Genomic DNA, 232460 nt, shown 5'->3' with positions numbered 1-232460 from the left:
AAGTGCCTCAGCATCAGGGACTAAGCGAAGCTTATTTCCCTCCCAGCATTTTCTATTTGGCTTTATCCCCTATTTGGTTGTTTATTTTTATTTATTTATTTATTTTTGAGACAAGGTCTCACTCTGTCGCCCAGGCTGGAGTGTGGTGGTGCGATCTCAGCTCACTGCAACCTCTGCCTCCTGGGTTCAAGCGAGTCTCCTGCCTCAGCTGCCCAAGTAGCTGGGATTACAGGCGTGTACCACCCCACCCAGCTAATTTTTGTATTTTTAGTAGATACAGGGTTTCACCATGTTGGCCAGGCTGGCCTCAAACTCCTGACCTCAAGTGATCTGCCAGCCTCGGCCTCCCAAAGTGCTGGGATTACAGGTGTGAGCTGCCGCACCAGGTCTTTACCCCCTATTTGACTGCATATGTTCTTGGGTGATGAATCCTTTCACCTCAGTGTCTTTTAATCATAGGAAACATAATAAACGAATCATATTTAGTGCTCCTACAGCAATGCTCATTTTCAAATCATACGAGAAGTCCTTGCTAACGGATGGTCGATGCCCACAGGTGTGTGGGCTTTGAGCAGTCACTACATCTTCCCCTTTGGGCATGATGAGAGGATTCCTGCAGCGTTTTGTAAGAGGTAATTATGGCCCTCTCCCAGTCTCTGGTCAACTTCCCTTCCTGGCACAAATTGGCCTCTTTGAAAGGGGGTATCCTTTTCAAGGATATGCATGATGTGATTTTATAATTGGTAGGGGAAATTGGGGTCAAGGGAGTCCGCTGAAGATTAAAAGCTCAGACTGTATCTGTGAAGCTGCCACAGACAGGAAGACAAACAATTTGATTTCCCTTTGTTCGCAGGGGTTGTGAGGATGCTTCTGGATTCCCAAGTCAAGTTCATGACTTATTCATAAACATACATTTAACTGATGTAACGTCAGAGACAGCTCTCTGAAGCCAACACAAGTGTGATAACGTCCTCCCAACGGGGTGGGTTCTACTTAATTTTGCTGGTGCTGGCAATGCGTGCGTATTATTTTGACTGGGAACATATTATTAGTGAGGATGGCCCTACATCCTCCATGTAATAATACATGTTTGCCCTTTAGAAGGCAATCAAATAAATGTGACAGTAGCCACATGTGTTACTGTCCTGAAAGAGGTGTCCTGAGACATGGGGAAGGCTATCTCCATAATGAAATCAAGGAATATTCCCTTCCCAGCCTAGTGTTCTCTCTGACTCATTTTATTTTTATTATTTGTAGTTTTTGAGACAGGATCTCACTCTGTCACTGAGGCTAGAGTGCAGTGGCACGATCACAGCTCACTGCAGCCTCCATCTCCAGGACTCAAGCGATCCTCCCGCCTCGGCCTCCTGAGTAGCTGGGACCACAGACACATGCCACCATGCCTGGCTTTTTTTTTTTTTTTTTTGTAGAGATGAAGTTTCATCTTGCTGTCCAGGCTGATCTCCAACTCGTAGGCTCAAGTGATCCACCTGCCTTGGCCTCTCAACCTGATGGGATTACAGACATGAGACACTGCACCTGACCCCTGATTCATTTTAACTCATAAAACTTTGAATACTCAATTGTGTTTAATTATCTTTTCTGTGTTTTCTGTGACAGGTTTTCTGGACTTGACCAACAAAAGGGGTTCATATAGTCACATTCCCTGTAGTTATTTTTTATTTTCTGGAAGATTAGGAGGCAGAAGAAATGTGGGAAAGATATTGAGGAGGAAGTTTCAGTTAATACACACTCACATGCAAGCCCAGCCCCTGCAGCTCATATCCTTCACTTTGCTTTGAGTGACAGATGGTGGTGACTTGTCACAGTGCTCTTAGTCTGAGGGGGGCCAGGTGGGGTCACACTGCACAGAGAGCACGGAATGGGAGCACGGGGGCTGGGGAGAGGCTTCATCCCTCCCTGCACCAGCCTGATGGAGAGGAGATGAGACAGGCCAGGAGGAGGTCAGGTGGTGGCTGCAGATTAGGAAGGACCTGGTAGGATTTTGTTTGGGTTTTGGCTTTAATTCTGGGTGACAGTGGAAGTCCAGGGAGGATTCTGAGCTGAGGAGTGACAAGCTGAGCCAGGGTCAGAGTGTCAGGGCCCAGGTAGAGCAGGGCGGGACTGGCACAAGTGTGTATGTGGTGGTGCAAGGGGAGGGTGATGAGGGGATGGTGATGGGGATGGTCTGCAGACTCTGGAGATGCTTTGAGGCTGGAGCCAGCAGGATTTCCTAATAGATGGTCAGTGGGTGGGAGAGAATGAAGAAAGTTGAAGATGGATCTGGATTTTATTTTGTTTGTTTGTTTTCATTTGAGCAATTCTCGTGGATGGAATTGTCATTAACAGCATAGGAAAGACTATGAGAGAAGCATGCTTGGCAGGGACAATAAAGGAATAGCATTTCAGCTTTGGGCAGCTTAGGTTTGAGATGACAGTCAGATATCCCATGAGAGAGGCCATGCAGTTGGTTGGATAAAGGGGCATGAGTTCATCTGGGCATGGTGGCTCATGCCTGCAATCCCAGCACTTTGAGAGGCTGAGGTGGGCAGATCACCTGAAGTCAGGAGTTTGAGGCCACCCTGCCCAACATGGCAAAACCCCATCTCTCCTAAAAATACAAAAGTTAGCCAGGTGTGGTGGTGGGTGCCTGTAAACTCAGCTACTCCAGAGGCTGAGGCAGGAGAATCACTTGAGTCCAGGAGGTGGAGGTTGTGGTGAGCTGCGGCTGTCACTGCACTCCAGCCTGGGTGAGAGAATGAGACTCTATTTCAAAACAACAACAACAACCAGGTGTGAGTTCAGGGGAGACATCGGGAATCATTAGTGAGAAGGGATGGGGTCTAGAGAGAACAGGGCAGAGGTAGTGGTCTGCATCAGAAAGTAAGCTAGCAAAACAGGTTGGGGTGGTGAGGAGAAGTCAGCTTGGACATGGAGGTGGCTCTCTGGAGGAGAAGCAGGGCAGGGTCTTGTCTGTAAGCTGAGGTCAGAAGGAGAGATATTTCAAGGAGGAACAGCTGTGTCCAAGCTACTGAGGGGGCCACGCAGGAGAAAACTGACAAGCCACTGCTGAGTTTAGGCAGCGATGGGTCATTGAGCACCATGGTGAGAGACTCAGGGAGGTGGTGGGAGAGAAATGCTGATGGAAAGGGGTTTAAGAATGACCAGGAAAGATTTAAAACAGAGGGAGCAGATGATTCTTTTTCAGGAGTTCTGTTGTGAAGGAAAAAGAGAGGAGGTTGTAGCTGGAGGGGATAAAGGTTATGAGTTTTGTTTTGTCTACTTTCCAAGATGGGAGAAAATCTCAACACTATTATAGACCAATAGGAATAATCTGGGAGAGAGAAAAAATTATGTCAAGAGTGGGATGAGAGAGTTGCTGGGCAGTTTTCTTCAGGGTCATGAGAAGAATGGGATTCAGTGAGCGCCTACGTGCAGGGTCCCTGAGAAGGGAGGAGGAACCTGGTGGTGAGTGTCTGTGGCTCCTACAGGAGGGAGAAGACGTCAGGTCTTTCTCAACTGGCTCCTCGGCCTTTTCCTCCTCCATCAGCTGGTATCAGTTCACCGGGATGCTGGGCTCCTGAAGTGGGACCATCAGGAGACACGTCCCTGCCTGAAATTTGGGAATTGTTTTAGGAGAGGGAGAAGAAAACTTGTCAACAAAAGAACACAAGGAAACGAGGCATGTGAGTGAGTGTGCATGTGTGGTGTGCACGTGAGTGTGGGATGCAGGGACAGGCCCCATAGTCCAGAAAATGTAAGAGGCTAAGAAACCCCATGTGAGAGTCTACGTGAGGGGTTATCTATAGACTAAACCTTAGAAAAGCCTCCATTTCTATGGTGGAAATATCTGACCACCTTAGAAAATGGTGGAAGGATAGTGGGCTATGGGATTTCTGTGTCAAATTAATAAGAACAAAGGAAAATGAGACATGTTTTTGATCTGTATTCCACCTTGGAGCGCTCCTTTGGTTCTCAGTGGCCTAGGTGTGTGGAGCACAGCCTCAAAGACAAATAGGCATTTACGCAGGACACGGTTCCTGAGCAGACTCTAGCTCTACCAGGAACCTATGGGGATCCCTGTCATAGTTTTATATTAATATACAGTTTCCTGACTTTGATGGTTGTGCCATGGTTATATAAGACAGTGTCCCTGTTCTGAGAAAATATATGGAAATATTCAGGGTTAGAGTGTCTTGAAGTCTCCAACTTACTCTTGAATGGTGTGGGAAAAATAGAGAGAGACACTGATAAAGCAAATGGAACACAATGCAATATTATGGTTATATTTTTGCTCATTTTCTCTAGGTTTGAAACGTGATTGAAGTGGCTGAGTGGGATGGGTCTGTTTCCCAGGTTCTGCCTGGGCTTCCAGAGCTTTACGAAGCTCCCATCCCTCCAGCAGCCGATGGAGCGTGCTTGGGGTGGGAGGTGCGGTCTCTATCAACCCACTTCCCCATTTTTAATATGAACAATGGGCACTTTCTCAATATTGGGTGAAGATCATTGTGCAAGCAACAGTAAGACAGGCCTTCTACCCCTTCTTCAGCTCAGACTGTGACTCCCAATCCCTGCTCTGCGGGGTTTCTGTGGCCATCCTGCCCTCCTTATGTATTGGTGTCTTTTCCAAGTGTGGATGATTCAGCAGCTCTGCTGTGTGGAACCATCACTCCGATGGCTTCTTACTCTGAGGCAGAAACACCTCTCACGTTCGCACTGCCTTCCACTGTCTTCCCCCTTTAAGAAGGTCAGGTATACCAGTATCTTTGACCGATGTTTCTGCTGGAGTTTGGAGTGAAGCTCTGCAGAGTAGAAGATATTGATGGGCTTTGTAATTATTAGGAAGATGTGAGATGAGATTGGTAATGTAAACTTATTTAGAAATTCATCACTGTAGAATTATTGGACATAATCCAAACAAATTCTTGCACAAAAATACACATTTGGTTGGCCTACATAATCTTTAGAATGAAGGAATATTTTGTTAATGCAATTCTCGATTTATCCTGAAATTCTGCCCCCTGTACTTTGGATCTGCCTCTACACATTAGGTTTGAATGGAATCGAGTAGGACTGTTACATTGTCTGAATTTATCCTACTTTATGTAATTGAAGGTTAGAAGCTTTTAAATGCACCATGGAAATAGGTGCACATTTCTATAGATTAAAGCTTCTCCAGAGAGCTTTCTAATGAAGCCACATGGTTGGCATATAGTAGATGCTAAAATATTTGTATTTTATCCTAGGTTTGTATCTAATTTTCAAGAGAACTAGACAGGAAGTGATTACCTTTCTGTCTACTGCTTAAGTATAGGTTATAAAGAACAAGCTTCTGGGGCTTAATTTAATAAAAGCCAATAAACAACATTATGGACTAACCTGGTAACAAATAATAATAATATAATAATATATATAATATTATTTTAATAAGAATATAGTGCTTACTGTGAGCCTGGCTGGTCTCAGTATAGGCCTATTTATTTATTTATCCCTTAAAACAGTGCAATAGCAGCACAATCATGTAGGTATATTACAAACACTACTTCCTAGTGGGGAAGGCTGAGGCCTGCAGGTTAAGTCTGCAAGCTGGTAAGTGGTAAAGTAGGATTCAGATTCAGGGGCTCTCCTTCCACGGTCTGGGATCTTAGTTACTAACCTACCTTCTCTGAGCAGCAGTCTATGGACTGGACAATCTCATGGACACAGTAGGTAGTCACAGATGATGGGGGGAAGCTGCGGATGTTAGGTGACATTTCTGGGTAGCCAAGTCCTGCTCAGATGAGTGGAAGAGACCTAAAAGAGGCGTGTGTTTGGTTAGACAGGTGGACCCAGGCTACTGGGGGTCCAGGGTCAGTACTGAGTGGAGACTGGCGCTCAGTGGAAGTCTGTGGCGGTTATGGTAATGACTATTGTATATTACGATCCTCCCTGGCTCTTTGTAGAATTCTCTCCTCGCCTACCTTTGAAGTAGAGTGGTGGGCATGGGACTGGGTTCAACCAATCAAATGTGAGTTTGCTTTTAGAAGAAGCTTATTAGTAAACCTCCTCCTATTCTCTTTCCTCTGACTCAGAAATGTGATTTCTCCAGAACGCATGGACTCCATCAGCCTGGGTCTAGAAGCAAGGATCAGGAAAGATAAGCCCTTTCAGTCCCTATTCCTACCCAAGATGGAGATGTGGTCGGAGCAACACACAAAACTTGTTGTCTGAGCCCACTGAGAGTTTGGGATTGTTTGTTACTGAATGAACTTAGCCTATCCTGACTGATACTCAGCCCACTGTCCTCTGAGAGGAAGCATCTCCACACCTAGTCCAAGCAGAACTGGGGGGTGAGAAAATAAATGGAGAGTTTTCATGTCTGATCCGAAGCGCTTGGTTAGTTCTCAGGTATAACATCCTCGGCTTTTTACTTGAGCCTAGAACCAGGATTAATGGGTGCTGATCCTGGTGTGACCATTACAGACTCAAGCACTTGTTGAAACCCTCAGGAGCTTAACAAGATGAAGAATCAGAATTGTGCATGATATGGGATGAACTCCTCATGAGACAGGGAGAGTGATCTTGTAAGTTTACTCAGAAACTCCCCCTTCCCTCCTCCCCCTCCCGTCACTCTTCTCTTTTGTTTTCTTTTCTCTTTTCCTCTTCTCTTCTCTTCTCTTCTCTGTCGCCCAGGCTGGAGTCCAATGGCATGGTCTCAGCTCACTGCAACCTCCACCTCCTGGCTTCAAGTGATTCTCCTGCCTCAGCCTCCCAAGTAGCTGGGATTACAGGTGTGCGCCACCAAGCCCAGATAATTTTTGTATTTTCAGTAGAGATGGGGTTTCGCCATGTTGGTCAGGCTAGTCTTGAACTCCTGATCTCAAGCAATCCCCCCTCCTTGGCCTCCCAAAGTGCTGGGACTACAGGTGTGAGCCATCTCACCCGAGCAGAAACTTTTCTTTTGAGGTTTGATTTTAACTCCTCAGATGGGACTGGAAAGTTGCTGCACTTCCTTACTCCCCAAGAAAACCAGATTTCATTTTGTGGAACAAGTGAGAGGAGGCCACGCCCTGCTGGATGTCTCAGAGACCTGTCACTCACGGGGTCACGGACGACTCTGTAAATCCTCTCGGAAGCCAGCCCGGCTGCGATGATATGTGGGGGCCGGGCAAACAGACCCATCATGGACTTAGAGAGTGGATTTCGGGGACTGCGAGGCATTGTGCTTGGCTCCCATGTCACGCTGTCTTCATTGTGGGCAGATGCAGGCGCAGGAGCAAGGTGACTGCCTAGCTGCAGGCGTGACCATCCACTGCAGAGGAAGGCCTGCCTCGGCTGTCCTGAGCTGGACAAATGAGGCTTATTCAGGGGACTGTTGGAGTGTTTGTGGCCCCTCCCACCAGGTATAAAATGACCCACTTTCACCCAACATGGAGGAGGTGAGTCACAGAGGTCCCTGGAATCCTGTGCAAGTGGCAGTCAATGGGAGAGCCAGGACATATGCAACCCCAGCTTACCTGTGATGATTTCCTCATTTTACAACACTCAGTCTGACATGAGTTCAACGGAAGAAGACGAGAAATGGGAAAGCTGCAAGGAAGCTGATGCGTTCAGCTGGTGAAAGGCCACCGGGGTCCCACAGTGGAGGCAGCTGCTGGGGAAGGGACGAGGCCAACGTGCAGGCCCGATATCTCCTCGGTGTGACCCAGAGAATGCAGGTATCATACATGAAAATGGGTCAGGGAGGAAACGTGTGCGCCCCAGGTCAGGGGCTATGTTTATTCTGTTCACTCTGTCATCAAGCTCCCAGCACAGGGCCAGGCAAATACTTGATAGTCAATATTTGTTAAATATTTTTAAATGAATGAATAAATGAGTGCATGAACAAATGACATGGGGGTGGCTGTGGGATGCTGACTACAGAATCTGCCACTCAAGAGTGAGGTCTTGGCTGGAGAGAGAGTTCCAGTTCATCTAGGGCAAAGTGCTGGGAGCACATGCGGCCTTCAGGACAGGTGGCACGGCACAGATGGAAACGCGCTCTGCTTTTAGAAAGGGAAGCGGGATTTTCAGGAGAGAGCATAGGCTGCTCATCTCTATGGCCAGTGAAAGCCCTCAATAGTTTGATTTTAAAACTTCACTTACTGTTTACGATTTGTCTCCTGAACACTTTCTGTGGCATAAAGTTGAAATTGTAGTCTGGGCACGGTGGGTCACCTGTAATCCCACCACTTTGGGAGGCCGAGCTGGGTGGATCGTTTGACGTCTGGAGTTTGAGATCAGCCTGGCCAACACGATGAAACCCTGTCTCTACTAAAAATACAAAAAATAGCCGGGAGTGGTGGTACATGCCTGTAATCCCAACTACTTGGGAGGCTGAGGCAGGAGAATTGCATGAACCCAGGAGGCGGAGGTTGCAGAGAGCCGAGATGGTGCCACTGCACTCCAGCCTGGGCGACAGAGTGAGACTACATCTCAAAAAAAAAAAAAAAAAAAAAAAAAAAAAAAAAAGTTGAACTTGTAAATACGGATTCAGTCTTTGATTTACACCTAGTTTAGTTTTCAGGCAAGAAAAATAATGATCACTTAAGAGATATAACCATGATTGCCTGGAATTGAAGTGGCTGTTTATTTTTCAGAATGCCATCATTTCATCAGGCGGTTTTTACTTTCCTTTAAATGCGTGTGTTTCTTCTGTGAAGTTTGAGGGGATAATGCAGCTCAGTGCTGCACAATGCATTTGTTTTTCTCTTTCATTGAAAGCTTTTGCTGTCATATTTGAAAATCAGCTCAGACGGACACTGCAATTTGCTAAAATCAATATAATTAGAGAAAAAAATTGATGTACTGAGAAGAGTTCAATGCAAGGAACTGTTGGGCATGATTGAAATGCCTAATGAGCTGTGTGTCTTCAAAGTCTAGGATTTGAACCACAGTGAAACCTGGACTTTTGTAATGGAAATTTTACGTTAACACTCAGTTCCTCCAAGGCAGAGCAATACTTGAAACAAATCTGGATCTGGAGTTATGTCCCTTTTAAAGGGTGGTTTGTGCTGCACACCATGACACCAAAATGTCATACTCACACCTAATTTCTTCACGTTATTAACGTTTACCTCTCTGGCTATGGTAGGGTGTGAAACTGTTAAATTCTTTTGAGTCCCAATTTGTGCTTTTAACAGTTGAATTTTCCTAGGTGTTTCTCTAAGTCTTTTGCAGAAGTCACTATTTCCTTTCTGAGATGGGAACTTGGAAATCAGCGCAGGGAGCAATCTGTGTGATATGATTTGGCTTTGTATCCCCACCCAAATCTCACCTTGAATTGTAATAATCCCCAAGTGTCAAAAGCAGACCAGGTAGAAATAATTGAATCATAAGGGTGGTTTCCTCCATTCTGTTCTTGTGATAGTGAGTGAGTTCTCACAAGATCTGATGGTTTTTGGGGCCTCCCGCTTCGCTTGGCACCCATTCTCTCTCTTGCTGCCCTGTGAAGACATGTCTTCTGCCATGATTTCCCGCGATCTCCCCAGCCATGCAGAACTGTGTCAATTAAACCTCCTTTTTTTTTTTTTTTTTTTTTTTTTTTTTTTCTTTTTTTCTTTTTTGAGACAGAGTTTCGCTGTTGTTTCCCAGGCCAGAGTACGATGGTGCAATCTTGGCTGACGACAACTTCTGCATCCCAGGTTCAAGTGATTCTCCTGCCTCCGCCTCCCAAGCAGCTGGGATTATAGGCACCTGCCACCATGCCCTGCTAACTTTTTGTACTTTTAGTAGAGACTGGGGTTTCACCATGTTGGCCAGACTGGTCTCAAACTCCTGACCTCAAGTGATCCACCCGCCTCGGCCTCTCAAAGTGCTGGGATTACAGGCGTGAGCCACCACATCCAGCCCTCTTTTCTTTATAAATTACCCAGTCTCGCTATTTCTTCATAGTAGGATGAGAACAAACTAATACACAGTGTTTAAGCAAAGATTTTGGTTTGTGCACAGAAAAGCAAATCATGTGTTGTTTGTGGCTGGAACATCATTTATCATATGGATAACTAGGCTTTGTCCTGCAAAGCCCCTGATTCTGTCTAAGACCCAGGATTTTGGCTTGAAGAGTTAATGGGGCCTGGGCGCAGTAGCTCAGGCCTGTAATCCCAGCACTTTGGGAGGCTGAGGCAGGCAGATCACTCTAGGTCAGGAGTTCAAGACCAGCCTGGCCAACATAGGGAAACCCAATCTCTACTAAAAATACAAAAATTAGCTGGGCATGATGGTGGGTACCTATAATCCCAGCTACTTGGGAAGCTGAGGGAGGAGAATCGCTTGAACCCGGGAGGCAGAGGTTGCAGTGAGCTGAGATCGTGTCACTGCACCCCAGCCTGGGAGACAGAGTGAGACTCCCTCTCAGAAAAAAAAAAAAAAAAAGAGTTCATGGGGTCTCATTCTTAGAGCATCCTCTTGGCAGTGACAGGCAGGGAATAGGAAGTCTGCTGGCTTGGGAGAGATGATCAGTCTCTGCTTCTCAGGGACCACATAGAGAGGTTCACTGAATGAACCAGAACTTTTAATGGAATAAATTTTCTTAGCGGGAAATCACAGCCAAAGAGGTGGGGAAAATCAGGAGGGAATAGGCTTTGAGCCAGGCAGCAGTGGAGGCCACCCTGGTTCGGCACAGATGGGGACCCTTAGCTGCTGCTCCACCTACCCACTACCTTGTCTTCTTGTAGGAAGGGATGATGAGGCCTCCCCGTGTGGCGATTGGGAAGACAAATGGGACATCATATTTTAACAGCGTTGAAAACAAGGCAGCATCCCTGTAGTGGGTACAAGCGAGCTTCTTATCCGGCTTCTCACCACGAATACACACGACACACGACCATAGTCCTTGGCTTAGACTTCACCCTGGAACGCTCTGGAGGGTTTTAAAGAATTTAGATATTCATAGAGATAAGGAATATAAGTAAATGACTGCAACTGTGCTGTGGGAAGTGAATTAGAGTAACAATCACATACACATTCTCCCACACACCAGCCTGATGACCACGCGCCGCGAAGCTGGTATCTCCCTCCGCCTTCAGCGTCTCCACATCAATGGTCTTGACTAAGGGTGTCTAGGCGGAACAGCACTGCCTTCCTCGTTGAAACCTGCTGGGCTTATTTCTGGTTTCTGTACTGCTCTGTGCTCCTTCTGCTTCTTGTTTTCAAGGCACTTTAATAGAGTTGGCAGAAACTTCCAAGCAGTTGCGATTTCTCAACGTTGGGATTTTAAGCAAGGGTTTTTCCTCAATCGATTTCAAAGGAGGGTTCACCTCCTTTGAACACACTCTGTAAGGCCACAGTGCTAGATGCTTCTTATCCAGGATGCCTCAATTCTGTCCGTGTATGACGTGTTTCTGCAGTGGGTTGTTCTTTGAGGGCTGCTGTACTTCACCCTGCTGCCTTGGTTTTCTGCTCATGATTCAGTGGTGGATGTGGCTTCTGCCTCAAGTCGTCTTGTTTTGAGAGGGAGTTTCACTCTTTTCACCCAGGCTGGAGTGCGATGGCACTCTTGGCTCACTGCAACCTCTGCCTACCTGGTTCAAACGATTCTCCTGCCTCTGCCTCCCAAGTAGCTGGCATTACAGGCGCCCGCCACCACACCCGGCTAATTTTTGTATTTTTAGTAGAGATGGGGTTTCACCATGTTGGTCAGGCTGATCTTGAACTCCTGAGCTCAGGTGATCCACCCACCTTGGCCTCCCAAAGTGCTGGGATTACAGGTGTGAGGCACTGCGCCCAGCCTGTCATTTTTGATAATAGTACATTTCAGGTTATGTTGGAAGTGAGAAGGGTCTTTTATGGAGCAGAAACATAGTTGTGGGACCTTGATAATCAGTGTCACTAACCCCTGCTGTAACTCACACGGACTTGCCATCAGCATGTCAGCTGCAGGAGGGCATCTACTGCCTGGCCTATGGCAGTGGTGCTTTGGTAATCGTGCTGGAGAAGCTGGTGATGAATACGAGGAAGATACTGTGGTCACTGTGGTCCCATGACTGCTCAGGACCCAGTCTCCCTCCTTTGCACAGATCTTATGTAATCCTGCCAAAAATCATATAATGCAGGCATTCATTTCACAATGAAAAACTCAAGAGAAGTATAGGTTACATTGCTTGTATGTGGACAAGCTGAAATTTGGACCCAGATATGACAAGGGGCAAAGGTCTTGTTCATTCAATTCACCTCACTCTACCGTCTTTTCCTGTAAAGGAGTAACTTTTTTCATTCATTTTTCCCTGTTACTTCCTCTTCTGATTCTTATTTAGGTTTTAATTTTATAGCTGGATATTTTGATCCTGATTAAGCTCTAATATTAACCATGCTACTGGAGTATTTTAAGCACAGAGCCCTGGCATTTCTCTGGGTATGGGTCATGTGGGTGGATGTTATGGACTGAATGTTTGCGTCCTCCCCTCCAACTTCATCTGTTGAAATTCTAACCCTCAATGGAGAGGTAGTAAGAGGTGGGGCCTTTGGGAGGTGAATAGGTCAGGAGGGTGCAGCTCTCATGAGTGGGATTAGTGCCCTTATAAGAGGAGCTAGGAGATCATGCTTCTTTCTCTGCCACATTAGGATACAGTGGGAAGGTGGCTGTCTAGAAGTCAGATACCACATCTGCCAGCACCCTGATCTAGGACTTTCCAGTGTTCTGAATCTTGAGAAGTATCTATTTGTTGTTTAAGCCACTAAAGTTTTCTGGGATAGTGGCTAGAACTAAAATGGTAAGATAGTATAGACAAGATAGCCACCGAATCAGTCTCCCTCATGGACAACTGTGCCTAACACAGTACCCAGCAATAGTCAATACTTCATAAATGCTGGTTGAATGAACAAAGACATAGATATGAAAGCACCGTCACTACATCAGTCAGTGATTTCAGTCCTTTAAAGGTGTCCAGTTTGCATGCTGGTACATTGTCAGGTGTGGCAGGTGTGTTGGACGCTGCAATGATCCCTTCAGTCAAGGCCTCCTTGCCTCAGTTTTGGGGGCAGCCGTGCACAGTCTCCTGCTCTCAGCCCCTTCAGAGATCACTGCAGCTGAAGAAAGCCACCTGTCCCCCAGTTCTGCCCTCTCAGATGGCCCTGGACTGATGGATGCAGGAGTGTGAGCCCCCAGCTTCCAGCCCCACTCTGGACAGCTCTGCAGGGCCCATCCAAGGGCTGAGCCCCCAGTGGTTAACAAGGCTGTTTGGGGCCTGTCTTCCAGTTCAACTTCTGCTCTACCCACTTCTGCCTCCTTTCTTCTCTTCCTCTCCTTAATAAACACCTTACACATCAGTAGGCTCGGAGTGGGCTTTCTGGAAACCCAGTCTGGAGCACCAGATGGCCGAGTATGGGCTGATGTTTTTTGTTTTGTTTTTTCTCCCCCCAGGCTTCATACTTGTCATTCCCAATGCTGCTATTAGGTGATCGTGTATAAGGAAGTGAGATGAATAGGCAGCATTCAGAATACTCTTGACGTTCTATAATATGTCCACATGGAGTAAACATCTATTATTAAATATGGATAATTTGCATTCATATATAAACACAAAGCCAAACTTTCCTTTGAAACAGATGATAAACAAATGGCAATGCCTAGGTACCTCTGAGTGCTTTCTCTTTAGTGTAACTGAAATTAATCACAATTGTGCACACTTGATTTGTCTTAAGAGTGTGATGTTTCCGGCTTATACTTTTCTCAGTATATTTTTCTTTAGAATTTCAAAGATGTGGCAATATACAGATAAGAACTTGATGTGTACATTGCTTTTTGTCCTATGACACTTGATTCTGAGTTTAATCCAGTTTTATGTTCCAAACATAACAAGATGAAAAATGATATTGCACCCACTCAATATTACTGTGTGTATCTTCTCAGTGGAAATGATCAGTGATGTCTCCTTCTGGAGCTTATTCTGTTTATCAACAAACAGTTCCCACTTGTTCTTTTTCTCTTTTCTCTCTGCTTCTTATTCTCTGCTCAGACTACGACAAAGAGCAACACAGGGACCCTATGATGTGTCTGTATTTGGCTACATGCCAGCATCCTTTCAAAGGTTCCCATGTCTAGAGGGTGGGGATCATGTTCTAATTCTCCTTCCCCAGCAGAGTGCTCAACGTGTAACTGGGGATCAGCAACTTTTCCTTTAAGTGGAAGGATGAGGAATGAAGGGTGTTCCGGTGGGTACACATTGGCTCCTTTGCTCAGCTCAAGTGACCTCTCAAGCCTGTTCTACCTCCCACAGTGGGAAGAGAGGAAAGGGGCACTAGAGTCATGTGTGCAATATGGCTCCGTCTTCTCAAATCAGGGATGAACTTCTGCCTATTTCTGGATATGTCAGTGGGGGCAGACACAGAGAAAGGGAAAGAGAATGAGACAGAGAGAGAGAGAGAGACAGAGACAAGAAGTGGGAGTGGAAAATAAAAAGAGAGGAGAGGATAAGGGAGAGAAAGGGAGGGGGAGGGTGAGAGAGAGAAAGAGGGAGGGAGAGAGAGAAATAGAGGAGAAATGGCTGAGATACCAGACAGTGGATTTAGAGTGCCTGGTTCCCATAAGTCTCTTTGTGTGAATCAGAACAAGTTTTATCCCACCGGAGAGCTACATCCCTGTGTGTCCAAGCCTTTTCCACTGGGCTGCATCTTGATATGAATTAGAACATGTTATCTTTAAGTTGGAGATTCTCCACCTCAGCACTATGGACATTTAGGCCAGATAATTCTGCTTTGGGGGCCTGTCCTGTGTAGAATGTTTGTAGTCACATTCCTGGCCACTACTCACTAGGTGCCAGTAGCATGTATGTCAAGTTGTGACAATCAAAAATGTGTTCAGGTATTCCCAAGTGCCTCCTGGAAGGCAAAATTGCTCCCTGTGAGATTCACTCACTTAAGTGAATGTAACTGAGTGCAGGAGTGCATGGTTTGGAGAAAGGATTGTAGGTGGGTTTTTAGTCATTCCCTGGTGACTTTCTCTGCTCCAGTTGCTTCCTTGGCCAGGTACACTTGTGCAGTGCACAATCTCCACAACTGTACATAGCAGTCCTGCTGGTTCCCATGCATTCCTGTGTCATGGCTGAATCTCTTCCACTGGGTTCTCTGGGACACCCCTGAGTCCTTAAAACAAATGTGCCCTTTATACTTTGACTGTCTCAACTTTAGTTTTATTTGTAAGCAAACAGCCATGGTCCTCTTCTTATCCCTCCATCTCTGTTTATGTTTCATCAGAAAGGTGCTACTCTGTTTATGTTAGCACAAGTAGCTACTGTCTGTCTTTCGAAACTTTTTGCAAGTGTGAAAGTGTTTGGTTTGAAAGGTGTTACCTGTATTCAACACTCATCAAATCTCTTCTTCAAGGGCCTTTTCTTTTTTCTCTGACCTTTTATTTTTGGACCAAACACATCTAAGACACCACAGAGTGTATCAGTTTCCTTACAAAAATGTGGCGTCATTCACTTTATTAACGCTGTTTGATCTTTGACAAGTGATAAAGATGTGACATGAAACATATAATTTCTCATAACTTGAAGATACTCCAATTAGCATATATGAGACAGGAAAAAATAAAGAGGGTATTTTCTAATTAATTGAAAGTCATGCTTAGATTTAGAATGGTGCTTCCCAAACTATCAGGTCTGTAAGTTCACAAGAAAGAATCAGCACCATTTTAAAGTAACAAAATAACATTTTGAACGAGTTATTTTTATTTCTTCTTATTATTTTAAACAAGTTATTATTGAAAAGGTGATCATGATTGCAGTTTCTCCCTGCAGTATCTGTTGTCAGGCTCACAGGTGCAAAGTCTGAGTGCTAGGTGAGATTCTACAAGTGTCCAGTCTCTTTTTCATCGAATGAAAAAATCTTTACTCTCAATTCTAGGTTATCAGGAATGACAGCAGTTGTTTGGTGGCTCTGTAATACAGTTTTGGATATTTTATCAAATATGGCCCTGGAAATTATAGAGCATTTTCTTACTGAAGAAAATGTTCAGGCACTGAGACACTAAATCGATGAGCGTCTGTTGCACTCAGAGGCACGCTGAATGTTTGAGCTTTCAAGGTTGCAGGGAGTGAATCCCTAATTCATGTCTGAGCTGCATTTGGGTCTAAAAAGTATTCTTTTTCCATGTTCGATTATAGTGTTGGAATGTGATTTCTTTTTTTTTTTTTTTTTTTGAGACGGAGGCTCACTCTGTCGCCCAGGCTGGAGTGCAGTGGCCGGATCTCAGCTCACTGCAAGCTCCGCCTCCCGGGTTTTTACGCCATTCTCCTGCCTCAGCCTCCCGAGTAGCTGGGACTACAGGCGCCCGCCACCTCGCCCGGCTAGTTTTTTGTATTTTTAGTAGAGACAGGGTTTCACCATGTTAGCCAGGATGGTCTCGATCTCCTGACCTTGTGATCCGCCCGTCTCGGCCTCCCAAAGTGCTGGGATTACAGGCTTGAGCCACCGCGCCCGGCCGGAATGTGATTTCTAAAGATGCTCCGTAATATGTCATCACATTTGTTCCAGTGAGAAAAGAAAAGCTCTTCCCGGATCGGCCCTTGCCTCAGGTCTCCAGCCACACTGGCCTTTCTGGACCAGCCGTCCTGGGACCTGCTTGCCGCTGTGTGTTTGCACTCATCTCCCCTTAGTTCTCTTTGCATGGCTGGCTCTTTTGTGTCTTCAGATCTGTCCTCAAATGTTGTCTCTCCAGAGAGGCTTTTTCTAAAGTGGTGCCCCTCGGTCACTCTCCCATCACCCTGTTTAATTTCTCCCCAGCATTTATTGCAATCAGTATTGACTTTGCTGACTTGTTTACTGTGTTTTCCCACTACAAAACAAGATCCCCAAACTTGGGGCTGCATTGCGTCCACAGCTGTGTTTCCAGTGCCTGGAACACAGTAAGTGCTTGATAGACAAGACTGGATTTCTAAACGGCTGCTTCTTCCCACTAGACAGTATCTTTTAAATCCTGTAAATGTATTTAGATTTTGGTTTCTTCTCTGCCTTTTTTAGACAAAAAACTAGTTTTGGATGGAGAACATTATTTTGCACTTTTTCTTCCTGAAAAATAAACCTGGTTTATCAGGGAGATGACTACACTTTCTTTGAAAATGATGCAAGGGCTTTGATGGCTTTATGCTGCTCTTTAGAAAAATCTCACAACTTTCAATTCACTGGGAAGCAGGAGCACATGGAACATCGGTCCATTAAAGTCCAATTTTCAAATAATTGTTATTGAATTTTTTAAAAAAATCTTTCTTCCTTTCTTTTTCAATTGTGTGGAAGAAATCACACTTTTGGATGAATTGTCCCAACACATGCAATTTCAAATTCTATGCTCCCATGCAAGTCCTGCTCACAATTGTTACAGGCTGAATTGTGTCCCCCCAAATGTACATGTTGTAGGCCTAATCCCCAATGTGATTGTATTTGAAGGCAGAACCTTTAAGGAGGTAATTCGAGCTAATGGGGTCATGGGCGTGGGGCCCTAATCAGATAGGACTGATGTCCTTATAAGAAAATAAACAGATATCACTCTCTCCCTCTCTCCATATAAGCACACAGGAAAGACCACGTGAGGACACAGAGAAGGCAGCTGTCTGCAAGCCAAGGAGAGGGACTGATGTGGTTTTGCTGTGTCCCCACCCAAATCTCATCTTGGGTTGTGGTTCCTGTGGTCCCCACGTGTGGTGGTGGGACCTAGTGGGAGGTAGTTGAATCATGGGGGTGGTTACCCCGATACTGCTGTTCTCATGACAGTGAATGGGTCTCATGAGATCTGGTGGTTTTATGGAGGGCAGTTTCCCTGCACATGCTCTCTTGCCTGCTACCATGTAACATGTGACTACTCCTCTTCCTTTGCCTTCCACCATGATTGTGAGGCCTCCTTAGCCATGTGGAACTGTGAGTCAATTAAACCTCTTTCCTTTATACATTACCCAGTCTTGGATATGTCTTTATTAGCGGCGTGAGAACAGACTCATACAGGGGCCTCACTGGAAACCCTGGTGGTACTTAGATCTTGGACTTGCAGCCTCTAGGACTATGAGAAAGTAAGTTTCTGTTTCCTAAGCCACCCAGTCTGCGGTATCTTGCTATGGCAGCCTGCACAGGCCATATCAATGAACATATAATTTTGAATTTTTCAATTCAGCTTTCTATTCTCATCACTAGTTTTGTGCTAATATTTTAATGAATGCACATTGAACCATGCATTTATTTTTTAATTTAGGGATAATGCACAATATAGTACTAAACATCAAATAGTCAACTTCAATGTAAACCGTAACACTCATTTACAAGAAGAGTTGCAAGCTGTCAACAAAAATTTAGCTGACTTCAACTGAGTACATATGTTACCTTTAGGAAAGTAATGATTCTGAAGATGACAAGAGATTTCTGTAAAAACTATAATTAATGTAGCATTTCAAATGTTTGAAATGGATGTGAAAAATAATTTTGTTGCTCTTTCCTCTGAAGCAGAAATGAATTGAAAACCACTTGATGGGGGTCTACATTGCAAAATACAGAGCGTCCTTTCTTTCACACTTTATGATTTGAGGATGTCAACTCCTGATGGGTCAAGAGTCTGAGGGCATGGTGTGTTAGTCTATTCTCACGTTGCTAATAAAGACATACCAAGACTGGGTAATTTATAAAGGAAAGAGGTTTCATTGACACACAGTTCAGCATGGCTGGGGAGGCCTCAGGAAACTTACAATCATGGCGGAAGGGGAAACAGGCACATCCTTCTTTATGTGACAGAAACAAGGAGAAGTGCCGAGTAAAATGGGGATACTGTGTAGTGGGAAGAAGCAGCCGTTTAGAAATCCAGTCTTGTCTATCAAGCACCTACTGTGTTCCAGGCACTGGAAACACAGCTGTGGACGCAATGCAGCCCCAAGTTTGGGGATCTTATTTTGTAGTGGGAAAACACAGTAAACAAGTCAGCAATTTATAAGGGATAAGCCCCTTATAAATCCATCAGAACTCGTGAGAACTCATTCACTATCATGAGAACAGCATGGAGATAACTGCCCCCATGATTCAATTACCTCACACCAGGTCCCTCCTGCAACACATGGGGATTATGGGAACTATAGTTCAAGATGAGATTTGGGTGGGGACACAGCCAAACCATATAAGATGATGAGGGAGCTTGCCTTTAACTGATACTGAGTCTGCACAGGTTTGAAGACACTGGGGTATAGAAGACATGCTGGTGACCTCTGTGTGCCTTATGGAGCCATGTCTCCCACTTCTTCACTGCGGGCTGTGCCCTGGAAGACTGACCTCTGTTGACTGCATCAAGAGTTGCCTTTGTCCTCTCATCTTGATTGGGTTCAGGTGATAGGAAGTACCTGCAGGAGATCAAAGAAGGATAGGCTCAACAGTGCCCACACCCACGGTACCCATGTCCTAATCCTTGGAACCTACAAATAATGACCTTATAGGCACACAAGACTTTGCAAAGGTGATCAGGCTAAGAGTCTTGAGATGGGGTGATTGTCTTGGATGGTCCAGATTGATCCAGTGTCATCACCAGTGGCCTTATCAGAGAGAGGCAGGAGGATCAAAGCCAGAGAAGGAGATGTGGTGATTGAGGCAGAGACTGGGTGATTCAGCCATGAGTCCAGAGGGCCTGGCCACCTCTAGAAGCTGGAAGCAGCAAGGTGCAGATTCTTCTCTGTGTTCTTCAGGAGGAAACAGCTCCAGTGACATCCTAATTTTAGCCCCATAAGACTCATTTTGGACTTCTGACCTTCAGAACTTCCAGAGAGTTTGAAAAATACATCACAGACCATTGGAACATGTTTTAAGTGGCAAACGATCTCATTCTCTTTTCTTTTTAGCTTTTCACCTTAGGAAGGAGGTTGCTTCACTTTTTATTTGACATGGAATTGTTTCTGTTGTTTTCCTAAACCTGGAGAGTGAAGGAAGCCATCCTCCAGGAGTCAAGACAAACTTTGGATGTAATTCCTGTTGATTTCAAGTAGCTTCTCTCTCTATAGGATGGTAATATAATGGAAACATTTGTCCTGCTGCTAATGCAGACATTTGTGTTGTTTTAAGCCGTTAACTATTTTGGTAAATTCTTACAGGAGCAATAGGGAGCTAATTAAAGGGGGAGCAAGAATGAGATGAAGAAGCTTGTCCTCCCTCCTCCCATGCTCCCTGTGGGTGGCGTCTGATATGGTTCAGGTCTGTGTCCACGCCCAAACCTCATGTGGAATTGTAACCTTCAGTGTTGGAGGTGGAGCCTCATGGGAGGTGATTGGATCACGGGGGTGTATTTCTCATGAATGGTGCTGTCCTCGCGATAGTGAGTTCTTGTGAGATCTGGTCGTTTGAAATTGTGGGGCACCTCCTTCCTCTCTCTCTTGTTCTGCTTGTGTCATGTGAGGTGCCTGTTCCCCCTTCACCTTCTATCATGATTGTAACTTTCCTGGGGCCTCCCCAGAAGCCAAGCAGATGTCAGCACTATGCTTCTTGCACAGCCTGCATAACTGTGAGCAAATTAAACCTCTTTTTTTAAACAAATTACCTGGTCTCAGATACTTTTTGTAGCAGGTGAGAATGCCCTACTACAGCATCACTGAGCTGCGTACATCTCTGTCCTTTCTCTCACTTCCCTTCAGGCCCAGGGGTGGGAAAGAAAAACTCTCTACCTGCCCCACCCTTGCAAACAGAATTTCTTCTACACTTCCCTCATTTTATAGGAATTTGAATTTGCCATTGTTTCCTGCTGAGCTGCTATGAGGAGTAGCAGCAAGGAAGCCAGGACGGGACTCTGCGGGAGATGAGCCTGCACAGTAGCCTCCGCTCTCTGGCGAGGGTCTGCCTTTTTAATTGAATCCCTTCTGGGCCCTAATGAGAATGAAATTCATCCCCCCAACTGATGACCTCGTTCCTCAAGCCCCAGTGCTGTGGTTGCTATTTCAAAGGGTCAAATTTGGTTCATGTGGAGAACATTTCTCATTGGTTTCCAAGGGTTAACAGTGGGGAAGGTAGAGTGAAGAAGATGGAATTAAAACACTGTCATGAGAAGTTAAAGATGTGTTATAAAATGTATCAGAAAACTTAAGAAAATGCACTCTTCTCATGTTTTTAAAAACAATGCTTAAAGAACTCTTACTCTGAGTATCCTATTTTTTTTTTGTTTGTTTAAAAACAATTTTTTTTTTTTTTTTTTTTTTTTTGAGACAGAGTCTCACTCTGTCATCCAGGCTGGAGTGCAGTGGCGCAATCTTGGCTCACTGTAACCTCTACCTTCCAGGTTCAAGCAGTTCTCCTGCTTCAACCTCCTGAGTAGCTGGGATTACAGGCACAAGCCACCACGCCCAGCTAATTTTTGTATTTTTGCTGGAGATGGGGTTTCACCGTGTTGGCCAGGCTTGTCTTGAACTAATGACCTCAAGTGATCTGCCTGCCTTGGCCTTCCAAAGTGCTGGGATTACAGGCATGAGCCACTGTGCCTGGCCCAAAAACAATTCTTAAAGTAAAGAACTCTTATTCTGAGTATCCTCTTAATGTTTTGAACTTTTGGAAATAGCACAAAAAACTCTCTGAAGAAGGGAAATAGGATCTCTGTGGAAGGAGAAGAAAGTTTGAGCAAACTATCCAATGGGAAGCAATGAGGTGACAATTTCTCTTTTCTTATCCCATGGCTATTTCATGGCTATGCACTGGCCAGGTAGTGTCAGTAACGTAATCCTCTGCTGTGATTGAATGGTAATTTAAGGTTTCACGCTAAATTTTCTGGTAATGTTTGGAAAATACATCACTGACCGTTAGAATGTGTTTTAAGTGACAAAACGATCTCATTCTCTTTTCTTTTTAGCTTTTCACCTTGGGAAGGAGGTCTCTTTACTTTTTATTTGAAAAGGAATTGTTTTTTGTTATTTTCCGAAACCTAGAGAGTGACGGAAGCCATCCTTGAGGAGTCAAGATAAACTCTAGATGTAAGGTCTGTTGATTTAAAGTAGCTTCTCTCTCTCTGAGACAGTAATATAAACGGAGCGTTTGTCCTTCTGCCACTCGTGCCGTTCTGCCATTTGTAGTGGTCCGGGCTCCCTGTGGGTGGAATGTGTCACTGGGCATTGTGAGAAGAGGAGAGCGGGATTCTGGTCCAGGCACTGCTGCTGGAGGCTTCTGACGCCTGCACATCGTCACTTAACATGCCAGGGCTGTCCATGGTCACTGTCACTTTTCAGTGCATGATGTAATTGGTATTTCATGACTGTAATAGAAAAAAAAAGCTCTAGTGTCTGTGCGGATGATTGAATAGAAGAGAAACCTACTCTGTGCTTATAACACAGGGTTGTGTTTGTCCCTTCTTCTCTTCCAGCTGAACGGTCACCAGGTCACGGAATTCCACCGGGAATGGGAAGAGCCTCTGGAGCAGCACGCAAAGTCCTGCTATCTGCATTCTGTGGTTGGAGTGAGTTGGGTGAGTGGAGCCAACCCAGACGTTGGGATGGGGCAGAGTAGGATCCGCAGGCTGGCTCTGCCCCACCTAGTGGGCAGGGATAGGTGCTCTGGGTGGGGACTCTGCAGGCTGGGTTCCTTTACTCCTCAGGCTCCTGTCACCTTGCTCTCGGCCACTGCTGTAGGCGAGCATTGGGCAGGCGGATTTCTCACAGGAGACAATTTCAAAGGCTTGGTTGCTGTCTATCCTGTCATCCCCGTGCACTCACAGGATGAGATTTTCTTAACCATTTGGCAAAATAAAATTTAACTGTCAAAAATAAAGGTCTGATGCTGCCTATGAACAGCTTTATATTTCATCCTTAATGCTTCTTTTTTTTTTTTTTTTTTTGAGACGTGGTCTTGCTCTATTGCCCCGGCTGGAATGTAGTAGTGCAATCATAAATCGTAGCTCACTGCAGCCTCAAACTCGTGGGCTCAAGTGATCCTCTGATGTTAGCCACCCAAGTAACTGGGACTACAAGAGTGCACCACCATGCACACTTTTATTTTATTTTTAAAAAGTTTTTAAGGGATGAAGTCTCACTATGTTACCCAGGCTGGTCTGGAACACCTGGGTATAAGGGACCTCCGCCTTCAGCCTCCCAAAATGTTGAGATTACAGGCAGGAGCCACCATCCCCAGCCCTATATATATATAAAACCTTCGGGACTATTATCCATCTCCTAAAATCAGGGTAGAGTAATTTTTAAACCTACTCTCCTGTATTCTGCATATCAGCTTTAGTTGCTTTCTCTTGCTGAGCCTTCTACATTCTCCAGGATTGTTTTATTCTCCCAATAAACACAGCCATTTCCTTGAACAGGGGAGGTAATACCTGCATGAGTCTATGTACAGTATGTAGCAAACCATGTGAGTAATTCCTAAACTATTTTGCTTTGCAATAATCAAGGGTTAGAAAACCCTAGATGAGAATTGGCCCTCTGGTGCCTCACTCTCTCAGCTCTCTCTCTCTCTTCTCCATTTTCTTTGCTGCTTCATGCTTTCCTCCATCTTTGTTATGTGTCCCCTTCTTTCCTAATTATTTTGCCTTGAAATGCTGCTTTATAAACTACGGTTCCTGACTTCTCAAGCTTTCCATATTAAAGTTATGCTAAGTCCCGTATCTTGGTGGCAGCGCATCAGTCTTTCCTCCGCGAAGTCCTTGCTGACATATCCTTCTTGTCCTCTACTCCAACGTCTGCTCTGCAAGGGCCGTCTGGCTCCAATGCCTCGTGCCAAGCTGCTTTGAAATCGTTTCTGAAAACTTACCATTTTGCTGAAAATGTCTTTCTCTAGTGGAGTCTCCAGTGACAGATGGTCCGTTTCAATATTTTCCTGCCCACAAAAAATCCCAATAGTCATAGAAAAGAAATATGTACCTTTGTAAGGAGCATTCTGGGTGGGCCTTCTAGGGTCGCTTTCTTTGCTTGTCATTTCCTGCTAGAAGTATGTTAGATGGAGGCTGTGTCCTACAGAGCCGTGTTTTGCATAAAGTCTCATCAACTGTCAGCATCATGACTTAAAATGCGATAATGAGGTAGAGACATTTAAGTTCCAGATTGCTCAGACAGTGCGGAGTCGATCATGCCTGCCTGGCTGTCCAATTCAAGCATGCACGCCAGCACGTGTGTGTCTCTTTCAGCATTCTGAGTTGGATGACAATTTTACTTTGGATGGATTTTATGATTTACATAGGATTATATACATCTTCTATAAAGTCTTTTGCCCAAGTTGCGTTGAGACTCTCAGAAGGGTGACTTTCAATAGGGAATCCTGGTACTTATGGTTGTGACATTTGAGAAGAGTGAACACTTGGCACACTTCCACATTTTCAGCAGCGCTGTGAAAACTACAAATTTATTTACATGATTTGTTGGAAAACTGAAGAAATTCTTCACCTTTTTTTTTTTTTTGGAAACAGAGTCTTGCTCTGTTGCCCAGGCTGGAGTGCAGTGGTGCAATCTCTGCTCACTGCAAGTTCTGCCTCCCGGGTTCACACCATTCTCCTGCCTCAGCCTCCCAAGTAGCTGGGACTACAGGCGCCGCCACCGCGCCCGGCTAGTTTTTTATATTTTTTAGTAGAGACAGAGTTTCACCATGTTAGCCAGGATGGTCTCGATCTCCTGACTTTGTCATCTGCCCACCTCGGCCTCCCAAAGTGCTGGGATTACAAGCATGAGCCAGCGCACTCGACCTAAGTTTTGTTTCTAAAAGAAGTGAGAGTGAGAACTAGAGGTAATAAGATGACGTACAAGACAGAAAATAAATTTGCTTGAGAAGAGTAAACCCTCAATCATCCCATCTTGGCTGAAAGTGGGCAAAAGGCAGGTTGCAAAAAGCAGCAACAATAGGTTTATCCTCAGATTTGTTGCTGCTTTTTCTTCTACCTGGAAAAGCTTTCCATCCTCATTTTGTAGCACATAAAATCTGATCGTTTCAGACTAGAGAGCCAATGTAAATACTTCCAGGGTACGTAAGGTTTCTTGACGGTCTTTATGAGGACTAATAACAAATTGTATACCTGTTCTCTTTCTTTCTAGAGTTTTCAAAATGAGTTCTGGGAAATGTTAGGCCGTGTATAAAAGAAGAAGTGGTCTTGAGAAAGGCCATGGTACCCATGACTGGAGGTCCTGGACACAGCCTCTCCCTCATCTCATCCATGGAGAAGGTTCCCTATATTAGTTCATTCTCACATTGCTATAAAGAACTACCCGAGCCTGGGTAATTTATACAGAAAAGAGGTGTAATTGACTCACAGTTCTGCAGGCTGTACAGGAAGCTTGGCTGGAGAGGCCTCAGGAAATTTTCAGTCATGGCAGAATGTGAAGCGGAAACAGGCACATCTTCCATGGCTGGAGAAGGAGGGAGAGAGAGAAGGATAAGGCACCATACACTTTTAAACAACCAGGTCTTGTGAGAACTCACTCACGATCATGAGAACAGCCAAGAGGAATTCTACCTCATGATCCAATTACTTACCACCAGGTCCCTCCTCCAACACTGGGGATTACAGTTTGACATGAGATTTGGGCGAGGACACAAATCCAAACTCTATCATTTCCCATCATGCTACAACACCTACTATTTCTTGCCCTAATGCTTTCAGCTGGCTTTAGTTGCCAGTTTCTGGTGTTTCTTAATCGGGTTTCTTAAATGGTTTTCGGAGGTTATGTAAAATTGTGTCACCAAGATATGTGTGTGTATATCTGTCTGCATACCTGCAAGTAATCTCGTGGGGGAGAGATTCAAACATTTTCATCATGTTTTCAAAAGATGCTAGGATCCACGGAAGATTAATAATTACTTCTTCTTGTGTCCTTTTTCAGTATGGGTTCTCTCAGTGAAATTAGGTGAATACATCTTGTAGCCTGACAATGAGAAAATAGATTGTGCTATAATTTAAGTGTGTCTTCCAAGAAGCAAGTGTTGAAAGCTTAATCCTTAAGGCAACAGTGTTGGGAGGTGGGTCCTGACGAGGTTGATGCCATCATGATGGGAGTGAGTGAGTTACTGTGAGAGCAGGCTCCTGGCAACAGGATGAGTTTGGCCCCCTTCCACTGCTCTCTCACACACACTCTCTTGCCCTTCTGCCTTTCATCATGTTATGATGCGGCAAGAAGGCCCTTGCCAGATGCTAGCCTCTTGATCTTGGATTTCCCAGCCTCCAGAACTGTAAGCCAATACATTTCTGTTCATTATAAATTACCCAGTCTCTGCTGTTCTGTTACAGCAGCACAAAACAGACTAAGACAGATTGCAAACTCAAAGGGTTTTGGAAGCAAGGCGGGTAAAATGAATGACCGCAGCAGGTGATCTACAAGACGGTAGGGAGTGTTGGGGCCTGTGGGCAACTTGGAAAGGGGTGTCTTATTTAAAGCACCCTAATTTACTCAAAAAGTTTACATTCAACTTAACTGCTGGCTGAATATGGTTCACAGGGACTGCATTGCCATTTATGACAACCTCTGCTTGTTGAGAACAAGAGAGAGAGATCGCCTCCTCCTTGTCTTTATTTTCTGTCTATCTGTTAGAAATGCAGAATGATAATAGGTAGATGGGATAGGAGCTGGTCATCATGGGTCCCAATCAAACAATATCTTGACATGATTTACAAGGATTAAGTCCTTTCAAAGTGTTCAGTTGGATCTAGAACAAAGTAGAGAATTTCTGACATGACCTGCTAATCGTGCCCAGCACGGCCTGGCCTATGCCTGCCTCTCCCACTGTCTCTGGGCCTCTTGCGACTCTCCTTTCCTCTCACTAAGCTCCAGACTTCTTTCTTCTCTCTGCATGCATCTGGCTCTTTTCCACATCACAGTCTTTATGCTCTTTTCTCCACCTGGCAAACCTTTAAATTCACTTTCATAGCCAACTCCTACTCAGTTCTTTAGGTTCTAGTTCATATTTTTTGGTTAAAGTATTGCATCCTTACTGTTCGTAGACAGCAAACTTCTTGAGAGCAAGGATCATGCAAACCATTTTTGCTGCTGAGCTTTCTAATGCAGTGCGTGGCACCCAGTAGGCACTTAATACACATTCCTTGAATGAGTCCACGGTAGTATCAATGATTGGAGATGAATAGATGCCTGGGAAAGCTGATCTCTTGGGTGAGACTTCATGATGGCACAGCCTTAGTGTGGTCACCATATCCCACGGACTGATTCTCAACTTTGTAGGTTTCTGAACCTGAGTTGTATGTCTGTCAGGACTCAGTGGTTGATTGAGCCCCCTAAACTTATGGGAGACTGTGGTTTAAACTAGAATGCTGATTTTAAAATTCATTAGAAGACTGGGCCCAGTGGTTCACTCAGCACTTTGGGAGGCCGAGGTGGGTGGATCACTTGCAGTCAGGAGTTCGAGACCAGCCTGGCCAACCTGGTGAAACTGAGTCTCTACTAAAAAAAAAAAAAATTAGCCAGGCATGGTGGTATACACCTGTAATCCCAGCTACTCGGGAGGCTGAGGCAAGAGAATCACTTGAAGCTGGGAGGTGAAGGTTGCAGTGAGCCAAGATCACGCCACTGTACTCCAGCCTGTGCAACAGAGTGAGACTCCATCTCAAAAAATAAAATAAAATAAATAAATAAATAAATAAATTCATTAGGCCGGGCGCGGTGGCTCAAGCCTGTAATCCCAGCACTTTGGGAGGCCGAGACGGGCGGATCACGAGGTCAGGAGATCGAGACCATCCTGGCTAACACGGTGAAACCCCGTCTCTACTAAAAAATACAAAAACTTAGCCGGGCGAGGTGGCGGGCGCCTGTAGTCCCAGCTACTCGGGAGGCTGAGGCAGGAGAATGGCGTAAACCCGGGAGGTGGAGCTTGCAGTGAGCTGAGATCCGGCCACTGCACTCCAGCCTGGGCGGCAGAGCGAGACTCCGTCTCAAAAAAAAAAAAAAAAAAAACAAAAAAAAAACTAAAACTTCTCTTATATCTGAATGCCTAGGTCAGCCCACCAATGTATTTCCTCATTAGACATTGACAAACATGGAAGAAAAACAGATAGTGGAAGAATTAGAAGAGAATATGGAAGCAGAGTGTGATCTGGAGTCATGTTTAGTGACCACAGCAGGTATGGGATGTGAACAGCTGAGTTAATTGAGCAGGTCAATGGGGATGGCCTTGCCTTCAGTGGTATTGGAAGGAACCTGACAAAGTATTGATCCATTTCTAGACTCTAGGCTATTGCCTAATAATTTGTGTTGTGTTTCCTCTGAAGAAATAAAAGAGGATACCAAGATTCAATAGATACCAAGTGCTCATTTACATGGCCAAACCTTTATTGAATAGCTAGATCTGCTCTTTCTGCTTTTGACCTCAGAGACATAGTTACTTGTAAAATGATTTCTGCAGATGGCTAATCTAACATGAATTGATTTCAATAAGCTTTCAGAAGGTGAATTTACCTTGACTTTGACTTCGATCCTCTGTGCTAACTTATTAATAATTAGTAAATGATTGTTGATGGAATACATGCTGTTTGAAACCAGTTCGTCTTAGTTTTTTCAAGCTGCTATAACAAAAGGCCTGAGACAGTGCAGTTTAGACACAATCAAAATATGCCTCACCATTTTTTTTTTTTTTTTTTTTTTGAGATGGAGTCTCACCCTATTACCAGGCTAGAGTGCAGTGGTGTGATCTTGGCTCACTGCAACCTCCACTTTCCTGGTTCAAGCAATTCCCCTGCCTCAGCCTCTTGAGTAGCTGGGACTACAGGTGTGCCACTATACATGGCTAATATTTTGTATTTTAGTAGAGACGGGGTTTCACCATATTGGCCAGGATGGTCTCGATTTCCTGACCTCGTGATCTGCCTGCCTGATCCTCCAAAAGTGCTGTGATGACAAGCATGAGCCACTGCTCTTGGCCATGCCTCACAGTTTTAGGGGCTGGAAATCTGATATCAAGATGCCAACTGACTGGGTGTCTGGTGGGAGAATGACTTCCAGGTTCATAAATGGCACCTTCTTGCTGTGTCGTCACGTGGTAGGAGGGGCCAGGGTGCGCTCTGGGGTCTTTTCTACAAAGGCATTAATCCCATTCACAAGGGCTGTGCCTTCCTGACTCAATTACCTCCCAAAGGCCCTACCTCTCAGTACCATCACTTTGGGGCTTAGGATTTCTACCTGTGAATTTTGGAGGAACACAAACATGAGACACAGCCCTATGCCATTAGGACTTACTGCTTATAACATTACCTGGTGAATGATGATGGGGAAAGAGGGGCCACAATAGTATCTAATTTTGGCTTATTTAAGTTGAGTTCAGTTTTCCAGTAGGTATAAAGGCACATGCAAACAAATAACAGCTCATAGTAGAAGACATAGAGATACGTGTTCAGAGAAGCAAACCTATGTTCTTTTAAAATTAATACAGTACTTCAACATTTCATGTAGCTACTGGAAAAAGAATAAGCCTTTATCTTTTTAGTTCATGTAAAAGCACTTTGGAATGGATTTTTTTCAGGATTGGGAAGTAGCATAAAATTAATGTCCCTTAAAGCCACCTTATAGATTTTCTGTCTGAGACCCCATTAAGGCAACCTAAGTATTGCCATGCTTGCATGCTGACCAGAGTAGAAGTATCACTCATATTTAGAGTTTTAAAAAATGCAATCACAGGAGAAATCAACAGGTGTGGCTTTTGTTTTTTCTTTTTAAACCCTTGCTTAAAGCACAAGCGCACAATTCTCAGAGCAGGGGACCATGACCATCTCATACTATTTATATGCACGGATGAGGCTCATCAGTAGGTGCCAAGTCTCTGCTACAAAGGCTGTAGCCCTACAAAGGCTGGAGACGGGCACAGCACATATTTTATTGTGCAGGACAATATAAAGCTGAAGGCTGCTTTATATAATTGCCTTTTGCTGCTGCATAAAAAAGGGTGGATGTTGGACAGGCAAAAACAATTACTTTTTCTATGGTTGTCTTTATACATTTTATGTAATTTTAGATTTGTCGTATTATGCCAAGAGAAAAAGTTGACAGATCAATGTCCGGTAGACTTGTTTTTTTTTTTGTTGTTGTTGTTTTACATATGGCTAAATATAATTAATATGATTAGTAGGATAATGTCCTTGTTACCCCTATGAAATCTATGAAGTCCTAATACTTGCAACTTGCAAATGTTATGTTATTTGGAAAAAAGCATCTTTGTAGATGTAATTAAGTTAAGGATCGTGAGATGGGAAATCATCCAGGTGGGCCCCAAATGCCTTCAGAAGTGTCCTTAGAGAGAGGCAGAAGAGATTTCACAAACACATAGCTGATGTGAGTATGAAACAGATGGAAAAGTGCTGCTGGACTGGAAGGTGGGAATGATGTGGCCACAAGCTGAAGAATGTGGCCATCACTAGAAGCTGGAAGAGACAAAGCATAGGTTCTCCCCTAGAACCTCTAACGGGTGTGTGGTTCTGCTGAGACATTGATTTTGACTCAGTAATGCTGATTTAAGACTTCTGGCCTCCAGAACTATGAGAGAATATATTTCTACTGTTTTAAGTTTCTACGTCTGCAGTAATTTGTCACAAGAAACAAATATAAGAAGTAGCCAATATATTGACTGCGTTAGCATTTTAGCATTGAAATTTTATAAAGGTGTCATACATCATCAAGATGGGAGAATTTAGGTTTCATTTTCTGCTCTGCTGCTAGCAACTTGCTTACTTCCTGCCTCTAATCAACTATTTTTCAGTTAAGGGAGAAATGATTTAGACAAGCTAAAGACCTTGCAGTAACTTTTTTAATGGTCAGGTTTATTTTTTCTTTGGCGCAAAAGGGCATTTGTTGCGTTACTCACTAGATGTCCTCCTATGTGAATTTGTGCTTTCAAATGTTATTTTCTTGGCTTTTTCTAGCACCATCGTGGCTCACTGGTTCCACACTCCTTGACTCGGTATTCAGCTCCAATTTTCGTTCTGTTTAACTGAGAGGACTGCATGGTTCACAGAGACCTGGAAATACAACCATTAGAATTAAATTACCACACAAGAGTGCCCTGATGATCTTCACAAAGACGCAGAACCCATGTGCTTTTGGAGTTGTTTTAGCACCCCGTTTGGAGCCAAACAGTCTCACAACTCCCATGATGATACCAGCTTTTTTTACACCTCTTGAAGTAGCAACATGAGTTTTGTCTTCCAAAGGGTAATTTTGATTTCTTACAAAGGTAAGAAAGAAAAGTCTGGAAAATGATTAAAATAAAAAGGCAGGCACACAAGGGGTAAATACCTTCAAGAAAGCAGTGCCATTGCTTAAAATGATGTAGATGAGACAATGAAAGAACCAAACTGTCACAGCAAATTCTTTACAAATTAATGCCACGATTCCTCAGTACTGTAGGCATTATAGTTCTGGAGAGGTTACAAAAACAACTTCCATTCTGATAACATGGAATCATTATATTTTTATAACTATATAGCTGACAGTAAAAGGAGCAACGATAATGATTCTCAAAAATGTAGGTAGATTTGCAGAATTCTAGGTGGACAGGTATAGTTCATGCATATTGACAATTAGCAATATGGAAATAGTCCTTATGGAACTTATGTGCTACACAAAATACAACTTAAAGTTGGTTACGCATCAGTTTCCTTTCAATTGAGATCTTCTGAATTTTTGGATTGAAGTTCTTATACATTACATGGATTCAGTATACCCAATCTGATTGCTGGGGTTTTTTTGGATGCATTTTTAAGTCTTATGAAATGAGTATATTATTATTTTTAATAATGCTTTTATATTAGCTATTGGATAATTTTAAACCTGCAATAGAGAACGTTTGGAATAATTGTCAAAGGATAATAACATATATACTATGATTTAAATATTTGTGTCCTCCGAACTCATATTGAAATTGAATTGCCAGCATAATGGTACTGGGAGGGGGGCCTTTAAGAAGTAATTGGGCCATGAAGCCTCCACCTTCATGGTTGAGTTTAATGTCTTAATAAAAGGGCTTTAATGAGTGAGCTCTGTCTTGGCTCTTCTGCTCTTCTGCCATGTGAGAAAGCGTGTTCCTTCCCTCTGGAGGAAGCAGCATTTGAGAGGACATCTGGGAGCAGAGACTGGGCCTTCACCAACACTGAACATGTTGGCCCGTAATATTGGGCTTTCCAGCCTTCAGAACTATGAGCCAATAAATTTCTGTTAATTATAAATTATCAAATCTGTGGTGTTCTGTTATGGCAATACAAACCAAACCAACACAATATGCTTTTATTGACAAGTGTAGTGTGTCACTGTGGTGAGATGTGTATTGGTAGATGTATCTACTGTTCACATTTTATGCTGAAAAGTGATTCATTATCCAAGGAAAAAATATAATTCTCTCATATCTCGGTTTAATAACTACATATAGTTGTATTTAATGAAATTAATTCAAATCTCATTTCTAGTAGAATATGCTGATATCTAGTTTTGGTTTTGACACTATGTGAGTTTGATCATTTCAAATTAATGGAAATGGTCAAGCTATTAGGACTTAAGACAATAGCATATATTATTCTCTAATACTTCATCATGGATAAGCTACTATACATTTCTAAATATTTATAATTTCCAGTTATTCAATTAGTGCTTAATTATTAACTCATTTTAAGTGGCCTTTGCATGTGGCTCAGTCATTCAAATGAGGCTAATGTCTATCTTGAATTTGGGGTTATTTTATACTCTGTTATTCTCTAGCTAAATTTTGTTTGCTGTATCTTTATTATATTTCATATATCTGCAAAGCAGACAGCAAAACATAACAATGAAAGACATTAAAAAGTGATTAAAGGTCATAAAATCAGTACTCAAGTTTCTGCTTGAATCACTTTATGAAGATTATCTAACATGAGAGGACCCCATTTACTAAAAATTCCTCATCTTGAAGTTATACACATATGTATGAGCTCCTCACCAAATGATCTCCAGTCGCAGGTCTCAGACCAGTGTTTAGGTTTCCATTTCATATATTGATAGGTGCAATATGCTGCTTGCTGAAATATTTTTCCATCTAGCAATGGGAATGCTGCTGGCGATACAGAATTATTTGCTAGTTAATTAGACAATATCATAAGATAAAGTTTTCTCCAAACATGCTTCTTTCTCAAGGCTAGTATAAACAAATGCCAAATTAAACATTTCAATGGAAATGAACTGGTATGGTAGTTCAAACTACATATAAAAGTTAAAAATTATAGTGAATTATTTAAAATATAATCAAGATGAAATTTTCCTTCTGGCAATTACAGAGTAAAATAATCTTGAATCCTTAGAATGAATTACTCTTCTCAGAGACAGAGAAATAAGTTCTTCGAAGAGAACAGAGAGGTATCCAAAATACATAGAATTGTAAGATAGTTTAAAGATAAAACTAAATGAGTGTTGTGGGCCATTGTGAAATAAATATATCATCAGCCATCTCCAAATACAGCTTGGATTGCTTAGTTTTTATGAGACAATTAGAATGGGTTGTTTCAAAGTTTCAAAGTTAACTGAAGGGAATTAACTGAGGGCATGATATATTTTAGGGTTTCATTGTTCGCAGGCCTTTGAATAGAGATTGTGGCATATTAAATTACTTTCATTGCCATCTTGATTCTGATAGATAGGTGGGCATAGAGTCTCATTAATGTATGTGCCTAACAGATGTTATTCAAGCTGTCTGTGGCGTCGGCACAGATGGGCTGGATATGTGACCTGCCAACAAGACAATAGATGGATTTTATCTCAAAGACTCTATTCTCATTGACTAGAGAAGTGCAACTGGCCAACAAATGCCTGCAAGTGTCCAGTGGAGAAGTTTGAAGTTCAGCATTGGGAAGAATTACATGCAACACATGTTGCTTGAGCACATGCTAAGGGTCAGGCTCCTTGTGGGGCACGTGGTCAAGCTCTTTATGATTTACAGGCGTGTGTGCAAGTAACTTTAATACAACTCAGAACAGAAGGTCCACCATAAAGATAAGGACAAAATCCATGTGGAAAATTAAGTTCAACCTGAAGGGTGGGTTTAGGGAGGAGGGTGAATCCAAATGGAGCCTTGAGCTATGATGGGGTTTATATGAGCAAATCTGGAGACTGTACACTCAGTGAAAAGAATTTGGAGATGAAATAACACAGGCAAGAAAGATAGGGCATGTTCTAATTGGTATCTGTATTACCCTGATAGATTAAGAATGAAGTCAAGCATGAAATAGAAAAAGTATATTAGGCCCAGATTATGGAAGGTGTTTAATGCTAGGCTAAGGATTTCTTTTTTTTTTTTTTTTGAGATGGAGTCTTGCTCTGTCGCCCAGGTTGGAGTGCAGTGGTGCAGTGGTGTGATCTCGGCTCACTGCAACCTCCACCTCCTGGGTTCACGCCATTCTTCTGCCTCAGCCTCCTGAGTAGCTGGGACTACAGGCGCCCGCCACCACGGCCAGCTAATTTTTTTGTATTTTTAATAGAGACGGGATTTCACTGTGTTGGCCAGACTGGTCTCAAACTCCTGACCTCGTGATCCACCCACCTCGGCCTCCCAAAGTGCTGGGATTACAGGCATGAGCCACCATGCCCAGCCGGCTAAGGATTTTTGTTCTATATAAAAGGGGATCCATCAAAATTTTTTGAGCAGAAAAATAACCCAATGAATGTGATGTGGTAGTAAGATACCTGGGGGGTAATGTGGAGGAGGCATTGCAGCAAGACCATTGAAGGCAGAGATACGATATAGGGGACCACAAAGCTATTGTACAGGGTTAGGTCAGTGACAATGAAGGCTTGAGTTTGGGAAGTAGTCTTGGGAAAGTTTAAGAAGAAATGGGAGTCACAAATGAAAGCCATTTTACTGTGATTAAGGCATCAACAATGTTAATTCAAGAGATACTGGAACAAAGCAGAAAATGTCCATCCTTTTGCAAATCCACTCTTGTATTCAGAAAAGCTGAACTGAGTTTGACATATTTATAGGAAAGGCAAGTATTATGGGAAGAGAGAGATGTTCATATGAAGACATGTCTAAAATTTCAGGGTTTTAAGATTTGAAAATGCAATGAATGATGATATTTAAATTCTATATCTTCAGCTTTTGCGAAATTATGCAATTTCTGAGTTCTAGAACCATGCAGTCATCATTGAAGCATGTAGAACACACTAGGAAAAATGGAAAGGCTCCTTATTGGAGGGATGGTAAGTATATGGAGCCTATATTCTTGGATTGTGAGACCTTGCAATGCTCTTCCTTCATCTGAAGAGTCCTCTCCTCTTCTCTCCTCTTCCCTCTCCCCAGGGCTGAAGAACAAGGACGGTGTCCAGATGGGTATTTTTTCTGTGCATAGCGAATTAGGAGGCAAAGAAAACTGCTGAAAAAAATTGGTAAGAGTTTGGGATCTTAAAGATGTAGTAAGTTTGTGGTAGCCTCTGTGGATGTAGGGTGAAGGAAAGGGGGGGGAGGGGAGAGAGAGAGAGAGAGAGAGAGAGAGAGAGAGAGAGAGAAATAAAGAGAAAGCGATTGTTCACGGTATTGAGACTTCAGTACTTGAGTCATGAGAATGTTGTCTAAGTGTCCTGGGCTTAGCAACTAAACCTTTGTGTATTTCTTCTTTATAAGGGTCTTATACACAAGATCTTGGACTACTGTTGTGTTTCCCTAGAAATCCAAATTCTGCTAGCACCCATCTCATGTGTCATCACCTTAGGATGTCTTCCTGTGTATTGCTGTTGTCTTCGTCTTTCTCGGAGCATGGATAGTGTACTGTGTAGAACTCACTCACAAGACATAGAAGTGAACCATGTATAGCTTGCTAGTGAGTATTCCTGGAGAAGTTGCTGAAACTCTATGATTCAGTTTATTTTCTGTAGAAGAGAGACTGAAATAGTACCCACCATGGTGTTGTTAGAGTATTAAATCAGACAATTCATAGAAAGGGCTGAGCTCAGTGCCTTCTACATAAGCTTTGATTCAGCACTACTGTCGTTTCCATCTGTGTTTTCCAGGACAAGACTGGGGATGGAATCAGGCTCAAGTAGTAGCATATTCCTTTGAATCTCAGAGTTACAAAGTGAAGGTTCTGTAATAATTAATTGCACAAATCCAGATATTACCATAAACGTTTTAGAAGCAATATATCCTGATGCTCAGGTTCTCAATTGATTGCTTGGCCAGGGGCAAATGTAACCATAGACAATTTTAGAGCAATTTTGACAGATATATTTTATGTGACCACTTTCATTGACTTTGGAGTTGAAAGATTCTACTGAATTGTCATACGAAGGATATTGTGATTATGTGAATTGGAAGAATGGTGTGAAACGAAGAAAGAGAAATCATATAAGCTATAGTTTAAGAATACAATGTATTTTTTAATATACACATTTCAGCAGGTTTATCATTTGAATTTAAAATCAGAGCTGGATGTCCTTGTATGCCATTTATTCAATTTTTGAGGGAGAAAATACTATTCTCAAGTGTATCATGAAATGACATTGCATTTACCACCCACCAGCCTGTGTTGATTGAATAGTCTTGAATGTTCAGGTGCAACCTCCTGAAAGTAAAGCATAAGTGAAGATATAAATGCAATAGGCTCATTGTCTGTAGATAAACTGGAGAAATAATAAACTGGTTTTTCTACATAACATATGACATAGAGAATTTCTGATGCAATATTGAAAATGCCAGAAATGTTAAATCTGTAGGCAACATTAAAAACTATAAGAATGTTTTTGTTCTTGTGCCTGGTCAACCAAGAGAAACAAGAATATAGTACTTTCTCCCATTAATAGTATAATGAATTAATGAATCCAGAACAGTTCTGTGAGTTGTTTCTTAAACTTAGGAGGTGATAATCTCTCTTACCCCATACTTAGTTCATTACAAATTAATCGAAAAAGTTCTTCTTTAAAAAATTTCTCAGCTGGGCATGGTGGCTCATGCCTGTAATCCCAGCACTTTGGGAGGCCGAGGCGGGCGGATCACGAGGTCAGGAGATCGAGACCATCCTGGCTAACACTGTGAAACCCCATCTCTACTAAAAATACAAAAAAATTAGCCGGGCGTGGTGACGGGCGCTTGTAGTCCCAGCTACTTGGGAGGCTGAGGCGGGAGAATGACGGGAACCCGAGAGGCGGAGCTTGCAGTGAGCCGAGATCGCGCCGCTGCACTGCAGCCTGGGCGACAGAGTGAGACTCCGCCTCAAAAAAAAAAAAAAAAAAAAAAAAAAAAAAAAAAAAAAAAAATTTCTCTTGGATTTATTTTCTTCTTTCCATGCTTGATTTTGCCATTAAAGCTGAGCTCCCTTTCAAGTTTGGATTATTTTAGTGGTCTTTTGAAAAGGCTTCCCACTGGGATGCATTCTAAATGATTCTGTAGGGCTACTATTTTTACAACACTACTTTCATCATGTCACCTTCCTGCTCTGAAATTAATTATTACTGTCTATTTTTTCTTACCTCATCCAATAAATAGCTGTTTCTTCACATTTTCAGGCTCAGCATTCCAGTCCCGCTCTGTCTCTCTAACTTATTTTTTCCCACTCATCAGTATTATTGTGATTCACTTGGAGCCCCTGTTGCAAGCACTTCTGCTTCTCGGTGCCACATTCCTTCTCCCCTTTATGCTTTGATTGCTCTGTCAGCTTCATCTCCTTTCTGCCTCCTGCAAGATCCACCTGTCTAGATTGATTCCATCCTCAAAGCCTTCTTGCTGCAAACTTGGTCATTATTTACAAACCCAAATCAGCTCCAATGTGCCCTCTTGCACAGCAGTGGCTGTAAAGACCCTGCTGCCATGGTGAACACAGAGAATCCACAGTCCCTGGTAGCTTTCCAGGGTTGTGAGGTTGTCGCTGAGTCTTAATATTCTTGTCTCCCACAGGACTCTTGGGACATCAGGTTGGGCTACCTGGTATCTTATCTGCAAGAGAGCCTCAGGGCTTAGAGTGATGAGGGATTTGGAATGATAGTTGGGTCCTGATATGGTTTGGCTCTCTGTGTCCATCCAAATCTCATCTCGAATTGTAATTCCCATCACCCCATGCGTTGAGGGCAAGACCTGGTGGGAGGTGATTGACTCATGGGGCTGGTTTCCCCCTTGCTGTTCTTGTGATAGTGAGTAAGTTCTCACGAGATTTGATAGTTTTATGAGGGGCTTTTCTCCCTTTGCTCACTCTCTCTCACCTGCTGCCATGTATGACATGACTTTGCTTCTCTCTCACCTTCCTCCCTTATTGTAAGTTTCCTGAGGCCTACCAGTCATGCAGAACTGTGAATAAACAAAACCTCTTTCCTTTATAAATTACCCAATCTCGGCTGTGTCTTTCTAGCAGTGTGAGAACAGACTAACACAGGTCCTGAGATTCATGGGTTAAAAATGGGTTGGTATATAAGCCCTGTCTCCACTCCCACAATTGCTGGTAAGAGACAGGGAAAAAAAAAAAAATCAGGAAACAGGTTGACCATTTGCAGCAAGTGCATTTGAAGACCCCTTCCCGGCTGCTCTGCAGACTTCTCAGGTTCTTCAGACTTCTCAGGTTCTTCAGAGAGGTCTTGGCATGAGTGAAGAAAACATACTGCTACAGGAGGAGTTGCCATTACTTGGAAAGGAAGCTTGTCTGCATCTTACAAAGGACAGTAGGATCAAGGATGTGGAGTGGAGAAAAAGACCTGAAAAGAGTAAAAGACTGTGGACAGGGGATGCAGCAACACCACCACCAAAAAAAACCCAAACCAGCAGGTACCAAGGAGCACCAGTCCTTGGGACAAACTGGTGGGGTGGGGGCGGAGGCAGAATGAGAGGGAGACAGACGAGGATGAGGAAGAGAGAGGGACAGGCACAGAGAGAGGGAGAGAAAGAAAGAGAGGAGAGAGGGAAGGCAGAGGCAGAAGGTATCCTCCTAGAAGCTACTTACTATGTTGGTGCCCAGGTTAAATGCCATTGAGAATTATTGTAAACCCTCAGATATTGAGGGCTTTGTGTTTTGAGACAATAGATGCAATATTAAAGTAATAAAGACTGCAGTCTTATCTATCAGAAACAAAAGCGCGTCTGTGCTTAGGAAGTGACTAACACATTTTCAGTCCCAGATTTATTAGGACATCCCCCATGGGTCAGGCCTTCAGGGCCTTTGCAGCCCCCTCTGGGATGTCTGGCTGCTGGATATCTTTCTCCTGGGGCTGTTTCCTGCCCTTCCTGGATGAGGCTCTGCATCACAGGTGCTTGAAGAAGCATAAACACATCTTGTTTCTTCAGCAATGTCTTAGTTCATTTGTGTTGCTATAAAGGAATACCAGAGACTGGATAATTTATAGAGAAAAGAGGTTTATTGGCTCATCATTCTGCAGGCTGTACAGGAATCATGGTGCTGACATCTGCTTCTGGTGAGAACCTCAGGAAGCTTCCATTCATGGAGGAAGCTGAAGGGGAGCCAGCGTGTCACATGGTGAGAGCAGGAGCAAGAGAGAGAGAAGGAGCAAGACAGCGAGGGAGGAGGGGCCAGGCTGTTTTAAACAACCAGATCTCGCGTGAACTCATAGAGTGGGAACTCACTCATTACTGCAGCAAGGACAGCACCAAACCATTCATGAAGCATCTGCCCCCATGGCTCAAACACCTCCCACTAGGACCACCTCCACAGCTGGAGGTCACATTTCAGCGCGAGTTCTGGAGAGGACAAACCATCCAAACCACATCAAGTAACAGAATAAAAAGTGCCTCCTGGTGTCTCCTACTAGTAGAAGCTTGGAGTCCTCTTTGGGCCTTTTTAATGTCAAAGATTTCTATTTTTGTTTTAGAATCTTAAAAATAATCCATAAGCTGTGAAGGTGGGTTCCAAATAGGTCTGAAAGTGGTTTGAGAAATAGAAACATATGTGCGTCAGTTCACAAATGGCTATTTTGAAAGGAAAGAAGATTGGACTCGGCATCAGAACATGGCACGTGGATGTGCCTGTCTCTCAGCCATGCTGGGCGCTGACCCCTTTTTAAAACCCAGAGCAGTAACACACGTTCTCCTTGTTTCCATGGGCTCTGTGCAAATCAAGATAGAATGGAAAGATTATATGTGGAATTAATTGTCATGTGCCCTGTAAATATAGCATGTTCAATATAGTTATACATTTATTAAAATCGTTACAGAGTTTCTAGACAAACCTGGCACTCTTTCATTCAAATAAGGTGAAGATAGAGGAAATAGGCTTTCTTGGAATGCAAATTTAAAAATGCAGTAAGACTTATGGCTTGGAAAAATTCAAGTTTTTTAAAGTACAAAAGGGTTGCATTTTACTAGAATGTTGGATAAGACATCAGTACTGTAAAGGTATGGAGAAATAATAGTTGAAGAAGGAATTATTCTCCCTAGACAATTCTAGAGAATATGCATATTATTCTCATCTTGGCCAAAACACCATAGTGGGATTAATGCTTTCTGCCAAACAAATAATTATGTGTGTTAGTTATTCAAGGGAATCTCAAAACTGAAAGTTCATCAAGTCCTAATACTGTTCTCTCTCTCTCTATATATATATATATATTTTTTTTTTTGAGACAGACCCTCGCTCTGTCACCCAGGCTGCAGTACAGTGGTGCAATCTCGGCTCACTGCAGCCTCTGCCTCCCAGTTTGAGCGATTCTCCTGCCTCAGCCTCTTGAGTAGCTGGAATTACAGGCGCCAGCCATGCTTGACTATTTTTCTTTTGTATTTTTAGTACAGACAGAGTTTCACCATGTTGGCCAGGCTGGTCTCAAACTCCTGACCTCAAGCGATCCATCCACATTGGCTTCCCAAAGTGCTGGGCTTACAGGTGTAAGCCACCACACATGACCATTTTTTTTTTTTTTCCCTTAACAGATCCACTCTTTTCTTTTAATATGAAGCAACCATTCCCTTGTCCTTGCCCTGAAGTCCCCTGTAGCTTCATTTGCTCTCAACTATGTTTGAGATCCTGTGCTTCTCCTGGGCATCCATTTCTTAAGCGTCTAAAGCCTGGGGGTGATGGACTATTCCTGTTATACACCGGAAAAAGCACTTTTTATACTAAAGGAAGAAAAATGAGGTAGAGTTTTGTCTGAGGTCAATATCAGGTTTCCTATGGGATAAATCATGTTATAGTTACTTAATTATAGTGTCCTCAGTTTTTCCTAAAATTCCTTTCCCCTGACGTACACAGAAACACACACAAAGGCAAGGCATTTAGGAAATGCCAGAATTGCTCCTTTCCACTTGGAGGGTGCCAGATTAGTGAGAATTTCACGGTTACGATTGACCTCCCAGTGGACTTAGGTCTCCCACCTGGACCAGTCTTCCTTCTGGGGTTGGGACTGGTGTCTTTTCTAAGTTTTGAATGGATGGCCTCACTCCCCACACCTTCCTCCCACTTTCTTCATCTGAATTTGAATTTTCTTTCTTCTATATTAGAAAGTTCTTACTAGTTTTTTTTTTAATTTTAAAAATGGTTCTTGCCAGGGATTTACATAAATTGGGGTGACAGATGCACTTTATGTAGCGGCACGCCCGCTCTGGAGTGCTTTTTGCCAGGCAGTTTCTAAGGGCCTGGATCCTGGCCAATGTCAGAAGGAGTGTAATAAACTGATAAAAATAGAACCGGATGGCAAAAGAGGATAACTAGCTCACGGAGAGGCCATTTTTCATGCATTTTTTGGGTGGCAGCAAGGTGCCGGTCAAGGACCACTGTTGATTCGAGAGTGTAATTGGATTGTTTGCAACTCAATGAATAAATGCTTGAGGGGATAGATACCCCATTCTTCATGATTTGCTTATTTCATATTGCATGCCTGTCTCAGAATATCTCATCTACCCCAAAAGTAGGTACACTTACTATGTACCCACAAAAATTAAAAATTAAAAAATATTATAAAGGGCCACTGTTGATTATAGGGGTATATTTGGAAACATCTAATGTACTGAATTTTCCCCCATCAAATGAGTGAAAGAAAAGATTGCAGGGGATTGTGAGGGCTATGCATTCTAAGTTTAGTGCAATAGTAAGAAAATTAGTGCATTGCATGGGTGGATATGAATAATACTATCAATGTACATTTCATTTGGAAAAATCATTCTAGAAATGAATCACCCACAAAATGAAAGTGATTTCACTCAACAGGGTTGGTGGCTTTGAGGCCACCATTCTGTTAGTTCCCTTGAACACAGACTGGGTGACTGGTATGTTGCGTATATCCATCTTGTATGGGATGGGGTTACTTGTTGGCAAAGACACCGTAGATTTTCTAAAAAGAGCCCTGGAGATCATCCATTTGACAGTTGTACAAACTGAGTTCTGAAGCTTTGTGAAGCGTGAGCTTTATTCTATTGCTGGAATGCATGCAATTGATGGAGAGTGTTACAACGCTTGCTAGTCAAGCTCAGAGGCTGCTTGAAGCTCTGCAATAGCCCTGAATGATAATGCTGCTTGCGGTCCACGCCATTAAACCTCTTTGCGTTAGCTGTAGATCGTGTTTATGGCATACCATCAGATGCCCATCTGATGATTTTAATCACAACCATCATTCACTTTTCACCCAAAATTAGCCAAGTTTTAAGCTAATTGAAAGAAAGCACCTGTCCCAAAGTGGTACCTTTCATTTTTCTGGTTGTTCTAGTCACTTTGGGGGGTTCATTTAATTCCATCTCAGTCTCGGATGGTGTGCAACAACTTACTCTGTATTTCCCTGCTCTAAACCAGGAACTATTGAGTGGAAAAAATTAACAGAATGCTGAACAGTCTCCTTAGGCTAGTTGAAACTATAAAGGTTACTGGAGGGGGGATGCTGGTGTTTTTAATTTTCATGGGAAAATCTGAGGTTAGAAACATAAGTCTTGACCCTCAAAAAATGATTTTAATGATGTCAGTACTTAGAGGTGTGGAAACAAGTCTTCGTGCTGTACTTCTTCTCTACATAGCTGTAGTATAGTGGGATAAGGAGTGTATTAGAATTCAGAAGACCTGGGTTCACATTCAGACCCTTCCCCTATTAGCTCTTTGATCAGGAGCAACTTATTCCTTTGAATTTCAATTTTACTGCCCAGAGGCTTGCTATGAAGATAAAATACAATGATAGGAGATTAATACCTACTTAAGTGTTTGTTGAATTTATCAAGTATTGAGACAGCCCAAGACAACTGCATTTCATAACCTTTAATAGTAAAGTTCATTTTTTAGTGTGTTAACAAATGAAGAATGCAGTTTCTGAGCAAGTGGCTCTTCTCACTCCATTGTCGTCTTTTCATTTGTATAAACAATACATCTTTCTAAAACAAAATATTCCCTTCCTTTCTTCCCTTTCTTTCTCCCTTCTTTTCTCTTTCTCTCTCTTCCTTTAAGTCCTGTCTCCTTTCCTCCCTGCTTCTTTCTATTTCATTTTTTTGGTGGGGATTGTGTGTAAAAAATTTTATGTCCTCGTGAGAAGATATTAATTCAAAGAGTATAGGATACATCATTCTTACAGCTTAGTTATCATATTGACTTGTTCCATTTTAACTTTTTTTTTTTTCATTTAAAGACTTTTAAATACATAGAAAATAACACAACAGAATCTAATTTAGATGTAACAAATGTATTTTGTTGGTATATTTGCTTTAACTGCCTTTATTGAAAGATGCAAGCTATTACAGAGACAGCCACAGTCACAGACCCACATTGCATCCTTGTCTTTCCTTTTCCGTTTGCCCTCTCTACAAATGTGATAAAGTGCCAAATGGAGCATTCTCTATTTGGAAAATGTGTACATCCTTATTCTTACTGCATTTACATTCTGTTGTTCAAACATATGCATCCAATTTATTAGTTTTTACTATTCTATAGCACACAATTTTATTACCATGCCAGAATTTACTTATCTTTCCTTTATCGATGGACTCTTCAAAGTTATTTCCCAGTTTCTGCAGCTATAAATGTATCTATAGAAAATTTTCTTGCATATATATGTGTGATAACTTTGTCAGGCTACATGCCTAGGAGTAGAATGCTGAGTTATAATGGGTTTACATGCAAAACCACACTGAATATTCCCTACTGCTTTCAAAGTGGCTGCACCAATTCACAGCCCTGCTGGCAGTGTATATGTGTTACTATAATCCCTTATCCTTGCCAGCATTTAATATTGTTAAGCTTTGAAACATTTATCCAATTTTCATTGTCATTTAATTTGCATTTCTGGAATTGCTAGTAAATTTGACCATGCTTTCATATTTATGTTGGCTCTTCAGATTTTATCTTTTGTAAATTGCTCATTTGCATCTTTCGCTCATTTCTTCTATTGCATTCTTTGTTTAAAATATTTACAGGAATTTTTATTTTCTCCATACTAATCTTTTGTGAGCTATATGCATTGTAGATAACTTCTCCCTATCTGTTCCCATTGGTATAATCTGATTATGATGCTTATAATGGCTTTTATAATATAGATTTCTTTTTAATTGTAAGGTTGCTAACATTTTCCTTTATGATTTGCTGTTTTGCTTTTGTGTCTTGTTCAAGCATTCCATTCTTACCTTGAAGTCATAAATATAGTTTCCTATATTTCATTATAGAGGTGTTCAGAGGTTTTCACCTCTATGCTCTTTAATGACATAGGAGTTATATTACATATGGTATTAAATAAATCCGTACTAGAAAAGTTGATGCTAGCTCCTTCAACAAATAAACTCACAAGTATAGGTCATTTAATCTGATAAAAATTTATCTCTATTAAGTAGGTCCAAAATGGGCATTTTTGATTGGCAGTTGCCTTTCCTCTAAGACTTGACTCAGGGACCCCAGCTCCTTCCACAATGTAGCTCCACCATCTCTGCACATGGCTTCAAGGTTGCCAAAAGAGTGCAGGAGGCTTGGTGATTCTGCAGTGAGTCCTTAGTGGGTCAGGCGTGGAAGTGGGTGCATTAATTCTGCTCACCTTCCATCAGCCAGATCTCAGACACGCAGCCACATCCAAAAGCACGGGAGGCTGGGGGAGGTGGTTTTAGCTGTGTGCCCACGAAGACAAGAAAAGAGGGTTAGTGAACAGGTAATCTGTCCCTGCCCAAGGTCTAATTAATTTTTTTTTTTTTTTTTTTGAGACAGGGTCTTGCTCCGTCTCCCAGTTTGCAGTGCAGTGGTACAATCTCAGCTCACTGAAGGCTTGACCTCCTGGGCTCAAGCGATCCTCCCACCTCAGCCTCCCGAGTAGCTGGGATACAGGCATGTGCCACCATGCTTGGCTAATATTCGTATTTTTGGTAGAGATGGGGTTTCGCCATGTTACCCAGGCTGGTCTTGAACTACTGAACTCAAATGACCAGTCCACCTTGGCCTCCCTAAGTGCTGGGATTACAGGTGTGAACCACCATGCCCAACTTATATTTAGTTTTATCCATAAAAATAGCACATGTTGTATAACTTTAAAAAATTATTGATTTTATTCCAAGTTCCCATACATAAGCTAGTTTAATTGTTGACTCTGTTTGGTTCCATTTTTCTATTTGTCTGTCTCCAAACCTCACTGTTTTTGTTAATGTAATCTTACAATAAGTTTTGGTATCTGGAAGGGTAATTATCAGCTCACTTTTATTCAAAGTATAAACTTTATATACCTAGAGAATTAGAAAAATATAAATTCCAAAGCAGTGATAATATACTTGCTTTTTTTCTTGGGGGTGGGTAGACGTTTGTGTGATCTGTGCACATTCTTTGCACAATCTGTTTTTACATATCTGTGCCCCAGGCAAGAAGTGTTTTACCTTCAAAATGGACTCCATTTCATGGCTAAGAACAACACTACTATTTGTTCAATTTCAAAGTGTGTCAAAGTTGCCTTTGGTGGTGCTTTGTTATCATCTTTCAATGTAGACAGAACATCGTAAAACCCTGGGAAAACAAGATATTCAGGAAGGTGGGTTTCTGCTTCTTAGTCCGCTTCGTAATAAGTGGAACTCACACTAGGGGAAAAGCAAATTATTATGCCATGTCTTTAAATAGATATGGTTATGGAGGCAATCATAGGTATCCATAGGTTTAAATCACTAATTAATTAATTTATTTTTTGAGATGGAGTTTCCCTCTTATCACCCAGGCTGGAGCACAATGGCGCGATCTCAGCTCACTGCAACCTTCTCCTCCCGGGTTCAAGGGATTCTCCTGCCTCAGCCTCCTGAGTAGCCAGGATTACAGTCCACTAAACCCCACTAATTTTTGTATTTTTAGTAGAGATGGGGATTTCACCATGTTGGCCAGGCTGGTCTTGAATCCCTGACCTCGGGTGATCCACCCGCTTTGGCCTCCCAAAGTCTGGGAATTACAGGCGTGAGCCATTGCCTATAATCATTTAAATACAAAAAGCCTTCCTAATTTCTTTTTTCCATGTAAAAATATGTAAGAAAAACCTCCCTACGAACAGCTTTTTGGTTACAAATGGTCTAAGGTATATTAAACATGGAAAACCCAAATACTCTAAGCAGAGAATGAGAATGGAATTCAGTATTTTCAAACGAAACAATGCAAATATGGACTGATGCAAAGAGTTAAGAAAGGCTACACCAGTCACATCTTTTATTTTTAAATTTTCTCTCTCCTATCTTTTCTACCAGAAGTGTAACTAGCTAAAGCAGGAATAAAGCAGGCTACAGGCTCCGTCATCATGTTTGTGTTCCTCTCTCTCCATTACTACCCTCCTAAGATTCTCACATTGCTGAGCATCTGGACTGGTTTCCTGCCCTGATTACAATGCCCTTGTGCTCTTTCACCTGCCTACAGACCCTGCGTTTAGGACTTCTGTTAGCTCACTTGAGAAACTAAGCTACACAAATGCCCTGGGCATGATAACTAGCTAAGGTCCTAGGCAGCACCCCTGCGCTGACGAGCCCAGAGTTGCTGCAGTGGAGAGGCCACACAATGAGAGAATTGGTAGGACAGCCATTTCCAGCTACCATGGCAGTTACCGACCAGTTGCTAAGGTTGGTGCTGCCTGTCTATGTGAATATTTCACCTCACTTTTTAAATAAACAAACACTGTCAGATATTAGGGATATGACCTCTAGTTGCTCACATGCTAGGTGATACAAATGCCCATTTTTAATGCTTCAAGTGTCCATCAAGCAGCTACCATAAGACGAGAGTTTGCTAAGTGCTGGGGGTTCAATGACAAATGTTCAGGTTTGGAAAAAAGTAGACATGGTTCTTGATCTGATGTGATTTAGTGAGGAAGAGGAACTGATACACACGGGTGTGATACACACACATGCACACCCTCACTCACGGATGGATCAGAGTTTGAGGGAAAAGAACAAGGTACCATAGGTGAGTTCCTGGGAGGCTGGAGGAGACTTTCTTAGGAAAGGATTGTGTGTGGAGGGGAAGACAGTCTTGGGCTGAGGGCATGGGTTATGCAAGGCTGTGGGGACAGGTGGAGGCGTGTGGAACACTGAAGCCACCAGAGGAGCACATCTTTGTTCCAGGGAAGAGACTGAGAAGAGACCAGTCCCAGTGAGGTGGGATATGTGAGCAGAGCTGTGTGATGCAGGGCTTTAAAGAAGGCTAGAAGTTTGATATTGCTCTTTTTTTAGTGCAGCTGAAATGAGAACAGATTAGAGGTCACAGTCGCAGATTTGAGTAAATCAGTGCCGCATGATGGGATCGGACAGTGGCTCAGCTTGAGGAAGTGGAGATGAGGACAGGGAAGAGCAGACAGGTGGTTGTGGATGAGCTGGTTGGATGTCACAAGATGAGACTGAATTGGACATGGGAGGTGAAATGGGGAAGCATGAGCAATGACTCACAGAAGAAGGGACTATCCAGCAGTGGTCCAGCAGTGGAGCAGAGTTAAAATACAGCTAAATCAGTCAAAGCTTTACAAGTGAAAGCTGCTTACTGCAGAGCTACCCAATGAAAGAATAATGACCTTCTTGTTGAAGTCAGAAAATAAGAATTCACTTTTTAATTAAGATGGTGTAAGCAAGAAATGGTTGCATAGACTGTGAGGAAATAGCGGGCAACCTCCTACCAATTCTAATATTTTCAACAACAACAAAGTTCTATTCTCTGCTGCCATTTCTATTTTGGGATCTAATTAATTATAAACATAGGTGCAAGACTGAACTTACATGTAGGCAGCTTACGAAATAAAATATGACAGGCAGAGTAGGACACTGCAATTATAATCTACCTCTCAAAGCACTTTGAGGATAAAAGTCAGGTGATTTCTTTCCTAGGAGAATGTGAAAACTGTCCTGAAGCAAGTCATTTAGAACTTTCCATTTTTAAATAATACTAACATAAAGCTACAATTCAGAGCATTCATTTGCATAACTTAAAATATGTAAAACAATATTTCCTGATGATCTAGGTACATATAGAATCTGTAAATTAATGTAAACATTCATAGATGCCAAACTGAGGCTTGGGGTACCTCTGGAGAGCTAAGGAATGCAATGGGCAGGTGAGTGGGGGTGATTAGTTTCATCTACAATTTTTAAACTATAAACAGTGAAAATATCAGAAACATATGGATCAGAGTGTCAACAACTAATGGATCAAAATGTTAACAACTAAGGAATCCAGGGTTCTAAGAATCTAGGATAGAGTCTGTTGTATTATTTTCAATATTTTCAGCACATTTGCAGTATGTTATGCTTATATATTTAAAAATGAAAGGTGGAATTTTTCTATTCATTATAATATGGAGATGTAAACTATCTCATGGCTTGGAGAGACAATAAATTCTCCTAAATTGTATTTTCTAATATGTTGTTTTCATGGTCTTTAATCCTGTTTTTATCTTCCTTTCTACATTTCTATTTGAAAAAAATGACACCAAGGCAAAATAAATAAGTTTTGAAGTATTTGCTGCTTTAAAGTAAATGGTAAATTATGATAAAATTATTTTATGGAGATGAGAACTAAAAATAGTCACATAACTTAAATTTATAGGTTATTTTATTTTTCTATGCCTTAATGAGAATAGAAGTAAGTGGTAAGAAAAGGACTAGATTTTTAAGCCAGGATACTAGTTTTAATTTATCCTCTTATGCAAAATAGGACATTCATTTGGTAAAATCAAATAATTTTATTGGCCTTATTTTTCTTAGTTATAAGAAAAACAAAGATTGGAAGTGAATATTCTTTAGGTTGTGATCTGGCTTTTACTTTGTAGGATTATTTTACTAATTTTGCTTATGAAGATATTGCTTTATCTCTTCCTAACACTGCAACCACTGTGACAGTGACTTAGGACATTTTCTTTTAGTGAAGTTAAAGAAATAATTTTTCATGGTGTGTGATACATATATGAAAAGCTACACAAACTCTTAATGTGCACTTTTGTTAGATTTACAAAGTGGACACAGCCCTGTAAACTGTGTTGAAGTCAAGAGTTGAAGCGCTACCAGTCCCTAAGGAAGTCAGACACTCTGGTCACGCCGATAACACTCACAGTTTCTGCTTTCCTGACTTCCAACATCATGGATTCACCTTGCCCATATTAGAACCCTATAAAAAAATCTCATAACTCAGTAAGTGTCTGACTTTTCTCACTCATCAATATTTTGGGAGAATCATTCATACATTTTCATAGTTGTTATTTACCCATATTTATTGCAGTGTAACAGGAATTGGCAAACTTTTTCTGTAAAGCACAAAGTTGAAAATATACTAAAATGTATTTGTCTATTTTATTACTGATGAACATTGGGTTATTTCCAGTTTTAAATGTAGTACTGATATGAATATTCTCATATACTTGTTTTAGAGCACATATGTATATATTTCTATATACTGAGGAATATAATTGCTGGGTCACAGGACATATATATATTCAGCTTTCATTGATACTGCTGTACAACTTACCGAAGAGATTCTAACACCTTATGTTTCTTTCAATCAATGTATGAGATTTTTATTTGATCTACATTCTTAACAACAGTTGGTTTTGTTCATCTTTTTAGTCAGTTAGATGAGTAAGTAGTGATATCACATCGTGGTTTTAATTTTCATTTTCCTGATAACGAATAAAATTAAGCAATTTATTTTATGTTTATTGGGAATTTATATCTTATTTTGTGAATTATTCATTCAAATACTTTTCCCATTTTCTATTGGGTTGTTGGCTTTTTCTATTGATTTCTAGGAGCTCATGAATATATATCTTTTGACAAATGTATGTTTTGTAAGTATCTTCACCCAATGTTGGCTTTACTTTTTCATTCATTTGAAGGCATCTTTTGATAGACAGAACTTCTTCATTTTAATATGGTCCAATTTTCCCTGTACAGTCAGCATATTTTTATTTTGTTTAAGCAATCTTTACTTTTCCCAAGATTGTAATAATAATGCATCATATTAATTTTATTTGTAGTTCTTCTTAATATTGTTATTCAACAAATTAACAAAATGTTAACTCAATAATGATCCACTAGTTCCCCTAGGCCCATGAAAAAAGGGAGGTAAAAGCAGCTTCTGAAGTTGCCTGGCAGGAAACCTAGTGACTGGATGGGAAGTTTTAAGAGGTCATCATGCAGTAGGCTTGCTTTTGTTCTTTTAGTTATTTGTCAGGAGGTGAGGAAAAGATGACAGGGCAGACACTTAAAGTTTCTCTATGTAAAGTAGAATGTCAACAATATCGCTTAGCTCCAGCTTTCCTATTATCTATACAAATCTAAGTGGAATAAATAGACATTATAATTTTGAAGGGAATAACTTGCTGGAAGTTATGGAAAGAATCTTGGTAGGATTCTGGGTTATAAGTTTTGGTGCAAATATATTTATGTAATTTTAATACCTAAAAAACTTAGAAACATTGGAATTGTGATTCCAGATGGCTGACCAAACAGAAGAGTTTGACTTCCCCTTCTCCACATTCTTAATATTTTGGAAATTAAAAATAAATTCACTGTAATGCTTGATCTTGGAATTAGAACTGGAATCAGAATTTGGACTGAGGGGAAGAAACAGGAAAAAACCCAACCAGCTGAGTCAGCTGCAGCACATATTGGGAGAAGAGAGGCCACCCCTGTAGGTGGACTTTTTCAAAGGAACCTCAGGATAGCTCCGGTAGCGAAGGTAGCAACTGTAGACCTGCAAGAAGCCAGTCAGGAAGTTAAGGGAGGAGTGGCTCAGACGCACCCTCAGCCTCCCTGTAGAGTCTGTCTTATGGAATTAGAAATAAACAAGGGAATGTAAAGACTTCTGATAACAGACCCCGTCCCCCGCCAATGTCCGCCAAGTCCAATCAAATTGGAACGAGAGTGGAGCTGAGGTATCCGATAATCTAAAAGCACCCCAAGTGATTCTATTGTGCATCCTGAGTTGAGAACGGCTATCTTTTTGCGTTGTGCCTCCACATATGTTATTATTATTTACCTGTGATAGAGGCCCAGGACGTCTCACCAGGGCCGCTTATGACCAGGGCCATTTATGACATCTGACCAAGGCTGGTAACAGCTGAGATTTTTTTCCCGTGTTATTGTGAAAAATAGTACAATGGTTAGAAAAAATGGGTATAATGTCGTCTAACATTTTATTCTAAAAAAATGTAAGAAAGATTCCTTGTATGTGTTAATACAGCAATTCCTGTAAATGAATTAAACAGCATTCAGCTAAAAAATATATTTACAAAAAACAACACAATAAACAAAGAATTAGATAGAAGAGATCAATGAGTATAGTGCAAAACTTAGTAAATTAGAAAACAAAATATTAAACTTACTCCATTTTTACCAAACACGCCCAGGAAAATAACTCACACCTTGAAAAGGCCAACAAAATAGATGAATACTGTTGAATAAATAAATGATATTTCTCAAGTCTGTTTAAAAAAGAGAAAGCACACGACTTTGCTAACATAAAATGTAATTACAAACTTATAGATTTAAAATATCATAACATATGAATAGCTTCTAATACAATGATGGTGATAATAATTATAATATGCATATTATTCTCTGACATTTATTGAAGCTATATATAGTCATATAATTCTCATACAAATCTATGTGACAGATCTTTATTATCCCTTATAAACTAACTTTTAGAGAGGTTAAGTAATATATCTAAGGTGACACGAAAGCAAAATCTGGACTCAAACCCAGGCCGTCTAATTCCAAAAGCTCTTAACCACTTTGCAATATTATCTCCTAAAGTGAATAAATTGTAAACTGATGCAAAAAATAAGGCTTTTTTTTTCCCAGTCAAATTGAGCCTTTTTACTTCAGAGACTCATCTGGGATCTTAAGTGCTCGAGAATCAAGTCAGTAGGTCCTGATGCAGATTGATTCTTGTTCATTGCTGATTTCCTTGGGGCATTGCTCTGTGCTTTTTCCTACAAACTCTCGTTAGTCTATGCGGGAAGATTTAATTGGTTGTTTCCCTTTGAAAGGTTAAAGGTCAAGCTATTATTGAATATAAGATTCAGCTTTATTTTCCTGAAAGGAGAAAAAAGGACTGGCCCAAATGAGATTTTATTAACACATCTTTTCCTTTTCTTAGTAACACACCAAAGTGACTCGTAACCAATGCACTACTACAGTCCTATTATTTATTCTTTTGCAGAAAGGCATTAAAAGTCAAAATTATCTTGAATGACATGAAATAAGGTACTTGTTGGTTTTTCTCCCTTTTTGTCTTCCTATATCAAAATGAAAAGACACCATTGATACTAGTATGTTATATACAGACTGACTTGAGTGAATTTATTTTCACTGTTTAAGGTTATTGTTAGGTTTGTTTCTTTCTTCCTTTTTTTTTTTTTTTTTCTTTTTAAAGAAAGACAACCATAAGTATGTGTATAATCATGAGATATTCAACTGATTTCCACATGGGCCTTATGGAAGATAGCCTTATTTATTCACAGTTACATGTACAGCAACCAAGACGTTATGTAGGTGGCCTTTTGTCACCTGACTCTAGAAGAAAGGAATTGGTTTTAGTCTGTACCTACAAACATTTTGAGAGTGGAGAAACATGAGTGATTTTATGGTCGTTAAAAGGACTGATATTTTCTGCTTCAGCTGGAGCAATCCATTTGTTTTTCATTTAACAAAGTGACTTCGCTATTTAACTATTGACTTCACGTCATTGTCCCTTTAGGAATTCTAGACGGTAGCTGGTGTTTGAGAATTTTACTGGTACTACTGCAACCATCACACAACACACCCTCAAGAGATTTTCTGTTAGGAACGTAGCTATTTATGTCAACTTGGTGATATGGTTTGGATTTGTGTCCTTGCCCAAATCTCATGTCCAGTTGTAATCCCCAATGCTGGAAGAGGAGCCTGGTGGGAAGTGATTGGATCATGGGGGCAGATTTCCTCTTTGCTGTTCTCCTGAGAGTGAGTGACTTATTGTGAGACCTGGTGGCTTAAAAGTCTGTAGCACCTCCCCCTCCTCTCTCTTCCTCCTGCTCTGGCTATGGAAGACGTACCTCCTTCCGCTTGGCCTTCACCATGATTTAAGTTTCCTGAGGCCTTCCCCAGCCATACTTCCTATAGAGCCTAAGAAACCATGAGCTAATTAAACCTCATTTCCTTATAAATTACCCAGTCTCGGGTGTTTCTTTATAACAGCGTGGGAACGACTAATACGCTTGGCTTTGGGTTAAGTTGTAAGTTAATTCCAGCGTAAGCAGATAGAAAATATTTGCTTTTTGTGATAATGGAAACTGTGAGAGAAAATTTGAGCTTTTATAGTCTTATGAAGACAAGACCTAGTTTTTAACTTAATCTTTGTACTCTTAAGTATTTTACAAGTCCCTGGTAATTAGTATGTGCTTAATGTTATTTATGGAGCAGATATATAAAAGTTTGTGGAAACATCATTGTGTCATTATATTACAGCCTTCAATATGTGATTGTTATTTGGTGCAATTTACAAAACTAGCATTTGTTAGACATAATTTGTGTCTTGAATTTTTTGTTGGGTTTCCAAGTAATTATTTCCCAGAAATTGCCGGGTATACATAATTACCATTGAGAATCAAGAGACAGATCAATTCTCAGATGCTGTGTGAATGCACACGTTACACACCGTCTGTATTAAAATTCATTTTAGCTCTTCTACATGAATGAATACAATTTTTGCACAATGAAGTTTACTTCTTTGGGAATGAAAATTTATTTTGATAATTCTAAATGAGAGTCATTATAAAATTCATGACTGAAACTGCCAATTCTTATTCTTTTTTATTAAGTTTAGATGTTGGTATAGTTGAAGAGTTAACAGTGTTAAAATCATATAATAAAAACTGGCAGTTGTTTACACTATACCTCCCTTATCCCCATCTGGATAATAGATTTCAATTACTTTTGCTCTGTAGTTAATTAGGTCTTTACTTCTAAGTATTATACTGCTTTAAAAATATATTCATTTAGGCATTATTTATTGGTTTCCTTCTATGATGAAAATTTAACTCCCTTATGTATCTTTCTCACAGTTTTTCTCTTCTTGTGCTTTTAATACGCCTGTATTGCATTTTTTGAAGTAACAGCCAGTATTTTACATATGTTCACGGCTGAACAAAGTAATGGACTCGTGACCCTTTTTGTTTTTCCTATAGTAAATTGTTGCCTCAATTTGCTATGGTTTCCTATGTTCCCATTGTTTAGAAAAATAAATAAAAATGGTAGTTACTGTTTAGATACATAAAGGTCAACCACCCATAATTTAGGTGAAACTTAAGCTCTCCCAATTTCCCAGATTTTGTAACTCTGAACATAAACAAAATGCAACCATTACTTATTTGTCCAACAAATGTTTAAGCATTCCCATTTCTTCACAACCCCATCAGCATCTGTTATTTTTTTGCTTTTTATTAGTAGCCATTCTGACTGGTGTCAGATGGTATCTCGTTGTGGTTTTGATTTGCATTTGTCTAATGATCAGTAATTTTGAGCTTGTTTTCATAATACTCGCCTGCCGCATGTATGCAAAAGACTGCTTTTCTAGAGATTTCTGTTGCCCTCTAGGGCAGATGTTCTGTGGGACTGCCTTCTTTGTAGAATGCATTCTGGTTCTTATTTCCTAGGTCTTTTTTTCAGGTTTACTACTTCATTTTCTGAAGCAAATGCTCAAGTAACTTCTTTAGGAAAGGTGCAGGGAAGGTAAAATATTGCATGTCAGCATTTAAAAAAGTTATATCCTTACTCTTGCTGGAAGGTCTAGCTGAATATACAATTTAAATAATTTAAAGGCAGAGGTTCCCAACCTTTTGGGCACCAGGGACTGGTTTCCTGGAAGACAATTTTCCCACAGACGAGGTCAGGGGGCATTCGATTCTCATAAGGAGCGTGCAACCTAGATCCCTCGCATGCGCAGTTCACAATAGGGTCCACGCTCCTATGAGAATCTAGTGATGCTGCTGATCTGACAGTAGGCGGAGCTTAGGCAGTAATACTTGCTCACCCCGCCCCCCATCACCTCCTGTTGTGCGGTCTGGTTCCTAGCAGACCGTCCCCAGGGGATTGTGGACCCCTGGTTTAAGGTGTTTCTTTACTGTTTTTCTGCTCGTTTTCCTGCTGTTGAGAATTTTTATTTTCCTTCTTTTCGTGGTCCTGTATTCTCTCTCTGAAAGCTTTTACTATTCATGATCTTTTATCTCTGCATTTTAAACCTTCACAATGACATGCTTTGTTGTGAGTCTTTAAATTTTAACTTCTGCTGGGCACTCAGGAATTTCAATTTGGAAAGTCATATCATTCAGTTTAGGAAACTTTCTTGCATATAGTTTTAAGATAATTTCACAACCTTTGTGTCTCTATTCTTTACAGAGCTGTTTTTATCCTCAAAATTTTCTGTTCTCCCTTATTTTCACCTGTCATTTGATTTTGTTTTGTTGTTGTTGTTCTTTTTCTCATGTCTTCTGGTCCTACTTCTATTTTCTTTTGTCCCCAATTTGCCCATCCCTTGAGTTTGTGGTTTTAAACATTATAAAAATATTTTTCAGATATAGAACGTATATTGATTCTTCATATCATAGGTTACAATTTCATCAAAATCTTCATCTTTTAGTCTCTTTTGTATTTTTTCTCTAATTTTTGAACATATAACTCATAGATATTTTAAAATTATTATCTACCAATTCCAATATTATTATCTCTGTAGGTCTGCTTTTGTTTTTTATATTTTTCTCTTGATTATTGTCCCTAGGGTTCTATCCATTCACATGTATAGATTGTTTTTGAATGTTAGACATCATGTATGAAAGAGCAGTGGAGAATACATATCATTTTATCTCCTTTCTTCTACTAGGCAGAGAGAGTGGGGGCTGATCTCCACAACCCAATCAGGGACATAGCCGGTTGTGCTTTGCTAATGTTCATTTGTCCCGAGCTTCATGTGTGTTCCTAGGAAAAGGACCTTGGTGACATTTGTATTGTGAGTCTGGAGGGGCTTTGTCTCCTTAAGACAAAGATGCTATGAACATTTTTCCTCTCTGTACTACTCCACAGCCTTGTTTCCAAACTTACTCCCTAGCCTCCTGCTTTGCACAGCTTCAGAAGTTGGCAAACATCTTGAGGGAAGCCTGGCTCTGTTGACACCCCCAGTCTCCAGTTTTGACATCATAGCCCCAGATGAGCAGCAGAATGTCCACTGTTTGTTTCCCGCCTCCAGCTGTGGCTTCTGCCTAAACCAAAGCCAAATTCTTAGTGGTTTGGCAAATAGCTTCAGGGAAATGTTCTGCAAATTCTCATCTCACCTTTGAACATTTCTTACCTCTCTGGACTTTATGCCTCTTTAGTCCCTGTTTATTCTGAAGCTTTCTGAAGCCTTTAACACCACCCTTTCTGTTGTAATTCTCCCAACTCTTCTGCTTGGTCTAAGCTGCAGCTTTCACTTGCTGTACGTTGTTCTATATAATTGGAAATGGAATTTCTATGTATTGGGAAGATTTTTAGGTCCAAGTAAGACTAACTCGAACGTTTACATTTTGTTTCTGTCTCTCAAATATCATCTGTCTCTCTAAGATATGTCCAATTTTCCGAAAGATGCTCTATAGGGACCCTCCCACCAAACACATGCCTATTGTCCTGTGACATACCATCTTTAATAATCTTGTCTAATGTTATGATCTGATAAACTAAATGGAAGAATCTGGGTAGAATGCTAAAGGACTTTAGTTCACACTTCTAGATTTTAGAGTTTAGTGCCAGATAGAATTTCTAGCTTCAAGCTTCCTCTTGGACCCACCCTGGCTCTTTTAGCTTCCCAGGGCTCCAGTGAGATGTAACTCAGTGGTTGCAGCCAATATGCCTCCCTAAGAAGACCCTAAAAGTCTCTCTCCTAATTTTTTGTCTTTCACTTCCATCATTCATGGAGTTAGAAATAACTACTTTCAAATGACACCCTTGAAACCTACTGTGACTTTTGGCAATACTCTGAGACTGCTTTCTTATTGGGAAAGTAGAAATAATGTACAGATCATTAACTGAAGATGAAACACAATAATTTAACCCCCAGCACAGGGCCAGGAATACAGTCAGCACTCAATAAATGCTCATAATTCCACAGTTCCTGTCCCGTATGGGCAAAAGCGAGGAGAGAAGAGAAGATGCATGAACGATAGACATACTGTAAGGGCGCCTGCCAGTTTGGTCCATTACAAACTCTCCATATGTAAGGCAGCCCTTGATATCTCTCCCAGACTTAAGCTAAAACGGGAGGAGAGGAGGACATGGACAACACAGACAGCACTTCACTAACTTGTCAAAAAGAGAGATTGGGCCGATGCCTTTGCCTGAGTAATTAAAATGTTGACAGGAACCCAACTCTTGAGTGGTTTAAAGCCCAAGCTGAAGGCAATAAATGAGAGCAGAGGAGTTCCAGAAATTTCTCTGCTTTTTGTTTGCAGCCTGTGAACATATGGTCAGAGACGTTCTGCTCCCTTGGCTAAATCACCGTGCTAACAAAGCAGAGATCCCTGAATGAATTATTTAGCTTCTAGCTGGGGGAAAAAACAAAAAACAAAAAACAAAAACAACAACAACAAAAAACCCTATGTTTTTCTTTAACAGACGATGTACCTTAAGTTGAAAAGCTGACTTCCACCTCCTGGGCAACGTGGCTCGGGGTTGTGCTCAGCTAAGACAAAACTGATGTCAACACCAGGAATGAAGGACAAATCTGTGGCTTAATGAAGGTGAGTGATAGTACCTTCTCAGATAGGTCACTGAGTACTCCTTCATTAATATCTGCGAGGACTATTTACTCCCCAAACAATATGAACCATAGCAGTACCTATAGCCTCACACATTTTTACTTGTATATATTTTTAAACCTCATAGGGGTTGGATGTGACCAGGGGTAAGGAGCTAAAGCTGGTTGAGGTACAGGGTTTACATGCTCTGGCTTTGAGATGATCTTTTGAGTTTGCCTGCAGTATGGACTTTAACTTCTATACTGTTTATCTTTATAACTGCTTTGGGTTTAGTGCTCCACCAAATACTGTAATTTGCACATCCTTTTTAGCTTGAAGACACTGAATGTAGCCACATTCTTTTATCTCATAACTTAGAGGAACAACTTGAAAGTTTATTTATAATTTTTCATTTAACTTTCTGTGTATCTGTATTAGAACAAACAAGATTTTGTATTATTAGAACAAAGTAAGTGCGGACTAGTTCCAAGGTTCTGTCCAGGAAGGAAAAATGGAACCTTTACTTAATTTTTAATTTTTGCTTGGCTCATGTTGTCTCCACACAAAACCTGCTAAACAGCTGCTTCTTATTTCCAAGTCTCGTTATTTCCAACAAAGACCTTGGGCGAACCCATGGTTTAAGATGTAACATTTCCCAGCACATTGCAGTGAATTCTGTCACATTTGTATTACTTTTCTCAGAGTGCAAGCCACTCATTTGACTCTTTGGGGGAATTTTGGCTTGAGTTCATAGTAACTCTGTTGGGGAGACTGAGGTTCAGCTCCTAGAAACAGGACTGTGGCATTGCTTGGCACAGTTGACAAGGTGTCAGAAGTAGTCGACTTGTGGTCCTCTAGGGAGCTGACCTTGGGCATCCATCTTGGGCCTCAGTTGACCTTGTCTTAGAGGGGGATGGTGCTTGTCCACCTTGTCCAGTCTGCCTGATAAGGGTATTATGGACGTTAATAAAGTAAACTGAGATGGCTTGAATATGTGAATATGCTAAGGATAAGTAATTATTATAATTCCAGTTAATAATAGGTGGGTAATTTATCCATGGTGAGAAGGAAATGGAAAGTATTCAGGTTTATGCAAATGTGTAGTGTTAGTAATATCAATGTACATAGCACCATCTATATGGCTTGGGCTTCACATTGTCTCTATGATGGGCCTTTCCAACTCCTTCTGTATCATGTACAAGTCAGTTCTATCTTCCCACCAAGCCATGGATGACACAGGTGCCCAGACCCTTGCTGGTGATTTTCCTGGCACTTCCAATCCGACCTGGCACTTGCAATCCTTCAAAGTCCATCTTAAATGCCACTTCTTCATTCATCTTCCTAGGTTTTCTTCTTCTTTCACTCAGAGGAGAACATTTCTTTGTCCATCAAACTCCCGTTGCAAATTGTCTATATTACCTTTACAGCTCTTACCACTTCCTGCTTTATATGAGTTATTTAAACTCTTGCTTTGCTGTTAGACCTTTGGCTTCTTAAATGTGTAAAATAAATAAACTGAATAAAAATAGAATGCACTTGCTAGAGTTAAGTCTGTGCCAGGAGCTGTGTTAAACTTCATACACTAATTACCTTGTTGAATCCTCACAATAATCCTATGCATGTGGTCCTATTATTATCTGTATTGTATAAATGAAGAAACTGACGGTGACTGAATTTAAATCATTGGTTCAATGTCACAAAATGGTTAAGTGGTAAATTCAAACCCAGGCAGTCTGTCTTCACAGTCTGTCTTAATCAGTTTGGGCTTTAATAACAGAGCTTGGTGGTGGCTTATAAACAAATGAAATCTACTTCTCACAGTTCTAGAGGCTGGAAGTCCAAGTTCGAGGTGCTAACAGATTTTGTGTCTGGTGAGGACCTACTCTCTGGTTCATAGTTGGTCATCTTTTCTCTGTGTCCTTACATGGCAGAAGGGGTGAGGGGGCTCTCTGGGGTGTTTTTTAATAAGGGCACTAATGCTATTTGGGAGGGCTGCACCATTATGACCTAATCACGTCCCAAAGGCCCCACTGCCAAATACCCTCACATTGGGGATATGGTGGCAACACATGAATTCTGAGGGAACATAAATACCCCCCAGTTTTCACATACATAATGTCCTCAGCTGGTAATTATTTTATCTTATGAAAGAACACAGCTATTGTTGAGTAGAGTAGTCTCTAATGAAAATAAGGTTTTTTTGTTTGTTTCTGTTTCTGTTTTGTTTTGTTTTGAGATGAAGTCTCGCTCTGTCACTCAGGCTGGAGTGTAGTGGCATGATCTCGGCCCACTGCAGCCTCCTCCCCCTGGGTTCAAGCAATTCTCATGCCTCAGCCTCCTTAGTAGCTGGGACTACAGGCACACACCACCACACCTGGCAAATTTTTGTATTTCTAATAGAGATGGGGTTTCACCATGTTGGCCAGGCTGGTCTCAAACTCCTGACCTCAGGTGTTTCACCCACTTTGGCCTTCCAAAGTGCTGGAATTACAGGTGTGAGCCACTATGCTTGGCTGTAAATAATAATTTAATAAAAGATTTGCCCTTAAGAAAAGTTAGGTAAAGTTTAAAAAAGGCAAAATATTGAATTTTAGCTATTTATAAAATAGCATTTTATACCTTGAGAGTAGATCAACTAAAACAGCTTTACTATGTGCTTTCAACTATCTTAAATTGTTTTGTTAAACTATTCTTAAAGTACAGAATTATACTTTATTTTCTGGTTTTGAATTGTTCCCTCTACCAACTGATGTTTGACTTATTCCAGTCACAGTGGATTTGACTTTGTGTATAAACTTAAGGATCTTTCTTTGCTATAATTTTCTCAGTCATGTTTGTGATTTTTTTCCCCTTGATTTCCTGGGAATAGAGGCCTCACAAAGAAATAGTTGACTTCTCTGATGGGGGATTTTTGCTTCAAAAATGTTTAAGTCCTTTTTTTTTTTTTGCTTCAGAAATGTTTAAGTCCCTTTTTTTTTTTTTTTTGACGTAGGGTCTCTCTCTGTCACCCAGGCTGGAGTGCAGTGGCACGATCGAGGCTCACTGCCTTCACTGTGACTCTGTCTCTCCCCTTCTGTCTGTATCAAACCATGCTTTGCTTTTCTCCTGTGAAGAATACATTGGTTCCACCTGAATAATGCAGGATAGCATCCTTTCAAAATCCTTAATTTCACATCTGCAAAATCTTCTCTTGTTTTGTTTTTTGCTATCTAAGGTAACATTCACCAGTTTCAAAAACCAGGGAATTAATATCTCAGGAGTCATCATTCAGTTCTCAGTGGAATTAAGCCACATGACAACATTAATTAATGTAGATTTATTAGTTAATGCAGATTAGTGGGTTGTCCTCCCTCGTCTAGCCCACTTATTTATTTCCTCATAATGTTTCCTGGGATCATCTCCCAAAGAAGCCACTCCTACCTAAATCTTTGTCTTGGAGTTCGCTTTTAGGAGAAGCAAGACCAATGTAATATCATAAAGAGTGATTTCAAATCTCCTTTCTCAGTAATTGGTGAGTAAAACAAAAAATCTTAATAAGAATAAACAATATTTGAATGATTCAATTAGCTAGATTCGATGGATTTGTATTATAATAGCTAATACTTATATAACATCTAATATTCACTAGGCATTTAACAGATATGCTAACGGAAGCTCAAAGAGGTTAAAGTAATTTGTCCAAAATCACAGAGCTGGTAAATGTGGGAGTTATGATTTAGAGTCTGTGTCTTAATCATTTTCCTGTATTGCTTCTCAGAAACCACAATCCTTGCACAAACGATTACTGTACAAACAGTTTCACAACACAAGGGACATTTACAAAGATTGATTATCTACTAAGTTGAAATGAAGACCCAATAAACTCCAAGAATCAATACTAAAAGAACATGTTCTGGAACCAAAATGGATTAGAGAAACAAGTTACAAACAAATTCAAAGGCTCTCATAGTTTGCGAGACACACACAAATGAAACTACCACACTTCTCATTCATTTATGGTAAAGAAAAAAATGTCCTATATGTAATTAGAAAGTACCTGTAGCCTAATGATGATAAAAGCTGTGCACATTAAACTTTACAAGATGTGGCTAAATTGGCATTTGTTTAGAAATTTAAATTTCTAAAACAGAAAAGTAGACCAACAAAGCACTGGAGGATTTTATATTCCAGTTTTTATAAACAGAATAAGAGCTAGAAACAGAAAGAACTAGCAACAAAATATCCATTTGAGGATATGGATAGGACATTAATACTGGAATAAAAAAATCTGCCAGGCATAAGAAGATACCTATTAGGAGGTAAGAAAGTTTCCTTCAACTATGCTGTTCTTAGTGTTGGTTAATCAGGAGCTTCCAGAAGAAGGTAAACATCCTCTATTTCATAGATGATAAACAGGAACATAAGAACTAGATAATGTACATTTTGGGAGGCTGAGGCGAGTGGATCACAAGGAGATTGAGACCATCAAAAAAATTAGCCGGGCGTGGTGGTGGCGCCTGTAGTCCCAGCGACTCGGGAGGCTGAGGCAGGAGAATGGCGTGAACCCGGGAGGCGGAGCTTGCAGTGAGCTGAGACCGTGCCACTGCACTCCAGCCTGGGCGACAGAGCGAGACTCCGTCTCAAAAAACAACAACAACAACAACAAAACTAGATAATGTATCAGAGTCTATTGTTGAACCAGTGGAAAGAAATACTTAGGACAGCAGGTGATTTCTCCCAGGGCTGTGGATCGAGGGCTATGAAGACCTGGTGTGACCACTGAGACCTGGGCTTGGTTTCTGGATGAAGAGCTGGACAGTGGAGGGTACCAAAGACCATCAGACTTGCTGACTGCTTTCTAATTTTTCTGTTTTCCTGATACTGGTGGGCACAACTGATGCTTCCAGAATAAATCAGACAAAAAGCTGAAGGGCAACTGGGGAGCAGGCAGTATTTTCTTATATATTTCCAATTGAGGGTTGGGACTTTGGAAGAACAACAGGGCATTAGAATTGATTTTTATATATTTAATACGGCTAGAGTTAATGGCTTATAGATTTTTGTAACATTAGGCTCAGTTTGAGGTGTTGGCTTTGAGCCACAATTTCAAAGGACTTGGGAAGAATGCTATTTTTCCCTGCTCAGTCGAACTGAGAAATCTCTCTGTGGGTTATTTTAGTTTACATGTGCACTTCTGAAATCTTGAAGGACAAGATTTTCAGGTAACCATCATATAAGTATCATATTGTATTTTTGGGGGGGCACTTTACAGCAGCATGCCTGGGATATTAGTGATAGGGATATCAGTGAAATACTCTGCGCTTGCCCAGGGTAAGTTCCTGCTCTCTGCTGCATCAGAGCCACTATCTATTTAAGAGTATATTTACATAGAAGAGATTAATTAATTTGTGATTACTTCGGTCTTTTCCTACTCCAGATCATTTGAGTAACGCCCCCCTTTTTTTTTCATGTTTTTGGGTTTGGAGACCTGTGTCTGGTGCCTGAAAGTACGGATTCTAGCATTTCAACTCCTGTGCATTCAAACTCTAGGAAATGATGGGAATTCACGTTTCATTTTGTGAGTCAGATTTTAGGACCTTGGAATGCTGGTTTTAAGCTTAGGAGAACTACAAACAATGTGTTTATAAGGAGAGATGCATATCTAATCCAAAAGTTTTATAATGGAAAGGTGAAGAAAAATGACCAAAAAATAAAAGCAATGGAGAGCATTGTTAGGATGCTGAAACAAACAACCACCACTAAAATAAAAGAAACAATAACAATGGAAAAAAATGCACCAGTAATTCATAGGAACCGTTAATTAGGACAAGAACTGTATGTGGAATAGGCAGAAAGAACTGAAGGTTTTACAAATACATTAATGGAGGAGGAAATGCTTTGTTTGTTATTTTAACATTGAGATAAAATAGAAAATATGTAGAAGTATTAAGTGTATAGTTCAATGAATTCACACACACACACACACACACACACACACACACACACACACCCCAGAATGTGTTAAGAAGCATTTCCATCACTCTCAATGTTAATTGCTTATTTCTATCACCCTGGAATTGTTTTGCCTGTTCCAAACGTCATCTAAATGGTATTTTAAGAAGGCATTCTTTTGTGCTTGAATAAAGGCACTAAGAGCATTCTCGTGTACGTCTTTCAGTGTTCACATACACTCATTTTTCTAGCCTGTATTCCTAACATGGAATTGCTGGGTCATTACGTGGACATATGCTTCGCCTTTGTAGATCCTGCCAAGCAGTTTCTCAAACTTCTTCCACCAAAGAGTCCCAGTTGCCAACAACCTTGCCGACACTTGATCTTTTTGGTCTTTTTAGGCATTCTGGTACTTTTGCTCCAATGTACTCTCTGTTTTTAACTTGCACTTACCTGCCAAGCACCTTTTTATGTGAGTTGGTTATATGGATATCTTCTTTTATGAAGCAACTGTCCAATGTTTTGGCAATTTAAAAAGTGAATTATCTTTTTTTTTAATTCGTTGGTAGGTGATATTTATGTGTTCTAGATATGTGTTCCTTCTCAAATATAAGAATTATGACATTTTCTCCATTGTGTTGCCTATTATTTATCCTAATGGCATTTTTTGATGAACAGAAATTCTTAATTTTAATGAAGTCTTATTTGTCATTGTTTTTCCATTGTTAGCTAATGCACTTTTACGTTCTTCAAGAACACTCTACTTACCCCAAGTTCGTGAAGATATTCTCTGAAGGTTTCCACTAGAAGTCTGCACATGTCAACTTCATATTTAGATAATGATTCACTTCTAATTAATTTTAAAATATGTATTGGGTAGGAATCAAGGTTCACTTTTTATTTCTAAAAGACCACTCAGTTTCTAGAGCGCCATTTACGGAAAAGGCCAGTTTCTCTCCACGGAATTGCATGGTACTCTTGTCATAAATCAAGTGACAATACACGTGTGTCTATTTATTCTGTTTTTTCCATTGGCCTGCTTATTTACCTTTTGTACCGATGTCACATTGTCTTTATTAGAATGGTTTTCAGTAAATCATTAGCTCTAGTGGTGCATGTTTTCTGATATCGTATTTCTAGTTCAAGATTTTCTTGGTTATTCCACATTCTTTGCATTTCCTTGTGAATTTTAACATCAAATCTTATTAACCGCTATGGAAAAAATCTGCTGGAAATCTATTTGGAATTACATTGCAGGTTTCAGTCAACTTAGGGAGAATTTACATCTTAAAATATTGAGTTTTTAATCCACAAACAGAGACTATCTCTCCTCTTATTTGTGTTTTTAAAATTTTTCTCAGCTCCGTATTATAGTTTTTGTATAGAAATGTTTCACATCTTGCCTTGGATTTTTTCAGTAGATATTAGATATATGTAATGCTTTTATCAAAGCTGTTGCTTTTTAAGCTTCATTTTGTATTGTCTGCTGTTATTGTAGAAAAATGCAATTTGTATTTGTATATTGACTTTGCATGGAGTAATTTCCCTAAAATCACCTATTAATTCAAATATTTTTTATAAATCCTTTCTTTTATTTTGCCACGTTAAATAAATTTTGTTTCATCGAGGTGTTATTTGAAAAATATGTTGATAGATTATCTTTAATAATTTTTGATGGATTTTTGAGATTACGTTTATGAAGATATTGGCATATAATCTATGTATAATCATACTGTCTGTGAACAGACAGTTTTACTTCTTCTTTTCCAAGTTTTGTCCTTTTCATTTTTTCTTGTCTGATTGCACTGGTTACAGTCAATACAACTGTGTTGAGTAGGGGTGGGGATAATAGCATCCTTTCCAGCGCACTGTTTCGATATTAAGGTATTAGCATTTTATATTCTTTTTTGAAAGTATGTTGCATTAGACTGGGGGAGTTTTCTTATATTTCTTTTTGATGATATGTTTATTATAAATGGGTGTTGAATTTTTCAAATGCTAATTTTCTGTGTTTGTTGAGGTAATTTATGTTTTTTATCCTACATATTGTTAATATGATGAATTATATTGATTCGATTTTCAAATGTAAAACTAAACTTGCCAACTTCCTGGACTAAATCTCATTTGATTATGGGGTGTGTGTGTGGTGTGTGTGTGTGTGTGTGTGTGTGGTGTGTCTTTTCTGATTGTCTTTTCTATATTTGGGGGATTTTATATTTTATGTTCATGAGGCTACTGATATATAATTTTCCATTTTGTAATGCTTTTGTGAGGCTATCTTTGAAATGACTTCTCACATTTTCTGTCTTCTAAAGGAATTTGTGTATGTCTGTTATTATTTGTTATTAATTTTTTTTAGAATTGCCCAGTTAAGCATTTTGGTTCTGAAATTTCATTTGTGAAAAGAATTTTACAAGCTGGGCATGGTAGCTCACCTGTGTAATCCCAGTGCATCGAGAGGCTGAGAAGGGAGAATCACTTGAGGCTAAGTGTTCAAGACAAGCCTGGTCAACTTAATGAGACCTCTTCTCTACAAAAAGTAAAACAATTAGCGGGGCATGGTGCACGCCTGTAGTCCCAGCTACTTGGGCGGCTGAGGTGGGAAAGATCTCTTGAGCCCAGGAGTTTGAGGCTGTAGTCTGCCATGATCTTCTTGCCACTGCACTCCAGCCTGGGTGACAAAACCAGATCTTCTCTTTCAAAACAAACCCCAAAAACAAAACACACAAACAAAAAGCAGAAAAAAATTATGATGCAATTGATTGCATGTTTCTATGTCCCCCAATCCCAAAATTCATCACCCGAAATTCATCACCCCAAAGTGATGGTATTGGGAGGTGGGGCCTTTGGAATAATCATGAGGATGGAGCCCTCATGAATGGGATTGGTGTCCCTGTAAAAGAGGAGTCAGAATGATCCCTCACTCCTTCCACCATGCGAGGCTGTAGCAAGGTGGTGTATGAACCAGGCCAGAGGACCCCCTTGGCACAGAACCTACTTTTTCATCTTAGACTATCTGGTCTCTAGAACTGAGAAATAGATTTCTGTTGTTTCTAAGCTACTAGTCTATGGTATTTTTGTTATAGCAGTTGAACAAACTAAGACATATAGATTCAATTTATTTAACAGATATAAAACTATCAGAATTTTCTATTTTCTCTTCTAAGTTATGTTCTTCAAAGAATTTAAAGAATTTATTTAAGTTATTATATTGGTAGGCAGACTATTTAAAATTATATCCTCTCATGCTGTATTTCATGTAAGTGAGATATTAGTGATGTTCTCTTTTACATTCTTCATGCTAGTAATTTTTTTTCTTGACTAACATCTTAGAGGTTTATTAGTTATTCTGAAGAACCAACTTCTGGTATTGTTGATTTTCTCATCTTATATTTGTTTACTATTGTTTCCAACTCTTCTACCTTGTAAGCTGGAATTTTAGATCATGTATTTTATATTTCTTACTTTCTAAACTATGCCTTTAGTGCTATAAATTTCCTTCTCATCCATGCTTTGTCTGCATTTCACATACTTTATGTTTCATTTTAATAATCATTGCAATTTCAATTGTGAAATTTTCCACAACTTGTGAATTGTTTAAAAGTGTGGTGGCTAAGCACACTGGCTCACACCACGCTTCTAGAGCTTTGGAAGGCTTATACAGGAGGATTGTTTGAGCCTAAGAGTTCAAGACCAGTCTGGGCAAAATAGTCAGATCCCATCTCTACAAAAAAAGACAAAAATTTCCAGGCATGGTGGTGTCCACCTGTGGTCCCAGCTACTTGGGAGGCTTGAGGTGGGAGGATTGCTTGAACCTGGGGGATTGAAGCTGCCATGAGCTATGATTGTGCCACTGTACTCCAGCCTGGGTGACAGAGTGAGACCCCTGTCTCAAGAATAAAAAATAAAAATTAAAAATGTGCTGCTTAACTTCCATACATTTGGGGATTTTTAGTTATCTTTTTGTTATTGTTTCTAATTCAATTCCACTGTGGCAAGGAAACATAAACTGTGTGATTATAATCCATTGGAATTTATTAAAACTTGTTCGATGACCGAATGTATAGTCTCTTCTGGTAAAAACTTCATGAGCAATATATAGGTTTAGAATTCTATAAATGTCAGCTAGGCCAGCTTGATCAATAATGGTCACATTTTCTGTTCCATTATTAATTGTTTTTTAATATGCTGCTTCTATCATTACTAAAAAAGTGTGTTAAAATCTCCAGCTGTGATTTGGGATTTCTCAATTCTTTTGGTTAATTTTTCCTTCACCTATTTTGAAATGAGGACATGAAAGTCATACATTTTTTTTTGGATTGTTGTTGCTTCCTGATGCATTAACTTTTCTGTTAAGCAGTGTTTCTCTTCATCTCATTTTATGTTTCTTGCCATGATGTCTATTTTTTCTGAATTATTATTATTGCGATATGCTGACTTGTCTTATTTTCATATTCTGTATCCATTTTTTCTCCATTTTAAACTGTCATTTGCTCTGTGTCCTTATGTTTTAAATGTGTCTCTTATAAATACATGTTGGCATCTTAGTTTTTTGTTTAGTCCAACCATATCTGTCTTAAATTTGCACTTAGTCTATTTACATTTAGTGTAATGAATAGTATGGTGGATTTAAGTCTACCATTTTGTTATTATTTGTTTTTTATTCTGTTTCCTCATTGTTCTTTTATACTGTTTCTTCTCTTCTTTTGCTTTAATCAGTGTTTTATTGATTTACATTTATCTCATCTATTGACTATGTAGAATGCTTTTTGGGGAGCTATCATTCTGTTAGCGGCTAATCAAGAAAACATAACATGCAAGTTTAACTTACAAGTATCTTAAAAATATATTTTCAGCACATCCCAACCAATGCAAATTCTTAAAACACTTAACTCCATCTTCCTTTTTAAATTTTTTATTGCTATAGTTTCAAACATTTCACTTCTACATCTACTATAAACCCTAATGGCATGTGAATATTAATGTCTCTTTAGGTAATCACTAGTATTTTATGTTTCTGAAGCTCAAAGACTAAGAGGAAATGCCAGCAGCCTTCTGAGGTATTTTTTTGTGTGTTTGTTTTTTCTCTCCAGTTCTCCCTTGTTTGGAATCCTGCCCCCGAATCTTTGCTGCTTTAGTAACTTTGTCTTCTCCAACCAGGGAGACCTCTCTCAGTCATTGACTAGAGAGCACCCCCACAGAGGAAGACTGAGTATGGGCAAGCCTCACGTCTTGTGTTTTTCAGGTGTTGCAGCCCTGTCTTAACAGGGTTTGTCTCGAGGAAGCAGTTGTTTCCTCCATTTTGTTTAGGTTTTACTCTTGTTGATGGTGGGAGGATGTCTAAGGCCAGCTAAACTGTACTGGAAGCTAGCATTACTTTGTTTCGAGTTAAGAAGACTCGATTGTGCTTGTATGCTATTGCTTTTCCTTATGTCAGTGTTTGTATTTCCATTACAATTTTATCCACTGAAGAACAAGAGCGAAGGCTTTCAGTGTTTTGTAACCATGGTGATCTTCATCTCCCTTCAGCTAAAAGGCTTGGATTCTACTGGGATTCTACTGGGATTGACTATGTTTGATTTGATATGAGCTAATAATAGCCAAGTATTATTTCAGTCAAAATAGCGCAGATATTGATACATAAACTAATGCTTAACTAGAGGTTTCTTCTATTTATTGTTTTGCTGGGGTCAGAGGACAAGATGTTACCCTTCCACAAGCAATTGTCCTAGAAGGTAGTTAATCCCAGAACAGGGAATCGGTACTTGGAAGAAGCCATTAGACTGGGGAAACAGCATAATGCTCTTTCTTCTCTTTGAGTTTCATGACTGTTGGAGCTGAACTATGGGTATGGTGGATCAGTTGAAGGGAACTTCCTTTGGAAGGGGGCAGACTGGTCTCAGCATATGATGAAAAATGGTGACTAAACATAGAACATCCTTTCTGGGATTCCCTGATAGTGTCTGGGTCAGGACCTATGAATTTATACTAGCAGTTTTAAATTACTCTGTCTGAATTATTCCCAAGCCAATAGGAAAGCCTTGGTAGAAGACAGATCCTGATTTTTCTTATTCTGTGTAAAATTAAGGGACGACTTTCTTCTGTCTTTTAGATAAAGTTATAGAGGGGAGGGAAGAGGCTGCTTAAAGGAAGCCAGTTCAGAGACGCAGGCTGTTATCATCAGTGCAACAAACAGTGGACTGAGGAGCAGAACTAAGAACTAGAGTAGAAAAAATATGACTGTATTATTCGAATAGGGCCTGTGGGTACATGCTTTGGAATTCAAAAGTTCCATTCTTAGATAGTATCTTTGAGGAAGTCTCATGTTCATAAACAGGTCAAAGATTATTTATAGCAATGTGTTTATAAAAGCAAAAACAATTGTGTATGCAAACAAAAGCCAAAATAATAAAGATAGAAATAAAATAACAGAAAAACAAACAAACAAAAAAATCCATGGACAAAGGATTAAGTAGATAGAATTGTGACCTATTTATAAAACTGAACATCATGTGGCAATGAGTACGAGTGAGCCAGAGCTACATGTATAAAATAGAAGCAACTGCTAGGAAATTATGATGTTACATGAAGAAAGTTAGTTACAAAGGTCTATGTCATATAGGATTCTACCGATTGTTGGGGATATAGATAAGTATGTATATATTACATATACACATGATATAAACTATAAGGAAATGTATATACATAATAAATGCCAACTGTAGGATAATTTCCTTTCTTCACTTCTGGGAAATAAAGAAAGAGAATGGAACTAGGGAAACCCAAGAAAGAAGGCATTAATGGCATTTACTAGGTTTTAATCTTTAAAAACATTTCCAAGAAAATATGAAAATATTTTGTGAAATGAGTAAGAAGTATATGAGGTTTACTAAATTATTGGCTACACTTCCTGTGTATTTCAACTATTTTGTAATTACAAATTATTTTAAAAGTAGATGTGGCCTGATTTTACCACTAGAGACATATACTTATCTCTGGAACAAAACAACAATGAGGAAAAGTTGTGCATACAACTTCTATCTAAATACCTAATGTAAATGACGAGTTAGTGGGTGCAGCACACCAATATGGCACATGTATACATATGTAACAAACCTGCACATTGTGCACATGTACCCTAGAACTTAAAGTATAATAATAATAATAATAATAATAATAATAATAATAATAATAGAGGCTGGAGCTCCAGGCATCACAAAAAAAAAAAAAAGTAATAGTGCAATGACAGCTGACTGAAAGAGTGGATGCCCAAGTCTTGCATTTTTGGCCTTAGCGATCAAAGCCAAGTAAGACCACATTTCTGTTCTCGAGGATCCTTCAGCTTGGTAGATGCTGTACTTACTAGATCCTTGAGGATGTGATACCATGAGGAAGAAATATTGACAGATTCAGATTCCCAAACTTACGTACAGGCAACAACACTGAGTCAAATTTAACAAGATGACACGTTGCAGCAATAAATGCAGTTCCATTCCTGGATTCAGAATGAAAGTTGCTCAACACAGGATGGGGGTCCTAGGTATTGGCAGAAGCCCGACGTCCTAAGGATGGGATACTGTGTTGGCCAAATACACAAAGGGCTACTGTAGAATATGGAGGTGAGCCTTTTTCTGGGAGCTCCGGCAGGTTAATGTAGGGTCAGAAGTCGAAGGAGGGCCATTTAATCAGAGAATGTAGAACTACTTGGACTTTTGAGCTCAGCCTATAGCAAAGGCATCCGCGTTCCCCCTTGTGTTCTCTCTCTGCTGATTTCTATCCACATAGCAGGTGAACTGCCCTGTTGAACTGCACCCTAAGCTGGCCAGTGTCAGCAGTGAACCACTGCTAAATGCACCTTCATTTGAACCCTGAGTCTACCTTGGTGAGGATAAAGAAGTCTTTGCTTTGTGCATAAAGCACTGAAAAGTGGCACTTGGCCTCAAGCAATAAAAATGATTGATAGTTATAACTCCCAAGGTGAAACTTTTGGATCCATGGTGATTATTTCAAAATATGACTACACTTTTAAAAAGTGCAGGATAATTTGTTGGGAGAAGAATTGTCTCGCCTTTCTTTTGTTAATCAAAATGATTCATGAAAGGATGTGGGGAGGCAAGAGTATTAAGAAAATATCATATTAAAAGTGGAAATTGAACCTTTTGTTAAGGTGAGACAGTAACATATTACAATTCATTGGGATATACATACAATAAATATAGGAAATATATACATGTATTTTTTTTCATAAAACCCTGACTCTCTGAGACAGAAGAGAAAGACTCCAGAGCAGAGTTTTCATATTAATTAAAGAGTTCAATACTATTGTTTTTTTCCTGTTGTTTGTTTTATATCAACAGGCAAGATTAGAATAGATTAGACTGTATCCCAGGATGGAAGAATAATTCTGTTTCCTGAAGCTTTTATTCAGAGCATGAGTGTGTGCGTGTGTGCATATGCATCTTGTAAAATGTAGCTTGTAGTGTAGAGGCATAATTTATATACAGTAAAATGCATAAATACTAGGGGCATAGTTCTACAATTTATACATATATGTATACACTCATGCAATCACACCCGATTAAATTAGAAAAGTGTCTATTTTCAGAAACAGTTTCTGATTTTTTACAATAGATTTATCGATCTTTAAATTTTAGTCCTCTTTCTTTGCAATCACTTGCTGCTCTTTTTAAAAATCTAACTGAACAATGAGATCACTTGGACTCGGAAAGGGGAACATCACACACCGGGGCCTATCACAGGGAGGGGAGAGGGGGGAGGGATTGCATTGGGAGTTATACCTGATGTAAATGACAAGTTGATGGGTGCTGACGAGTTGATGGGTGCAGCACGCCAACATGACACACGTATACATATGTAACAAACCTGCACGTTATCCACATGTACCCTAGAACTTAAAGTATAATTAAAAAAAAAAAATTCTCTGTTACTCAGCATCCTTTATCCTCTCTTCTCGGTTGTATTTCTTTTTTCAAATTTTAAAACAATTGCAAAGTTACAGCTGATATGTTTAATACCAGCTGAAGCTTTCATTTTAATGAAGATAAAATTCACATACCATAAAATTCACTCACTGAAAGTATGTAATGCAATGGTTTAACATTTTTATATTTTTAAAATTTATTTTTAATTGACAAATAATAATTGTATATATCTGTTTTTGACATATACAATGACATATACAATGACAATGTGACATTCTGATATATGTTTACAATTCAGTGGTTTTTGGTATAGTCACAAAGTTTTGGAATAATCACCACAATTTAATTCCAGAACAGTTTCATTGGTATAAACTCCACATTTCACACCTTCCCCCCACCTCCTGACCCAGACCCTGGTAATTACTTATCTATTCTTAAAAACTACATTTTTGTTTATTTATTTATCAATTGATGGACATTTGGGTTGTTTCTACTTTTTGGCTGTTACAAATAATGGTCCCATGAATATTCATGTACAAGTTTATGTTTGGACACGTTTTTATTTCTTTTGGTTCTATACTTAGGAGTGGAGTTGCTATGTATGAACTCTATGTATAGCTTCTTTTAAAATTTTATTTGAAAAAATTGACAATAATTGTACATATTCATGGGGTACATAGTGATGTTTCCATATATATAATATGTGGTGACCAGATCAGGGTAATTAGCATATCCATCATCTGAAACATTTATCATTTCTTTGTGTTGGAAATGTTCAATGTATTTATAACTTTTTGAGTCATTACCAAACCGCCTTCCAAAGGGACTGTGCCATTTTGCATTCCCAGTAGTAATGACAGAGGGTTCCAGTTTCTCTACAGTCTCATTATTTTCGTTAGTGTTCACTTTTTTTTGATTATAGCCATCTCATTTGATATGAAGTGCTATGTCATTGTAGTTTTAATTTACATTATCTGAATGACTAAAACATTGAACATATTTTCATGTGCTGATAGGTTACTGGTATATCTTCTTTTGAGAATTCTCCATTCACATCCATTATGCATTTTTAATAGAATTATTTTTCTTTTTGTTGTTGAGTCGTAAGAGTTAAAAATACATATTTTTATATGTTCTGCATAATAGTCCTTTAAAAGAGAGATAATTTACAAATATTTTTCCCATTTTGTTGGTTTTATTTTGACTTTTTTGATTATATACTTTCAGGCATAAAAGCTTAAGAATTTGAAGTTCAATTCATTCATTTCTCTCTTTTGTTGCTTGTGTGTTTGATGTCTCCCCCTGGGCTTTTCTTTGTGGAAAGTTATTTGATTAATAATTCAATGTTTTCACATGGTGTAGCCCTGTTCAGATTTTCTATTTCTTCTTGACTCACTTTAGGTAGTTCATGTCTTTCTGGAAATTCATCCATTTTAATCAAGTAACTTAATTTGTTGTCATAAAATTGTTTAAATAATAGTATTGCTTTATAGGCCATTTTATTTCTGTAATTGATAGTTCCATCTTTTTTTCTTGAATTTAGTGTTTTGAGTCTTCTCTTTTTTATTTGTCAGTGTAGCCAAAAGGTTGTCAATTCTGTTGATCTGAAAGAACTGTTGCTTTGATTTTCTCTATTGTCTTTATATTTTCTATATTGTGTATTTCTACTCTAATCTTTATTGTTTTTTTCCTTGTGCTTGTTTTGGGTTCAGTTTTCTCTTTGTTTTTTCTTTAAGTTTTAAGGTGGTTACTGATTTAAGATCTTCATTTTTTTAATGTAGGTGTCCTGTAAGTTTTGGTGTGTTGCGTTTTCATTTTCACTCATCTTAAAATACTTTTATATTATCTTTGTGATTTCTTATTTGACTTATGATTGTTTCAGAGCATGTTGTTTAATTTCAGTGTATTTTGAATTTTTCAACATTCTGTTTATTATTGATTTCTAATTTCACTCTAATATAAAGAACATACTTTGATTTCATTCCTTTTTATTGATTTATATTATGACATAATACATGGTCTATCCTGGTGAATGGTCCATGTAAATTTGAAAATAATGTATATTCTGCTATTGTTGGGTGGAGTGTTCTATAGATGTCTGTTATGTCTAGTTAATTTGTAGTATTATTCAAAATTATCTATTTTCTTGTTAATCTTCTGCTTAGTTGTCCTATTCATAATTAAAAGTGAGGTAGTAAAGTCCCCAATTATTTTTTTTTTACATTATTTCTCTTTTTAATTCTTTCAGCTTTTGCTTCACATATTTTAGGATTCTGCTGTTCAGTTTGGTGCATATATTTTTATAATTTTTATTTATTTTTGGTGAAGAAACAAACATTTTGAGCCTTTTATCATAATAAAATGATAACTTTATTTCTTTGTATTTATTGACAAATTTTGTCTCAAGGTCAATTTTGTCTGATGTTAACATAGCCACTAAGTCTCTCTTTTAAATGTTGTTTTAATGTATGATTTATTTTACTTATTTATTTATTTATTTTACTTTTAAGTTCATTTCTGCCTTTGAATCTAAATCGTGTTTCTAAATTGAACCCAGGAGGTGGTTCACTGCAACCTCCACCTCCTGGGTTCAACTGATTCTGTGTCTCAGCTTCCCAAGTAGCTGGGACTACAGATGTGTGCCACCATGCCAGGATAACTTTTGTATTTTTTATAGAGACAGGGTTTCACCATATTGACCAGGCTGGTCTTGAACTCTTGACCTCAAGTGATCCACCCACCTCAGCCTCCCAAAGTGCTTGGATTACAGGTATGAGCCATTGTGACCAGCCCAATTTTAAATCTCTGTCTTTTGCTGGAGTATTTGGTCCATTTACATTTAATGTAGTTAATGACATAACAAAGTTTATATCTAATTTTTTGCTATTTGTTTACTGTATGACATGTCATTTTTGATCTGCTATTTTTTCATTGTTGCCTTCTTTTAGGTTAAAACTTTTTAATATGCCATTTTAATCTCCTTATGCTTTCTTGTACTATATCTTGTTTTCGAGTAGTTTTCTTAATGATTTTCCTTAGGATTATAATTAGCATTTGCATTTATAACAATCTCTATTGAATTAGGACAAACTTAATAATATACAAAAACTTTGCTTTATGTAGCTCCAGTTTCTTCCTCCCTTGTTTGTGCTATTATTGTCATACATGTTACATCTTCATACATTTTATGCTGATCTACATAGATGTGCAATTATTACTTTGTGCAGTTGTCTTTTAAATAAGACAGTAAAGGAAAAGTATTAGAAACAAAAAAGCACATTTATCCTGTCTTTTATGTCTACCTATGTATTTACATTTACAGGTGCTTTTTATTTCTTCATGTAAATCCCTTTAGCATTTCTATTAGGGAAGTTTAGTTAACATGTTCTTTCACATTTTGTGTATCTGAAATATCTTCTAGTTTATTTTTAAATATTAATTTTGCTGGATATAGAATTCTTCATTGACAGTCTCTTTCTTTGTGCACTTTGAATGATATATCACTGTCTTCTGTAGGGCTTCTAATGAGAAATCAGCTGTTTATCTATTAAAGGATCTCTGGCATATGAAGTCACTTTCATTGCACCATTTGAAATTATCTTTTTGTCTTTGTGTTTCAACAGCTTAACAATTATGTGCCCAGATATGTACATCTTCAATTTTCTCTCATTTGGAGTTTGTTATGCTTGTTGGATGTGCAGATTAATATTTTTCATAAAGTTTGGAAGTTTGTAGGTATTATTTTTTTAATTATTCTTTTTGCTTTTCTTTATTCTTTCTCTCCTTCTGCAAATCCCATTATGCTTATGTTGATATTCTTGACAGTGTCCCACAGGTATCTAAGATTGTTCATTCTTTGTTTTTGTTTTTGTTTTTGTTTTTTTTGATCCTCAGACTGGCTGGTCTCAATTAACCTGTCTTAAGATTAATTTATTATTTTGCCCACTCAGCTCTGTTTTTGAACTTCTCTAGTTAATTTTTCATTCCAGCTATTGTACTTTTTGACTTCATAATTTGTATTTGGTTCTTTTTAATAATTTGTTTATTGATATTCTTTATTTGGTGACACAGCCTTATAAATACATTCCTTTACTTCTTTAAACATGATTTATATAAGTTTTGAACACATTTATATTGACTTTGAATCTTTGTCAGGTAAGTCTACCTCTGAACTTCTTCATAGAGAGTTTCTAATCTAGACTTTTTCAGGCATGGTTTCTGTTGACTGTCTTTTTTTTCCTCCTATATATGTGCAATATTTTCTAGTTTCTTGGTTTGTCTCATTAATTCTTGTGGAAAAAAAATGGACATTTAAATAATGTTTCAACTCTGGAGACCAGATTCTTCCCCATTCCAAGGGTTTGTTATCATTATTTTTTTCTGTTTGTTTAGTGACTTTCTTTTTTTTTTTTTTTTTTTTTTTTTTTTTGGAAAACGTAGACTTTTAATAACTGCTTTTATCACCAGGTTAAGCCATGCAGTTACAAAGTAGTAAGAAATTTCTGAAAGGATGTTATAGTTAAAAAAAAAAAAAAAAAAAAAAAAGGCTGATTCTTACACATATTATTATATCTAGCACTTCATGGGGACACTACTGCTCAAAAGGCCCTGGCCAAATAACTCCCAAACGAAACACTCAACCCAAGGTCGTTTTCAACCCACTGTTAGTGATGCTGGGTGCAGAATGGAAAACCTCTAAAAGGAGAGGACACAAAGTCAGGTGAGTAGGGGCCATTGGCAATGCTCAGAGCCAGCCAGACTCCAAACAGGGAGCCCAAGTGGTTTTCTTCTGGGACACTCTACTTGAATTACTGTTTAATTAGTCAACCATAGATCTTCCAAAGAGAACAATTAGTAACATGATAAAAAGGTTACTGCATTCTTTGGACTATGTGTCATAATTATACTTAGCAAATTCTGACAGTTTTAACAAAAATAGCCTCCATCACTTTGCAGGTATGAAGATAACTTAATTATCCACAGGGCTTTTAATGTTTGCTGGACAATACATGACTGATAAGCTATAAATGACACTGTTTTATGATATAAAAATACTAGTTTTTTTCATTTATTATTTTTATAGGCATTCACTGTTTGAGTCAAGGTTAGGCTTGTTAAGTGATTAAAGGCAATTTTATTACAGCAGCATGTACTTATTTTATTCTAAAAGAATAGAATTCATAAACAGAAACAGCTTTTATATTTGTTTACAACCTGCAAAATTGAGTTATTTTGCTGATATAAAATACTAAGAACTCACTTGAGGACCATGCCACCTTCTGAAAAGGCCACACACCTACTTCTTAAATGTGCTAAAGTTACAGCGTGTCCCAGACTCGTCCAGAGCAAAATAAGCAAGCAACTGACTGCTCTTGCCTGTCCCTTCCCCAGCAATAGCACTGATTGTGTTGGGAAAAGCCACAGAGCAAGGCTGCACAGCCAGATGGAGGAGACTTTTTATTTAAAGGCAAAATACCCAAATGGCTCTCTGGTGTAGGTGATTTCTACTTTCACACTCAGCTTGTACATGATCCCCTAACCTTAATTTCTTTCTCCTTCAGGGGCTGATTTGGATTGACTTGTTGAGAATGGTATCCATTATTACTGAGTCAGGAGAGAAAGGGATTTCTGTGGTTACATGTAAACTTGTGATAGGTCTGCAGAAGTTACAGGTGAAGAGGGTAGTGAGGAAGTCAGCCACGATCCATCTATGTGAAGGTCACACCAGCTTCATTGTACACTTTGAAGACTTTCTCAATGGCATTGACATAGGCAGCTGTTCTCAGGTCCAATCCCAGGTTATACTTCATGGCTGTGCGCATAATTTGCCTGGCAGATCGCTCCATTGTGTACGCCAAGCCAGAATGCACGATGTCTTTCTCAGATGCACCCGATATCCTGTCTTGGAACTCTGCCGTGGGTACAATGGGAATAGTTCCACCATGCTTTCCAAATTTTCTTTCTAAACTCTCTTGAACAGACATGAGCAAGTGGTAGTTAGAATCCCTTTCATATTTGAAGGTCAAACGGACATAGCTGACATGATTTAGATTCTTCAGCCACTCAAAGTAAGATACTGTCACTCCTCCAGCATTCAGGTAGAGATCTGGAATAACCATAATGTTTCTCTCCAGGAAGATCTTGTCCGCTTCTGGAGTTGTTGGCCCATTGGCACCTTCAGCAATGATCTTGGCTTTGACTCTGGGCGCGTTGGATTTGGTCAACTGCTTCTCACTGGCAGCTGGGATCAGTATGTCACAGTCGGCCTCCAAGATGCTTCCTTCATAGGGCTTTGCCTTGGGGAAGCCCAGAATGGACCCATGTTGCAATTTGAAGTCTTCCAGTTCCTTTGGGTCAATACCATCTGGATTCCATATACTCCCATCAGACTCACCAACAGCAATACATTTAGCACCAAAACGATGTAAATATCTCATAGAGTGTAGGCCCACGTTACCAAATCCCTGAACAACAAATGTTTTATCTCCAAACCCTGGTGTCATTCCTAAAATGCTCATGTAAGAAGCTTCATTGATGAAGTTTTCAATCCCATGGAAGACACCACGGCCAGTAGCAGAGATGCGTCCATGGATGCCCCCTTGGCTGATGGGTTTACCAGTAACACAGGCATGTGCATTAATATCATAGTGCCCTATGGTGCTGGCATAGGTATCAGCGATCCAGGACATCTCCCGCTCACCTGTGCTCATGTCTGGGGCAGGCACATCAATGCCAGGACCAATAAAGCCCTTCTTTGCTAGCTCCATGGTGAACCTCCTTGTGATCTTTTCCAATTCATTATCAGTATAGCTCTTGGGATTGATCTTAACACCAGCTTTAGCACCCCCAAACGGCACATCAACCACCGCACACTTGTATGTCATCAGAGAAGCCAAAGCTTTTACTTCATCTACACTCACGTCAGTGCTGTAACGGATACCTCCCTTGCAGGGCGTGCGGTGCTGGCTGTGCTGGGCCCGGTAGCCTTCGATGACCTCCCAGGAGCCGTCGTCGCGCCGGATGGGGAAGGAGAGACTCAGCACATGGTTGCAGGGCTTGATGATCCGCAGGATGCCGCGCACCCGGTTCCGCTTCTGCTCCTCGCTTTCCCGGGTCCTCAGGTCCTCCACCAGTTTGTCCTCCACGATGCTGGCGCCGCGGTCGAAGAAGCCCTCCACCATCTTGAAGAAGTTGGGGTCGTCCTCGCGGTCGGCCACCGCCTCGCTGTAGTGGCGCCGTGCGGCCAATGCGAGCCCCGGTTGCGGGGCGGCGGCGGGCTGTCCCCGGGCCCGGCCCAGCAACGCGGCCGAGTCGGCTGTCGCCGAGCCCAGGGCTGCGGGCCAGGCCCGGGACAGCAGCAGCGCTTCGCCCAGGTAGCGGTACATGGCGGCAGGCGGAGAGGAGGTGCGTGATGGTCGCGGAACAGGAGTGCTTTCTCAGAGTCCCCGCGACTAGGGAGGCGTTAGTGACTTTCTTAAGCGAATTCTTTCAAGTCTGTATTCTTTTGTCACATGTGGCCACTGGTGTCTCTGAACAGTTAGCTTAATGGTTGGCTAGTGTGGGGACAGATATTTCTTAAATGCTGGAATCATGAAGCTTCTCAGTCTTTGCTGAAAGATTCTGTATATGTATTAATACATGACCTAAAAACTCGCCTAAGCACTTTACAACTCTGCCTTAGCCTTCGCTTCCTGTTTGTTCAGAGCTTCAAAATCAGTCAGTGGTGAGGACTTAGGGTGTGTCAGCTCTTTTCTAAGCATGCACGTATCCCTGGGCATGCGCAAAGCCCTATGCATTCACGTGACTTCTTTGATTCCCAGAAATATGTTGAAGCTTTTCAAAACTCCCTATGGACATCTCACTCCCCAACTCTTCTTTTATGTTTTTTTGTTAGCTTGTTGTTTGCCCCAACTATTATCACCACTTTGGGCACCTGAGGTTAAACAATTCCTTTTTTTTTTTTTTTTTTTTTTTTTTAACAAACAGCACTGAGATAAGGACTGTTTGCATCTGGAGAGCTCTGAGCCATGAAAAATGCTCTGGAAATGAAAATGGAGTTTTCAGGGAACTTCCAGGCCTGTCAGATAATGACAAATCTCTGAGAATAGGGATTTGGAAAAAGCCCAACCTTGATCAAACCCCTCCATTGACTGTGAGGCTGCTGTTTTTCACCTTGATTGTGAGCTGTTAATTTTCTAGGCTACCATGGAGCTGGAGAGAAGGTAATGGGTTTAGGGTAAATTAAAATGCCACAAAAATGTCCTATGCTTTTTTCAGCGATTTTGCTTGAATAAATGTTCAAGTTATTTTGCTTGAATAAATGTTCCCTACACTGTTTCAAGCCTTTGGTTAATGTCAAGAGTCCTGAAAAAGTTGATTTTGGAAATTTTGCTAGCGTTCTTGTTGCTTTTGTGGAAGAGAGGCTGGGGAGGTTTTCACTACTTCATTTTTCCTAATGATGTCTGTTTATTTTATTTTATTATTTATTTATTTTTTACTTCTCCCTCTGTTTATTCTTCTCTCCCTCCTCCTTCTTTTTCTTGGGGGGTCTAAATTACCTGACACAAGAGAACAGTAACAGTCGTTTACTGGCCTCTGCTATGTAGCAAGTTACCTGCTGTTTGACCTACACATACTAGAAGGATTAGCATAAACTACAGCTCACTCAGCATCCTCTCTTCTGACAAAAAGTGAATGTAGAGGCCAGGCGTGGTGGATCACACCTGTAATCCCAGCACGTTGGGAGGCTGAGGTGGGCAGATCAGTTGAGGCCAGGAGCTCGAGACCAGCCTAGGCAATCCAGTGAAACCCCATCTCTACTAAAAATACAAAAATTTAGCTGGGCGTGGTGGTGCGTGCCTGCAATCCCAGTTACTCGGGAGGCTGAGGCAGGAGAATTGCTTGAACCTAGGAGGCAAAAACTTCAGTGAGCTGAGATCATGCCACTGCACTCCAGACTGGGCAACAGAGCCAGGCTCTGTCACAAAAAGAAAAAAAAAAGTGAATCTAGAAAAGCTTTTAAATCATATTTTCTGCTTTATTTGTCTTCTCAATTTTTACTTAAAAATATTTGAGGATTTCAAATGCCCATCAATGATAGATTAGATAAAAAAAAGTGTGGTACATATACACTGTGGAGTACTATGCAGCCATAAAAAGGAATGAGATCATGTTCTTTGCAGGGACATGGTTGAAGTAGAAAGCCGTCATCCTCAGTAAACTAACACGGAAATAGAAAACCAAACACCGCATATTCTCACTCATAAGTGGGAGTTGAACAATGAGACCACATGGACACAGGGAGGGGAACAACACACACTGGGGCCTGTTGGCAGGGCAAAGGGGAGGGAGTGCATCAGGACAAATGGCTGATGCACATGGGGCTTCATACCTTGGTGACAGGTCAATAGATACAGCAAACCACCATGGCACACGTTTACCTATGTAACAAGCCAGCACTTGCTGCACATGAATCCAGGAACTTAACGCAAAATAAAAAAAGAAATTTGAGGATTGTTTACTTCATATATTTATATATGAAGACTATTATATGAATGTAATGTATATCTTATAAATATATATTCCATAATATATTTCTTATATAGTATATATACTCATTTTATATAAAATTGTTTGAATTTAAATCTTTTAAATTTAAGATATAAATTTAAAAATATTTTTCTTAGTTATTTTCTTAACTAATTCATTTTTTAAAAGGACAAAGGAGGATAATTTGTAAGTGAAAAATGATGTTTTCACTCATATCAGCATTTTTATTTTTAACATCGGCATTTTACCTTTAAAAAGTTACTTCTAATATGGAGAAGGTTTTCTAGTTCAAAATGTCAACCAGTTATAACATCCACATACAAGTATATTTTAATACTTTTTTATCATGATAAAATGTACATAAGCATTATCATTTTAACCATTTTTATATGTACCGTTCAGTGGCATTAAGTACATTCACAGTGTTATGCAGCCATTACCTCTATCCATCTCAATAACTGTTTTCATTTTCCCAAACTGAAATTCTGCACCTATTAGATAATTTCTCATTGTCTCCTTCCCACAGCCATCAGAAGACATCATTCTGTTTTCTGTCTCCATGAATTTGACCACTCTAGTAACTCCTATAAGGAGAATCATACAGTATTTGTCTTTTTGTGTCCGGCTTATTTCACTTAGCATAACATCCTCAAGGTTCATCTATGTGGGATTTCTATAAATTTCATTCTATATTGCATATATATATATATATATATGTATATATATTCCACTAGATAATGTGTTCCCTGAGGGCAGGGATTACATTTTTAATTCCTTTGTGTCTCCAGTGCAAATGCAAGTTTGATAAATGAGTAAATTAACACTTATAACTTTAGTTTATTTTTCGGCAAACATTTTGTCAGCATTCACAATGATTTTTTTTTAAAACAAATTTTTGTTTCCTGAGTTGTAAAAGTTTAAATTGTTCCTTGATTGCCATCTCAAAACTCTTCATTCAGCAAAATTCAGACACCAATCTTTTGTTGTTTGTTTTTAACATTTTGGCTAACAGAGCTATTGCCCATTAGAGCAGAATGATTTCTCTATATTGACGGGCTGTCAAGCAGGACGGTATCCTTAGGCTGACTTCAATGTCAACAGCTTAATGGATGCCAACAACTATCCACGTTTTAGATAGATTTTCTTATTATTTTTTCCAGATATACAATTAAGTTTGGGAAGTAATATTTCAAAGTGAGTATAATTGTGTTACAAATTATTCACTAACTTTTTCTTAAATTTATAGTAGATGCTTGCCAGCTAAGATGCTGTTTTCTTATTTATAAAGCATGACTTTTTCTTACAAAGTTACTTTCTGTAAATATTGATTTTATGAATCCCTTCACTTTTGTTCTCTACTAGCATCAACAGACAATTCCACATGACTGGAAGAGCCTCATATTCTCTGTGTTTTAGCAAACCTGGTTGTATCACCTGATGTAGTTAAAAGCAATGAATCATTTCCCAGATATGGACTGGGAAAATATAAAGGAGTCCATTTGAAATCCGCTCAGTGACTGGGCAATATTGACAGTATTCTCCGTGGTTTAATTTCATATTTCACTTCTTTTTAGAATGCCTTCTGAAGTCTTTTTTGTACAGTTATAACAGAAACAGACTTGTTCATTTTTTTTTTCAAATCTTAGCACCTACTTGATTCCAAAAAGTTATAAAGGATTTTTGATTCTTTTAAATAAAATTTCTTTCTTCTTTTCATTCCTGTTGCACATTCTTTTATGTCTTATCCCTAGCAGATGTAAATGCTTTACACTTTCTCTTCTTTCTATTCTGTCCTGAAAACACCGGGCATCCTCCTGGGTGCTCTTCATTTTCATATTTCCATAGACAAGATTATTTGTTTCCGGCTTGTATTCCTAATAGCCGTGTGAGTTTGATTAACTTCCTTGAGCCTTCTGAATCTCTGAAACCAAGCAATGATATCTCTGATGAGATTTTTCAAAGAAAGAATGAGAAAAAAGATTTTAAAAAATATGTGCCTGATGTAAGAAAGTTAACTTTTTTCTCTTTTCAATTCCAATAAAATTTGAGATATTCAAATCACACCTATTATTTTCTATTTTATTTAATTGCATAGCTTTCTATATCTGCCTCTTCAAAAATATAAATTGCTAAGTCTGAACAATTGAGTTTCCCTGTATTTAATCTCCTGCAGTTATATGCTACATGTTATAGAGAGTAATTTTGATTTATTTAATAGTAACTCAGTAAATCTTAATTATTCAATAATAACATAAAGTGATTCAGAAAAAGGCCATCAGCATTCAAAATTTCTACCATTCAGTCACTTAATAGTAGTTATCATAACAGATGAGCAAATTATAGTCTTTATAGACTTAAAGACTTATCGTGATAATGGCTTTTTAGCTCTCAAAGTCACATGAAATATTTTCTCTTTTTAAATAAAATATTGCTATTTGTTTTCAAGAGAGCTAAGGCCAAGCATTCAGTATTTAAAAAACTGTGTGTTTTACTGCATCTTGAAAGAACAGTTACCTAGAAAGTGATGGCAAATATTATAGTCTGCTAATAGTGTACACTTAATCAGCAAATATGAACTTGCTGTCCACTTGGGTGGATATATTTTTTCATCATAAATTTCATACACATTTAAACTCAACCTTTTCATATTCTGAAATACATCACTCTGGCAATTTTTTCATAGATGATGCTGATGTAGAATTCTTTTTATGAACATCTTACATGGACATGGTACCTATTAATTTCAGAAATAATTTTATATATTTTAATTATATGGGCATTCCATATAACTGTCAATTTGTATTGATAACTCAAAAAAGTGATTGAATCCTATTAGTGTGTGCATTATTGTTGGACAAAACTTGTAGGTGCATAATGCATGTGTTACATAAATTTTAGTTTAATCCACACATTCTAGGTATGATGTATTATAACAATCTTTCAAGTGTCAGTTTATTAGATGTAAAAAGATGGGCATTTGGGTCAATCTCTGTGTTAGGCCCTATCAGACTAATTCACTCAGCATCCTCTTTATCCTATTTTGCATTTTATTTTTATTGTGGTAAGAACACTTAAGGTGAGATCTACCCTCTTACCACATTTTTAAATGTACATGACAGAACTGCTTATTACAGGCACAATGATATGCAGCAGATCTCAAGAACACACTCATTTTATGAAACTGAAACTTTCTAACTGTCGAAGAGCATCTCTCCTTTTTTCCCTCTCTGAGTCCCTGGCCAATACCATTATATTCTCTGTTTCTATGAGTTTGACTGCTTTATGTACCTCATACAAGTGGCGTCATACAGTTTTTGTCCTTTGATGACTGGCTTATATCAGTTAGCATAATGTCCTCCAAGTTCATCCATGTTATATCTAAAAGAATGAAGACAGGATCTCAATGAGGTGTCTGCACTCCCACATTCACTGCAACATAATTTACAATAGCCAAGATTTGATAGCAACCTAAATATTCATCAATAGGTGAAGAGGTAAAGAAAATGTGGTATACACATACAATGGACTATTATTCAGCTGTAAAAAGAAGGAAACATTCACAATGTCTTCTGATATTTGTGTCTCTTCTTTGCTAGTCTTCTCTGGCATATGTTATACCACATATATTCTTGTAAACTGTCTCAAAATAATTTTTTTTTGGAATGAGGCTATGTATATATAACTATAATAAATCCATGAATGTTAGAAGATGTCATGAATGTTTCCTCCTTTTTTATAGCTGGATAATATTTTATTGTATATATGTAACACATTTTCTTTATCCATTTGATATGGTTTGCCTGTGTCCTCACCCAAATCTCATCTTAAATTATAGCTCCCATAATTCCCATGTGTTGTGGGAGGGACCCAGTGGGAAATAACTGAATCATGGGAGTGGTCTTCCCCTTACTGTTCTCACTGTAGTGAATAAGTCTCATGAGATCTGATGATTTTATAAGGGGTTTCCCCTTTAATTGGCTCTCATTCTCTCTTGTCTGCCACCATGTAAGATGTGCCTTTTGCCTTCTGCCATGATTGTGAGGCTTCCCCATGTGGAACTGTGAGTCCGTTAAACCTCTTTTTCTTTATAAATTACCAAGTCTTGGGTGTGTCTTTTCAGCAGCCTGAGAACGAACATTTATCTAATACACCATTTATCTATCCATTAATATGTAGGAGACAGTTTACAAGAATATAAATAGTGCAACATACACATCAACTTGATTGAACAAGTTGATTTTAGTTAACAAGGAAAAAGTTTTAAAAGGTAAAACATTTCCAGTAGGAAATGGCATAACAACAACGACAAAAAAAGGTAAGAGCTCAAAGTGAGAAAAAAGTATTTATGTCTATATGCCATTGACAAATACTTCCTCAATGGTGCAACTTCCTAATGATACAATATAATCACAACATCAAAAGCATTAAAAAAATGACAACAATATCAAGATTTTCTCCTTACTCATCACAGATTGGGCTTACCTTCTTTTTTCTGTAACATTTGTAAATTTTTATTTTTTATTTTGATTCAATTAATATGTGTACAAGGTAAAAAATTGGAAAAGTAATAAAAATGTCACAAAATGAAGGCAAAACAATTTTCCATTTACTTTCCCATCCAATTGGTAACCAAATTTGTACATTTCTTGTTATCTTGTTATCTACTTTTGGAGATATTCTTTGCAAATGAAAGCACCTATGTATTTTTTTCTCCTTTTTCATTTATCAATATAACTTTAAGATCATTTGAGAATTGCTTTTAGAGGATATACAATATTCCATCGTGTGGAAGTTCCCTGACCTTTCTAGTAATTATCTTATTTAAAAAAAATAAACCTTGAGTTCATACTCTTCCCCAACACTATTTCTATGACCTTGGGAAAATTATTTTAACCTTTTTGGGTTTAAGTTTCTCTATTTGCAAAATAAATACTGATCTGGAACATTAGGACTGGGACTATTTATGTTGTAAGAGATTTTCAGGAGGTCACAGAGTCCATTTTCTTGACACCACGTAGGGACCACACTTACCTCAACAACAGCGTCTGTGTTTTTAACACAGAATAGAAAAAAAATCTGAGTGCTGGCATAGTTAGAGGCTTAGTTATGAGTCTAGAAAGTAGGACATTAGAGCTGACCCTGTTGCTAAATCACTCGAAGTCTTGATCCCTTACAGTGTCCCTGAGCACTATGGGGCAGCGAGGGTGAGTCACGCATCATGCTGGAAGTTGGGGTTAAGTGTTAACAGTTGTTATACACAGTTTATGGAAATTACACATAAACTGTCAACAGTCAAAAAACATACACATATGTGAGACATAATGTAAAATTCATACCTGAGTGCAGACAGCCAAGAGAAAACTCGCCCACAAACCCAAAAGAGATACAACATCATTATGGTTGTGATAGGTGAACCTGGAGACAGTAATAAAGTGATAATAGACTGCAGTCCTCAAACTTTGCACTGTGTTACTCTGGGTGAAAAACCACAGGCCTGCCTGTGGCATGTTAATTTTTTGAGGGAAACAGGGTAAGAGACAATAATTGTCGGATGCCACACAAGCTACTTGAGAGAGCTCACTGTTTCAGCCTCAGACAGTGCTGCATCTCTTCTGCTGACATATCTCTATAAGATTGCTTTTTTATTCCTTCTGTGACAAAAGGTGAGACCCTTGTGAAAGTGAATGTGGAAGGGAAATGAGCATGGAGGTTTCTGGGAGTGAGCAGTTATGCAGCCTGAATAGGGGCACATTTTCTATTAGTAAGTTATTGCTATGGGTGGTTGTTGAAGGATGGAATAAAAATATCATCTTTCTCTTTCAATTTATATCTATTGCCTTTTCAAATGGTGACTATGTTGTTCGTCTCTAAATAGGCTGAGTCTCACTGCTTCATAAATGAAACTACAAGGTCTTCCTCTTGACCTAGAGGTGCTCTTGCCGGGAAAGTCGGAGGAGCTCTGTGGCAGGGAGACACTTTAAATAGGGTGTTAGATGAGGGTTCTCTGAAGAGCAGACACGCGAGAGGAGTGCTGCAGAAAGAGAAGGAGGCTTTTGAATGGAGAGTGAGTGCAGGGGTCCTGAAGACAGAGTGACCTTGGTGTTTTAAGAGAAAAGAGGAGGTAGGTGTGTCCAGGCTGCAGTGGGTGAGAGGCGAGGGACATGGGATAACATTGAAGCTGGAGGAAGGTGCCTGGCATGCAGGCCTTTGAGGCTCACCATTAGGAGTGTGGATTTTATTCTAAAGGTAACAGGAAGCAACTGAGAGGTTTTAAGATGGGGAAATGACTTGACTCACACGTGAGTTGTGTGTGGCAGGTGGATGGTGGGGAGACGGCGGCACGAAGGTGGTGGAAGAGTGAGTGGTACCCAATGGCTAGAGATGGAGATTTGTGATGGTCCAGGGTGGAAATGGTGACAGTCCAAGCTAAACTGATGGGAATAAATGGAATTAGGCAATTAAAAATATGGGTTGGGTGCGGTGGCTCACACCTATAATCCTAGCACTTTGGGAGGCCGAGTCAGGGGGATAACTTGGGGTCAGGAGTTTGAGACCAACCCGGCCCACATGACAAAACCCCATTTCTACTAGAAATACAAAAAATTAGCCAGGAATGGTGGTGCTTGGATGAGCTACTTGGGAGGCGGAGGCAGGAGAATTGCTCAAACCCAGCAGGTGGAGGTTGCAGTGAGCGGAGACTGCACCACTGCACTCCAGCCTGGGTGACAGAGTAAGACTCCATTTCAAAATAATATGTTTTGGTAATAAAATTATCAGGGCCATTGTAGGAATTTTTTATACAGGAAAAATCGAGGGAAATATCTAGGTTTACATCTTCAGCAAAATGGTAGATGTTGCTACCATTTACCGAGATGGACAAAAGCAGGAGGACAGTCGTTTGTGGGGACTGTCAAAAACTCTGGTTAGAAATGAGGGCTTAAATGCAAATGTAAACCCTCTTTGGTTCTAACATACAATAGCGCATTGGTCTGAAGTGATGTCACCCAGCTCGCAGAAGGGAAAGAAGTCGAGGGCTTTGGGTCTATACTGGCCAAAGGCTGGGAAACAGAGCAGTCACAGATGGAGCGTATTCAGCCCCAAAACAGCTTCCTAGGGGGATTCACAGAGGCTTCTGGTTGAGCCAGCCTTGAAGTGTTTACGTAAAATATAGGACAGGTCGGGGAGAAGGAAGCCGAAGAAGTCCATGTTCAGGGGTGCCCTCAAATCTGAAAAGGAGTTTCAGTAACTACAAGTTTAGCAAGCGCCCCGGAGCCATGAGGAATTCTATAATCTCAGTCAGCAGATAGACATAAAGTACTTCCAAGCTGCAGAATGGAAGATTAAGAATAAAAAACAGGTGGTAAGGTTGTTTTAAACAAAAGATTTTGAAGTTATTTCTTTTATTTTCTTTCTTGCTTTTTTGTGTGTTCGTTTTTTGAGATGGAGTCTCACTCTATCACCCAGGCTGGAGTGCAGTGGCACAATCGTGGTTCACTGCAGGCTGCGACTCATGGGTCCAAGCAATTCTCCTACCTCAGCCTCCCGAGTACCCGGGATTACAGGCACCTGCCACCACGCCTGCATAATTTATTGTGTGTGTATTTTTAGTGGAGATGGGGTTTCATCATGTTGGCCAGGCTGGTCTTGAACCCCTGACCTCAAGTGATCTGCCCACCTTGACTTCCCAAAGCGTAGGGATTACAGGTGTGAGCCACTGCACCTGGCCTGAAGTTATTTATAATAGAAGAAAACCTAAGCAAAATTCAGCAACAGCAACGACAAACTGATACTTTCAACTAGGTGAGAATCCGTGGCTTTGTTCTCTTAATTTTACTCCTGTGACATGGTTAGGCTTTGTGTCCCCACCTAAATCTCATCTTGAATCACAATCCCCAGGTGTTGAGGGAGAGGCTTGGTGGGAGGTAATTGGATCATGGGGGCGGGTTCTCCCATGCTGTTCTCGTGGTAGTGAGGGAGTTCTCACGAGATCTGCTGGTTTTATAAGGGGCTCTTCCCCTCTTTGCTTTTCTCATACTCTCTTCTGCCACCTTGTGAAGAAGTTGTCTGCTTCTCCTCCTCCGTCTGCCATAATGGTAAGTTTCCTGAGGCCTCCTAGCCATGCTTCCTGTTAAGCCTGCAGAACTGTGAGTCAATGAAGCCTTTTCCCTTTATAATTATCCAGTCTCAGGTAGTATTCGTTGTAACAGTGTAAGAACAGATTAATACACCCAGGACTCAAAGGAATAGGCCTTTTGCATCTTTAACTTTTCCCCCCAAATCGGAAACAAATATAAATATTAGAGAAATATAGGAAAGCCATAAAATGTGCTTTGTGGTTTTTAGATACAGGGCAATGGAACTGAAAATTCTGTCCTAATAACTTGCTTTCAAGAAATGTCATTTTAGTATTAGCTGTCTTAGTTATTTTGATAAAGCAATATCACAAAATAAAAGAATAAAATGAAATAAGGCCTTATGCTCATACTCATGTGCTCCCTGCCAAGGTAATGCAGATCCCTGGACATCCACGTGGCCTTGCTTCTATCCACAATCATGCAGAAAGTGAAATATTGAGCCTGCGTGTTGGAGTGTGTGTTGGGGGAGGAGGGGGCGGGAATTCAGTGAGGATGAGCAAGGGAGTCACTTACGAGGGCTGCCAGCTGGCCAGCCGGCTCTCGATCTGTATCACCAAACCTGGGAGTAAAAGGCAAATCTGTTTTCCTAAAAATCCACAGCACAGAGTTACGATTGCTCCAGATTGTATCTTTGTCTCTCCGCAGCTGGAATCTTAATTGGCTGTGCTATTTCTGTCACAGCTGCTGGAAATTCTGCCCTTTCTCAAGCTGCTCTGCCTCTTCCGTGTCCGCGGCACTTTAGATGCGTTGAGGTTTTGTCGTTGGAACAAAATTGTTGATTGGTGCACTTCTCATTGATGAGGAAGCCTGCCTGTAGGGACCACTCAGGAGACCAGGGAAAAATGAGCTGCCGGAGGAAGAAGACTTTAAATAAAAGTTGAACAAAACTGCAGCGGAAGCCGGGGAGAGTCTTTTAAAGAGGTGGCTTAAGGCAGGGGTTTGCCTAATAGGATGCAGGTCTCACAGGAGCTAATTATTAGGAGACAGTGATGAGGCTCAGTGGCAGGTGAGCTGGGGCTTCTCTGAAATCAGGCGAGACACTTCTGCAGGTGCCTGGCCATGGACGGCCTATGCAAAGCCCAAGTGGTTTCAATTGCCTCCTTGATGATTTCTGAATCTGGGTGTGGGGCTTATTTCCTGAAATCAAATGGACTCCAAGTCTTAGCTCACTAGCAAGGAGGGGAGAGGTCAGGTGGACAGGGTTCAGTTCTGGCTGCCTTCTAGACTGTAAGATCTGCATCCTGCTTTTGTGGAGTGGTTGGAAATTCCCTGGGTGAATCCCAAGTTAGGAGGTAAGGGTTCCCTTGGGTTGTCGTAAGGGCTTCAGTAGCTCATTTCCCCACCAGGTCCCAGTCTCTCTAATCGGATGGTTTTAGACGAGGTTTTCATTAAAATCTTCTCCATTTCTTACATTCTCAAAGCCTTACCTCCTTGGAGTTTTTCCCCCGCCCACATTGGGATTTGGTATACTGTAAAAGTTGATTTGGAGGTGGGGTCTTAGTGCAGAGTGGGCCAACCATCTGCCACCAGCATTGAAGGTAATAATTGTGTGTCGACTTAGAGTGTATGGCAGGTGCAGAACAAACCCAATCAGAAGATGCTTTTGAAGACCCACCAGGTCATAGGGTGCTAGATAAGAACCATAGTCCATCTAGAAGCAGCCAGCATTTTCACCAGTCCTTGATCATTTGATTAGCAATCATCAAGAACTTTATTTTTCAAAATTGGCTCTTTTGCTCAAATCTCCCTTACAAGTCCATCAGATGCTTACTAAAACCTTAACACATCTTAGGCATTTTAATCATTTACATGTCTTTACTAGTAGTTTACTTTTATTAAAATGTGCTTTTTTTTCTTTGTGAAGTGGGTTTTTCCTACTATATTTTAAGATAGATTTTCTCCATTTTGAAAAGATATAATGTTTTATCTATAATTGAATAAAATCTAGGGCTTATTAAAACAAATTATTCAAGCTAACTTTGATATTTTTAGGGAACGTTTTATCATTTGCAAAGAAGAATCCAGTCACTTTGTATCATAGTATATGTAACAGAGAATAGGATTTAAGACATTTGAAATACATGGGAAAGGAGAGGACTAAACATTACTTTGCTGTGAGAATGAGATGAGACAATTTTATTAAATTGCTTAGCATATTGTCTGAAATGATAAATGGCCAGCAAATGTTAGTACATGAATGAGCTTTTAAAACATTAATTACTCTATTTTATTTGGAAGGTGAATTAAAAACTGCTTGATGGTTTTCAGGCACATGATAAGTTGGGTGAAATATTAGATATTAATACAAAAGTTTCACCTACTAAACTAAACGAAGAGGGTGGCAAGGCAGTGGAGTATCTTCTGGGTTGGAGCCTGACCCCCTGAATATGAACTTGCCTCTCTAGCTGCTGTGCCGTTGTGGAGGATTTATTTGCCCTCTCTGTGCTTGGTTGTTCCCATTTGTAAATGGAGGTGATAATTACATTACCTTTCTCATGGGGTTGTTGTGAAAATTAAACAAGTTATTAGAAAAAAAGCACTTAAAACAGTACCTGGCATATATAAAACATGCAAATGTTTACTATATGCCATTGGACAAATGCCAAAATGATAGGAATCGATTGGGCAGGAATAAATGTTGAATATTTTCAAAATTAACAATACCCTAGATTCTAAGATGGAATTTTAAGCCAGTGAGTTCATTCCCTACTTTATTGGGAACAAGCCTTAAGAATCCCTAGTAGACATAAGAGGGCGTTTCAGTTACTCCGAAGTCAAATTTCCGTCTTCCGCATTTATGGAATGTAATGATCTACCTGGATGCACATGAAGTCTCTGAGATCATGAGAAGTGGCAGCCCCAGAGTCTGCACCCCTTTGTCACGGGGAGTTGAGGAACTATGCAGTCACTCTCTTCCCAGGTGTCTGCAATGCAACCGTCTCGGCTGAGCATCTGTTCTGAGAGGCACCTGCGAGGTGCTAGGGACTGCCATGGGAAGACTCCGTCTCTATGGTTACAGAGCTTGCACTTGAAGGAGAAATGGGAGGGGGCACAGGGGGAAACAAATATGACATGATTTCACAGAATGTCAGCCCGATAGAATGCACCAGGGAGACACCTGACCAGGCTGGGGGGTGGCAGGGAAAGATCTTCCACCTAGGATGGGATACGCAAGCTGGGAGGGGCAAGGAAGGAGTGCAGTGAAGCCTGGCTGGACCAGGTCACCGGATGGTGGCTCACGTTCCATGGCGCTGGGCCTGGGCTGTGGGTAGGGAAGAGGTTAGAGGTGAAGGGGTAAAGAGGTACCTGGTGTGATGTCCTTGTGAATCATTTTAGGGGAGCTTGATTTCAGTACTGGTGGGAATGAGGGCTCATTGGCAGATTTTAAGCTGAAACAGGCATGGTGGCTCATGTTTGGAAAGATTCTTCTGGCAGTCAGGTGGAGATGGATGGGATGGGAATTTGACCCGGGGCAGGGGATCCATCATGAGGCTCCTGGTGTGATTAATCTCGGTGAGAAATGACGTGGACTTTGTCTCAGGCGCTGGCAGCGAGGCTGAGAATGGATTCATAAATGCTCTCGTGGTGTTGCGGACAGGACTGAGTGACAGATTTGATGGGAAACCCTTAAGGGGTATGACAGTGTTATAGGAAACTAAGGCTTCCAGTGTGAGTAGGAAAAGTAAGTTTTGGCAGAAAAGAAAATCTGGGTCTTAAATATACTGGGTGTGAGCTGCATCTCCAAATGTAAGTGGGAAAGCCTGTAGGCAGGGCTATAGGAGTGCAGAGTGTGGGGCAGAGACTGGGTAGGGCGGGTGGATCAGCACAGAGATGCTATTTAATGACCCAGGAGGAATGAGGTGACTCAGGCTGCCCACATGGGGAAGCCTGGCAAGGGCCCGGAGAGCTAATCTGGGCCACCCTTGCCTTTAAGGGATGGGAAGGAAAGGGTAGCACCCAAAGTAAACCCAGGGGCAAAATCCAGAGCCAAATGGCAACACAGAGCCACGTGGGAAAGAAATAAGGTCACGGATGGAGGGAATCATGACCATAGTGCATGTGTTTGATGCAGTTTAGAAAGATTTACAAGCCCTGGCAAACAAGAGCCCTTGAAAAGTCTCATGTTCATGAGGCAGGAAACCCCATTTGTGGAAGACCTCATTTCGATGTCCCTTGGTTAGCTATGGGTTCATTAAGGATTAAGCAAGGAGAATGCTGAAGAGCATATTAAGAGATCAAATTAATCACACGCTAACAAACAGAGTAAATTTATTAGACTTTCATGCCAGGAAGTTCATGTGATGGCCCCCATCTACCTTTATGGTATGATTTTCATAATTTCCCTAAATAAAACATAAGCTGCAGCCTCACACAACTACTGGCCTATTGTCTAACATTTCCTGCTACTTTCCAAGGCTGGGCCATAATATCTCCTCCAGGAAGCCTTTTCTAATTGCGTTTAACTGGGAATAAGGATTTGGGAAAACCAAAGGTGTGGTTTTCCTTTACTTGCCCCTCACACACGCCTCAATACAACACTTCTGACACCAGATGTGTGGGGATATTTTCCCACAAACCAACCAAGGGGATGCCAGCTGGGTATCCTCTACTTCAATTTAATTCTGACACTGTCTACCTGGGGATAGCACCCACCCCACAAGTTGAGGGCTCAGCCCCACAAGACTGCCCTCCATATCAGATGCCAATTGCAAGGAGATGGTCACCTATACTTCTGATCAATTGGCTGTAAATTGGAGATTCTCACGACCCCTTCCTTGGGTTCCATTAACTTGCTAGAGCAGACCACAGAACTCAGGGAAACACTTGACTTACTCTTCTTACCCATTCATTACAAATGATATCACAAAGGACACAGATGAACAGCCAGCTGGGGGAGATGGCTAAGAGGAGGCATGTGAGAAGAGGCACGGAGCTTCCATGCATTCTCTGGGATCCCCATGTTCAGCTGTCTGGAAGCTCCCCTGTTTTTGGGGGGTTTTTATGGAAACTTCATTAAGTTGGCATAATTGATTAATTGGCCATTGGTCATCAACTCAACCTTCAGCCTCTCTCCCCTCCCCCGAGACTGGAAGGTAGGGCTGAAAATTCCAACCATCTACTCATGCCTTGGTCTTTCCAGGGACCACCCTCCATCCTGAGGCTGTCTTGGAAAGCCCAGCCACCAGTTATCTCATTGGCTACAAAAGACAGGCTTATTATGTACTCTCATCCTTATGTAAACAGAGTGCACTTACACACATCTAGATGGTACAGCCTACTGCATACCTAGGCTCTATGGCATAGCCTATTGCTCTCAGCCTACAAACCCATATAGCATGTGACTGTCCTGAATACTGTAGGCAATTGTAACACAATGGTATTTGTGTATCTAAACATATCTACACATAGAAAAGGTAATACTTTGCACTATAATGTGACGGTTATGGAGTCACTAGGTGATAGGGAGGTTTTGGCTCTATTATAGTTTTATGGTGCCACTCTTGTATATGTGGTCCGTAGTTGACAGATGTCGTTATGCTGTGCATGACTGTGTATTTCACAGTATCACACTGGGCGTTATTTCTTCTTACAACCCTCAGAGCATTCACCTGCATAGCCCTTATAATACATTCACACTCTTCTTTGTATTTGTCTGTGAAACTGCCATCATGTGTGTTTAGATGAAAATACCCTAACAGGCTGGGATTTTGTCTTTCCAGGATGTGAATGACACAATGCCTAGTTGTAGAATGTCCCTCTGGTATACAAGAGTCACTCTATAAATGTCTCATTGTAAGCTAATGTGTGTGTTGAATGTGACATCAAGGACAAGGTCAAGATTGGAAATGTGGGAAGAAAGGAACCATTAGGGATGAATTAAATCCTAGTTGATGTGCACATGGAGAGAAAACAAGGTAGAAGAATAAACAATTTATGCGTAATCAGGTAACATTAGGTAGCTGATGATTTGAAAATTTGGCTGTGACCAGTGTGGTTTTCTTTTGAAATGCCAGGAGGGGCAACTGTATAGCGGAACAGGGAGATGAAGTCTTTCAACTCAGTTTCCAGACCCAGAGCGCCCCTCAGTATTGGGCAATGGAGAGAGCTTGGAAGGACCTTAGCAAAAGGCAAAAAGCAGCTCAAGTACCAAAACCTAAAGGTCTTACTCCACCAGGATTGGTGTGTGACAACACACGTCGATATCAAAAGAAGAAGAGGGAAAAAATAGCTTGATTTGGCAGAAGGTTAGTTGTAGGCAAGTTGAGAAGCCTGTGTGTGTGTAGAGGATGGAGAGAAGTTGGTTAATGGGTACAAACATACAGTTAGAAGGAATAGGTGCTAAGGTTTGAGAGCAGAGTAGACTAGTTAGCAACAATATATATTTTAAAACAGCTGGAAGAGAGGACTTGAAATGTTCCCAATACATAGAATGATAAACCATTGAGGTGATGGACACTCCAAATACACCGACTTGATCATTTCACATTCTATGCATGTAACAAAATATCACATACACCCATACAATGCACAAATGTTATGCATTCATAAACATTAAAAATTAAAAACACTGTAGGCAAGTAATTTTGGGGCCATCATTTTGATGGAGAATGGTGAGCATGGCTGAAGACCACAGTCCTTTCAAACCAGAGAGTTAATTATTCCAAAATACATAATGAATTTAATCAAGTTTGAGCATGCAGAAATGGGTTTTAGACTTGTTCTATTCTTCCAAAGGTTTGAATTCCAATTCTCCTCTTCTTTGTTTTCCTCCTTGCCTTTGAATCCTGGGTCATTCTGAGAATATGATGAAAGAGATAAAATCCTCTCTGGGAAAATGCACATAGACACAAGCTTCTGATTACAATTCCGTGGGCCTTTGAGGTTTCCCAGAATGATGGCTCCTGGCTTTTCTGCAGGCTGCTAAGCTGGTCCTTTGCACAGGGGCGCCCCTTCAGATTCAGCTTCTCTGGGCTCCATTTCAAGTTTCTCTGATGTTCCCTGACCTCGGGCCAACAGCAGTCACATGGCTCTGCCCGTTTCCTTATCTAAAAAAGCAGCACACAAATGCTGAAATGCTCAGACAGAGCTGCGTTCCTTTCTATTTTCACATGATTTTTCAGTGTCATCAGTAAGCAAAACTCTCTCTCTAGAATCGCGTAGAAGCTTTGGCTAAGGATTATTTGGGAACCACCTCAGGCTTGCTGTCTTGAGTCTGTCTGGATGGCGGGAGCAGAGTCCTGTTGCTCGCCAAGCTTCGGATAAGTTTACTCGCTAATGAGATGGTGCTCTCAATTCCTAGAGCCAGTGTGCTGGGCAAAGGCATTTAATTTTAAGATGCTCTATAAAATTCTGAGAATAGAGGACAACATCAGAGCACCTCAACTTCAATGAGAGGGAGCACTGGAAAACCAGGGATTGGTGAAGTGTGGGAATGAATATTTATTGGGTACCAACTGCACATTGTCAGACTCTATGCCCAACAACTGCAAGCCTTTCAGCAACTCTCTGAAGCAGATAAAATTATTTCCATTTTGCAGTTGAGGATCTAGTTTATCGAAAGTTAAATCCTATTCAGAAGGCACTATGGCACCATGTAAGGTCTTTTTTTTTTTTTTTTTTTTTTTGAGATGGAATCTTGCTCTGTTGCCCAGGCCAGAGTGCAGTGCAGTGGTACAATCTTGGCTCACTGCAACCTCCACCTCCCGGGTTCAAGTCATTCTCCTGCCTCAGCCTCCCAAGTAGCTAGGATTACAGGTGTGTGCCACCATGCCTGGCTAATTTTTGTAGTCTTAGTAGAGATGGGGTTTCATTATATTGGTCAAGCTGGATTCAAACTCCTGACCTTAGGTGATCCACCTGCCTTGGCCTCCCAAACTGCTGGGATTACAGGTGTCGTGTAAGGTGTTTGGTAGGGTTGAAATTATATCTGCTGTGTGACTTGGGAGCAGCAGCCTTGGGAAGGTACATGAGAGGAGGTGACCTGAAGCAGTCTGCCTGTCTACAGGGAGCTCAGGCAGCTGATGCTGCAGTTCAGGAGGCCTAAAGGGTGTGGTCCTGCGGGAGCTGAGTGGGGTGGTGGAGAATCCCACTCCGGTCAAACTGACAGCCAGAAACAACTTTATGTGGTCGATTTTGTGAGCTGTACTGCAGCCCTGTGAGAACTGATTTCAGTCACCCAGGAAAGGTTTGGGTGTGGTTATTTCTCCCTGTCTCTCTGACTGCACCAGTAGGTCACACCCTCGTGTAAATGTTCTGTAGTAGCCTTTTGGCATCACAGCTGTAATGCAGGCCCTATTTTTTTTTTTTTTTTTTTTGAGACAGAGTCTTGCTCTGTCCCCAAGTGCAGTGGCGTGATCTCAGCTCCCTGCAACCTCTGTCTCCCAGTTTCAAGCGATTCTCCCGCCTCAGCCTCCTGAGCAGCTGGGATTACAGGCATGCGCCACCATGCCTGGCTAATTTTTGTATTTTTAGTAAAGACGGGGTTTCACCATGTTGGTCAGGCTGGTCGAACTCCTGATCGCGTGATCCGCCCGCCTCGGCCTCCCAAAGTGCTGGGATTACAGGCGTGAGCCACCGTGCCCAGTCAATGCTGGCCCTATTTTAAGGCCTTGTGACCCCCTAGTGTTTATGTGGACCTGCCATATAGCTACTACTATATAAACATTTCATGTAGTAACTGTAAGAACTGGTGTGTTAGAGCTAATGGAGTCATACAACCATTATGACCCACATCTCACTCCTCCTGGCCCCTCGTGTTCCTATGGGCCATCCAGGAGTCTCCATGGGCTGCACATGTGGTTTTAGCGTCTTCATGCTATTGTTTCTCTCAGATATTTTAACAGGAAACATTCTAGATCGGGGTCCCCAGTGGGCTGCAGACCCTTACCAGTTTGTAACCTGTTAGGAACCAGGCGGCACAGCAGGAGGTGAGTGGAGGGCAAGCAAGTGAAGCTTCACCTGTATTTTTAGCTGCTCCCCATCACTCGCATTACTGCCTGCTCTCCGTCTTTTGTCAGATCAGCAGTGGCATTAGATTTTAATAGGAGCGTGAACCCTATTGTGAACTGTGCGTGTGAGGGATCTAGGTTGCGCGCTCCTTATGCGAATCTAATGCCTGATGATCTGTCACTGTCTCCCATCACCCCCAGATGGGACTGTCTAGTTGCAGGAAAATAAGCTCAGGGCTCCCACTGATTCTACATTATGGTGAGTCGTATGATTTCATTATATGTTACATGTAATAACAATAGAAATAAAGTCCACAATCAATGTAATGCACTTGGATTATCTGAAAATCATCTCCTTCCCCGGTCTGTGTAAAAATAGTCTTCCACAAAACAGGTCCCTGGTGCCAAAATGGTTGGGGACTGCTGCTCTAGATTATTATAATGGTCTCTCTGTTGGCCTGGCTTCTGTCGTGAGGGAGAATTGGGATGGGGCCTCCAGCCAACCCGAGAAAAGCATGCAATCTGAGTGAAACTTTAAGTCGCTGAGATTTGAAGGTGTTTGTTACTGTATCGTAAACAAGCTGATACTGATACTTCCTCTGATGCTATTCTTATATGAATATACCCAACTTTCCAGCTTACTTATATTTTGCACTGATACTACTTTTTTCCTAACACTGCATTTGAGTAATAAATGCAAGGCTCCAGCCTTTAAGCTCTGCCATTTGAATCCATACTGTACTCCAGAGTGAATGGTTAGCTTCTTTGAAGCACATAAGCTTATGTCTCTCCTGGCTCTTAATTTCTAGAGGCTTTTGTATGAAGGCTGCTGATGTATGAGGTAAAATGGGTTATCTTTTACACGGCCCCTCCTGACTTAAGGCATAAGCACTGCACTGGGGCACTCTGGATGGAATGAGTAAGAGTGGCCATGCCACCCCACGGTCTGCTGTTTCTCCCCTGGCCATTGCCAAGCCCACTTTCTTGTGCCTTCTTCACTTGGGGGGAATTTACTTTCAGAAGCCCAGTGGTCACTCCACGACATTTGACCTCTGTTGCCTCTCAAGGCTATTGTAGGAGTTAGCTTCATAGACACATGGAGATTTGAAGCATCTTCCCAGGAGACCCTTCTGCTCCTATATAAATCAGAACAGAAGGAGGGGAGAGTACAGAGGTGTCCCCCACTACCATGGCCTGGATAATTCCTGAGTGCTTTAAAAGTGTCACTTGGCTATTTGAAAATTCATAAGTATTAGCATGAAACAGTTGGCTCCAAACAACGGGTTAATATGTGTAGGCATCAAAGGTTAATGGCCATCACAATCCGGAAATGAACAGATTGTGCCCTCTCTAGGGAAAGGCATACTTCACATGCATGAATGGTGTGTCTCTGAGAGCACAGGGGACTGAAAGCAGGTGTCGTGATATCCAAGGAACACTGAATTCCAGACTGACTATGGCATTTTATGTAGAGTAGGGTAGATGCTGCATGAAGAGCCAATTGGAGATTGAAGATTGGAAAGGCCAAAAGTAGGCTGTGTGGACCTGGTCATTGACAGGAGCTCACTCAAACTGGTCAGTGGTTTCTCTCTTTTTCTGTCTCCTCACCCTCTGGCATGTCTGTCCTTATAAGCAGAGGCATTATCTTAAACAAGAGTGTTGGTGAGGTGAGGAGTGAAATTTGGCTACAAATTGCTATTAATAATAACATAATAAAAGTAACAATAATGAAAATGATAACAATAATGCAATAACTACTCCTCAGTGAGCATCTAAATTACACCAGACATAGTCTATCTTTTTTTAATAGGATCTGTAATCATTACAAGAAACCTGAAAATAAGTTAATATAACACTCATTTTACAAATAAGGTGAAAAGTCAAAAAGCTTAAAACTTGCTGTAGATCGCACAGTTAGGGTCTGAATTTACAAATCTAGATATATTGTCTCCTGTCTGATAGTAAAACAATATTGATGCATGCTCTTATTAAAATAATTTCATTGTTTATGGCTTCATAAGTCACAATATTCTTTTAGTTTACTGCAGTTATATTTGTTATCGTTGTTACTGGGTTATCTTAATCTTCTTGGACTATATGACTTCACCTTTACTACTCAAAATAATTTTATTGCATTAAGTTTTCCAAGAAACATGGGCCTAATTGACCTGTGTTCATCTCACTCAGGAATCAGAACTAGAAGCTTGGGCCTCATCCCATTTCCCTTTCTTCCCACCACCACCCACAGAAACTTCCTTCCTTCTCCCCATCCAACGTTTCCTTCCAGATCACTGTATTTGGGATATAACCACGTTCCCTTAACTCAATTTTACTCCTTTTATCCTTCTGTAAAGAGGCAGAGAATGGATTCATTTGAATACCAAAGGAATTTAAGCTTGGGGCTGAATTAAGCCTGTACAATGGCACAGTCTCATTTTTGCCTTTTGCTTCTAGGCTCCCTGCAAGTCCTGACCCTCTATGCTTCCATTCATTCTGACTCTTATCCACCTGCTCTATGGATATTGCACTCTCAGTGACCTAGGTCTTTCAACTTACTGGACCCAATGTGCTTTGGAAAATCCACAACTTCATCCTCTCTACATTGTAGTGATTCTGGTCCTTGAACCAGCAGCATCAGCGACACCTGGCTCTCATGAATCTGTGATTTAACAAGCCTCCCCGATGACTTGGCAGCATGTGAAGGTTTGAGAACCACAGCTGTAAGCATTTACAATCATTGAACAGGAATTCCCTAAAAATCTCTCCTGCCTTGTTTATATTCTAAAGCTTACATTTCTTTATTGCTCTAAAGGAATATATTAATATTCTCTTTATGTTCTTCTGTTTTGGCTTTCTTCCCGCTATGGACATTTTTTCCCATCTATTTTATAAGTACCCCTTTCCTCTCTATTTTTGCACTTTTCCAGGCCTCTATCCTTGTTTCTATTTTTCTTCTTCTACTCTCATTCTCAACTATTCTCATTACTTTGTCTCTGCTGTGATTCACGCTTCAGCATCTCTGATCTGAGCCTCATGTCGTTTGATATTACCAAATGCCCAAAGGTTATTTCTCCTTGTATTTTGCCAATATCTTATTTTAAAGAATTTCTGACTCTTTACAAGAAGGTCTACCACTGTGGAACAAAATAAAGAGAAATTTTTGGAACATAAACCAAATGGAATAGGTGCAGTGACACATCGGTTCACAACACAAGCTGAAGAACTGCTGTAAGCTAGGAGCAAATTCAGAGAAATCCCATGATCGGAGAGAAAAGCAGAGAGAGCGGGAAGTTACCCCCAAGGTGGTCTACAGAATAACTGATTAAGTAACTGAATTTGCAGGAGTGGGACCAGAAGTCAGTCTTTCATCTCTCCCTGGCAACACGCATGTATGTCACATAAGCCCACAGAAAGGACAACTGCAGAGAAAAAGGGAACCATCTGCTTGATTTTGAGTATATGAGCTTGAGGGAATTCAGGCCAGAAACTGAGATAATTCAAGACCTTCTTAATAAATATGGAAAAGAAGAAACGAAAGGAGGCCCTGACCGTCAATTCTACCCAGCAATGAAATTCACTCTAAACCTTGAAGTCTAGGATAAATATTTCATCCTTTGGGCCATCTGGAATTGGAACCTAGGTGCTGACTTCCCTCCCATGTGCACTAAGAGGAAGCAATCCAACTCTAGGAAGATACCAGTTGAGAAAACCAACTTATATAACCTCAGAGGCAGCTTATTCCTCTTCCTAGATAAGGAATGCTAGGCCTTTAAAGTCGAAAAAAGGAGGATGACCAAGTTGTTGGAGAGAGCCAGGTTCATTAAATGTAAGCCAAAAATGAAACAAATAGGCTGATTCCAGATACAAAAGAGAGAATTCAGGGATCAGAAGAGAAGTTAATACTTTTGAAGACGTTTGACAGGATTATACTTCCATACAACGAAAAGGATGCCATTAAAAAGGAATAATTAGAGAACAAGAAGAGTTAGTCTTGGAAATTAAGCATGTTATTTCTTTAAAAAATCAATATGTGGGATACAAAATTGATATATTGGTCAAAAAAGTACTCTAGAAGATACTGAGGAATTGTCTCAGACTGCAAAGCAAAAAGAAAATATAAGTTACAAATGTAAGATTAAAGGTATGAAGATGAATATTGAAGTCCTATTATGTTATCTACTAGGATGTCATGTGGGGAAAATGGAAGTTAAGGGAAGAAACAAGTTTATATTTGTAACCATAATAATATAAGTGAATTAAATTCCACAGCAAAAAAAAAAAAAAAATCAGTAAAAAAATTTCAGTGACAGTGTGTAAGAAATATACTTACAATAAATGTTAGAGAACTTTTGGAAATAAATGAAAAAATATTTTTTTCCTTAAGACAAACACAAACAAATGAGAAAACAATTGTGATAATACAGGGATAAAAAGCAAAACTCAAAGCCTTTAACATGGTTAAAGATATTTCATGATAAAAATCTTAAATGTACCTCAAAACTAAGAGTCATAAATTTTAATTAAACTATGTAGATTTTGAATCTATATAGGCATATATCAGAGATAGTGCAGGTTCGGTTCTAGATAACTGCAATAGAGCAAATATTGCAATTAAGTCAGTCATTCAAATGTTCAGGTTCCCAGTGCACGTGAAAGTTGTTTATGTTGCATTGTAGTCTGTTAAGCGAAGAATAACGTCTAAAAAAACTGTGCATACCTTTATTAAAAATACTTCATTGCTAAAAAATGCTAATGAACATCGGAGTCTTCAGCGAGTCATAATCATTTTGCTGAATTGGGGGGTCTCATCTTGATGTTGATGGCTGCTAATTGATTAGGGTGGTGGTAAGCTGAAGGTGGTGGCTGTGGCAGTTTAAGATGACAATGAAGTTTGCCACATTGGTTCTTCCTGTGATGAAAGATTTATTGGTAGCATGCAATGCTGTTTGATAGCATTTTACCCACAGTAGAACTTCTTTCAAGATTGGAGTCAACCCTCTCAAACTCTACTGCTGTTTTATCAACTAAGTTTATGTACTATTCTAAGTCTCTTTTTTCATTCAACGACGTTCACATCTTCACTAAGACTAGATTCTATTACAGAAATCACCCTTTTTGCTTATCCATAACAAGCAATTCCTTATTCACTCAAGTGTAATAATGAAATTGCAGCAATTCAGCCGCATCTTCAGACTTCACTTCTTGTTATCTTGCTATTTCCACCATATCTGAAATTTTCTTCACTGAGGTCTGAAACCCTTTAAAAACATCAAAAGAGGGTTGAAATAAACTTCCTATGAACTCCTGTTCATGTTGATATTTTGACCTCTTCCCATGACTCAGGTCTTAATAGCATCTAAAATGGTAAATCATTTTCAAGAGGTTTTTAATTTACTTTGCCCAGGTCCATCAGTGGAATCACTATCTATGGCAGCTACAGGCTTAAGAAATTTATTTTGTAAAGATTTGAAAGTTGAAATTACTCCTTCATGGGCTGTAGCATGGATGTTGTGTCAACAGGCATAAAAATAACATTCATCTTCTCGTACATCTGTCAGAGCTCTTGAGTGACCAGGGCATTGTCAGTGAGCAGTAATATTTTCACGGAAATCTTTCTGAGCAGTAGGTCTCAACAGAGGGCTTAATAAAATCTTCAGTATACCATGTTATAAACAGCTATGGTGTCATTCAGGCTTTGTTATTTCATTTCCAGAGCATATGCAGAATAGATCTAACATAATTCTTAAGGGCCCTAAGATTTTCAGAATAATAAATGACCATTGGGCCAGGCATGGTGGCTCACGTCTGTAGTCTAAGCACTTTGGGAGGCTGAGGCAGGCAGATCACTTGAGGCCAGGAGTTTCAGACCCGCCTGGCCAACATGGCAAAACCTTGTCTCTACTAAAAATACAAAAATTATCTGGGCTTTGTGGCAAATGCCTGTAATCCCAGCTACTTTAGAGGCTGAGGCAGGAGAATCGCTTGAACCCGGGAGGCAGAGGTTGCAGTGAGCTGAGATAGTGCCACTGCACTCCAGCCTGGGCAACAGGGTGAGACTCCATTTCAAAAAGAAAAAAATAAATGACCATTGGCTGTATTAGCCCCTACCAAGAAAGTTAGCCTGAAATTTTTAGCTTCGAAGCTTGTCATTGACTACTGCTCTCTAGTTAAAAAGTCCTAGTTGACATATTATTCCAATATAAGGCTGTTTTGTCTCTATTGAAAATCTGTTTAATGTAGCCACCTTCATCAATTATCTTCACTAGATTTTCTGGATAACTTGCTGGAGAATCTACATCACTTGCTGCTTCACCTTGCACTTTTATATTGTGGAGATGGCTTCTTTCTTCAAACCTCATGAACCAACTTCTGCTAGCTTCAAACTTTTCTTCTGCAGCTTCCTTACCTCTCTCAGCCTTTATAGAATTGAAGAGAGTTTAGGGACTTGCTCTGAATTCGACTTTGACTTAAAGGGATGCTGTGGCTGATTTGATCTTCTATCTAGATGACTAAAACTTTCTCTGTTATCAGAAATAAGGTTGCTTCACTTTCTTATGATTGTTTTAACTGGAATAGCATTTTAAATTTCCTTCAAGAACTTTTTCTTTGCATTCAAAGCTTGGCTGTTTGGCTTAAGAGGTCTAGCTTTCAGCTAGTCTTGGCTTTCAACATGCCTTTCTCATTAAGGTTAATCATTACTAGCTTTTGATTTAAAGTGAGAAATATGTGACTCCTCTTTCATTCAAACACTCAGCAACCATTGAAGGGCTATTAAGTGGCCTAATTTCAACATTATTTTGCCTTAGGGAATAATGAGGCCTAAGGAGAAGAAGAGAGATGGGAGAACAGTCTAAGAACTCATGCAACATTTATCCACTAAGTTTGCTGTTTTGTATGAGTGCGCATTTTGGTGCATCAAACAATTCCAATAACATTAAAATCAGTGATCACAGATAACCATAACAGATATAATGATCACGGAAAAGTTTGAAATATTGTGAGAGTAACTGAAGTGTGACACAGCAACTCAAAGGAAGCACATGCTGCTGGAAAAATGGTGCCAATAGACTTGGTGATGCAGGGTTGCCACAAACCTTAAAAAAAAAAATCTTCAAAGCCCAATAAAATGAAGCACAATAAAATGAAATATGCCTGTATAGTAGATACTATTAGAATACAATAAAATGACATTCATGACTGGAGTAAAAAACATGCTTGATTCAAAATTCACATACAAACAACACAATAACATGAATGCTTCAGTGAAACAATTAGCAAGGGTGATATCCATTTGTGTTCAACAGAGTAGTTATTTTAAACACAATTTGCTATGAATGATAGGCAAGAAAGGTAAGTTCATATTTCAAAAGGGAAACATTTTATATTCGACATTCACTTAAAACAATGTAATAAACTCAGTAATTACAACAAAGATCGGTAAAAACAAACATAAAATATCTCTGCCAGATCTCTTTGGAATTAATAAAAACAAAAAATGAAAACCCTTAAATATATCTAGCATTAAAAAGGAAAAAAAATGTGAACAACTTTTTAGACATTAGTAAAAATGACCTAACTTGATGTAAAAATTTGTGTATTGCGGGGAGGGTGCAGCTAAGACAGTATTTACAGGCAGAATAATGCAGTGGCTGAGCACATGGATCCTGAAACCAAAAAACTTGCTTTTGAATTCCAGGTCTGCCATTTACTTGACATTTTATTGTGTGACCTTGGATAAGTTCCATAATCTGTTTTGTTATTGCTAAAATTGGGGTAATAGTGGTACACACAACATAGATTAGTTGTATTACATGAATGCATTAAAATCTATACATAGGTATATATAAGATGCATGCAAATAGCCAAAAATTACAAGAAATCACTCCTATAAATGAGACAGCTCTGTGTTAGAACTAAGTGTTCAAGATGATAGAGACTAAGAAACCTAAAGAAAGTAAAGATAAGGAACTACCAAAGATAAAAGCAAAAGTTAATAATAAAAAAAAAAACAATAAAAAAGCATTCTTGATAAATAAAACAAAAAACTGGTATGTTGAAAAGACCCAAAACATGGATAAACCTTCAAATGTATTAAGAACACATGTAACATGGCATAAATAACATTAAAAATGAGTCTGGAAGTGTAGGAATAGTTTTTAGAAATGCACAGTTTTATGTTAGTATTATATCCATGTTATAGAAGACTAAAATGTATTAATACAAACAGGATAAAGATAGAGAATATATATATGCAAAGAGCATATATATGTTATTTAAGGTCATAGAGCATTGTCATTGCTCCAATGATGACATACATTCATATGCTGGAATACATCTAAATTATAATGTAAAGAAACACAAATAATAGGTATATCATGTTCACAAGTAGAATATTCTATGAACTTTAATTTTTCCAAATTATAGGTTCCACATGATGCTGATATGATTTCAAAGGATTTTTTTTTATTATACTTTAAGTTCCAGGGTACATTTGCACAACATGCAGGTTTGTTACATATGTATACTTGTGCCATGTTGTTGTGCTGCACCCATCAACTCATCAGCACTCATCAACTCATCATTTACATCAGGTATAACTCCCAATGCAATCTCTCCCCCCTCCCCATAATAGGCCCCGGTGTGTGATGTTCCCCTTCCAGAGTCCAAGTGATCCCTTCCCGAGTCCAAGTGATCTCATTGTTCAGTTCCCACCTATGAGTGAGAACATGCGGTGTTTGGTTTTCTGTTCTTGTGATAGTTTGCTGAGAATGATGGTTTCCAGCTGCATCCATGTCCCTACAAAGGACACAAACTCATCCTTTTTTATGGCTGCATAGTATTCCATGGTGTATATGTGCCACATTTTCTTAATCCAGTCTGTCACTGATGGACATTTGGGTTGATTCCAAGTCTTTGCTATTGTGAATAGTGCCACAATGAACATACGTGTGCATGTGTCTTTATAGCAGCATGATTTATAATCCTTTGGGTATATACCCAGTAATGGGATGGCTGGGTCATATGGTACTTCTAGTTCTAGATCCTTGAGGAATCACCATACTGTTATCCATAATGGTTGAACTAGTTTACAATCCCACCAACAGTGTAAAAGTGTTCCTATTTCTCCACATCCTCTCCAGCATCTGTTGTTTCCTGACTTTTTAATGATCGCCATTCTAACTGGTGTGAGATGGTACCTCATTGTGGTTTTGATTTGCATTTCTCTGATGGCCAGTGATGATGAGCATTTTTTCATGTGTCTGTTGGCTGTATGCATGTCTTCTTTTGAGAAATGTCTGTTCATATCCTTTGCCCACTTTTTGATGGGGTTGGTTTTTTCTTGTAAATTTGTTTGAGTTCTTTGTAGGTTCTGGATATCCCTTTGTCAGATAAGTAGATTGCCAAAATGTTCTCCCATTCTGTAGGTTGCCTGTTCACTCTGATGGTAGTTTCTTTTGCTGTGCAGAAGCTCTTTAGTTTAATTAGATCCCATTTGTCAATTTTGGCTTTTGGTGCCATCGCTTTTGGTGTTTTAGCCATGAAGTCCTTGCCCATGCCTATGTCCTGAATGGTATTACCTAGGTTTTCTTCTAGGGTTTTTATGGTATTAGGTCTAACATTTAAGTCTCTAATCCATCTTGAATTAATTTTCGTATAAGGAGTAAGGGAAGGATCCAGTTTCAGCTTTCTACTTATGGCTAGCCAATTTTCCCAGCACCATTTATTAAATAGGGAATCCTTTCCGCATTTCTTGTTTCTCTCAGGTTTGTCAAAGATCAGATGGCTGTAGATGTGTGGTATTATTTCTGAGGACTCTGTTCTGTTCCATTGGTCTATATCTCTGTTTTGGTACCAGTACTATGCTGTTGTGATTACTGTAGCCTTGTACTATAGTTGGAACTCAGGTAGCGTGATGCCTCCAGCTTTGTTCTTTTGACTTAGGATTGTCTTGGCAGTGCAGGCTCTTTTTTGGTTCCATATGAACTTTAAAGCAGTTTTTTCCAATTCTGTGAAGAAACTCATTGGTAGCTTGATGGGGATGGCATTGAATCTATAAATTACCTTGGGCAGTATGGCCATTTTCATAATATTGATTCTTCATATCCATGAGCATGGTATGTTCTTCCATTTGTTTGTGTCCTCTTTTATTTCACTGAGCAGTGGTTTGTAGTTCTCCTTGAAGAGGTCCTTTACATCCCTTGTAAGTTGGATTCCTGGGTATTTTATTCTCTTTGAAGCTATTGTGAATGGGAGTTCATTCCTGATTTGGCTGTCTGTTTGTCTGTTACCGGTGTATAAGAATGCTTGTGATTTTTGCAGATTGATTTTGTATCCTGAGACTTTGCTGAAGTTGCTTATCAGCTTAAGGAGATTTTGGGCTGAGATAAGGGGTTTTCTAAATATGCAATCATGTCATCTGCAAACAGGGACAATTTGACTTCTTCTTTTCCTAACTGAATACCCTTTATTTCTTTGTCTTGCCTGATTGCCCTAGCCAGAACTTCCAAGACTATGTTGAATAGGAGTGGTGAGAGAGGACATCCCTGTCTTGTGCCAGTTTTCATAGGGAATGCTTCCAGTTTTTGCCCATTCAGTATGATACTGGCTGTAGGTTTGTCATAAATAGCTCTTATTATTTTGAGATACGTCCATCAGTACCTAGTTTATTGAGAGGTTTTAGCATGAATGGCTGTTGAATTTTGTCAAAGGCCTTTTCTGCATCTATTGAGATAATTGTGGTTTTTGTCTTTGGTTCTGTTTATATGCTGGATTACGTTTATTGATTTGCGTATGTTGAACCAGCCTTGCATCCCAGGGATGAAGCCCACTTGATCATAGTGGATACGCTTTTTGATGTGCTGCTGGATTTGGTTTGCCAGTATTTTATTGATGATTTTTGCATCAATGTTCATAGGGATATTGGTCTAAAATTCTCTTTTGTTGTGTCTCTGCCAGGCTTTGGTATCAGGATGATGTTGTCCTCATAAAATGAGTTAGGATCCCCTCTTATTCTATTAATTGGAATAGTTTCAGAAGGAATGGTACCAGCTCCTCCTTGTACCTCTGGTAGAATTCAGCTGTGAATCCATCTGGTCCTGGACTTTTTTTGGTTGGTAGGCTATTAATTATTGCCTCAATTTCAGAGCCTGCTATTGGTCTATTCAGGGATTCAACTTCTTCCTGGTTTAGTCTCGGGAGAGTGTAAGTGTCCAGGAAATTATCCATTTCTTCTAGATTTTCTAGTTTCTTTGCATACAGGTGTTTATAGTATTCTCTGATGGCAGTTTGTATTTCTGTGGGGTCGGTGATGATATCCCCTTTATCATTTTTTGTTGCGTCTATTTGATTCTTCTCTCTTTTTTCTTTATTAGTCTTGCTAGCAGTCTATCAGTTTTGTTGATCTTTTCAGAAAACCAACTCCTGGATTCATTGATTTGTTTTGGAGGGTTTTTTGTGTCTTTATCTCCTTCAGTTCTGCTCTGATCTTAGTTATTTCTTGCCTTCTGCTAGCTTTTGAATGTGTTTGCTCTTGCTTCTCTAGTTCTTTTAATTGTGATGTTAGAGTGTCAATTTTAGATCTTTCCTGCTTTCTCTTGTGGACATTTAGTGCTATAAATTTCCCTCTATACAGTGCTTTAAATGTGTCCCAGAGATTCTGGTATGTTGTATCTTTGTTCTCATTGGTTTCAAAGAACATCTTTATTTCTGCCTTCATTTCGTTATGCATCCAGTAGTCATTCCGGAGCAGGTTGTTCAGTTTCCATGTAGTTGAGCAGTTTTGATTGAGTTTCTTAGTCCTGAGTTCTAGTTTGATTGCACTGTGGTCTGAGAGACAGTTTGTTATAATTTCTGTTCTTGTACATTTGCTGAGGGGTGCTTTACTTCCAATTATGTGGTCGATTTTGGAATAAGTGTGATGTGCTGAGAAGAATGTATATTCTGTTGGTTTGGGGTGGAGAGTTCTGTAGATGTCTATTAGGTCCACTTGGTGCAGAGTTGAGTTCACTTCCTGGATATCCTTGTTAACTTTCTGTCTCGTTGATCTGTCTAATGTTGACAGTGGGGTGTTGAAGTCTCCCATTATTATTGTATGAGAGTGTAAGTCTCTTTGTAAGTCTCTAAGGACTTGCTTTATGAATCTGGGTGCTCCTGTATTGGGTGCATATATATTTAGGATAGTTAGCTCTTCCTGTTGAATTGATCCTTTTACCCATTATGTAATGGCCTTCTTTGTCTCTTTTGATCTTTGATGGTTTAAAGTCTGTTTTATCAGAGACTAGCATTGCAACCCCTGCTTTTTTTTTATTTTCCATTTGCTTGGTAGATCTTCCTCCATCCCTTTATTTTGAGCCTATGTGTGTCTCTGCGTGTGAGATGGGTCTCCTGAATACAGCAAACTGATGGGTCTTGACTCTTTATCCAATTTGCCAGTCTATGTCTTTTAATTGGACCATTTAGTCCATTTACATTTAAAGTTAATATTGTTATTTGTGAACTTGATCCTGTCATTATGTTATTACCTGGTTATTTTGCTCGTTGGTTGATGCAGTTTCTTCCTAGCCTCGATGGTCTTTACATTTTGGCATGTTTTTGCAATGGCTGGTACCGGTTGTTCTTTTCTATGTTTAGTGCTTCCTTCAGGGTCTCTTGTAAGGCAGGCCTGGTGGTGACAAAATCTCTAAGCATTTGCTTATCTGTAAAGGATTTTATTTCTCCTTCACTTATGAAACTTAGTTTGGCTGGATATGAAATTCTGGATTTAAAATTCTTCTCTTTAATAATATTGAATATGGGCCCCACTCTCTTCTGGCTTGTAGAGTTTCTGCCGAGAGATCTGCTGTTAGTCTGATGGGCTTCCCTTTGTGGGTAACCCCACCTTTCTCTCTGGCTGCCCTTAAGATTTTTTCCTTCATTTCAACTTTGGCGAATCTGGCAATTATGTGTGTTGGAGTTGCTCTTCCGAGGATTATCTTTGTGATGTTCTCTGTATTTCCTGAATTTGAATGTTGGCCTGCCCTACTAGGTTGGAGAAGTTCTCCTGGATGGTATCCTGAAGAGTGTTTTCCAACTTGGTTCCATTTCCTCACTTTCAGGCACCCCAATCAGATGTAGATTTGGTCTTTTTACATAATCCCATACTTCTTGCAGGCTTTGCTCATTTCTTTTTCTTCTTTTTTCTTTAGATTTCTCTTCTCACTTCATTTCATTCATTTGATCCTCAATCGCTGATACTCTTTCTTCCAGTTGATTGAGTCGGTTACTGAAGGTTGTGCATTTGTCACATATTTCTTGTTTCATGGTTTTTATCTCTGTCAGTTAGTTTATGGCCTTCTCTGCATTGATTATTCTAGTTATCCATTCTTCCATTCTTTTTTCAAGATTTTTAGTTTCTTTGTGCTGGGTACGTAATTCCTCCTTTAGCTCTGAGAAGTTTGATGGACTGAAACCGTCTTCTCAACTCGTCAAAGTCATTCTCCATCAAGCTTTGATCCGTTGCTGGTGATGAGCTGCGTTCCTTTGGAGGTGGAGATGTGCTCTTATTTTTTGAATTTTCAGCTTTTCTGCCCTGCTTTTTCTCCATCTTTGTGGTTTTATCTGCCTTTGGTCTTTAATAATGGTGACATACTGATGGGGTTTTGGTGTGGGTGTCCTTCCTGTTTGTTAGTTTTCCTTCTAACAGTCAGGACCCTCAGCTGTAGGTCTGTTGGAGATTGCTTGAGGTCCACTCTAGACCCTGTTTGCCTGGGTACCAGCAGCAGAGGCTGCAGAAGATAGAATACTGCTGAACAGTGAGTGTACCTGTCTGATTCTTGCTTTGGAAGCTTTGTCTCAGGGGTGTACCCTGCCGTGTGAGGTGTGGGGTGTCAGTCTGCACCTAGTGGGTGATGTCTCCCAGTTAGGGTACTCAGGGGTCAGGGACCCACTTGAGCAGGCAGTCTGTCTAATCTCAGATCTCAACCTCCATGTTGGGAGATCCACTGCTCTCTTCAAAGCTGTCAGACAGGGTCGTTTGCATCTGCAGAGGTTTCTGCTTTCTGTTTAGCTGTGCCCTGTCCCCAGAGGTGTAGTCTACAGAGACAGGCAGGCCTCCTTGAGCTGCTGTGGGCTCTACTCAGTTCGAGCTTCCCAGCGGTTTTGTTTACCTACTTAAGCCTCAGCGATGACAGGCGCCCCTCCCCCAGCATCGCTGCTGCCTTGCAGTTAGATCACAGACTGCTGTGCTAGCAATGAGGGAGGCTCCGTGGGTGTGGGATCCTCCCAGCCAGATGTGGGATATAATCTCCTCATGTGCCATTTGCTAAGACCCTTGGTAAAGCGCAGTATTGGGGTGGGAGTTACCCAATTTTCCAGGTGTTCCCCTGGCTAGGAAAAGGGATTCCCTTCCCCCTTGGGCTTCCCAGGTAAGGCCATGCTTCGCCCCCTTTCCCCTTGGGCTTCCCAGGTGAGGCTATGCCTCGCCCTGCCTCAGCTCTCGCTGGTTGGGCTGCAGCAGCTGACCAGCACCGATTGTCTGGCACTCCCTAGTGAGATGAACCCAGTACCTCAGTTGAAAATTCAGAAATCACCCATCTTCTGTGTTGCTTGGGCTGGGAGCTGGAGCCTGGAGCTGTTCCTATTCGGCCATCTTGCTCTGCTCCCATTTTCAAAGGATTTTTTTAATGGACCGCTGGTCATCTAATTTTACAATTGATCTAGACTGGTAAATAACCAAAAGAATAGGAAATAAATTTTAGAAAAGGAGAAACAATCCCAATTTAAACATGTAGTTATAATATTTAAATAATGTGGTATTGACACAGGGATAGATATGTAGAGAAATGGACCAGAATAGATACAGTAATGATATTGCTACTTTGTGGCAAATTGGTCTATGCATGTTTGCTGTATCACATTTCAAAAATAAAAAAAAATCCAATGTTGACATGGCTGTGTTGATATTGCGTGCAAAGATTGGTTCAAACTTTCCAAAGAGATTGTTGGCAATATCAGTACCTATCAAAATGAAATATAGCCAGGCACTGTGACAGATGCCCGTAGTCCCAGCTACTGAGGAGGCTGAGGTGGAAGAATCCCTTGAACCCAGGAGTTTGATTTTAGCCTGGGAAACATAACAAGACCATGTCTAACAAAACCAAAACACATGCACAATTCCATTTTAAGCTTTCTATTTGGCAAAAGTGTTTATATAATGTACAACAGTGTTCATTGAAGCCTTGTTTGAAATATCAGAGTTAACACTCATTAATGAAAGAATGGTTACGTAATAATGGTTAATGCTTCATAAAAACGTAGTATGACACATCCATACTCGAAAGTACTTTTTAGTAGTAAAAAGACTGATGCACACCCATGGGCCTGTGTGTGCACAAGTGTATATACCTATACAAACAGGTGTATTCTTCTAGTCTCAGAAAGATATGAAATAATACCCCAAACATTAAAACATTATTCTTAAGAAACAACAAAAAGAATTTAAAAATCTGGAGAGTATAATCCCATAAAAGCAACACAAAATATTTCTGTATGTACAGATAATGCATCTAAATGCAAGGCAGGTATTCTGGAAAAATTTACGTTAAAATGGTAATATTTGCCTCTTCAGAGGTTAATGTAATTAGACTGGGAGGTGGTGGCGATTATTTTTTCATTTGTGTGTTTGTATATAAGTCATTTGAGGTAGGATCAGCATATTCTTTGAAGAATATTTGTTTAAAACCCCAGGAATTGTGGTCATCTATTAACCTAACAAAATTAAAATTCTAAGTGTTAGTCAGTACAGCCAGTGCGATTTTTAGTGGGAGTGCTGGAAACCTCTGCTGAGCTGATTGAATGGACGTGTCTGGCCCACGCAGTGGATGTTTAGAGAAGTCCACTGCCGGTAAATATGAAGTTGGTAGGGTTAGAGGACTGAATTCTGGGGAGCTAAGCATGGAATTTTTGATCACAGAATTTCATTGAGAATGAATTAGGTGAACTAAATTAAAAGGTGAAATTATACCTCATCTCTTAAATGAATGTAACTGCAGCCTGGTGAGAGATGTGGACGACAAGTCTGTTTCCTCCAAAGATGCAGAGTTTAGGTTCATAATGTCACAAAAATGACATTAAAATATCAACTTTTCACGATACAAAATAAAGATAATGTAAAGTCCAATGAAATAATTGGTTGAGGTGATCTTTTGTGACACCCCCCATGGGCCCACCATGGTACTTTCCTGACAGTTGACCTTAAATCACCATTTGGGATGAGTTGCTCTTAATATAATTGAATGATTGACGTTCAACTTAACCCCAGTATTTCCCTGATGTCCCATTAAGAAAATAGGATGACCCAGTGCTTGGATCCATCACTCTCTTTTGGCAATCACTTTCCAGGCCATGCATATAAGATGAAGAGGAGGAGAGTGAGATTCTGACCGAGTCAATGCTAAAAACAAAAGCTGTGTACTCAGCACTATGCCAGGCCACCAGACTTGGTATGAGTTGAGAGAAGTACATTTAGTGTGTGTTTCAAAGATCAAGTTTCAATAAGACCTCCAGAATAAAAAGGAGACACTGCCTTCTATCACCTCTAGATTTAATTTTTGCAACCTGAGCAGTAAATCTCGCCTGTTCTTGCTGTAAGCATTGTCTGTTATTCTGGGTTAATGGGGAATTCTTTTTGCAGGGAGAGGGAGGAGCAGCAGTGTACCTAATAATACCTCTCAGAACACTAGATAATAGCTTATGACCTTAATCACATTTGCTGTGAGATACCAAACTAATTTTGTGAATGGTCTGCATGGGAAGTTTTTTTTTAAATAAATTTTGTGTTGGCTAAAGAGAAGAACTCTACAATCTAAAGAAAACCTTTTTCTCAAAGCAATTCTCAAGCCACTGAAGATGGTGGTGTAAGTTTGGCCATGGTCTGTAACACAGCATGTGGTCCCTGGCTCATGGCATTGTAGTCGCCTGCGAACTTGTTAAAAGTGCAGTTACTCCAGGCCCACTGAGTTGGACACTTTGCAGGTGGGGCCAGCAATCTGTCCTCTCAGCAGCTCTCCAGTGACACTCTTGTGTGGTCAAGTCTGAAAACCACAGTGCTGCCTATTAGACAGTGGAAAACATGTCAAACAGTTGACCGTTCTCATCTATAGCCTATCAGTCACTTTGTAGACCTTCACTGTCCCATAGAAATATAATGTGAGCCACATATGTAATTGAACATTTTCTCCTAGTCCCATTAAAAAAAAAAGGGAAGAAAATGATGGCTGAAATTAATTTTAGTAATATTTTAAAACATACTCAAAATATTGCCTCAACATGAAACTAGTATAAAATATTAACAGATATTTAACTTTTTTTTTTTTAATGGGACTATTATGTCTTCAAAATCCAGTGCATTTTACACTCACATCTCATTTCATATAAACCAGCCAGGTTTCAAGTTCTCAAGATTCACCCATGGCTACTGGCCATTGTGTCTGGTAACAGACTGTGATCTAGGGAACATTATAGCCTTGTAGGGAAACCTGGGCCCCAGTTACATATTTTACTTTGAATCACCTGGATTGGATTGAATGAATATCTGTTTATCCGAGTGGTTGGGGCCTAGGTCCACAGTTATCTCTCCAGCAGCCAAATGAGGCAGACAGCCTCAGAAGTTCATGGTACAGGAAGGTCTGTGGTACCCAGTCCCCATGTGCACCTCTTCCTGTTTTGTGAAACTAGGGTACATTTGGTTCATTAGCAAAGAGTGGTAGATGACAGATATCTACGCTAGTAGAAAATCTAGGACGTTGCTTTTCAGTCTTGGGAATGAACACAAGTAAATGAATACAAGTGAATACTGTTGCCTTCCAGGTAGAGACAAGGGAGTATTGGGGAGCACCATGGATTTGTATCAGAGTCCAGAAACTGACAAAAGGCTCTGCTGCATACTTGTTGAATCAGTTTTCTCGTTTCTTTTCTTTTTTTTTTTTTTTTTTTTTTGAGACAGGATCTTGCTCTGTTTCTCAGATTGGAGTGCAGTGGTTTGATCATGGTTCACTGCAGGCTCAAACTCCTGAGCTCAAATGATTCTCCTGCCTCCACCTCCTGAGGAGCTGGGACTACAGGCATGTACCACCACACCTGGCTATTTTTATTTTTTATTTTTAGTAGAGGTGAAGTATCACTATGTTGCCCAGACTTGTCTTGAACTCTTGGGCTCAAGGAATCTTCCTGCCTTGGCCTCCCAAGGCACTGGGAGTACAGGTGTGAGCCACTGCACCTTGCTTACAGCTGTTTTGAGGAATGCAGGAGTAGTAATTGCTTCAGGAGGCTTGATGTGGTTTAGCTGTGTGTCTCCACCAAAATCTCATCTCAAATTGTAATCCCCACATGTCAGGCAAGGGGCCTGTTGGGGGGCGATTAGATCATGGGGGCAGTTTACCCCATGCTGTTCTCTTGACAATGAGTTCTCATGGACATTTCCCCCTCACACCCTCTTTCTCCTGCCACCGTGTAAGATGTGCCTTGCTTCCCCTTCACCTTCCACCATGATTGTAAGTTTCCTGAGGGCTTTCCAGCCATGTGGAATTGCGAGTCAATTAAACCTATTTTCTTTATTAATTACCCAGTCTCAGGTAGTTATTTATAGCGTGTGAAAATGAACTAATACAAGGCTGTTGAAGTCAAGCATGTATGTTAAAGCCCTTTGTAAAATCGACAGTACATTGAGTAGTATCTGGATCCTCTCTAAATAGCTTTTGTTCAAATCTATTTCAGACACTGTTTTTTACACTTCAGCTTTTAACAGATTGACTTGTACCCATAGATCGGGGCATCTTGACACGGGGCTTCAAGAGATGGCTGTGTCATCTCAGGTGCTCTATGCAAGGTCGCCCGGAGGCGTGGGTGATATAAAATATTCCATTTGGAGAGACAGTGTTGCACTTCAAGACCCTTCTCTCTCTTTATTGAAGAGTATTATCTGTGTGTCTTTCTCTGCCTCTCTCCCTGTCTCTTTCTCTCTGCCTGTTTGCCTCTCTGTCTCTGATTGTCATTCATGCGGTTGTATTGCATTTCTGTATGTGAAAATGAGAGATTTTGAGACCTTTTGCTATCGCATTTCTCCTTTCCTCCCTGTATTCCTTTCGTATGAGACTTTTCTTCATCCTTCAAAAAAGTCCTATATTTGTTTCATCAATGAACATAGTTAATTATATTAATTAGCACCATTCCTCTGCTTGCTTTTATTTACTTTTGGTCTCTATCAGGAACAGACCACCACTAATAGAAATGAATAGACAATTCATTTCTGAGTTGTGTAATTAGATTTATTCATCACTGTAAATAAGGCTCCCAGGGCTCCTTCTGGGCAGGGTCCCTCATGCACACACTCTCCACCCATGCAAGACCTCACACTCTGTGCACTGCCCACTACTGAGCTTCACATGTTAAAGTTTGGTAATAAAGAAGCCCATAGCAGTCCTGCTTAAAAACAGCCTCTCTCACTTTTCTCTCATCTCTTTCTCTGTGTTGTTTTATTTCAAAGGGTGGAAATTCTTTACTCTTAGAATGAAGAGTTTTATCAGTGTTTGTCTTGACATTGGTTTATATTTGTTAATTTATACCTGAGGCATGGTTATCCCATTTAACTTCTAGATGTTTCAGGTTCTTAACCCATTTGGGAAAAAGAGTACCACCCACTGTCAGTGTTCATTTGATTTTACATAAACATGCTCTTTGAGGCTGAAGCAAATCTGACTGATTTTCAACGTGAAAATTAAACATAAAAACTGTTCTTGGAGTTATTTCTAAAAAGAACTAACATCAGAATTTCTGAATCATTAGAATTATCTATTTCAGAAAAATCAGATTCATCAAATGAATTTTGGCCAAAAACTGTTCAAGAACAATGTTAACGTCACATGTAGGAATGTTAGGTTTTCTAGGATTTGACATTTTCAGTGATCAAAAATCACTATATTTTGTAGACGGAAATACCACTACTAAAAACAGAATTCCACAGAGTGATGTCTTTTGTTTCCACAGTCAATATAATAGAGTGATGCAAAAATAACAAAAGCAAGATAGTTGGTGGCAAAGTTGTCTCAGGGTAAAACCCTACAGCCACAAGCGCTGCTGGTGAGGATTCCTGGGGCAAACGAGAAATGGACTGAGCATCTTCAGTCATACCCTGGATTACCATTTCTGCTCTATTTGTTGTCTGCACATTCTTGAGCTACTATCATTTACCTATTTGGTATTCTGTCTGTCTTAGGTTCCGTATGATGTGTTAATGTTTTTTGTTCTTTTTTTTTTCCTGATTATAAAAGTGATACATGAGAAAAATACAGAAATATAAAACAAGAGGTAAAGAACACAAATAGTCCCACCATTCTGAAACTGCTATTAATATTTTGCCTTATTTTTCTAATCTTTTTTACTCTTAAAATTTTCTTTACATAGTATTATGTCATATGTAGATTTTTATACTTTTTTCCCTAAGTATCACATTATAATCATTCTCCTACAGTATTAAAATTTTTTCAGATTGGAGTTTTAATGGTTAGATAGTAGATCAGAATAGAGACATTACTCAAATTGTGAAATTGAGATTTTGGCTAATTTTTACTACTGACAATAACAGTGCAATACATATATTTGCGGATATGTATATTTAAGAATATTTTCTTGTTAGAGATTCCAAGAAGATGAAAATATCAGTTGCTTAATATTCTGAATTTTCTATTAATTTATACTTATGTAGTCAAGTATTTCTTGCAGATTTACATAAGAGCAGTATTTCGAGGCCCTTCTTTGTATATTTGGGAATTTTTATTGTTTTCATGTCAAAAAGATCTCTTGGTTATATAAAACATTCTTGGATCACATCTGTTACCTTGAAACTCTTCACATGTGCCTTGGTTGTCTTCTGACATTTAGAGCTGAAGAGAAGTGTGATTTTTCCTTCCTTTTTAGATAACTCTTTTTTGATTACTGCCTGGACATCTGTAGAACTTTTTTTTTTTCCCTGTGTTCTTGAAATTTCCATTTTTTTTTCCAGGATGCATTTGGTTGTGATACACTTTTTAATCATTTTTCCTGGAACTTGGGGGATATTTTTTGATCTACATACTCAGGTCATTTTCTGGGCAAGTAAGATTTCCTAGAATGTTTGCAGTTGCTGTGGGTTTGGGTCTGGGGTCTGTATCTTTGAAGTAGCTCCATACTTCAGTTACTCAGGCTGGAATCTTAGAGTCATGGCTGACTCTTCCCTTTTTCACTCACCCACTGCTAATCCTTCAGCAATGTCTGTTTTTTCTTTCACCTATGTGTCCAGAATCCCACCTATTCACTTCCCACCCTAGCTGTGCTCTGGTCTAAGCTAACATCACCTCTGTCTGGATTGCTACAATCATTGCTTTCTTGGTTCCACTCTACCTGCAATCTATTTTCAACATAGTACCCCAAGTTATCCTATTCAAACCTAAGTCAATTGTTGCTATAACTCTGCTGAGAATCTCTCAGTGCTTTTTCATTTCACTTGGAGAGATACCTAAAGTCCTAACCTGCCTCCCAAGGCCCTGTATGGACTGGCCTCTATTGCTTCTGGCGCTCTTCCCTGCTAGTCAGGCGAGGTTCACCCCTCCCATGCTGTAATGATTTTCAAGTGCATTTCTGCATCAGCAATGGTTCTTCCTTCTGCCAAGAACCCTCTTCTCCCAGATACTGTTTCCTCACCGGTTTTATAAAACCTTGCTCAAATGTCACTTTCTCAGTGAGGCCTCTAACCACTGTGTTTAAAACTGCAATTTCCTGGAATTTTTGAACTCCCTTTCCTGCTTTATTTTTCTTTAGGTATTTTTAACTTCTAATGCACTGTACTTATTTCTTTGGTTTGCTATGTATCTTCCTTATTAGAATGTAAGCTCCAGGAGGAAAGAGATTTTTGCCTGAGTTGCATAACAAATGCATCCTTTATGTCTTAAATTGTGCCCAGCACCTGGTGGGGACTGAACAGCTATTTGTTAGATTAATGAATGGAAAGTTGGGTAAGGCTGTTATGAACTGTGAGTCAAATATATATTTAGACAGAAACTTACATATTGCCTGTTATTAAACAATTCTGTTTTAAAATCTGATATTCTAGTCTGTATTCTTACTTTACCCTGAATGGAGATAGTCCATCCTTTTTAAGCATTAAACGAATTGTTCTCTTCCTTGTGGAGTGTGTACACATGTACGTGTGCACCTGGATACTTATTGTCACTCATTATTTTGGTATTTCATGAGGGTTTTATGGATGTACTCTTTGAAGCTCCATTTCTGGCTGTGAGCCTTAGATTTAGTGCTATGGAAAGAGAATTCACTGCTGATGTTGCTGATGCATCATCTGAAGGCCACATACCTGCAGAGGTGAAGGCTTGAATGAAGCTAGAGAGTCAATCTTCCTTATGTTCTTGAAATTTTGGACTGTTTTGTCTTTTCATGTTCACAAAATGATTTATTGACAAAGCTCAATCTCATCTCAAGAGACTATCATCTTGGAGACATGTATTAATTACTTTACTTCCTTTTCCATTCATCCACAAACATGACTGCAAAAGCTAATGCCCCAGTTGAAGTTTGGATAATTGAGGCCACTTTCTGTTTCTACCCTAGCTGATGCCCTTGGCAGAGTTTCGTCCTTGAGTGAGGATTGACTGTCTGTTGCTAAAACTTAAGCCTAGACTGCAGGGCAGAGTGAACTCCTACTGAAATCTGGATCATGCATATTTATTCTCACTCATTTCATTACAAGAATTAGAATTGTTTTGTGGAAGCCATGGAAAGAAAGTGTGCTATGGGGACAGTCATTAAATCTTCTGTTCTTCAAGGAACCTAGGCTAATGTTCTTCATTCATCACCTAGGATAAGTGTTTATGTTCCTGGAAAAGAGGCTTGATTAATTGTATGTAATTGTCCAAATTATGAACTGTATGCATGCGTATATGTGCATTTGTTGGTGTGTTTTTTTGTTCTACTTGGGCTCTCCAGAAAGCAGAGCCAGAGGCTAAGGGCTTGCATGCCTGCTCCTCCTTCACCAGGAAGGATAATCCCAGAGTGCAGGTGTGAGGGATGCAGGAGGAGGTGATACAGGGTGTGAGGGAGAGGCAGCAGCCTGGAGCATTGCTGAGTTGACCACCCCTAAGCGAGACTTCCTGCTTCATCTTCAGGCCATCTCCTGAAAAACCTCATCTATCACCTGTGTCTCGAGACCCTACCACCAACTGTGGGTGGAGATGGAAAAGAACAGATCTCCACCAACTGTGGGTGGAGATGGGGAAGAACAGATCTGCAGGCTCAAGTCTCCCAATCAGAGTTATGAGCTCCCTGGCCCTACTAGACACATGCTATACTCCTTACCTGAACATCAACAGGGAGGCCCCAGGGAGCCCCTCTTCCCCTTGGCAAGAGGTCAGAGGCATTGGAGGGAGAGTGTAGGTTGTACTCTGCAAGAAACTGATCTGAACCCAGGCAGATTCGGTTTGGAACAAAAGACAGGTGAAGTAGAGAGGACCTGAAACAGAGAATTAGTGTCCTGTGGTGTCCACCCTGTGTGTCCCAGATCTTCTTGGCTCAGTTCTTATGCTACAAATTGGGCCTCAAATTTATGAGAACAGAAAGCCGTTGGTTCAACCCTACAAGGGGTACAAATGGAATCTCCCTGACAGTCTATGTTGTCAAAGACAATCTCAGAAGACAATGAAGGCGAGGTGGTGAGTAGTGAAAAAAGGAGTGTGATGAAAAGTCAACAGCTGTGGTAGGGTTCCCCATCTCTCCATATTTGACTCATGAAGACTGGTTGGAGTCATGACCCAGACCTTTATCCCTGAGGAGTTGGTGTCCTTGTTAAGCCAGGTGTGCTGCAAATCCTCCTTTAATGCTCTCCCTGGGCAGAGAAACACCAAGTAAGCAACCTCTGTTGGTTCTGCAGGTCCTCACCGTGGCCTCTATTATGTAGCAGCCACCCTGCCTACCTTCATGTGTAGGCCAGATTCCTTCTGCCAGGAGAGCACACCCCTTCTTTGCCTGTGGGCCCACCTACATGACAACCCCAAAGTGACCAGGTAGCAATTGGAGTATCAGATTCCGTGGAACATTTCCCTGTGTACCCAGCTGCCTCCCAGGAGCTCAAACCTGGAAGAGGCTGTTTGAGAAGCAGGAAGCACGAATTCTGCAAGTGACTCCCCGGGGATGATGGCAAAAAGGGCTGATTTTGCTTCCACTGCTTTCTGAGCTCATCTGTTCTAGCTCCTGGGAGCACAGGATATTGTCTCCTAAGGTGATATCTTATTCTAGACTTAATCACATTATTAGGCTCCAACATAGAGTAGGTTATGGTTATGCCTCTATCGTTTTACCATAAAATGAGTTCCTCAGTCTGAGACAGTATTATTTTGGATACAGTGCTAAGGTGTAGGCATTATGTAGTTCTTTGATGATCGTGCCAGTTACAGCATGTAAGCATCAAGGTCAAATACATATCTGGGATACAGATTGGAATGAGAAAAACCTGGAATCATATAGAAAAACCTTCTGCTGAACTGGGAGGGAGCTGAGAGATCAAACAATGACTTAGACAAGTCCAGCTTGGCGAGTAGATGAGTTTATTAGGACTCACAGATGAGGCCCTTCTGGACAGCTTTAGAGATCTGCTCTGACTCCCACCCCTAAGCTGCTTTAAAGCTAATTTTCTGGCTCTTTGCTGTGTGTGTGTGTGTGTGTGTGTGTGTGTGTTGGGACTGTTATCTATGGTAGGTTTTCAGATACACTCTGGGATATTTGGGTTCTCAGGGACACCTGCTCCTTGACTGGGTCTTACGGCCTTTGTCCCTGGCCTGGCCTTTAACGTTCAGGCAGTGGATATACACCCTTTAGTAACCTGGTGGGGAACCCATCACACTACACAGATTGATTCCAGTTACAGTAAATTCACTGCCTCCTCCAGGGCAAAGAAGGTATAGTATGATCTACCTGCCAGTATCCTGTGTCACATGGGAGACAGAGGATGGTGGCACTTTTAAGACTCAGTGTCTATCTTTGCTGCTGCTGGATTAGAAATGTTGGCAGTGTTAGTTGCTATATCAGCGTTTGTGAAAAGGAGCCCATTTCTTGGGCTCATGTATAGCCTCTGTATTCCACTAATAGCGACTAAGTTCATGGGCTTGTTGCCCCAGCACAGTGAGGGCTAAGAAGAGAGACCAACACCTGTGAGAGAAGTCATCCTCCAACGTAGCTGTTCAATCTGTTCGGAAAGCCTGGGGGGTTGACCATGAACAGGTGATGTAGATCCATCCAGCCACTGTGTGCCCATCCCAGGTTCAATAAACTCCAAGATATCCTTGTCTTTCCCCTTCCTATTTGATTCACCCACTGTGTGCCCATCCCGAGTTCAGTAACCTCTTCCCAGATGTTCTTGTATTCATTCTTCCCATCGTTTTCCTGCCCTGCTCCTGACCAACAAGTCAAGCCAATAACCTCTGCCCCGGAGCGCATGCCACATGGAGAGTTCTCTCTCCGTGGGAAGGGGAGATCCAACTGCAGTGCTCCCAGATGTCTCACGGAGAGGAGTTTCTTCCACTGCTGCCATTTAGACCTCTTCCCAATCTGTCCCTCCTGCTTCTCATTTTCTGGTAATCACAGTGCTGACCCCTCTCTGAATTAGGCACACATTCTTTCCTCTTTCATCAACTGGTCACAAAAAGCCACTGGATCTTGGGAGTTGAGGAAGGTGTCAGTAAAGTAAAGGTGGATTACGAGGGAGTGGGCCATTCCGTATTTAATTTATTTATACCTTCTGGACCTGCACAGAGTCTGTCTAAAATGTGCTATCTTTGACAGTGGATTGCTGATGGGCCCACAAGAACCAATGACCCAGTGGCACTGGTAATACCAACTTTCTAATGGACAGCCCCAAATACATGGTCACCTAGTAGCTCATAGTCTGCTGGTCGGGGGTGTTGGGAGTCTGTGTGACTACTTTCCTGTAGGGATTTTCCAGAGACTCTGAGTTCATCCTGATCACTGACTCACAGGGCTCTGTGGCCACGTGGTTTGCCCTGAAGTCTGGAGCTGCTGAAAATCTCTTATTTACCAGTTACCCAGGTAATGGCTCAGAGTGGCACTTCCAAGTGCGATGTATGCTGCCTGCAGGACCCAAAGAGACAACCATGCTCCCAAGTACATACCCCAGTGAGCTGACAACTTACATCTACACAAAAACCTTTACAAAAATGTTTTAGCAGCTTTATTCATAATTATGTCAAAATGGGAAACAGCCAAGATGTCCTTCAATTTTTTCCAAGTTTATTTGTAGCTGCAATGCAAATCCATAAACATCTTTGAGGATTTTTCTATGGCACTTAAGATAATTTTACAATTTAGATGGATGAAAAATGATCAAGAATGTCTAGGACACTTCTGAATATACATCCATATAACAAAATATTACTCAGAAGAAATATAAATGAGCTATCAAGTCATGAAAAGACATGGAAGAACCTTAAATGACTATTACTAAGTGAAAGAGTCATTCTGAAAACACAACAAATTGTATGACTTCAACTATATGACATTCTGAAAAAATGCGAAACTATAGAGACAGAAGATCAGTTTTTGCTTGGAGCTCAGGGAGGAAGGACTAAACAGCAGAGGTTTGTTAGGGCAGTGAAACTGCACTCTGATACTGTGATGGTGAATAGATGTTATTCCACATTTGTCAAAACCCACAGAATGTGCAATACAAAATGAATCTTAATGTTAATTTCGAGCTTAGTGATTGATAATATATCAATATTGGTTCATCAGTTGTAATGAATGTATAACACTAATGCAAGGCCCTAATAGAAAATGGTATGTCAGAGAGAGGAGATATATGGGAACTCTCTTTATATTTTGTATGATTTTTCTCCAAATCTAAAACCGATCTAAAAAGTAAAGTATACTAACAACAAAACAATAAAACTCCAAAGAGGTCTACCACATGCCATTTGTTTTTTTAGGATAAGGTTTGGGAGGGTAGAACAACTGGTATCTCAGAAAGGATATTCAGGTAAGCCCTGAGCCACTGAACTCTTAGAACTTATCAATAAATTTAGTACCTGAATCTTAATGACATCTTCTGGCTTGAGAATACTTACCACTCACTGTACTCTAGGCATAATGGTTTAATCAGTATTGGATCCAAGTGTGACACTGATCATTTGTATATTTGTGTCCTCCAAATCTCATGTTGAAATGTGATCTGCAGTGTTGAAGCTGGGGCCTGGTGGCAGATGTTTGGGTCATGGGAGCAGATCTCTCCTGAATGGCTTGGTGCTGTCATGGCAGTAATGAGTGAGTTCTCACTCTGTTGGTTCCTGTGGGATCTGACTATTAAAAAGAGCTGGCACCTTCCTCCTTCATCTGTCTTCCTTCCTTCCTCTTGCCATGGCCATGTGATGCCTGTTCCCCTTCCATTTCTGCCCTGAACCAAAGCTTCCTGAGGCCTCACTAGAAGTAGTGCTGGTTGTACAGCCTTCAGAGCTGTGAGCCAAATAAACCCTCTTTCTTTATAAATTACCCAGCCTCAGTTATTCCTTTATAGGGATGCAAAATGAACCAAGACAGATGTTCAGAAAAGTATTACATTAAATAGGATATCTGTGACCTAATTATAACAAAGAATAGAGAGTTGGCACAGATGGAGTGCGAAACAGTGAATATGTCATCGGTTATGTGAAGAGAAACTGCTTTTTTCTTCCTATTGAGAAGAATGTGCTTACCTCAAGTTGCACATGAGCACCAGAGAGCGCATGTTGGTCTCTTCTGGTTGTGATACCACATCTGGCACAGTAGTATTAGGTTGGTACAAAAGTAACTTCGGTTTTTGCCCTTGAAAGTAATGGCAAAATACAAATAGCTCCTGAACTATACTTGGTTATGTTTTTGGCTGTGAACCATCATTCACCACAATCCAACCAATTTTTGAAGGAGTGAGAACAGCACATTGAATGGGGATATGAGAGGGGATCCCAATCCTGCATCCTTTAAGTCTTTGATGGTGTCAATCTCTGAAATTGTTCCTGGAATGCAGTATTGCTTATTTAGTAACCTGGATAGTAACCCTGGACTACTATCTTGTCTAGGTTGTAGTTGATACCCAAGTCCCCACCCACTTTCGGGACCAAGGTACTTATACCCCCAGCTTCAGGGAGTGTCACTTGGTGATGGCCAACAGCTGAGTCCCTCCCTAGGATTTTCTTCTTTGAAGAAATTTCCTCTCACAACGTTACAGCCACACTTCACAGGTTCCCCCTTCTGGTTATTTGTATAGAAAAATCCCACAAAATCCATGAAAAATGTGTTATAAGTATAGCAGACATTTAGATGATCAAATCAAGGAGAAACTGTTTATAACAACATCAAAGGATATTTTATATATGGAAATAAAACTAAAGAGTTGATGTGTAAGACCTCTACAAGGAAAGCAGTAAAATGTTATAAAGAGATCTAAAGTAATATATGAATTGATTTGTAGTAATTATTTACAGATAGTTGATACTCCTTGTCACATGACCCTGTAATAAGCCTGAGTATTATAAAGATTCCAAATTCTTCCCAAGTTGATGTATGAAGGCAATACAAATCCAATTAAAATCTTTGTGGTATTTTTTTTTTTTTTTTTTTTCATGGAACTGAGCGATGTAATTCTAAACTTATAAGAAAAATGGCCAAGAATGGGTAGGGCACTTCTGAAGAAAAAAAGCAGAAAAGAACCTTGCCCTAATAGACTTTATTATAAAATTAATTATGAAAGTGTGATGTTGGCTCAGGATTATGCAATTGATCAATGGGACAGAGTTGTTCATAAAAGATCCATGCATGTAATATATCAGAACAGTCAGAAGAGATGGCAGGATATATGGAACTGGAAAAACAGCTATCATTATGAAGAAAATGAATTGGACCATGACCTCATACAATATACTCCACTTAACTGCAGCAGCATTAAAAAATTACATGAAAAACAAAATATAACTACTTTTTAAAAGAAAGTATAACTATCTTGTACATTTGAGTAAGGAAAGTTGTCTTAAATAGGATGCAAGAAGCTTTGTTTATGAAAAAAATAGCTAAATATGACTATATTAAAATTTAGATCCCTTGTATACCAAGAGTTGTATTAAAGGAAGTGAGACAATTCATTAAACTTTCACAGACGCACAACTTAGTATCAAGTGTGTACGTACGTTTACAAAATGTGTACCTAGAACATTTACAAAACAATGAGAAAAGCAACTCATTGGAAAATAGTTGCCAAAAGCAAAGAGGCATTTGATAGAACAGGAAACATATTTTGCCAATAGAACATAAAATGAGATTGTTCACATCATTAGTGATAAGAAAAATGCACTTGGACACCTCAGTGAGACAGTTTTACATGCTTTTGATTTGCAACAATTAAAAATTTGACATTGTATTTCTCCGTTCTCACACTGCTAATACATACCTGAAACTGTGTAATTTATAAAGGAAAGAGATTTAATTGACTCACAGTTCAGCATGGCTGACGACGCCTCAGGAAACTTACAATCATGGTGGAAGGGGAAGCAAACATGTCCTTCTTCACATGGCGGCAGGAAGTAGTGCCAAGCAAAAGGGGAAAAGTCCCTTATAAAACCATCATATCTCATGAGAACTCACAATTACGATAAGAGCATGGAGGTGACTGCCCCATGATTCAATTACCTCCCACCGGGTCCCTTTCATGACAGATGGGGATTATGGGAACTACAATTCAAGATGAGATTTTGTATGGGGACACAGCCAAACCATATTAGATACTATCAAGTTTTTAGTAGATATAGACCCACAGAATCTCTTAGATATTTCTGGTGACGATCTCAAATGGCACATCTTTGGAAAGCAGATTGGCTATCTCTTAAACCTTAATATTTATCTTACAACCTAGCAATTGCAGTTCTGGATGTATCTAAAAAAAAGTGTACATGTTCAACAGGAGACATGAATGAAAATGTTCACATGTATGAATGCTATTCACAAAAGTAAAGACCAGGAAACAACCCAAGTGCCCATTCATGGAAGAATGCATGAATAAACTGGCAGATTTCACAATGGTGCCTCAAACAACTGAATTGCAAGTGGCACAGAGCAATGTGGATGGTTTTAGCTAAAAATATTAAATGAAAAACTAAATTCTATAAGATTAAACACAGATTTTTAAAAAAGTAATAACCAAGTTTAAAAAGATACATATACATATACTTTTGGGGAATATATATATATAGATGCAATTAGCCTCCATAAAACAGTAAGAAAGAATATTATGGATGTGGCTTCATGATGGTGGTTAAACTGGGTGAGGGAAGGAGAGAAGATGGAAAGTAGCTGGTTATCTTCATTGTTGTAGCATTTATTTTAGGTGGTGTATTTGAAAGTACCACACTGTGAGGGAGAGCTAATAAAATGCCCATTTATGGATGAATGATAAAATCATGCTGTGAACAAGAATTAGAATCTAATTCTGTTCTTTGAGTTCAAATGGTGGCAGAGGGAATACAGTTTCTATCTTTGTGCATGCATTATTTCAAATATGTGTAAGTATATCTATAAACTATACCTGAAAGTAGAATTTTTAGTGAAAGAATGTTTTGAATTTTAAATGTTGGTAGATAATGCCCAAAACTCTACAGAGATTGAACTTACACTCCCTTCAGCAATACATGAGAGTACTGATTAACTCCCACTTCTATCAGTACAAAATGTTGTCATAAAATTGAGATTCCTCAGTGTGAAAGAAGAAATATGCCTCATTGAAATTATTACTGTGCATTACTGTTGAGAATTATCTTTTATTTGAGAACAATTCATGTTTCCTTCTCTGTAAAATGCCCAACTTTTTATCTTGTTTGAATTATTTCTTTTTGATTCTTAGATCTTTATATATTAAAAAGACTAACCTTTCCAATGTGGCAATATTGCAAATACTTCTCCCAATTTGTTTCTTTTCACTTTGAGTTCTATTTTTTAGCTATGTAGAAATTATGTATTTATTTTTGTAGTCAAATTTGTTAGTCTTCACTTTTATAACATTTGGATTTTATGCCTACTCAGAAATGTCATCTTGCTTATGACTTCTTGCTTCTTGATTATTTAAAAAAAAAGTTTCTCCCTTTTAATATTTTAAATCTCATTTTCCAAGTTTAAATGTTTGTCCCAGCAGGTATTTCTTAGATGTCAGTAGTGCAATCGATCCTCATTTTTTCCAACATGTCTGTCTAGTTATCCTAACATCATACTACCATTTTCTCCGATGTTTTCAAAATGTCATCTTTATTATTTACTAAGATTCTCTATGTACATGCATCTATTTTTGCATTTTTCTACCATGTTTCATTGATCTGTTTGTCTATTGATTGACAGTGTCACAGTGTTTATTTTAGGCACTGCTTTATTGTCTGGTAAGCAACAGGTTTTATTATTACCTGCATTGTATAGATTTTATAGATTGTGTGATCATTGGGATGGGTTTCATTGTTTTTACACTTCCTTTTCATTGAAGGGACATATAATTTTCTGCTGTCATTGGCTGGAATTAGCAACGTGACTTGCTTTGGCCAATGAACATGAGTGGTTCTGGGGCGCCCTGACCAGTCCCACTTGATAGAGGCATCTGTCCTGCCATTGGCTCCTTGCTATGTCACAGAAAGGGCATATCTTAGCAGGGAACAGGGATGGGGAAAATACCATTTGAGATTTGAGGCAAAGCTTACAAATACAGTGTAGTTCATTCTTACAACTTTTTAAGAATTTGGCAGTTGCTTCTCACCTGTTGATATGGTTTGGCTGTGTCCCCACCCAAATCTCATCTTGAATTGTAGTTCTCATAATCCCCACATGTTGTGGGAGGGACCTGGTGGGAGGTAATTGAATCATGGGGCTGTTTCCCCCTCACTATTCTTGTGATAGTGAGTTCTCATGAGATCTGGTGGTTTTATAAGGGGCTTTTCCCCGTTTTGCTTGGCACTTCTCCTTCCTGCCATCATGTGAAGAAGGATGTGTTTACTCCCTCTTCTGCTGTGATTGTAAGTTTCCTAAGGCCACCCTTGCCATGGGGAACTGTAAGGTAATTAAGCCTCTTTCCTTTATAAATTACCCACTCTCTGGCAGTCCTTTATAGCAGTGTGAGAACGGACTAATATACCTGTTTATATGGATTAACTTTTAAAAACATGATTCGAGGTTGGATGTGGTGGGGCATGACTGTAATACCAGTACTTTGGGAGACTGAGGTGGGAGGATCACTTGAGGCCAAGTTTGAGTCTAGGCAACACAGTGAGACCCCATCTCTACAAAAAATGCAAAAATTAGCTGGGTGTGGTAGTGTACACCTGTGGTACCAGCTATCGGGACAGAATAAGAACGATGAGGATGAGTTCTGCTGTACAGGAGTTACCATGATGTGCTACACGACTCAGACCACAGTCACATTTCTCCCAAGGCTTAAAGTGTTTTAGGGATTCCAGCAACTTTTAATTTTTACTTGTTTTCATAGGACCAATGCTGTGTTACACTTTCAGTTTTTTTCTGAGAGTGTAGACACATGATTGTTTTGATTTTTTTCCTAATTACTCTTCATTTCAGTTTCCTCTGCATAGCTTTTCAGCATGAGGCCGTGGTTTGACCTGCGGACATTCAGAATGACAGCCCTTGTCACAGCAAACATCAGAGCCCTGCCCCAGCTGTCAAGCCTCCTCTCTACCCATGGCCTGAGGGCTCTGCCTGCTGATTCTTCAGCCATGCCAAACTCTTCTGCCTCCTGGCATGCACAGGCTGGTGTATTTTTTTTTTTTTTCTTTTTGAGATGGAGTCTTGCTCTGTCACCTGGGCTGGAGTGCAGTGGCACAATCTCAGCTCACTACAACCTCCACCTCCCAGGTTCAAGCGATTCTCCTGCCTCAGCCTCCCAAGTAGCTGGGATTCCAGGGGCCTGCCACCATGCCCGGCTAATTTTTTGTATTTTTAGAGGTGAGAATGTTTCACTATGTTGGCCAGGCTGGCCTCAAACTCCTGACCTTAGGTGATCTGCCCACCTCAGTCTCCCAAAGTGCTGGGATTACAGGTGTGAGCCACTGTGGTCGGCCCAGGCTGTTTTTTAAATCTTGACTTTGATAAGTTGAAATTAAATTGAAATTAAATTTTTGTTCAGAATGATGGAAATGACATAAAACAAGGTAAGAATGTCATGCCTCATCATTAAAAGCACACTTTAATACTGTTGAAAGTTTTAAAATTTTTGGGTAGCATGAATGATCGGGAGTCTATTGGCTGTTTCGTGTTATTTATTTCAGGCATTTTTGTCCCATGTTAAATTATGAATTTTTAAAGGAAAATGAGGTCATAAACCTTTTCCCCACAAATGCCAAAACATTGTGGAAACAACCTGCAACTTATATCTGTCTGGTAATTTCAGATAGCACAATATTTATCTTTTCGATAGGTAGGGCTAGAATGGCATCTTTTTAATATTTTCTGGCTGCCAAGATTTCAAATATGTGTGGAGTTGTGAAAGCAGCCAGTGCTGCCATGAGCTAAAACATTCCTCAGGTGTGACATACTTGGAAAAGAAATGTTGGGAATATTTGAACCTATACTAATGGGATGAAGCCCCACCCCTTTAGAGTTTAGTTACCTTGTGTGGTAGGTATATGTGCATGTGTGTATATGCATGCATGTAGAACATCTATTACAGACTGCCCCCCTGCCCCAAGACAGAGTCTTGCTCTGTCATCCAGGCTGAGGTGCAGTGGCACAATCTCAGCCCACTGCAAGCTCCACCTCTCAGTTTCAAGTGATTCTCCTGCCTCAGCCTCCCAAGCAGCTGAGATTACAGGTGCCTGCCACCACGCCTGGATACTTTTTGTATTTTTAGTAGATATGGGGTTTCACCATGCTGGCCAGGCTGGTCTCGAACTCCTGATGTCAGGTGATCCACCCGTCTTGGCCTTCAAAAGTTCTGGGATTACAGGCATGAGCCACTGAGTCTGGCCTATTACAGCCTTCTTAATGCAATCCTAAAAATTTTTAGCTGTGCTAAATACTTCCTATTTTTAGCAAGATTCTATAGAGTACATCATAGTCAAAGTTTCATTTTCATTTTTTAATCCATATTTTTGGCCCTTTCTTTGTCTACTGCACTATACTTTCCTTGTTCCAATCTGTTTTGTAAGGGTCTTGGGCTTTTTATGAGAGTTTCATTACTTCTTTCAAAGATGTCCCATTCTTTCTGTATGCATGCATTCAAGGGCTAAATTTCAATTAAAATTATCATCAAAACTAATAATAAGAGCTTCTCATCAATGGGCCCTGTACATTCTCTCAGTTATTTTTGGGAGAGAACTTCCTGATAGAAGTGCAGTGGCTTTGCTACGTGACTGTATCTGCTCTGATGACTCTGCCCTTTGATGTCTACATTTGAAATTAGTGATAAGAGTTTAAAGCCCCTAACCTCTCAGCTGGAGGATCATTTCAGGTTGGATTACAGCAGAAGTTGGCAGAATATTTGACTCTTCCATCTGTCCATTGTAACACTATTAAACATCTTCCCTAACTATGGTGGCCTAGAGTTTTACAAGGTGATGATTTTGTACCTGGTCATGATTTTCTTGTCAATAGATCTTTATGTTTGTGGACATGTAGCTGCTGCATCTCAGGCACTAATTTATTTTCATATTACTTCATTCCTTGGGCTTTATTCAAGGGCTTTGTTCCCTATATAGGGCCTTGTTCTTTCATCTTTGGAGATTTTGTAGAGTATACTATATTCAAAATTCCTCAAAGGGGCTATTTCTTCTGTGATAACTTTGATTATCAAGTAAAGTAGGTTTTCCCACAAGAAAATGTTTATTGAGTTTAATATTTCCACTACTATTAGATGATTATCTCTCCTTAATGAAATATTTAAATGCTTAATGGAAGATATAACTAACAATTATGAAGAGTTTTTAAATTCTTGAATGGGGAATGCTTCAGAACATGTGGTATCGTGTGTATTCTGTGTATTTTCTATTAGTCTAACATATGCTTGCTGCAGTACAAAAGAAAAAATTAATGACCAAACAAAAATAGTTGTTTTACTTGTTTCTTGCTTCTATTACAACCTAATGCAAGTGTGTGTATGTATGTGTGTGGCCTTCTAGGATAACTCAGAAATCCAGGCACCCTTTTTTTTTTTTTAAATGTGCTGCCATGTAAATACAAGTTCTTCAAAGTCTCTGTGAAAGTAGGAAGAACTGGGATGGTTGAGAGTGAGTTTTAGGAGCCAGGTGTCATGGCTCATGCCTGTAATCCCAGCACTTTAGGAGGCTGAGGTGGGCAGATCACTTGAGGTCAGGAATTCAAGACCAGCCTGACCAACATGGTGAAGTCCCAACTTTACTAAAAATACAAAAACTAGCTGGGTTGGTGGTCTGTCCATGCCTGTAATCCCAGCTACTTAGCAGGAGGATCGCTTGAACCCAGGAGGTGGAGGTTGCAGTGAGCTGAGATTGCACCACTGCTGCACTCCAGCCTGGGCAACAAAGTGAGACTCTGTCTCAAGGGGGAAAAAAGTGTGTTTTATGGCCAGGTCTGAAGTGGAGCACATTACTTCTGCCCCTAACTCACTGAAGCAGAATCCAAATCAGCTGTGAAGAAGACAGGTGATGAAACACAATTGGTAATTATTTAGGAAGTCCCTGCTACATTCTTGTTATGGGCTGATTTTTGTCCTCTGTTCTCCCATGAAAAATTCGTGTGTTGAAATCCTAACTTCAGAATGTGATAAAATTTGGAGATGGGGCTTTTAAATAAGAGATTAAGTTAAAATGAGGCTTTGAGGGTGGGCCCTAACACAACTGGACTGGTATCCTTGTTAAAAAATATGAGGACACACAAAAAAGAGACATCAGAGGTGCAATACCACATAAAGATGTAGGGAGAAGGTGGCCGCCTGCAAACCAAAGAAAGAGGCCTCAGGAGGAACCAACCCTGCCGATGTCTTGGTCTTGGACTTCCAGCCCCCAGAACTGTGAGAAAATAGTTGGCTGTTGAAGCCTCCCAGCCTGTGGCACTTCCTTATGGCAGCTCTAGCAAACTAAAGACATTCCATAAAAGAATGACACATAATTTATAATTTGGGTAAATTGACAGTTCTGTCATAGTTCTTGCTGTTTAAGAATTTCCCATTTAAGCCATTTCTTAGGACATTCTATATGGATCTGTAGTTTTCTTCATGTAGTTATCACATCTATTTTAAAGTTTATTTTCTTGTCAACATTTTTTAGTAGTTTTTGGGAAAAGGATATTTATCATGTTTTCCTAATGATTATCTATGGTATAAAGGGAAGCAGTTGGTTTTTGTATATTATTTTGTAATCCATATATCCTATTGAGGTCTCTTATTAATTCAAACACATTTTCATTTGTTTCTCTTGAATGTTGCAAGTAAAAATTATATCATTCTGTTCATGTGGTAGCTAACCTATGCTGAATGCATTTTAATAGATTTTCTATATTTTCCTTGTTTAAAATGCAAATGAGTGAGAGGTTCCCTTTCATGCCTATCAATTTCTCTTTTTTAAAAATCAATTTTTGCATTGTATATTTCTATGCTATGCATTCTTGAAGGGATGTTTTCCTGTTATATATTCATAATGAACTATTACAAATGTCTTTTTAACTTTGAATTCTACATCTTTTTTTTTAATACTGTAATCCTTGCCTTTTGGTTATCATTGCTTGACATAGCTTATGAATACTTAATTTTAACATTTGTCGATTGCTTTGTTTTGGTGGTGTTGCTAGCTTATTTTGGAAATTAAATAATCCAGCCTGAGAGTCTTGCCTTTGAAAGAGAAGCTTTTCCCATTTTTCCCACAGTCTTAACTGACAGTCTCTCTCTCTTCTGTCATCTTTTAATGCCTTCTTAGTCTTTCCTTATTCCTTTTATCATGAATGAGCTTCCTCACCACTCCTTTCCTCTGTCTGTAATATATAAATGATATATACTGTTTGTTAGGGACTGACAGTTTGGGTCACTCCAAAATTCATATCCTGAAGCCCTAACCCCAGTGTGGCTGTATTTGGAGTAAGGAAGTCATTAAGGTTCAATGAGACCATAAATATGGAGCTCTGGTCTGATGGGACTAATGTCCTTGTAGGAAGAGAAGCCAGAGCTCTTGTTTGCATGCTCTCTCTCCACCTCCATATCCCTTTCCACCCACTTCCCTGCTCCTCTCCTGCTTTACCTACCTCCCTTCTTAGCTCCCTCAGATGCTCCAAAAGAGGTCATGATGACGTATCAAGAAGGCAAGAAAGCAGCCATCTGGAAACCAAATGAGAGCGTTCATCAGAAACCAAACCAGTCAGCACTCTGATCTTGTACTTCCAGCCTTCAGAACTGTGAGAAAATACATTTCTGTGGTTTAAGCCACCCAGTCTGTGGTATTTTGTTATGGCAGCCCAAGCAGATGAATACACTGTTTTTACTTAATTATTTTTATTTTCAATCGTTTTGGGGAGTACAGAACCAAACATGTGGTTTTGGGTTACATGGATAAGTTATTTAGCGGTGATTTCTGAGATTTTGGTGCACCTGTCACCCGAGCCGTGTACACTGTACCCAATATGTAGGATTTTATCCTTCACCCCCCTCCTGCCCTTCCCCCTGAGTCTCCAAGGTCCATTATATCATTCTCATGCCTTTGCATCCTCATAGCTTAGCTCTCTTGTATAAGAGAGAACATACAGTATTTAGTTTTTATTCCTGAGTTACTCTAATAAGAATAATGGCCTCCAGCTCCAAGCAAGTTGCTGCAAAGGCCATTATTTCATATCATTTTATGGCTGAGTAGTATTTCATGGTATATATATATATTTTGTTTATCCACTCATTGGTTGATGGGCATTTAGGTTGGTTTCATATTTTTGTGACTACAAACTGTAGTACACTGTTTTACATTATGTAAAGTTTACCTATTTAAAAGCAAGGCAATTTTTTTTCTAATAATATCAGCAATAAACTGTATTGACATTCACATGAAATTCAGGGCAATTTTCACACTTATTTATTTTAAACCAGTACTGGCTGTTATTGATCTGAAAACTGAGATGAGGTTACAAATCTTACATGTCAACATGTAAAATTATGTTTGCATTCTGGTTTATAACCATACTATAAGAATTATTCAGATAAAAATAGTTTAAATGGCATTGTATGCTACTCATCAGTCTTTCTATCCTTTGGCCCAATGGCAAAACTTAGCCAGTGCCACTGAGGGTGGTATATGTGGTTTGAGGCTATGACAGGCAGGTGTGGCTGTGTCTAGGATCTGCAGAGGGGCTCTCTGTAGAGTGAACCTGCAAAACTCCCTCTAGACTGAGTCCTACAGCAGCACATTCTTACTATGAGGCACTCACTGTCCCTGATCCATGGGAAGTTTTTGGAGGATGGGGCTGGGAAAGGGGAGAAAGAGGAAACATGACAGGAAAATACAAAAGGAAACTGTGCTCCAGGAGGCCAGGGCCCCTCCTTGGGACCCTGGACATTGGATAATCTAGGAGAAGAGTGCTACCCTCTGGGAGCAGAGAGACCAATTTTGTTTTCTGGAACCCTGTAGCAGGATCCAATTGTAAGCAACTGAAATACAGCACCAATGCATCTGCCTTCCACTCCTTAGCAAAGTGCCTCCTGCCATTTAAGGATAACAGAATCATTTCTCTTCAACACCTTCCCATTTCCAGTGTTAGGAAAGTATCCTGGACTAATACATCTAGCTTTTCGTATTAGCCATTGAAAGGAGGTCAGCTCGCTAAGGCCACAATCTCTACTCAGAGGACAGAGTGTAACAGATGCATGTCTGTTTGATTATTTTCTAGTTATATCACTTTTGCAGCTTTTCTACTTTGGAGTTCCTCAGTGTGATTTATCAGGGTGCATTCTGTGGATACTCCCCCATCAAGGGCTGTAGGAAGTCTACTTTCTAAGCCTTTTGATATGGTTTGGTTGTGTCCCCACCCCAAATCTCATCTTGAAGTGTAGCTCCCACAATTCCCACTTATCGCGGGAGGGACCCGGTGGGAGGTAATTGAATAATGGGGGTGGGTCTTTCCCGTACGGTTCCCATAATTGTGAATAAGTCTCACGAGATCTGATGGTTTATGAAAAGGAGTTTCCCTGCACAAGCTCTGTCTTCCCTACCACCATGTAAGATGTGACTTTGCTTCTCCTTCGCCTTCTACCATGACTGTGAGGCCTCCCCAGCCATATGGAAGTGAGTCCATTAAACCTCTTTTTCTTTAAAAATGACCCAGTCTCAGGTATGTCTTTATTAGCAGCATGAGAACAGACTAATACACCCTTCTGTTGTCTCCAAACATAAATGAAGATCTAAAAGTATAGCACTCCTAGTCCACTGTTTGGTACAAAAATGGTCTTTAATAATATTTGTTGAATAACTGAATATAGAATTTTAAGTCATGTGCTTTTCTATTTTTAACTCTGAAAAATTCTGATGTTAGGAAGAAGAAATCTGCATTCAGCATAATTTTTCTTTATGTGTCATTGATCTAATTTTTCCACTTTAATACTTCAAGATTATTTCCTTTCCCTTCAAGTGTAAAACTTTCATCAGATGGGGTCTACGTGTTTGATATTTTGTAAAGGAAATTTTGCTGCTATCCAGAATGCTCTTCAACTAGCAGATTGAGACCTTCCATCCCAGAATTTCTTTTTTCCTATTATGCATTTAGTGTTGCTTTTTTGTCACTCTGTGTCTTTTCAAGGAACACAAATTACATGCAATTTCATGTTAATTATACCTATTTTATATCTTCTCTCAGATTATGTTTAACTCTTTGTCTTTCTTATTCATGAACATGCGGTGGTTTCTTAAGCTTTTTATCTGCTCTATTGATTCAATTTTCTACAGTATTGGTTCTGTTCAACTGATTCTAGTGTACATTATATTTCTATCATTAAACTTTTGCTTTTATTAAATACAAACTATTCCTTATTTAATTTGACTCTCCTTAGATTTTTGTTTGCCTCTTGGCCATATATTTTTAGTATCTGTCTATAGCCTTATAATCCAAGATTTCATACAGTTTTTTTGAAAGATATGCTTTCTATTGGGATTATGAAAGTAGATACTTCAGAAATGTCTTTCTGCGGTGAATCGTGTGTTCTCATTTTGTATTATGTTTTCCTTCCCTTTTTTCTTTTGTTTTAAAATCTTTAATTAGGCCTTTCTTTTTCTGTTTACTCATTGTAAATCATGTAAATTTTATCCCTGTCTGATACTTTACTAGATCAGTTCTTGTGGAATCTGTTACTGCATGTCTTTAGTGACCTAATCTTTGACTTCAAAAATGTGCTTAAAACTAGGAAGAGAAGGAACTCAATCTAGTCCAGGGGACTTTAAATACCTCCTGAGTTCAGAGATGTCTGCAGGGCTTAAAGCCGATAAGCTGTTCAGTACACTTTATTTGTGATTAGGGCCTTAAGTAAAGCGTAATCTTTTTATCAAATTAAAATCTAATTGTTAAAAATACACGGGTTATTTTATTAAACACTTGGTCGTACTACTTGGTCCAAAAAGAAATATATAAGTTCAGACTGTATAAAAGAATTTATTTTCAAGAAATTACTCTGAAATTATTCAGGGGTCACTATTCAGTGTGAATATTCACATAAAGAAATAACCTTTATGATAAACAATTAGAGTTCTATGGCACAGCTTTCCAGAATACATAATAACTACAGGACAAGAAAGTGTGGTCATGGTTTAAACTGCATAAAATTTCAGCATCACTATTCTTTATTAATCAAAAAGAAAGGATATGTGGGAATGTTACAATTTTATGAGATAATGAAGAGTTCACACAGAATTTATATTCATATCTATATATCTGTAAGAGTATCTCTATATACATCTACATCTATTTCTGTACTAAAAGATAAGCTGACATCAGTCTGACTTTTAAACTCACCACTTTCTGTAACTTTTTAATAACAGTGTTTTCAGGTAAAATATAGAACCACTAGTTGAATATAAATTTCAGATAGACAACGGATAACTTTTTTCAGTATGAGTATGTCCAAATATCACATAGGACATATTATTTATCCTAATAAAATACTGTTTATTTGAAATTATAATTTAACTGTATATTCTATATTTTATTTGCTAAATAGGGCACCCCATATTAGAATTGCTTTAAAAATCATTCAAAATGCTGCTTATAAATTTATATTTAAGTATATTCCAGTTATGAAATTGGAATGTAATGTTATCTTTCCGAATCTAATTTTGAATTAAGAAAATAGAATTTCTAATGGAAAAGCCCACTGACCTTTGGATTACAGCAGGATGTCATGAATAGTCAATAATCTTGTATAACAGCATTCTCAATGAGATATGTTGTGCAAGAAAGATATAAAATTATATTCTTCTGATTCTGTAGGCTGTTTACTCTGTAGAGAGTTTCTTTTGTTGGCGCAGAAGCCTTTTAGTTTAGTTAGATCCCATTTGTCAAATTTTGCTTTTGTTGCAATTGCTTTTGGCATCTTCATTATGAAATACCTACCTTTGCCTATGTCCTGAGTGGTATTGCCTAGGTTCTCTTCTGGGATTTTAATAGTTTTGGTTTTATGTGTAAGTTTTTAATCCATGTTGAGTTGATTTTTATATTGATATGTGGTGTAAGAAAGGGGCCCTATTTGACTTTTTTACCTATTGCTAGCCAGTTCTCCCAGCATTTATTGCACAGGGAATTCTTTACCCATTGCTTGTTTTGTCAGGTTTGTTAAAGATTAGATGGTTGTAGGTGTGCAGTCTAAATGCCCATTAATGATAGACTGGATAAAGGAAATGTGGTACATATATACCATGGAATACTATGCAGCTATAAAAAAGAATGAGATCATGTCCTTTGCAGAGACATGGATGGAGCTGGGGGGCATTATCTTTATCAAACTAAAATGGGAACAGAAAACCAAATACCACTGAATATTCAATGGCAGTAATTTACTCAAATTTGTGTTTTATTCTCTAGAAATCTTTCCTAGATCCTTCAAGCTACAGTGAATCTCTTCTCCTGGCTTCCATTTTGGCTTTTTTAGGGAAGAGAGGAATTTTTAGAGTGGTTAGCTCAGAGGGCTTATATTAGTAATTTTGTGTATTACATCAGTAAATTGTGTGCCTATTTTGCAATAGGCACTATGAATTTAGTTCACTATGGGACTGTGAAGTTAGACCATGAGATATTTGGTTCTCAAGATGGCTAGAAATGATAGTGCCCAAAGAATGAAGGGAAAAAGAAGGAAATCAACTAAAGACATATATAGCAGGGTGGGTAAGGGCTCAGGTGGAGAGGACAAGCATAGGGGGTTGGAATCTCAGGTCCACTAGGTACTAGTTGGGTAAACTGGGGAAAGTTACTTGCTTTCTCTGCACCTCAGATGTTCTGTATGTAGAGAGACAATACATACATAATAATGAAGGCTACATACACATGTATACATACACGTATGTAATATATATATACATAATGCACTTATAACTAGTGAGATCGCAATAAATGCCATTATCAATACTTGACTTTAATATAATCAATACTTGTCAGTTAATTTGTATGAGGTTTTTAACTCTAAGCTTTCAAACCTGGTTGATTTTGGAGTTTGTGTTGTGTGAAGAACTGTTAAGGGTCTGAGGTTTTACCCTGCTTGCAAACTAACAAATTAGCTTTCCATAGTTTCCCAGGTTTTGGTACAAGCCATGAGCCTCTGGGATCAACAATGAAGGACAGGGTTAGTACCCACAGCAAGAGTGGCAGTCAGAGAATCATCATTTTTATGCAAGTTTCCTGAGCCCTGATTCCCTCAGGATGATACATGGAGTCCAGATGTCACTTGCATGTGTAATGGAAGCCTGAGGTTGGGAAACCAAATCTTTTATAATGGGCAATAAGCCTGCCTGCCCTTTGCTTTACAGAGAGACAATCTGCCTTCTGAAGATGTTTGCTATACAACCATTCCTGAGACAATAGTCTGGAACAAGGAGAAGTCACTTCCATACATCACAAGACTGACACAGAGACACAGGAGACCCATGAAAAATTGTCTCCCCACACAGAGGGAACATAGAATTAGGCTGAAGGGAATGAGTGGGGTGGCATGCAAGCTAGGGTTTGTGTTACCCATGTAAAAGAGCAGGTCTGAAGATGAAAAGATAAGGGTAGAAAAAGAGTAACAATTTGAGATTATTGCTTTCTTGCACTACCTCTTTAAAATCTTGGCTTCAGGGTTGTTAAACCGGATGTTCCCATTTTCCACCAACATCTTGAGAAGTGTTTTATCTGAAACACCTTTCCCTTTGCTGTATCTAAGAGAAGAATTAAAATTTTCCAGGTGAATTTTGCAGTATGCTAGCTTGTGGCAACATATCTTCAAAAGCAGTGTTTCCTGTTACTTTATAATCTTGCAGAAATGCAACTCCACAAACTGTTTTCAGTAAAATGGAACATACTATCCCTTTTATGACTGCCTTTGTCAGCATACTATGACTACTACTAAGTATCAATGTGCTTAAAATCTTGTGATGTGAATATTAAGCAAGTTTTAATGGTAATCCATTTCTCTATTCTTTTTTTTTTTCTTTTTATAGAACTTCTAAAGTAGTATTTACCAAGCTTGAGGAGTTTAGAAAAATTCAAATTATCTGATAAGGGAAGAATATGATAACATCATTGAAATGTGCTTAGAACCTGCTACTTAGGTTGACACCTAATAGTATTCATCACGTGAATGTCCAGGACCAGGCAGAGGAAGGGAACAGCTACTCCAAAGCCATTTTTCAATTTCATACAACTGTGCCTGTAAGACAACATGGAGAGAACAGCTACTCCAAAGCCATTCTCAAATTTCATACAACTGTGTCCATAGGACAACATGTCAAACTCCATATAAAGTAACCAGATACAAAACAATCCTTGCTTAGGGTGAGCAAATTATCTGGACATAATTCTCTGAACCTGGGCTTATATTGGGCCCCCGTGTCTCTTGAGGGCAGAGAAGTATATGTTTCCACGTTTAAAAGTGTGGGCAGGAATTTCTTGTCTCTAAATTAGATCACAAGATGATTATAATCCCAGATAATTCATGTATATGAAAAAAACTCATTGGTGACCAAAGGTCAAAATTTATTTTCTGACAAGTATGGACAGAGGGAAAAGTTAACTGAAGTAAGTCACAGACCTAAAGATCTTCCACCCTTTCGAAGGACATCATGAGAAGAAAATGCAGTGACTTCTAGGTAATGCTTCAGGATGCATGGTGCTTGTACTTCACTTCACAGTTATGTGACATGGTATTATTAACAGCTACCTTTTACAGACTTGCAGCAGGTCACACCCACTTAGTGACCTACAAACATTAATCAAGGAATTTAAGGCAAAAAGTCATGCACTTTTTGTAGCTTTATTGTTTGCTTTTCAACTGTGTATGTGTGCGTGTGCACATGTGTGTTTGTATACAGTTACACATGAATGGAAAGATGGAAGAATGTATGGATAGACAAACAGATATGGATAGGTCAATGGGGTGGATGGATAGATAGATGGATGGTTGAATGGATGGATGGACGGATAGTTGAATGAGTGGTTGGGTTGGGTTGGTGAGTAGATGATCACATGGTTGGATAGGTAGATGGATAGATGAATGATTGGATTAATGAATGGATGAATGATTGGGTAGGTAAGTGGTTAGTTGGTTAGAGAGATGCGTAGATAGGGAGATAGATATACCTTAAGCTGTTGGAAGTTGCTGTGTTGCACTGACTCTTTTAGTATCACACTGAATAGGATGAGGGAGAAGGAGGCAAATGGCTTGCTTTTTCACTGTGTTAATAGTGTCTTTTGATTCAGAGGTTTTAAAATTGTGGTTCCAATTCAGTGATGTGCCCAATACACATCACTTAATGATAGGGTTACCTTCTGACAAATGTACCATTAGGTGATTTTGTCATTGTGGGAACATCATACAGTGTATCTGTATAAACACAGATGCTGTAGTTTCCTGCACACCTAGGCTCTATGGTATTTGAATGGATGGATGGATAGATGGTTGGATCAATAGTTGGGTTAGGGGATTGGTGAGTGGATGATCACATGGTTGGATAGGCAGATGGATACATGAATGGTTGGATTGCTGAATGGATGAATGATTGGGTGGGTAAGTGGTTAGTTGGTTAGAGGGATACATGGATAGGGAGATAGATATGGCCTATTTCTCCTAGGCAGCTGTAATGGAATACTTCATCTTAATCCAATAAACTAATTTGAGGCATTGTTGAAATCTTTCAATGTTTAGTCTCCCATTATCTTTTCAACAGTAATAGCAAATATTTGTTCCAATGAGACCATGCAGATAACTCTTGAAAACTAGTGACTCTATGTTGTGAAATTCTAAGCTCAAATATCATTTTTTATCTAACTTGTCCTCTCTAAAAATTTTTGGCAGGATCAACTACTTCCTGTTTCTTTAACATGTGTAATGGCGTATATATATTTCAGAAAATAAAATGCACCGATTTTAAGTGTACAATGCAATAAACTTTATAACATTTACTGAGTTGTGCAAACAACACCACCATCCAATTTTAGAAAATGTTTATCCCCCCTAAAATGTCTAGTGTGTCTATCAGCGAGTTACTCTCATTTCTACTCCCAGCCCCAGACAGCCATTACACTCCTTTCTGTCTATATAGATTTGCCTTTTCTTGAATTTCGTATAAATGGAATCATATGATATATGTGGCATTTTTGTCTCCTTTTACTTAGTCTAATGTTTTTGAGGTTTATGTATGTTTTAGCATGTATCAGTTCTTTGTTCCTCTTTATTGCCAAATAGTATTCAATGTTATACATAGACTATGTTTATTTATTCACATATTAGTTGATGGACATTTGGATTGTTCCTACTTCTTGACATTTATGAATAATTATGCTATAAACACTAGTGCCTTCCCTTTGTCAACCTGGTGCCAACCTGGTGAAACCCCATCTCTAGTAAAAGTACAAAAAATTAGGCAGGCATGCTGGTCTGCACCTGTAATTCCAGCTACTTGGGAGCTAAGGTATGAGAATCACTTGAAACTAGGAGGCGTAGGTTGCAGTGAGCCGAGACAAGCACCACTGCACTCGAGCCTGGGTGACAGAGCAAGACTCTGTCTCCAAAAAAAATAGTAATAAATAAAATTAAAAATAAATTGATAAATAAATAATTAATTTATCAGGTAGCTATCTAGGGGAGTAATTGCAGGATCATGTAATTTGTATTAACTTTTTCAGAATATGCAAAACTATTTTCCAAAGTGACTACAACATTAGACATTCCAGCCAGTACTTGCCTCCTCCCCTCTTTTTTGTGAGGGTGGGGGAGTGGAGCTTCTGGGTCATCTCCCTGTCTTAGTTCACTGACATCAGCCCCTATTTCTTGGCTGCCTTTGATGGGCTGTTCTCAGGCCCCAACATCTAAAATTGGAAGGATCTTAAAGTTCATTTTTTAGATATGCTTTCTTCTCTTATCTATAATTACATAGGAGGGGATTTCATCCAGTGTCAGGACTTTAAAAGCTTTTTCCCTGATAATTTTACGTATTTGTATCTTCAGGCCAGACCTTTCCCCATGAATGGACACTCCCTTCTGTCTACTGGATATCTTCCCTTCGATATACAACAGACATTTCAAAATCAGGGTGTTCATAGCTGAAATCACGATTCCTGCCCCACACTCTGCCTCCCAAATTCCTCTTTCTATATTCTATGTCCTTTCTTTCTCAATAAATGCAAGCTCATCGTTAACAGTTGATCAAGCTAAACATTTCTTCACATTCAAATCTAATCTGTCAGCAAATCCTGTTAATTCTACCCCCCAATATGTTTAATCCGTTCCTTCCTTCCTTTCATTCTACTTCCAAATAGTTCCACGAATTCCTATTTTACTAAGAATAAAAGTCAAATTACTTACCAAAGTCACTGGGAATTACTACCTTACATGATTTGGATTTGTTGCTAACCCTATTGTCCTTCTCCTGTAAGTTTTCACTTCCTCACTCTATTCCAGACACACTGACCTCTTCACTGTTACTTTAAATTTCCAATATTCTCACCACTGGCTTCATCTGCCTAAATCCCAACCCTCTGCCCCAGCCACCTTTATGACTTTCCATCTCTTCTTGCTGAAATATCACCATATCAGAGATAACTTCCCTATCTTTTATGAAACATCAACTACGTGCATCCTTCAGCCTTGTACTTTTTACCTTTCTCTGATTGATTTTTCTCTATTTTGCTAATTTTAAATGGCATACAGGTTGACCCTTATTCAAAATGCTTGAGACTAGAGGTGTTTTGGATTTTGGAATATTTGCATTTACATAATGAGATATCTTGGGGGAGGGAACCCAGGTTTAAATATGAAGCTTATGTTTTATATATACCTTATACACATAGCCTGAAGGTAACTTTATATAATAGTTTAAATTATTTTGTGCATTAAACCAAGTTTTGGCTGCATCCCATCACAAGAGATTGGGTGTAGAAATGTTCTCCTTATGTTGTCATGTCAGTGGTCAAAACATTTTGGATTTTGGAACATTTTGGATTTTGGACCCTTTCATTCGGATGCTTAACCTGTGTAATATATTTGTTAATTGTCTGTGTCCTTCCATTAAAATGGAAGATCTATAAAAGCAGGGAATGTGTCAGATTCATTCACTGCTGTATTCTCAGGGCTTGAATGATTCCCGGTATTGTAGTTCCTTAATACATATTTATTGAATAAAAGATTAAATAATAAACTACTATCAGAACAAGAATAAAAGATAGAAGATTCAAGCAAAAGTAGACCTGGGTTAGTGCCCAGGTGATTAGGATGTTTTTAAAATCAAATTTCTATTTTACCTTCCTTTTCATAACAGCAGACTAGTTTGTCTTTGAATAAACATTCCTCCTCCATCCTAAAGTGCATGTGGCAGAGTCAGGAAAGCTGATTCATTTATAATATTTTTAGGACCCTCTAGACTGTTTTCATAGTGGCTCTACCAATTTACAATCCCGGCAATAGTGATTTCATCATCCTTTTCTCCATTTCATCATCCCACGCTTCTTGTCCTTTGTCTTTGTGATAATGGCCATTGTAACAGGTGTGAGGTGATATCTCATGATAGTTTTGATTTGCATTCTCTAATACCGATGCTGAGCAGATTTTTATATACATGTTTGCCCTTTGTACATCTTCTTTGAACAAATGTCTTTTCAATTCTTTAGCCCATTCTATAATTGGGTTATTTGTATTTTTACTTTTGGGTTGTAAGAGCTGCTTATATATTTTGGATATTAGCCCTGTATCAGATATGTGGTTTATGAGTATTTTAAACAGACGCACCATAGGATCCAACAATACTACTTCTAAGCATATATTCAAAGAAATTGAAATCAGGGTCTTGAAGACATAGCTGCACTGCCAAGCTCACTGCATTGTTATTCACAATAGTCAGGATATGGCAGCAACCTAAATGCCCATTGATACATGAATTGATAAACTATGATATCGACTATTACTCAGCCTTAAAAAATAAGGCAATCCTGCCATTTGCAGCAACATGGATGAAACTGGAGAACATTATGTTAAGTGAAATAAAAGAAAGCACAAAAGGATAAATACTACATGATAGCACATATATGAAATATCTAAATTAACCAAACACATAGAAGTGCAGAGAGGATAATGGTGGCTGTCAGAGGGACAAATGGGGAGGTATTAGAGTACAAAGTCTGTCATGCAAAATGAATAAATCCTAGGGCTCTATGGGGCAGCATGGTGCCCATAGTTAATGATACCATGTTGGATACTTAGACCTTTGCTAAGAGGGTAGATATAACGTTAACTGTTCTTATTTAAAAAAATAGGGTGGGAGGAAACTTGGAGGTGATGGATAGGTTTATGGCATGGATTATGGTGATACATTGATGAGTATATACTTATCTCTAAACTTGTCAAGTTGCATACACTGAATATACATACACTTTGTATATCTATCATACCTCAATAAAGTAGTGTAAAAACAAGTTGAAGTGTTCTGGGCAAATTGGAATAATTGGATATCCTGAAAAATAAAAAGGAAATTGACTTGGTCTCATTGTAGAAGGTTGGCACGTGATCCAATCAGGTGCCCTCCTGGAATTTTAGTGACACAAAGTCTGAAATCAACAGAAGCTTATTCATCCTGATAGTGGCATCTATCAATTATCTAAATCCCAAGAGCTCCTCTGACTTTGCCTTTTGTTGACTCTTAAGGTTTTTAGCCTTTCTTTTGGTTCCCTTCGCTATGACTATCCTACCAATTAATATATATTTGTTAGTTTATTTCTGCTGTTAAGTATCTCAACAGATATTAACAGATTAAAAAAGGTCAACTACATTTTCACAACTAAGTGTAAACTATTCAGGAGGTTCTTAGGGGAACTGAATGAGTTAATGCCTCATTTGACATTCATGATTCATTTGTTCATTCACTCAACATGTATTTACTGAGCCTCTGTCATATACTGACAGAACACTCTGCTTTGTATGTACACAAATGGCTCTTTCATTAAGAATCTCAGAATCTAATAGAGAATAATCAAATTTCAATATCTATGCAGGGTACATAGCGTCGGTATGAAGACAAGAGTGATTGTACTGGTGACTGAGAGGGCCACGAAGGACCAACAGAGTTTCCTAAGCTTCAGCTGGAGCCTGGGAAGATGAGTAGGCATTTTCAGGTAGACAAGGAAAGGCAGGGTAGGGAATAGGGAAAGGCTTTGCATTCAGAGTGGGCATGTGGAATTTTCGGGAAGTGGGAATTCCAGGTAGGATGCTGGGCAGCATAGGGAGCCTCTTGGTCTTGGTTTATCTACATAGATACCTAAAACTAGGTTATAAGAAAATGGCATCTCATTAGTATCACTTTCCCCAGAAGACGGTGAGGGTGCTTGAAGTTCTCTGGAAGTTCAACATCCAAATCTCTCCTTTTTCCACACTGCGGGTCTCAGTACCTGATACAGTGAGACATGGGCAAAAACCTAGTAAAGTGTATGGCAGATAAATGCCCATCGATTCAATATTTGGACAGTCATAGAGAAAATGATATTTTGTGAAATTATCTTTCTGCTGTATTATTCCTAAGGATGCTTAAAATGAAACACAAGCACTCTGAATAGCTTTGAGGACAAAGACAGAAAACTCTGAACAGCAGGTGGCCACTTACGCTTCCTTAGCACAGCTTAGAAAAAGCAACTCCTTGTATAGTGATATGATCAAAATAGGGATCTGATATGATTGAACTCATTTTATTGTACAGATTCACATGACTGAAGACAGGACTTAATGTTTAGAAACCATGCAGGAGAAATTAGAGAAGACACCTCCTGATAGGAATCATAGTACAGTTGAGCCTAGGATGCTATCGTAACCATCCATTTTAAAAAATGTTTCCTAGTGAATTGTGTTTTCAGACCATACAGAAATATGTAAAGAAAGATGTTTAGAAATGTGAGGAACCAACATGAAGTTCATTTTCTGGCCTTTGGCTGAACTAGAGGGAAAGAATTTGATATGCCAATTTTTAATGAATCAATTTGTTCCCCTTGGAACTGGTATGCCACATTATTACCAGAATATAAAAGAGTTAAACCAATCTCCAATGCTTGACTTGTTGATCTTCTCTGGCATACAAGTGAAACATTTGTGAAAATAAAAAACAATGCACCCTCCACAATAAACTTATAATTAATTATTGAAAGGCACAAAATTTTTGTGCACCTGCCATGTGCCTGGTCTTATACTAGGTCCTGGTGATACATGAATGACCGTGATACACAACCTGGACAACAAGGTCCTTTCCTTTCGCAGCTTCATTTTAGTGCTATGGAAAGTAATTCTCTAGGAAGGGAAGCTTTCCTAAAACTACCTCCAAATTCAAAATCTATGTAGTAAACATTAAAGTTCCAAAACAAATACATTGTTTAATATACACTATACATTTTAATTTTGAATAGCTTATGCAGTTAATAGGTGAATCAGATGATTATTTATATAGAACCATGACCTAGGAATATGGAAATCTTTTTATGTGTATGTGATCATAAGATCTTCAAAACAAAGCTGGTCTCACAACTGCTCAGGAAGAGGAAATATATCTTTTCTTGTTCTAATGAATCTTGTGTGTTTTGTGACTGAAGAACATTGCCAAGAATTTTTGGCCCCTCTGTAGGGTTCATACTGGTAGAGTTGATTTTATGATCCTATAATAATAATTTTTCCTTCTGTTCTAGTTAAAGGCTTGTCAGGTTCTCATTACACTCAGATTCTAATTTCTGAATTGAGTCTGTTTCGCCTTGGCAAATCAACAAGCACAAATCACATCACAAATCATTGTTGGTTATAGCATTATGTCTCGCAAACTATGGTATGGAGTTTTGGCTTCTGTACCTTTGTCTCAATTTGATGTCAGTTCTGTATAGTTTGGATTGCAGAGGGTTGTGGAGTGTGTGTGTGTGTGTGTGTGTGTATTTAAGCAAAGAGCAAGGTGAGAGGATTTTAAGAAGAAGATGCTGCATTCCAGGTGGATGGTGGACAATTCACTTGGTACAATGCAAATCAATTTAAATAACAGCACATTAGAGGATAGTTAGTATTTAGAAGAATGGCAAAATTTAATTACCCCTGTTAAAAATCCATATTCCTTTTTTTCCTGTGAATTCTCATTTTGAGCAGTGAGATGGCATACACACATTTAATATATTATTAGCAGATAATAGCAGTGTTACTTCTGGATTGTCAACATTCTGACTATAGTGAAGGCAAGATCATCTCCTGTGTCTTGTGCAGCATATTGGAAATATGTCACGCATGACTCCTTTTGACCTTTTTAGGAAGAATTAGTTATATTCAAGGTGCTATTTTGACTTGTATTGCCAAGGGACTGTAGTTTGTTAGTAAAAATTATTGAGTGTTAAGGAAGGCTATAAAGAATGAACAGAAGAGGAGAAAACCCAGTGGGCATTGGCTGCATCTGCTCTAATCCCCTGGGATGAAGTGATAGCAGAAATGATAAATACTGGACCACTTTCCAAGAGTTCCAAATTACATGGCACCATACCCCAGGGGAAGTTTAACTTCCTAGACATCTGTTGGGTTACAAATACAGCGATCCCATGCTTCCTAAATTATGCTGGGGACAGCTTTATGATGCAGCAAGTTAGAATCTAACCAGAGTTGAAGTCATTCTGACTTAACTTGAGAAAAACAAAGAGAACTTGTATCAAAGTGTTGGGCAAAAAGAGAGGTGGACGCATAGGGCTTGGAGCAGGTCTGGCTCATCAAGACAAGGGCAAGTTGACATAGGGGCTGGAACAAACATACATTTAAGCAAAGAAGTACACAGAAAAAATTTCTTTGACCTATTTCTTTAGAAAATTACATTTTTGAGAAATCTGGATTAGTGACAGCAACAGCAACTTTTTCTCATGAGGCGATTGTGAATATTACCAAAAAATCAATTTCTCAAGAAAATAAAGTCTACAGAAAAGAATTGTTGGACAATTTAAAAATGAAATATTTATCTCATACAGAGTCTGTATCATTTCTGTGCTGTATTCACACACGAATCCTCACATATTCCTGGAGATCTTTGGAAAAGGCGTGTTAGACCCTATCAGTGGCAGAGATACTAAGATATGTAACAAGGAAGAGCATGCACATCATTTACTTACTTTCCTCTCTAGGTGTATGATTATTCTACCTATCTCAGCCTCCCTTTTTCAGTGTGGTCAGCACATGACTGGTTTCTAGCCAGGATGCTAAGTTGGCCAGGCCTAGTCGCTCAGGCCTGCAATTCTAGCACTTTGGGAGGTTGAGGTGGGTGGATCACTTGAGATCAGGAGTTCAAGACCAGCATGGTGGCCAACATGGTGAAACCCCATCTCTATAAAAAAAAATTGTAAAAAGTTAGGGAGGGAAATGGACATGATGAGTGTGCTCTCTTTACCTACTGGCAAAACGCAAGGACTCTGAACCCCAGCAGGGGGCAGTGCCATGATGTGGGGGGAGCCTAGGAGTTTCTTAGTCTACCTGACAACCAGGAGTATCTCTTTTCAACTTTCTGTGGGAAAGAAAGAATTCTGTTGTTTTAAGACTATCAGATTTTGTGGATTTATCTATTTTAGAAGCTAGTTGGTTTTGTTTTTCCCCCTCTAACTAATATGATTCTTAAATCAGACTTCATGGGAAGGAAAATCTAGTAACCCTTTTCTATTTCAAGGACATTGTTCTATCCATTTTACAATCAATTTTACCTCTGTTTATCTTGACTGGCTTAGGGATGTCTATTCAAATCAGGATGGAGCTGGAAGCCATTATCCTCAGCAAACTAATACAGGAACAAAAAGTCAAATACCGCATGTTCTCACTTATAAGTGGGAGCTGAACAATGAGAACACATGGACACAGGAATAACACACACTGGGGCCTTTCAGGGGTGGGGTGGGGGGAGGTAGAACATTAGGAAAAATAGCTGGTGCACGTGGGCTTAATACCTGGGTGATGGGTTGATAGGTGCAGCAAACCACAATGGCACATGTTTACCTTTGTAACAAACCCACACATCCTGGACATGTATTCCAGAACTTAAAATAAAAATTGAAATAAAGTCTGGGCACGGTGGCTCACACCTGTAATCCCAACACTTTGGGAGGCCAAGGCGGGTGGATCATGAGGTCAGGAGTTCAAGACCAGTCTGGCCAAGATAGTGAAACCCCATCTCTACTGAAAATACAAAACTTAGCCAGGTGTGGTGGTGGGTGCCTGTAATCCCAGCTACTTGGGAGGCTGAGGCAGAGAATGCTTGAACTTTGGAGGCGGAGGTTGCAGTGAGTCGAGATCGTGCCACTGCACTCCAGCCTGGGTGACAGAGCAAGACTCCATCTCAAATACATACATACGTATATACATACATACCTACCAGTAAATATTTGGTTAGAGCATTTATCTCTCAAGGTACCATCCTTGGTGTTGGGGAGATTTCACTGGATAGACTATGAAGTAGGAAATGCAAAATTATAAGAGCAAACTTAGAGGAAGTGGGTAAATAAACTGTCACCCAAGCATGCCTTCTCCATGACTACAAAAGAAAATGGAAGAAAGCAGTTTATAAATGCACTATCAGGTTGTATGGTTTCCACTTCATGGATAGCATTTTTTTTCCTATATGGTGTTTTTTATAGGCACCATTTTTAAACATGTTCTTTATAATGTTATTTTTTTTCTTTTTGAATAATTGTATTTTTTCTAATATGTAAAAACTACCAATATTTCAGTTCCATTGTCTTGAGTAGACAACAGGAATCTCAGAGAATGTGTAATATTTAATAGGTTTATCAAAAGGCCATGCCAATAATGGCACTATTATAACAAAATACCCTAAATGGGAACTATTTGTGACAGATTAAAATACCTTAGTACCCGAATAAGCTGACTTAAAGGTGCAATAACAAATGGCTACATTTGAACTCTAAATATTTAAGAAATTGTGAGAGTCTTGTATTTGCTTATTCAACAAATAATGACTGAGCACCTAATTGCATGTAATGCATAGTGTTAAGCATTCTGTAGAATACAAAAAAAAAAAAAAAAAAAAAGAAAAAGGAAAACCATCTCCTAAAGCAATCATCTTGTACTTATAAATCTCAAATAGGAGATTCAGGATGCTCTTGCATAATCAAGATTTATTTCTAGTATTGTACTAGAACTGAAGAAAACATGCTCTGAGCAATTAAAGGAAAGAAAACATAGCTCCATGGTTGACACAGAAGAGGCCTCCTGTTGGAGAAGCTACTTGTAGTGCTGAGTAGTAAAGTCTAACACACTGGCCCCCAGTACTGATAGAGTTCCTGTTATACAGCATTGCTAGTGATGCAGATTTACTCCTAAAATTAGAAACCAGCCTAAGCAGAGGCTCCTCATGAGACCATCTGAGGCACTGAATCTGATGTCCTCAATGGGTCTCACTCATTTCCCCCGACAAGGCACTGCTGCTCTATGGGTGTTAGTTATTATCAGGGACCTCCTATCCTACTGAGGTCACAGTCGATTTGAAAGTCTTTGGAAGAACATAGAAGTACAGAAGTATTTTTTTTGTTCAGGTGACTGAGACTCAGCATCATTTTTTTCTTTTTTTTAAACAGGATCTTGCTGACACCCAGGCTGGAGTGCAGTGGTGCAATCTTGGCTCACTGCAGCCTCCAACTCCTGGGTTCAAGTGATTCTCCTGCCTCAGCCTCCTGAGTAGCTGGGACTACAGGCACCCACCACCACACCCGCCTAATTTTTTGCATTTATTTGGTAGAGATGGGGTTTTACCATGTTGGCCAGGCTGGTCTTGAACTCCTGATCTCAAGTGATCCACCCACCTCAGCCTCCCAAAGTGCTAGGATTACAGGCATGAGTCACTAGACCTGGCCAACTTAGCATCCTTCTTAAGCACCATAATGCAATTTGACATGACTTGATAAGAGGCATTGGATGAAGAAAGTGCTTTGCGGCTAGGGACTCTTTAGAGACTGCAAATAATTGCCCCTGTTGATGTTGGGAAAGATTTGCAAAAATAGATTTTGTGCTTTATGATAGAAATAAGATAATCTAAAATAATTTAACCACAAATTGTCTGCTAACTGATTTGGGGGACATCAGAACTGAGAAACCAAATGGAATAATGGATGCTAGCTAAGTTCCAGCAGTGACATTAAAGACTAAGAAGAAAGGCAACAGGACACTATAAGTTAAAAGTTTGGCTTGGAATTTCCTCACTTCTTTATCAGCTTAATGCTGTTTCTAACACTAAACTTTTTCCTGTTGTAAGATGCAAAACTTTTGCACAATACTCACTGAAATCAGGAGGAAAAGTGCTTATTATATCTTGCTAAAAAGGCAGAATTTATTCCAGCAGCAGTAGATACATGAAGATACCTTCAAAGTCGGTTATATACATTTCAAATGGGGAGTTAATATATCTGTCTCTTATTCCTATCTTATTTTAACAGAAACGTTTCTTAAGGATTAAAATGTTATTTGAATACTTTGCTCACTCATTTAGTGAATTATTTTATCTAGTCTTTCCACTTTGCTACTCGTATTTTTTACGTCTTTTGACAAACCTATTTATACATAGTATTATATTAGAAATTAAAGTTTGATTACTGTTATAATTTATTCAACATCAGTGCTCTTTCATGTATATTTCAAGTAACTGTGACAAAAATTATATGAGGCAATCACCCCTTTCACAATATGCTCTTTTACATCTTTTGTTATCAGTGCTTGTAAAATTTGTATTTGTTATTTGAATTTATCATATCAGCCATCAACATATTGCTTAATTGAAGCAAGTATTTTTGTTCAGAGAAAATGTCTACCCTTTGATTAGCTGTTTCTTTAAAATGTGCTAATAAAAGCAAATTAGTTAGCTTTCTATTGGCTAATTTACATGTTACCAACTTTAAAAGAAAATTAAACTATGTACATATTTACAAATGTGACTGTGACTCAATTCATCTAAAGGTCAACTGGCAGATGTTTTTAGATTGATAATGTAACTAAAGTTCCAACTTTCTTAAGATAATTTAAGGATATATGTGAGGTCCTAACATCTCAATTTTAGGCATTGAAAATTCCTTGGAATGGGACACCTTTTGGTTTTGACACCTTTAACCATAAATAACATTAATGGAGTCTCAAAATGTCATCGGAACTTGCACTTATATTTCAGCACTTGTTTTGGGCTCTCAGCATGGGATATGGGATATATTTTATGTAGCTGATAGCTGTTAGCCTTACCACTTTCAAAGACGTAATTTTAATCTTGAATCTAATGATACATATTTTTACTTGTCCTGGGCAAATGTAAAAATGCATTATAATCAAAACAATTTTTATACGTTGTAACTCTTGATTTAACCAATATTATGTTGGCATGCTAACAGCCACTTATAAGCACAGGATGTGAGGGTGATCTGGCTGTGACATCTGTCACCCCGTTGATCACCAGGGTTGATTTGGCTGATCTGGCTGGCTAGGCGGGTGACCCCTTCCTCACCACTCCATGTGCGTCCTCCTGAGCTGCATGCTTGGTCGAAGAGGATGACCATCCCCGATAGAGGGTGACCGGTCTTTCATCAAGGGTATATGAGTAGCTGTGGTCCCCTGCTAGAACCTCCAAAGAAGCTCTGAAGAACAATAACCGTTAATACGTATAGATACGTACCCTTCTCAGTTAATACAGTGTCCTTAGGATGAACTGCTGCTGGATAATTAAAGCCATAGAGGTTATGTTTGGCAATCCTGGAAATGAATCTATCAGCAAAATGCCAGATACCAGGAGTGCCCATGTAGAAACTGAAACTCAAGGGAGAACACTAGAGAAAAAAGAAGGTTACAACAATAGTTATTGTAGAGGTGTGGAGGGGCATGTCAGATACCTGATTTTGGAGTTTGAGAGAGGAAACTGATGATGGAATGGATCTGGGACCATCGTCTGACTCTGAAACACTTTGCCATCTCCATTGCCTTCGGTTCTTAATAGTGCTCCCAGCTGGGACAGGGACACATCACAATTCTGAAACTGCCTTGTGTGGTGGGTTAGGATTTGACAATAGGGCAGGGAAGAGGGAAGAGAGCTCTGAGCCTGGGCATTGTCCAATAGGAGAGGTGTGGTAAGAACTTCTGGCCACGGTTGGAGAAGCAGGATAGGTAAAATATGCACCACCAGAGATCGAGTTTGGGAAGAACTATCTTGAAGGGGTGTGAGACCACAGGAAACCTCTGCGTGCACCAAAGCAGGGAAGAACAGAACCACAGTACCAAGAGTCAGGAAACTGGAGTTTTACAGAACTGTCACTAGCTGACTGGATGACCTCAAATCAAATCGTGACATCTTTCTTGGCCTGTTTTGTTACTTAAAAAATAGGGTATTCCTCCTTTATTGCTATATAATGAGTTGCCAGAAACTTAGCTACTTAAAATGATGCAAACTTACTGTCTCACAGTTTCTGCTCATTATAAATCGAGGGAAGACATGACTAGATTCTCTGTTCCAAAGAGCTGAACTGAAATCAAGGCGTCCTGGGTGCTGTGCTTCTCATCTGGTGCTTAGAGCCCTCTTCCAAGCTCACAGGTTGTCTACATAATTATTTCCTTGTACTTGTTGGACTGAGGGTCCCATTTTCCTTGTGGCTGCTGTCTGAGGAACACCAGGCTTGGAGAGGTTGCCTGCAGTCCTTGCCACATGGCCCCTATAGATAGCTCATGACATGTTTGATTTCTTCCTGGCCAGTCAGAGTGTCTCTCTCTCTGACGTTTTGTTCTGCAGCCAGCCGGAGCAAACCCTCCGCTTTTAAAGGGCTCATGAGGTTAGGTCAGAAGTACCCAGATAATCTCCCTGTTATAAGGAGCACTGATTTGGGAACTTAGTTACATCTTTATATTCCCTTTACATCAGCACCCAGATTAGTGTGACTGGGGCAAAGTTTGTGTACACCAGGAAGCAGAATATTGGAAGGTGCATCTTAAAATTCTGCTTCCTCCAAAGAGGTTTTCTTTTAAAACTCACTCTGCTTCTAAATTCTATAAGTTTGTTAGTCAAGTAAGTACAGTGGCTTTTGTGAAAAGCATTGAGTTCATCCCCCTGAAGATTTAGGCACCTGTAGTGCAAACAAGGTCTTCAGACAGACACCAATATAGTCTGATAATAAAATAGATAATATAAAACTAGAAAACCTAATGTGCTAGATTTCATGTTAAGTTTCAGACAGGATGGCACTGAATTTGGCCAAGGTGTTGGGGTTGGTCTCACCTGTTAATCCTTCTCTTATATTCTTCTAAGTTAACTCCTACTTTTTTTCTCAAAGTGAAAGTATGCATTCAAATGGAGCATAAATAAAAGCATTGATTTGTTCTTAAATGGCACCTGTTATTTAAATTATACTTTTACCGTTATTTCCAGGCTCTTATTTCCTTCCTCATTTATTGACATCTAATTTATATAGCTGTTGATTTCACAAGAGATCTTGGTTTTAGAATCCCTGGATTCTGGTCCCGTTGCTTCTAATTATGACACACGAAAGTTGCTACATGACCGAAACTCAATTTCTTCTTTATCTACAAATGGAAATAATGCTACCTCCTTCACAGGTTATTGTGAATATATGAGACAACATAAACATTTATTTTTAACTATGAATCACTCTACAAATATAACGTATTAATAGTTACAATAGTCCTCTAGTATTGAAATTTTATCCCGTAAGTCTATGAATTAGACACATCAATGGTTTAAACGTAATTTAAATTCATCCCACATCTATAGAAACCTCCTCTGCTTCCATTTGCTAAGAAATCTTCAATGCTTACTTATTAAAGCCTACACAGATTTTTCTGAACAGAAATTCCTTCTGTTCCTGGCTCTAACTCATCCTCTGACCTTGTCATCTTCTCCTTCTCCCAGCCTCTATTGCGACTGGTCTTAAAGCAAACTCCATGTGAATGCTTCACTCCATTATCTCCACCTGTAATGATTTTACCTCGAATCCAAGGTATACCTCAGATATCTCCTATGGGAAGAATTCCTGGATTTTGGACAGTTAATCTCTAACTCACCTCTGCTTCTCATGCAGCCCTTCATACTTAAGCATTTCTTATATTTTGCTGGGAGGAAGGTTATTGGTTTATAGATCTTATCCCACAAGAACATAGGGTACTCAAACACAGGAGCCGCGTCTTCATCCTCCCTGTTTCTTCTTCAGCCTAGCGCTCTCTTTGTGAAAGATGCCTAAGAAACTTGTAATAAATTGATTTGAATGAATAAGAAAGTCCACAAAATCTGGCTCAGTCATTGCTTTTCAACTGAGGCCAAATTGATGTCTCCAGTCTATACAGAAAGCCCATTGACTTTATTGTGTAATGAAGCATCTGGCTGGGGAAGTCTGATGGTGTGGCGAAGGAATGGTCCTGCTTCTGAGAGTGGGAGGAGGCATTCACTTTGAAGTAAAACACATATCTTCATTTTCTTACATGGCATTTTGATAGCCCACAAATAACAAAGATAAAATATGTAAGAATTAAAATTATCCAAGAAGAGGAAGACTTTTGTTATTTTCGCTTAGATCAGGGAATGGTTGCTTTAGACATGCATTATTTTGTTTCTAAGAATGCATGTGAGACTAGTGCAGTGATTTTCTGCAGGAAATGATGACTTTTTTCAAGCTCAGTGTGTGTGCAGATACCAAAACCCAGAAAAGTAGGGTAAACATGAAACACTCACTAGTTTAATAGTTAAAGTGAAAAACAGCACAGGGAGAAAATCCTCTTAGGAGAGAGACCAACTGAATTATATCATCATTACAGCATAGGATGGAAATTGCCATGGGTGTTAGACATTTCCTATTAGCACTATGGCCAATTGTTTTCTTCCTCTCAGTATCATATGCATGTGAGAGAAGGAAAACTGCATTCATTTTCCATGTTGCTTGCTAACAATTCTGACATATTTATTTGAATCAACCTTCCTCCCTCCCTCCCTCTCTCCCTCTCTCCCTCTCTTCCTCTTCTTCTTCTCCTTCTTCTCCTTCTCCTTCCCTTCCCCAATTTGGTATGGGCTCCTTTTCTCTATGGTTATGGATTTATTTATGTCACAATTATTATAATTACAATATGTTACAATAGTAGCATGATATTTCAAATGGTACCTCGTATCAGAGTCTAAAAGGCTTTTCTGAAGATTAAGAAAATGTAAAGCAAAGGGGCAGTTCTGAGTTTCTCCACGGTGCAAACCTTGCCATGTAGTCTCCCAGGTAAAGTCCTGGTTTGAGAGGAAAATGGCTGTGTATGTCTGCCAAGGTGAAGGACTTTCTACTTTGAATGAAAAGTAAAGAGAAAGCAGCAGTCAGCTTTCCAGCATTTCCAGGGGAGTCAGGGAGAGGAGACGGAGGAATAGAGAGATGGAGGGAGGGAAAGACAAAGAAGCATAAAGTTGCATGTATTTGTGAATGAATGCATGCATGGATGGAGGAACAGATGAGTGAATGGATGGAGAAATTAATGAATGATAGCCAGGCAGGTAAGATTTTAAAACAACCGGTGACTTAATTGGTTTGAAGGACATGGGATTACAGGTAGAAAGCGTTTTAAATTATAATTGTCTTAAAACTCCAAAGTTGACAAAAAGTGAATCGATATTTGCATTAACATAGCTATTAATTGTTAATAGATGGCAGCTGTCTTAGTATTTCTCTCAAAATTCCACTATTTCTTCCTATTGCACTTCAATTTCTCTTCAGTTTAAGTCATTCGTATTCACTTAATCATCCATGTCTATTGAGCACCAACTGTGCTGGCTGCGTGGTAACCATGGCCAGTATAACATGAGCATGTCAGAAGTGGATGGCTCACAATTCACTGTTTTAATAGTTACTTTATCATCAACATAAACTCTTCTCCTTTGAGAATTACACATTTGAGAAGGAATCACAATGTATTGATTTGTGAGCTTTATCCCAACTTTTAGGCATCAATGCCTTGTCATCTGCTGGTGCAAATCAATGCTCTTTTGCCACCTGTAGCTGTTTCCTAAATCATACCCATGGCAGGCGATGAATCACATCAGCTGCTAGGGGAGCTTGCCTTGCATTTCAATACTATTTCTCATGAATACATCTCCTAGCCCCTTTACGATGTCAAGTCTCCCTGTTGTGGGTGTTGTAAGTCACGTTCTCCTTTGCACAGGGTCTTTACATTTTTTTAGGAACAGCCAAATGAAATTTTACCTACTACCTCCAAAAAATTAGGATCTGTATCTGAGCCCCTGAAGATGTGTTAATGAATATGTATAGTCAAGGCTGCCCTTATAGGTCAAAGTAAATACCAATCCTAAACTATGCGGCTTAGGTACCAAGTAATTCCAACTATGTCTCAGCTGCTTTCATTTCCTCATTCATCATTTTCAATGAGAAAGTATGAAACAGGTCAGAGACTTAATCGTTTATCAGCACTGTCACTTAGAGATGCATGTGAATTTGAGATGTGGACATGCGATGCGCTTTTTCCTTGTGGCATTTACCTGGAATATGTTCAGATAACTTCTGGAGGCACCGTCTAATCGACTTTCACCCTAGGCTCTTGAACAGCCTGACAGACTCTTGGGTAGGAAGTATACTGGCTTTATTTGCTTACTGTTTATTATCTTCCCGGACTCATTTCTTCCCACCTGGGAAGGGCGGTTGTATGATATAAGGAACTTAGGCTTTCTACTTTTTGTTTCTCTTTTGTGTATTTTAGTTGAATATATTTGCTTTTAATTTTCTTTATCACATCTTCTCATTCAAAAGATAGCCATTAAGCAACTACAAAATGCCAAGCGCTGTACTATGTAATACGGCTGCAGTGCTGAGCAAAACACCCACAGTGCCTGACCTCATGGAGAACTCTGTCTGGCAGAATTACCTCATTTCAGTTATAGGGCTAGTTGTGTATCCTGTGGGGAAATTTTTTGCATTTACACTTTGCCTGAATAGTATGCCATCAAGGTTTATGGAGAAATGTCTAACCACCCTCATTTCAATGAACTTATATACTGTTGCCGTATTCTTTTTTTTTTTTTTTTTTTTGAGACCGAGTCTCGCTCTGCGGCCCAGGTTGGAGTGAGTGGCGCGATCTCGGCTCACTGCAAGCTCCGCCCCCCGGGTTCCCGCCATTCTCCTGCCTCAGCCTCCCGAGTAGCTGGGACTACAGGCGCCGGCCACTTCACCCGGCTAGTTTTTTTGTATTTTTTAGTAGAGACGGGGTTTCACCGTGTTAACCAAGATGGTCTCTATCTCCTGACCTCGTGATCCGCCCGCCTCGGCCTCCCAAAGTGCTGGGATTACAGGCTTGAGCCACCGCGCCCGGCCTGTTGCCGTGTTCTTAAACCCATTCTCATCCCCGCTGCCGAGAAATCCACAGTGCTCCACGTTTCCTCCACAGCGCTGCGTTGGTTCTATTAGGTGTGGGTAGGCATTAGATCCACACAAAAGAGCTCGGGGACCTTCCTGAGGGCTTCAGGTGTTGCCTCAGGAGGAAGTGGAGGCTGTGAGAAGTTCTAGAATTCCCTCTCCTACCCCTTCAGAATAATTCAACCATTAGCTATTCATATATTCCTGTCGCACGAAGTTTCTGAACAACACTAACAATTCCACTGCAAATACAAAAAACACAGAAATAGAAAAATCAAGGTTTGGAAGCAATTTGCTAGGTGCAACAGCCTCACATTGGAAATGTTGAAAAGGAATGGAGGTTTACAGATGTAAAGGGGCTGGATGGTGGCGAAGCCAGGGCTAGCTGACTTATCTCCATTCCCTTTTGTTCTCATGGGCCACAGAGCATCCACCCTCAGCCCAGACACTGTGTTAAGTGTGGTCCCTGAGAAGAGCGCCCCAGGTGACATTAGCCACACTAAATTTTGAATGGTCCTGTCATCGTGGTCAGAGATGGGATTTGGAGAAAGATAAACGTGTTTTTGAGTTTCTGCACTGCCTCCTCACTGCCCTAACAGTGTCCTCTTTTCGCTTCTCATTTTTAACCAGGTACATACAATCAATTTAAAGCATCCAGGTGTTTTATACTTGGAAGGCTCCTCTGGCAGAGACACGCTTCAGATCTGTCTCATCTACCTGGGGATGTGTGTGTGTGTGTGGGGTGCCTACATGATTTCCAGGCCAAGCTCCAGGTGACCTTGTCCATAAAGTCATGCCAGTGCCACCAGGCAGCACTGAGCAGCCTGCCCCTGCGCGTTCCTGTGCCACCCGTTCTTCTTCCACAGCACAGATGGACTGGACTCTCGTCTTTCTCTGCTAGAAATGTGAGCTCCTTTAAGGCAGGGACCATTCCTATTTATCTTAGTCTCTCAGACCAAACTAAAGTGCTTGGCCCACGGTGAGCTCTCTCTCCTGTTGTGTCCGGAATTGGTGGGTTCTTGGTCTCACTGACTTCAAGAATGAAGTTGCAGACCCTCATAGTGCTACAGTTCTTAAAGATGGTATGCCCGGAGTTTGTTTCTTCAGAGGTTCAGATGTGTCTGGACCTTCTTCCTTCTGATGGGTTCCTCGTCTTGCTGACAGGAGTGAAGCTACAGACCTTTGCAGTGAGTGTTACAGCTCTTAAAGGCAGCGCGTCTGGAGTTGTTCATTCTTCCCGGTGGGTTCGTGGTCTCTTTGGCTTCAGGAGTGAAGCTGCAGACCTTTGGGGTGAGTGTTACAGCTCATAAATGCAGGACGGACCCAAAGAGTGAGCAGCACCAAGCAAAAGAACAAACCTTCCACCAGTGGGGAAAGGGATCTCAAATGGTTGCCACTGGCTGACTTAGGCAGCCTGCTTTTATTCCCTTATCTGGTCCCACCCACATCTTTCTGATTGGTCCATTTTACAGAGAGCTGATTGGTCCACTTTACAGAGAACTGATTGGACTGTTTTGACAGGGTGCTGATTGGGGCATTTACAATCCTCTTGCTAGACGTAAAAGTTCTCCAAGTTCCCACTAGTTTAGCTAGATACAGAGCACTGATTGGTGCATTTACAAACCCTGAGCTAGACACAGAGTGCTGATTGGTGCATTTATGATCCCTTAGCTAGACATGAAAGCTCTCCAACTCAGGAGCCCAGCCGGCTTCACCCAGTGGATCCTGCACCAGGGCCACAGGCGGAGCTGCCTGCTAGTCCCGCGCCATGCACCCACACTCCTCAGCCTCTGAGCGGTTGATGGGACCCAGCACTGCGGAGCAGGGGGCTGCGCTCCTCAGGGAGGCTCAGGTCAAGCAGGAGCCCACCGTGGGGTTGGGAGTTCCAGCATGGCGGGCTGCAGGTCCCAAGCCCTGCCCCATGGGAAGGCAGCTGAGGCCTAACGAGAACTCTAGTGTAGCACCGGGGGGCTGGCACTGCTGGGGCACCTGGTGTACCCACCACAGATGCCCTGGTGCTAAGCCTCTCACTGCCTTGGGCTGTGGGCACCAGTCGGCCCCTCCCAGTGTGGAGCTCCCGCCTGCTGGAACTTAGCGCTGGCCCAGGAAGGCCACGTGCAGCCCCAGTTCCTGCCCACGCCTCCCGGCGCCTCCCCCTCACACCTCCGGGCAAGCAGAGGGAGCCAGCTCCTGTGTAGGCCAGCCCAGAGAGGGACTCCCACAGTGCAATGGCGGGCTGAAGGGCTCCTCAAGTGTCGCCAGAGTGGATACTAGAGGCTGAGAAGGTGCCGAGAGTGAGGGCTGCTAGCACAATTGTCACCTCTCACCATGATGAGAGAAAGCTTGCTTAGCATAGCCAATTTGGTATACTATTTTACTAATATACCAAATATATTTAATATTTAATAAAAATGTTATATTAGTAATAAATGCATATATTACTAAATATATACATTAATACAATAAACAGAATATTAGTAATATATATTTGTTTATATGTTAGTATAACAAATATATAAGTATATTAATATATATATTTATTTATTAAATGACTCAATTCTGTCTTTTCCCAATATTATCTGTGGTATAATGAAAAAGTCGGTTAACTACTTTGATCCTGTTTTCTTAAAAGTGGGTGCTTTTTAAAAGTTTGTTACAATGATAGAAAATATGTGAAAGTGCTTTGTGAATGTGTGTGTACATGTATCTATACATATACTTCGAGTTTGTTTCTATGCAATAACACATTTTAAAAAGAAAAAAATTGTAAAATACTAAACCACCGATTTGTCAACCAAAAAAGAAAGAAAAGAAAAACAGCATTCATGGTAGCAATCCTTCAAATATTTCTCTGCATGCAATCAACAAGCTGTGTTTGTTCCTTTCTTTCTCATTGGTCTCTTCAACTTCAGCATGAATTATACACCTTCCTCCAACAACTCTGTGCTCTTGGCAAAGTAAATCAACCGAGTCTGTCTCTGTCTTTGGTATTTCCTCTATATATTTTTCACACCAGGCAGCAAAGACAGTCTCTCTGTGGTGGGCTGGAGAGGAGGAGAGCCGGAGACAATGTTAATTCTGTTTTATGTATGTGTAGACTCATATACACCACTGCACCTCACACAAATGCAAGCAGGAAATGTTCACCATGTTATTACTTCTTTCCTACTGTTCTCTGTTTGATACTTGCTAGATCTATGGCCTTAAAACTGTAATGATTTCTTGTATCTGTGGGCTAACTCATATTGAAATGTGAAGAATGGAACATACACAAAGCAAATGCAATAATCAGGGAAGTATACTTTTGGGAACGTGTGTGTGTGACAGAGAGAGACCTGTTGTTTTAAATACATGGTGCATTCATATGTTTAAAAGTCAGAATGATTAAACAAGGCATGGTCTCTTTTCTCCATTTCATACGTACTATTCTACCCCTTGCTTTGTTCAGTTTCCTTATCGGGACACAAAGGCTTTCCTGATTCTCTTTCTAACTGTACAGTATCTCTATAGTTTATTTAGCTAGCCCTCTATTGAGGGGTTGCAGCCAATCTTTTGTTATTATGTACAGCATTGTTGTGCGTAACAAACACACACATTCAGTGTATGAGGGTGACTGTTTTCTAACTGGGAACTTTGAACAAGAAATACTTTATAAATTTTTTTTCCTCTTCTCTCTCCATCCTATTTCTCTTCTCTTTTTTCATCTTGTTTGGCAAACTCCAGTGACGCAATAGATCACAGCCTAAAATATTCTAAATATTTACACTTTTTGAGAGCATATGACATAAAACTCATTGTCTTTATTCTTTTTGAACATGGAGTCTTTCACTGTGTCTCTCTGTCTTCCCCTCTCCTCCTCTCTGTCTCTCCCCTCTCCTCCTCTCTGTCTCTCCCCTCTTTTCCTCTTTTATTGCACTGATCCCTATAGCTCCAACCTGTACCCAGGGGGATGGGAATTAGAGGATTCTTATTCCCCTGGATACCTGTTGGATCTTCATTATTGGTCCCTTCCTCTTCCCAACTCATCAATAATAAGAAAATTTAATCATAAAGAATTGAATTTTTCTGCATTCTATTGAGCCTGTCTGCAAACTTTAAATAGTTTTAGTGAATTATCTTTCAGTTCATTTATTAAACTTTTATTATATACAATGTATTGGGTAGGGGACCCAGTAAACACAGGGTGAAAAGACAGTAAGAAACCATTTCTTGTTTTTCGTAAGCTCATCTTCAGAATGGAAGACTTTCTTTCCCTATGTTATATATTTGAAGTAATGTTTTCAATAAATCAAACTTTTCTATTAAACAATTAGAAGCAATTAATGTCTGTACATATATGGAAACAGACAGTGAACTGTTTCACTCAAGTTAACTTTTCATATTGCTACAGTTTACCCTTAATGTGTTCAACCTTTTGAAGGTGCTCAACCATTTTGGATGGAAATTTTCCTAAAATATATTACAAATGTTTCTACCTTAAAAAAAAAAACACATTATAATATGACCTTTTCTTTCCTCACTAAAAAGTGAGAAGGCTGTTCAGGGTGTTCTCTAAGGCCCCTGTGCTTTCAACGTTTTACAATTAGATGATGATTATGCCATCCATCCTGCAGCAGGACTGTGATACTGCCATGCTCCTTGGGCTTACTGTGGGCTCAGTCCTATTTGCTCCTATAATAAATGGCTCCAGATAACTCTGCTTCTAAAAATTACTAACATAAAGACGATACAGGGAGCAATTGGGAAATATTAAGATAAAGTCATAACATCCCACCAGCCTCACATTTTCTTTCCTTGACTTTTCTCTTTGTAGTCTAGATCTTCCTGTGGGAGCACTTTGCTTCTTTCTCATGTACATTCTTTAGAATTTCCTTTAGTGACGTTTTCTCAATTTTCTTTTGGCCTAAAGATGCCCTTATCTGCTATGCGAAGATTATTAGGATTCTTCTTAGTAAATTCTTTCCACGCTTTTACTATATCATTTTACTTTTTTTCTGGTTTCTAGGGTTTGTCTTGAACAGTCCACCCTTTGGTTCCTTTCCCTCATAGGTAATTGTCCTTCCCTGGTAGGTAATTTTGCTCTTCCTTTGTAGGTAATCCTTTTAATGTTTTCACTTTGTGTTTGTTGTTCTGTAACTTAGCACAGTTTGAGACCGTATTTTCCTTTGTATTTCCTTTTGTCTTCTTCGTCATTATTTCCTTGAATTTTGCTCCTTCCCATGCCATTGGCACTTTCATAACCCATCCAGCTTAGTTTGGCCTCTTTCCTGTGCCGTTTCATTCTCTTTACTTCTCATCTAAATTCTTAATATCTCATTTTCTCTCTGTGCTGCATTCTGTGTTGCTCCTGATTAGCTACTAATTCCACTGTCACCTTGTCTATTCTTCCACCTCTCCATTGTGCTTCTAACTGTATTTATAGTTGTATCTTCTAAGATCTTTACTATTTTGGTTATCTTGTTACTTAATTTACTTTTGAAGCTATTTTTTAATACATATAAACATTATCTTATATTTCATATCTTTTAATTCTATTGCAACCTCAGTAGGGGTGCTAGGGGGTCTGAATCTGTAGTCTTTGTTTCTGTAGATTCTTTCTCTCTATGGATAGACATCTTCAATTTTGTTCCATAAAAATCTAGGTCAAATTTTGATATATAATTTCTCTCCAAATCAACTTCATTGAGATAACAAAAAACTATTCATTTTTGAATTTGAGATTTGTTAGTGTATACCAACAAATCACAATGGGAGAGCATTTTTATGTGCTCATTCTCATTGATCATTCATATGGCTTATGTCTTATGTACTGGTTCAAATATTGCCTCGTTTTTACGGTGTCGTCTGCAATGTTTCATTGAGTTGTAAGAGTACTTTTTCCCATTCTGTAGCTTGCTCTTTCATCTTCAAAATGGAATCATTTAAGGAGAAAAATTTTTTAAATTTGGTAAAGTTGTCCATATTTTATTTTATGATTTATGCTTTCTATAAACCATGTAAGAAATTTATTATTACCCCTAAGTCACAAGTATTCTTCCATGCTTTCTTCTAAGGAATGTTATAATTTTAGGTTTCACCTGAGTTTATAATTCATTTTGAGGTTTTTTTTCTTTCTTTTTTTTTTTTTGAGACAGTCTCACTGTCACCCAGGCTGGAGTGCAGTGGTGTGATTTCAGCTTACAGCAACCTCCACCTCCTGGGTTCAAGTGATTCTACTGCCTCAGCCTCCCAAGTAGCTGGGCACCTGCCACCATGCCGGGCTAATTTTTATTTTTATTACAGACGGAATTTCACCATGTTGGCCAGCCTGGTCTCGAACTCCTGAGCTCAAGTGATCCTCTCGGCTTGGCCTCTCAAAGTGCTGGGATTACAGGCGTCAGCCACCATGCCCTGCCTTTAAGTTTTTTATTTGCATGTTATATGGATCTAAGCTCTTTTTTGTCATATGAATACTCAATAATTCCAGGATCATTTGTTGAAAGGACTATTGCCTTTGCACCTTTGTTGAAAAGCAGCTGAGTATATGTCAGTCTAATTTGGACCCTCTATTCTCTTTCATTGATCTATTCAATTGATCAGTTGAATAGTGTCCAGTCTTATTACTGTAGTTTTATAATGCTTGAAGTCAGAAATGTACATTTTCCAACTTTTCCTACTTCTTTAAAATAATATATTGGTTCTTCTATATTGTTTGCATTTCACTGTGACTTTCATTATACAATAGTCAATTTTTACACAAAACCCATTGAGATTTTGATTTCAATTGTATTGAACTTACATATCTGATAAAAGTTCATGTCAGTTATGGACCTAGACATATTCAGTGTTCCTCCAAAATGTATATGTTGAAGCCCTAATTCCCAGTGTGATGCTATTTGGAGATAGGGCCTTTGGGAGGTACTTAGGTACAGAGAACTTCATGAGGGTGAGGTCCATATGATGGGATTAGTTTTCTTAGGACAAAAGACACCAAATAGCTTATGGTTTCTCTCTTTACATGTGCGGACCCAGCATGAAGAAGGCTGTCTGTAAGGCAGGGCAAAAAGCCCTCACTAGGAACGAGTGCTGTCACCTTGATGTCACACTTCAAGCCTCCAAAACTGTGAGGTAATACATCTCTTCTGTTTAAGACGTCAGGTCTGTGGTATTTTATTATGGTAACCAGAACTTACTAAGGCAATGTCTTAGCAACATTGAGGTTTTTGAGCCATGAATATGATGTGTATCTCCATTTATTTAGATATTATTTAATTCCTGTCAGCAGTGTCTTATAGACTTCAGCATATAAATCTTTTGTCAGATTTATCCTCAGTATTTAATATTTAATGTTATTGTAAATTGTATTGATTTTTACATTTTAATTTCTAATTCCTTGTTGTTAGCACATAAAACTAAATTGATTTTATATGTTGATCTTTTATCCTGAAACTTTGAGGAACCCATCTATTTATTAGCTCTGGTAATTTTTTTTGTAAAGTTAGTATTTCTTTTTGAATGCTTGGTGAAATTTACAGACATGGAGTCTTCTTTCTGAACAGGTTTTTAACAATTCACTTTATTAGAGATAGAACAATTTACATATTTTTCTTCTCGTGTGAGTTTTGAAAGTTTGTGTCTTTCAAGGATTTAGTCCATTCCATTTATGTTTTCAATTTTATTGTCATAACGTTTTTTGTAATATTTTATTACTGTTCTTTAAATATCTGCAACACATATAGTAATGTTCTCTTTCCTAAAATTAGAAGTTCTTGTTTTCTCTTTGATAAGTTTTATGTGGAGGTTTACTGATTTTACTGCTTCTACTAAAGAACCAGCTTTTATTTCACTTATTTTCTCATAATTTTCTAGATTTATTTTTACTTTATAATTTTTGTTACTCATTATTTTAATTTTTATTCTGAATATATAATTCTATGAATTTTTTTTTTTTACTTTCAACACATTAAAAATATTCCTTTGTTGTTTACGTGGTTTCTAAGGAGAAATACGAAGTCATCTTTGCTTTTTCTCCTATGCCTTATTTCCTTGGTGGATTTTTAAGAGTTTCTTTCATCACTGTCATAAAGCAATTTGATTTTAATTGTGTTTTATTCATATTTTTTGTGCTTGGAGTTCCTTGGCCTCCTTGGGTCTGAAAGTTTCTAGTTTTCATCTAATTTGAAAAAATTTAGCTAATAATTCTTCAGATATGATTTATGCCATCGCTTTTATCTCTTTTCCTTCAGAAACTCCAATTAAACATATATTAAGCTCTTTAAGTTATCTCATTTCTCACGAATGCTTTTATTCTTTAGTCTCTTTTCTCTGTTTCACTAAAAAGCTTTTATTACACTGTTTACAAATTCCTTAATCTTTCATTCTGCAATCTAAACTGTAATTCCATTCTGTGTGTTTTTCTACTCAGTGTTACAGTTTTCATCTCTAGAAGATTGATTGATTGTTTACTATCTCTTGTCTCTATTTATCCTGTTCAGCCATCCCTCTAGCTTCTTGAACACATGGAATACAGTTGTAAAAATGTATTAATGTGTCATGTCTCAGCTGATTTTAATTTATTGACTTTTCATTATCAGTTATGTTTTTTGGCTTCTGTGTGTGCCTAGTAGTTTTTAACTTGTATGCCAGTTGTGCATTTTACCTTTTGAGGTGCTGAATACTTAAGTATTCCTATAAATGTGCTTAGCTTTATTCTTAGGATACAGTTAAATTACTTGGAAAGCTCTTTATACTTTTGGGTGTTGCGTTAAGCTTTGCTGGGAGTCAGCAGAGCAGCATTTGCTTTATGACTAATTTTGCCTGATTACTGTTCCTGATGTCCTGTGAATTATGTTTTCTGCTGTGACTGTGGAAGCAGGAATTATTCCTGACTCTACATGAGCTAAGGGGAGTGTTTCCTTTGATCCTTCTGGGAGATTATTTTCTTGGCTTCCTATAGTTTCTTTAGATGCCTGGGCTAATAAGAACTCACTTTAAGCCTCAAGACTACTCTCTTCAGATCTCTGGGTATCTCTCCCGTGTCTTGCTCCTCTCTGTTGATTTTCCCTCAACACTCCAGATTCCTTACCCTCCCTGAACTCCCAGAGATACCACCAGGTTCTGCCTGGGGTTCTCTTCTCTGTGCCACAGCCTGGAATCTAACTCCAGACATTAAGCTGGGGCAATCGTAGGGCATGTCTGCATCATTTGCAATCTCTGCAGAATCCTCGTCCTCTGTTCCCTGATGCTCAATGTCTTGAAAATATTACTTCATACATTAGATCCCTTTGAAATTGATTGTTTAGACTAGATTGTAAATCCATTCTGTTATTACTTCATCTTGGCCAGCAGGCAGGTTTCACTTTCGCTTTGAAGGATGGTCTTGCTGGATATAAACTTTTTGGTGCACAGATTTTTCTCTCAGTGCTTTGATTATGTCTTTCCATAGCATTTCTGCCTATCATATTCCTAATGAAAAGTCAGCCATTAGTCATATTTTTGTTCCCTTTTATGCGGTAAGTAGTTTTTGTCTTGATGCTTTCAATGTTTTATCATGTCATTGGCTTTTGGCAGTTTGACTATAAAGTGCATGTGTGTGAATCTCTGTTTATGCTACTTGGAATATATGCTACTTGGAATGTAATGTTTTTAGACATGTACATTAATGTCTACCATCTAACTTGGGAAGTTTTCAGCCATTATTTCTTCAAATTTTTTTCTACCCCTTTTCCCACCTGTCTTTATCACATGTATGCTTGATATTCCTTGATGTGCTTGGTGTTTAACTATGCGACTGTGAGGCTATATTCATTTTTTCATTTTTTTCTTTTTGATTTTTAAATTGAATAATTTATCCTGATCTACCTTCAAGTTCATTTATCTTTCCTTCTGTCGTCTCAAATCTATTGAGTTCATCAAGTAAAATTTTCACTTTTTAAAAACTATTCAACACTAGTATTTCCATAGATTTGATAGGTTCTTATCTTTTTTTACCTTTTTGTTGAGTCATTGCATATTTTCTTGTAATTATGTAAACATACTTTTCATTCATTATTTGAACATATTTGTATAGTTGCCCTAAACCATTATCTGCTCAATCCAACATCTGGGTCCATTCTGAGTTAATTTCTATTGACTTTTTTTTTTCTTAATTTTGCATCCTTGGTTTTGCCTTCTGATTCTGTGCACACTTTGTAATTCTCTTTGAGAACTGGTTATCTTAGTTATTATATTGCAGTACTTCTGAGCTCAGAATTTTTCCCTTTACTTTTTTTTTTAAAAAATGTACTTGGACTTAAGACTCTGTCTTCCATGTTGTTTACAGTTGCTAAAGTCTATGTTGTTTTTGAATTCTTGTTTTCAGTTTTCAGTCTATCTTTCTAGGGTTTGATCCGGTGTCAGTGTTAACTTAGTGGTGAGCTAATGATTCGGGCAGAGCTTGTGCTTGAACATCACAAGGCCATACATTTCCAGTCTCTGCAGATGGATGTGTATGTGTGAGAGACAAGTGGGTGTGTGTGTGGGGAGCACATTACGTGTTTTCAAAGTTTTCTCAGCTTTTACTTTCCACTGGAAATTCTCAGTTCTCTCCTCCAATATGCAAATTGTTTCCCAGGCAGCTAGGGGTTTGTGGAGAGCTTTGATGGCTCTCTGATGTCCAAGCTCTTCCTGTTAAATTTCTGGCTGTCCTTCACTAAAATGGAAATCAGGCTAGCAGAGCTACAAGTTTTCCCCATGCATTGCTCACAGAATTTGATAATTTTACTGATGCTGCTGTGGGTCTTCACTGACCACCTCAAGTAAACTTTGCTTCCTCTGGTCTTTGTCACCAGCTCTGCCTGATAAAATACCATTCTCTTCAACTAAATTTGGGGAAATGAGAGACTCCCCAGGCAAGAAGCCCCCAGACTTCCGCTTTTCTTAACCAAAGCTCTACCAGCTCTTGAATAAAAACTTCTCAGTTTGCCTTTTATCAGTTTCCAGAATCTGAAATGTGGTGTTTCTGAAAATGCTATAAAGTGTCCACTTTTTGTCCACTGCTGATCTATCATCCCTGCCATTTATGGGTCTCTCTGTATGGACTGACTTTACTATTTTCTATGAGTTATGTGATTCTGCATCTTTGAATGTCTTGTAAATTTTGATTGAATGCTAGGTCTGGAGAATTTTACGTTGTTACATTTATGTTTTACTTATATACTGCTGGAGTTTGTTTTGGCATGCATTTAATATACTTAGAATCCTTTCAAGACTTGTTTTTAAGCTTTCATAGGGTAGGTACAGGGAAGCCTTCAGTCTAGGGTGAATTTATGTCTTTGGAAAGGCAATAAATATCCCTCTGAGGGACTCCTCTCATGTATTCTAAAGACTTTACCCAGTACGTTACCAAGTCCTCCACTATGGTTGGAGTCCCATGTGAGTTCTAGAGCTTGTTGAACTTAATCCTTTTTTATTGTTCTTTCCACATTTAAGATATTTTCTCCTTATGTGGGCACATCAGTACTCAGCCAAAGACTCAAGAGAACAATCTGTGCATATCCAGAGTTTTCTCTGAGAATTCTCTGCTCTTCAGTGCTTTTTTCCTGCAAATCCTTGCTCTTTCCCCTCTTCCCAAACTTCAGTAAATGCTTCCTCAACTCATGGAAACCACTTGACTGTGTTTGTGTTTTCCTGTGTTCACTGTATCCTGGAAACTGCCTCCCAGACAGTAAATCGGTATAAATGTGATTCACCTTGTCTAGTTTCCTTCCCTCTATGATTAGAGTCCCTTCTTTTGTCAATATCTGCCATATTCTGTACAATTTCCTAGTTTACTATGGCTGGTGGATAAATACAGTTCCTGTTTTGTCTCGGCTAAATGTGGAAGTCAGCTTGAATGATGGTTTAATGCCAAGCAAGCTCAGATTGCTAGAAAAAAAAATCCTATTGTTTGTATTATCCACTTTATATATTGTATTATATTTACTTATGACAGATTTTTACTTCTGTAAACCCAAGGGACACTGATATGTAACATTATTTCCCCCATCTTTCTAATGTCTTTGTGTTTTTGATATCAGGATACTGGTAGCCTCACAAAACAAGTTGGGGAATATTCCAACAAAATAGAAAATTTTGTGAAAGAGTATATACAAAAAAGTTATTTCTTCCTTGAATGTTTAATAGAATTCACCAGTGGAACCACCAGGGATTGACATTTTCTTTATGGGTAAATTTTTTATAATTGATTCAATTTCTTCAATTGATTTTCTTTTATTTTTGTGCTAAATTGTGCTAATTTTCTTTTATGTTTTTATGACAGTATCATGCTGTTTTCTTTATAATAACTTTAGAATATATTTTGAGATTAGGGAGTGTGATGTCTTCAGTTTTGTTATTTTAGCTCAAGGTTGCTTTGATGATTTGGGGTCTTTTCTGGTTCCAGATGAATTTTAGGATTTTTTTTTTCTATTTCTGTGAAACAGGACATTGTAATTTTCATATAAATTATATTGAATCTGTAGATTGATTTGGGTAGCAGAGACATTGTAGCAATGTTAATTCTTCCAATCCATGTAGATAGGATATCTTTCCATTTACTTATGCCTTCTTCATTGTTTTAAACTAATGTTTTATTGTGTTCACTGTACAGGTCTTTTATATCCTTGGTAAGATATATTCCTATTTTCTTTTTGATGCTTTTGTAAATGGGACGGTTTTCTTAATTTCCTTTTTGGATAGTCCATCATGTATAGAAACACTATTGATTTTATATGTTGATTTTGTAACCTGTGGCTAAACTCAATTGTTTTTATTTATTCTAACCATTTTTGGTGGAGTTTTTAGGAATTTTATATATGAAGTCATGTAATCAGTAAACATAATTTCACATCTTCCCTTCCTATGTACTTATCTTTTCCTTTTTCTTGCCTGATTTCTCTAGCTGTGATTTCTGGTATTGTGTTGAGCAGAAGTGGTGAGACTGGGCATCCTTATCTTGTTCATGATCTTAAGGGAAAAGCTAAGGGCTCTTTTCAGTTATACTCTCCAATGCAAAGCAACCCATCTCTCCATTTTCATGTGTTCCCAAACCTGAACACTATCAACATGTTTTTGCCATCCATATGTGTTCTTTGATGACAGATCTGTTCATATTTTTGGCCCTTTATAAAATTGGGTGTTTCTTTATTGTGCTTTGAGACTTCTTCATATACTCTAGAGAGAAACTTTATCAGATATGTAATTTGAAAATATTTTTCCAGTCTGTGGTTTGAGATTTAGTATTTACAACAATGTCTTATGATTATTAAACATTTAATTTTCATGAAGGCCAAATGACTGAAAATAAATTGTGGGGTGTAATATATCAAATATTTGTCTAATGTAAGTTCACAAAGATTGTCTCTATGTTGTTCTAAAAGTTGAATATTTTAAGGTTTTACACTAAGACTTATGGCCAATTTTGAATTATTTTTATGGTGTGACATTCTCATCAAAATTTATTATTTTGCATATGGATAGCCAATTACTCCTGCATCCTTTACTGAAAACACTATCCTTTCTTTTCTAATTTGCTTTCATACCTTTGTCAAAACTCAGGTCTCTTTTTCTCTACTCCCTATTCTATTCCTTTCATCAGTTTGTCTCTATTTATGCTCATATTACACTTTTTATTACTTTGGTTTATAATCTTTTATTGTAGGTAATTTTTGTCCTTCAAATTTGTCTTTATTTTCCACAGGTGTTTTAGCTATTTTAAGATTTTTTTTTTTTTTTAATTTGGTGGTTGGGATTTTGACTGTGTTTATTCTTTAGATCAAATAGGGAAATGTGAACATCTAAGAGTAGTGAGTACTCTGATTGGCAATGTTACTTTTAATGCTTTTGGGTAGTGCTTTCCCCTGGTTGGTGCGGTTTCCTAAAGTTCATGTGCTGATTACCTCTGCTGCCTACTCAGGGTGGACCTTCCCACAAGATCTGGAGTTACTGCCCTGTGCCTCTCCTCTTAGGTATTCTTCCTGCAAATTCTATTCACTTCCTTGAAACTCAGCAACATCTCCTCAACTCAGAGACTGCCAGACTCAGCTTCAGTTTCCCCTACCTGAATTGCAGTCTGGAAACTCAAATAAGTTAATTGAGAAAATCACAGAGTTCACCTTAGTTTTCTTGGCTTGGTAATCACTGTTTGTTATGGTGTGATATGCAGTGTTTGAAAACGATTATTTGATATTTTGTGTTCACATTTCATTTGTTAAATCTGTACACTATTTCTTGTTCCTAAATGTTATTTTTGATTGAAACCAAGTACTAAACTTGAAATACAAAAATTCGAGTGTAGTAACTTTCCACATCTACACTTATAAGTGACTTTAAGTGCTCTCTGCATGAATTTATTTATCTGTGAAATAAGAACAGTAATAGATGCCTTGCTTCACTCCAGAATTTTTGGCAGATCAAGTGAATGATGTTGTGAGACCGCTACTCAATAGTAACTCATTATACATTGAAAGGATGAGGATGGTGATGAAGATGATGATGATGATAATGAGTTAAACTTGAGTCATTCCGACAAGAGGGATAGCTAAGACGTTTGTCCACCAATCTAGGCTTTTGCCTTTCTGCAACAATGGAGATACTAGCAACTATTCTATAACAAAATTAAATCCATTCTTCAGTTTAATGAGAAGATTAGAGTTATATGTGTTTGAGGGATAAAATAACTTACTTGAAAATTAAGGAAAATGTGCCTAGAAAAATGCTGCTGTTTATCAAAAAAAGAAAAAAACTAAAGTAAAACAAAACGAAACCAAAACCAGAATGAGCATTTTTGCTTCCCTGGTGAAAAAAATGTCAAAGCTAAAAGAGAAATGGAAACAAAAATAAGTAGTCTGCTAAGTACAGTAAACACACAGAGATTGGAAATCATTCCATGATAGTTAATTCTCTTTAAAACTCCATCAGATCAGAATTATTATCTCCATTTTTAACAGAGAGAGAAATTGAGGATTTTATTAAGCAGCTTGCCAGAGGTCACAAACAATAATGTTGGGCAAAATATCTTTTTCCCAGGTGTGTCTAGCTTTTGAGATATGCCTTACACCACTAAATTACACTGTAATTTCTCTTCCACTAAAGAGAGAGATACAAGTTGTGGAAAGAAAGATATCGTCATATAACTTTAAAATACCCATGGCTTTTAAGAAATCTTCACTTATTTTCCTCTTACTTGAATCAAAAGCAGCCCATATGTCAGAAAAAAAGGTATTTCTTGTTTTCTTTAAAACACATCAGCAGCAGAAATTCATTTCTATGTATATTTACCAAAACCTAACATAAAGGAGATATTTAATAAAATTAGACGTTAAAAAAGTAACAATATTTTATGTTGTCTAGGCTAATGATTTTTGTGAACTTGTCTGACTTAAATATCAGATAATATAAGTAATTAACTATAGCTTAAATCTATTCTAAAATTATTTTCTGAATTATAACTAAATATTTGATACATCAATGAGTAATATATTGTGATATAATATGAAATTTCATTTTTTTGATATAAAAAATAATTTTAACTTAAAAATGCCAAAATATTAAGTATTCACTACAAACCACTCTATGAATATAATCTAACCATGGCCTGTGGAGTTAGGCAGAAATGTACTCAAATATTTTTTTCCCTTCTTACGTATGTATATTCTTGAGCTTTTAATGTAAATGTTCTGAACTGAGATTTTAAAAAATGTGTATGTTGCTGTCGACTAAATGTTTCTCTCTCTCTCCATTTATATGTTGAAACCTTATCCCTAAGGTGATGGTATTAGGAGGCGGGTGCTTTGGGAGGGAATTAGATCACAGTAGTAGGGCTCTAATAGATAAGTGTCCTTACAAAAGAGACCCCCAAAAGATCCCTTGCCCCTTGCCTGTGATGACACAGGGAGAAGATGGCCATCTATGAACATGGGAGTGGGCCCTCACCAGACACCACATCTGCCGCCACCTGGACCTTGGACTTCCAGCTTCCAAAACTGTGACAGGTGTGTTTTTTATAAGCCACCCAGTCTATGGTATTTTGTAATAGCAGCCCACACTGACTTGGACAACTTCCTAACTGGTGGCATTGTTTTGATAATCCTGAGACATGGAGAGTATTTACTAAAAATAAGTCCCCTTTCTTCTTTTTGTGGGGGGGGGAAAAAAAAAGGTTGAAGAACAGGAAGTCTACAAACAGCATAAAAACTTTACAGAGCAGGACCACTGGGTGTCAACTTCCTGATAATTATACCTTCCTGAACATGTGAAGAATTCAGATATGATTGTTTTTCATAATGGCACCTAACTAGAGAAATAGAAAGGTAAGGCAGTAAATAATGAGAAAAATCAATGTTCTTTGCTAAATACTTACTGGGAAATTCTTCTTCTTGTAGTTTTTACACATCAGGATGATGATTTTTTTTTTTTTTTTTTACAAATTATTAGCACTACTATCATCACTGCCTGGCAGACATGACTTTTAAAGCAAAAAGAACATATGACTAAGGTTTTACAAAGTGCCACTTCTTTGCAAATATATGTAATATACATTAAAATAAGGTATTTACCCTGTAAGCAATGAAGGGAAATAATTTTATTAAATTTTCAACTTGCAACCCTCAACTCAGTAGACAAATACACATCCTCTCTCTAATTGCTTATTCTAAAAGAATGCAAATTTGTCATAATTTACAAATAGAAAGTGGCAATTTTCCTTGCACACAAATAAACCTCTATTTGTAACTACTTTCAGATAATTATACTTTCTAAAAACTTTAAGCCTGAAATGACTGTGATCTTTCTGAAAATGTTTGTTTCTCAGAAGTGTCTTGTTTACTGATAAAATTTCTTCTCATTAAAAATCAATTGGGAAACCTAAGATTTAAAAAAATTGATATGTGAGTTGAATTCTTAAGAACAATTTTATCTTGACTTGCAATGTCAACTGTTTTGAAGTTGATGGGCACATTTTTTATTAGGGAATAGAAGCTAAGAGTTGAAAAATAGTAAAGAACTATAGAAGCCATGTAATCTCTTTTAGGGTCTTTACAAATTAAGAAAAATTAGTCACTAGGTGGTATCCAAGAAAAAGTCTATTATATCCACACATGCACTTGTACACAAAGATTCATACCAACACTAGTTATGGTAGCCAAAATAATGAAAATTCAAATGTCCATCAACTGAAAAAATAGAGAAACAGAATATGGTGCATTCATACAGTGGAATATCATTCAGAAATAAAAAGGAACAAATTACTGCAATATGTATCAACATGGAGGAAGCATAAAAATTGTCATATGTAAAGGAAGCCAGGTATAAAAGACCACATATCATATGACTCACATATATGAAACATCTTCAAAATGCCAATCAATAGAGACAGCAAATATGTTAGTCACTACCTGAGACTAATGGTAGGAACATCGACATGACGGTATTGCTATGATTGGTTGTAAAAATACAATAGGGTTTTTGTTTCATTTTGGATTTCATTGGCAGGATGGTTTATTGTTTGTTTATGTTATTTTCACCAAGACATATTTTCCCAAATACATTAGAAAAATAAGTTAAAGGTTCATAAAAACTTAGGTTTATGTTAATATTTTATTAATGAATTCATTTTCTTTCTGGCAATATAAGAAAAGGGAAGAAGACACTGATCTGATGAATTAAATATCAATTCATAAAATATTTTTATTTTTTAAACTATCATTCAAAATATTAAGTATTAAATATAAATAAAATGCCTAATGTCTGTGTGAACATTTTTTTATCATGCTTTAAGTTCTGGGGTACACGTGCAAAATGTGCAGTTTGTTCCATAGGTATACATGTGCCATGGTGGTTTGCTGCACCCATAAACCTGTCATCTACATTAGGTATTTCTCCTAATGCTATTCCTCCTCCAGACCCCCACCACTCAACAGGCCCCAGTGTGTAATGCACCCACTGTGTCCACGAGTTCTTACTGTTCAACTCCCACTTATGAGAACGTGCAGTGTTTGGTTTTCTGTTCTTGTGTTAATTTGCTGGGAATTATGGTTTCCAGCTTCATTCATGTCCCTGCAAAGGACATGAACTCATCCTTTTTATGGCTGCATAGTATTCCATGGTGTATATGTGCCACATTATCTTCATCCAGTCTATCATTGATGGGCATTTGGGTTGGTTCTAAGTCTTTGCTATTGTGAACAGTACTGCAGTAAACATACATGTGCATGTGTCTTTATAGAATGATTTATAATCTTTTGAGTATATACCCAATAATGGGATTGCTGGGACAAATGATATTTCTAGTTCTAGATCCTTGAGGAATCGCCACACTGTCTTCCACAATGGTTGAATTAATTTACACCTCCACCAACAGTGTGAAAGTGTTCCTATTTCTCCACATTCTCTCCAGCATCTGCTGTTTCCTGACATTTTAATGATCACCATTCTAACTGGCATGAGACAGTGTCTCATTGTGGTTTTGATTTGCATTTCTCTCATGACCAGTGATGATGAGTTTTTTTCATATGTTTGTTGGCTGCATATATGTCTTTTGAGAAGTGTCTGTACATATCCTTCACCCACTTTCTGATGAGGTTGTTTATTTCTTGTAAATTTGCTTACGTTCTTTGTAGATTCTGGATATTAGCCCTTTGTCAGATGGATAAATTGTAAAAGTTTTCTCCCATTCTTTAGGTTGCCTATTTACTCTGATGATAGTTTCTTTTGCTGTGCAGAAGCTCTTTAGTTTAATTAGAACTCATTTGTCAATTTTAGCTTTTGTTGCCATTGCTTTTGGTGTTTTAGTCATGAAGTCTTTGCCCATGCTTAGGTCCTGAATGGTATTGCTTAGGTTTTCTTCTAGGGTTTTTATGGTTTTGGGTCTTACATTTAAGTCTTTAATCCATCTTGAGTTAATTTTTGCATAAGGTATAAAGAAGGGATCCAATTTCAGCTTTCTGCATATGGCTGGCCACTTTTCCCAACACCATTTATTAAATAGGGAATCCTTTTCCCATCATTTGTTTTTGTCAGGTTTGTCAAAGATCAGATGGTTGCAGATGTGTGGTGTTATTTCTGAGGCCTCTGTTCTGTTCCTTTGCTCTGTATATCTGTTTTGGTACCAGTACTGTGGTGCTTTGGTTACTGTAGCCTTGTAGTATAGTTTGAAGTCAGGTAGCATGATGCCTCCAGCTGTTCTTTTTGCTTAGGATTGTCTTGGCTATGCAGGCTCTTTTTTGGTTCCATATGAAATTTAAAGTAGTTTTTTCCAATTCTGTGAAGAAAGTCAGTGGTAGCTTGATGGGGATAGCCTTGAATCTATAAATTACTTTGGGCAGTATGGCCATTTTTACGATATTGATTCTTACTATCCATGAGCATGGACTGATTTTCCATTTGTTTGTGTCCTCTGTTATTTCCTTTAGCAGTGGTTTGTAGTTCTCATTGAAGAGGTCCTTTACATCCTTTGTAAGTTGTGTTCCTAGGTATTCTCTTTGTAGCAATTGTGAATTGGAGCAAAGTCTCAGGATACAAAATCAACATACAAAAATCACAAGCATTCCTATACACCAATAACAGAGCCAAATCATGAGTGAACAATTCTTAAATTAGATGTATGAGAACCTCTAAGATACTGAGTTTCATCAAGAGCAAAGAATGCCTGACAAATCAATGCTAGCAACTAATTTGGAAAATAAATGGCCATACTCTAGAGTAATGTATTTGAAAAGGCTTTTTTTCCCTGATAACAATCAAATTATATTAAGTGACTCTGAATCCTAAGTATTATTTAACACTATATTTAAAACTCAGTTATCTTATTATGTAAATATGTTCATTTAAGAAAATAACCCCCACCCAGCTTCTCTTAGTGTGAACATCTTATCATAGTGATTTTATGCATACTATGAAATTAGAATTAGACAAAGCTTGGTGGCATGTGCATGTAGTCCCAGCTACTCAGGAGGCTGAGGTCAGAGTATCACTTGAGCCCAGGAGGCAGAGACTGTATTAGCTGAGACCTAGCCACTGTACTCGTGAGACAGAGATGGAGAGAAAAGAAATTAGCATATAGTAAAATATTCATGACTAATTCTATAGGTTTTATCTGGATTTCACCAACATTTTTACCAATGTACCTTTTTGAGTTTCAGTACCGAATCCAGCAGACCATGTTCCATTTAGCCATTTTGTCTTAGTCTCCTCAATGTAAGACAACTCCTAAGTCTTTACTTGTTTCTTGCAACCTTTACTTTTCTAAATAGCCATTTAAATTAGACAATTCATGAACAAAAGTGTGCACAAGACCCTGGTGGAAAAAGCACCATGTGAAAAATAGTTGAAAGTTTGGTATAATTAACATTTTACATCAATGATTATGAATTCTGGCTCTTCAATTCAGAATACAAATCATACTCTATTAGAAGGGTAAATATCAGACATTAATATAAAAGTAGAAAATATTTAGAGCATAGAGTAGCACCTTTAAATGTATTTTGGGTATACAGAGAGCTATCTAATGTTTCGTTGGGATTTGACAATTATTCTAGTTTGTGTAGACAGTCACTCTACAAATGCATATTCATATAAGCAAATAGTGCCAATGAATACTTACAGTCAATATCAAGTATTGACACAGTGTGGTGTCTAAATTATCTTTCCTGTAAGGTACACTTTATACACCCAAGAAACACTTTTTCTTAGTTTCAGTCTGTTGTCCTATTTTTAGGGTTGCTATCTTAGAGTAATTGTAGGTATAATTTGAATAAGAATTCTAACTCTAATCCTAGAAACCTTTAAAGTTTTTATGCGAACTGTATCTGCTGCATTTGATGATGGAGGATTGAGGTCCTTGTACACTGGGTTGGTGATTCACAGTAAACAAATGTTTAATAAACTACCACCTACACTGCTGGTGATTGTGGCATTATCATCTAGTTCAATCTCTAATGAGTCTTGGGAGAAAGGTATTTTCTTCATGTTTTTATTGCTGAGGAAACTAAGGTTCAGAGAATGAGGTAATTACTGAAGTCATATGGCTAACATGCAATTGAGTAATTAGACCCAATTTTGAAAACAAACCTAGTTCTCCTTTCACTGCACCACAGAATCTTTTTTTCCAGCTTATTTTTATTTCTTCCCCAGATCATAAATTGCATCTTCTCTCAGGATCCATTCTTAGGTGTGTTGCATATATTTTCTGTCTTTAAGCAAGATAGAATTGCACCATGATGCTGAAATAAATGCAGTGAGTGTAGATGTATTATTTTCTGTGAAACTTTTTTTTTCCTCAGTAATGACCAGAAAATGATAACAGTCTGATTCTCCTCCCTCCACCTTTTCCCCACATGTGGCTTACTCTCTTCTGTCTGGGTTGAGCCCTCTCTCATCAGCACCTTCTTCTTTTACTGATGCTGTTACTGCTTCCAAGGTCTCCCTAAATCTGAGGACTGATTCTCCATTATCTCTCAGCTTTTCTTTCCTTTTAAAGTCCCCAAAGCCGTGGTCTTTACCTGCATGTTTTCTGTATATATCTACATTTCTTATTCTTACTATCTTTTGTTTTTAGCTTTTCATTTCAGCTCTGGTAACTGTTTATTGCAATATGATTGAGTAGTGTTTTTCAGGCAAAGTTCAGTAATATCATTGGAGATGAAGATAAAGATCATTTGATAATAAGAACAGGTGGCCATGGCTATGTTACAGGAAAATGAAATTCAGGTACAAATACCTTTAACAAACATAGGAAGAGGATGAAGTTTTTCTAAAGAGTGGAAAATATATATCCAAAGAACAACTGTGTGTTCCACATGGAAAACAAAATAAGCAATTTGCTAATATTGTATATGGAGTAGTGTTGCCTAAATAACATATAAGCAAATATAAAATTGACATGTAAAATGTGCTTGAAAGACAGTTATGCTGTAAAATGCAGCTGTCCAATTCTAGCAATTGTCCATACTTAAGGATTTCTTAACACTACTATATATCAGATAATTATTTCTTAGAGAAATATGGAGCCTGATGAGATTGTCTATGTACACTATAAATTAACTTTTAAACGTTCATGTGCATTAATTAAGTGATTTCACAAGAGCCACAGTGGACTTTAAAATTAAATCCTGTAAATTTACAAAAGAAAAATTGTATGTCGTAAAAATTTAAAAAAACTTTTGTTCTTCAAAAGACATATCAAGGAATTTTTAAAAACCTACAGGATAGGAGACATCATTTACAAGTTATTGCATGTAACTAAAAGGGACTGTATCTAGAACATGTAAAGAACACTTGCAACTCAATAAAAAGGCAAATAACCCAATTTAAACATGGGTGGAGAATTTGAATACACAATTTTTTTTTTTTAAATTTCCCTAGGTTACTGGGGAACAGGTAGTGTTTGGTTATATTAGTAAGTTCTTTAATGGTGATTTGTGAGATTGTGGTGTACACATCACCCTATTAATAATATACACTGCACCCTATTTGTAGTCTTTTATCCCTCACCTCCTTCCCTCTGAGTACCCAAAGTCCACTGTGTCATTCTTACACCTTTGCTGTCACTTATGAGTGAGAACATACAATGTTTGTGTTTCCATTCCTGAGTTACTTCACTTAGAATAATAGTTTCTGATCTCATCTAGGTCACTGTGAATGCCATTGATTCATTCCTTTTTATGGCTGAGTAGTACTCCATCATTCATATATATACATGTCATGTGCGTCCGTGTGGAGAGACCACCAAACAGGCTTATGTGTGAGCAATAAAGCTTTTTAATCACCTGGGTGCGGGTGGGCTGGGTCTGAAAAGAGAGCGAAGAGAGACAAGGGTGGGGCTGTTTTATAGGATTTGGGTAGGTAAAGGAAAATTACAGTCAAAGGGGGTTGTTCTCTGGCGTGCAGGAGTAGGGGTCACAAGGTGGTCAGTGGTGGAGGTTTTTGAGCCAGGATGAGCCAGGAAAAGGAATTTCACAAGGTAATGTCATCACTTAAGGCAAAGACCAGCAATTTTCACTTCTTTTGTCGTAGAATGTCATCAGTTAAGGCAGGGGCAGGGCATTTTCACTTTTGTGATTCTTCAGTTACTTCAGGCCATCTGGGCATATATATATATGCAAGTCACAGGGGATGCAATGGCTTGGCTTAGGCTCAGAGGCTTGACAATACATAGATTGTTTTTATTTGCTTTGTCAAAGATCAGTTGACTGTAAGTATTTGGGCTTACTTCTGGGTTATCTAGTCTGTTCCATTGGTGTATGTGCCTATTTTTATACCAGTACCATGCTGTTTTGGTGATTATAGCCTTATTGTATAGTTTGAAATCAGGTAATGTGATGCCTCCAGATATTTCTTTTTGCTTAGTATCACTTTGGCTCTATGTGCTCTTTTTGGTCCCATGTGAATTTTATAATTCTTTTTTCTAATTCTGTGAAGAATGATGCTGGTATTTTGATGGTATATATATCACAGTTTCTTTATCCAGTTGTTGATTGATGGGCATTTGGGTTGGTTCCACGTTTTTGCAATTGCAAATCGTGCTACACACGTGTGCAAGTATCTTTTTCGTATAATGACTTCTTTTCCTCTGGGTAGATACCCAGTAGTGGGATTGCTGGATCAAATGATTGTTCTAGTTTTAGTTCTTTAAGGAATCTCTCCATAGTGGTTGTACTAGTTTACATTCCCACCAGCAGTGTAGAACTGTTCCCTATTCACTGCATCCATGCCAACATCTACTATTTTTTTGATTTTGGCCATTCTTGCAGGAGTAAGATAGTATAGAATTGTGGTTTCAATTTGCATTTTGCTGATCATTAGTGATGCTGAACATTTTTCATGTTTGTGGCCATATGTATATCTTCTTTTGAGAAGTATCTATTCATGTCCTTAGCCCACTTTTTGATGGGATTTTTTTTCTTACTGATTTGAGTTTGCTGTAGATTCTGGATGTTTGTCATTTGTCAGGTGTATAGATTGTGAAGATTTTCTCCCATTCTGTGGGTTATCTGTTTACTCTGCTGATTGTTTTGCTGTGCAAAAGCTCTTTAGTTTAATTAAATCCCAGTTACTTATCTTTGTTTTATCGCACTTGCTTTTGGATTCTGGTCATGAAATCCTTGCCTAAGCCAATGACTTAGGGTTTTTCCAATATTCTAGAATTTTTGTAGTTTCAGGTCTTAGATTTTAGTCCATCTTGAGTTGATTTTTGTATAAGGTGAGAGACAAGCATCCGGTTTCACTCTCTTGCCTGTGGCTAGCCAATTATTCCAGCACCATTTGTTGAAAAGTGTATCCTTTTCCCACTTTATTTGCTTTGTTGAAGATCAGTTGGCTGTAAGTATTTGGGCTTATTTCTGGGTTCTCTATTCTGTTCCATTGGTCTATATGCCTATTTTTATACCAGTACCATGCTGTTTTGGTGACTATAGCCTTATTGTATAGTTTCAGATCAGGTAATGTGATGCCTCCAGATATCTTCTTTTTGCTTAGTATCACTTTGGCTCTGTGTGCTCTTTTTGGTCCCATGTGAATTTGATAAACTTTTCTTCTTCTAATTCTGTGAATATTGATTCTGCCTATCCATGAGCATGGGATATGTTTTCATTTGTGTCATCTGTCTTTCCCTTCAGCAGTGTTTTGTAGAAGTTCAGTCAGGCTGGTGGGAAAAATTTTAAGATGGAGTTATAGGATGTAGACACAAATCTTGGAAGGCAGGAAGGTTTTGCAAAAGTCTCGGGACAGTCTAATTCTTACCTTGAGTAAATAAAGTGGGTACAAAGGAATGTAGAGTAGTTTATCTAAATAGCTTGTTTACTCATGTAGTCCTAAGACCAAGCTTTTATCAACCATGGGTGCATAATTGCTCTCCACTCAGGGGGTCAGAAACCAGGTCAATTACCCTCTAGTCGTGTTTACTCAAGATCTTTGTCATTTAATCTGTACTGAATAAATGCAAGCTTTCCCTGGCTGATCAGGGCCGCAGGTGCTACTCTTTACAGCACCTTCCTCAGTGTCTGTGAGGAGCCCAGATCCTTAGCCGGACTGACAGGATAGCTGTGTATGCTGTTCATCTGTCACTGGGTCAGGGTTTGCAGGATGGACCCTGCAGCTGGTGCCCCATGTGAGGTACACTGCAAATGGAGCAGGGTGGATCCTTCGAAAATGTAGGTGATGTAGGTGAAAAGGACAGTGTGGTCAGTGAGTCATTGATGCCCACTTGGGATTTCCAAGTTTTGGGGGGATTGTTTAGGCTAAAGTTTCATCATGGGACAACAGAAACAGTATATAAAAGTATTGAAACAGCTGCTTAAGGCTCGTGGAGCCTCAGTTTTGCAGGCTCAAATAAGGGACCTAATGCAAACTGTTGTAACCCATAATCCATGGGCCCCAAAAGAGGGTATGCTAAACATAAAGCTCTGGGAACAAGTGGGGAGAAATCTTAAACAACATTATGCACAAGGGCAACGGGTCCCAATAACAGCCCTAACACTATGGGCCTTATTTAGTGTGGCCCTGGCTCCATTATACACAGAAGAGCCTAAGAAGGGGAAGGAGGAAGAACTGTCACCAACTTTACCACATCCTTTCCCTCAGCCCCGCTATCACCAGGTCAAAATAACGAAGAGGAAACAGAGTTTTTGCCTGAGCCCCCTCCTCCAAAAGATACACTCCAGCTATAAGACCCTGTCTTAAGCAAGCAGCATTAAAAGGGGAGCTCTTAGCCTGCCCAGCAATGCAAGATCAACAAGGCAATTGGGCATATAGACCCAGTCTTTTAACACTTGTAAAAAGATGAAAAAACAAAACAACATTAGAGGCAGGAGCCATGCCACCAGGTGAGCAGTAGGCAAAAAGGAATGCTTGGTGGCGGGAAAACTCACAAACCTGGAGCCGGTGAGTGGTCCCCGGGAACTCAACCTGTGCAGTGGCTGTGGTGATGGGAAGCAGGCCTAGCACACTGGAGGTAGCCTTCTGGGGAGCGGCAGGAGGCACACACAGGAAGGTCTGCCTGGCCTGCAACTGGAGGAGTGGGGAGGGAGCCGCACAAGTGAAAAGCAAAACGGTGCAGACAAAAAGCGGCAGCGCTTAAGGCTTAAGCAAGCACAACACGTCTGCTGCCTCGGGACCTGCCCGCTCAGCTCTCCATCGCTGCAGGTGGCCCATGGCAAAATTTCCTGTGTTCCTTGTATACAAGCAACATCCCAGATTATAATTCTTTGCTGAGATTTAAGTAAAATTTAAAAATCTGAAAGACCTATTTCTGATAATGGCCACAGCTGTTATCTCTCTCCTACCCTTGATGTGGCTCTCTCAAAATCCAATTTTAAGTAAAGCTGTAACCTTTAAAGGGAGAGAAATTACAAATTCTACTAATAAGCTGCAAAATCTGTTTTCTATCATAAAGGGCAATACAGCCCTAGATTCTCCCAGACATTTAACCCCTGCAGCAAAAAGAGAAATTGAGAAAATAGAACAGTCTGTCTCTCTAAGGCAACAAGATAGCATAGATCCAGGCTACTCAATTCAACTGTTTATTTTTCCCCCCAAACACTGCCCTACAGTGTTAATAGGACAGATGACCTCAGGAATACACTTACCAGAATGGTTTTTTTGTGCACTTACTGGGACTAAAACACTCTCTCCCTACATCCAGTTACTTAGGAAAGTCATCCATTCAGGTCACAAACGATGCAGTCTGTTGCTAGGTTATATCCTAATATTATTAGGAGTCCTTTAAGTAAAAAGCAATTTGAAGCAGTATTGCTAGTATCTGTCGATTTGCAAATAGCACTCTCCGATTACATGGGACAAATAGAACATGTCCTTCCTTTCTTATCTTGTACTCCTGTAATCTTGCCTACAAAAATAGTTCACTCCCCCATACCTAATGCTTTAACACCGTTTACTGATGGTTCGGGTAAACGTGGAAAAGTGGCAGTCTGATCACCTGATCTGGGTTTACTAGCACTCAGAGAGCTGAGATTGGGGCCCTGATATTGGCATTGGAAACGTTCCAGTCAGCCCATCAATATTGTGAGTGACTCTGCTTACTCTGTTTGTTGCAGAATCTGAGACAGCCCTAATTAAGTCCACTCCAGAGCCTACCCTGTGTGCTCTTTTTCTCTGACTTCAGCAATTGCTAGATCAACATACACATCCTATTTTTATTACACACATTTGAGTCCACAGTTCACTGCCTGGCCGATTGGCTTATGGCAATAATCAAGCAGACCTGCAGGTTATGACATCACTGCTTGACCAAGCCACTGAATCATCAATTCTTCCACCAAAAACTGGAGAAACTTACCTAAACAATTTCAACTTACCCAGAGACTAGCTAAACAAATTATCCTGCAATGCCCAGATTGCCAGCTCACAGGCACGTCCCCCTCCTTCAACAGGTGTTAACCCTAGAGGATTAGAACCTAAACAGTCATGGTAAATAGATGTTACACACATTCCTGAATTTAGAAAACTAAGATATGTATATCCATTGATATCAACATTCATCTAATTAGTGCACACACCCTTCCTGGAGAGTCCACTCGATATGTCATTAAACATCTTTTAACTTTTGCATTTATGGGATGGCCCACAAAAATTAAAACTGATAATGGTCCAGCTTATGCCAGCTCACAATTTCAACAGTTCTGTCGTACATGAAACATCTAACATTCCACTGGCATCCCATATAACCCCCAAGGACAAGTCATAGTAAAATGTGTCCACTCCACCGTTAAAGAAATGCTATTCACAATAGCAAAGACTTGGAATCAACCCAAATGTCCATCAGTGACAGACTGGATTAAGAAAATGTGGCACATATACACCATGGAATACTATGCAGCCATAAAAAAGGATGAGTTTGTGTCCTTTGTAGGGACATGGATGCAGCTGGAAACCATCATTCTCAGCAAACTATCGCAAGAACAGAAAACCAAACATCGCATGTTCTCACTCATAGGTGGGAATTGAACAATGAGATCACTTGGACTCGGGAAGGGGAACATCACACACCAGGGCCTATTATGGGGAGGGGGGAGGGAGGAGGGATGGCATTGGGAGTTATACCTGATGTAAATGATGAGTTGATGGGTGCAGCACGGCAACATGGCACAAGTATACATATGCAACAAACCTGTACGTTATGCACATGTACCCTAGAACTTAAAGTATAATAATTAAAAAATGCTCAAAAAAGGGGGAGTATGGGTAAAGACCCTGCAACATTACTGGCACAAGCCTTATTTACCCCTAATTTTCTAAATTTAGATGAATTTCAATCAGCTGTAGAAAAGCACTTTTAAAACCTCTCAAAAGGTAAAACCTGCAGTTTTATGGAAAAATGTAAACAATCATGTATGGTGTGGTCCAAATGAATTAACATGGGGAAGAGGGCATGTTTGTGTCCACACCCCCTCAGGTCCTCTTTGGATTCCAGCACGACGCATCAACCTATACCATGGCCTGGCTAGGACCCAACCCAGTAGCAGAAATGAAGGCACTGACCCTACAGGATCCGCAGCCCCAGACGATGTGGCTTCCACGGACGACATAAGCTCTGGATGTGACCTAGGAGATGCTGAAGAAGACAACTCAGGAGGCTGCTCCAGACACAGACACCATTCACTCCGATAATTTGCTCCTTGCTATGCTTTCTGTTGTTCGTTGCAACTCATGTAGGATATCGATCCTTTTTATGCTTTTGCTTTGTCTGCAACCTGTACCTGCTATACTCCATTGGGCTCATGTCTTAGATCTGCTTTTCTTTCACCCTGTCACCTGGGCAGACACCCCCTGCCCAGCCTTTAATAATGTGACTCCTTGGCTAGAAGGGATAGATTTGCCCGCAGTGGGGTCCCTCAGTCATGGCACACATTAAGGTGCCAGATAATACTACATTATCATCCCACTGTGTAAGCTATAAAGGTTCTAATCCTCATTGTGTACCTGCCCAAACATAATTAGGGCTCTATTATAGCTATTATAGCAAAAAAAAAAAAAAAAAGCCTTAAAAGTCTTAGCTGCAGGTCGCCTCAAACCAGGTAATGCAATCAATGCTGCTTTCCCGTGCTAAAGAACAAAGCTGGGAAAGTAATGGATTGCACATTAGCTGGGAGGTCTGTAGGGGGAACAAGCCCATAGCCTCCAGTTAGGCAATTATAATATCTTAGACTGGAGCCCCTGCGGCCGTTTGCAGGGCAAACTTACTGATGTCCTCATCCATCATGTCAGCAATCCCAGTTTCATAGCCTCATCATATTCCCCTATGATTTGGGCTGAAGGGGCGATGAGACACTCTAGGCTGCAAGTAAAGTCCATGCCAGCCTAAGACACTTCATGGGACATCTTAGCACAGGACATAATTCCAGTCGCAACTTTACTATAACCTTTATTCATAATCACACTGTTCAGTGCCTAATTTGCACTACCCATCAATATGTTTTCCTTATGGGAACTGATATTTCCATTACACCTCAAAACTCTGCGTTTGTGACCCGGGTGCAGGGACAGGCTTGGTTTCCCTCATGTATCACTAATTACAGCTAGTGTCATGGTATTAAGGAGACAATCTGAGGCATTCTTGCCAGTCAATTTGACACGTGATTGGCAAGGTTCCTCTGCCGTTGCCTTCTTGGAACATGCCGTATCCCAGGTCAGACCCAAGAGATTCATAGGTGCACTTATAGCCTTTATAATCTTAGCCGTAGTCATCCTAGCAACTACTAGTGTGACTATACCATCTATTGCTGAATCAGTACAAACAGCTGCTTTTTAATAGATAATTTAGCCAGAAATGTGTCTAATGAACTTCTCTTACACTGGGGTATAGATCAAAAGATTCTTACATGTCTGCAAGCCCTCGAGGCTGGGTTGGAATATGTGGGGGAGTGACAGGATGCACTGGCATTCCAATAGCAATTAAACAGCGATGGGGAGCATAAACATATCTGTGTCACTTCTCTTCCATGGAATCAATACATAATTGGGATGAGGTGAAACAGCACCTCTGGGGAACCTTTCATGACAATTTAACAGCAGATGTAAAGCAACTTAAAACTAAATGTTCAGAATCCCTTCCCACTATAGATCTATACACCCAACAAACAGCCATATGGAAGGGTGTGCAAGATCATCTTTCCTGGTTATACCTCCGTTTCTGGGTGTCACTCTTTGACTGGAAAAGAATGTTGCTAATTATACACGATTGTCTTAGGTTATTTGCTAATTCTAGGATGCAAAGTTGGAAAAGAGCAATGACCATGCTACCTAATGGACCTGTTGCTGCACACATCTGTATGCTTCAGTCAACAGAACCCAAGCCAAAAAACCAGAAAAGGGGGAGATGTGGGAGTACAGTCAGCCTGGTGGGAAAAATTTTAAGATGGAGTTGTAGGTACAAAGGAATGTAGAGTAGTTTACTCATGTGGTCCCAAGACCAAGCTTTGATCAATCGCGGTTGCATAATTGCTTTCTACTGGGAGTTGGGGGGTAATTGGCAACTAGGTCAATTACCCTCTAGTGGTGGTTACTGAAGACCTTTAATCTGTACTGAATAAATGTGAGTTTCACTGGCTGATCAGGGCCGCAGGTGCTACTCTTTACAGCACCTTCCTTAGTGTCTATGGGGGCCTAGACCCTTACCCAGACTGACAGACAGAATATCTGTGTCAGTGTATATTTTTCATCCATTGTTGGTCAGGGTCTGTGGGACGGATCCCTGCAGTGTTTTGTAGTTCTCCTTTTAAAGGTCTTTCACCTCCTTGGTTAGGTATATTCCGAATTTTTGTTTCCCAGCTATTTTAAAGGGGTTGAGTTCTTGCTTTTATTCTCAGCTTGGTCACTGTTGGCGTGTAGAAGAGCTACTGATTTCTGTACATCTCCCATTTCATTTATTATTGAGCTTATTTGGATTTTCTTTCCTCTCTTCTTGGTTAGTCTTGATAATGGTCTATAAATTTATCTTTTGAAAGAACCAATTTTTTGTTTCATTTACCTCGTGTTATTCTGATTGTTTTATTTAGTTGCACTCTGATCTTGGTTATTTCCTTTCTTCTGCTGGGTTTGGTTTGTTCTTGTTTCTCTAGTTCCTTGAAGTGTGACCTTAGATTGTCTGTCTGTGCTCTTTCAGACTTTTAATGTAGGTGTTTAGGGCTATGAACTTTCCTCTTAGCGCTCTGTATCTTGAAGCAAATCCCAGAAACACATCAAAACATAACCCCTTTAAAGCATAAATCTCACAGGACCTATAATACAGAAATACAATTTAAAAAACAAACAAATAGCCCGATGAATGTAATGGTACCTCTCATCTCAATACTAACATTGAATGTAAATGGCCTAGATGCTCCACTTAAAAGAGAATTTCAGAATGGATATGAATTCACCAGTCAACTATCTGCTGCCTTCAAGAGACTCACCTAACACATAAGGACTCACATAAACTCAAAGTAAAAGAGTGGAAGAAACCATTTCATGCCAATGGACACCAAAAGCGAGCAGGAGTGGGTGTTCTTATGTCAGATAAAACAAACTTTAAAGCACAGCAGTTAAAAAAGACAGGGACATTATATAATAATAAAAGGCTTTATCCAACAGGAAAACACAATTCTAAACATATATCCACCTAACCCTGGAGCTCCCAAATTTATAAACCAATTACTAATAGTCCTAACAAATCAGCTAGACAGCAATATAATAGTGGGGGACTTCAATATTCCACTGACAGGACTAGACAAGTCTATTTGTACCAAGGTATAGTTTAAATCCACTGTTTCTTTATTGACTTTGTCTTGATGACCTAACAGATATATACAGAACATTCTATGCAACAACTGCAGAATTTACATTCTATTCAACAGCATGTGGAATTTTTTCCAAGATAGATCAAATGGTAGGCCACAAAATAAGCCTCACAATTTAAATTTTCTTAAACTTATTATCAAGCACTCAGACCACAGTGAAATAAAACTGGAAATCAAAAGGAACCTTCAAAATCATGCAAATATATGAAAATTAACCTGCTGCTGAATGATCATTGGGTCAAAAATGAAATCAAGGTGGAAATTAAAAAAAATTCTTCGAACTCAATGATAGTGACACAACCTATCAAAACCTCTGGGATGAATAGACATTTCTTCAAAAACATATACAAGTTGCCAATAAGCACATGAAAAGCTGTATGTCATAGTCATTAGACAAATGCAAAATAACCAAAATGAGATAGCCCTTAACATGGACTAGCATGGCTAGAAGCAGAAGTCAGATAATAAGTGTTGCCACAGATATGGAGACAGAACCCACACACACATTGCTGGTGGGAACACAGTCTACCAGTTCCTCAAAGGTTAAACGTAGAGCTACCATGTGACCCAGCAAGGCTAATTCTATGTCTATAACCAAGACCAATAAAAACATAAGTCTACACAAAACTTATATGCCAATGTGCACAGCAACATTATACTAGCCAAAAGGTAGAAACACCTTACCTTCTCATCAGCTGTCAAATGGATAAAGAAAATGTATTATATCCAAATGATGGAACATTAATTCCACCATAAAAAGGAATGAAATACTGATACATGCTACAATGTGGAAGAACCTTAAAAACATACGTTAGGTGAAAGAAGCTAGTCATATACACAAAAACCCCCCACATATTTGAATGATTCTGTACACACGAAATGTCTAGACAGAGAAAAATAGGTTTGTAGTTGTGTAGGGCTGGGAGGACCAGGGATTGGGGAAATAGCTAAAAGGCACTGGGTTCCTTTCTGAGGTGATAAAATGTTCTAAAATTGACTGTGGAGATGGATGCAAATAGCTGTGACTACAACTACATTGTATATTTTAAATGAGTGAGTTGTATGGTGTGTGAATATTACCTTAATAAAGCTGTTAAAAATCTGAATTCAGAAAATTTTAAAAGTCCAATATCAAATTTCAATATTTACTATAATATAAAATGAAGATCTCACAAATTCATTTCAATAGATATTATCACTAACTTTATTAGAATCTGTTCAATTGGTCTACCTAATAAAAGTAACCATAATAGCTAATACTACCTGAGCTCTTCTGTGGCAGGCACTATTCTAAGATTTTGCATGTAATAACTATTTTAATCTAAACAATTCCCTGGCAAAGTGGGTTCTGTTCATTATGAAAATTTAAAGCATGTGCATGCTAACATAGAGGTTAAAAAACACATGTTTCACGATTTTTAACTGGTAGAGCATCAGGACAATAACAAAAGTTATAATCTGTCTTTTGTTTATTATGCAGAAGTTTGGTATCAATAAGGAGTTTTAATTATTTTCCTCTTTGGGGAAATTATTGAGAGGGGTGCTTCTTCAAGCATATCAGAAAGCTGGAAAGGAGTAAGTTATAGGCTTGAGGACCTAAGGGTTCTGTGGCAGAATACTAGTAGAAGGAATCCACGAGATTTGGTGAAAGAAAATTTAAGGATGACAAAAGTTCAGCAGACCTAGAGCACAGCTGGTCCAAATTGAAATTGAATTATACAGGATTCTAGGAATAGAATGACTTCAGAACATTAAACTGAGAAAATACAAGCATTTGAAAAAAATCAAGGACAGTTACTTTTCAAGCAAACATGTTAAGATAAATTAGATACATAGAAAAAACACAAAAATGCATGCACAGCCACAGAGGGAAGAAGAGAATTATATACTACTCAAACAATAAAATTTGTAAAATAAATGAAATAAATTATGGCATATTGTATGATTTGGCTGCGAATGTTTACATAATCAAAATAGTAAAACTAGTGAATTGGTTGCACAAAAATTATTGGTAAATATTAAAAGGATGGGATTAAGAGAAATGTGTGTGGCTGAGGGGAAAAGTTCTAAGGAAGATGAACCCATTGTTCCCACTGTGGAAAGTCAATTAATGATACCCGTACACTAGGTATTATTGAAACATCAATCACAGTATAATCGTGTTCTAAAAATATAAATATATACATGGTATACATACCAACTGACATAGTTAAAAGGGGATGCCTTTGAAATTGAGGTGGGGAGTACTGAGAAAATTTTTATTGATTTTGTAAGTTTATATGATTTTTGTAAGTATTTGACTCATATTTACATTTATTTTTATGTTTGATAAAATTAAAATCTTGAAAAAATGAATTTGGAGGAGTACTACAAGAAATTCATACTCAGAGTTGGAGAGTCAACATTTTCATCAAGAATTTTCTCTATGCTTATCTATTTGTTTTAATAAAATTTTACAGATAAATTTGAGGCCCATCTCTCCTCTCCATTCAAAGGTGATTATTATCAGAAGGGTGGTATGCTCCTTACCTTCTATAATTTTATATTTTAATGTATGTTCTGTTCATGTATAAAGTTAGGTATTTTGTAGGTTTTACATTTTTACATAAACGTGACACACTGCTTCAAATGTGAAAGAAAAATCTTCTGAAAGATGTTAGCATATGACAGAATTTGAAATCATATTCAAAAGTTTTGCACCAAAGTTAAACTGTGATTTTACCACATAGTTGATATTTAATAAATTTCATGCATTTTACTTACAGTGAGAACCACCTGTTTTTATTTTATATCTATTGATATTTGTTATGCAATACAAATTTCTTGCTGACATCATGTCTCAAGCTCAGAGCAGCTTAGCTGCCAGGAGAGTTTTGGTAACAGGAAGCAGTAACAAACCAACTGCAAGAAATAATACAACTGAAATACCCAACAAAGGCATGAAAAATCTGCTTTCTGGAGTCATTTAATGGATAGGCAAATAGCTCTAAGTGCCTCAGTAGGATCTGAGTTAGTGCCAAGAGTTATTTGATGTCCATAATGACAATAGTTTCACTAATAATAAAAATGAGTGAAGTTCCATATACTCGAGGAAGATAGGAGACAGCACAACAATGTTTAAAAAAGATTGACATTTTAAAGTTAATGTTTCCAATATAAATCTTCAGAGTAATTTTTCCAAGGATGTCAGAAAAACAAAAGGTTTCTGTGATTAGCAAGAGTTTTAGAAGAGAAAGTTTCCGATGACAAATGTAGTATATATAGATAAGAGAAGACAAGACGTAGAACATGTAAAAAATCTTGCCAAAGTAGGAAATATGAATCTTCCACGAACATTCTTCAAGTAACATAAGGCAGGTCAAACTTATGAAGTAACATGATCAATAAGAGTTGTTTCTTGGAAAACAAAAAGCAATTAGATTCGTGAAACACTTATTATAAATGACTGCAAATAAAACACAATTCATGTAGGAAAATACAGAGCTAGCTCAAAGTTAGTCTTAGACTTCTTCCTTGCATTTTATCAGTGTTGACTTTTACTCCGTCTCCACTTAAAGCTATAGCATGTGATTTGCCCAGCAGGCTGGATGGGGTTTTCTTTTATTGTTGTGGATCCTAATACTTATTCTGTGCTAGAACTGTTTGAGAATCTAAAAGAAGATAGAAAATTCTGACTCAGTAAAAAACACTCACTAAATTATATGTATAATTATATATGTTATGTAATTCTCTATAAAATGTTATATAGAGATTTATCTCTAATTATAATAGAGAATTGTCTCTACATATTATATATAATAGAATTCTATATTTAATATATATAATTTATATAATTCTCTAAATTATTTACATAATTCTCTAGATAATTTTATAATTTTCTGTATGATTTTATTTATAAATATATATAGAATTCTATAAATATCTAATTTATATATATACTTTATATTGAGAATTTATATATATAAACATTATAGAGATAATTTTTGATTTTTCCTTTTAAAAATTTTACATGAAAATAATTTTTAAATGCTTATTTGGTTAAGGGTATTGAGCTGTCTGGCCTTTCTTACAATGTTCACACATTTTTTGACAAAAGAACAAGAATTCTCTCTCTGTATATATGTGTGTGTGTGTATTCTGTATGTGTGTGTATATATATACACACACACACACACAGAATTCTACATATATAATTTAGTGAGAGTGGTCTCTGTCTCTCAGGAAAGTCAAGAAAGATCAGGGACTCAGAAAAACCCCTTCTATTGATTCTAGGACATTTTATTTCAGTTTCTAATAGTTGAGGTAAAATATTTCCATGATTTGAAAAGAATGTGCTTTTATTGGAAAACCTCTGTTTAACTCAGTGGTCATCTTTTGTCGGAGCAGTTGAGAGAGCACAGAGCCAGTGTGTTACACAGTCACATAGATGAGTGACCTATGGCCACCAATGGGGTCTATTTATAGTGTCTTTGAGTTCCAAAGCCTTTATACTTCTGGTCGTCACTTACGTTAAATTGTTGGGTTTTTAAAAAATATTTTTTAAGTAAGTAGTATACTTCTCTGGGCTGAGAGGGGAGATGATTTGAATAAACAATGTAGATCCATCTTACAAGAGAAAAATGTCAGTTTGTATGCTTATGATACTCATCACATTTTATCCCAAGCTGACAAAGATAACATTGGATTCTCTTGAAAATTTTCTAATTATTTTCTTTGTGCAGTTGAGCCTTTTTCATTTGTAATTGAAATAAGACAGGGAGGTGGGAATATTGAAAGAAAGGGGAAGAAGAGAGAAGGTAACAGTTAAAGATAAGCAAGACATCAAAATACATTTTGTAACATTTGTGCAGTGAAAGACTCCACCTCCAATGACTCCTAGAATAACATACCATCATCCAGAGACAGCTACACATACTCTATTAAAAGTATTGTGAATGATATTATCCCTTTTTATAATTATTTGGAGCTACACACACATAGGTAAATCGTTACATAGACATTGATATTCAAACAACTTATGATGTACAAAGTAACAGTGTTGTCATTTCTATATTAGTGAATTACATAGGATTTTTTTTCACTTATCTGCACTTTTCACTTATCTCAATTTTTTCCTTTTAATAATAAATGGAACAAAACTTGTGAACATTATAAGAGAAACCAGATAGCTCAATAACCATAACTGAATAAGCATTCTAAAAATTCTTTTCTTATGAAATTTTAAAAAGGAAAATAATGCTCATGCTTATCAACTTCAGTCAACTGGTTTGAAAAATATATACATATAAATACTATTCTGAGGACATTTAAAGACATTTCTAAGGATATACAGATACATAAAACATCGATATGCCTAAATCTTATTTGATGAAGATATCACATTTTTTAAGGTAATGTATATTGTTGAGAGGTAGTACAGTTCTGAATAAAATACAATTTCCACAATACAAATGAAATGTGTATGGTATCTTCCTAGTACTTTAAAGTTAAAACTTACCATTGACTTTGAATTATACAAGTCATACATTTCTTTTACAGAAGAATATACTGAAGTCAAAGACAGATTTCTTTGGGTGGTTTTTTTTTTTTTAGAACATTATAAGCAACTGAAAAAAATGTGTTATAATGAAAATCAATATTCTATATTCTAGTGTAACCCATTTATCTCATGTACACTATGCATTTGAAAATGTAAATTTGTGACATTCATAACAATTGCTCCTTTCTCAAATGAACAGGACGAAAAGAGTATTAACTATAGAAGGCATAAACTTCTAACAAAAAGTAAAACTAGTATTTTACTTCTTAATATTCAGAAAATGGCATGTAAATCATGGCTCTAGCTTCAGAGCTAAAGACATCCGTCCCTGTCTGCATTTTGCATCTCTTACTGAGGCTTTTCTACTCTTCTAATATCAAATCCATTAGAATGTTAAAATAAATCTTGGAATGTTAAAATAAATCTAATGTATTAATCCTAATAAAAATCACAACACAAAGACTGGGTTTTTTGCTTGTTTCTGCTAAAATATGTAGTGTACATATTGATCTTGTTCACTTATGGTTTTATGGGAAAACAGCAGATATTCCAGTGGATTCAGAGATAAATTATTTTTGACCATTGCACATTTGTTACTTTTCATTTGCAACCAACAAATTCATACAGTTTGTTATTATAGAGTAACTTAAAGTATATCATCTCATGTTACTAATACAGTGCTAACACTATAGAATGTAAAAACTTAAGAAAATAATTTTAAAATTCCTTATAAAATATATATTATTAAATAAATATCAGAAGGACTGAGTCAAACTAAGCCAAACTGGTCTCTTAATACTACAACTTATCAGAACTTTAATGTGTCATTGACATGAAGACCATGAATTTCTAAAAGGAGCCTGTTGTATACAATGTTCCCATAACATCTATGACCACAGTTACCTTTTGGTCAATAGGATTTGCAAGACTCTCATCCTGCTCTGAAGCCAAGTGTTTAACAAAGCAATTGTTTCTTACTCATCTCTAAATCCTCAGATTTCATCAAATTCTTAATATCTAGTAAGCACTCACTAAATTCAGATGAATAAATGAATGAATCACATCTATATTACCCCATAAAGTAGAATGACTACATGTTACATGCCTTTGAGTCACCATATTAAATGACTTCAAGAGACCGATGACAGTCATCCAAAAGGATGTAATTCTTTTCTTCCAAATAAAATAATCACTTTCATAATCTTTTGGGATGCAGAGACCATGAAGTTAAATAGGAGGTTGGATTTCAGAAGTGTTTATTTGATGGTTACAAATGAGTGGTCAGACATATAAAGCAGCTAAGGTATTAAATTCAAGCAATTTTCTAAGTTTATGCATAGAAGATACTTCCATAAGTTTTTCTATTGCAGAAAATGTGCTAATTTTATCTAATATAATATGATAATAAGGTTTATAGACTGTCACAGAATTATCTATGATAATCTGTTTATACAGTAAATTCTTATTAAAATATGAATTAGGTGAAGCTTATTATTTGTTTACTTGAAGGCTTGTTGATTCTTTCCCAAATAGGTGCCAATAAACACTGCCAGAAAAGAATCAGATATGTGTGGACTATCCTATTAAAATCCATTCATTTGTTTATATATTATTCATTCACTGTTCTCTTTCCTAACAGCTATTATTTATCAGACCCTATCCTAGGTGCTAGGGTGACAGAGATGAATAAGCCCAAGTCTCTGCCAAGAAGAAGCTCACAGATGTCAAATTATGCTGGAAAACAGGGGCCAAGATCTTAAAGAGCTGTGTTTGCCTTGATAGAACTTTGAAAGCTTAGGGAAAGGTAATAAAAACTTTTGACTAGAGGATTTTGACTGAATATATTTGAAGATGATAAAAGGCTGATTTAAAAGCATATACATAAAAATAAAGCAGTGGATTGATGAGACTAGGAAGGACTTAATAAGACTGAGATTATATGTATCTATGAGAAATATTTGCCAATATTAGGGTTTCTTCTGAGTTTCTTGAAAAACTAGATAGGTAGTTGTTGCATGAAGTAAGGATCCTAGAAGACTTGAAGTAATTATAAAATCAAAGAAATTATCTTTTGTTAAAAAAAATTTCTGACAAATTAAATTTAGTGGAACTTATGTGAGCAGAGAACAATGCATAAATCCGTAGCCCCCGGAATCAGTGGAGGTTCAGAGGGCTCCACCCAGAGCCAGCTTTTATAGGCTGAAAACAGAAGCAAAGTAGAGAAATCACTTGATTGACTAGAGCTCGATGTGTCTTACTGGGGCATGATATGAGTTGGCTGTCTTTGATTGGCTGAAACATGGCTACTTATGATTGGCTGAAATTTGCTATTAGGTTTTGGTTTATAAACTGAGTTACATTGCAGCTTGCTACTTATAAACTCAAGGTAAGAGATAACCTCAGCCTAAGTTTATTATTGCCTCAGGCATCTGAAGTTTATGAGACAATTCTAGACAAGAAAGAAAGAATTAAGCATATGGCGATTAAAGCCACCCCCTGCAATACACACACACACACAAAGATGAGAGTCTACCAAAAAGGTGAGTAACAAGTACAAAAATTTAGGGAATAATAACATTTAAGATTAGCATAGTGAAAATATGATTTTAGTGCTCAATACATAATTTATTTTAGATGATATTTGAAGTTTAGTATAAGATACAGTACTAAGGATAATTAGCATAATTGTTTTAATCAGTGATGACATAGAAATAAAGTCACAAGGAGTCTTACTAGGCTAAACATTGTTTTTCAAACTTATCTATCTGTATAGAAATTCTGAGTTAAGGAGGACTAATAATTGGCAGAGTTTTGTGTGATGCAAGGGAACTATCAAACATGTTTATGAAGTTGAGTATTCTTTGTATTAATTTGCAAAACATATTTCCATTGAATACATTTGATATCACAGGTCTCATTTCAGGCAGTAAAGATACCTCAGTGAACAAAACAAACTTCATATTCCACATGGACGAAGGCACAAATAACCAAGTACTTCAATATAATATGTGACATATAACATTTATCATATACATGACTTTATATATAAAGTAACACATCACATGCCATGCAGTAATAAATGCTATAAAAAATTAAGATAATAAAGGAAAGTAGAGTTAGTTGGGGACATGTGATTTTAAATGTAATAATCATAAACACCTTCTTTAATGACAAGCTGTTTAAGCAGGAGCGTGAATTTGATGAGGGAGTAAGCCTTGGGGAAAGAGCGTTGTAGGCAGATGGTAATATAAGTACAAAGGCAGGAGTATGTTTGGAGTGTTTATAAAATATGCAGATGTTTCTAACCATATTGAAACCACTGAGGATAGGAAGAATATGAAATGACCAAGGGAATTTATGGCATTTCTGAATCCAGCACAAAGACCAACCAAATTTTGTAATTTATAAATACTTTGTGTACATAAGAGTAATATTTCTTCCTACAGCAATAAAGCTGTCCCATACTATGAACTTAAACTTTCTCAAAATGTGAACTCTCTTTAAAATGTTTAAATATAATCAGGTTCTGTTGAATGGATTCTTGTAAAGACTCTTCTATGCTGTCTCATCAAGTATTTGTGTTCTGATCATTATGTCTCATTCTGGTTAAATATTTTCATGACTAACACTAAAATCTGGTTCTCCTACTACATCCCCCAACCAGAGTCAAAGCACATCAGCAGCAAAACTCATTTTCACCATCTTGCCAATAAGCAATGTGTGGTATCTAAGACAGTGAAGTTAACCAATGAATGTGGTGTGTGTTCTGACGGCTCTACTGGTCAGCCATTCTCCTGTCCCCTGTCCTCAGGCGTCCCTAGTTCCGGAGACACAATGGTATTGAAATTAGGCTAATTAATAACCCTACGATAGCATCTAAGTGTTCAAGCAACAGAAAAATTCCCGCATCTCCCAGTTCAAAAGCTAGACATAATTAATCTTAGTGAGAAGGCACATCAGAAGCTGAGATAGGCTGAGGGAAACAGCTTTGTTGCTGATATGGAGAAAGTGTGAATGGTCAGGATAGAAGATCAAACCAGCCACGATATTCCCTTAAGCTAATTCAGAGCAAGGTCCTAACTCTCTTTAATTCTATGAAGGCTGAGAAGGGTGAAGAAGCTGGAGAAGAGATGGTTGAAGCTAGTAGATGTTATTCACAAGGTTTAAAAAAAAGAGCCATCTTCATGACGTAACAGTGCAAGCTGAAGCAGCAGGTACTGGTAACTGCAGCAAGTTATCCGGAAGATCTAGCTATAATATTGATGAAGGTGGCTACACTAAACAGCAGCTTTTCAGTACAGATGAAACAGTTTTCCGTTGGAAGAGGATGCCATCTAGGACTTCCACAGCGAGAGAGAAGTAAATGCCTAGCCTCAATACCTCAAAGGGTAAACTGACTCTCTTAGGGGCAAATGCAGCTGGTGACTATAAGCTGAAGTCAACACTAATTTACCATTTCAAAAATCTCAGGGACCTTAAGAAGAAAATGATAAATCTAATTCTATAATGCTAAATCTAACTCTGCCTGTGCTCTATAAATGAAATAACAAAGCTGGGATGACAGCACATCTGTTTACAGCATGGTTTAATGAATATTTTAAGCCCAGTATTGAGACCTACTGTTCATTAAAAAAAAAAAAAAGTTTTTTAAAAAAATATTATTTCTCATTGACAATGTACCTGGTCACCCAAGAGCTCTGACAGAAATGCACAAAAAGATTAATGTTATTTCCATGCCTGCTTGCACAAATCCATTTTGCAGCCCATGGATCAAGAAGTAAGTATGAGTTTCAGGTCTTATTATTTAAGAAATACATTTCCTAAGGCTATAGCTGCCATAGATAATGATTCCTCTTCTGGAATTTGGCAAAGTACATTGAAAACCTTTTGGAAAGGATTCCTCATCCTAGATGCCATTAAGAACATTTGAGACTCATGGGAGGAGAGAAAGATATCAGCATTAACAGAAGTTTGGAAGAAGTTGATTCAAACCCTCACGAATGACTTTGAAGAGTTCAAGACTTCAGTGGAGGACATAACTGCAGATGTGATGGAAATAAGAAGAGAATCAGAAGAGGAGCCTGAAAATGCCATGAATTGCTACAATGTCATAATCAAACATGAATGAATGAGGAGTTGCTTCTTAAGGATGAGCAAAGATAGTGATTTCTTGAGATGGAATCTACTCCTGGTGAAGATATTGTAATCATAATTGAAATTAATACCAATAAGTTGAAAAATTACATCAACTTAGTTGATAAAGCAGCATCAGTGTTTGAAAGGGTTGACTCCAATGTTGAAAGAAGTTCTGAGGTGGGAAAAATGCTAGTAAACAGCAATGCATGCTACAGAGAAATCTGTCATGAAAGAAGAGTCAATTCACACAGCAAACGTAGCTGTTGTCTTATTTTTAAGAAATTGCCAAAGCCACCCCAATCTTCGCAACTACTCTGATCAGTCAGCAGCCATCAACATCTAGGCAAAATCCTACCCCATCCAAAAGATGGCTCTCTGAAGGCTCAGATGATCATCAGCATTTTTCAATTAAAGTACATACACTGTTTTTAGACATAAGGATATTGCACACCCAAGATATTACAGTAAAATGTAAACGTAATTTCCATATATGCTAGGAGGCTTACTGAGAGGTTTCCTTCTTGGGTTCTGTAGTCTGCAAATTAAGTTACTTCAAACTCCCCGAACTCGGACCTTCTCTCTTCAACACATAACAGTTCTAATCTTGGATTCCTTTTCTTTGCAACATGTTACTGAACTTGCCTATTTTCAGAGAGCTTAGCGGAGGGCCAGATTCACCTTTTTCCTTCCTTTCTCTCAGGGATCACAGGCTTGTTAGGTTATACACATCTGAAAATAATTCAGAGATTATTCCCAGGCACAACAAGCCTGTGATGTTCCCTCCATTTTGTGCTGTGTTTTACTTATTTGTGGTAAGGGATTAATTCTAGGTCTCATTTCTCCCATGTGCACAAACCGCCGGCTTTGTGATCTAGTTTTAAATCTAAATAGAAATTCTGAGCACTTTTTAAATTACATTTGATGGTCTACATTACTATAATATACCAACAAAAATTCTTAGATCCTAATACCAAATGGTGAGTTAAAGTTAAATTATTGCATTCAAAAGTTATTATACTAGTCCCACTTAATTTGACCTAGGAAAAGCACATAGAAATAAAAACAGGACAATTTAAGGGAGAAATTTCAAGGTCATTGTAAATACGAATTATTTTTATTAGATAAACTTTTCATGTTTCAAAGGTCTGTAGCCTACCTAAAATATATGAAATATGTAATTATATTTCATAGGAAATATTACATTTGAAAATAAAGCAGTACAGAAAAAACACCTTCCTAATTTTCTTCCCATGATATCTCAAAGTACATACAATTTGGTTACTTGTATCTAACATATTTCTAGTTTAAAAGAAATGTCCTTACTTTTAGAGGACCAAAGATTTAATCAAAACTCTCAGGTAAAATAATAAGTCTTCAACAAAGAGATTTGTTGAAACGAATTGAAAAGTTGCACATGACCATCCAGGACCACAGAAATTCTAGTCTGACTGTGTTTACACATACAGTTATCTGAAGCTGTGGGTCTCAACTAGGAAAGAGGGGTGTGGTGATTCACACACGCACAAGACATTTGATGAGGTCTAAAAGCATTTTTTGGTCCTCACACATAGGGGAAGAATTACTGGACATCTAGGGACAGAGAATGGCATAACTTGAAAGAACCCACTATATTTAACCCCCAAATATGCCTCTTTGAAAGACATATTATTAAGATAGAGACACAGTGGAAACAGTGGTTACAGGAAAGAGCTGTGTGAACGACCTTTCTTTCCTATGGGAGCCCAAAAAATTCCCTCTGGAAAAGGTGCATGGAGGCCTGTTTCCCCCACTTCCCGCCTGAAGGCTAGGAGAATCTGGGAGCAAACTGTACTACTCTTCCTTAATTTGTCCACCTTTTGGAAGCCCTGAAACTGTGTTTTGTTTTGCTACTTCTGAATTTATTCTGTTAGACTGCTATAGAAGCCAGGACTGTAAGCCACCATCTCAAGAGAGATTTTTGAACTGAAGTTTATTCCAGGTAATGTGCAGAGCACATGTTAAAAATAAAAATGTTATTTTTCTCTTGTTACTGTCTTTTGTCACAGAGGTGTCCCAGATCTGAACTTATTAGGGTTGAAAAAATATATTTTTATCCCTTTTAGAATGAAGAATTTGCAAATTAAATCATTCATCTATGTTATTTCTATATTAGAGTGACTTTTGCCATTACAAATCATGCAATAAAAATTATATTTAATCATGATATCCTCTTCAAGCCACCCTATTCCTATCCTTTTTAAAAATCGTATTATTTGTACCAAGACTAGTACCCCAAAATAATGTGTATTTCAGCATGCTAATTTATTTTAAAGGTAAAGGACACATTTTTCTAATGTTTAATAATGTTTCAATGGTGGAGAAATTCATGTATCAATTATATAAGCTTATGCTTATGAGTGTTATCAGATATTAGATCTCAGTGGTATGAAAACTTCTCCAACCCATACAAATACTTAAGAAAAGCTTATGTGAAATTACAGACTTCTTATGTGAAATGTTTCTGTGATGTGAAGGTTGAACATGATTATGAAGATGCAGAAATACTGCAAAACTCTGCTGAGTCTGAAAATTATCAAAAATATATTTATAACTGAATGGCATCACCTAAACCATGACCTTTTTTATATTTTCCATTCAACATCATTGATTTTTTTTCTATGATCATATATTTCTTGAAGTAATAGAAATGCATTCAAAAATAGGGCTTTCTCATATCAATTAATATTCTTTATTTTTGTTGGTTACTATTTATTTGATATGCACCCAACTTGCTCATGTTTTAGTCTTTTAAAAATAGAATATGAATTTGTTTAAAGAAGAAAACATTCCATTATAATTTAACAAAATTTGAACAAAGAATCAGTGTCCTCTTCCATTGTTCAAGTTTATATTTTAATTCTTAAGTGAGTTTATTTATAAGTTTTGTATTTTCTTAACTAATTACTTGAAAAGAAAATGTAAAGAGTAATTGTATTTGACTTCAGGTTTCCAGGGGGGAAAATCAATCATCCTGCATTTAATATTTATTTACTTAGTAATTATTAATCAGAAATCCAATGTTGTCTGGACTCACAGTCATCTGGGTTTCAGTTAATTGAATATTTTTAATTAAAGTAACTGAACTCCATCTATCCAACTTTAGATATAGCCCCAAAGGCAGTAGTTGTTTAAACAGTTAACCAAAATTAACATCTGAAGTAATGCACAGACTCAATAGATTTGCAAAGAGAATTAGTTCAGAACTTAATAATGGTGCCTACAATACAATGACTCAAGTTTAATACCACTTTTTGTTGAAATTATTATTCAAATTAATTGACTTTCATATCCAAGTATCAAAAAGTAGTGACCTAATTGCAAGTAAAATAATTTTTACATTGTGAGTGGTCATATTTTCAAGGCACAGAAAAATCTAGAGATACGTCCTGCGGTCTCTGGAGTTTTAAAGTGCGTGTTATTGATTCAGAAGATGGCCTTATGGATTCTGTATACAAATCAAAGTAGTTTGTATATGCTCTGAAAGTTTCTAATTTCGAATTTCTCTTGACTTGCAATCTAACTTTGCAAAAGCTTAAATGTAATTAAGAAATAAAATATGGCAGACTCTGTGGTCATTCTTGATGAATGATGTGTCTGTGCTACATGAAGTCAGTAGCAGAGCCCAGGACATGAGTTCCAGTGTGGTCGTTAATCAACTTATTCGAACTATCTGGAGTTCCTGACTGTAATAATAAATGGCACATAACACATTCCCAGTTTCATATAGAAGATTAATTTTATTGAAATCTACCACCAGACCAAAAATAGATGGGATATCTAAAAATAATTCCAAATCATAATAGGATTGGTAGTGACCTTCCTTGGTAAATAGCTGGAGCAACATTCTACATATAGAAAAGACAACAGCTTTAGTGATGAGTGTGAAGGATGATGTGAGGCAAGATGCATAATAACATTTGTTATCATTTACCCAGGTAGCCCTACAATTTCAACCACATCCTCACCAAAGCTTTGGTGACTAGAGTGTTCTGGGATCCTGAGAATAAGAAAAGAAAATAAGACCAATATTGAGATAGGACAAATTAAATTATTGAAGATCTTCATGTCTGATTAATTTGTTTCATGATTAGTTTTCAGAATACGGAGTTTTATGAGGAATAGACATAAGATAGGTACATTCTAAAGAAGAAAAAGAGAAACAGACCCGAAAAATGTGGGTATATGATCTTGCTGAGGCAGTCAGGCTAGATACAGAGAAGCTCCAAGGAGGCCCAGGGCAGCGGGGGAAGGTTGAGAGAGGGCTGCGTGGGTGGGAAGGAAACAGCCTTCGAAGAATGAAGAGATAATGTGTGCGGTTTCACAAAAGGTCAATCTAAGAGAAAGTAACAACCATAGTGTTCTTTCCGTAGATGAAATCCAAGGTTAAAGTGGGAGAGTATGCTAGGCACTTAGATGCTAATTATGAAACTAGATAAAACTTAAACAACTTTAAAAATATTTATTATTCATATGTACATACACACAAAACTAGTATTTAGAATCTATTCAAGGTCACAGACTACCTCTCCAGCTTCACCTTATGCAACAATCCTCAAACACACCCTGCTATGTGTGATGGCCACATGGATGAATGGACATTTCCAAGCTAACAGCACATTGCTAAGTTTCTGTGGGCAGGTGAGCAGCACAAAGTCAGGGGCAGGGTACTCTTGTCTAGGAGCCTCATGAGTCCATTTCTCTCCAGATCAATGCTGCTGCTTTTGTAAAGCTTTCACAGATTCCCTAGGATGCAATTATCTTGCCCTCTTTGCTGCAGGAGATTGGTCAGGGTGGTGGGAAAAATTATAGGGAAAGACACAAACCTTGGAAGGCTGGGAGGTTTTGCAAAGCTTTGAGAGAGAATAAAAGCTGAAGGCAGCAAATTATCTTACCCTGAAGCAGAGGACAAAGGGTAGATAACAAGGGAATGTAAAGAAACTTATCTAGATAAATTGGTTTACTTATGTCTCTGGAAACCCACCTTTCATCATTCATGTGTAGGACTGCTCTCTACTTGGGGGTTGACAATGTTAATTACCCACAAATTTTGTTTGCTCCAGGCCTTTATCATTAAATCTGTATTCAACAAATACAAACAGCTCTGGCTTATTGGGGCTGCACTCTTGTCAATGGTGCTAAGCCATGCAGTCCCGTAGCCACGCTCTTAGGAAAAATACCTGTGTCTGTGTACTCTTTTTATCCATTGCTCAGCCGGGGTCTGTGGGACGGACCCGGCAGGTGGTGCGTTGTGTGAGGAATGCTGCAACAGATTTTGATGGAACCCTTGAAAACAAAGGTGAAGAGACTGTGCAGTCAGTAAGTCCTTGGCGCCTGCTTGGGATTTCCAAGTTCAAGGGAATTGTTCAGGCTAGGATTTCATCATGGGATAACAGTTATCAGCTCAACAGAAACAGTATGTAAAAGTATTGAAAAAGCTATTTAACGCTAGTGGAGCCTTGGTTTTGCAGGCTCAATTAAAGGACCTAATGCAAACTGTTGTTTCTCATAAACCATGGTTACTTGAAGAAGGGACAATAGATCTAGAACTCTGGGAACAAGTGGGGAGAAATCTTAAACAACATCATATGCAAGGGCTCGGGGTCCCAGTAACATTTTTAAAGTTGTGGACCTTAGGGCTGCTTTGGGCCTGCTCTACACAGAAGAACCTAAAAAGGGAAGGGAGGAGGAACCATCACCTACCTTACCGCCTCCTCCTCCCTCAGCCCTGCTCTCACTGGGCAAAAATAACAAAGAGGAAATGGAGGTTTTGCCTAAGCCCCCTCCCACAATAAATTGGAAGAAAGACAAGGGATAAACTACAGCTATAGGACCCTGTCTTAGGCAAGCAGCATTAAAAGGGGGCTTTTAGCCTGCCTGGTAATTCAAAATCAACAAGGCAATCAGGTATATGAACCCATTTCTTTTGATGCTTATAAAGAGATAGGGAAAAGCTTTAGAGAAAACGGAGTCACTAGCCCATTTGCAAAAGGATTGAGACCATAGCAGAAAACCTCCATATGACCCCATGGGACTGGTCAGCGCTAGCTAAAACAACTTTAAAGGTCAGCCAATACCTCCTCTGGAGGACAGAATTTGATGAATTATGTGAACAGCAAACCTTTTTCTATTAATGGTCACTGTATTATCCCTCCATTACCCCTGACATGGCTCTCTCAAAATCCAATTTGGGTAGAACAGTAGCCTTTAAAGTTAAAGAAATTACGAAGAGCCCATGAATTAGTTGAGGAGCAATTAAAAACCACCCATATAGAACTATCAAACAGCCCTTGGAATTTACCCATTTTCGTCCTTCCCAAAAAGTCTGGTAAGTGGCGACTTTTGCATAACTTACAGGCTATCAATGCTAATTTGCAACATATGGGTCCCCTTCAACAGGGGCTCGCTTCCCTCACAGTGATTCCTTGAGATTGCCCTATAGTCATCATTGACTTAAAGGACTGCTTTTATACTATTTCCCTTGCAAAACAGGACAGATAAAATTTGTGCTTACAATACCAGCTATCAATAATGAAAGCCCAGCTCACTGATCTCATCAGAAAATACTTCCTCAAGGGATGCTGAAGAGTCCTACCATGTGTCAGCATCATGTAAATCAAGCTTTGATCCCCAGTAGAAAAGAATTTCCTAATTGCAAATTATTAATTTTATGGATATTTTACTAGCAGCCCCAACAGAGCTAGTACTTTTAAATTTATATGCTTCTGTCAAAAGGAATACACAGTTAAGAGGTTTAATCATAGCACCTGAAAAATTACAAATGTTCTCTCCTTGTAAGTATCATGGATACATACTAACTTCTCAGTCAGTTATACCCCAGAAGATTAAATACTAATAATTTACATACCTTAAATGATTATCAAAAATTACAAGGCGATATTAACTGGCTTTGCCCCACCTTAGACATAACTACTGATAAGTTACAAAATCTGTTTTTTATCCTATAGGGTGACACAGCCCTAGACTCTCCCAAGTATTTAACTCATGCACCTAAAAGGGAAATTGCTATTTCTCAGAGACAACTAGATCACATGGACCCATGATATTCAGTCCAATTGTTTGTTTTTCCTACTAAACATTCCCCAACAGGATTAATAGGACAGATGGCCCTAGGGCTACACTTTCTAGAATGGGTTTTTTGCTCACATACTGGGACTAAAACACTATTCTCCCCATATCCAGCTAGTTAGTAAAGTAATCTATACAGGACGCAGACAATGCAATTAGTTGCTAGACCCTGATGTCATAAGAATTCCCTTGAGTAAAAAAAAAAAATCCAAGCTGTCTTGCCCTTATCTCTAGACCTGCAGATAGCCCTCTCTGATTATGCAGGCCATATAGAACATGTCCTTCCTGCTGACAAATTACTGCAGTTCTTACCTCATACTCTTGTAGTTATGCATACAAAGGTAGTTCACTTCCCCATATCTAACACTTTAATGCTTTTTGCTGATGGCTCTGGTAAAAATGGAAAAGCAGTTATTGGTGGGAACTCCCAAGGACAGGCCATAGAATGTGTCCACTCCACCCTTACTATGCTCAATATGCTCCCTCATTCTGGATTTACTAGCACTCAGAGAGCTGAGGTTGGAGCCTTAATATTGGCCCTAGAAACATTTTCCACTCAGCCCATCAATATTGTTATTGACTTTGCTTACTCTATTTATTGCAGCACCTTGAGACAGCCCCATTAAGTCTGCTCTTGAGCCCACCCTATGTGCACTTTTTCTTTAACTTCAGCAATTGCTGATGCACATATCCTATTTTTATCACACATATTCGAGCCCACAGCTGACTGCCTGGCACGCTGGCTTATGGCAATAATCAAGCATACCTGCAGGTCATGACGTTACTGCTTGACCAAGCCACCCAATTGCATCAATTTTTCCATCAAAATTGAAGAAATTTATCCAAACAATTTCATCTTACCCAAAGACGAGTTAAACAAATTATTTTACAATGCCCAGATTGCCAGCTCACAGGCACATCCCCTCCTTCAGCAGGTGTTAATCCTAGAGGACTAGAACCTACTCAGTTATAGCAAAGAGATGTTACACACATCCCTGAATTTGGAAAACTAAGATAAGTACATATATCCGCTGATACCAATTCCCACCTAATTAGTGCCCATGCTTTGCCTGGAGAGTCCACCCAATATGTCATTACACATCTTAACTTTTGCATTTATGGGGTGGCCCACAAAAATTAAATCTGGTAATGTCCCAGCTTATGCCAGCTCACAATTTCAACAATTGTGTTACACGTGGAACATCCAACATTCCACAGGTATCCCTTAAAACCCCCAAGGACAGGCCATAGAATGTGTCTGCTCTACCCTTAATATGCTTGACATGCTCAGAAAACAAAAAAGGGGAAATATGAGTAAGAACCCTGCAACACTATTGGCACAAGCCTTATTTACCCTTAATTTTTCAAATGTGGATGATAAATTTCAATCAGCCATATAAATGCATTTTACCAAAGCCCCTCAAAACTTAAAACCTGTGGTTTTATGAAAAGATGTATATAGTAATGTATGGCATGGTCCAAATGATTTGCTACCATGGGGAAGAGGATATACTTGTGTTCACACCCCCTCAGGTCGTCTTTGGATTCCAGTACGATGCATCAAACCTTACCATGTCGTGGCTAGGACCCAACCCAGTGCCAGAAATGAAGGGAATGACCCTACAGGACCTGCAGCCCCAGATGATGCAACTTCCTTGGATGACACAAGCCCCAGACATCACCTGGGGGATGCTGAAAAAGACAACTCAGGAGACTGAGCAAATCCTACTCCAGACACTGACACCATTCACTCCAGATAATCTGTTCCTTGCTATGCTTTCTGTTGTACATCACAACTCTTGTAGGATATTGGTTTTTCTTATTTTCTCACTCTGGTTGCAACTGGTACCTGCTACAATCTATTAGGCCCATCTTCTAAATCTGCCTTTCTTCTGTCCAGTTACCTGGGCAGACACCCCCTTCCCAGCCTCTAATAATGTAACTGTTTGGCTAGGAGGGATTGACATAACCCCAGTGGGGCTCCTTAGTAATGGCACACATTGGACTGAGGTGCCAAGCAACACTACATACCACTCCTTGATTGGAAAGTAAATGTTACTAATTACACTCATGCTTGTCTCATGTTATTTACTAATTCTAGGATGCAAAGCCAGAATACGAGCAGTAACCACTACACCAGACAAATCTGTTGCTGCACACATCTGTAATCTTTAATCAATAAAACCTGATGCAAAAAACAAACAAACCAAAAACGAAAACAAAACAAAACAAAACAGAAAAGGGGGAGATATAAGAGATTGCTCAGAGTGGTGGGAAAAATTACAGGGAAAGACAGAAACCTTCTTGGAAGGCAGGGAGGTTTTGCAAAGTGTTGGGAGAGAATAAAAGCTGAAGGTGGCCAATTCTCTTACCCTGAAGCAGAGGGCAAAGATAGCCTCATGTAGATAACACAGGACTGTAAAGCAACTTATCTAGATAAATTGGTTTACTTATGTCTCTGGAAGTCAATCTTTGATCATTCACATGTAGGACTGCTTTCTACAAAGGGAGTCAACAATGTTAATTACCCACAAATTGTGTTTGCTCCAGGCCTTTGTCATTAAATCTGTACTCAATAAATACAAATGGCTCTGGCTTACTGGGGCTGTACTCTCATCAGCAGTGCTAAGCTGTGCAGTCCCCTAGCTGTGCTCTCAGACAAAATACCTGTGTCTGTATACTCCTTTCACCCATTGCTTGGCCACGGTCTGCGGAATGGACCTGGCACTTTGCCATTCCAACATTTGTATTGTATTTAGTTCAGTATTTGAGAAATCTCCATACTTCCTCATTTGTTTCTTGGTTCATTGAGCTTAAAATGCACTCTTTAGTCAGCAGGTGCTGTGTATCTGTGTGCTGAAGTGAATTGAATGGCTCCTTGAGGCAACTTTAGAAGGGGAGTTGAATATAGGCTGTGCAAACTTTTCATCTGCCCTGTAGCTAACCATTCTTTTATTGGACTGGTAGCCTTCATCCAGATCTGATATAGAGGATCCTTCACAGACCAATTTAACTTCTATCTTGGTCAAGAAAGAAAGATATGTGTGAGCTGGTGACTTCAGAGGATTAATAAGCAGGCACTGATATAACATATTTTAAAGAGGTGAGGTTGCTTAGCATTCCCTCTGACAAGAATTCAGCATAGTTGGCTATGCTTTGTTATTGGCTACCATTTACTGCTGCTAAACTTGTGTTATTTTTTGTCACTGGCCAAGAAGAGCTAAGCTTCAGGCAATGCCCTTAGTTCAACACATTAGTGGTTGCTTGGTGTGTAGGCAAAAGGAAGACTGCAAAGTAAAGTCTTTGCAAAGTGTAACTGTGTGTTGCAGTTCTTAAAAATATAAATACACATTTTTCACATTTTGCCATGTACGATGACACATGAATAATTAGTATTAACATTACTAATTACTAAAAGAGTTAGCTTAAATTTTTTATTTCAATAGCTTTAGGGTTACAGGTAGCTTTTGGTTACATGGATGAATTGTTTAGCCATGAAGTCTGAGATTTTGGTGCACCTATTACCCAAATAGTGTACACTGTACCCAATAAATAGTTTTTCATCCCTCACTGCCTCCTACCCAACCCCCTTCTGAGCCTCCAGTGTCCATGATACTACTCTGTATGCCTTCACATACCCACAGTTTAATTTCTGCCTGTAAGTGAGAACATGTAATATTTGGTTTTCAATTCCTGAGTTACTTCACTTAGAATAAAAGCCTCTAGCCCCATCCAAGTTGTGCAATAGACATTTTGTTTGTTCTTTTAGTTGTATTCCATAGTATATATATGGATATATACCACCTTTTCTTTATTCGCTCATTGGTTGATAGGCACTTATGTTGGTTCCATCTCTTTGAAGTTGTGAATTGTGCTGCAATAGAGGAATTACCATGCGTATATCCAATTAACACACACATAAAAGTTTCTTTTGCATATAATGACTTATTTTCCTTTGGGTAGATAGCCAGTAGTGGGATCTCTGGATTGAATGGTAGATCTATTTTTAGTTCTTTGATAAATCTCCATACTGTTTTCAATAGAGGTTATACTAATTTACATTCCCACCAACAGTGTGTAAGTGTTCCGTTTTTACTATATCTACACTAATATCTATTGTTTTGTTTTTACTTTTTACTTTTTAATAAAAAGCATCCTTATTGTGGCTGAGGTAAGATGATATAGTTTCAACTGTATTTCACTCAGAAGTAGTAATATTGAGCATTTTAAAAAATGTGTTTGTTGGCTATTTGTATATCTTCTTTTTAGAAGTGTCTGTTCGTCATTTGCTCACTTTTTGATGGGATTTTTTTCCTTGCTGGTTTGAGTTCCGTGTAGATTCTTCATATTGGTCCTTTATTAGATGCATAATTTGCAAATATTTTCTCCCATTCTGTAGGTTGCCTATTTACTCTGATAATTAAATCTTTTTTTCTCCCAAAAGTTTTGTCACATTTAAAGTACAAAATCAAATACACAGATCCAGATATGTGAATCATATATACATATCTATACAGCCATTATTTAGACCTATACAAACCTCTATATATATGTATATATATTCTAATTTATCTATCAATACTATCCCTTAAGTAAAAAGCAACATATCTCTTTAAAAAAACCTTAGGTTTGTTATCAGTAACACTGTCAAATATAAATTATTTTCACTTTATCACTTGAAAGGGTAGAAATAGGTACCTCCTAGAAATAGAGGAATTATCAAACATATATCCAATTTGTATAGATTTCTTAAAATACATTCTACATGAATAATTAACCAAAAAATCCGCCAATCAAAGTCTTTGGGCATATTAATTCTAACAAAACTTGAGTCATGGGAAGACATAGAGTTAATTAATTGCATTCCAAGAGTTTTGTTTTGATTTTGGTTTTAAATGCAGAGGGAATTTATTTTGTTTAGTAACACAGAGCACTTCCAAATCATATTTCCTGTGGAGTTATAGTGATAAATTTTTCAGGGCTACCTACAGCTATTAAAAATTAAACTGATCAATAATGGACGTATCTGATTTTTAACACTGTGTAGGTTATTTCAACCAAAATGCAAGAGCACATTCTTTAAGAGAAAGGTAGAACTTTTGGACTTCTAGATACAGAATGTACAATATGTCACTGAACACAGATATCCTGCTGATCAGGGGGACTAAGTTGTAATACCTTCTTTGTTCTAGGATGTCATCTATCTTACATGAAGACCACAGGATACTAAGCCTCAAGGTACCTAAATATCTCCATTCCAGGCACAGGATTTCATTAGTGCCTGCTGCCACAACGAGGAACACATACATGGAGAGATATAGGTCATTACCAAAGATTTATATTAATGGCTTTACAATAGTAACACAAAATATACTCACTGTAACATTTCCAATGGAAAGGTTATATATACACTATACACTTCAGCCTTGAAACATAGACCCCCAAAATTCAATTTTCAGTAATCAATGAATATGGTGAGGGTCCCACACCCTCAAATCCTAATTTAGCACAGCAAAAGCCTCTCCTTGGCTGCCAAGCACTGGCGGTGATCTTTTTCTTCAGCTCTTCATGATTTGGATGCCAGAGTTTCATGATGATCCTTTCAATGTTAAGGGCATAGACAGTATACGTAGGGATGACTTCCCTGTGTACCTGCAGAGCTTCAAAAAGTTCATACATGTTCACTGGAGGCAAAGATGCAGATAGAGTGTCTCCAGAGCATGCCAGCAGGAATGCAGCCTGCTGCTCCGCTTCATCAGGAGGTGGGTGAGAAGCTGGATTCTAACCCGCACAGGGAGCAGTAAAAGCTGGAGGGTTTTCTATTAACTTGTTGCCATGTTTTAGCAAAGGGACTGGTGGCATTTTTCCCCTGCCCTACAAATCTGTGGAACTTTAAACTTGAGAGAGATGATTTAGGGTACCAGGTGGAAGAAATTTCTAAGCAGCAAAGCATTCATGAGGTAACCTGAGTGCTGTTAAAAGCATTAGGTTTTATGTATTCATAAAGACACGGTTTGTAATTAAAACTTACATTTAAAAGGGAAACAAAACATAAAAATTTAGAAAATTTGCCACCTGAGATGTGATAAAAAAGAATAAAGGAGAAATTCAACCAGGCTGCAGAAATTTGCATAAGTAACAAAAGCCAAATGGTAATTGCCAAGGCAATGGAGAAAATCTCTCCTTCAAGGCAGATCCTCCCATCACAGGCCCAGAGCTCTAGGAGGAAAAACTGGTTGGGTGGGCTGGGCCCAGGCTCCCCTGCTCTGTGCAACCCTGGGACACAGTACCCTGAGTCCCAACTGTGGCTCGAAAGGGCCAACAATGTTTTCATATTGTCATTGTATCACATTTACATGTAGTAATTTGCACTGGGAGTTTGACCATTCCTATGGATTTTGCAACTACCAAATCATATCTTCTGCAGCTTTCTTCTTTTTCTCATGTTTATGCCTTTTACTTTTTCCCCACCTTACTACATCAGCTGTGATGACCAGTTCAATGTTTAGCAAAAGTGGTGAAAGTAAATATCCGTATAATGTTTTGATTTGGGAAGAGAATGCTCAATCTTTCAACCAGAAATTTGACATTACTGGTAGGTATTTAATTGATGCAGCTTATCAACAAAAATTTTTTTCTATTTTTTTGAAAATTTTTGTTTTAACCCTGAATTCAAGATCATTAAATTTTATTAAGTTAACTTTTCACCACTACTGAAATTAGTCTAAAATTTTCCACATTTTTTTTTTTTAATAGAAGAAAAGATTGTAAAAGCTGACCTAGCTTAAGCTTTCTGTTTTGGGTTGTATTAACCAGATATTTCTCTTTTCCCATAACACTGAATTAGCTTAAAAATTACAGTCCTACTAATTTTCAGAAATGCAAGTTTTACTCTGCTTACTTTTATCAGCTCTATCATTTGAGTCACCAGGAGTGCATTAGGAGTTAATACCTTAATATCTGATCAAAGACCCTAACAAAATTTAGCCAATCTTGAACTTAAAATTCACAGTCATCCAAACTGCCAAATATACCTAAGATTCTGACCCCAGCTACAATTTCAGGGGTCTCCAGGCCCACCTTCACTTCAGGCCAGCTGGCTACAAATAGTAAGATCTTCATAAACGTCTTCAATTTTGGTAGTTTAATAAAATGACTCACAGAACTTCAGAAAGTACTGTACTTATACTTATACACACAACCTGTCAGCTGTGGTCCAGGATTCTTCCATGAGTACAAAGGTACTCCTATCACTCTTGAAATCCCAGAGTTTAGAAGTTCCCTTCCAGGAACTGACATCAAATGCTTTACTACCTAGAGGACATCCTTAATTTTATCATTTTTATCAGACTGTCAACATATCACTAAAATAAATACCTAATGATTTTAATTTATCTTCATCCATGTATGTCTTCCTCTAAATACCTAGCTCTGTCATAGTTACTTCTGGTGAGCAAAGTAGTGCCCATTAACAAACATGAAGAAAAGTGCAGGGACATTTTTGCTGTCATTTGAGTGGCATGAAAGTCTTCTATTAATTTTCTTGAATTTTGATGATGTTAACTCATTTACGAGTTTAGAATTACAGTGTTTATACCTAGAAAGCCTCACAGAACAGATATAATTTTATTTTTCACTTTCAACTATCACACAGCTTTTTTTTTTCATTGACTTTGACTTTTTCTTTTGAAAATAGTATGTATGCAAAAATAGCCTAACAAGTAATAACAAATTATAAGGTTTCAAAATTTATATTCATCAGATACCTGAACATTTTAATCAGATATCATATTTAACATATGTAACATTTTTAACACATTATATTATTGTGTTTAACATGATATAAACAGAAATAAAAACATATGTTCCAGTTTGAACCAATTACTGGGAAATAGATATGCAATATCTATTTAGCTTTTTGAAATACTGAAGTTAAATTTCATTCCCTAATTCATTACATTTGAGAAGTCAGACTTCAAAACCCTGAATCTAATCTAAATTCCTCATCTTGCACATGAGAGAACTGAATCTAAATGAAGTGAAAAGAATTTTCTTAAGATTTTAGAAATGTTTAAAAATAAATTAATTAAAGGTTCTTAATCAATGTAATTAAGCAAGAAAGAAGTCATCCAATATTTTTATTCAGACTTTTCAGTAAAGTGTTTTATGTATAAGAAATACATACTCATATTTATACTTGGAAAGGATACCTGGGTCATATCTAAAGAGAATTATTACTGTACTTATGAAGACAGTGCTGCAATAATCTAGGAGAGAAACACGTAAATCAGTTTAAGGTGCAGAGTGAGAGAAGGAATGAGAACTCTAAGAGTGTGATGTCATGAAAAGCAATGCCAGATAATATTTTTAAAAGAAAAGAATGATTAAGAAGGATAAATGCAGGAGAAACACATAATTCAACATCAAGAAATATAATTGCTGAAACATTTCTCAACGGCATTCGATATCACTGTGTATGATGGCAGAAAGCAGTACAGTGTTGGAGAAAATTTAGGTTATAATGGGAACAGACATGAATGGGGGGTAAAAAAAAATAGCGAAATACGTGCAAATAACTTTCTCAAAAGATTTGCTATGAATGGGTTTGGAGAGCTAAGGGAGAAGTTAGAAGTAATTGCAGGGTTCAAAATTCTGGCTATTGTTGATTTTAGGATCAAATAGTGTTGACCTTATTTAAATGCTGGTGTAAAGGAGTCAGGAAAATAAAAACTTAAAAATATAGGATAGGAAGAGTGAATGAAGCAAGGTATCTATAGCAGACCAGATGTGATGGAATCCAGGGAATTAAACCTCACTACACCATCATCCTAACACATTGGCATAGCTTCCTAGATGTGTTCACTAAGTATGTCTTCTAGTCCTGTTTACAAGTATTTTTAAAACAGTTCTACAGATTTTGCTCCTATGGTGTTATTATCATTCATCCTTCTTTATTCTTTGCTTTTGGCACTCTGTGATAGAACTTTACAATGGATTTCAATAGTAAAATATTTGATACAAGTGAAATAATAAATAAATGCTAGTAAAATAATATAGTGATATGACTGCTGAAATGAACTGTGTTTCTAAGGCTATGAAGGAATACCACGGGCATTCACAACAAAGAATCAGTTTATCCTGGATGCTGATTATGGTTACAGAAAACTGCTTATTGCAGCCAATTCCTCCTTCCCTAATGGGCTGATTGGCCACCCTTCTAAGCTTCTCTCCATCTCTTTCAGTCTTAGTGTCTATCTCAAGGCTAAACTTCCTTGATACTGAAAATTTCATGGCCCCAAATTTCAGCTTATTCATTATTTTGGCCTCTTTTATTAAAAAAAATTTATATATCAGTCACTATCTTTTAAATAAACATTTTTTGTTCCTAAGAAAAAGAATAAGGTTAACATGATGACAGTTTATAGCAAAACTAACAGACCCACACACTGATGCTTGTAGAATTTGATTGGCCAACAGACATTTGAATGAGGATTTGATATTGGCAACGACCAGGTATTTTGACAGACTGTGTAATGCCGTGGCTAAGAGCTTGGTCTATAAATCAGATAACTGGACTCAGATCTCTCTCACCACTTACAAACCCTCGATAGTAAATAATTTGCCTAGTCCCTGGGCTTCAGTTTTTCCTCTGATAACTGGAATGACAGCAGTGCCTAATTTACAGAAAATTGTTTTGTAAATTAAAAGTGAACTTGCAATAAAGGAGTGGACACACTCCTTAGTATACAAATACTCATTAGAGATGAGATATAATGTTGATGATGATGATTACAAGAAGGAGGATGATTTTGTATAATATCAAATTAAAAATTAAACCATTTAAAAAGATTTTAGTGGACATGTGAATTATAAACACATTTGCAAAAGCAACTTCAAATGTGACAAAGAAAATTTCTCCACTAGTTACTTTCAGAAAACCATTCTTACAATATTTTTTAAATAAGTTTACACATTCAGGTAATTTCAGTAGAATGCAAAGTACAGAAGATAACATAGGATCAAACTATGTAGAATAAGAGTAATTAAAGAAGTCAACTGCGTTGTAAGTGGGGAAGGACAAAGTTTTAAAATATTTTTATAAACTTCCTTCTTTGCCACCTTTATGACACTTAGCATCATGAGGGATGGAAGAATATTAACATTTATAAATAACATTAAGTAGTCTTTGAAATATATTTAATGGGCCTCTGTATAATGGAAATATACTATATGCAACACACAAACCATTTAAGTTTCTATTTTGATAGACATCACAAATAGGCCATTTAAATTATATTTCTATAATGTTCTCACTTAAAAAAAATAAAATCTAGAAGGATATAATAAATGTATTCCTGAAATTATTTCAATATTGTCAGCAATCAGAATTTATGAATCAGGTGTTTTTTATTTTATTATGTATTTAGTTTGAAGGGAAGTTATGGCTAAGTCTTCTTGACACAGTTGAATTTTGCCACATTCAATGTTAGCTGGAAATCATTTTGTTCTAACCCAGGCAAAACCCCTCACCTTATACAAAATTATAAGAAAAATAATATGAAAAACCAAAGAAAAATAGGAGTAAAATATATATCTTCAGATTCATTAATATCTTACTGGATTCTGCAAAGAAAGTTATGATACTAAGAATCTCGGTGCTTTTCTAAACTAAAACACCTCCATTTAATCTTTCAAAGATGATATTGAAACAAAATGTCACCTTAGGAAGGGACTAATTGAATGTTTCAAAATAGAAAACAATGTAAGAATATGATTGCAAGTTAATTTTTAATAAAAGGTTTCAACCATTTCCTTTAAATTAGAAAGGTCAAGAGGGCTGTATTAGTATTAGTCTCTTACACATACACACACAAACACACACACACACACACACAGAGATGTATGAGCTCATGTGAATGTGAGGTGGCAAATCTGAAATCCCCAGGGCAAACCAGCAGATTGGAAATTCAGGTAAGGAATGATGTGCTCTCAAGTCCCAAGAATGGAAACTCAGGTGGGATTTCTATGTTGCGACCTGGAGGTTGAATTCCTTCTTTTGCGGGAAATGTCAGTCTGCTAAGGACTTCAACTAAAGGTTTATCTGTGTTACGGAAGAGAATCTGCTTTGTTTAAAGTCAACTCATTTTAAGTGTTAATCACATTTTAAAAATACCTTCACGGCAACGTCTGGACTAGTGCTTGACCAAACAACTGGGCATATGGCCTTGCCAAGTTTTCACATAAAGTTAACCATCACAAAAGCCTCTTCTCATAAAATGATGAAAATCAGTAAGAAAGATAGAAAACACATTGCATGTTAGTATATAGAAATTCAAAATATCTCACAGGTTTTTAAACTAATAAGATAATTTAGTAGTCACTGAAGTATTTAAAAAATCTATTGCATTTCCATCCTCTAGAAGCATAAACCATTAGTTTAGCAAGAGATTTACACAAAGCTCTCTCAGTTCTCAATAGATAAGGCTGGCAAAAATGTCAGTGAAATTACAGAAACTAAAATGAAATATTAACAAGCCTGACATAAAACCTACTTTGTATTATGGTTTATGAACTGTATTTTTGGTATGAATTATAAAATATATCAGAATTGTGTTATCATAAATCCTTTATTTTTTAATAACAGAAATGCTGCATTAGTCAAACTTGTTTAGTAGTTGCCTTTGTATTTGTAAATGTATATCTGTAGAATAAATTCCTAGAAGAGGGATCACTGTGCTGAAGGATAAACACATTCTTTATTTCATTTTTTTATTTTTTCCTTTGAGACAGTGTCTCGCTCTGTCACCTAGGCTGGAGTATAGTGGTGCAAGCCTGGCTTGCTGCAACCTCTGCCTCCCGGGTTCAAACAATTCTCCTGCCTCAGCCTCCCAAGTAGCTGGGATTATAGGCATGCACCACCACACCCAGCTAATTTTTGTATTTTTAGTAGAGACGGGGTTTCAACATGCAGGCCAGACTAGTCCTGAACTCCTGACCTCAGTTGATCCACCTGCCTTGTCTCCAAAGTGCTGGGATTTCAGGTGTGAAGCAGTATTGCCCAGCCTATTTCCATTCATATTAATGAATTTCTTCACATATGCTGTAGAAAAATTTGCACTCCTAATGCAAATGCAGGAGAGTGCTTACTTCTGTGGACCCTTGATAACAATGTCCATTGTCAAATTTTCAATTTTAGTTAATTCAATAGTTGGAAAATAGGAGCTCACTGTAGTTTCATTAGGGATTTCTGACATCCAGAATATAAGCAAATTTTCATACATTTAAGCAACATTTTCTCTGTAAAATATTTGCTTAGGCTTATTGCCATTTTTTCTATAATATTTTGCTTTCACTTCTTTGTATCTAAAAGGCATTAATATACATTAGGAAGATGAGACATTTATGTATAAGGCTGGTGCATATATATCCCTAGCTTGTACTATGGTTTTAGACTTTGCATATGGTATTTTTGTCAATCCTAGCTTCTTAATCTTTTTTGTACATTGTGAAATTACACTTTTTTTTTTTTTTTTTTTGAGATAGAGTCTCAATCTGTCACCCAGGTGGCTGGAGTGCAATAGCACAATCTCAGCTCACTGCAACCTCTGCCTCCTGGGCTCAAGCAATTCTCCTGCCTCAGCCTCCCAAGTAGCTGGGACTGCAAATGCCTACCACCATGCCCAGCTAATTTTTTGTATTTTAATAGAGACGGGGTTTCACCATGTTGTCCAGGCTGGTTGTGAACTCCTGAGTTCAGGCAATCAGCCCGCCTTGGCCTCCCAAAGTGCTGGGATTATAGGTGTGAGCCACTGTGCCCAGCCAAAATTATACATTTTTTTTTAACACCATTTACATTTTTATACTTCAAAAAGCCTTTGCCACTTTGCCATTATACAAGAATTAGCCCATATTAACTTACAGTAAATTTTCATTTTTACATTTAAACCTTCGTCTGAGTTAGAGTATACATTTTGATCTGGTCTTATTTTTCTATGTCAGATGGATATCCCATTGCATAAAATGAAGTTCCTGCTGATATAAATAAAAGATCAATAAATAACTGGAGGAAAAACACAACCTGTCCTTACAAAAGACTTCTAAATCATATTGTTAAACAACTCCCTCTAGGAGGTGGAGTTCAAATCCCCTCCTTTGAATGTGGCTCATACTTGGTGACTTACTTTTAAAGAACGCAGTATGGCAAGGGAAACACTGACTTTACAATAGAGACCTTGTAAACTTGATACCACGTGATCAGAGGGAGTTCAGCCCTGAGGTCTCCTGCTGCAAAACTCCTGTCTCATTATGAGAAAGGCATCAGGCACACGTGAATGGAGGAAAATTCTATAGACCTGGCCAATATCCCTCCAAATTGTTTAAAAAAAAAAAAAGACAGAGAAACAGGAAGACTGACACTATAACAAATCAGGTAAGACTAAGTAGACAGGATGACTCAACGCAATGTGGTAGCCAGAAATGTATTTTTGAACAGAAAGGATATTAGTGGAAAAATTGGTGAAATCTAAATAAAGTCCGGAGTTCCGTTAATAGAAATATACCAATGTTGATTTATCAGTTTTGATGACTGTACCACAGTAATGTGGGATGATGGCATTATGGTGGATGTGGATGGTGAGGGGTATACAGACACTCGAACTAAATCCACTGTCTCCTCCTCCTCCTTTGTTGAGAAAGCACTTTTACCACATTCTAAACTACGGTATTTATTCAAGTTTACTTTAATAGTTTTCAGTATATTTGGTTTCATAGCTTCATCTGTGTATTCATGGAAGAGGGCTAAACTGTTAGAGACTTCATGATACATTGTACTGTCATAGGAGATAGGAGGATAGTAACTTCATTCACTATTTTTCACTTTGTTCACTTTTATGTTGCATGCATCTTGTTTTCATTTCATGACTTTTAGATTCTACTTGTCTAGTTCCAAGTGATAAAACTGTTGATATTTCAACTTATGATTTATATTTATAAACATAATTAAGAATTATCATTTAATAAAATACTGAGAATGCCTATTCAACAACAGATATGTGTTTCCCTGTGTGTAGGTCAACTTTTAGGTTCCAAGAGTGGCAAACGTTTTTTTCATATAATTGTGCACATTTTTTATTAAGTATATTTCTATTTGTTTTTATTTTATTGCTGTTTTTCTTTCATTATGTATTCCAAAGTGTTATTAAGTATAATTTCTATTGATATATTTATATGTTGATATATGTGTATTCATATTTTACTATCTTTTGTATTGTCTTGTTTCTAGATTATTGGTTATTTTTGTGTCTCTCAGAGTATAGCCATGTTATAAAAAATAATAATAGTTTTATCTATTTCTTCCTAATTATTATGCCTCTATGTTATTTCTCTTAGATAATATATTTGATGATATTTTCATTAGAGTTAAAAATCTTATTGGTATCAGGGGTGGTTTATCTATTTCATGGCTTTAGTAGTTATAAATCCATCAATTTGCTGGTGGATTTTTTTTTTGTTAAATCTATGATAAATCTTTGCTCTCAAGGGTGCATGCATATGCATGTGTATTTAAGATATTTTATTGAGTTTTGTTTTTTTTTTATCAAGAGAATCATAACTTGAAACTTTTCAAATGCCTTTTCAGCACCCATGGAGGTGGTAACTGATTTTTCTCTTCAGATCTATGAATAAAAGTGCATCTAATATCTTCTGTGTAGCACTTCACATCCCCTTGGCCTCTCCTTGTGCTGGCCACTGCTCCACTGACCAATTGCAGCAGGTTTCGCTGAGCTTTGCACTGGTGGAACTGACAGGGGCAGGCCATGGCCCCATGTAGTGAAGCTCTCACTTCCTCCCACTGGGGTACCCATAGGAACTACCTTTAGACATGCTCAGCCTAAATATGCAGGGCTGTTATGCCCAGCGGAGCCCTCATTGATTAATGGAGCATAAGAGCCAATGGCTGTACTCCCCACTTTCTTAGGCGAGAAGAGGCAAGAGACAAACTTGATGAGACTCCTTAGGAGGCCTTTAGGGTCAAGTAAAGGATTGAAGAATATGTCACCCCAAAATATGTTATTTTGGCATAAAGATTATTTTGAACTGAAGACGGCTGAGAATGAGCAGATAAACAAAAAACTCTCTGCCTTCCCTCTATTTGCCTAAAATAAGCACATAAATTTATAAAGTATCAGTGTCCTGCCGGGAAGGATAGAAGTTATTTCCTGGAGATCACTCTAGACTCAGCCTGGAGATGGCATCACAGGAATCCACATAACAGGCTTTACTGATCAGCCCTCATCTGCCATTTGTTTCCCCATATATGTGCCTTCCCACAACTTGCCACACTAGAAACTCAATGTCTTTTCACTTTGTCTTATCTGTTTCTCAAAAATGCCCTGTTCTTTTGCTAAGATGTTATATCAACCCAAGTCCTAACTACGCCTTTGAGTTACTCATCTCTGAGAGCTCTTATAGATATAAATGGTGCACGTGTTAATAAATTTTTCCCTTGATTGAGATAAGAGGTGACTTTGACTCTGGAGGTGAGGCTTGACGCTGGACCAGATTGAGGACTAGCTAAAACAGGGGAGAGGTTAAAGCAACTCTCCATAAGACATGCTCACCAATGTGCCATGTGTTTACCATTGCCATGGCAACAGCCAGAGGTTACCGCCCATTTCCATGGCACTGACCTAACAACCTGGAAGTTACCACCCTGTTTCTAGACATTTCTGCATAATCTGCCCCTTAATTTGCATATGAGTAAAAGCAGGTAAAAATGAGGCAGAATAGCCTCTGAGCTGTTACTCTGGGACACTGCCTGTGGGGTAGCCCTGCTCTGCAAGGAGAAGTCCCTCTGCTGCTTCTGTGCACTGCTGCTTCAATACAAGTAGCTGTTTGACACCACCAGCTTGCCCTGGAATCCCTTCCTGGGTGAAGCTGATAATTGTCCCAGGAAGAGCCCAGTTCGGGGGTCTACCTGCCCTGCATCAATTCCCTCTGAAATTCCATTGTTTTTAGAATGTGCATTTTCTTATAATGCAGTAATATAGCATGTAAAGCACAGCTTCACCATCATTTTGTTTAAAGAGTCACGCTTTTATCCTGTATGTGCCTGAAGTGAAAGGTTTCTCTCTGGCACACACAGATTGTTAAAAGGCTGATTCTGCCCCCATATGTCTTGTATTTATAAGCATATGTGGGTCATCTCTGTAGCAGTTGTGATATTTTTTGCTTGTGATATTTTTGCTTCTCACAAAAATTGTCTAAAAATTTAACATGTTTGTAATGATAAGGGAATACAGGAGTCTATTGCTTTCTGAAAGTAGAATTTACATATTTGGAGTTCTATGTGAAACTGCCTATATCTGAGGAAATAGAGTGGTAGATAGTTTAAAATTGCTAACTGCTCTCAAAAATGCCTGCCCATAGTTATATGACACTAAAACTAAGCAACATTTATAAACAATGTCAAAGCAAAAGAAACAAAAATAAGCAAAGAATTATTTAAAAAGTAAAACAATAATAAAAACTTTTTGCAATACTTTAGTATATTTTAGGTGAACAGTTTAAAAAATATGATTGGAGGATGCCCAACTCTCAGCTTAACAATTGGAGGACCTACTAAAACTTTTTAAAACTTTTTAAAAAGTTTCCACAAATATAGAATAAGGACTTTATTTCTTGTTCATTCATATTCATCTATGTTTCTGTAACCTCCCTTACTGAAGCAAAATATAAGCAATTATGTCCCCAAATGTATTTCTTCAAAGTAAAAACAAGGTCTTAGATTTGTTTTTAAATGGATGGAATCACTTACAAAGCAAGACCTACTGGGAACTACCTATCAAAAGATAGGTAGCAGAAATCTATGGGAAGAAGAGAGGTTCTAGAAAACTTCCAGCTAAGTAAGATTCATGGATGTGGAAGGGAGAGAGGGTACCCAGGCTCTTCCCCATGTGATTAACTGGAAAGAAATTTAGAATAGCTGGTTTGGTTATTTCTCCTTTGCATAAGCCAGGCAGTGGTTGTCTGGCCCATTTACGCTAAGTTTAAAGCACTGGGGACAGCCAGGAAGGATTAACAGGTAGGTGAGTGCTCCAATTAGCAACTAACTTCCAAGAAGAAACCTTATTTCACACGCACAGAAAACAGGTAACACCTCCCTTGGAACCACATTCCTTCCCTTCCCCCACTAATTGCCAGAGTTAAATCACTGTATATGGAGCAAGTATTCAAATCCATGCAAAAGCTTGGAATAATTGGGGAGATCCAAAACACAATTATATGAATAAAATACATAAGTCCACACAGAGACTTACACAACAATCTGCACAGTAGCTTTATTCATAATAGAAGAATAGTGGTAACACTGCAGATGTCCGTCAGTATGAGAATATATGACAAACTGATATATGCATGCAATGGAAACAACTCAAAACAGCAACAGTAACAAAGCCACCATGGAAGAAGCTCAAAAACATCATGCTAAACTGAAGGATCCTTGCACAAAAGACTGCCCTCCGCATGATTTTATTTATATGATTTTCCAACAGCAAAGCTAATTTATATGATTTTCCAACAGCAAAGCTAATTTGTGGCAGAAAACTCATCAGAAGAGCAGTTGCCTTTGGAGAGTGATAGTAGATATTTACACAGAAGAGACATGAGGAAACTTTCTGAAGTTATGGTTATGGTGTATGTCTTGATAGGAGTTTGGATTATAGAGGTAAACGTGTTTGCAAATGCTTGGCAAATGTATACTTAAGATAACAGCATTTGTTTGTATGCATGTTTTTACACAGAAAAAAGAAAAAAGAGAACTTTAATAAAATGAATGCTGAAAAATTGAGAGCAGAGTGTACTAATATTTGTAATTTACCTAGAAATTATTAAAAAGATGGTGTTAAATATAGTGAACCCCAAGTTTCTCTTCAAAGAATCACTATGTCAGTATGTTCAGTTCTCTTATTCTTGGATTCTCCATTTTAAAGTCTAATTTCCTGGTTCTCTTCAGCCCCTTGTTTTAGTTTAAGTAAACAACTTTTCCACCAGTCCTAATCAGTAGTTCACATCTGTTCCCTGGTCACCTGCTCCATCCTGACTCATCCTGGTCACCTGCTCTGACCTAAGTCATCTTTGGTTACCTGTTCCTAACTGTCCTTCCCACCAAACTGCTCACTCTGCCACTCTGGCTCATAACCCTGCTCTCTTTAAAATAGCCAGTCAGAATTAGACTGTGCAGTCCAACCCTAGCAAATAGAGGAATGACACAGCAGTAGGGGCTACCTGTGTCAGGAATAAGAACTCCTTCCCCTCCCCTGTCCAGGTGTGCTCTCACCATTACTCCATTTGTGAGTTGCACCCTTCTATAGAAGTAAAAATTGCCTTGCTGAAAAAATTAAATTTATGTTTGAGGGCTATTCCTTTGTGACACTGAGGAACAAGCATTTCTAACAGTTTGGTGGCCCATATGGGGAGCCCATTCTCCTCTGGGGGCAGTCTCCGATCCTCTCTCATGAGGAGGCACCCCACTGCCTCATTCCAGCAGCCTCAGGGGTGAGGAACTAAGACCCACCTGGTGTGATGAATAAACCTGGAGTCTCAGCAATGTGGAAAGAAACCAGCCAGTGACCTGGGGAAAGGATCCTCACATACTGCAGTGATCAGGTGACTCTGCACACAGACCAAGGAAGGAAAAGCCACAGGAGCTGGCAAAGTAACTTCTTTGGTGGTCGGGACCAAGGTAAGAAAACCATGGCAGGTATGGGGGTGGTGAAGCATTCCTTGGTTAGGATATCTTGGAGGTTGAAAGTATCAGGGAAATTGAGCCTTACCCCCAAAAGTGAGACGTTTCTGGTAAGGCAAATTGAGCCTTGACCCAAAAGGTGAGACATTTCCGGTAAGGGAAATTGAGCCTCACCCCAAAGATGGGAAATACCCCAAGCAAGATAGGGAGCAAGAAGGATAAAGATGGTAATAAAGATATTCCCCTTGATACTCACCTAGGTCTCATGTTAAAATACTGGAAGGATAATGAAAGGACTAAACATAAAGAGCAACAAATGACAAAATATTGCTGTTTTATTTGGAACCCATCCCTCAAACCCTCAATCTTCTGGCCAAGGTTTGGGTTGAATGAGGATGCAATGCGTCAGCTTCTAATTCAACATATTAATGATAAAAGTCCAGTTTCTCAAGAAGAACTGGACTATGCTCTTTGTTGGAGAGAGGCAGGGACCTGTCCTCCTCTTTCCCTTATAAACAACTAGGGAAGAACCCAATCTGGCATCTCAAAATGAAAAGTCAGGGGAGCCAGTTCCCATGCCTAAAGACTCCAAGACATGGGATCCCCTACACCATCTCCCCCTGCTCAGTGTCCCCAGTCTTTCCCCTCAGGCAGCCACTGTCACCTCAGATCCCATTCCAAATCCTTCCTCTGCTCACGTTATCCATCCTTCTTATAGCCCTAACTCTTGGGAATTGCCATCCCATGAGCCTGCTCCCTCCCAGCCTAAATACCTCTTTCTAAAATAACACTCTCCGGCGTGAGGTAGAATAATGTAAAAAAGATATTCAGAATTTCCCATTTCCCTCTGCACCTAAAGAGCCAGCTCTGACCCTCTTCCCTTTAAGAGGTGCCTCAAGGCAGGGGAGCCATTGTAAGGGGCTTGTAAATTCTCCCTTAACCAATTCAGAAGTTCAGAATTTTAAAAAGGAGTTTAAGCCACTATCAGATGACCCTTACAGAGTGGCAGATCAAATTGCACAATTTTTAGGACCTCAGTTACACATTTGGGGGTAGTTAATGTCCATCTTGGGCATCCTCTTTTCAGAGGAGGAAAGGAGTATGATTCACAGGGCTGCTATGGTAGCTTGGGAACACGAGCATCCTGCCGGTCCAAACTTTCCTACTGCAGACCAAAAATTTCCTGTCCAAGATCCCCTGTGGGACAACAACCTGACTCACTGGGAAAACCTGCAGGACTGGAGAGAAATGATAGTAAAATGAATTCAGAAGTCAGCACCCCAAACCCAAAATCTCTCTAAGGCATTTGATATACAACAGGAAAAACATGAAGGATCCATGAGATTCCTAGACAGCCTGAAGGAGCAAATTAGGCAATATGCAGGCCTCAATTTAGAAGACCCTCTTGGGCAAGGGATGTTAAAACTCCAATTTGTCACTAAACGTTGGCCAGAAGGAAACTACAAAAAAATAGAGAATTGGGAAGA

The 232460-nt window shown here is 38.8% G+C and overlaps 1 protein-coding gene and 1 long non-coding RNA gene across 3 annotated transcripts; one reads left to right on the top strand and one right to left on the bottom strand.

Annotated features, from left to right (window-relative positions):
• The first annotated feature begins 21357 nt into the window (after nucleotides 1-21357).
• On the top strand, nucleotides 21358-170546 carry LOC103886593. Of its 2 annotated transcripts, XR_002523680.2 has the most exons (8): nucleotides 21358-21931; nucleotides 22313-22414; nucleotides 30794-31104; nucleotides 34987-35090; nucleotides 35191-35276; nucleotides 49212-49395; nucleotides 57886-58010; nucleotides 169656-170546. It is a non-coding gene; the product is annotated as an uncharacterized LOC103886593 (long non-coding RNA). The 2 variants fall into 2 exon arrangements; XR_002523681.2 differs by lacking the exon at nucleotides 49212-49395.
• LOC101026579 (glutamate dehydrogenase 1, mitochondrial) lies at nucleotides 77281-80355 on the bottom strand. The gene has a single exon (XM_009212467.2). The coding sequence runs from the start codon at nucleotides 80263-80265 to the stop codon at nucleotides 78589-78591; it is 1677 nt and encodes a 558-aa protein (XP_009210731.2). The 5' UTR covers nucleotides 80266-80355; the 3' UTR covers nucleotides 77281-78588.
• Nucleotides 170547-232460: the final 61914 nt, after the last annotated feature.

The sequence above is a fragment of the Papio anubis genome, chromosome 8, assembly GCF_008728515.1.
Source record: "Papio anubis isolate 15944 chromosome 8, Panubis1.0, whole genome shotgun sequence".
Classification (NCBI taxonomy): Eukaryota; Metazoa; Chordata; class Mammalia; order Primates; family Cercopithecidae; genus Papio; species Papio anubis.
The sequence above is the reverse complement of the archived record's forward strand: the minus strand, read 5'-3'. Positions and strand labels throughout refer to the sequence as shown.

Coding starts and splice junctions, on each gene's coding strand:
- LOC101026579 (XM_009212467.2), bottom strand. CDS start 80,265: ATGTACCGCTACCTGGGCGAAGCGCTGCTGCTGTCCCGGGCCTGGCCC.